The 275,734-nt window shown below is 42.0% G+C and overlaps 6 protein-coding genes across 16 annotated transcripts; 3 read left to right on the top strand and 3 right to left on the bottom strand.

Moving 5' to 3' along the window:
• Positions 1-2,673: 2,673 nt before the first annotated feature.
• TRAFD1 (TRAF-type zinc finger domain containing 1) lies at positions 2,674-30,268 on the bottom strand. Of its 4 annotated transcripts, none has more exons than XM_054442174.1 (12): positions 30,134-30,268; positions 25,214-25,271; positions 20,936-21,071; positions 20,743-20,796; positions 14,568-14,973; positions 13,467-13,673; positions 10,225-10,301; positions 7,990-8,220; positions 6,422-6,542; positions 4,138-4,480; positions 3,779-3,851; positions 2,674-3,544 (listed from the first exon to the last, which is right to left on the bottom strand). In XM_054442174.1, the coding sequence occupies exons 2-12, from the start codon at positions 25,258-25,260 to the stop codon at positions 3,488-3,490; spliced, it is 1,752 nt and encodes a 583-aa protein (XP_054298149.1). In that variant the 5' UTR covers positions 25,261-25,271; positions 30,134-30,268; the 3' UTR covers positions 2,674-3,487. The 4 variants fall into 4 exon arrangements, with proteins under 4 accessions (XP_054298149.1, XP_054298150.1, XP_063503179.1 ...); XM_054442175.1 differs by having other exon boundaries at positions 29,603-30,222; XM_063647109.1 differs by having other exon boundaries at positions 27,771-30,209.
• Positions 30,269-50,036: 19,768 nt separating this feature from the next.
• Positions 50,037-133,900, top strand: NAA25 (N-alpha-acetyltransferase 25, NatB auxiliary subunit). 2 transcript variants are annotated; one of them, XM_054442154.2, is made up of 24 exons: positions 50,037-50,753; positions 67,576-67,661; positions 69,836-69,974; positions 72,896-73,014; positions 79,618-79,692; positions 81,997-82,104; positions 82,473-82,551; positions 84,951-85,062; positions 85,988-86,077; positions 88,715-88,884; positions 91,657-91,769; positions 99,234-99,441; positions 100,259-100,348; positions 106,046-106,226; positions 106,954-107,053; positions 112,167-112,318; positions 112,819-112,944; positions 116,775-117,018; positions 117,437-117,560; positions 118,533-118,598; positions 120,062-120,159; positions 121,295-121,405; positions 127,295-127,441; positions 131,093-133,900. In XM_054442154.2, the coding sequence occupies exons 1-24, from the start codon at positions 50,696-50,698 to the stop codon at positions 131,213-131,215; spliced, it is 2,919 nt and encodes a 972-aa protein (XP_054298129.1). In that variant the 5' UTR covers positions 50,037-50,695; the 3' UTR covers positions 131,216-133,900. The 2 variants fall into 2 exon arrangements, with proteins under 2 accessions (XP_054298129.1, XP_054298130.1); XM_054442155.2 differs by lacking the exons at positions 50,037-50,753; positions 67,576-67,661; positions 72,896-73,014 and having other exon boundaries at positions 69,843-69,974.
• Positions 133,901-137,738: 3,838 nt separating this feature from the next.
• Positions 137,739-147,524, bottom strand: ERP29 (endoplasmic reticulum protein 29). Of its 2 annotated transcripts, XM_063647104.1 has the most exons (3): positions 147,154-147,524; positions 140,822-140,960; positions 137,739-138,579 (listed from the first exon to the last, which is right to left on the bottom strand). In XM_063647104.1, the coding sequence occupies exons 1-3, from the start codon at positions 147,295-147,297 to the stop codon at positions 138,077-138,079; spliced, it is 786 nt and encodes a 261-aa protein (XP_063503174.1). In that variant the 5' UTR covers positions 147,298-147,524; the 3' UTR covers positions 137,739-138,076. The 2 variants fall into 2 exon arrangements, with proteins under 2 accessions (XP_063503174.1, XP_063503175.1); XM_063647105.1 differs by lacking the exon at positions 140,822-140,960 and having other exon boundaries at positions 147,154-147,438.
• A 64-nt stretch (positions 147,525-147,588) lies between these two features.
• On the top strand, positions 147,589-233,180 carry TMEM116 (transmembrane protein 116). Of its 6 annotated transcripts, none has more exons than XM_054442165.2 (11): positions 147,589-147,766; positions 155,525-155,571; positions 156,952-157,015; positions 168,980-169,111; positions 221,073-221,177; positions 226,288-226,337; positions 227,248-227,331; positions 227,662-227,800; positions 230,448-230,592; positions 231,823-231,896; positions 232,651-233,180. In XM_054442165.2, exons 2-11 carry the CDS (start codon positions 155,558-155,560, stop codon positions 232,855-232,857), a joined length of 1,014 nt encoding a protein of 337 aa, XP_054298140.1. In that variant the 5' UTR covers positions 147,589-147,766; positions 155,525-155,557; the 3' UTR covers positions 232,858-233,180. The 6 variants fall into 6 exon arrangements, with proteins under 6 accessions (XP_054298140.1, XP_063503173.1, XP_054298143.1 ...); XM_054442164.2 differs by lacking the exon at positions 147,589-147,766 and adding an exon at positions 154,799-154,873; XM_063647101.1 differs by lacking the exon at positions 147,589-147,766 and adding an exon at positions 155,155-155,220.
• On the top strand, positions 159,466-160,296 carry LOC129009363 (immediate early response 3-interacting protein 1-like). The gene has a single exon (XM_054442173.2). It carries the CDS (start codon positions 159,806-159,808, stop codon positions 160,070-160,072), a length of 267 nt encoding a protein of 88 aa, XP_054298148.2. The 5' UTR covers positions 159,466-159,805; the 3' UTR covers positions 160,073-160,296.
• Positions 233,181-262,159: 28,979 nt separating the features above from the next.
• On the bottom strand, positions 262,160-265,556 carry LOC129009359 (disintegrin and metalloproteinase domain-containing protein 1-like). Its single transcript, XM_054442158.2, has one exon. It carries the CDS (start codon positions 265,185-265,187, stop codon positions 262,674-262,676), a length of 2,514 nt encoding a protein of 837 aa, XP_054298133.1. The 5' UTR covers positions 265,188-265,556; the 3' UTR covers positions 262,160-262,673.
• Between the last annotated feature and the right edge of the window lie 10,178 nt (positions 265,557-275,734).

The following is a 275,734-nucleotide window of genomic DNA, read 5'->3' as shown; positions in this document are numbered from 1 at the left end:
CATATAACATGGAAAAATTTCAAAATACTAGCGATAGATGGGCTCCTAAAAAGCTTCAAGGGAGACTGGTTACATGCCAAGTCAGAAAGAATGGCATTGGACTATAAAAACCTAGAAAGTAAAAGTGAGGCTTTCAGGAGACTTCTAATTTCAGCTAAGATAGATGAACAGAAATCAGACAGCTCTTCCTTAAAAGAGAATCCACCAAATAAAATGCAGAAGAAATGATCCAGTTAGAGAGTCATCACATGAGTAGCAATAATTCAGGCAAGAATCATCCTGGATGCTCAAACTAGTAGATGAAGGTTTGATAAGGAGCAGGATTATGTATAATTTCAATTATCTCCCCACCAAATAGTTACTTTACAATGGAGAAACACGGCAGACTAATGTCTTAGCCAAGTGATTAGTTATTTCCAGTAATGGAACTGACACCATGTGCCTCTGATATCATGCATTGGGAAAGATACATCATCATCTCTGGTATTCCTCTCGAAACCACATAATCGGAATCTAATAATGAGAAACCATCAGACAAACACAAGTTACAGGACATTCTACAAAATCACTGGCCTATATTCCTCAAAAATGTCAAGGAAAACAAATCTAAGAAGTTATTCCAGAGTAAGGAGGCTAAAGAGGCATAACTAAATACAAGGCATGATCCTGGACCAGAGGAAATTTTTTTTTTTTTTTTTGCTATAAAGGTCATTATTGGGGTAACTGGTAAAATTTGAATAAATTTTATAAATTAATTAAAGTTCGTATCAAAGTTAATTTCCTAATAATGGTTGTAGTAAGAGAACATCCTTGTTCTGAGGAAATACATGCTGAAGCATTTGAGGTTAAGAGGCACAATGTCTGCAATTCCCTCTCAGAGTTCAGGGAAAAAAATTATCAATAGAATGCTAACAAATGTGATAAAAGTTAAAAACTGCAGTGTTGTCAAATGCATGATTTGGAAATATGGCAGTGAATACCAGAAAAATACAGCTTAAAAAAACTAAAAGCAGTCAATTATTGGGAGAGGATTTTGGGAGAAGAGGACAAGGAATTATTTTAAAACTCTTTTTAGCTGTATTTAGCTTTAGTTGCATACAGTACCTTTTTTTTTTTTTTTAGACGGAGTCTCACTCTGTTGCCCAGACTGGAGTGCAGTGGCGTGATCTCGGCTCACTGCAAGCTCCGCCTCCCAGGTTCATGGCATTCTCCTGCCTCAGCCTCCCAAGTAGCTGGGACTACAGGTGCTTGCAACCACGCCCGGCTAATTTTTTTGTATTTTTTAGTAGAGACGGGGTTTCACCATGTTAGCCAGGATGGTCTCAATCTCCTGACCTCGTGATCTGCCCACCTCGGCCTCCCAAAGTGCTGGGATTACAGGCGTGAGCCACTGTGCCTGGCACATATGGGACTTTTTAAAAGTATATTCATTATAAAACATTTAGAAACTACAGGTTACTTTAAAAAAAGTCAAACAGGCCAAGTACGGTAGCTCACGCCTGTAATCCCAGCACTTTGGGAGGCCGAGGTGGGAGGACCACTTGAGGTCAGGAGTTTGAGACCAGCCTGACCAACATGGTGAAACCATCTCTACTAAAATACAAAAATTAGCCCAATGTAGTGGTGTGCACCTGTAATCCCAGCTACTCAAGAGGCTGAGGCAGGAGAATCACTTGAACCTGGGAGGTGGAGGTTGCAGTGAGCCAAGATTGCACCACTGCACTCCAACCCGGGCGACAGAGCAAGACTCTGTCTCAAAAACCAGTGTAAAACAAACCAACCCCCTGCTATTTTACTCAATGTCTAATCCAACCAAAGGCAGAGTGGGGAGAGTCTGACTTTCTGGCAGGTCTATCCCCACACCCCGACAGACAGTTAAGGGCAACATGACTGTTCTCTGGCCCAGCTGGGGAGAGGACTTAGAGCTGCCCTGGATCCTTCCTCCCAACTTTTGAAGTCCCAGGGGGATTTCAATGACAGCAGAAGCCATGCAAGTCCGAGTCCCTCCAGTTTCTTTCACCCAACACATGAAAGTCTCACTGAGCTAAGGTGATTTTGTTTTACTGAGATGTAACTGACATACACTAAAAGATCTAACCCTACTGTGTATCGTTTGTGTGTGTGCACCTGCACACGCAACTTTTTTCTCTCAGGATAATTCTTTTCAGAGTCCTGCCTCTGCAAAGAACTGGCCGCATGGTTCCCGTGTCTAGTGTTCCATCTATGAAATAGGGCAGTTCCTCCCACCTTTCCCACCCCAACAGGTTGTTGGAAGAACAAAGGGTCTCAAAATGACCTATGGTGCTTGGTGGTCCTATGCAGACGGAGGCACTGAGGGGTAACAGCTAATCCTGCTAGGGCTCAACTCCTCTCAGGATGAAGGCTTTTGAAGAATCTGCTTTTCTCTATTCAGTCAGAGGCACCCATTCTAACCCCAATCATCACCGGAGCTGCAGCAAGCCTGTCAGTTTTCTCAGAAGTCCAATTTAAAACACTATACGTTCAATGTCTGTGTACTCTGAGAAGGGACTCATGGTGGAGCTGCGAGGGTTACTGGAGTGCCGGAGAAAGCCCAGCCCTGCTCACCTCCTCCAACCCCAGGGCTGACTCCAGCCCACCCTGGCCTCCCTACAGTCTCTAAAGCACACAGGAGAAGGAACCACAAGACTGAGCTGAACTCCAAGTACAAACTTTATTTCTGTTACAAGGAAGTTAATAATTATTATAATAGTAAAATAAAAACAAGGGGAAGGGGCTCTGACACTTGGTTTTCAGAGCAAGCATGGGGCTGGGGCAGAGCCCAACATATCTTCTGTGGGGACAGGGAGCCCTCAGCCCTCCCCATTAGAAAGCAGTGAGGACAAAAGATCCATGCTCCCCCAGGAACAGAAGGCAGTGATGCCAAATGCCAAGGAAGCAGCTTAAAACACAGCCCCCAGTCCACTCACCTCCAGCTCAAACACATCAAAAGCCTCGTTACTGACAGACATTGCAACTAGCCTGAGCACCTTACCAGAGCGCCTCATACACACCTGGCGCCCAATCGAGTGTGGACAGAGGCAGTACAGGAAGAGGTTGCCCAAAAGCCCCCAAATTTAGGCCCCAACAGGGCAGAGAATCACTTTACTGGTGGCTACCAGGTTTCCAAAATCTTCCCCTCCTTCCACCGGGACCACACAGCACCAAGGGGCAGTGGCGACAGTAAGTCAAAAGGGAGCCCTGGCAGCCGAGGCTGCAGCTTGTATTTCACTGCTGCCGAAAGGTAGCAGCTAAGGCTGAAGCATTCCTCAACCGCCACCCTGCTCCCTTCCCTCAAACCCAAACCTCCACAGCACAACCTCAAAAGACACAAAATGGCCATAACCTAGAAAAATCTAAAATCTGGAAAAACTCTCCCACCCAAAGAGCCAGAGAGGTGGGCCTGCACGGTGGCAAGTGCTGCTGTGCACAGAAGACTGGAACTTATGTAAAGTCTCAGGAGACACCATTACTCCTCCTCTTCCTCCTCTGCATCCCCAGCTCCTTGTTGCTTGGAGGGCTTTGCCTGGTGAACAACACAACACAAACGAAGCTTTACGTAAAAAGTGAAAGAGCATTACTCCTCCCCTGGATCCCCGAAAATGTCTCGCTTCCTTAGAAACCTCCTCCTCAAAAGCCAAAGGAACAATCTTTGAACCACAACCAGCCTGGTCCCAGCAACTTCTACAACTTCAGGAGCCACACAAGCCCCACCATGTCTGAGTCCCCCCTGAGCATCATGGGCTGGAGCCCACCTTACCTTTGCAGTTCTGCTGTGGTAGTTGGCAGCTGCAGGGGTGACCCGGGAATTCCTGCCACCTTCACTCCTACCACTGAAAGAAAACAATTGGAAACTAGCTCCTGAAGTGTCCCTGCACAAAGGTCAACAAACTCAGAGGAAACAGGAAGCAGCCCTATGCTAGCAGACAAACCCCAGAAAACCCATGGGCCACAAAATGATTTTTTTGGAGTCAGGTGACAATACAGGGAAAATCCATACTCCTCCCCTTACCATGCAAGGATCTCAGTCTTACCCCAGGCCCAGAAAGGGTAACCAGGCCTTTGCCCATGTTCGCTTCAGCTACTCCCAAGCCCCATTCCTGGGCTACTGATTCTTACCTAGCTCCGTATCTCCCTGCGGGCCCAAGGGAGAAAGAGGGCACAATGTTTTCTGCGTAGAGATTTTGAGGAGGGCGAATCACTGAAACGTGCCCAGGGGCTATGGCCCCATTCTGGCTGTTTGGTCGATTCTGCCCCCGGATGTCCTGGCTGTCTGAGTTGCTGAGCTTCAGCACACGAGGAGGGCTGGGCTGGCACCCAGGTCTGGGGCCTGATGTTGATCTCGATAGCTGGTTATAGGTAGCTGTCATATTGTTAATGGGTCGGCTGGGAGGCAGACAGGAGGTGGGCCCATTAGCTGTTTCCTGCTTAATATCATCCAGGTAACCAGAAGACAGGTCTCCTGAGAAAAGAAAATGGTAACAGCTTTAGGAAAAAGCCTGCTCTGGCTATAGTGCCAGGTTTAGGGCAGGAACAAAGATTCCAGATAGAAGACAACTGCTCAGCCAGGCGTGGTGGCTCATGCCCGTAAACCCAGCACTTTGGGAGGCCAAGGTAGGGGGATCACCTGAGGTCAAGAGTTCAAGACCAGCCTGGCCAACATGGTGAAATCCCATCTCTACTAAAAAAAAAATACAAAATTAGCCAGGTGAGGTGGCACACGGCTATAGTCTCAACTACTCAGGAGGCTGAGACCAGGAGAATCACTTAAACCCAGGAGGTGAAGGCTGCAGTGAGCCGAGATCATGCTACTGCACTCCAGCCTGGACAAGGCAGAGCAAGACTCTGTCTCAAAAAAAAAAAAGACAACTGTTCACCCCAAAAGGCTGCTGGAACCCACATCTCCAGGGCAGAGATGGGGATATTTTATCAATTCTGCACATATTATCTGAATCCTCAAAGAAAGCCTCCTAACTATACAACAACAGTGTGCAAGCAAACCTTGAAAAATAATTTTTTTTTTTTTGAGATGGAGTCTTGCTCTGTCACCCAGACTGGAGTGCAATGGCGTGATTTTGGCTCACTGCAGCCTCTGCCTCCTGGATTCAAGTGATTCTCCTGCCTCAGCCTCCCAAGTAGCTGGGACTACTGGCACCCGCCACCACGCCCGGCTAATTTTTGTATTTTTAGTAGGGACTGGGTTTCATGATGTCAGCCAGGCTGGTTTTGAACTCCCAACCTTGTGATCCGCCCACCTCAGCCTCCCAGAGTGCTGGGATTGCAGGCGTGAGTCACCATGCCCAGCCGAAAAATAATTTCTAATTGGCTTTGTAGTGGTGAGGTTTCAAAAACATTTTACTTGCCTAAACATGATGCTCTTAAGTAATAATAATAAGTTTGAGGCTGGGTGTGATGGCTCACACCTGTAATCCCAACAGTTTGAGAGGCCGAGCTGAGAGGAACACTTGAGCCCAGGAGTTCAAGATCAGCCTGGACAATGTGGCGAAACCCCAACTCTACAAAAAAAAATTAAAAATTAGCTGGGTGTGTTGGTGGGCACCTAGCCTACCTATAGTCCCAGCTACTCAGGAGGCTAAGGGTGGGAGAATCACTTGAGCTCAAGAGGTCAAGACTGCAGTGAGCTGTGATCACGCCACTGCACTCCAGCCTGGATGACAGAGACCCTGTCTAAAAAAAATAAATAAAATAAATAAGTTTGAGGTCAGTCACAGTGGCCCACGCATGTAACCCCAATGCTTTGGGAGTCCAAGGCAGGAGGACTGCTTGAGGCCAAGAGTTCGAAATCACCCTGGGCAACATAGCAAGACCCTATCTCTACAAAAACAAAAAAATTAGCTGGGTGTAGTAGAGTGTGCCTGTAGTCCCAGCTACTTGGGAGGCTGAGGAGGGAGGATCACTTGAGCCCAGGAGTTTGAGGCTGCGGTAAGCTATGATTGTGCCACTGCACTCCAGCCTGGGTGACAGAGCAAGACTCTGTCTCTACAAAAAAATTAAAAATAAATAATAATAATAGGTTTGAGTACCCTAAGTGTATTTCAACTTGAAATGGGGGCCCAGGGTAGCTACCATAAGGTCTGCAAATTATCTACAAATAATCCACTAAGTGCACAGACAGGAAACCAGAAACTTATTACAAGCACTTACTACTATGTGTATCTCATGGATGTCCGCAAAGCCATTACCCTAAAAATCACACACTTGAGAGAGCTCAGTCTAATGTGGGACCACAACTACCTGCAGAGGAGTCCCCCATGAGACCCTAGTGTGTTTGGAAATTCAAGATGCAGGTAATCCCCACGTTAGAGCAGTGGATGAGAAGTGGTAAACAGGCTGGAGCCAGCAGTAGACCTGCAGCCTTGGCTGAGTCCTGGCTAATAAATACCCTGGTGTCTGACACGCCTCCTCGGCAGCTCTGGTGAGGTCTCTTGAGGCTGGGAATCCAGTCTAGGAATCCCCTCTGTCACATGGTTGGTTGCTGTGGCTGGGCGTTGGTCACACTGGTCCTAAACAAGAAAAACCAGAATTAGTACCTCTGAATTGAGTCATTCCCAGAAAAGAGCACGCGATGGGAGGAACAGCAGTGTATTCCTCATCTGGAGGGGGACTTTGACAACCTCTGAAAGTTCTGGGAACTTTCAGAAACCACACATCTGGAATGGTTGCATTCAATCCCATCGGCACATGAGGCACTGACAGAAGCACTTTCTAATTTGTGCAGGGATGTGGGAAGGGCTGGTCTTGGAGCCCAGAAAAACATTTCTTTCTTTTTTTTTCTGTTTTTTAAGACTATTCAAGTGCAATAGTGAGAAGGGGGAAAAGAGTAGAACAAGGAGTTCGATCTGTAACTGACTGTGAACAATCAACTGAGATAACTCACTACCTTCAGAGCAGCTGAAAAGCATTTCTATACTCTGACCAGAGTATTTATTTGTGTGGTTGCTTATTTCAGTCTGCCCTAGAGGGTAAGCAGTCACTTATCTACTGTTTGATCCCAAAGCAAGAGTCTTTTTTTTCTTTCTTTCTTTCTTTTTTTTGAGACAGAGTCTCGCTCTGTCACCCAGGCTGGAGTGCAGTGGTGTGATCTCGGCTCACTGCAACCTCCGCCTCCCAGGTTCAAGTGATTCTCATGCCTCAGCCTCCCGAGTAGCTGGGATTACAGGTGCCCGCCACCACATCCAGCTAATTTTTGTATTTTTAGTAGAGATGGGGTTTCACCATGTTGGCCAGGCTAGTCTCAAACTTTTGACCTCAAGTGATCTGCCCGCCTCAGCCTCCCAAAGTGCTGGGATTACAGGCATAAGCCACCACGCCTGGCCTCTGAAAAGCAGGAGTCTTTATTACAGAAATGAAATGTACAATGTTCTAGTAACAGCTGCATGGCATCAGCTACAGAAATGGTAGCTGCAGTGTTGACTCTCACTCCCCGTAACATATACGATTAGGCAGAAAACATATTTTCCACTAACGGATTGGAATCCTATACTGTAAATGCTGAAAAATGACTTCATATTGTCTAGTCCAACTATCTCACTAACGGATGGCCCCAGTGAGGGTCATCCACAGGACAAAACCAGAAGTAGACCCTCAGGTCTCCTAGAATGCAAGTCTCAAATGCCACCACAATGGGAAAAACCCACCTGGTGAAAAGCAGGGAGACTCTCATCTAAACCCTCTGACAAGGCGTCCTTCCACACCTGCTCAAATAGAGTCCTGGCTCTTTGGTCCTCAGCTAGTAACAAGATGGCTTCAGTTGCCCGAAGGGAGGGTAAGTCTGAAAGCCTGCGGTATTGGTTACCACAGACAGCTTATGAAGATGACATGGCCAGAAGCCAAGTGTGTGCATTCCTTGTCAGATGGAATGCAACTTAAAGGCTAAGGAAGTGTTCTCAGCTCTGGAAGCCTCAGGTTCACACATAGAGCCACACGGACAGGGACTCCAGGGACCCTTACCTGGTGATGGAACAGCACCTCCTCTTCTAGCTGTACCCCACAGAATTCACAAGGGATGATGATGCTCTCCTCCACAGGGTGTGAATTGCTCAGGCCCATCAAAGAGTCTAACTGGTTACTTGCAGCCTGTTGCAAGAAGTTCTGGAAGATGACATCAGGTTCCTCCACCCCTCTGGGGGAAGAGCTGCCAGTATTGAGTGAAGGTAAGGCACGTGAAGGGTTACAGCTTGTCTGTCATTTAAAAAATATAGGTTAAAAACAAAAATCAGAGGTTAAGAAAAAAACTACATTCCTAAAATATTTTCTAGAAGAAGTCATATAATTTTAACAATGCTTGGCCGGGCGCAGTGGCTCACACCTGTAATCCCAGCACTTTGGGAGGCCAAGGCAGGTGGATCACAAGGTCAGGAGTTCAAGACCAGCCTGGCCAAGATGGTGAAACCCCGTCTCTACTAAAAATACAAAAATTAGCCGGGCGTGGTGGCACTTGCCTATAATCCCAGCTACTTGGGAGGCTGAGGCAGAGAATTGCTTGAACCTGGGAGGCAGAGGTTGCAGTAAGCCGAGATCGCACCACTGCACTCCAGCCTGAATGACAGAGCGAGACTCAGTCTCAAAAAAAAAAAAAAATTTTAAAAATGCTTAAAATTGGAAAGAGGAACTAAAAAGAGGAATATACACAGAACACTCATTTTACTTTTAAATATTTTTGTGGTTTTTTTAAGTGTGTTCATTCTTTTTAAATTAATTTGAAAAGATTCAAGGTTCTTCCCACCACACCCATACAGTAAAAGAGAGGCACAAATATTCTTTATTATCTTTGTTAATGGATTTTCTATGGTACTCCCAAAACAAAAACTACATGTATTCAAATAATACATTATTTCATTTATGGGGGAAAGTATGTTCCACCATCCAGAGCATAGGCACTACTTAGTAGTTGTGGAAATGCCAGACTAGGCCAAACCAAATCAGAGTATTGAGGGAACAAAAAGTTCCCTCCAGGCCAGGCGTGGTGGCTCACGCCTGTAATCTCAGCACTTTGGGAGGCTGAGGTGGGCGGGTCACGAGGTTAGGAGTTTGAGACCAGCCTAGCCAATGTGGTGAAACCCTGTCTCTACGAAAAATACAAAATTAGCTGGGCATGGTGGTGTGCGCCTGTAGTCCCAGCTACCCAGGAGGCTAAGGCAGGAGAACAGCCGGAACCCAGGAGGCAGAGGCTGCAGTGAGCCCCAATTGCGTCACTGTGCTCCAGCCTAGGTGACAGAGTGAGACTCCGTCTCAAAAAAAAAAAAAAAAAAAAAAAAAAACAGAAGTTCCCTCCATCAGGTAATCCTCAAACACATAAAGCTATTTGCTCATCATTCCTAAATGGCTCAAGAATAGTCAATCATTCAAATAACTGACACCTTTTCAGATACCAAGTATTTAGATTCCGAAACTGGGAAAACCCAGAACCTGCCCTCAGGGAACTCAGCCTAGTGATGCAGACCAACAGGAGATCAGAAGACCACATCATAAAGTGACAAACTATAAGAGAGGTGGGCACAGACTTTCAGAAGCACACAGGTGTGGTTCCTGACCTAGCCTTCACAGTACCTCTCAGGATGGCTTCCATAAAGTCACATCTGAACCAACTCTACAAGTAAGGGGTCTGTGTTGTTGGATGTGTTAAGGAGACAGGGGCAGAAGGCCAGACACCTTTCAGGTAGATAAAGTAATGTGCAGAAAACACCCTTGACCTTTCTAGAAAAATGCAAGGACTTCAATACAGCTCCAATAAATCAAAATGTGGCATGAGATGAGACCAGATCACAAGACGGGCAGTGGAGATATATGTGCACCAGTCACTACCACATGAAAGGGCTGCTAGCATGAGATTTCTAGGTCTGCTGAAATGAGCATCATTCCCTGCCCGCCCCCCTTTTTTTTTGGTAGAGCTGGGGTCTCACTATGTTGCCCAGGCTGGCCTTAAACTCATGGGCTCAAGCAATCCTCCCACCTCAGCCTCCTGAGTAGCTGGGACTACAGGCACACATCACTGCCATCACTTTTTCTAAGAAGGAACAAGGCTGTTTTCATATCTGTATGCCACTCACATCATGGAAAAGAACACTTGCTGTTCCTACCATGGGCATTGTATTAAAATGATTTGTTCAAGGCCTCATGTGGCCTGTAACACCAATTATGGCTTGCATACACCTACTAAAAGTCCTCAAGTAATTCATAACACACCTGATGGTCAATCAGCAGTTCCTCTGGGTAGAGCTCCTCACAAAATTCACAAGGCAACATGATCTCGTCAGCTGCACCTAGGTATTAGGCCACACAATGAGACTCAGGATGAACAAAAACAAACTTGAATTTAACTTTTTATCCTCTTTATGGGGTCTTATATAGAAGTTTGGCTTTCTTTAATGTTTCTTATAGATAGCAATTTGTGGGGCTGTATATTCTCAGAGGGAACCCACCCAATTGATAAACTCTAGGCAAAAACTTCCATTACAAAACAAGAAATGTACTGGACCCCAATTTCCTGAGTAGCAGTATAGTAGTAGTTTACCTCCTACTCACTACTCTAAGGAAGCGATTTAAATGTGTAATAACCATAGGCAATAATCTTAAGTGTTTTCCCCACACTATTTCAATCCTCAGAAAAAACTTACAAAGTAGATCTTACATTATCCTTATTTTACAGATAAAGAAATTGAGCAAACTAGCAAACAATATCCTGAATACTCCTCCCAGTACCAAAAAATGCTGACTAAAAGTAACTGAGGTGAACAAATCGATACATTTTAAACCCAAGATTCCCAGACACAACACCCTCAGTAAAACTGCTAAACAAACAGGAGGGTGAACAATGGGGGGATGTAGGGAAATTTACCCTTCTACCCATCTAGATTTTAGTTCTGGGTAAAAGAAAAGTCTCTACCAAGTACAGTAACTAGAGCTTGGCCCCTTACACAGGTTTGGGGTCACGGTCTGTGCTTCTGTTTTTTATGTTTCTATTTTTACATAAATTCACATTTGCGATTTTTTTTCTGTTGCCTAGATTGGAGTGCAGTTGGTGCAATCTTGGCTCACTGCAGCCTTGATCTCCCAGGCTCAGGAGATCCTCCCACCTCAGCCTACCCAGTAGCTGAGACTACACGTGTGTGCCACCATGCCTAGCTAGTTTTTGTTTATTTTGTGTAGAAATGAAGTCTGACTCTGTTGCCCAGGATGGTCTTGAACTCCTCGGCTTAAATGAACCTCCCGCCTCAGCCTCCCAAAGTGTTGGGATTACAGGAATGAGACATGATGCTCAGCTATGTTTATGCTTTTTAAAAGTCCAAGCCAGCCGGGCATGGTGTCTCACGCCTATAATCCCAGCACTTTGGGAGGCCAAGGTGGGTGGATTACCTGAGGTCAGGAGTTCCAGACCAACCTGAGCGATGTGGTAAAACCCCGTCTCTACTAAAAATACAAAAATTAGGCGGGCATGGTGGTACAAGCCTGTAGTCCCAACTACCCTGGAGGCTGAGGCAGGAGAAATCACTTGAACCCCAGAGGCGGGGGTTGCAATGAGCCAAGATCGCGCCATTGCACTCCAGCCTGGGTAACAGAGGGAGACTCTGTCTCAAGAAAAAAAAAAAAAAAGTCCAGGCCAAAAGCTTAAAGTTACCCCTAATGGTAGTATCTCTATGTGCCTGCCAGAAGCATTTATAAATTCTCAGAGGAACATGCTAGAAAACTTGGTGTTCACACACACACATAGCAAGCCTCCATGAACAGGAGACAGCAGAAACAACATAGCAAAGAAACAGTTTTTGCTATTTTTGGACACAAAAGAAAAATAAGTATATTTAACATGTTTAAAGACATGTTAAAGAGGGAACTATGCTGGGCGCAGTGGCTAACGCCTGTAATCCCAATCCTTTGGGAGGCCGAGGTGGGGCAGATTGCTTGAGCTCAGGAGTTCGAGACTAGCCTGGGCAACATGGTAAGGAACCATCTCTATTAAAAATGCAAAAAAATAGGTAGTGGTGCATGCCTGTGGTCCCAGCTACATGGGAGACTGAAGTGGGAGGATCACTTGAGGCCTGGGGGCGGAGGCTGCAGTGAGCTGAGATCACGCCACTGCACTCCAGCCTCGGTGACAAAGCGAGATCCTGCCTCAAAAAAAAAAAAAACAAAAAACAAAACCAAAAAAAACCAAAGCAGGAACTGTAATATGACTATGGAACAAAAGATTATTTTAAAAATTAGGAGGTACAATGAGGAAAAGGATCAAACAGAACTCAAAATGAAATATATAATCACTAAAGTGAAAATCTTAATGGACACATTAAACAACAGATTCGAAATAACTACAGAGAAAAATCAGTGAACTAGAAGACCGATAAGAAATTACCCAGAATGGCTGGGCGCAGTGGCTCACACCTATAATCCCAGCACTTTGGGAGGCTGAGGTGGGTGGATCACCTGAGGTCAAGAGTTTGAGACCAGCCTCGCCAACATGGTGAAACCCCGTCTCTACTCATAATACAAAAAAATTAGCCGGGCATGGCTGGGCACACTAGCTCACGCCTGTAATCCCAGCACTTTGGGAGGCCAAGGCGGGCGGATCACGAGGTCAGGAGATCGAGACCATCCTGGCTAACACAGTGAAACTCCGTCTTTACTAAAAATACAAAAAATTAGCCAGGCATAGTGGCGGGCGCCTGTAGTCCCAGCTACTCGGGAGACTGAGGCAGGTAAATCACTTGAGCCCAGGAGGCAGAGGTTGCAGTGAGCCGAGATTGTGCCATTGCACTCCAACCTGGGCAACAAGAGCGAAACTCCATCTCCAAAAAAAAATGTTCAGAATAGTATAGTAAATACCCATATACTCCTCATCTATATTCACAAAGCTTAATATTTCCTCACATGACTTTTATGTATTTTTCCCCTGAACTATTTGAGAATAAGTTTGAACACATAACATTTTATTCCTAAGTACTTCATCATGTGTCTTTGAAGAACAAGGGCACTGCTTTCTCCTATGTAAACAATACGGATGTCACTCTCAGCAACTTTAATGTAATTCTCTACTTGTACAATAATGTCCTTTAGAGTTTTTTTTTTTTTTTTTTTGAGACAAGGTGTCACTCTGTCACCAGGCTGGAGTGCAGTGGCACAATCTCAGCTCACTGCAACCTCCGCCTCCTGGGTTCAAGCGTTTACCTGTAATCCCAGCTACTCAGGAGGCTGAGGCACGAGAATCACTTGAACCCAGGAGGCAGGGGTGCAGTGAGCCGAGATCATGCCATTGCACTCCAGCCTGGGTGACAGGGCGAGACTGTCCCAAAAAAAAAAAAAGAAAAGAAAAAAGAAACAAAAAAGAATAAGGCAAATTCTATTTCATTAAAATCTTTCAATTGTATAAGAATTGTATAACCTAAGACTTACAAAAACTGTAGAGAAAGAGGCTAGTGCAGAATAAGCAAGCCTACCCTTTATGTCACTCAGAGAACTGGGACCGCCATGAGACTGGTCGGCCTCACATACGGCCCTCCAGAAGTCCTGCTCTGCTACACTGGAGGCTTGACCTTCATTTTGCAGACTTAGGGCCAACATGAAGTCCAAGTTTGCACTGTCTTCACCACCCTCTTTGGGGGGCTGTTGGCCTCTATTCCTTTCCTGCCTCTCTTGTTCTTCAACTGAAAAACAAAAACAAAACAAAAAACAAAACAAAACAAAAAAACAACCAGCATTCAGGATACATTAGAAATGTTACCACCCTCAACTCAAGTCCATGCCTAGCAAATAGTCAAGGTTTACAGGCATTTGGGTAGGAACAAAAATGACCATGCTCAACCAGATCTCTTCACCCTCTGGGTCTCCTAGCTCTGAACATTAAAGTCTGCCATGTGAAAAGCCTCCATTATTATTCTAACTGTATTATTAAGCAATATTACTGAGCCATAATTATGAAACAGGCACTGTGCTAAACATTTTATACTTATTTTCTGAATTACAGTAGAATGGTTTAAAGCACGAGGTCAGATTATCTGAATTCAAATCTCAGTTCTACCTTCAAATTTACCTACCTTCAAATAATGAGAGAATTAAATGAGTTAATACATATAAAGCACTTTGCAAATGCCTAAGGGAAATAAGATACAGGTTGAGCATACCAATCCAAAACTCCAAAATTTGAAACTTTTTGGGCATCAATATGGCTCTCAAAGAAAATGCTCACTGGAACATTTTGGATTTCAGATTCTCAGATTTGAGACGTTCATCCAGTATATATAAAGCAAATACTTCAAAAGCCAAAACAATTCTGGCCCCAAGTATTTTGGATAAGGGATACTCAATCTGTATAAGTGTTGGCTATTTACAACACTGTCATCATCCTCACCATTATGAACTCTAACTATAATCCAATGGAGGTTATTTCCATTTTATAGGAAAGTTGAGGTATTCTTCCCAGTGTTACTCAGCTACAGTCGGGTTTCTATAATCAAGATCTATCTGGCCCCAAAGCCCTGTTCCCATTTGCCTTGGGATTTTGATACCATTCTAGTTCCCTAATCCCAAGCACAACTCACACAGATTATTCTGAATTGAAACCTGGGCTGTAATGTTCCTTTGGTTGGTAGTTCTACTGTGGAAAACATCTGATTCAAAGGCTCTCAGGGGCCTTCGCGGCAGCCTCATGGGTGGGTCCAGAGCCTCAATTTGTCTGAGGAGTTGGGATGCAATCCAGATTCCATCCTGACCCCAAGATTCATCATATGCATTAGGAGGTATGGCAACCTCATTTCTCTTTTCCTCCCCCTCTCTCCCACAAACTTCAGGGTGAGTCTTCAGATCCTTCACAAGGACATTGCGACCACAGTTGCCACATAGTTCCGTCCGGGCACCACAATAATCTTCATGTTCCTTCAGTTTGAGAATGGAAAGTTCTAAATCACAGTGCTGGCAGACAGCAAGCCGCAAAGGGCACTCAGTCTCCTACAAAACAGAGGAATGAGGCAGTTAATATGCATATCTAGGAAAGGTGTGTTTTAGTATAGGGCAAGGAAAGCCAAGAGTATCTACTGCAATCTTATCCAACCCTTGATCCTCCTGCCATTTTTTAATGTATTTAATTATTTAAGAGTCACAGCTTCCCCTTTTGTTCCTGCCACAATGTTCTATAAAGGAAAATAAAATATTAGAGGGAGCCCACTACTCAGCCACTCTAACTATCATATCGTTTTGTGCACACATTACTAAGTAATCTAAAACCAGCCAGAGAAGCCCAGGAGCAAATAACAAGAATCATAGCAATTCAGATGTCTGTCAAAGCTCCAATGTCCCTGTCCCCTACCAACTACTCCAATTCAGTCTTTTTTTTTTTTTTTTTCTTTTGAGATAGTGTCTCGCATTGTCGCCCAGGCTGGAGTGCAATGGCGCAATCTCGGCTCACTGCAACCTCTGCCTCCAGGGTTCACACGATTCCCCTGCCTCAGCCTCCCGAGTAGCTGGGATTACAGGCGCACACCACCACACCCGGCTAATTTTTTGTATTTTCAGTAGAGACAGGGTTTCACTATGTTGGCCAGGCTGGTCTTGAACTTCTGACCTCGTGATTCGCCTGCCTCGGCCTCCCAAAGTGCTGGGATTACAGGCTTGAGCCACCGCGCCCAGCCTCCAATTCAGTCTTAAGTACCTAATAATGAGGAAAAGAAACTGCACTTTAGAAAGACACAGGTTTCTCTAACCTTCATATTTGTATTTAGCACGGGCTTTATTTTTTATTCATTATTTTTTGAGAAAGTATTGCTGTCGCCCAGCGACAGAGTGGTGTGCATGGAGTGCATGGTGCAATCTCAGCTCACTGCAACCTCCACCTCTCGGGTTCAAGCAATTCTTGTGCCTCAGTTTCCTGAGTTGCTTGGGACCACAGGTGCGTGCCACCACACCCAGCTAATTTTTTTGTATTTTTAGCACCAAAGGGGTTTCACCACGTTAGCCAAGTTAGTCTCAAACTCCCAGCCTCAAGTGGTGTGAGCCACTACTCCTGGCAAATCCGTGTTATTTATCTAAGAAAACTTTGGGGCCTGGGCAGTGTCCCACGCCTGTAATCCCAGCACTTTGGGAGGCCAAGGCAGGCAGATCACCTGAAGTCAGGAGTTCAAGACCAGCCTGACCAACATGGTGAAACCCCACTCTACCAAAAATACAAAAATTAGCAGGGTGTGGTGGCATTCACCTGTAGTCCCAGCTACTCAGGAGGCTGAGGCAGGAGAATTGCTTGAACCCGGGAGGCCGAGGTTGCAGTGAGCTGGGATCACACCACTGCACTCCAGACTAGGTGACAGAGTGGGAAAAAAAAAGGAAAAAAAAAAAAGCTTTTGAAAAAAAAGCTTTCTGAATTGGCATTATATCTACATGGTATCAAATTTTATTTTTTAATTTTTTCTTTTCTTTTTTTTGAGATAGGATCTCAGTGTCACCCAGGCTGGAGTGCAGTGGTACGATCATTGCTTACTGCAGCCTTGACCTCCTGGGCTCAAGCGATCCTCCCACCTCAGCCTCCCAAGTAGCTGGGAGCACAGGCACGTGCCATTATGCCTAGCTAGGTTTTTTGTTTTATTTTTTATTTTGTAGAGACAAAGGTCTCCTTATGTTGCCCAGGTTGATCTCAAAACTCCTAGGCTCAAGCAGTCCTCCTGCCTTGGCCTCCCAAAGTGCTGGGATTACAGGCGTGAGCCACTGTGCACAGCTGGTATACAATTTTAAAGCCCAAAAAGGATATATGTAAAAATCGTGTCTCTTCTCCCCTGTTCCTCAGCTACCTAAGGTCTTTTTATCAATTTATTGCGTTTCCTGCAAGAGGTAGTTCATGTATATACAAACAGTGCTGAAAATGTTGGAGTAGCATTTAGAATAGAACTTTAGTTTAATTTTTTTTTTTTTGAGACAGAGTTCACTCCTGTTGCCCAGGCTGGAGTACAATGGCATGATTTCGACTCAATGCAACTTCCGCCTCCTGGGTTCAAGCAATTCTCCTGCCTCAGCCTCCCAAGTAGCTGGGATTACAGGAGCCCACCACCACACCTGGCTAATTTTTGTATTTTTAGTAGACATGGGGTTTCACCACGTTGGCTAGTCTGGTCTTGAACTCTTGACCTCATGTGATCTGCCTGCCTCGGCCTCCCAAAGTGCTGAGATTATAGGCGTGAGCCACCACGCCCAGCATTTTTTGTTTTTGTTTTTGTTTTTTTGAGACAGTCTTACTCTGTTACCCAGGCTGGAGTGCAGTGGCGTGATCTTGGCTCACTGCAACCTCTGCCTCACAGGTTCAAGCAATTATCCTGCCTCAGCCTCCCGAGTAGCTGGAATTACAGGCATGCGGCACCATGCCCGGCTAATTTCTGTATTTTTAGTAGAGATGGGGTTTCACCATGTTGACCAGGCTGGTCTTGAACTCCTGACCTCAAGTGACCCGCCGACCTCCGCCTCCGAAAGTGCTGGGATTGCAGGCTGAGTCACTGCGCCTGGCCTACCTTTTTATTTTTATTTTTTTGAAATAGAGTCTCTTTGTTGCCCAGGCTGGAATGCAGTGGCACAAACAGGGCTCACTGCAGCCTCAACCTCCAGGCTCAAACAATATCGTACCTCAGCCCCTCGAGCAACTGGGACTACAGGAACGGACCACCATTCCCAGCTAATTTTTTAGTTTTTTGTAGAGATAGGGGTCTCACGACATTGCCTAGACTGGTCTTGAACTCCTTAGTTTAAGCAATCCTCTCGCCTTGGCCTCCCAAAGTGCTAAGATTACAGGCATGAGTCACTGTAACCCGCCATGAATTACCTTTAAGGGTAATTTAATTATAAATTAATAAAATCAAGTTGTTACAGTTTGAGGCACACATAATGAAATGCACAAATCTTTAAGTATATACCTTGGTGAATTTTTACATATGTATATCCACTCTTGTATAACTACCATATAAACAGCTGTTTGGATTTTTATTTATTTATTTATTTCTATTTATTTTTTTTTTTTTTTAGAATTTTTATTTATTTATTTATTTTTTTAGACGGAGTCTTGCTCTGTCGCCCTGACTGAAGTGCAGTGGCGCAATCTCGGCTCACTGCAAGCTCCGCCTCCCGGGTTCACGCCATTCTCCTGCCTCATCCTCCCAAGTAGCAGGGACTACAGGCGCCCACCACCATGCTCGGCTAATTTTTTTATTTTTAGTAGAGACAGGGTTTCACCGTGTTAGCCAGGATGGTCTCGGTCTCCTGACCTCGTGATCCACCCGCCTTAGCCTCCCAAAGTGCTGGGATTACAGGCGTGAGCCACCGTGCCTGGCCTAGAAATGAAGATCAAGGCTGAGGGATGCTCCCTACTGAATGGGAAAACTGTCCTTGGTTCCACATGGGCTGTAGACGCAGCCCTTCTGCCAGCAACTGTTCCTGCAAGGAACTTGTGCTCAACTGAACAAACTGTCACGTGGTTCCTTGAAGGGGCACAGCACTGATTTCACTTGCGTTATAAAATATTGAGTAGTGCTTTTGACTGTTAGTTTATGTCAACACTTGAAAACAAGATAAGCCAGTTTTTTTTTGTTTGTTTTAGATGGAGTCTCACCCCATCACCCAGGCTGGAGTGCAATGGCACGATCTCGACTCACTGCAACCTCTGCCTCCCAGGTTCAAGCAATTCTCCTGCCTCAGCCTTCCGAGTAGCTGGGATTTCAGACACGCGTCTCCATGCCCAGCTAATTTTTGTATTTTTAGTAGAGACGGGGTTTCACCATATTGGCCAGGCTGGTCTCGAACTCCTGACCTTGTGATCCACCCGCCTCAGGCTCCCAAAGTGCTGGGATTACAGGCGTCAGCCACCGCGCCCGGATGGATTTTTAAATTGGTGAATTAACATACTCATTCAACGTTGGCCAGTTTTGGCCAGGTGCCATAGCTCACACCTGTAATCTCAGCACTTGGGAAAGCCAAGAAGGGAGGATCACTTGAGGCCAAGAGTTCGAGACTAGCCTGGGCAACATAGCAAGACCCCCAACTCTATGAAAAACAAAAATAAATAAAATTAGCCAGGCATAGAGGCCTATACCTGTAGTACCACCTATGCAGGTAGATCATTTGAGCCTGGGAATTCGAGGCTGCAGTGAGTTATGATCATGCCATTGCATGCTAGCCTGGGTGACAGAGTGAGACTCTGTCTCTTAAAAAAGGTTTTTAATTAAAAAAAAGAAAAATTACCGGGCACGGTGGCTCACGCCTTCAATCCTAGCACTTCGAGAGGCCAAGGCGGGTGGATCACCTGAGGTCAGGAGTTCAAGATCACCCTGGTCAACATGGCAAAATCCTGTCTCTACTAAAAATACAAAAAAAATTAGCCAGGCATGGTGGAGCACGCCTGTAATCCCAGCTACTCGGGAGGCTGAGGAAGAAGAATCACTTGAACCTGGGAGGTGGAGGTTGCGGTGAGCCAAGATTGTGCCACCACACTCCAGCCTGCGAGACGGGAACAAGACTCCATCTCAAAAAAAAAAAAAAAAACTTTGGGCTGAGTACAGTGGCTCATGCCTGTAATCCTAGCACTTCGGGAGGTTGAGGCAGGAGGACCACTTGAGCCCAGGAGTTCAAGACCAACCTGTGCAACACAACAATAGAGACAACACCTGTCTCTATTTTTTGGGTTTTTTTTTTTGAGACATAGTCTCACCCTGTCGTCCAGGCTGGAGTGCAGTGGCACGACCTCGGCTCACTGCAACCTCTGCCTTCCGGGTTCAAGCGATTCTCGTGCCTCAGCCTCCCAAGTAGCACACACCTCCACGCCCAGCTAATTGTATTTTTAATAGAGACAGGGTCTCACCATGTTGGCCAGGCTGGTCTCAAACTCCTGACCTCAAGTGATCTGCCCACCTCCGCTTCTCAAAGTGCTGGGATTACAGGCATAAGCCACCATGCCCAGCCGACCCTGTCTGTATTTAAAAAAAAAAAACAAAAAACCTTCGGCCAGTTTTATCTCAACTAGCGAGCAAATGATACTCTATTCTCTCTCATCAAATGCTGAGGAATTTCTTAGGTTAAATCGCATGTTATCCAGGTGTTCAAGAATTTAAAATGAAGCCAGGTGTGGTGGCTCACGCCTGTAATCCCAGCACTTTGGGAGGCTGAGACAGGCAGATCACAAGGTCAGGCCAACATGGTGAAATCCCGTCTCTACTAATAATTAGCCGGAAGTGGTGGTGGGCACCTGTAATCCCAGCTACTCGGGAGGCCGAGGCAGGAGAATTGCTTGAACCTGGGAGGCAGAGGTTGCAGTAAGCCGAGATCACATCACTGCACTCCAGCCTGGGCAATAGAACAAGACTACGTCTCAAAAAAAAAAAAAAAAAAAAGAATTTAAAATGAAATGACAGCTTGTTAGGCAGGCTGTGTGCTAAAGAGGTTATCCCATACTGGCAACTCTAGGGCTGGCTTCACATTCAGTGAGGCTGCCAATAACCAAGCCCCAGCAGAAATGACAGATTCAGTTCCAAAGGGAGAGACTTCGCGAGTCTCAACATACATAAGGGAGTTCCAACAGCCAGGTAGCCGAATATGGCAGCAGTCACATAGTCAAGGCCTCAAACAGGCTTTGAGAAACAGTATGCATGTGAGCTTGTGGAGAACTAACACTCAACCAGACTGGCTTTCTGCTCTGCATGTGGGTCTGTAATCTCAGCAGGACTGGGCCCACGGTAACTCACTCCATGGGCTCACCTCATGCTTCTTTAACAGCCTCTTCTCCAACTTCTTGTTACATTTGCAGGTCACCTAGAGTAAGAAGTGAGAATCAATAAATTGGCTTTATGACAATATGCTCATTTGCTATTGCACAATAGCAAACAGAATACATTTATGAACAACAGCAAGTATAACACATGTATAAACATTTGGGTACTTGGTGGCTCACCTGACAGTGTTCTGCAGCCATGTGAGTCTCCATGTCAGATTTGGGAAATGGTTCCTTGCAGATAGGACACATACCAATGTTCCTTTGACAGTGGATCTCATGGATGGTAAAGTTAAACACAGGAATTTCTTTTTTGCTACAGAAATAGACCAAAGAAAAAGGCAAGCATTACTGACTAATCTATGCCTTTTCTTGCACAGTGGCATCACATGGAAATCTGTCCTGTCCAATCTTTAGTCTCCATTATTTATCTTTAGTGAATACCTAGCCTACAAACTCATGACTATTACCATTCCTGCTTTTCAAGAACTAAATCCTGGCCTGGCGCGGTGGCTCATGCCTGTAATCTCAGCACTTTGGAAAGCCGAGGCAGGCGGATCACCTGAGGTCAGGTGTTCGAGACCAACCTGGTCAACATGGTGAAACCCCATCTGTACTAAAAATACAAAAATTAGCCGGGCGTGATGGTGGGCACCTGTAATCCCAGCTACTCGGGAGGCTGAGAATCGCTTGAACCCGGGAGGCAGAGGTTGCCATAAAAAAAAACAAAACTGGCTGGGCGCAGTGGCTCGCGCCTGTAATCCCAGCACTTTGAGAGGTCGAGGGGCAGATCACCTGAGGTCAGGAGTTCAAGACCAGCCTGACCAAATGGAGAAACCCCGTCTCTACTAAAAATACAAAATTAGCCAGGTGTGGTGGCACATGCCTGTAATCTCAGCTACTCGGGAGGCTGAGGCAGGAGAATCGCTTGAACCCGGGAGGTGGAGGATGCAGTGAGCCTAGATCATGCCATTGCACTCCAGCCTGGGCAACAAGAGTGAAACTCTGTCTCAAAAAAAAAAAAAAAATTAAATCGTTTCCAGGTGCAGTAATCCCAGCAGATTGGGAGGCTGAGGCAGGCAGATCACTTGAAGTTAGGAGTTCAAGACCAGCCTAGCCAACATGGTGAAACCCCGCTTCTATCAAAAATATAAAAAATTAACCAGGTGTGGTGGTGGACGCCTGTAATCCCAACTACTCGGGAGGCTGAGGCAGGAGAATCACTTGAACCCGGGAGGCAGAGGTTGCAGAAAGCTGAGATCATGCCACTACACTCCAGCCTCGGGGACAGCAAGATTCCATATCAAAAAAAAAAAAAAAAAAAGAACTAAATCCTGAAGGCTGACTCTTCTGTGCAACATTCTGAGTTACCAGTGCTATGCACTACTACCTCTAAAAGCTCAGCCTTACTTTCTCAAAGTCAGAGCTGATCACAACATGAAGTCAGATGCCAAAAAGAGTGGAGCTAGGCTATTCCAAAACCATCCATGTCCCAAAGCAGAGTGATACGCTCCAGGATTATTTTAAAACAGAAAACAAACCAAAACAACAAAAACAAGTGAAAAAACACCCTACCACTGATTTTCCCTCAGTCTTAAGTAGTTTAATTTCATTGGATTTTATTCCATGAAAAGTCAAACCAAAAAGAGAAGACGCCAGCTTTCGGATAGTCAAAGGGGAAGGGGAAATTGTCTCCTGTATGCCTCACATGCCTTTCAAAGCAGGCTGGATGCTTCCTGACTACAGGAACATGCTCTCTGGCTGGGTTGGTAGAAACTTCACTATAAAGCTGTACAAAAATGAAATCCTGAACCCTTTCCTCCACCAGTCTGGTCTCTCCACTTCATTTTTGCCTTTCTCACTTAGTTTAGTGGTCCAAAGATCATATCTAAGCTATACAAATTAAGGAGGTAAAGTGATAATCTTACATGAAAGAGTAAGACCATTTAAACATGAAAAGATTATACATATACTCAAACTAAAGGTACATTCTATTCAAAGGCCTTACTTTTACTTATTTGGATACAACCATTGTAAAATTCCAATTTCACCAGCTAAAAACTACATTAAAGAAGGTACCTATAACAATAATTCAGAAAAATAAAATACTGAACAGGATCAATACAGATAGTCATAAAACACATTATTTAATATCATATTTTGCCTCTGAAACTGAATACTAGAAGAATTCTCTCCCACACTAAATTATAAATAGCTTATTTCTCTTTTAATAACCTCTAATATTCAGACATTGTCTAAGAAACATTTTGAAGTAGGATAAATGATGTGCCTCCAGCTATAGTCATTCTTCCAAACTGAAAGACCAAGACACCAAAGAAGTGCAAATTCATTTTCATCCAGTGGTGGAATTATCAGGCTAGGGACCCCAAGGCAGCTTTCAAAGCAGCACTGGAAGGTGACAGAACAATCAACTGTGAGAGATGGGAAGAAAACTCAAATAGATAAAGAGGTAAATTACTGATAGATTAACTTCCCATATTTCTCTCAAATTTCTAGCTTTCTAAGGAAACTACTCATTTTGAATTAATTTAGTTAAAATAATACATCCCAACTTTTTAAAGATGTTGTGAAACTAATACTTTAATACATTACTGGTGGTAGTATAAACTGCCTAAAAACAGTCTGAAAATGCATTTCTAGGACCATAAAATTATATACTCTGTAACACAATAATCCTACTCTTGGGATTATGTATGAATATTTTTATTACAGTATCATAGAATGGTAAAAAATGAAAGTCATTAAAAATACCTAAGCAAGAAAGGAATAGCTAAGTTACATACAGTACACCAACAAAGTGAAAGAAGCAATGTTATATTGTGATTGTAAATCATGTGTGTACAAATGCCATGAAAATTAAAGCCTGTAATTACTGCTTAGGGTGTAGAAAACCTGGGTTCCTTTTTCATAATTTTGGCAATAACTTTTATTTTAATGGTAAATATGGAGACACTAAATGTCTAGCATTTACTTTACAAGGCTGTTCAGGATAACTTGTTGACATACTACATACACAAGGCCCCTAAAACTTTAAAATTAAAACAAAAAATATTAAGGACCACACCATCATAATATGAGGCAACAAGAATCAAAAGCAGCTGTCAAGACCACAAAGCATTTACTGTTCCACATATTCACCTCTTAGGAAATGCTGAAATAAAAAAGATATTTGCAACAATTATATAAAACAGTTGCCTGCTGGGGTTTTTTCTTTTAAAATTTAACTGCCAACATATTCCTACCAAACATTCCAACCAGACGAAATACTAATATGCTTACTTCCTACCTTCGGATAAAATAAAGATGTTTTAAGTGAGATAAATGAGCACACAATTCCGTATCCAGATAAAACTGCTAAAAGTCTCAAGGAAGGGCTAGCAAATTAGAGGTGAAATTTCATTTAGATAGAAATGGCTGAAAGGCAAACCAAAGCTTCCAGAAAAATTCCCAAGAGCTTTCCAAACACTAAACACAAACAGCCAGAAATTAATTCTTTACAGGTTTAGTCAGCCTTCTATGCTAATCTGCTTTTTTCTTTAATTTCTTTGGCTTTGAATAGCATTGTTTTTCACCAGCTTTCCGTTAACTCACCCTTTAACTCTCTTAGCATAGTTATTTATATATTGTCCTAGGATTGAGATTCCTCCTAATTGGAGTGGACTGATAAAACAGGTGTATCTTAACTAATGCTAAAAACCAATGTGTCTGTTTTCTTACAAAATCATGTTTTCTTTTGATTATTTGTTTCACTGATTACTCTGTTTCAGTAGCTATACATATAAAACCCAAACAAAACTAAAATAGTTTATGAAATGGTAGAAAGTGATAGTGGCATGGCAGAAATACCCTACAATATGGCAAGACACCTACAATGAGATGAAATCTTAATTCCAAGCAGGTAAAGAATATTGTAACCACCTGTTGCTCTAATTATATCCTAATTCTGCCAGTTAGGCTGAGAAGAAAGAAAAAGACAACAACGACGACAAAAATGTTATTTGGCTCAAATATTCCACCAATGAGTCAAACTATTTTCCTTATTCCACATCTCTTTCTACCACAGTTTGCTAAGGTAAACATAGCACATTGTGAAAGAAGTACCCGGTGAAGGAAAATAAAGTAATAAACATAGCAGACGGTTCTGCTTTGCTTTTTTTGTCAGCTTACAGTAAGAGCACTTGTATAGCACCAAGATACCAAGATAAGTTCTTAGGAAATCCCCAACAGGAACCAGCTGATTATTAACTTTACAACTGGTTTCATTTCATCAGTAAAGAGATGCTCTTTCTTGTAATTCATATGGGTTATAAACACCAAAATAGAAAGCTTAACTCAAGACTCTGCCAGTCTTCACTAAGAGTTTTTAAATCAGGAAATGATAGTGATTAAGCTTGACTGTCCTCATTCCACTAACATTTCTTAGATTTAATGTCTTACCAGTTGTCACACAGTCGAGTTTCCTGGTCATCTAGAAATTCAGCCATCTTTAGCTCTCCTGAAAACCACAAGGAAGACATAAACTTTCTCTTTCATTTCTGCTTTAAAGATGACATGCAAAAAAAACAAAATAAAAAACTAGTATACAGAAAATGTCACCCAAACCTGCATGTTAAAGCATTTTACTCAATATCCAGCCCCTTGGGATTTTCTTATTTTAAAATTTTCAATTTAAAATAATTTTATTGGATAAGGGACTTTTAAAAAATAAAAATAATAAAATACTTTTACCAGGCTGGGTAGAATGGCTCATGCCTGTAATCTCAGTACTTTGGGAGGTCAAGGCAGGCGGATCACTTGAGGCCAGGAGTTTAAGCCCAACCTGGCCACAACATGGGGAAACCTCATGTCTACAAAAAATACAAAAAAAAAAAAAATTACCCAGGCATGGTGATGTGTGCCTGTAGTCCCAGCTACTCGAGAGGCTGAGGCAGGACGAATGTGCAAGAGGAATGCTTAAGCCTGGGAGTTCAAGGCTGCAGACAGCCATGATCATGCCACTGCACTCCAGTCTGGGTGACAGAGTGAGACCCTGTCTCAAAAATAATAATAATAATAACATCCTGGCCTGGCGCGGTGGCTCACACCTATAATCCCAGCACTTAGGGAGGCCAAGGCGGGCAGATCACAAGGTCAGGAGATCGAGACCATCCTAGCCAACATGGTGAAACCCCCATCTTTGCTAAAAATACAAAAATTAGCTGGGTGTGGTGGCGCATGCCTGTAGCGAGGCTGAGGCAGGAGAATCGCTTCAACCAGGGAGTCAGAAGTTGCAGTGAGCTGAGATCGTGCCACTGCACTCCAGCCTGGCGACAGAGTGAGACTCTGTCTCAAAAATAAATAAATAAATAAAAATAAAATAAAATAACATCCCTTATAGACTTCATCCAATTACCCTAAAAGCATCATAACAATAGTAAAATTATCAAATAGAGGAAATTAACACTAATACAATACTAGTAACTAATCTATAGAATTTATTCAAATTTCACCAACAAGCCAGGCACAGGGGCTCATGCGTGTACTCCCAGAACTTTGGGAGGCTGAGCTGGGAAGATCACTTGAACCCAGGAGTTTAAGATCAGCCTGGGCAACATGGTGAAACCCCTTCTCTACAAACAACTTAAAAATTAGCCAGACGTGGTGGCACACACCTGTGGTCCCAACTACTCAAAAGGCTGAGATGGGAAGATCACTTAAGCCCAGGAGGTCAAGGCTGCAGTGAGCAGTGATTGTACCACTGCACCCTAGCCTGGGTGACAAGACTGAGACCCTGTCTCAAAAAAAAAATCACCATCCCAAAATCACCATCCTGCCCTTTTTCTGGTTCAGCATTCAATCTAGGATCACACATTGTATTTAGCTATTACTTGTACTTAATCTCCTTTGATCTGGGAGAGTTCTTCAGTCTTTCCTTCTCTTTCATGACCTTGTTAAGCATATTGGCTTTTTTTTTTTTTTTTTAAACAGAGTCTCACTCTGCTGCCTAGGCCGGAGTGCAGTGGTGCAATCTGGGCTCACTGCAACCTCCACCTCAGCCTCCTGAGTAGCTGGGACCAAAGGTGTGCGCCACCATGCCCAGCTAATTTATGTACTTTTAGTAGAGATGGGGTTTCACCATGTTGACCAGGCTGATCTCGAACTCCTGACCTCATATGATCCACCAGCCAGCCTCAGCCTCCCCAAGTGCTAGGATTACAGGCATGAGCCCCCGTGCCCAGCCAGCTAGTTACTTTATATAATGTCCTTCAATTTGGGTTTGTCTGATATTTTCTCATGATTAAATTCAGGTTATACATTTTTGGCAAGAACACCATAGAAATCATGTTGTGCTCATCTCAGTGCCTTATATCAGAAGGTACATGATGTCAACAGTCTTATTTTACTATTGATGTAAACCATGATCACATAGTTGATATGGTGTCTGCCAAATTTCTTCACTATAAAGTTTCTCCTGCTTTTTAAACAAGATGTCAATGCAGAAAGCAAAGCACTGACAACTTTACTACCATTGTTTAGTTTAGATTATTCCTTTCCATGATACAAAAATGGTCTTAAATCCTGCCCCCAGTAGGGTTCTTTAATGGTTTTGGCATTATCAAGCGAGTTGCCACTTTTCAAAACATGTATTTAGTCATTTGTTCAACATGCTTAATTAAGACAATACTTTGGGGCTGGGTCCAGTGGCTCATGCCTGTAATCCCAGCACTTTGGGAGGCCAAGGTGGGCGGATCACTTGAGGTCAGGAGTTCAAGACCAGCCTGGCCAACATGGCGAAACGCCTCTGTACTAAAAATAAAAAAATTAGCAGGGTGCCTGTAGTCCCAGCTACTAGGGAGGCTGAAGCAGAATTGCTTGAACCCAGGAGGTGAAGGTTGCAGTAAGCCAGGATCACACCACTGCACTCCAGCCTGGGCAACAGAGTGAGACTCTGTCTCAAAAAAATAAAAATAAAAAAAAAAGGACAATATTGTGGGCCAAGTGCAGTGTCTCATACCTGTAATCCCAGCACTCTGGAAGGCTGGGGTGGGTGGATCACTTGAGCTCAGGAGTTCAAGGCCAGCCAGGAAACATAGTAAGACCCTGTCTCTACAAAAAATAAGCAGCCGGGCGCAGTGGCTCATGCCTGTAATCCCAGCACTTTGGGAGGCCGAAACAGGCAGATCACGAGGTCAGGAGATCGAGACCATCCTGGCTAACATGGTGAAACCCAGTCTCTACTAAAAAGAGCTTGCAGTGAGCCTAGATTGCGCCACTAAACTCCAGCCTGGGCGACAGAGCGAGACTCCATCTCAAAAAAAAAAAAAAAGCAAAAAATTAGGTGGGTATGGTGGCACATGCCTGTAATCTCAGCTACTTGGGAGGCTGGGGTGGGAGGTTAAGGTAGTCCCAGCTACTTGGGAGGCTTGAGCCCAGGAGGTCGAGGCTACAGTGAGTGAGTTGTGATCACACCACTGCACTCCAGCCTGGGTGAGACAGTGAGACCCTGTCTCAAAGAAAAAGAAGACCATACTGTGTGCCACCGTGCCCTGGCACTAAAAATACTTTACAAAATAAGGAAATATAGTGTCTGATAAAGCGATTTAGTGGTAGAGAAAAACAATAAGCAAAAAAATACATATAACTTAAGGTGAGTATTGTGATGGAAAAGTATACTGACAAATAAATGGGGGTGAAGTAGAGGCAAATCTACTTTAGGTAGATAAAAGTGGTCAGGGAAGAACTTTCTGGGGAGATGACATTTAAATTAAGAACTGAAGTACAAGAGCCAACCATGAAAAGACAAAGATGGAGGATGGGAATGGGGGAAAATCCATCCAGGCAGTGGGAAGGGCAAAAGGCCTAAAAGCAATGAAAGAGAAAGTAAAGGCAGATCTGGAAGAGCATAATAAAAAAGGGGAATGACTCAAGAAGGTCTTGTCATATAAGACAGAAAGAATATTGGATTCGATTCCAAGCTCAATGGTAAACCACTGAAGGGCTTTAAACTAGGGAATGACATAATTCAAGACACCCATTCTGAGCTGGGCGCGGCAGCTCACGCCTGTAATGCCAGCACTTTGGGAGGGCGAGGTGGGTGGATCACTGGAGGTCTGGGGTTCGAGACCAGCCTGGCCAACATGGCAAAACCAAGTCTCTACTAAAAATACAAAAATTAGTTGGGCGTGGTGACGGGCGCCTGTATCCCAGCTACTCAGGACGCTGAGGCGAGAGAATCACTTAAACCCAGGAGGTTGAGGCTGCAGTGAGCTGAGATCTCGCCACTGCACTCCAACCTGAACAACAGAAGGTGACTCCATCTCAAAAAAAAAAAAAAGATATTCACTCTGATATGAAATGGCAACTAAGGAAGGCTGTCCAACTGATTTCAGGTGTGCTATTCCAGCCCACTCTGGCCAACTCTAAAGCCAGAGCTCAGATGTAGCAGGTGCTTGCTTTTCTACATGCAAGGAGACTGGGGGTGGCCTGCAGGGTCCCCCTCTGGGGGTCAAGTTCTGGCTGGTTCTGCCAGATTTAACCTCTCTGGGCCTCAGATTCTTCAGGCAGAGGACTGACAATACTTCAAAGGGTCAAGGAAACGGGCGAATGCACGGAAGAGTTGAGGCACAGAAAAAAGTCTTCAAGCTTACAAGGAGCCTGTTGGGGCTCAGCTAGATCTCTCTGGTCCGCAGAGGGGACCGTGTCCCTCTGCCCGAGGCGGCGGAGCTTCCACTGCCGGGTCCAGATACCCCAAGGCAGTTTCCAATCGCCCCCTTCCCCGGGAAGGTCGGTGATGGGGAGTGAAGAAGTAAGCGGCTTCTCAAATGACAGCAGTTGCCAAACGCTTACCGGGAAAATCTTTTAATCCCGACTACAATCCTAAGAGGTGAAAGTCTTGGTCCTCACTTTAGAGGCTGCGAAAGCGGAAGGCCACCTGAGTTTTCCGCAGCACCAGCGGGTCGGAGTGCGAGCTCGGACTCGGGTCCTTCGGCCTCGAGGCCGCATTAGGCCACTCGCGACCCCCCACGCCGGCAGCTCGAGGCTCGGGCTCTAGGCCCAGGCCGGCAATGAGCCCAGCTCCGCCCGGGACGCGGTGGCCACAGCGGCGCTGCGGACGACGCCCGCTTCCCGGCTCCCTAGACCAACCTAGGCCGCGAAGGGGGCGGCGTCGCCGGCGGCTGCCAAGGCGCCGGTTCCCTGAGGAGAAAGCGCGGCCTCCTCCAGGAGCCTGAGATGCCGCCGCGCGGGCATCCTCTCCTCACAGCCGCGACCCCGGGCCCAGAGACCCCTCGCCCACACACCCCTCCCTTGGGATGCTGGACCCTTCCTAAACTGGAGGCCACAGGGGATCTCCAGCCGCGTGCCGCCGCTACACCTCACCAGGGACGAGAGGAGAAACGCTGAGTTGACACACTAGCTGCAGACACGGAGCCTCCTCTGTCAGACCCCGCACTGAACAACGGCCCTCAGAGCTGCCTCACCACTTCCGCCCATCGCGGAGGAGCGCGCCCATTGGCCAGGGGCGGCTCCAGCTGTCGGCCCATTGGATAACATCGTTGTCGCTCCCGGGACCCCGCCTTCTGCGCGTCGATTGGCTCCCTGGAGGGCCACGGGGGCGTGTCCCTGGAAGCCCTGGCCCCTGCACATCTGGAACCAAAGGCACGGAGCTGAGCTGTGAGACTGTTGCTGAGTTTAACAACTGTCCCCGACACAGGCTAATAATATTTGCATGAATAATCCTGTACAAACATTACTAATATGCCTAATATATTGAGATAATTAATGGTATTTGTTCTTTTCTCATGGGCCATTAATACTTATTAGTCATTCTTGTTGCTATGATAATGCCCTTGTGCAAGACTTCTGCAGGGCTGTGACCATATTTGAGCACTTTGCTTTTTTGCAGTGGAAGAATGAGAGCCTGAGATGCAGGTTTGAGAGCTAGTTTCTCCACTTGCTGCCTGAATGGATTCCCTGAACTTCTCTTACCTCATGTATAATAAAGGAGAGAATAATTATGTAAGTATAACCAAGCACATATTACAAACAATACAGCAATTTAAAATTATGATTCCATTGCAAATTATAATTGCAAAATATGGAGGCCAAGGCGGGTGGATCTCTTGAGCTCAGGAATTAGAGACCAGCCTGGGCAATATAATGAAACTATATCTCTACAAAAAAAATACAAAAATTAGCCAGGCGTGGTGGCACGCACCTGTAGTTCCACCTCCTTGGGAGGCTAAGGTGGAAGGATCCCTCGAGCCCTGGAGGCAGAGGCTGGAGTGAGCCCTGATCATGCCACTGCACTCCAGCCTGGGGGACAGAGCAAGACCCCGTCTCAAAAATATGATATAATATAATATAATATAATATAATATAATAGCAAAATGTTAATGAGATAGTACTAAGCAAGAAAAGCATCTAACAGGCTGGGCGCGGTAGCTCATGCCTGTAATGCCAACACTTTGGGAGGCAGAGGCTGGTGGATCACCTGAGGTCAGGAGTTCAAGACCAGCCTGGCCAACATGATGAAACCCTGTCTCTACTAAAAATACAAAAATTAGCTGGCCGTGGTGGCAGGCGCCTATAATCCCAGCTGCTTGGGAGGCTGAGACGGGAGAATCGCTTGAACCCAGGAGATGGAGGTTGCAGTGAGCCGAGATTGAGCCACTGCACTCCAGCCTGGGTGACAAAATCAAAACTCCATCTCAAAGCAATATTTATAACAAAATAAAATATTTAGTTTAAATATGCAATATAATTTGTGTGATTACAAACATATAAAGTTTAAAACCAGGGAAAACTAACCTAAAGTGAGAGAAGTAACTGGTTCCATTCAGAGGGTATATAGCCTGAAAGGAGATATGAGAAAGATTTTCTAGAAATGTTTATATCTTGATCAGCAAAGTGATTAACACAGATGGATTAATTAGTAAATAGTTATTAAGCTACACACCTATATCTTAAGCACTTTACATTGTATGTTACATTTTAATAACAAAACTTACTGGAGTTCAAAAGAAAGCACAATCATTAAAGATTAAAAAATCAGAAAAAAATGTGTATTAATATGAATCAAGTATATTAATGTATTAAGTATATGTAAAGAAAAAAGATAACCATATAGTGTGTTCTTTTATGAATAAGGTGTTTTAACTCAGCATAATGTTTTTGAGGTTTATCCATGCTGTTGATAATATCAAGTCTATCCCTTTTCAGTGCCAAGTAGCATAGCACATGGATATGCCATAATTTATACTGACAAACATTAGAACTGGTTCTAGATTTTGGCCAGGCGTGGTGGCTCACGCCTACAATCCCAGCACTTTGGCAGGTCAAGGCGGGTGGATCGCCTGAGCTCAGGAGTTCCAGACCAGCCTGGGCAACATAACAAAACCCTGTCTCTACAAAAAATACAAAAATTTAGCCAGGCGTGGTGGCTCATGCGTGTAGTCCCAGCTACTTGGGAGGCTAAGGTGAGAAGATTGTTTGAGCCTGGGAGGCAGAGGTTTCAGCGAGCTGAGATGGCGCCACTGCACTCCAGCCTGGGTGACAGAGGGAGACTCTGCCTCAAAAAAAAATTGATTCTAGTTTAAGCAGTAATAAACATTCTTGTGCAAGTCTTTGGGGATATATGTTTTTATTTCTCTCAGATAAATACTTGGAAGTGGGATTGCCGGATCATATGGTAAGTCTGTTTTAACTTTACAAGAAACACCAAACTGTTTTCCGAAGTGATAGCACCACTAAACGTTCCCAACAGTAGTGTAGGAGAGTTTCAGTTGCTCGGTATAGTCATCCACTTGGTATAAACACAGTTTGAATAAATAAACAGGAGAATGGCAGTCCTGTCTTCCCTTGCCTGAGTGACCCAGAAGCTCCTCTAAATTCATAGTTCACAGTGGGAGGAGACAACAAGGTCCAGGGTAGCAAGGAATGAACTGGAAATAATGATAAGCTCAAATTTCACTTAACCCCTGGGGCGCCTTGTTTTCACTGGCCTAAATCCAACAGCAGAAATCAAAAAAGTTTAGGGGTATTTTATTCCTGACCAAAAAAGACAGGCAAGGTGGGGCGATTACAGTGGCAGCAGAAAGGATTTAGATTAGGTTAGAGGAAGAGCTGCTTCTTGGTTTACCAGGAGTCACCTGTATGAGAGGATTAGATGGAGTTCCCCCCAACCTCCTTGCACCAGAACGTTTAAAAGGCTTGTTAGAAACTTATTTTTATTTATTTACTTATTTTTTACTTTTCTGAGACAAAGTCTCACTCTCTCGCCCAGGCTGGAATGCAGTGGCATGATCTCGGCTCACTGCAACCTCTGCCTGCCAGGTTCAAGCGATTCTCCTGCTTCAGGCTCCCGAGTAGCTGGGACTGTAGGTGCCCACCACCACGCCTGGCTATTTTTTTTGTATTTTTAGTAGAGACAGGGTTTCGCCATGTCGGTCAGGCTGGTCTTGAACTCCTGACCTCAAATGATCCTCCCACCTTGGCCTCCCAAAGTGCTAGGATTACAGGCGTGAGCCACTGAACCCAGCCGGCTTGTTACAAATTTGAATGTCTGCTCAAGGTCAACCTCCTCACTATCCTAATTCCCTAGTACCTCAACCTCATCCCTAAAAACTCACTAAATTAACTGAATCTGGATTTCTGGTGTCATGGCCTAAATGGCACTTCCAGGCTCTGGCAGATTTAGCATTCACTGCAGTGGAATTTTGATAAAGCCCAAAGGGAGAGGTGTCACCCTACCCTTCCCAGCTCAGCCCTACTCAGAGCCTTGCCAGACTGGGGGAGGGAAATTCCTCTCCTCTAACCAAAGCTGTCACTACCTAGTCTGAGAAGCCAACCCAACTCCTCCATTCCCCAACACGCCCCCATCCTTATTCTGAACTGTCTTCTGCCTCCCGCAGCCTCAGCCCCTGCTCAAGGGCTAGGGATCTTCCCTGACAGAATGCAGCTTTTCCTTGTTCTAGTTGCCAACCTGTTCCCTTCCTCCCACTTTTACTTCCCAGCAAGCAGCTGCTTAGAGTCACAGATTCCTGGCCCCATGCCTAGCCCGGACACACGGAAGGCACTCAATTTCTACTTGCAGAATTACCTCAAGGTGCTGCTTTACAATAAACTCTTTTTTTTTTTTGAAACAGAATCTTGGCTGGGCGTGGTGGCTCATGCCTGTAATCCCAGCACTTCGGGAAGCTGAGGCTGGCGGATCACCTGAGGTCGGGAGTTCAAGACCAGCCTGACCAACATGGAGAAACCCCATCTCTACTAAAAATACAAAATAAGCCGGGTGTGGTGGTGCATGCCTGTAATCCCAGCTACTTGGGATGCTGAGGAGGAAGAATCACTTGAACCTGGGAGGCGGTGGTTGCAGTGAGCCGAGATCACGCCATTGTACTCCAGCCTACGCAACAAGAGTGAAACTCCGTCCCCCCCCAAAAAAAAGAAGGAAAAAAAGAAACAGAATCTTGCTCTGTCACCCAACCTGGAGTGCAGTGGTACGACCTCAGCTCACTGCAACCTCCACTTCCTGGGTTCAAGCAATTTTCCTGCCTCAGCCTCCCAAGTAGCTGGGATTACAGGCATGTACCACCATGCCCAGCTAATTTTTGTATTTTTAGTACAGATGGGGTTTCACCATGTTGGTCAGGCTGGTCTCAAACTCCTGATCTCAGGTGTTCCACCTTGGCCTCCCAAAGTGCTGGGTTTACAGGTGTGAGCCATCTTGCCCAGCCTACAGTAAACATTTAAAGGTGGTTTTTTGTTTTGTTTTTGGCCAAAACCAAATCTGTTTTCATCAAACTCGGTTTTCATCAAAGTGGGTTCCTTTCTACCCTCTAGCATTCCATCCTTTGCACTTCTCTCAGCCCTTCGCCAGCTCCCTCTGTCTTTTGAGGCCCCTTCCTGTTGATCTTCCTGGCACTTTTTTGGGTGCATCAAGAAGCGACTCTGGCAGTGAGTCCCTTGCTCCCTGGCATCCCAACAAGCACCTGATCCCAATATCTTCTCCCTCTCTGCCCATCTTCTCAGACACCTCTGGTAGGAAACTACTATTATTTCGTTTTGTTTTAAATTTGACTGGGGTAGAAGTACACGCCATAAAGTGCATACATCTTAAGTATATTGTGTAAGGACGTTTTAAATAACAGTAACAGTTTTATCAAAGGTAGAATTCACATATCAGACAATTCATCCATTTAAAGTGGACCTGGCATGGTAGCTCACACCTGTAATCCCAGCACTTTGGGAGGCTGAGGCAGGAGGATCCCTTGAGCCCAGGAGTTCAAGATCAGCTTGGGCAACATAGGGAGACCTCGTCTCTACTAAAAGTAATAAAAATTAGCTGGGCGTTAGTGTGTGCACCTGTAGTCCCAGGTGCTTGGAAGGCTGAGGTGAGAAGATTAATGGAGTCCAGGAGTTTAAGGCTGCAGTGAGCTATGGTCACACCACTGCACTCCAGCCTGGATAACAGAGAGAGACTTTTACCTCTAAAAAAAAAAAAAAATTGTTTTTGGCCAGGCACGGTGGCTCATGCCTGTAATCCCAGCACTTTGGGAGGCCAAGGCAGGTGAATCGCTTGAGGTCAGGAGTTCGAGACCAGCCTGGCCAACATGGTGAAACCCCGTCTCTACTAAAAATACAAAAATTAGCTGGGCATGGTGGCGTATGCCTGTAATCCCAGATACAGGGATTTGGGAGGCTGAATTAGCAGAAACGTTTGAGCCTGGGAGGCAGAGGTTGCAGTGAGCAGAGATTGCGCCACTGTACTCCAGCCTCGGTGACAGAGCGAGACTCCGTCTCAAAAAAAAAGAAAAAGAAAAAGAAAAATTAGCCAGATGTGGTGGCAGGCACCTGTAATCTCAGCTACTTGGGAGGCAGAGGCAGGAGAATCGCTTGAACCTGGGAGGCAGAGTTTGCCTCCCAGAATTTGAGACTCTGTCTCAAACAAAAAGAAAAGAAAAGAAAAAAGGTAGACTTCACAGTGATTTTTTAGTATAGTCACAGATTTGTGCAACTATCACTGCAATCTAGTTCCTGGACTTTTTTTTTTTTTTTTTTTTGAGATGGAGTTTCGTTCTGTCGCCCAGGCTGGAGTGCAGTGGCGCGATCTCAGCTCACTGCAACCTCCGCCTCCCGGGTTCAAGCAATTCTTCTGCCTTAGCCTCCTGAGTAGCTGGGACTACAGGCACCTGCCACCACGCCCAGCTAATTTTTGTATTTTTAGTAGAGACGGGGTTTCACCATATTGGCCAGGCTGGTCTCAAACTCCTGACCTCAAGTGATCCGCCCACCTTGGTCTCCCGAAGTGCCAGAATTACAGATGTGAGCCACCGTGCCCGGTGATCCTGGACATTTTTATCATCCCCAAAAGAAACTGTGCCCATTAACAGTTACTCCCCTCATCTCCATGCCCGGACTGACAATCACCCATCAGCTTTCTTTCTTCATAGATTTGCCTATTTGGGACATTTCATATGAATGGAATCATACAATATGGAGACTTTTGTGATAGTTTATTTCACCTAACATGATGTTTTCAAGGTTCGTCCATATTATAGCATTCATCAGTACTTCATTTCTTTCTTTTTCTTTCAATTTTTTTTTTTTTTTTCCTGAGACAGGGTCTCCCTCGATCACCCAGGCTGGAGTGCAGTGGCGGCACAATTTCGGCTCACTGAAACCTCTGCTTCCCGGGCTCAAGGAATTCTCCCACCTCAGCTGGAACTACAGGTGCATGCCAGCACAGCCAGCTAATTTTTGTATCTTTTGTAGAGATGGGGTTTCCTCATGCTGACCAGGCTGGTCTCGAACTCTTGGACTCAAGCAATCTGCCTGCCTCGGCCTCCCAAAATGCTGGGATTACAGGCTTGAGCCCCCTTGCCCAGCCAAGAATGCTGTTCTACACAACCGTATACAAATTTTGCATGGACGTATGTTTTCTTTTTTTTTTCTTGAGATGGAGTCTTGCTCTGTCACCCAGGCTGGAGTGCAGTGGCGTGATCTCAGCTCACTGCAAGCTCCACCTCCCGGGTTCACACCATTCTCCTGCTTCAGTCTCCTGAGTAGCTGGGACTACAGGCGCCCGCCACCACGCTCGGCTAATTTTTTTGTATTTTTAGTAGAGACGGGGTTTCACTGTGTTAGGATGGTCTCCATCTCCTGACCTCGTGATCCACCCACCTCGGCCTCCCAAAGTGCTGGGATTACAGGCGTGAGCCACCACACCCAGCCCTGCATGGATGTATGTTTTCATTTCTCTAGGAGAAATTTCACCTAGGAGTGGAGTTTTGTATTTGTAAATACCCCTGTTACCATCACTCAGATCAAGAAATAGAAAATGCCTGGCCAGGCGCGGTGGCTCATGCCTATTATCCCAGCACTTTGGGAGGCCGAGGCCGGCAGATCACGAGGTCAGGAGTTCAAAACCAGCCTGGCCAACATGGTGAAACCCTGTCTGTACTGAAAATACAAAAATTAGCTGGGCGTGGTGGCACATGCCTGTAGTCTCAGCTATTTGTGAGTTTGAGGCCGAAGAATCACTTGAACCCACAAGGCAGAGGTTGCAGTGAGCCGAGATTGTGCCACTGCACCCCAGTTTGGGCAACAGAGCGAGACTCCATCTCAAAAATAAAATAAAATAAAAAAAGAATAGTTTTGCCTGTTCTATTCCATAGGAACAGATAGAATGGTGCAATATATACTATTTTGTGTCGGACTTCTTTCAGGCAATATCTTGAATGTTACATTCACTCATGTCATTGCATATAACCTTAGTTTATTCCTTTTCATTGTCAGGTAGTATTCTTAATAAATTGTGAATATCTTCACAACTTCACAATTTATTAGCCTATTCTACAGTTAATGAACATTTGGCTTGTTTCTAGTTTCAGCCAAGTATGAATATTCTTGTTCTTGGTTAGATATGATGTTAATTTCTATTAGGTATACACCCAGGAGTAGAATTACTGGAATGGGCTATAGAGTTTGCCTTTATTTGGCTTTTGGTTATTAAAAGTTCCAGTCATCCGTGTGTACATAAATATCTCTAGCTCTCATGAGTTATTAATATTTATTTAGCCCTGGCTTCTTCTTTTTTTGAGACAGAGTCTTGTTCTGTCGCCAGGCTGGAATGCAGTGGTGTGATTTCGGCTCACTGAAACCTCCTCCTCCCAGGTTCAAGTGATTCTCCTGCCTCAGCCTCCTGAGTAGCTGGGACTACAGGTGCACGCCACCATGCCCAGCTAATTTTTGTATTTTTAGTAGAGACGGGGTTTCACCATGTTGGCCAGGATGGTCTCGATCTCTTGACCTCGCGATCCACCCACCTCGGCCTCCCAAAGTGCTGGGATTACAGGCATGAGCCACCGCACTCGGCCCCTGGCTTTTTTTTTTTAATTAAAAAAAAATTTTTTTGAGGCAAGGTCTCATCCAGGCTGGAATGCAGTGATACAATCACAGCTCACGGCAGCCTTGACCTCCTGGTCTCAAATGATCCTCCCACCTCAGCCTCTTAAAGTGCTGGGATTACAGGTGTGAGCCACTGTACTGGCTCTGGCTTAAAAACCAAAACAATACAGTCTTTTAATTTCTACCTACAAGTTTTGGAATTCCATCTTTTTTTATTTTTCAGTGGCCGCAGGGTGACTGAGGCACGCACTCATTAGCTGGCTATCTGATTACTCAGAGAGGCTTAGATAGTTGACACACTGGGAGGGGAAGTAACCAGGGAATAACAGAGGAGTAACCAGGGAGGGAGCTATTAGGGAAGCAAGAGCAAAGGACAGTGTCTGCCACAGAAGGACATCACGCACTTTTATTTTCTAGATGGAGTTAGGTCTTCCAAGGCGGGCTTTAGACATTCATCTGATTTAATTATTATTATTATTATTATTATTTTTGGCACATAGTCACAAGTATATTCATCTCTAACTGGAGAAATATTTGTGAAACCACTGCTAAAAGCCAGTTTCCTAATCAAGGTGCCAGGCCCTGAAACACTCTAGATATGTCCTCAGGCCCTGAAATGTTCACATTATTTCATCAGTTCTGAAGCAAGGAGCAATAGATGTTGCCAGTTATCAAGGAGAAGAGGAAGGGTGAGAGATGTTTGTGTGGGGAAGGGAGCGGTGGGGGGTTGAGCCGGGAGGAAGAGGCTCAGAGCCGCAGCTGATATCTGGGGACTCATACATATTCATGAGGCGGACTGGGATTGGACCAGAGGCCTCAGAGCATGCTGGGACATTTTCCAGGCTGCCTGGTTGCCAGGCAGAGTTCCCAGGGGCCACCACTGCCTTCCCCGGGCAGCTTCAACCCCCAGACACCTGCAGAGACCCTCCTAGTGTCTAGAGGAGGAGACTTAGGATCACTTTGTTTTAGTCTGATTTCCCAGGAAAAGCCCTCACTCAGTTCTCTCCCCCAACACTGCCTAAGGTGTAAGGCCGGGCACAGTGGCTCACACGTATATATAATCCCAGCACTTTGGAAGGCAAAGGTGGGAGGATTGCTTAAGCCCAGGAGTTTAAGACTAGCCTGAGTAACATAGCAAGACCCCTGCCTCTACAAAAAAGTGAAAAAATTAGCTGGGCATTCTGATGTGTGTTTGTAGTTCCAGCTACTCGGGAGACTGAGGGAGGAGGATCACTTGAGCCCAGGAGTTCAAGGCTGCAGTGAGCTGTGATGGTGTGACTGCACTCCAGCCTGGGTGACAGAGTGAGACCTTGCCTCACAAACAGACCAAATAAATAAATAAAAACATAACCTATGGTTCCATTTACTGGGAGAAAAAATCTTTTCGCCACTGAATTTCACTTGGGTCTTTGTCATAAATCAAGTGACCATATGTATACAATCTATTTCTGGGCTCTCTGTTCTACACATCTACCTGTTTATCCTTATGCTATTTCTCCACAGTCTTAATGAATGTGGCTTTATTTATTTATTTATTTTGAGAAAGGGTCATAGCCCACTGCAGCCTCAAACTCCTGGCTGGATCAAGCAATCCTCCCGCCTCACACTCCAGAGTAGCTGGGACCACAAGGGTGCACCACCACTTCCAGCTAATTTTTTTAGTTTTGTAGAGATGGGGGTCTTGCTATGTTGCCCAGGCTGGTCTTGAACTCAAGCAATCGTCCTACCTTGGCCTCCCAAAGTACTGGGATTACAGATGTGAGCCACTGCAACTGGCCTTGCCATTTTGGCTATTCTAGGTCATTACGATTTACATATAAATTTTAAAATCATTTAAAAAATTTCCTAGGTGGTTTTAATTCCTTATCTTGTACGCTTTCTCAGGGAACTGGCCACAAAGCAGCACTACCCCCTCAAGGTGACTTCATTCCAAATCAAGGGCCTCATTCTTAGCATCCAGTAGCCCAAATGCAGCTGACAATGTTCTCCCAAGAGTCGAGTAGTTCAGAGGCTGTACAGAGCAAGCCCAGACTCAGATCAGATAATCCAGTCAGCTCTGCAGACTCTGGTGTTGACCTGCCCTTGAATAGAGACTAGAGACTGTTCCATGACTAGCCAGAAATGCATATGGAAATTTAATATACGATAATGATGGCATTGGGTGCTTTGTGAAAAAGATGGACGATTCAATAAATAGGGGTTGAGGTCAGGCATGGTGGCTCCCTTGGCTTTGAGAGGCCGAGGTGGGAGGATTGCTTGAAGCCAGGTGTTCAAGACCCTGTCTCTACCAAAATATATATATATATATATAAAATACATTATATATAAAATACATTATATAATACATTATATATAAAATACATCATATATAATACATTATATATATAAAATACATCATATATAATACATTATATATATAATACATTATATATAATACATTATATATAAAATACATTATATATAATACATTATATATATAAAATACATTATATATAATACATTATATATATAAAATACATTATATATAATACATTATATATATAAAATACATTATATATAATACATTATATATATAAAATACATTATATATAATACATTATATATATAAAATACATTATATATAATACATTATATATATAAAATACATTATATATAATACATTATATATAAAATACATTATATATAATACATTATATATATAAAATACATTATATATAAAATACATTATATATAATACATTATATATAAAAAATACATTATATATAATACATTATATATAAAAAATACATTATATATAATACATTATATATAAAAAATACATTATATATAATACATTATATATAAAAAATACATTATATATAATACATTATGTATATATTTTAAAAATACATTATATATATATATATATTTTTTTTTTTGAGATGGAGTCTCCCTCTGTCACCCAGGCTGGAGTCAGTGGTGCGATCTCAGCTCACTGCAACCTCCATTTCTGAGGTTCAAGTGATTCTCTGCCTCTCTTGTAATCTGGGATTACAGGTGCCTGCCACCACGCCCGGCTAATTTTTGTGGTTTTAGTACAGACGGAGTTCAGCATGTTAGCCAGACTGGTCTTGAACTCGTGATCTCAAGTGATCCGCCCACCCTGGCCTCCCAAATTGTTGAGATTACAGGCGTGAGCCACTGCGCCCAGCCTGCGAGCCACCACACCCGGCAAAAACAAAAACAAAACAAAACAAAACAAAAATATATATATGTACATATATGTATATATATATTCCCTTTATATATTTATACAGCTACTATATATATTTATATGACCACTATAGATAGATAGATACAACTGAAAAAGGTAAAATTGAAATCCTACCTTATTTATTTATTTGTTTTGAGACAGAGTCTCGCTCTGTTGCCCAGGCTGGAGTGCAGTGGTGAGATCTCAGCTTACTGCAACCTCCGCCTCTTGGGTTCAAGCAATTCTCCTGCCTCAGCCTCCCAAGTAGCTGGGACTACAGGTGCATGCCACCACGCCCAGCTAATTTTTTGTATTTTTAGTAGAGATGGGGTTTCACCGTGTTGCCCAGGCTGGTTGTGATCTCCTGAGCTCAGGCAATCTGCCCACCTCGGCCTCCCAAAGTGCTGGGATTACAGGCATGAGCCACCGCACCTAACGTTTATTTATTTATTTATTTATTTTATTTGTTTATTTTGAGAGGGAGTCTCGCTCTCTCGCCCAGGCTGGAGTGCAATGGTGAGATCTCAGCTCACTGCAACTTCCTCCTTCTAGATTCAAGTGATCCTCGTGCCTCAGCCTCCTGAGTAGCTGGGAATACAGGCGCATACCACCTCGCTGGGCTAATTTTTGTATCTTCAGTACAGACGGGGTTTCACCATGTTGGCGAGGCTAGTCTCGAACTCCTGACCTCAAGTGATCTGCCCATCTTGGCCTCCCAAAGTATTGGGATTAGTGTGAGCTACCACACCTGGCCCAAAGCCTACCTTATTATTCATATGGAAATAAATACCAAATGGATCAAAGATTTACATGTTAAAAATAAAACCATAGGCCGGGTGCAGTGGCTCATGCCTGTAATCCCAGCACTTTGGGAGGCCAAGGCGGGCGGATCACGAGGTCAGAAGATCAAGACCAGCCTGGCCAACATGGTGAAACCCTGTCTCTACTAAAAATACAAAAAAATTAGCCGGGCGTGGTGGCAGGCGCCTGTAGTCCAAGCTACTCAGGAGGCTGAGGCAGGAGAATGGCGTGAACCCGGGAGGTGGAGCTTGCAGTGAGCTGAGATCACGCCACTGCACTCCAGCCTGGGCGACAGAGCGAGACTCCATCTCAGAAAAAAATAATAAATAAATAAATAAAACCATAAAACTATTGGATAATTAATAAAGTAACTTAAAAAATGATATGGAAGGTCCAGGCACGGTGGCTCACACCTGTAGTAAGCCCAGCACTTTGGGAAGCTGAAGCAAGAGAATCACTTGAGGCCGGAAGTTCAAGATCAGACTGGAGCCAGGCATAGTGGTGCCCAACTGTAGCTCCAGCTACTTGAGAGGTTGAGGTGGGAGGATTCCTTGAACCTGAGGGATCAAGGCCACGGTGAGCCATGATCACGTCGCTGTACTCCAGCCTGGGTGACAGAGACCCTGTCTTTAAAAAAAGCAAAATAAAAATCATTAAATTTTGCACTTAAAATGGGTAAATTTTATGGTATTTAAATTATATCTCAATAAAATTGAGTATAAAAATTAATAAAATATAGCTTACACAAACATAATATTTGCTATGTTTTATTAAAGCATGCAAAATGAGATGTATTTGATTTGGAAAGTGGCCTGGGAGACTTGGCATTCATAGGCCACCTGGCGGACACAATTGGAAGTGCTGAGGCAGACAGCTACTGCATACAAGGGATTGAGTTGGAAAGGGTCTCTTAGTCTCATCCTCTCCTTTTGTTTCTTTCTTTTTGTTTTTGTTTTTGTTTCTGAGACGGAATCTTGCACTGTCGCCCGGGCTGGAGTGCAATGGCGCTATCTCGGCTCACTGCAGCCTCTGCCTCCTGGGTTCACACGATTCTCCTGCCTCAGCCTCCCAAGTAGCTGGGATTACAGGCGCACACCACCACACCCAGCTATTTTTTTTTTTTTTTTTTCAGTAGAGATGGAATTTCACTCTTTCTTTTTTATTTTTGAGACGGTCCATCGCCCAGGCTGGAGTGCAGTGGTGTGATCATGGCTCACTGCAGCCTGGGCTTCCTGGGCTTGAGCATGCACCGCCACACTTCGCTAATTTTTAAATTTTTTGTAGAGATGGGGGTCTTGCCTTGTTGCCTAGGCTGGTCTTGAACTCCTGGGTTCAAGTGATCTGCCCACCTTAGCCTCCCAAAGTGCTGGGATTACAGGCATGAGCCACTGCGCCCAGCTCATCCTCTCCTTTTCTTTTCTTTTTTGTTTGTTTGTTTTGTTTTGTTTTGTTTAGATAGAGTCTTGCTCTGTCATCCAGGCTGGAGTGCAGTAGTGTGATCTTGGCTCACTGCAACCTCCACCTCCCAGGTTCAAGCAATTCTTCTGCCTCAGCCTCCTGAGTAGCTGGTACTACAGGGGTGCGCCACCACACCCAGCTAATTTTTGTATTTTTGGTAGAGATGGGGTTTCGTCATGTTGGCCAGGCTGGTCTCGAGCTCCTGATCTCAGGCAATCCGCCTGCCTAGGCCTCCCAAAGTGCTGGGATTACAGGTGTGAGCCACTGCGCCCAGCCCATCCTCTCCTTTTGTAATGGAAATAAGTCAAAACTTGAATTATTGGTCAAAAGAAGACCATAGCTCAAGTTATCCTAACTCTTAGTTGAAGGTGATGCGTTTCTCCATCTACCTTTAACTCTGTGCCTACTTTGTACTTTAGATTTTCCCTATGCTAACCAGTGTGGGAAATTCCCAGATATTGTTCCTCCCAGGAGACATGTCAGACTTGGGAAAATTTCCTTCCTTAGTGTCCTGAAGTGCCAAGAAGTTATTTCTGCAGGGCTTTTGTTGTTGTTGTCGTTTTGTTTGTCTGTTTTGAGACAGTGTCTCAGTCTGTCACCCAGGCCAGAGTGCAGTGGCATAATCATAGCTCATTGGAGGCTCAGCCTTCTGGGTACAAGCAATCCTCCCACCTCAGCCTTCTGAGTAGTTGGGACTATAGGTGTGCACCACTACGCCTGGCTAATTTTCTTATTTTTTGTAGAGCTGGGGTCTCCCTATATTGCCCAGGCTAATCTTGAACTCCTGGGCTCAAGTGATCCTCCTGCCTCAGCCTCTCAAAATGGTGGGATTACATGCATGAGAATTTCTGCAGTTTTAAATCAAAGGGAGCCCTCACCCTAACATGAAAGATAATAATAACTGTTGTTGAGCGCTTTCTTTGTGCCTGTTTCCTTTTTCTTTTTTCTGAGGCAGAGTCTCACTCTGTCACCCAGACTGGAGTCCAATAGTGCAATCTTGGATCACTGCAACCTCTGCCTCCCAAGTTCAAGCAATTCTCCCACCTCAGTCTCCCAAGTAGCTGGGATTACAGGTACCTGCCACCACACCCGGCTAATTTTTTATACTTTTAGTACAGATGGGGTTTCACCATATTTGTCAGGCTGGTCTCAAACTCCCGACTTCAGGTGATCTGCCCGCCTTGGCCTCCCAAAGTGCTGGGATTACAGGCGTGAGCCACTGCGCCCGGCTATGCCTGTTTCTTTTCATGAAAGACAGCATTTATCCCTTACATCAACTTGATGAGGTTGGTCATTTTATTATTATAATTTCATAAATGCAGAAACTGAGGCTCGGAGACATTCAGTCACTTGTTTAGGATCACACAGTTGATAAATGTCAGAGCCTGGATTTGAAGCCGAATCTGCTTGATTTCAGAGCCAGAGTTGCTGTTTATTCCACCGTCAAAAGTGCAGGATATCAACCACGAAAACTGTGAAGTAGGTCAGTGTCCTGTTTAGGATTAGGCATTGGTATATGTCCATCAGGACAGAAAAGAAAAACTAGGGCCGGGCGCGGTGGTTCAAACTCCTGTAATCCCAGCACTTTGGAAGGCCGAGGCAGGCGGATCATGAGGTCAGGAGGATCCAGACCATCCTGGCTAAGACCGTGAAACCCCGTCTCCACTAAAAATACAAAAAATTAGCCGGGCGTGGTGGCGGACGCCTGTAGCTGAGCTCACACCTGTAATCCCAGCACTTTGGGAGGCCTAGGCAGGCGGATTGCCTGAGATCAGGAGCTCGAGACCAGTCTGGCCAACATGACAAAACCCCATCTCTACTAAAAATACAAAAATTAGCTGGGTGTAGTGGCGCACCCCTGTAGTCCCAGCCACCTGTAGGCTGAGGCAGGAGAATGAGGAGAGGCTGAGGCAGGAGAGTCTGAGGCAGGAGAATGGCGTGAACCTGGGAGGCGTGAACCTGGGAGGCGGAGCTTGCAGTGAGCCAAGATAGCGCCACTGCAGTCCGGCCCGGGCGAAAAAGCGAGACTCCATCTCAAAAAAAAAAAAAAAAAAAAAAAAAAAAGAAAGAAAAACTAGAAGAATCATTGGGTGGAGACACCCACATAACCACATTCCACATTCAAGTAATGATGCAGTCCCCCTCCCTGTGTCCTTAGCTATTCAGGCACAAAGCACCCAGGTGTCTCACTGCCCTTTAGGGAAAACATTTCTTCTTCCTCTTCCTCTTCCTCTCCTTCTCCTTCTCCTCCTTCTCCCCCTCCTCCTCCTCCTTCTCTTCTCCTTTTCCTTCTCCTCCTTCTCCTTCTCTTCTTCTTCTCTTCTTCTCCTTCTGCTGCTGCTTCTTTTTTTTGGCGGTGGGGGGACAGAGTCTTGCTCTGTCGCCCAGGTTGGAGTGCAGTGGCATGATCTCGGCTCACTGCAACTTCTGCCTCCTGGGTTCAAGCGATTCTCCTGCCTCAGCCTCCCAAGTAGCTGGGATTAGAGGTGTGGGCCACCACACCTGGCCAATTTTTGTATTTTTAGTAGAGATGGGTTTTTGCCATGTTGGCCAGGCTGGTCCCAAACTCCAGACATCAAGTGATGCACCTGCCTCGGCCTCCCAAAGTGCTGGGATTACAGGTATGAGCCACCGCACCCAGCCAGGGAGAATGTTTCTCACCAGAGAAAATGTTACCAAATTAAGAGTGTATGCCCCTCCTCTAAGTTGAGAAAATGGAAACCACTACTTAATGAGCACCTGCTGTATACCAAGCACTTTTCCATAATGTCATCTCTAAGAGCTCCAAGTTCTGAATTGTACAGCAAGGATGGGCTTTTGGCTTCCTCAGAGGTCATCTTGTTACCCGAAAGGATTCAGGCCTGCCAAAGGGTGTGGAAGCTGCCTCCCAGCGGCAGGTAAGGACAGGCCCAGAGCCGAGTGAGTCACTGTTTCATTCTTAGGTTCTGAGGACAAGCAGTAGGAATGAGAAAAGAGAACAACCAATTAATCCTACTTGGATGCTAAACAGTCTTTCAGAGTGGAGGGAAATATATCCCACTAAGGATGGTGACCTAAGACTCTAGAGGCCTCTGCTAGGTGGGTCCATATGACGCCCTGGTCTTGCCAAGTTCAGGGAGCTGGTTGCCAAGTCTATCAGTGTTCCTCTGGGGCCAGGCCAACAAAGGTAGCGTAAGAACATGGCTGAGTAACCCGAGCCTTGGTTAAGGAGCCTCATATGTGCTCCCCTTAAAGGTGCTGGCAAATTCTTAAATCTCAGGTGACTCATCATCTCTTTCACTTGCACCAAAGGTGAACCCCAGCTCTCCTCCCTCCTTTTCCCTGTCCAAGCCCAACCTCAGCAGGGTCACACACCATCTCTGAGTGATCCTGGGGTCAGCTTGCCTGAGGCATCTGCCCTTCATTGTTGCTGCTTAGCATGATTTGGGGGGCATGGAGTTTCCCCTAGGGCAGGGTTGCCCAATTTAGCAAATAAAAATACAGGACACCCAGTTAAATTTGAATTTAAGATAAACAGTGAATGTATGTATGTATGTCTCAAATATTTTGTTGTACTTTGCCTGATAACTTCATCCCGGGAGTCTTTGTTTGTTTTTAGAGAGTCAAGGTCTCGCTCTGTCACCCAGGCTGGAGTGCAGTAGTGCAATCATAGCTCCCTACAGCCTCAAACTCCTGGGCTCAAATTATCCAGGGAGTATTTATTTATTTATAATTTTTTTTGAGACAGAGTCTCCCTCTGTTGCCCAGGCTGGAGTGCAGTGTTGCAATCTTGGCTCTGCAACTTCCACCTCCTGGGCTCAAGCGATTCTTGTGCCTCAGCCCCCTGAGTAGCTGGGATTACAGGTGCGCAACACCCTGCTCAGCTAATTTTTTTTTTTTTTTTTTTTTTTTTTTTTTTTTGGAGACGGAGTCTCGCTCTGTTGCCCAGGCTGGAGTGCAGTGGCACGATCTCGGCTCACTGCCAGCTCCGTCTCCTGGGTTCACGCCATTCTCCTGCCTCAGCCTCCCGAGTAGCTGGGACTACAAATGCCCGCCACCACGTCTGGCTAATTTTTTTGTATTTTAGTAAAGACAGGGTTTCACCGTGTTAGCCAGGATGGTCTTGATCTCCTGACCTCGTGATCCACCCACCTTAGCCTCCCAAAGTGTTGGGATTACAGGCGTGAGCCACTGCGCCTGGCTGCTCAGCTAATTTTTGCATTTTTAGTAGAGATGGGTTTTCGCCATGTTGCCCAGGCTGGTCTCGAACTCCTGTCCTCAAGTGATCCGCTCGCCTAGACCTCCCTAAGTGCTAGGATTACAGGCGTGAGTCATCATTCCCGACCTCCGGAGTATTTAAATGCCTTCCTTTTTTTTTTTTTTTTTTTTTTTTTTTGTGACAGAGTCTTGCTCTGTTGCCCTGGCTAGAGTGCAACAATGTGATCTTGGCTCACTGCAACCTCCACCTCCCGGGTTCAAGCCTCAGCCTCCAGAGTAGCTGGGATTACAGGCATGTGCCACCATGCCTATTTTTTTGTATTTTTAGTAGAGATGGGGTTTCACCACATTGCCCAGGCTGATCTCAAACTCCTGACCTCAGGTGATCCACCCACCTCGGCCTCACAAGTGCTAAGATTACAGGCACGACCCACTGCACCCGGCCTATTTATTTATTTATACAAGAGTCTTGCTCTGTTGCCCATGCTGGAGTGCAGTGGCATGATCTTGGCTCACTGTAACCTTTGCCTACCGGGTTCAAGCGATTCTCCTGCCTCAGCCTCCTGAGTAGCTGGGATTACAGGCTTACACTACCACGCCCAGCTGATTTTTGTATTTTTAGCAGAGAAGGGGTTTTATCATGTTGGCCAGACTTGTCTTGAACCCCTGACCTCATGTGATCCACCCACTTTGGCCTGCCAAAGTGGTGGGATTACAGGGGTGAGCCACCAAGCCGGCCTTACCACACTATTTAAAATTACCTCCCTCTCTCACTGCCCCCCTTTCCTGCTTTATTTTTCTCAGTAGCATTTATCACCATGTAATAGGCTATCTACTTATTTATTGTCTGTCTCCCTCACTACAAATAAAAGCTCCATTAAGTCTCCATCTATTTTATTGATGTCTGTGCCTAAAACAAGAGTATGTCAAATAATAGGCACTTAATAACTCAGTGTTGTATGAATAAATCTATCTGTAAAAAGAGAGGTAATAATAGGATCTACCTCCCAGGGAAATACGATGACAGTTATGAAAATTTAATGAGAGAATAAATGTAAAGACCTTGCATTTAAATACTCTAGGCATATACCGAGTAAGTATTCATCTAGGATGCTTCTTTGTTGGCTGAGTCCCGGGAGAAGGGTGTGTGGCAGACCAGGTCTCACTAACACAGACCTCCATAACAACTGTTTCAGTACTGACTGAGTGGTTAAGTTAGATATTAAAAGCTAAAAAAAGCCAGTGCCCTTGTACAAAGGCTGGAATGTAACAAAAGCCCACCAAGAGTTTTGCCTAGGCCTTTCCTTGGCCTTAAAGCATGACAAAATAACGAAAGAATTCCTAACAGGACCCATTTAGGATTAAACAAATTTTATTGGGGGTCTGAAGTAACTCCCCAAACCTCCATGATTTAGCAGGAGGCAAGATAAGGGTAATCACCCCAGCACTTATTGCCATTTAGATTAAGTAAATTTACTGAGGCTTCAAAGGAAGGTCTTCAGGACTCAAACCTTAGTTATAGACTAAAGTGAGTTAATCGATTATTATTATTATTATTTTTATTATTTTTGAGACGGAGCCTCGCTCACCCAGGCTGGAGTGCAGTGGCGGGATCTCCGCTCACTGCAAGCTCCGCCTTCCTGGTTCACATCATTCTCTTGCCTCAGCCTCCCTAGTAGTTGGGACTACAGGCGCCCGCCACTGCGCCCAGCTAATTTTTTGTATTTTTAGTAGAGATGGGGTTTCACCGTGGTCTCGATCTCCTGACCTCGTGATCCAACCGCCTCGGCCTCCCAAAGTGCTGGGATTACAGGCATGAGCCACCGTGCCCGGCGAGTTAATCACTTATGTCTTTAGATTAATGCACATTTACACGTAGACATATAGCTTAGAAGGTATATAAGCTCTGGAAAGCTTTGTAATTTTAAGTTGGTCTGGTGATAATTTCCAGGCCTTCTCCCTGTAACTGGTTGTAGAAATAAAAACTCGCTTCCTCTCCAGTTCATCTGCATCTCCTTGCTGGACCAGTAGAAATAGCAGCCTGATGCTCATTTTGGTCCAGAAACAGGTGGTGGTGGGCTCTCGAACTTTTTTTTTTTTTTGAGATGGAGTCTGGCTCTGTCGCCCAGGCTGGAGTGCAGTGGTGCGATCTCGGCTCACTGCAAGCTCCGCCTCCCGGGTCTTGCCATTCTCCTGCCTCAGCCTCCCGAGTAGCTGGGACTACAGGCGCCCGCCAGTACGCCCGGCTAATTTTTTGTATTTTTAGTAGAGATGGGGTTTTGCCATGTTAGCCAGGATGGCCTCCATCTCCTGATCCTGTGATCCGCCCGCCTCGGCCTCCCAAAGTGCTGGGATTACAGGCTGAGCCACCGCGCCCGGCTCTCTCGAACTTTTTTGGCAGATTTTTGCTGTTGATCAGCCCCGCTTCCCCAACTTTCCCCTGGGTCTCTCTCCCCCAGGAGTTTCTGGTTCCTCTGCAATTAATCACGGCCAAGTCTAGCTGGTTCTTCAGGACAGAGAATAAATAGGATAAACAGGAGCAGCCGAACCCTAACTGTGAGAGTTTTCTCCCCTCCTCTCCTAACTTCCCAGTCAGTGACTCGGAAGATTTTAACAGCAAGAGCTGCCTCCTCTTGCCAGCTTGATTCCACCTGCTAAGTGAAGGAACAGCGTTTAAAGAGGTGGCAATCGGCAAGGGCGGATGCTTCCCTTTCCGCGCAGGCGCGTTCAGTCGCAGCACCGCGACTATCGTGATAGACAAGCGAGATCGACGCTGGCCCTTTAATAGCCCTTTCCTGGGGTCCTGCCCCGCGCGTGCGCACTGTGGTTCTGCGCTTGTCATCATGGCGACGCGGGGCCATGTGCAGGACCCTAACGACAGGCGCCTCCGGCCCATTTACGGTGAGTGTCTTCGACCAGCCCGCTCACCAGCCCGACGCACCGAGGGCTGCCGAGGCTAGGGCGAAAGCCCAGGAGGGGTGCTGAGGGCCGGCGCGCCGGCCGGGCAGGCGCAGGGGGCGGGCCGCCCAGGCCACTAGGCCGCAGCCGCGGGCCTCGCGTAGGCGCCGGCCCAACCTTCCTCAGCCCTGGGGTGGTAGCGGCGCGGTCTGGGCAGCAGCTGGTCGGCAGAGCTGGCCTGCCTGGCAGGCCCCGTGGGACGCGGGTTCTGCAGACACCTGCGCTACCCGCAGGCTGCATCGTTACCGCCGCTCCTAGGGAGACCGGAGATCTCCCCGAAGGTGGAAGCCGGTTCCGGCACGAGGGTGGGACGCCCTGCCTGAGGGAAGATGCCCTGCCTGAGGGAAGATTCCCTACCAGAGATTTTTTTTTTATTTACGGGAATTGGGCCTAGAGGGTTGTCTGACTAGGTGGGCTTCGGTGCATAGGAGAAACTGAGGTCCGGAGTGGGGAAGGGGCTGACGCAAGGTCATCCAGATCGAGTCAGGAGCAGGCCCGAGATTCCAGGTTCCCAATCCAGAGCTGTTGGGTGGAGAGGCAGCTGCTCTGGTCACACGTGGGAGGCGGGGGGAGGGGGTCTTGGGCCCAAAATAGCGGTGAAGAGATTGTGATAGCTGGTGTCAGAGGGGCATGCAGAGCTACTGAAGTGCTTCTCCTTTCTGCAGCTTCTCTGTGGTTTTCTCTGCAGCTTTCCTTCCCTGTGCTAAGCAGATCCCTCTCCACATCTCTTAACTCAACCCGCAGACTTGAAGACCTGGATGTCATCTCATCCATTTACCCTGGTAGTGAAAAATCACAGATTTGAGTTTGGGAGAAAACCTTTTCCAATAACCTAGATGTGTAGTTGGATTGGTCCTTTTTGCATTTCCTTTCCTCGTAGATGGTTTTATGGTCTTGGTCTATCTCACTTAATGGTGAGGAAGCTTCAAGGTCAGTGGTTTTTACAAAAGTAGACATCGTATTTATAGACCTCGTGTGAATGTTACTAAATTGGAGTCTTCTCTCCATGGCGGGAATCGTTTTGGGAGGTGGGGGGCGGTGGTTAACTTTGTTTCTGGCCACAGTTAGTCCGGCTTTTATTTCATAATTTGTGTGATTTTTTTACTCTCACATCTCATTTGATTTTACCAACAATCCTATAGCTAAGGTTTATAGATGACTCATTATGACAGTCACTGGCCCTGGCCTTTTATATGGGTTATCTAATATAATCTTCACCCATTCTCAAGAGGTGGGTACTGTTTTTTCCTGCCCCTGAACCCTTTAACACCTACAACAAAAAAACAGAGGAGGAAACTGAAGCGTTATTGATGTTGTGTAATTTGTCTAGGGCCACTCAGCTAGTGTTTCTTGGAGCTAGAATTTGAACCCCTGTGGACTGTTTCAGGCTCACCTCTTTTTCTTTTGAGATGAGTCTCACTCTGTCGTCCAGGTTGGAGTACAGTGGCACAATCTCAGTTCACTGCACCCTCTGCCTCCCAGGTTCAAGCGATTCTCCTGCCTCACCTCCTGAGTAGCTGAGATTACAGTTGCACACCACTAGGCCCAGCGAACTTTCATGTTTTTAGTAGAGACAGGAGTTTACCATGTTGGCCAGGCTGGACTCAAACTCTTGACCTACTCAGCCTCCCAAAGTGCTGGGATTATAGGTGTGAGCCACCATCCCTGGCTCCAGGCTCACCTTTTTTTTTTTTTTTTTGGAGACAGTCTTGTTCTGTCATCCAGGCTAGAGTGCAGTTGCACAATCACAGTGCACTGCACCCAGCCTCCGCCTCCTGGGTTCAAGTGATTCTCCTGCCTCAGCCTCCTGAGTAGCTGGGATTACAGGTGCCCACCACCATGTCGGCTAATTTTTGTATATATTGTAGAGAATGGGTTTCATCATGTCTAGGTCTAGTCTAAAACTCCTGAGCTCAAGCAATCCTCCTGCCTCAGCCTCCCAGAGTGCTGGGATTACAGGTGTGAGCCACTGCACCTGGCCCAGGCTCACCTTTTTTTTTTTGAGACAGAGTCTTGCTCTGTCGCCCAGGCTGGAGTGCAATGGCATGATCTCAGCTCACTGCAAGTTTCACCTCCCGGGTTCACGCCATTCTCCTGCCTCAGCCTCCCAAGTAGCTGGGACTACAGGTGCCTGCCACCACACCCGGCTAATTTTTTGTATTTTTTGGTAGAGATGGGGTTTCACCGTGTTAGCCAGGATGGTCTTGATCTCCTGACCTCGTGATCCACCCACCTTGGCCTCCCAAAGTGCAGGGATTACAGGCGTGAGCCACCACGCCCAGCCTTAAGCTCACCTTCTTGACCACTGTGCTAGAAACTACCTCACTTTGAGCTGAAGACACTGATTTGCCTGAGGTCACACAGATGGTAAGTGGCAGAGAAAGGACTCTGATTTCCTGTTTCCCCAGGGCTGCATATTCTCATGCCCTTGCCCTCCTGTGTATATTTTCAGAGGGCAGAGATATATATACAAGGTGGATGATGGAAGATGGGAACTGAATCCAGGGTTCATAGTTTGTGACTCATTACAGCTTTGTGCAGCAGCTGCCTGCAGACTTTTTTTTTTTTTAAACTAAAAAGACTCAATACTTTCAAGAATAATTTGATTTTTAAAATTGTTCTTGAGGACCAAAGAGAATTTCTTTGGTCCCATAGTTATTTAGAATTAATAGTGTTTTGACTGTCCAGTGGGAAACACCATGTCCATTTCACATCACTAAACATCAGGATATATTAACAAGTTATATTCTCAAAACTGAATTCAGAATTATGTAGCTTTTGTTACATGTACATGGGAAGAGGATTAGAAGAGGCTTTCTTCAGGAATTCTAAGGCAATTAGTATAAACTGGCAGGACTAGGAAAAGAACGGTACAGACTGTCCGTGAATTCAGCACTTAAGCACATTAGAGTTTTGAACTCCACACTTTTGTTGTTTAAATACATTAGTACCCCCAAACAACTATGGTTCCTTGAATTCAGACATTCTGACAAATGAACAAACTCATCTATGGTGGTACTTGCTCACCAGCCAAAAATTCAACAACTATCAGCATTAATTAGTGTTTACTGGTGGGCTAACTGCCCTATTAGGTAGGTAAGATTATTGTGATCAAACTGAAGCCTAGAGATTAACTCAAGGTTGTAGCTACCAAGTTGTAGAGCTGGGATTCAAACATAGGCATTCTCACTGAGAGCTCAGCTCTTCACCAAGTTCAGATTCAGTAGCATCACTGTCTTTGTACAACAGTATTTGTACTGCCAAGGTTTCAGGATTTATTTTACAATTGTGTTGGAAACCTTGCTTGGGGCCTCAGCTCTTGCTGGAATTCATTGAGGGTATACGTGGACAGGGCTATGAGGTGATAAATTGTGGGTTGAAATTTTACTGGTGGTGTCTAGGGTTGGAATAGCTTTTCTGTGTGCATAGATTTGAAACATCTTCCCAGTGCATCTCACATTACTAATAAGTTTGAGTATTGCATTTTTCGTTTTTGAAAACCTCCACCCATGACCTTACTGGAACCCATACTTGATTATTTGGTCTCCTTTTGCTAAAATTATTTCTTTTGCTATGTAGTTCCCAGCAGATTTTGTACTCTTGTGTGACTTGGTAAGCCCCAGTGCCTTCTTTCATTTTTTTTTTTGAGACAGGATCTGGCTCTGTCACCCAGGCTGGAGTGTCTTGGCTCACTGTAACCTCCACTTCCCAGGCTCAAGTTATCCATCCACCTCAGCCTCCTGAGTACTGGGACTGCAGGCGGGCACCACCACGCCCGGCTAATTTTTGTATTTTTTGTAGAGACAGGATTTCACCGTGTTCAGGCTGGTCTCGAACTCCTGAGCTCAAGCAGTCTGCCTGCCTTGGCCTTCCAAAGTGCTGGGGTTACAGGCGTGAGCCACCGCGCTCTGCCCATTATTATTATTATTATTATTTTTAGAAGGAGTCTTGCTCTGTCACCCAGGCTGGAATGCAGTGGCGTGATCTTGGCTCACTGCAACCTCTGCCTCCTGGGTTCAAGCAGTTCTCTGCCTCAGCCCCCTGAGTAGCTGGGTTACAGGCACCCACCACCATGCCCGGCTAATTTTTTTTTGTTGTTGCTTTTTGTTTTTTTTGAGTTGGAGTCTCACTCTGTCCCCCAGGCTGGAATGCGGTGGCGTGATCTCTGCTCACTGCAAGCTCCACCTTCCGGGTTCACGCCATTCTCCTGTGTCAGCCTCCCAAGTAGCTGGGAATACAGGCGCCCGCCACCACGCCCGGTTAATTTTTTGTATTTTTAGTAGAGACGGGGTTTCACCACATTGGCCAGGCTGGTCTTGAACTCCTGACCATGTGGTCCACTCGCCTCAGCCTCCCAAAGTGCTGGGATTACAGGCGTGAGCCACTGCGCCTGGCCCCATTATTCTTAATTTTAAAATGTTTTCGGTGGTTATGGATTAGGGGAGGGAAGGGGTGGAGGGAGATAATAAATATTTGACTCTGTTTTGTTATGCAGCCTCCTCTACCCCATACTTTTATTTATTTATTTTCCTGTCTTTTTTTTTCTTTTTTGTTTTTAATTTCACCCTCATATTTTTAAATAATTGGAAGTGGAATTGATGGTCAGGTATGGCACTTAATAAATTTGTATAGAATATGGGAATTGCTAGGTCAGCAAATTGCATAATAGAAATAGAGAAAGTTCAAAGTAGAAAAAATGTTTGGATAGTCTTTAGAATATACACACATACACACGCATGAGATCCCTTGTTTTAATATGTTGTACTGACCTGCAGTCTTGGATTAGCCTGGATCAGGTGTAAGATATTTTCCAGTGTGTCTCCCGGGTGACAGTCACTTCTTTGCTGAGTTAGGACATTTCTCTTGGGTGCCTGGCTCAGGTAATTATTCTACTATAGTTCATAGTTTAGGAGTTCCTGACCCCGGGATGGTGTATGATACTGGTCTGTGGCCTGTTAGGAAATGGGCCGCACAGCAGGAGGTGAGCAGCAGGGTGTTGTGGGGGAGAGCATTACTGCCTGAGCCCCGCCTCCTGTCAGACCAGCTCTTAGGAGTAGGAGCACAAACCCTGTTGTGAACTGTGCATGTGAGGAATCCAGGCTGGCGCTCCTTATGAGAATCTAACTAATGCCTGATATCTGAGGTGGAATAGTTCTATCCTGAAACCATCCCTCCCTGCCATCTGTGGAAAAATTGTCTTTCATGAAATCGGTCCCTGGTGCCAAAAAGGTTGGGGACCACTGCTCTAGTTCATAAATGAAAACTCGCAGGTCCTCAATCAAAAGTGGTATTTATTCTGACCTCCCCTTGCACAGTGTGGTAGCTTTGCGAGTCTGGTCCTATTTTGCCTCAGAAGTGACAGCGTGCCTTGGTGAGTGAAGACTATCTTGCCTTTCTGTAGAAAAGTCACTTGGCACAACCTATTTTTTTCCATTTTGAAAATATGACTATTTAAAAAACCCTGACTTACTAGAACTTCTCTCAATGAATCTAGAACTTCCATCGCCATTGGATGGCTGAGACCACCTCTGCCATACCAAAACCTTGCTCATAACCAAAACAGTCCCTGTTGGTCTTTTGCCCTGGACCTGTGACATTCTGGACAATTTTTATGTTCAGTTTTGGCCGAGTGTTAACAAGCATACAAGGCTGGGCACAGTGGTTTGGCTGGGCGAGGTGGCTCATGCTTGTAATCCCAGCACTTTGGGAGGCCGAGGTGGGTGGGTTGCCTGAGGCCAGGAGTTCGAGACTAGCCTGGCCAAAATGGCAAAACCCCATCTCTACTAAAAATACAAAAATTAGCCAGGTGTGGTGGCAGGCGCCTGTAACCCCAGCTACTTAGGAGGCTGAGGCAGGAGAATCACTTGAACCCAGGAGGCGGAGGCTGCAGTGAGCTGAGATTGTGCTACTGTATTCCAGCCTGGAGGACAGAGCGAGACTTCATCTCAAAAAAATAAAAAATAGCGCTGAGTGCTGTGGCTCACGCCTGTAATCCTAACACTTTGGGAAGCCGAGGCCGGTGGATCATGAGGTCAAGAGTTTGAGACCAGTCTCGCCGACATAGTGAAACTCCGTCTCTACTAAAAATATACAAAAAGTTAGCCGGGTGTGGTAGTGTGCATCTGTAATCCCAGCTACTCGGAAGGCTGAAGCAAGAGAATCGCGTGAACCCAGGAGGTGGAGGTTGCAGTGAGCCGAGATTGCGCTATTGCCCTTTAGCCTGGGCTCTAGTGCGAGACTCCATTGATGGGGGTGGGGGGGCAGCTAGTGTGGTGGTGCATGCTTGAACCCAGGAACTCCAAGCTGCAGTGAGCTGAGATTGTGCCACTGCACTCCAGCCTGGGCAACAGAGCAAGGTGCTATGTCAAAACAAATAAAAAACTCTTCTGCTGTCTTAGTTGAATAATTCAAACAAACAAAAAAACCCTGACCTAGACTTTTAAACTGAAAATGAAGGTTTTAATGCACAAAAATATTCTTAGATGAATACATAGATTAGAGGGTAGTTGTTGAAACATAGGGCAAGATGAAGAGATTAGTACATTTCTTTTTTTTTCTGTTTTTGGAGACAAGGTCTTGCTGTGTTGTCCAGGCTGCAGTGCAGTGATGTGAACATGGCTCACTGCAGCTTCGACCTCCTGAGCTCAAGCGATCCTCCCGCCTCAGCCTCTGGAGTAGCTGGCACTGCAGGCACATGCCACCATGCCTGGCTAGTTTTTTAAATTTTTATTTATTTATTTTTTTTGAGATGGAGTTTCACTCTTGTCGCCTAGGCTGGAGTGCAATGGTGCGACCTCAGCTCGCTGCAACCTCCACCTCCTGGGTGGATCACTTGAGTCCAGGAGTTTCAGACCAGCCTGGCTAACATGGTGAAACCACGTCTCTACTAAAAATACAAAAAAATTAGCTGGGCATGGTGATGCACACCTGTAATCCTAGCTACTCGGGAGGCTGAGGCAGGAGAATAGCTAGAACCCAGGAGGTAGAGGATGCAGTGAGCTGGGATTGCACCACTGCACTGCAGCCTGGGTGACAAAGCTAGACTCTGTCTCAAAAAAAAAAAAAAAAAAGTTGAAAAGATTTGGAAAAAATTTAATTTAATAGCTGGTAGCCATCACTAATCATTGGTTCTTTGAACTTCCTGTTCTGATCACTTTGTATTATCTTTTTTTTTTTTTTTTTTTGAGATGCAGTCTCACTCTGTCACCTGGGCTGGAGTGCAATGGCGTGATCTCCACTCGCTGCAACCTCCGCCTCCTGGGTTCAAGTGATTCTCCTGCCTTAGCCTCCCAAGTAGCTGGGATTACAAGCACCTGCCACCACACCTGGCTAATTTTTGTATTGTTAGTAGATATGGGATTTCACCATGTTGGTCAGGCTGGTCTTGAACTCCTGACCTCAAGCAATCCACCTTCCTCGGCCTCCCAAACTGCTGGGATTACAGGCATGAGCCACCACACCCGGCCCGTATTATCTTATATGTATATCTTTCATTTTTCTAGCAGACTGCCCTTTTTTTTTTCCCATACAGTTTGTTCATTTATGCATTCCTTCATTCAACATTTATTGAGGGCCTGATATGTGTTAGGCACAATATAGATGCAGGGAATGAGTACTAAACAGCACAGACATAGTTTCTGCTTCCAAGGAGCTTATCTCCTTGAAATGACAGTACACATCACCATTACAGTTATGTTAAGGGATTTGAAGGAATAGGACAGTTTGCCATGAGAGCATATAATAGGGGCATTTGGACTGTTGGGGGGTCAGGTCAAGAAAAGGTTTCCTGTGGAAATGATGTTTTACTTTGGACATGAAAAGAGAACCAGGGTTAGGCAAAGAGATGGGGAGAGGGTGGTGAAGACCCTGAGAAAAGGAGCTTGGTCCACTTGAGGATGTAAGCAAAGGCTTGTGCAGTTGGAATGAAGAGATGAGTGAGGAAGTAAGATGAGGCTGGGGTGGGCAGCGACTCAGCTTTGTAATCCATTTTAAGGATATTGAAATTTGTTTTAAAGACAGTGGAATCAGGCTGGACGCGGTGGCTCATGCCTGTAATCCCAGCACTTTGGGAGGCCGAGGCAGGTGGATCACGAGGTCAGGAGATCGAGACTATCCTGGTAACACGGTGAAACCCTGTCTCCACTAAAAATACAAAAAATTATCTGGGCGTGGTGGCGGGCGCCTGTAGTCCCAGCTGCTCCGGAGGCTGAGGTAGGAGAATGGCCTGAGCCCGGGAGGCGGAGCATGCAGCGAGCCGAGATCGAGCCACTGCACTCCAGCCTGGGTGACAGAGCAAGACTCCGTCTCACAAAAAAAAAAAAAAAAAAAAAAAAGACAGTGGAATCAATACCTGTGAAAAGAAAGAAGACAGTGGATGACATTAAAAGGATTTAACCAGAGGAGTAGAGTGATAAGGTGTGCATGTAAAAAAGATAGCTCTGAATACTGTGTGGGAAATAAACCTTTAAACTAAAAGGGAAGCAAGGCCAGGTGCGGTGGCTCACACCTGTAATCCCAGCACTTTGGGAGGCTGAAGCAGGAGGATCACGAGGTCAGGAGATTGAGACCATCCTGGCCAACATGGTGAAACCCCGTCTCTACTAAAATACAAAAAAATTAGCTGGGCATGGTGGCGCATGCCTGTAGTCTCAGCTACTCAGGAGGCTGAGGCAGGAGAATCACTTCAACCTGGGAGGCAGAGGTTGCAGTGAGCCGAGATCGTGCCACTGCACTCCAGCCTGGTGACAGAGCAAGACTCTGTCATAAATAAATAAATAAATAGGAGGCAAATGTAGGGTGGGTCGGTCAGTTAGGAGGCATTATTGATTTTTAGGTTCATCCTTGTCCCTTGCAATCTTGCACATGGTAGGTATTTAATAAAGGCTTGCTGACTGAAGGAATGTGTCTTCTGTAATTTGTATTCATGGTAAAAGCAAGGCTCCTATTCTCCAACTTTTAGAAATTTTAAGTAAAGGATATTGTGTTTAAAGATGGATCTCTCTTCTGTTTAGTGTTTTTCTAAGTTGGGGCAATATCTTTAATAGTCTCTGAAATTCTTGTAGGAAGTGGAAACTGAGCATACTATTTCAGCTGCTAAGGAGACCATTCATGGCAGCTGCAAGAACATGCAGATTAAAAACTTTCCTTTTTATTTGCAAAATTGATACTTTTCCTACTGTCAGTATCCATCCCTCAGTAAGATTGGATGAACAAATCCCAGGACCTCTTCTCCACGGCATGTGGACAGCAGGCCTGCATGTGTCCAGGCCTGCTGCTGCCTGCATCTCCAAGGACTAGTAGCTTCTTTGGGAAGTGTTACCTCAGGAGTGCAGCTTGTGCGTTCATTCAACAAATTTTGATAGTGTCTTGCCAATGATTTATCCCAGTTCTTCCCAAATTTCTATCGTTCATTTACCTAATCTCATTATTTTAGCTGCATTATAGTATTATCTGTGCTATCACTTACTATTTTTCTCCAAGGTGACTTTTTAAATTAAATTTATTTTATAATTATATTATTGCTATGTGTGGAAAACTTGTATCACTTGCTCTAGGAAAATAAAACTATAAAAGTAAAGTACAATGAAAACTAAACAATGTTATTAACCAGATTCTGATACTTGTGAAACTTCAGGACCTATTCCTTCCTTCTGGAAAAAAAAAAAAGGCCGAGTGCGACAGCTCATGCCTATAATCCCAGCACTTTGGGAGGCCGAGGCGGACGGATCACGAGGTCAAGAGATTGAGACCATCCTGGCCAACATGGTGAAACCTCGTCTCTACCAAAAATACAAAAAAAATTAGCTGGGTGTGGTGGTGCGTGCCTGTAAGTCCCAGCTACTCAGGAGGCTGAGGCAGGAGAATTGCTTGAATCCAGGAGGTGGAGGTTGCAGTGAGTCGAGATCATGCCACTGCACTCCAGCCTGGTGACAGAGTGAGACTCTGTCTGCAAAAAAAAGAAAGATACTAGCAATTTTTAGAGAAATAGTAGGCTAGCACCAAACTGACACTTTCTCCTTAATGTAAAGGAAGTATTAGAAAAGAGATTAGGGCCAGGCGTGGTGGCTCACGCCTGTAATCTCAGCACAATCCCAGTTGAACCTGGGAGGCGGAGGTTGCAGTGAGCTGAGATCGCCCAACTGCACTCTAGCCTGGGCAACAGAGCGAGTCTCAAAAAAAAAAGAGATTGACTTTTTCACTGTGAGTATTATCTAGGGCTGTCTGCAAGGACTAAAAACATTTCATTTGGAATGGCACTCACCCATGCTTTGGAAAATACTGCTTTAACCAGTACATCTTATTGTTTCCGTTGCCTGATCTGTGGATGGCTGATTTTGGCTGACTCCTGTTATTAAGGGAACAGCACCATTCCTCATGGCCAAACTACAGTTCCCCTTGAGTAGCTTTTTAAAAAGACTTACTAAGAAGGCAGACTTAGGATATCGTTTTTATTGGCTTGTTTTCTCCAAGGACTACTTAACTTATATTACAGATTTAGTAACGTAAAATGAAAATAAACTTCCCCAAGAGACTTAGCAGCTAATTAATCACACTCTCCTAGGTCCAGGAGCCTGATACCTGGCTGAATGTGATAAAGTGTTTTAAACTCTTTCAGGTGAAGAAACAATCTCTTTGATACCAGCGCAAGTAAAGACAGTTACTGTAAATCCTTGTGGGAGCCAAGGCAAGAGTGTAGTGCCCCAGGACCTGATGGAAATGAGAAAGTTGTCAGGACCTGAAGCTTCTTTCCCAGTTGCTCATCTCTGCTTTTCTCTGTGTCTATTCATTTCTCTGCTTGTTTTTTTTTTTTTTTTTTTTTGAGATAGAGTCTTGCTGTGTCACCAGGCTAGAGTGCAGTGGCACAATCTCAGCTCACTGCAACCTCCGCCTCCCGGGTTCAAGTGATTCTTAGGCCTCAGCCTCCCAAGTAGCTGGGATTACAGGCGTGCGCCACCACGCCCAGCTAATTTTTGTACTTTTTTTGGTAGAGACGGGGTTTCACCATGTTGGCCAGGCTGGTCTCGAACTCCTGACTTCAAGGGATCTGTTCGCCTCTGCCTCCCAAAGTGCTGGAATTACAGGCGTGAGCCGCCGGGCCTGCTTGGTTCTTCAGACTGTTTTTTCCTGCTTACTCATCAGCTTACCCAGAACCCAACATGTTGACTTTTGTAGCCACACCAAGCTGTGGCTGGAGAGGGGAGGGTTCATTAGCCTCACCCAGTAAGCTTAATTTCTCTAGATTTTCCAATAAAGGTAATTGACATTTTTCATTTTTATATAAATGCTATGTGAATAAAGAGTCAAGAGACAACTCTTTTTTTTTTTTTTTTTTTTTTTGAGATGGAGTCTCGCTCTGTCTCCCAGGCTGGAGTGCAGTGGCGCAATCTCGGCTCACTGCAAGCTCCACCTCCCGGGTTCACGCCATTCTCCTACCTCAGCCTCCCAAGTAGCTGGGACTACAGGTGCCCGTCACCATGCCCGGCTAATTTTTTGTATTTTTAGTAGAGATGGGGTTTCACCGTGTTAGCCAGGATGGTCTCGATATTCTGACCTCGTGATCCACCTGCCTCAGCTTCCCAAAGTGCTGGGATTACAGCCATGAGCCACCATGCCTGGCTGAGACAACTCTTTTTCTTTGCTGCACATCAATCAACTTGCATCCCCGAAAGTACCTTCAAAATAGAAATTCTAGGAGCTGCCACTGGTAAACTCAGACTTAAAATTTTTAAGATTTTCCAGCTGAGGTTCCTTGTAACTTACTGACTCTGGCTTTCAGTGTTATAGTTAGAGAGTACCAGGAAGAAACCTGATTTACCCAGCTTGGATCAAATGTCCAACCTGGGGTGGGCTGCAGTTACATGGTCTAGACATGGTCATCTAGTCCTACCCCTTCAGCAGGGGCACTGGAAACCATTTCCAGACAAGAGGGCATGGGCAAGTTAGGTACATTATATCAGAACCTCGTCAACTACAGAGGGGAAGGAAAAAATACCCTTATAGTCCTAACCTCTGGTCTGATCCATTTATGGGCAGACCTTCAGAGATGGGTCTCATCAAAGATGTTTATCCTTTGAGAAGGCTTCAAGATAGGTTCTATGAACCTGGAACCTTGAAGGACCATTGAGTCAGCAGTGACTTAGAACTGACTCAGAATGAGATCAGCATCAAGTTATGAGGAAGAGAGGGTGTCGTTTATTGAGCTGGTTTATCTTTGTCAGATAGTTTATAAGGACAAATGATGGCCTGTCAGCTCAGCTAAGGATTTAAGAAAACTGGTATTAGATGTTTAGGTATTTAGGCCAAGATTATGTGCTTTTAGATTTCTGTGATTCTCCAATGCCTCTCCAGAATATTAGGTCTTTGGCCTTCCTCTCTAAATTGTGATTCCCTACAGAGTAAGGCTTCTTATCTTTTTACCTAGCATTATTGGTGCTCATCAATATTAAGTGCATTAAGTGCATTGAACTCATGCATTCATGAGACTAAGTTTTAGTTAAGTGTTCATTGCAGAAAAATTTAGTATAGTAAAATGACAGTTTATTTCTGTTCTGTGGGACACTCCGAGCCACCAGGGTCATAGATTATTTTAAGTTGTCTGTGCCTTTGCTGATATGGAACCTTGATGAGCAAAGAGGAACCTGGTAGTGGTAGAGGATTGTGAACTGGCCTGTGTTCAGTCATCTTTGTATATTTAGAATTGACAGCTACTGTACTGTTTCCCATTTATAACACTTCTCATTTTTCTTCTCTGGAAATGAATCTTTTCTTTTGTTAGACTTTTAAAAAGAATTAATAGACTGTTTTTAGAGCATAAAACTGCTTTATGGTTTACAGAAAAATGAGTAGAAAGTACAGAGTTCCCAAATACTCCCTCTCCCCATCCCCATGGTTTCCCTTATTATTAACAACTTGGATTCATATACATTTGTTACCATTGCTGAGCCAACATGATACATGATTGTTAATTAAAATCTGTAAATAGTTTAGGCTTCATTCTTTGTGTTGTGTATTCTGTGGGTTTGACAAATGTATGAAGACATATATCCACCATTACAGTATTATACAGAATGTTTCAGTGCCCTAAAAATCCCCTGTGCTCCACCTATCCATCCCAACCTCCATCCTCTGTCAACCACTGATGATTTTACTATCTGTATAGTTTTTCACCTTTTCCAGAATGCCATGTAGGAGTTATACAGTATATAGCCTTTTCAGATTGGGTTTTTTTCCCTTAGGACTATGAATATAAGGATTCCTCCATGTCTTTTTTTTTTCTTTCTCTCTGTCTTTTGTGCTTGATAGCTCATTTCTTGTTTTTTGTTTTTTGTTTTTTGTTTTTTGTTTTTGAGACAAGGTCTTGCTCTGCCACCCAGGCTGGAGTGCAGTAGTGCAATCATAGCTCACTGCAGCCTCTACCTCCCGAGCTCAAGCAAACCTCCCGAATAGCTGGGACTATAGGCATGCGCCACCATACCTGACAAATTTTTTAATTTTTTTTTTTTTTTTTTTTTAGACGGAGTCTCACTCTGTCACCCAGGCTGGGGTGCAGTGGCGCGATCTCAGCTCGCTGCAAGCTCCACCTCCCGGGTTCACGCCATTCTCCTGCCTCAACCTCATGAGTAGCTGGGACTACAGGCGCCCGCCACCACGCCCAGCTAATTTTTTGTATTTTTTGTATTTTTTTTTTTTTTTTTTTTTGAGACGGAGTCTTGCTCTGTTGCCCAGGCTGGAGTGCAGTGGTGCACTCTCGGCTCACTGCAAGCTCCGCCTCCTGGTTCAAGCCATTCTCCTGCCTCAGCCTCCTGAGTAGCTGGGACTACAGGCGCCCGCCACCACGCCCGGCTAATTTTTTGTATTTTTAGTAGAGACGGGGTTTCACCGTGTTAGCCAGGATGGTCTCGATCTCCTGACCTCGTGATCCACCCGCCTCGGCCTCCCAAAGTGCTGGGATTATAGGCGTGAGCCACCGCGCCCGGCCAATTTTTTTTTTTTTTTTTTTTAGCTAAATAATTCCAAACTTTATTTAAAGCTCTCCAGACATAAGCAGGAATTTTTTTTTTTTTTTTTTATGAAGTATTTATTGATCATTCTTGGGTGTTTCTCGGAGAGGGGGATATGGCAGGGTCATAGGATAATAGTGGAGAGAAGGTCAGGAGATAAACACATGAACAAAGGTCTCTGATTTTCCTAGGCAGAGGACCCTGCGGCCTTCTGCAGTGTTTGTGCCCCTGGGTACTTGAGATTAGGGAGTGGTGATGACTCTTAAAGAGCATGCTGCCTTCAAGCATCTGTTTAACAAAGCACATCTTGCACCACCCTTAATCCATTTAACACTGAGTTGACACAGCACATGTTTCAGAGAGCATGGGGCTGGGGGAAAGGCCATAGATCAACAGCATCCCAAGGCAGAAGAATTTCTCTTAGTCAGAACAAAATGGAGTCCCCTATGCCCACCTCTTTCTACACAGACACAGCAACAATCTGATCTCTCCTTTCTTTCCCCACACCTCCCCCCCTTCTTTTCAACAAAACCGCCATCGTCCTCATGGCCCGCTCCCGATGGTCGCTGTCTCTTCGGAGCTGTTGAGTACACCTCCCAGACAGGGCGCCCGGCCAATTTTTTGTATTTTTAGTAGAGATGGGGTTTCACCGTGTTAGCCAGGATGATCTTGATCTCCTGACCTTGTGATCCGCCCGCCTCGGCCTCCCAAAGTGCTGGGATTACAGGTGTGAACCACCGCGCCTGGCCAAATTTTTAAGTTTTTTCTAGAGATGGGGTCTTGCTGTGTTGCCTGGGCTGGTCTTGTATTTCTGGCCTCAAGTGATCCTCCCGCTTCAGCCTTCCTAAGTGCTGGGATTGCAGGCGTGAGCCACCACACTCAGCCTAACACAATTTTATGGTGGGTCTCCATATTCCTTAAAATTTGAAATGTATCAGCTGGGCATGGTGGCACACTCCTTTCACACATGTACTCCCTTCACTTTGGGAGGCTGAGGCGGGCAGATCACTTGAGGTCAGGAGTTCGAGACTAGCCTGGCCAACATAGTGAAACCTCGTCTCTACTAAAAATACCAAATTTAGCTGGGCATGATGGCGCACACCTGTAATCCCAGCTACTCGGGAGGCTGAGGCAGGAGAATTGCTTGAACTCAGGAGGCAGAGGTTGCAGTGAGTCAAGATCATGCCATTGCACTCCAGCTTGGGTGACTGAGCAAGACCCTGTCTCAAAAAAAAAAAAAAAAAGTACTATTTTCCCTACATCCTTGCCTACTCCTGCTGTTATTGAAATTCATTCCCTACCTCCCAATCTTATGGGTAAAACTTTCTCTTATTTTTTTCTTCAGCAAATTAGACTTAACTCTGTGGCAAAGTCAGTACTCATTAAATATATTTCATTGAAGGAACATAGTCCACTTGGTAGATTTGAGGCCTGAATACTAGAAAGGCTTCTTTTTTGGTTTTTATTTTAATTTTTAAAAGATTTTAAGGTTTTGGTGACTAAACTCATTAATTATCCATAGATAAAAATATTAATGTCATCTCATCTAAATATGTATAGTCTTGAATCTTCACTAAGGACTACATAGTGTGATTATATTACTTGTATATGAGAGATGACTATAGGGATGTAAGTTTGTATTCTTTTTTTTTTTTTTTTTTGAGACAAAGTCTCTCTCTGTCACCTAGGCTGGAGTGCAGTGGCGCCATCTCGGCTCACTGCAAGCTCCGCCTCCTGGGTTCATGCCATTCTCCTCTCTCAGCCTCCCGAGTAGCTAGGACTGCAGGAGCCCGCCACCACGCCTGGCTAATTTTTTGTATTTTTTAGTAGAGATGGGGTTTCACCATGTTAGCCAGGATGGTCTTGATCTCCTGACTTTGTGATCCACCCGCCTTAGCCTCCCAAAGTGCTGGGATAACTTTGTATTCTTGACCATCCTAGCCATTTATAGTTAAAATTAGATCCATAATGTTTTTATTTGTGAAAAAAATTTTTAAATTAAAAAAAAAGTTTTTTTTAATCAGGGTCTCACTCAGTTGCCCAGACTGGAGTGCAGTGGCACGACCGTGGCTCACACTGTAGCCTCAACTTCCCAGGCTCAAATGATAACCCTACCTCAACCTCCTGAGTAGCTGGGATTACAGGTGCATGGCAACATGCCTGGCTAATTTTTATATTTCTTCTAGAGACAGGGTCTCACTAAGTTGTCAGAGCTGGTCTCGAATTCCTGGGCTCAAGTGATTCACCCACCTTGGCCTCCCAAAGTACTGAGATTACAGGTGTGAGCCACTGCACTGTGCCCATGATGTTTTTATTATTTTGTTTTATTATTATTATTTTGTGTTATTACTTTTTTCTGAGACAGGGTCTCACTGTTTTGCCCAGGCTGGAGTGCAGTGGCATGATCTCAGGTCACTGCAACCTCTGCCTCCCAGGTTCAAGCGATTCTCGTGCCTCAGCCTCCCGAGTACCTGGGGCTACAGGTGTGCATCGCCACTGCCTGGCTAATTTTTTTAGTTTTAGTAGAGTTGGGGTTTATCCATGTTGCCCAGGCTGGTCTCGAACTCCTGGCCTCAAGTGATCCACCTGCCTCGGCCTCCCAGAGTGCTGGAATTACAGGTGTAAGCCACCACGCCCGGCCTCCATGATGTTTTATATAGCAAATTAAGATTTATTTTCCAAAACATCTCATGCCAGTTGGTGCATTTTTTATATTTGTTATTGAAGGAATATAATAACTGTCACATAATTTGTTTTTTTCATAGATTATCTTGACAATGGTAATAATAAAATGGCAATTCAGCAAGCAGATAAACTGTTGAAGAAACATAAGGATCTTCATTGTGCTAAGGTAACTTCATTTGCCCTTCAGTTACTTACCTGTGGTGGGTTATATTTGTAATTCCTTACCTTAAAGAGAAAGGAGGGCCGGGCATGGTGGCTTCCAGCCTGTAATCCCAGTACTTTGGGAGGCCGAGGCGGACGGATCACGAGGTCAGGAGTTCGAGACCAGCCTGACCAACATGGTGAAACCCCGTCTCTACTAAAAATACAAAAATTAGCCTGGTGTGGTGGCGTGCGCCTGTAATCCCACCTACTCAGTAGGCTGAGGCAGCAGAATCACTTGAACTCAGGAGGTAGAGGTTGCAGTGAGCGGAGATCGCGCCATTGCACTCTAGCCCAGGTGACAGAGTGAGACTCCATCTCAAAAAAAAAAAAAAGAGAGAAAGGATGTTAAATCTCTTTAGTGACTATTAGTGTCTTTTGTTTTTGAGATGGAGTTTTCACTCTTGTTGCCCAGGCTGGAGTGCAGTGGCTTGATCTCAGTTACCGCAACCTCTGCCTCCCAGATTCAAGCGATTCTCCTGCTTTAGCCTCCCGCGTAGTTGGGATTACAGGCGTGCGCCACCACGCCCAGCTAATTTTGTATATTTTTTAGTAGAGATGGGGTGTCCCCATGTTGGTCAGGCTGGTCTCAAACTCCCGACCTCAGGTGATCCTCCTGCCTCAGCCTCCCAGAGTGCTGGGGTTACAGGCATGAGCCACTGCGCCCAACTGACTATTTGTGTTTTTTCTCAGTACTTTATAGGTCAGTTATTTCCATAGTCACTTACATGCCACAAGTGGTATTTCTTTTTTCTTTCTTTTTTTTTTTTTTTGAGACGGAGTCTTGCTCTGTCGCCCAGGCTGGAGTGCAGTGGCACAATATCGGCTCACTGCAACCTCTGCTTCCCGGGTTCAAGCGATTCTCCTGCCTCAGCCTCCTGAGTAGCTGGGACTACTGGCGTGTCCTACCATGCCTGGCTGATTTTTTTGTATTTTTAGTAGAGACGGGGTTTCACTATGTTAGCCAGGATGGTCTCAATCTCCTGACCTCCTGATCCGCCTGCCTCGGCCTCCCAAATTGCTGGGATTATAGGCGTGAGCCACTGTGCCTGGCTGTGATATTTCAGTAAAAGCTAGCTGTTTATTTCTTTGCATATTACTTACCTAATTTATTTTATTTTCACAGAATCCTTTTAAGCAATATTGTGCACTTTTTTTTTTTTTGAGACAAAGTCTCTATCACCCAGGCTGGAGTGCAATAGCACAACCATGACTTACTACAGCCTTGGCCTTCTGGGCTCAAATGATCCTCTCATCTCAGCCTCCTGCATAGCTGGGACTACAGGGTGTACCATCATGCCTGGCTTTTTTTTTTTTGGAGATAGGGTCTCTCTCACCCTGTTGCCTAGGCTGGACTGCAGTGGCATGATCACAGCTCACTGCAGCTTTGACCTCCTGGGCTCAAGTGATCCTCCTACATCAGCCTCTCGAGTAGCTGGGACCACAGATGTGCACTACCACACCTGGCTAATATTTAAACTTTTTGTAAAAATGGGATCTCACCACGTTGCCTATCTCGGCTAGTCTTGAACTTGTGGGCTCAAGTAGTCCTCCCGCCTCAGCCTTCCAAATTGCTGGGGTTACATTTGTGAGCCATTGCACCTGGCCTATTTTTTTCCTTCAAATTTTTTCTAGAGATGAGGTCTCACTGTGTTGCCTAGGCCGGTCTCAAAGTTTTGGGCTCAAGTGATCCTCCTGCCTTAGTCTCCCAAAGTGTTATAGGCATGAGTGCACAGTCCTGTTGTTCACTTTTTTTTTTCGAGACAGGATCTCCTTCTGTCACCCACGCTGGAGTGCCGTGACGTGATCAACCTCCCAGGCTCAAGCAGTCCTCCCATCTCAACCTGTCAAGTAGCTGGGTGCACACCACCATACCCAGCTAATTTTTTATTATTTTTTGTAGAGATGGAGTCTCACCACGTTGCCCAGGCTGGTCTTGAACTCCTGGGCTCAAGTGATGTGCCCGTCTCGGCCTCCCAAAGTGCTGGGATTACAGATGTGAGCCACTGCACCCAGCCTGAAACTAGTATATGAGCAACCTAGGCATACCTTAATACTTGTTCTTTCAGATCGGCTTTCTTTGGTTCATATTTCCTTTTCTGTCCTTTTAAAAACTGATTTTTCTTTTGTTACTATCAGGTTTTAAAGGCAATTGGTTTACAGAGAACTGGAAAGCAAGAGGAAGCCTTTACTCTTGCACAGGAGGTGGCAGCCCTTGAACCCACAGATGACAACTCACTGCAGGCACTGACTATCCTTTACCGGGAGATGCACCGACGTATGTTTCTTTCTTCTCATTGTTTTTAAACTTGAGCTGAAAATTTTGGATATTTCTGACTGTCTGTTTGCCCTTGTCTGATTTATCACTCATGATTTGAATGGATGACAGTAGGTAGAATAACGCGTTAGCCAGGGTTTGCGAGAACTGTAGATAGAAAGGGTAGTTTACATGCATTAGGATCCTTGAATTGGAATGAGGATTAAAGTGACTTCATTTGTGATATTTTGATTTGCTGAATGGAGGCTTCACCCTTATTTTCACTTATTAATATGGAAAATTTCAAGCAGACAAATATATAATAGAATAATAAACCCCATTGTTCTCATCCACCTTCAGCAATTAACACATGGCCCATTTTATTTTGTTTATACCCTTTCCCCTGGCAGATTACTTCAGAGCATATCCTAAGTAGTCCATCGTTTCTTCTGAAATAAAAGTTTTTATTGTTAATTTCTTAAATATTTTATTGTGAAATCATACATATTTTTCATAGTACATATTATACAGTAATCTTTTTTATGTAATATATAAGTAAATTTGATGTGTAATAATGAAAACTCGTGAACCTACCACCTAATTTAAGAAATGGAGCGTTGCCAGGCATAGTGGCTAAAACCTGTAATCCCAGAACTTTGGATGGCCGAGGCTGGCAGATCATTTGAGGTCAGGAGTTAGAGACCAGCCCGGCCAACATAGGGAAACCTTGTCTCTACTAAAAATACAAAAATTAACTGGGTGTGGTGGTGTGCGCCTGTAATCCCAGCTACTTGGGAAGCTGAGGCAGGAGAATCGAAACTTCCACCTCCTGAGTTCATGCATCCTCTCCTGTCTCGGCTTCCCAGGTAGCTGGGATTACAGGCATGCACCACCATCCCCAACTAATTTTTGTATTTTTAGTAGAGACGGGTTTCACCATGTTGGCCGGGCTGGTCTCAAACTCCTTACCTCAAGTGATCCACTTGCCTTGGCCTCCCAAAGAGCTGGGATTACAGCCGTGAGCCAAGTGCGCCTGGCCTCCTCAATCAATCTTAATTCTCCTTTTACCTACCAAGAGTTACTCGCTATCCTGAATATTTTTTATTCTCTTGCTTCTCTTTAAATGTTTATTACATTTATTACTCTTAGTAATACATTATTAGTTTTGCTTAATTTTAAACTTTTGTTAGTGTATCTGTACTATATATATTCTATGACTTGCATTTTTCATCTAATAGCCAAGTGGCTATAGTTAATCCATTTTCACTACCACAAAATATTTCCCTGGGTAACTACATTGCAATATCTAGGAGTGGAATTTTCAAGTCATGGGGTAAGTGTATGTTTAGCTTAAAGCAAGATAATGTCAACTTCTTTCATAAATAGAATAGCAGTTTTTGAGTTCTGATTGCTTACATGCTTGTCAGCACTTGGTATTCTTTCTCTCTTCATTCATTCAAATAGCTCAGATTGTTAACATTTGGTATTTGTAACCTTAATCATTTTTGCCAATTTCTTTTGAGACAGGATTTTGCTGTATTGTCCAGGCTGGTTTTGAACTCCTAGGCTCAAGCAATCCGCCTCCCTCAGCCTCCCAAAGTGCTGGGATTATAGGCACGAGGCACTGTGCTCAGCTTCAATTTTGTTTTTAATTTTTACAAAAGATAAAACCTAAGAGTTGAGGTATTATATCTGAGTATTTACAGATTATGTTGATTTAGGGATATGGATTCTTCTCCAGTGTTTTAAAAAAAATCAGTTACTCCACAAATATTGGTGGCATGTTTCTCTATGACTGGTATTCTATCAGTCAAAGATAAAAAATGCACTTTTAGCCGGGCGCGGTGGCTCACGCCTGTAATCCCAGCACTTCGGGAGGCCGAGGTGGGCGGATCACCTGAGGTCGGGAGTTCGAGACTAGCCTGACCAACATGGAGAAACCCCATCTCTACTAAAAATGCAAAATTAGCCGGGTGTGGTGATGCATGCCTGTAATCCCAGTTACTTGAGAGGCTGAGGCAGGAGAATCACTCGAACCTAAGAGGCAGAGGTTGCAGTGAGCCGAGATCGCACCATTGCACTCCAGCCTGGGTAACAAGAGCAAAACTCTGTCTCAAAAAAAAAAAAGCACTTTCTGCTGTCATATCACTCATTGTCTATAAGGGGAAATAGATCACTAGACAGTATACTACATTATGTGTTAATAAATGCTACAGTACAGCCTGGGCAACATGGCAAAACACTGTCTCTATAAAAAATAAGCCAGTTGTGGTGATATGTGCCTGCAGAACAGCTACTTGGGAGGCCGAGGTCGGAGAATTACCTGAGCTTGAAAGGTCGAGGCTGCAGTGAGCCGTGATTGTGCCATTGCACTCCAGCCTGGGCGACAGAGTGAGAACCTATCTCCAAAAAAAAAAAAAAAAAAACTACAATGTACTTACTTATGTAAGATTCCAAGATGGCAGAGGGAGGCAGTGGTCAAATTGCAGTGGAGAAGCAGAGATGATGTTCAGAGAAAGTCTTACAGTTCAGCTTACATTTGAATTGGGTCTTGGCTGATGTTCACTAAGATAAAAGAGAGGAAAGGAGAATTCAGGCAGAGGGAAGAGTGTAGAGGCATAGAGGTATGTATGATACATCCCAGAGAATCTGGTGGAACTACAAATAGTTTGTGGCTACATGATAAAGTGCTGAGGGAAAGAGGAGACAGAGGCCAGATCCTATAAGGTCTTATATGTTGTAAATGCTGTGAGAAGGCTTGACCTATTCCATGCTTCATTTAAACACCACCTAACCAAGAGGTGAATGATGAGTGGATGAGGCAAAGCAGATACTTCTTCTATAATGATAGGAGACATCTATTTCTGCCAAATAGGAAGAACATTAAATGCCATTAGAATGTTCTTGAAGTATAACTTAAATCTTATTTCTCTTTATCTTAGCGGAGTTAGTTACAAAACTTTATGAGGCAGCTGTGAAGAAAGTTCCCAATAGTGAGGAGTATCACTCTCACCTCTTCATGGCCTATGCCAGAGTGGGTGAATACAAGAAAATGCAACAGGTAATTTGATCCCCAAACCTACTGGGCTATGGGATTTACTATTAGAAGTAAAAGTCTCTTTCTTGTGATTTAACTGCACTGGGTATGTGTGTGTAGAATTGAATTTATGGATTTTTCTGTGTGGAGGTCAGTCAGTTGTTTTCCTTATGTGTTTAAAGTTGAACTATTATTCAAGATCTTTAAATGTTTTATTTGGGAATAAGTTGATTGTTCTTTTGTGGCCTGATGTTATGTTTTGTTTGGTTTTGGTAATTCAGCTTCAGATTGTCCTACTGCATCAGATTGCTGTTAAATTTTCAGAAAATGGGCAGATATACCAGAGCAAAAAATGAACAACTATGGAAAGAGTAACTTTAAAGTTTACGTCTAATTTGTAAATTTAAACTGTTGATAGCCTGCTAAGATTTTTAAATCCACCAGGGGGAAAATCCTTGTTGCCTGGGATGTTTCTTTTTAAATTTATTTTTTGTTTTTTGTTTTTGGTTTGAGGCAGCTTATTTGGCAGCTACCATATTGTAGATATTCTTTACATACATCTGAAGGAGCCTCATTTGAACACATTTGAATTAGGTTGCGGGTAAAGCTAACATCTCAGAGAAATGTAATCAGCATTATTAATTCCATAAATGGCTCTGATGTTAAGCTAGTTTTTTTTTTTTTTTTTTTTTTTGGAGATGGAGTTTTGCTGTTGTTGCCCAGGCTGGAAAGCAATGGTGCGATCTTGGCTCACCGCAACCTCTGCCTCCTGGGTTCAAGCTATTCTCCTGCCTCAGCCTCCTGAGTAGCTGGGATTACATGCATGCGCCACCACTCCTGGCTAATTTTGTATTTTTAATAGAGACGGGGTTTCTCCATGTTGGTCAGGCTGGTCTCAAACTCCCGACCTCAGGTGATCTGCCCGCCTTGGCCTCTCAAAGTGGTGGGATTACAGGCATGAGCCACCACACCCAGCCCAAGCTAGTACTTTTTTAGAAATGCTTTCTTTGTGGGTATAATATCTTCTGAAGGCAAAATTTTTTGGATTTTTATCTTATTCTTTACATTAAATATCAAGTTATAACAATAGATAATTTGGGCAGGGTGGCAGATACTATATTAATATAAACTCTTTCTTAAAATCAGTCTCTATATTTTAAGTTTATGCAAGTTTTAACATAGGAGAAGTTTTTTTCTTTTTCTTTTTTTTTTTTTTTGTGATGGAGTCTTGCTCTGTCCCCCAGGCTGGAGTGCAGTGACATGATCTTGGCTCACTGCAACCTGGCTTCCCAGGTTCAAGTGATTCTCCTGCCTCAGCCTGAGTAGCTGGGATTACAGGTACACACCACCACACCTGGCTAATTTTTGTGTTTTTAGTAGAGGCGAGGTTTCACCATGTTGGCCAGGCTGGTCTCGAATTCCTCACCTCAAGTGATCCACCCACCTTGGGCTCCCAAAATGCTGGGATTACAGATGTGAGCCAGTGCGCCCAGGTGGAGAAATTTTTTGAGGGGTCCCAATGGAATTATTTAATAACATTTTATTAATTTATTTACTGAAAGGTATTTAGACATTATAATTTTTAAAAATGTAAAATGGTTATGGGTGTGTGTGTGTGTGTGTGTGTGTGTGTATATATATATATATATATTTTTTTTTTTTTTTGAGACAGTCTCGCTCTGTCACCCAGGGTGGAATCCAGTGGTACGATCTCGTCTCACTGCAACCTCCACCTCCCGGGTTCGAGCAATTCTTCTGCCTCAGCCTCTCGAGTACTGGGACTACAGGCGCACGTCACCACACCCGGCTAATTTTTGTATTTTTAGTAGAGACGGGTTTCACCATGTTGGCCAGGCTGGTCTCGAACTCCTGACCTCATGATCTGCTCGCCTCAGCCTCCCAAAGTGCTGGGATTACAGGTGTGAGCCACTGTGCCCAGCCATAAAATGGGTATATTTTTTAAAATTGGCAATGCTAACATATATACATATAAATCCTTAATATCATTTTTATTTGTAAGATTATGTTTTAAGCAAAGTATATTAAATATTAATTCATAAGGATAGAGTAAAAGAAGTTATAGTTCATCCCTATGGTACATAAAATACATTCCCACATCTCTCCAAATAATACTGGGTGTCTTTATATGGTTGACATAGAAAGATGTTCCTAGTATATGTTAATTGAGACAAGCAGGTTGTAAAATGACCTTCTCTTCCCATTCTTCTCATGTTGTCCTCAAAAAAGATATACTTCTTTTCTTTCTTTTTTCTTTTTCTTTTTTTGAGATAGACAGACTCTCTCTGTCACCCAGGCTGGAGTGCTGTGGCGTGATCTCAGCTTACTGCAAACTCTGCCTCCCAGATTCAAGAGATTCTCCTGCCTCTGCCTCCCGAGTAGCTGGGATTACAGGTGCCTGCCACCACACTTGGCTAATTTTTTTTTTTTTTTTTTTTGTGATGGAGTCTTGCTCTGTCACCCAGGCTGGAGTGCAGTGGCGTGATCTCGGCTCACGGCAACCTCCGCCTCCCGGGTTCAAGCGATTCTCCTGCCTCAGCCTCCTGAGTAGCTGGGATTACGGGTGCACACTACCATGCCTAGCTAATTTTTATACTTTCAGTAGAGATGGGATTTCACCATGTTGGTCAGGCTGGTCTCAAACTCCTCACTTTGTGACCCATCTGCCTCGGCCTTCCAAAGTGCTGGGATTACAGGCGTGAGCCACTGCATCCAGCTAATTTTTGTATTTTTAATAGAAATGAGGTTTCACCATGCTGGCCGGGCTGGTCTCGAACTCCTGACCTCAAGTGATCTACCCGCCTCAGCCTTCCAAAGTATTGGGATTACAGGCGTTGAGCCACTGCACCTGCCTAATTTTTATTTATTTATTTATTTATTTATTTATTTATTTATTTATTTATTTGAGACAGAGTCTCGCTCTGTCTCCAGGCTGGAGTGCAGTGGTGCGATCTTGGCTCACTGCAACCTCTGCCTCCCAGGTTCAAGAGGAGATCCTCCTGTCTCAGCCTCCCGAGTAGCTGGGACTACAGGCACGCGCCACTACGCCCAGCTAATTTTTTGTATTTATAATAGAAATGGGGTTTCACCATGCTGGCCAGGCTGGTCTTGATCTCTTGACCTCATGATCCGCCCACCGCGGCCTCCCAAAGTGCTGGGATTACAGGCGTGAGCCACTGCGCCCCGCCCGCGCCTGGCTAATTTTTATACTGTCATTGTTGCTGCTTAAGGAAGTTACAATTTCTTAGCTTAAGTATGTTTATTTTGAGTGTGGAATGTCAGTCTGAGGTAATAGGTATTTCACAAATTTAATGTCATGTTTCATATGGATGAAGGTTTTTGTTTGATTTGTTCATTGTTGATTTTCCATTGCCTAGAATAGCATCTGCACAATAATTTGTTAAGCAAATAAATAATTTGTATAAACTCGTGGAGGTAGGAGGGAGGGAAACTTAAGAGCTTCTGCTGCCCCAAATAACATCTCTGGCTGGTGATTTTGAAACTACCATAAATGAAGAGTAGCTAGTTATTCATATGGTGATAAGGCTTTTCTTTTCCTGTAAATGACATTCTCTCTCATTCTGAGTCACCAGCTTAGATCCATGTTTTTAAACTTGTCTGTCATCAAAAATTTTGTTTCAGCAGATTATCAGAGCCTGCAAGATCATAGGGTATGGACATGAAATTTTTGCCTTGCATTTTATATTAATTCATATTCTAATGTTATATATTTTTATCTCTGTATGTCATTATAAAAATGTTTTCCCATATTCTCAAGTAAAATGGATTTCCTAACTTTTATTTATTTTTGAGCATTTATTGATTTTTTGTAGAGTTGGGATTTCGCTGTTTCCCAGGCTGGTCTTGAATTGCTGGGCTCAAGCAGTCCTCCTGCCTTGGCTTCCCAAAGTGCAGGGATTACAGGCATGAGCCACCGTACCCAGCCAGTTTTCTAACTCAAAGAAAAAATTATTATTTTTTCTTTTGACTGTAAAGGCTTCCCAGGGATCAATGGAATTTCCTAACATTTTTCAGTTTATACCTGTGGAGTATATGTACCCCATGTTAGAAGCAGGTGCCTGAAGCCATCTTAGACTCTCCTATCCTGTATGTCCTTGTCGTCTCTAGATCATGTTTATTCTGCCGCTGCTGTATCTTTTTTTTTTTCTTTGAGATGGGGTTTCACTCTTGTCGCCCAGGCTGGAGTGCAGTTCAGCACCAGCTGAATTGCAGTGGTGCAATTCCGGCCCACTGCAACCTCCACCTCCTGGCTTCAAGCGATTCTTCTGCCTCAGCTCCCTGAGCAGCTGAGATTACAGGCACCCACCACCACGCCCAGTTAATTTTCATATTTTTAGTAGAGACGGGGTTTCACCATCACTTTTATCTTTTACCTTAACTTTATTGGCCAAGTTGGTCTCGAACTCCTGACCTCAGGTGATTTTCCTGCCTCAGCCTCTCAAAGTTGTTGGGATTACAGGCGTGAGCCATGGTGCCCAGCCTCTGCTGTATCTTTCCAGGTTTCTTTTCTATTTGATCTACCCCATCCTGGTTTCGTGCCTCGTCACCTCACCTTTTCTTTCTTCCTATTTTGTCTCTTCACAGTACTGCTAAGATACTATTCCTAGAAGAGTATAGATTTATAAATATCACTTCTCTATTCTGTATAGGCTCCTTTTTTAATACCTTACAACAAAAGTACCTTGGTTTTTTTTGTACCAAGGTACAAAAGGTTGAAAAGGTACAAAAGGTTGAAAAGTACCTTTCAATGCTTTTCCTACTACTCTTAATTGTTTTAGCCAGACATCCTACTTGTTTTTATCAGCATACATCCCTTGACTTTCTTGAATGTTTTTTGTTCAGACTCATTTTTCTCGTACTTTGAGTTGATTCATTTACCCATTCACCTCAAATATTTGTAGTTTTATATGTATCGTTACCACACCCTGCACCCCTGCCCCCCATCGTCGTGTTCTGTTTGACCTTCAAAGTCATCTGAAAGATGGTTACTTTGGAGGGGCTTTAATGATAATGTTCTCCTCTCTACTTTCCCTTAAAGAAAGAAGAGGTAAGAAAATGAACAACTTTGCCTTCCTTGGAAACACCCTAGCATGGTGTTTTATATAGGACATTTGTTTTTATATTTAGTTTTATTATTTTGATTTTGAGACAGATTTGATTTTGATTTGTTGCCCAGGCTGGAGTGCAGTAGTGTGATCATAGCTCACTGTAGCCTTGACCTCCCTGGGCTCAGGTGATCTTCCCACCTCAGCCTCTTGCCAGTAGCTGGGACCACAGGTGCTTGCCACCACCCTGGTTAACATACATGTATGTGTGTGTGTGTAAGGTTTTACAGTGTTGCCCAGGCTGGTCTCAATCTCCTTGGGCTCAAATGATCCTCCTGTCTCAACCTCCCAAAATGTTGGGATTACAGTCATGAGTTGTCATGGCTGGCCTAGGACATTTATTTTTTATTTTTATTTATTTATTTTTTGGAGACAAAGTCTTACTCTGTTGCCCAGGCTAGAGTGCAGTGGCACAATCTCTGCTCACTGCAACCTCTGCCTCCCAGGTTCAAGCGATTCTCCTGTCTTAGCCTCCCAAGTAGCTTGGATTACAGGTCTCTGCTGCCACGCCCAGCTAATTTTTGTATTTTTAGTAGAGATGGGGTTTATCCATGTTGGCTCGGCTAGTCTCGAACTCCTGACCTCAGATATCTGCCAGCCTCGGCCTCCGAAAGTGATGGGATTACAGGCATGAGCCACTGCGCCTGGCCCAGGACATTTATTTTTATTGCTAAATACATTTCAGTCATTTATGTATTTGTTTTCTCCCCCGCTTTTAAATGCCTTTGGGACAGGGACTCGATCTTTGAATCTTTGTCAGGAATAGGTAGTTTCTTCTACTTCATAGGACCTCCATTAATTTTTGAATTAGATTGGCAGTAGGCAAAAGATTAAAAAACATATGAAAATTACCTGATGGAGTTTTTAGCGTCAATTACTAGTTGGCTAATTATGGATAGAGTCTCAATTATGCTTGAATAGGTCTATTCTTTTTTAAAAGCATGTTCTTGCTTTTAAGTATTTGCATATTATATATTTCATAATGAAAGATTTCAGTTCTAATTATTGGAATCTTGAAGGAACCATATTATTTTCTTAAGCTAAGAAGAATTTTTGAATTATGGCATGGTAATCTTTTCTGATATTGAAGTTTAAGTGTATTCTCTGGGCATGTTTATTTGTTTTTGCTAATAACTGGTTAGTATGGTATCGTCAGTAAAGTTTATTGATGTACACTTACAAGCCAAATTTTGTGTTTGCTTTGTAGTCTCCTAGAACTATATTGGATTGCAGCGTATTCTGGAAATATTGGACTTTAATTTTAGTAAATTCTGGTTCAAAAAGTGAAGTATCACTCCTAACTTGAAAATTCACCTTTGTGATTACTGCTGTTGCTAAAGCCATCAAGTCACTAGGAATTTACACTAACTGGGATATGTAAATATATTGCTGTTCTCCCAAGAAACTTTTTGTCATGTATCTAGATCATTAATCCCCTTCTGTATGGTGTTTTCTAAATAAAATATTTATGGTTCTCTTTTAGGCTGGCATGGCTCTATATAAGATTGTCCCCAAAAATCCCTACTACTTTTGGTCTGTGATGAGCTTAATTATGCAAGTGAGTATGGCATTCAGAATGGGATTGAGGTTTGGTTTTATTTTTTATATAGTTATTGTCCTCATTGTGTCTTCTGAACTTTTTTTTTTTGTTTGAGACAGAGTCACGCTGTCACCCAGGCAGGAGTGCAGTGGTGCAATCATAGCTCACTGCTGCCTTGACCTCCTAGGCTCAAGCAATCCCTCTACCTCAACCTCCCAAGTAGCTGGGACTACAGGTGCATACCACCTTGCCTGGCTAATTAAAAAAAATTTTTTTTTTGGTCAGGTGCAGTGGCTCACGCCTGTAATCCCAGCACTTTGGGAGGCCGAGGTGGGTGGATCACGAGGTCAGGAAATCGAGACCATCCTGACCAACATGGTGAAACCCCATCTCTACTAAAAATACAAAAATTAGCTGGGCATGGTGGCATGTGCCTGTAATCCCAGCTACTCTGGAGGCTGAGGCAGGAGAGTCACTTGAACACGGGAGGCGGGGGTTTCAGTGAGCCGAGATCATGCCACTGCACTCTAGCCTGGCAATAGAGCGAGACTCTGTCTCAAAAAAAAAAAATATTGTAGAGACAGGGTCTCACTGTTTTGACCAGGCTGGTCTTGAACTCCTGGCCTCAAGTAATCCTCCTGCCTCAGCCTCCCAAAGTGCTGGGATTACAGGCATGAGCCTCTGCATCTGACTGTGAACATTTTGTGTAATGTGTTGCAGCATGTCAAACTTTGTGTTGTCAGTTGACTTAAGTTAGGGGTTTTGAGGTTTTTTTTGTTTGTTTTTTTTTTTGGGGACGGAGTCTCGCTCTCACCCAGGCTGGAGTGCAGTGACGCCATCTCAGCTCACTGCAAGCCCCGCCTCCCAGGTTTACGCCATTCTCCTGCCTCAGCCTCCCGAGTAGCTGGGACTACAGGCATCTGCTACCATGCCCGGCTAATTTTTTTGTATTGTTAGTAGAGACGGGGTTTCACCATGTTAGCCAGGATGGTCTTGATCTGACCTCGTGATCTGCCCGCCTCGGCCTCCCAATGTGCTGGGATTACAGGCGTGAGCCACCATTCCCGGCCCTTGAGTATTCTTTATGAGTTGGTATATCAGTTTATTTGTGGGTAGCATGGACTGTATTTCCCCTGAATCTCTAATCTATTGCTGGGTTGCTTGATCAAGCATGAGCCTTGAAATGTTTGATATTACAACTTGAGGTTTGCTTTTAAGACAATATTGCTGGTTAGTTAATGGCTCATTGAACTGGGTGGCCTTCTTATCACTTCTCCTTTCTGAGCCTCAGTTTGCTCTTTGGCAGAAAGGAAACACTTCTCTCCCAGGGACCAAAGTGAGATTCTGTATAGGAGAGGATGGGGAGGAAGGATTTAAAAGTAGTGTTTAAGAACAGATGTTATGGGGTCGGACAGGTCTGCCTTCATGCATTAGCTTTACCACATGTCTGGTAAAGCTGTCTGGGGAATCTCTTGACCTTAATTTTTTTTTTTTTCTGTTGTCCAAGCTGGAGTGCAATGGCATGACCTAAGCTTACTGCACCTCCTAGGTTCAAGCGATTCTCATGTCTCAGCCTCCCAAGTAGCTAGGATTACAAGCATGCACCACCACACACACCCAGCTAATTTTTTAAATTATTTTTCAGTAGAGACGGGGGTTTCGCCATGTTGGCCACGCTGGTCTCAAAACTTCTGGCCTCAAGGGATCCACCTGCTGCAGCCTCCCGGAGTGTTAAGTTTACAGTCATGAGCCACCACGCCTGGCCTAACCTTAGTTTCTTTGTAAAATAAGCATAATACCTACCTTGAAAGGTTGTTTACAAGGGTTAAGTGAGCTGTGAGCAGAATCTGGTGTTATTAACTTTATTAATTTCATGTGTTAATTTTTGTTACCAATTTAAGGTAACTAGCTACTAGTAAACTGTGTAATGAAAGGAATTGGCATTTCTCTTCTAGTATGTGAACATCTCAAAGATACCAGGAAGGCTTTTTTCTTCAAATACCTGGTAATACTCATAAATAATAAACAGTATAGGCATGCTCCCTCTTTACATTCTTCTAGAAAAATGTATAAATAACCGACTTAAATACTAAGTTGTATTGTGGAAGCTCAGTATTTCAAGAACACATAGGATAATGAATCTTTAGCAAAGAAATCTTTTGTAAAACAAACCACTCTGTAATGTACCTCCTTGGCAGGGAATTCATATTAGGTCTGATATTTGACATGGTGGATTGATAATTATGTGCCCAATTAACAGTAATGTTAATATCAATAGTGCAAGCAGGGGAGAATTAGAATGAAATGTTATTTTTCTTTCAGTCTATATCGGCACAGGATGAAAACCTCTCAAAAACAATGTTTCTGCCCCTTGCTGAGAGAATGGTCGAAAAAATGGTGAAAGAGGACAAGATAGAAGCTGAGGCTGAAGTGAGTATTTTAAGCCCTACTTTTGTGTTTTCATTTTTTTGCTAGTGCTACAATATTATGTTAGAATACTATGAACTATTGTTTTGTTCCAGTTTGATAGCTGGGTCCTCACACTTGGCCTTTGGGTAAATGTGAAGCTCTCAGCGTTGGTCTAATCACTGACCTATTTCTAGGAAGTACTCTAGGCTGAGATGTGTATAGACGGGAGAGATATATATTGAGAAGATCCTGTTACCTGCTTCTTACTGTCAGTTTCATCTCATTTGAAGACATGCTCTATTAAATAACTTTTTAAAAACCTATAAATGACTATCTTTTTATTATTGAAAAGTTTCAGAGGTTGTACTTCTTGTTTTTTTTTCTGTAAGGTTGAACTTTATTATATGATCCTGGAACGTTTGGGAAAGTACCAGGAGGCCTTGGATGTCATCAGAGGGAAATTAGGAGGTAATTTTTAAACATTTTCTTAAAGCTTTTTTTTTTTTTTCCGTATTTAAACACGAAAAATGTTTATTGTAGAAAATTTCCACATAAGGATATAAAGACATAAACACTTCTGATCATTTTGTTATATTCTTCCAGACTTTTCTGTATGTTGTAAATTTATTTTTAAAAATGTTTTTACTTGAAAATAACAGATTCAGAAACTTCAAGGAGTGTGCAAGGTTATACTCCAGATCTCTAGCCCTCTTCCCCTAGGTTTTCCTCCAGTTACACTTTATATTCTTGTAAAGATCCATCTTCCCAACTTTTTTTTTAAAACACGAATGAAAACATAATACACCTGGCTTATAGAATAATCTTATTCAGTTAGCACAGTGTTTTTATTTTTAAAAAAATTTTCTTTAAAAATTTTAAATTAATTAATGTCCCTCTAGTCAGGATTTGTACTCTGTAGATACCACAAACATTCCTTCTTTATTTATATGTCTGTCTTATGAAGGCATTTGAGTTTGTGACCTCTGCTCTGCATACTCTTACACCCATAATTTATTTTTATTATTTATTTATTTATTTTAAAGAGATGAGGTCTCACTGTTTTGCCCAGGCTGGACTTGAACTCCTGGGCTCAAGTGATTCTCCCATCTCAGCCTCCAAAGTAGCTAGGACGACGGGCACACACCACCACACGGGGCTCCATTATTTCTTTCTTTCTTTCTTTTTTTTTGGAGACAGAGTCTCACTCTGTGGCCAGGCTAGAGTGCAGTGGTGCGATCTCAGCTCACTGCAACCTCCACCTCCTAGGTTCAAGCGATTCTCCTGCCTCAGCCTCCTGAGTAGCTGGGACTACAGGCACACACCACCACGCCCAGCTAATTTTTGTATTTTAGTAGAGACGAGGTTTCACCATGTTGGCCAGGTTGGTCTCAAACTCCTAACCTCAAGTGATCTGCCTGCCTCTGCCTCCCAAAGTGCTGGGATTACAGGTGTGAGCCACCACGCCTGTCCTCCATTATTTTATTATTATTATTATTATTATTTTAACTAAATAGTATTTCCTAGAGATAAAGTTCACTATCTCACTCCTTTAATAACTGTCCAGTGTTCCACAGTGTGAATGTAGAAATTTACTTAACCAGTTTTTGATGGATATTTAGGCTACTCACAAGAAACTTCTTGTTTTTTTTTTTTTTTGAGGCAGGGCCTTGCTCTGTTAGCCAGGCTAGAATGCAGTGGCATCATCACAGCTCACTGCAGCCTTGATCTCCTGGGTTTAAGTTATCCTGTCACCACAGCCTCCTAAATAGTTAGGACTCCAGGCGTATGCCATCAAACCTGGCTAATTTTTATATTTTTTGTAGAGGCGGGGTCTCACTATGTTGCCCAGGCTGGTCTCGAACTCCTGGTCTCAAGCGATCTGCCTGCTTCAGCCTCCCAAAGTGCTGGGATTATTACTACAGGTGTGACCTGTCACGCCTGGCCTTTTTTTTTTTTTTTTAAACTAGATTATAGTTGTATGGATAGTAAAAATTTAGATTCTCAACAGGAAATTCATAATGTAATTTTTGGTATCCTTAATCTGCTAAACAGTTGGGCAAATCTAATTTGGTCAGAACTATCATCCTAGTTTTTTTGTTTTCAGTTGTTTGGAAAGAGTTTGATTCCTCTCCACTCTTTTTTGTCTTCTTCCAACATCTCATCTTTCTTACCTCAAGTCAGCTCAGTCCTCTTTGATGTTTTGGAACTGTATGGATGGGCAGCCTGTCTATGGACTAAATTTACTAGTCCCTAGATGCTGTTGGGATTTTATAAGTATATCCCATGTACTATTAATAGATCTTCAACCCAATACATTGTGAAACCTATCCTTTTACAAGAAAATGATATAAAAGTTTACTGTCCGTAATGTACTTTTTTCTTTGAAGTAAAATAATCTTTAATAAGATAGTAGTAGTTTGTATGTAATAGTGGTCCCATTTTCTAAGAGAGTGAATAAGAAAATGTGACATTTAGGCCGGGCCCAGTAGCTCACAGCTGTAATCCCAGCACTTTGGGAGGCTGAGATGGGTGGATCACCTGAGGTCAGGAGTTTAAGACCAGCCTGGCCAACATGATGAAATCCTGTCTCTACTAAAAATACAAAAATTAGCCGGGCGTGGTGGCAGATGCCTGTAATCCCAGCTACTTGGGAGGCTGAGACAGGAGAATCGCTTGAATCCAGGAGGTGGAGGTTGCAGTGAGCCAAGATCGTGCCATTGCACTCCAGCCTGGGTGACAAGAGTGAAACTCCATCTCAAAAAAAAAGAAAAGAAAATGTGACATTTTCCTTCTTGTGGTTGGACTCTATTCTGGTTATTGAGCAGAAATGAAACCAGCTTACCAACTTTTATAACTTTTGATTTTAGAGAAGTTGACAAGTGAGATTCAGAGTCGGGAAAATAAATGCATGGCTATGTACAAGAAGCTGAGCAGGTGGCCAGAGTGCAATGCCCTTTCCCGGCGCCTGTTACTAAAAAAGTGAGTAAAAGCTTTCTTTTGTACCATTTGACTGTAGTGAGGCTTAAGACCTCACTATTGATTTTCTTGGTGTCTGTGTTTTGAAGTTTCTGGGCATAAAGTCTTCTTACAGTAGTTGTGTCCTGCATGTTTCTAAAAGTTTTTAAGGAGTCTTCATCTTTCAATAGAGTATTATAATGGTACTTGTAGGCTGGGCATGGTGGCTCATGCCTATGATCCCAGCACTTTGAGAGGCCAAGGCGGGCAGATCACTTGAGTTCAGGAGTTTGAGACCAGCCTGGTCAACATGACGAAACCCTGTCTTTACTGAAAATACAAAAATTAGCTAGTTGTGGTGGTGCACGCCTGTAGTCCCAGCTCCTCTGGAAGCTGAGGCACAAGAATCGCTTGAACCCGGGAGGCAGAGGTTGCGGTGAGCTGAGATCGTGCCACTGCACTCCAGCCTGGGTGACAAGAGTGAGACTCCGTCTCAAAAAAAAAAAAAAGATACTTGTGCCACCATGGTGCTGAATTCTAGTTAGGGCTTAAGAATGAACACTGAAAATCATTAATTTCTCAAATTCAGTATTCCCCTAAAAGAGAGAGGCTTCATTCTTTGCTACAGCACTTCTCTCCCCTTCCCTCTATTTCGGAAGTGCTTATGTGGGGACTTTTCTGTTATGAATATTAGTTTTCTAGACCTGGTCATTTTATTGAAGGAAAGAGTAGTTTACTACTGTTTACAAATACAAAGTAGTATTACTTTGAAAATGCCTCTGGAAAATGCCCTTTTAGATTTGCAAAGGAAACATGGAGTGGGTGGGGGTAAGCCAACCTACTACATACTAAAATATAACTTACAAAATAAATTGAATATCATGGTTCCTAAGGAAGATCTGTCACAACTTGGGTTTAATCCTGTGTGCATCATTCAATCTGATTTTAGCTCAGATGACTGGCAGTTCTATCTGACTTATTTCGATTCTGTCTTTCGACTGATTGAAGAGGCCTGGACTCCTCCTGCTGAAGGTGAACAGTAAGTTGTCTTCTTTCCTGAATTACAACAGCAGTTTTTAATATAGTGTAGTGAAAGGATTTCGTTATAAGCCAATTGAATTCTCTTTTTCTGTCTCAATAAAGTATTCCTTTCAAAGTAAGACATTTTTTCATATTTTTTGAAGTATAAAATACACAAGTTTATTCTAAAAATCATGTTAGTGCCAAAATATGTGGTGTGCTAATTTCCACTTATCCCACCATTCCAAAAATAACTCTTGTTAACAGTTTGGTGCCTTTCCGTGAGATTTATTTCCATCTTTATGCTAAGATAATTATTCTTTTTGTTTTTCTCTTTTTTTTTTTTTTTTGAGATGGAGTTTGGCTCTTGTCACCCAGGCTGGAGTGCAATGGCACGATCTTGGCTCACTGCAACCTCTGCCTCCCAGATTCAAGCGACTCTCCTTCCTCAGCTTCCCGAATAGCTGGGACTATAGGTGCCCGCCACCATGCTCAGCTACTTTTTGTATTTTTGGTAGAGACGGGGTTTCACCGTGTTGGCCAGGCTGGTCTTGAACTCCTGACCTCAGGTGATCCACCCACCTCAGCATCTCAGCCTCCCAAAGTGCTGGGATTACAGGTGTGAGCCATTGTGCCCGGCTTAATTATTCTTATATTTAATATAAAAATGGGATTGTATTAGACACGATTTGCAACCTGTTATTTTCCGCCTTGAAATATATCTTGAACATCTTTCATTTCTGGTACATGTAGATCCCTTTCATTTTTTTTTTTCCCCCCAGTGGCTTAAGAGTACTTCAGATGTACCATAATTCATTTAGCATTTTCCCTATTGATGATACTTGGATTTTTGAAGATCTCTTTTTTTTTCCTTTGTCCTTTTGTTATTGGCTATTGTAGGCAGTACTACAATAAATTTTTTTTCCTTTTTATAGGCATCTAGAGTTAAATGAATAAATGGGGCCGGGCACAGTGGCTCACGCCTGTTATCTCAACACTTTGGGAGGCGGAGGCGGGCGGATCACAAGATCAGGAGATCCAGACCATCCTGTGAATGGTGAAACCCCATCTCTACTAAAAATACAAAAAATTAGCTGGGCGTGGTGGCGGGCGCCTGTAGTCCCAGCTACTCTGGAGGCTGAGGTGGGAGAATGGAGTGAACCCGGGAGGCGGAGCTTGCAGTGAGCCGAGATCGTGCCACTGCACTCCAGCCTGGGTGACAGAGCGAGACTCTCTCTCAAAAAAAAAAAAAAAAAGGAATAAATGGGATCTTTTAAAAAATTAATACAGAAGTAAGTTTCAAGATGACAGTTATGAGCTGATGCTTGCTTCGTAATATTAACTAGGTTACCTAATTTTTCTCAGCTTTCATTCTTAAAGCAATAAAATGTACAAGACCCCATCTCAAAAATATATATGTGTATGTGTGTGTGTGTGTGTGTATTTAATTTTTAATTTTTGTTTTTTTTGAGACAGGGTCTCACTCTGTCACCTAGGCTGGAGTGCAGTTGTGTGATCTTGGCTCACTGCGACCTCTGCCTCCTGGGCTCAAGTGATCCTTTTGCCTCAGCCCCAAAAGCAGCTTGGGACTATAGGCATGAGCCACCACGCCTGGCTAATTTTTGTATTTTTTGTAGAGATGGGGTTTCACCATGTTGCCCAGGCTGCTCTTGAACTCGTGAGCTCAAGTAATCCACCCGCCTTGGCCTCCCAAAATGCTAGGATTACAGGTGTGAGCCACCGTGCCCGGCCTTTTTTTTTTTTGAGATGGGGTCTTGCTCTGTCACCCAGTCTGGAGTGTAGTGGTGTAATCTTTCCTCCCATTGTAATCTCTGCCTCTCAGGCTCAAGTGATCATCCCACATCAGCCTCCCAAGTAGCTGAGACTACAGGTGTGCGCCACCACAATTGGCTGCTTTAAATTTTTTGTAGAGATGGGGTCTCCATGCATTGCCTAGGCTGGTCTCAAACTCATGGGCCCAAGTAGTCCTCCCACCTCAGCATCCCAAAGTGCTGGGATTTTAGGTGTGAGCCACCACACCCAGCCTTATATTTTTATTAGGCAATTTTTTTTTCTTTTCTTTTCTTTTTTTTTTTTGAGGTGAAGTCTCTGTCTGTCACCTAGGCTGGAGTGAAGTGGCGTGATCTCAGCTCACTGCAACCTCTCCCTCCTGGGTTCAAGCGATTCTCCTGCCTCAGCCTCCTGAGTAGCTGGGACTACAGGCGCATGCCACCACGCCCGACTAGTTTTTTATACTTTTAGTAGGGACGGGGTCTCACCATGTTGGCCAGGCTGGTCTCGAACTCCTGACCTCAAGTGATCCGCCCACCTCAGGTTTCCAAAGTGCTGGGATTACAGGCGTGAGCCACCACGCCCAGCCAGGCAGCATTTCATATATATACAAAATTATGCATTCTTTTTTAAAAAAGGTAAGTTATGCTGCAGTAATCAAATGCCAAAATTGAGAGTAATCTTATAACATGTTATCTGTTAGAATATGTTCATAGTTCTCTTTTATTCCTTTTTCTATTATTTTATAATTATCAAAGTTGTTTTTCTTTTTTTTTTTTTTTTTTTTAATGAGTTTGGCTTGACTTTAAGCTTTGGGAAGGACAGTGGAGGCAATAAAATTCCTTTTTCCTGTGCTTTTCCTCAGCTCTTTAGAAGGAGAAGTACATTATTCTGCAGAAGAAGCTGTGAAGTTTATAGAAGATCGGATAATGGAAGAATCTAAAAGTTCTCGCCATCTCCGAGGACCACATCTAGCTAAATTGGAGCTGATTAGGCGTTTACGAAGTCAAGGTTGTAACGATGAGTACAAACTGGGTAAGAAACCACGATATCTGGGAAGCCTGGAGAATGCCCTTAATACCCAAGTGCTATATTCATTATTAGAGATCTACACCGGACAGAGTCATGTTTGGGAAGCAAATGTCTTCATAGCCTGAAAATATTTGCTAATGAATGGATCACTTATAAAACTAGTCCTTTATCATATATTCACCTTGGCTTAACATTAACTTATCTCCCTGTTCCATCAGAGTCTTTGTCAGGCATTCTGTTGCTGACCCAACAATAAAGTCAAAATCAGCCGGTTGCGGTGTCTCACGCCTGTAATCTCAGCACTTTGGGAGGCTGTTGTGGGTGGATTGCTTGAGCTCAGGAGTTGGAGATCAGCTGGGGCAACATGGTGAAACCCCATCTACAAAAAATACAAAAAAATTAGCTGGGCATAATGACGCACATCTGTAGTCCCAGCTACTCAGGAGGCTGAGGCAGGAGAGTCTCTTGAGCTCAGGAGGCAGACTCTGCCCAGGAGGCAGAGGTTATAGTGATCTGAGATTGCGCCTTCACTCCAGCCTGAGTGACACAGCCAGAACCTATCTCAAAAATTTAATTTAAAAAAATAAAAAAACTTGGCCGGGTGCAGTGGCTCACACCTGTAATCCTAGCACTTTGGGAGGCCGAGGTGGGTGGAACACTTGAGCTCAGGAGTTCAAGACCAGCCTGGCCAACATGGCCGTAACCCCGTTTCTGCTAAAAATACAAAAAATTGGCTGGATGTGGTAGCTCATGCCTATAATCCCAGCACTTTGGGAGGCCGAGGCGGGCAGATCACCTGAGGTCAGGTGTTCAAGAGCAGCCTGGCCAACATGGTGAAACACCATCTCTACTAAAAATACAAAAATTAGCCAGGCATGGTGGTGCACGCCTGTAGTTACAGCTACTTGGGAGGCTGAGGCAGGAGAATTGCTTGAACCTGGGAGGTGGAGGTTGTGATGAGCTGAGATCGTGCCGTTGCACTCTAGCCTGGGTGACAGAGTGAGACTCCGTCTCAAAAACAAAAAATTATCTGGGTGTGGTGGCGTGCACCTGTGTCTCAGCTATTCGGGAGGCTGAGACACAAGAATCGCTTGAACCAAGAGATGGAGGTTGCAGTTAGCCAAGATCGCGCCACTGCACTCCAGCTTCAGCCTGGGCGACACAGTGAGACTCTGTCTCAAAAAAACAAAAAATTAAAAAAATTAAAAACCGTCAAAAACAATGAAGTCAAAATCAATTTCAAAGTAAAATTGCCAGTTTGGGAAAAGTTTCATGAAGTGGATGAAAGGTTTCTTGAAAATCTGCTCGAAGCACTCACAAAACTATTGACAAAAGAATATTTGGTGGAATTAGCAATTTGTAACTGAAGAGAAAATTTACTAGGATAATGACAAGATAGCAGAAAAGAATGATGTGGATAGTAAAGCATTGAGGGAATCCTTCAGGAAATTTGATGAAGCCCTTAGATCTTTTTATAAAATGATTCTTTATGATCTTATTGCTCAATAAGTAAAGGATATCGTCATTGTACTAGTTCACAATTTTGCTGGAAAAACTACCACCTCCCTAAAAGAAAGCAGTAATTGTTTGCTTATACTAAGAATTTGCTTACAGGTTTTTATTTTATTATTATTATTTTTGAGACAGTGTCTCCCTCTGTTGCTCAGGCAGGAGTATAGTGGTGTAGTCTCCACTCACTGCAACCTCTGCCTCCTGGGTTCAAGCGATTCTCCTGCCTCAGCCTCCCAAGTAGCTGGGATTACAGGCAAGCGCCACCACACCTGGCTAATTTTTGTATTTTCAGCAGAGATGGGGTTTTGCCATGTTGCCCAGGCTGGTCTCAAACTCCTGGACTCAAGTGATCTCCCTACCTTGGCCTCCCGAAGTGCTGGGATTACAGACATGAGCCACTGCACCCGGCCTAGCTTACAGTTTTTTGGGTTTTTTTTTGAGATGGAGTCTCTCTCTGTCGCCCAGGCTGGAGTGCAGTGGCGCAGTCTCGGCTCACTGCAACTTCCGCCTCCCAGGTTCAAGCGATTCTCCTGCCTCAGCCTCCCAAGTAGCTGGGATTACAGGTGCACGCCACTGCGTCCAGCTAATTTTGTATTTTTGAGTCAAGAGTTTCTCCATGTTGGCCAGGCTGGTCTCGAACTCTTGACCTCAGGTGATCCTCCCGCCTTGGCCTCCCAAAGTTCTGGGATTACAGGCATGAGCCACTGCACCCAGCCTATTTTATAATCTTTAACTTAATTTAATTTAATTTTTGAATGGAGTCTTGCTCTGTTGCCCAGGATGGAGTGCAGTGGCATGATCTTGGCTCACTGCAACGTCCACCTTCTAGGTTCAAGCGATCCTTTGCCTTATCCTCTCAAGCAGCTGGGATTACAAGCATGTGCTGCCACGCCCAGCTAATTTTTGTACTTTTAGTAGAGATGGGGTTTCACCATGTTGCCAGGCTGGTCTTGAACTCCTGACTTCAAGGGATTGCCCGCCTTAGTCTTCCAAAGTGTGGGATTACAGGTGTGAGCTACTGCATCCAGTCTATTTTTTTTATCTTTTAAAGACTAGTCAGGTGCAGTGGTGAAAAGGGGGAAAGAGTAGAACAATGAGTTCAGTCTGTAACTGAACAAGTAGTTGAGATAACCCACTATCTTGGGACCAGTCTCAAGCAAAATTTTGTTTTAATTGAAATGAATGTTTTCAAATTAATTCTCACTTAAATGGAAATTGCTTCTGTTTATGAGTAATAAAGTGATTTTGTTCCCCATCCCCCAGGTGATCCAGAAGAATTAATGTTCCAGTATTTTAAAAAGTTTGGCGATAAACCTTGTTGTTTTACAGACCTTAAGGTGTTTGTTGACCTCTTACCTGCTACACAGTGTACAAAAGTAAGTACTATACAGTTTAGAAGTTTGTTGGGTGCCTCTATTTGTTGAAACACAGAGGTTAAATGTTTGGGTTTCTTTTCTAAAATGTGTGGAATTGATAATCATGAGATACAATGATAACTGCCCTGTCAAGCTAGTACTCTATGTACTTAGCTTGAAGGCATAATTTCTGATTAAGTCACAATGGGAGTAAAGCCCTAACAGATGGTGGATTCTCCTTTTTTTGACTGTTTTATTTTGAGATAATTATGGATTTACATGTAGTTGGAAGAAATAACACATCTCATATATCCTTTATCTATTTTGTCCCAATGGCAACATCTTGCACAATTATAGTGTAATATAATTAGGAAATTGACATTGCTCTCATCTGTTGAACTTACTCAGTTTTTGCCAGTTTTGCACGCACTGATTTTTGTGCGTTTGGGTGTTGTGTATGGATTTAGTGCAGTATGTGGCACATATGGGTGTGTGTGACTATTACCATAGTCAAGATACAGAACAGTCCCACCACCACCAGAATCCCACATGCTACCCTTTAATAACAATAGCCACCTCCCCCTCTCCCATCTCTATCTATGGGCAGCTATTATGTTTTCCATCTTTATAATTTTGTCATTTTTTGAATGTGAAGTACAGCCAGGTACAGTGGCACGTGCCTGTAGTCCCCAGCTACTTAAGAGACTGAGGCAGCAGGATCGCTTGAGCCCAGGAGTTCGAGGCTGCAATGAGCTGTAATCATGCCGCTGCACTCCAGGCTGAGTGACGGAGTGAGACTCTGTCTCTTAAAAAAAGAAAAAAAGAGGCCGGGTGCGGTGGCTTACGCCTGTAATCCCAGCACTTTGGGAGGCTGAGGCGGGTGGATCACCTGAGGTCAGGAGTTCAAGACCAGCCTGGCCAATAATGGTGAAACCTTGTCTCTACTGAAAACACAAAAAATTAGCTGGGTGTGGTGGTGAGCACGTGTAGACCCGGCTACTTGGGAGGCTGAGGCAGGAGAATTGCTTGAACTCAGAAGGTGGAGGTTGCAGTGATCTGAGATCATGGCAACCACATGATTGACTCTCCAGGAATTTATGCTGAGAGAAATAAGCCAATCTCAGAAGTTACACATAGTATGATTCCGTTTATTTAATTTTTTTTCTTTTTCTTTTTTTTGAGACAGGGTCTCGCTCTGTGGCCCAGGCTCGTTGCAACCTCCACCTCCTGGGTTCCAGTGATCCTTGTGCCTCAACCTCCTGAGTAGCTGGGACTACAGGCACATGCCACCAAGCCTGGCTAATTTTTGTATTTTTAGTTAGAGATAGGGTTTTGCCATGTTTGCCAGGCTGGTCTTGAACTCCCGACCTCAAGTGATCCACCTGCCTCAGCCTTTCAAATTGCTGGTAGTACAGGTGTGAGCCACTGTGCCTGGCTTTATTCTATAAAATAGAAAAAGTGTTCCCTGCTGTTGAGTTTGCAGAGTTTTTTATATATCTTAGATACAAGTTCTTTGTCAGATATGTGGTTTCAAATGTATTCTCCCAGTCTGTAGTTTGCTCTTTCATCTTTTTCATGAAATTCTGCAGCACAAAGTTTACATTTTGAAGTCTAGTGGGCTCTCCTTTTAATGTCTTCTTTGTTTCTTTGTTTCTTTTTTTTTTTGAGACGGAGTCTTGCTCTCGCTCTGTCGCCCAGGCTGGAGTGTGTTGGCGCGATCTCTGCTCTCTGCAACCTCTGCCTCCTGGTTCAAGGGATTCTCCTGCCTCAGCCTCCCAAGTAGCTGGGATTACTGGTGTGCTACCATGCCTGGATGATTTTTGTATTTTTAGTAGAGTTGGGGTTTTACCATGTTGGCCAGGCTGGGAAGATTGGAAGTCTTTCTATAACAGGGCTGCTATCATCCGTTCTCCCAGAAAGCCTTCTGTTGTCCCCATGTGGAATGAATGAAGTGCATTGGGAGCACAGTGGATATAATTAGAGTATTTTTTTAGTGACCACATTTTTAGTCCATGAAGGTTCAATACTTTGGCAGACTTGGGGTTACACATTTGGGCAGCTAGAGCAGTGCATTCCCCAACTGATAAGTAACCAGTGGTCTCTGGGGTTCTGAAATGACTGCTGCCATTCACGTTGGTTTAGTAAAGCTCTGTTGGAGTTGCTGTGGTTATAGGGCTCAGGCCAAGCCCGGAAGCTTCTGGATAAATTGTAACACATCCAGAAAGGAGAGTTATGGGTTATAGGAGGATTTAAAAGCATATAAGAGGGAAAAATGGTTGAGTGGAGGAGAGGTTTGGTCTGTCAAGGACAGAGTGATACTGCCGTTCACTTATTTGAAAAGCTGTCTTTAGAAGAGGGAGGAAAACAGGGACCAGCAAGAAGTTCTACAGGGAGCTCAGAATTTGGCTCACTGAGAAAAAGATCTTTCTTAGTAGTGAGAATTCTCTCAAATACTGTGTGCGAGCTTCACGTTACTGGAGGGATTGAAGTAGAATGTAGATAAACCACGTGGGAGGGATTCATTCAGTAAGTGTCGAGCATATTGTGTGCTAAGCCCTAAGATAAAGAATAACTGATCTTGTCTTACAGTGCTTATTGTCTTGCTAGTTGAAGCATCAAATGGTGGGGGTGCATTAGAAGGAACACTTTGCTACTTTTAGATGAGATTCATGAAGGTTTGCTACCATGAATCTAGTACCAGTAACCTTTTCTGTACAGCTCTACTTCATTGGTATGTTTGAGAATCTTCGGTCATCTCATGTGATCCCACATAGTAAGAATCATCTATTCAGATGACCCTTACTGGAATGCTAGCAGTGATAAGCTCTAGTCACTGTTCTGTGAGAATAAGGATTTAAAGCTGCTACATTGAGTTTATAGTCCTAGTCTATGTAAATTTTACTTGAGAGAGGTAATTTTGCTGCCACTTTTTGACTGTAGGATAACTTCAGTAGCTAAATATCCTGCCACTCAGCAAGTATGTTTGTCAGAGGATTATGAACTGTCCAAGTCAAGCTGAGAATTGTTGTCCTAATGAATTATGAACCAAATCTTTCTAAAGTCTGACTAGCCCCTAAGAGTGAGCCAGTGAGTTCAGTTATCCTGAAGTGGCTCGCCCTGGGTGATGTTCTAATCTTTTGTTTCATTTGCTTTGGGGTTTTAGCTAAACAATAAGATGATTCTAGTGTTTTGTTTTTTTTTTTTTGAGATGGAGTCTCGCTCTGTCGCCCTGGCTGGAGTGCAGTGGCACGATCTTGGCTCACTGCAACCTCCACCTCCAGGCTCAAGTGATTCTCCTGCCTCAGCCTCCCCAGTAGCTGGGATTACAGATGTCCATCACCACCCCTGGCTAATTTTTGTTTTTTTGTTTGTTTGTTTGTTTTTGAGACAGTTTCGTTCTTGTTGCCCAGGCTGGAGTGCAGTGGCGCAATCTCCACTCACTGTAACCTCTGCCTGTTGGGTTCAAGAGAGAACCTGCTTCAGCCTCCTGACTAACTGGGATTACAGGTGCCCGCCACCATGCCTGGCTAATTTTTTTTGTATTTTTAGTAGAGATGGGGTTTCACCATGTTGGCCAGGCTGGCCTTGAACTCCTGGCCTCAAGTGATTTGCCCACCTTGGCCTCCCAAAGTGCTGGGATTACAGGCCTGAGCCACTGCGCCCAGCCTAATTTTTTAATTTTTAGTAGTGATGGGGTTTCACCATGTTGGCCAGGCTGGTCTCGAACTCTTGACCTCAGGTGATCCACCTGCCTTGGCCTCCCAAAGTGCTGGGATTACAGGCATGAGCCATGAGCCACCGTGCCTGGCTGATTCTAGTTTTTATTTTTTTATTTTATTTTCTTTTTTGAGACGAGTTTTGCTCTTCTTGCCCAGGCTAGAGTGCAATGGCGCGATTTTGGCTCACTGCAACCTCCGCCTCCTGGGTTAAGCAATTCTCCTGCCTAAGCTGCCCAAGTAGCTGGGATTACAGGCATGCACCACCATGCCCGGCTAATTCTGTATTTTTAGTAGAGACCGGGTTTCTCCATGTTGGTGAGGCTGGTCTCAAACTCCCGACCTCAAGTGATCCACCAGCCTCGGCCTCCCAAAGTGCTGGGATTACAGGCGTGAGCCACTGCGCCCAGCCTCAATGATTCTAGTTTTTAAAGAAATTTTTTGCACAGCAGTAAAACTGTACAGACTAAAATAATGAGCAGATTGTTTTGTAACAAAACCTTGTCAGGAAGATTTTTCTTTAGCATTCACTAAAGAAGGCCACAATAAACCTAACTAATATATAAAATGGCTTGCAAGAATAGAAGAACTGGCAGTAGAAACTATAGAAAGCATTTAATCAAAAACAGGAAAATAATGGCTGGGCATGGTGGCTTATGTCTGCAATCCCAGCACTTTGGGGAGGATGAGACGGGCAACTTGAGTTCTGGAGTTCGAGACCAGCCTGGCCAACATGGCAAAACCCCCTGTCTACTAAAAATACAAAAATTAGCCAGGTGTGGTGTTGCATGCCTGTACTGTAGTCCCAGCTACTCGAATGGCTGAAGCAAGAGAATCGCTTGAACCCGGGAGACAGAGGTTGCAGTGAGCCGAGATTGTACTACAGCACTCTAGCCCGGGCAACAGAGTGAGACTCAGTCTCAAAAACAACAACAACAAAAACATGAAAATCAGTGCTGCAGTTTGTTAAAATTATGAAATATATATATCTGATCATAATGATTAAAATTAATAGAATTATAGGTGAATTGAAGCAAATTCATTACAGATGTTAAACTGCAGGATGAGTGGGATTTTGTTTTAATTTTTTTTTTATTTGTATCAAAAAATTACATGTACTGAAGCTGGGTACAGTGGCACACACCTATAGTCACAGCTACTCAGGAGGCTGAAGCAGGAGGATTGCTTGAGCCCAGGAATTCGAGTCCAGCCTGGACAACATAGTGAGACCCCCTCCCAAAAAAGGAAGAAGAAATCTATGTACTGTATAAAATTGAAAAAGTCAAATAGTATCGCAAGGCTTATATTGAGAGGCAGTAGTCACTCCTGTTGTTCCAGCTCAACAGATGCAAATCACTTTCAACTAAATTCTTTTGTTATTTTCCTCCATATTTCTAAATTATTTTCTTATTTAAGAATTTATTTTTATAGTTATAGTCTTAACCTATTGGTGCCCTTCTGTGGAAGGTGATTAGTTGTTTATAACAAATCAATTTCCCCCTTATATACTTAGGATAAAACATGACATTTTGTTCTCTCTACCCCTCTCTTCACCAATGTAAGAAATGCTTTCCATTCCACAGTGCCTGTTGGCTACTGTCTGTTTAGGAACTTACATATTTGTCTGATAGCATCCTGCGATATGGTTGGGAGTACAGGGTGGGAGCCTGAAATTGTCACTGAATAAGCAAATTTCACTTTATTCCCCTGTTTTCAGCTATGACTGCTGTCTCTGACTCTGTGTCTCTGGTTCAGCGCCTTATGGCTGTAAAACCCAGGGTGTTCTACTCACACTTAGAAATTCCATCTGTGAACTTTGGGAGGGGCCTAACTTCTTAGAAATTAATATATTCTATTTTAGTCCCATCAGCACATTAGCCTTTAGGGACACCTGGTGCCCTTAGTCTCTGAGTCTTCCAAGATTCTGTGACTAGAGTGCGCTTCCTGCTTATTGGGGTCTGCCTCATTGCATACTGTTAGATTTCAGTGTTCTTGGCAACGTAAGTTATTACTTAACCACCTGTTCTTGTATCTTTTGAAATCTTCATGATTTTTATTTGCTGTCATCTCTCATTTCTTCACATATTATTCTTTTCTTCTTTTTTTTTTGAGACAGGGTCTGTCACCCAGGCTGGAGTGTAATGGCGCGATGACGGCTCACTGCAGGCTCAAACTCCTGGGCTCAAGTCATCCTCCCGCCTCAGCCTCTTGAGTAGCTGGGACTACAGGCGTGCACTACTATGCCTGGCTATGTGTTTTGTTTGTTTGTTTGTTTGTTTTTTTAGTAGAGATGAGGTCTCACTATGTGCCTAGGCTGATCTTGAACTCTTGAGCACAAGTGATTCTCCCATCTCTGTTGGGAATATAGATGTGAGCCACTGCTCCCGGCCTCTTCACATATTCTTGATCTTTGTGGATTTATTCTTTTTTTTTTTTAATACGGAGTTTCACTCTTGTTGCCCAGGCTGGAGTACAGTGGCGTGATCTCGGCTCACTGCAACCACCGCCTCCTGGGTTCAAGTGATTCTCCTGCCTCACCCTCCTGAGTAGTTGGGATTACAGGCACTCACCACCACACCCAGCTAATTTTTTGTATTTTTAGTAGAGACAGGGTTTCACTATGTTGGCCAGGGAGGTCTCGAACTCCTGACCTCAGGCAATCCACCCGCCTTGGCCTCCCAAAGTGCTGGGATTATAGGCGTGAGCCACCGCGCACTGCGCCCGGCCTATTTTTTCTTTTATAACTTTTTTTTTTGAGATGGAGTCTCGCTCTGTTGCCCAGGCTGGAGTGCAGTAGAACGATCTTGGCTCACGGCAACCTCTGCCTCCCAGGTTCAAGCTATTCTCCTGCCTCAGCATCCTGAGTAGTGGGGATTACAGATGCGCGCCACCATGCCTGGCTAATTTTTTTGTGTATTTTTAGTAGAGATGGGGTTTCAGCATGTTGGCCCAGCTGGTCTTGAACTCCTGGCCTGAAGTGATGTCCCCACCTTGGACTTCCAAAGTGCTAGGATTACAGGCCTGAGCCACTGCACCCAGCCTCTTCTTTTTTTATTCCTTACTGGCATCTTAATAGGATTTTAGAAGTGAGAGGAAATAAGCATGTATTTAATAAATACATAACTAGAACTGGTATGTGGGTTTTATTTTTAAATTTTTATCCAAATTTAAAGGATGAATAACATTTTAAGGCAAGATGTAACCATTCGGAGAAAACTGGATGAATGGTACATGGGATCTCATTTCTCATAGCTGAGTATGAATCTATAATTATAAGTTCAATTAAGAAAAATGTAGGGTCACTGACATAAGGTAAACAGTATCTTTCCATGTATAACCTTTCCTTTCAGAATTTATCAGCATAATTACAGATTAAATTTTTTTAAATTTTTTGGTAATCTGCTCTTTTCTATAGTCTTCCTAATGTTTTCATTGCTGTAATATATATTATGTTAATATGCTATAAGTTATGGAACATTTTCAGAAGTATAAAAATCTTTCACTGCCTGTAGTACATGGTATTGACAAATACTTTTGGCCAGTAATGAATGAGTGTGCCAATTTCATTGGAGCTTCACCAGTGTTGTGTGCTGTCACAAATTTTTTTCGTTTTAGCTATTTTGGTAGATAGAAAATGGTATATGAAAGGAATTTTAGTTTTTTTTTTTTCTTGATGTCTTTTTCTAGACCATTCAATTTCTGTTAATTATGGCCTACTGAAGACTAGTTGTGTTTTGAGACCTTTGCTCCTTTTTTCCCCACTTTGCAGTTTATTAATCAGTTACTTGGAGTTGTTCCTTTGTCGACACCAACAGAGGATAAGCTGGCACTGCCTGCTGACATCAGAGCTCTGCAGCAACATTTGTGTGTGGTGCAGCTGACGAGGTTACTTGGCTTGTACCACACCATGGATAAAAATCAGAAATTGAGTGTGGTCAGAGAATTGATGTTAAGGTACCAGCATGGACTGGAATTTGGTGAGCAACCATTCAAAATGTGCAGTAGTTCCCTGATCTACACTAAGACTTAGAAGGCAGTTTTTAAGCACCTGTAGCACCCTGGTTTAATGAGTGTTGTAAGGAGACTATTTTGTCTGGGAAGACCATCTAAGTAATATGATGTAAAGCCTTTCTTAAGCCTGGAGTTTTAAATAATTCTGATTGGCTTTCAGTTGTTTGTATTCTTCTTGATCTGATGAGCTAACTTTTTATTAGATTGGGGCTCATATAGATTGCATAGTTCATGATAATTATCACATTTTCTGCTTGTAGGCCTAAATATTCTTAATATGTAGACTGTAAGTGAACAAAAAGAATATTGTAAATTGTAAGATAAATATTTAGTTTAGAAATAGATGATCTTCAGATAGGTGTGGCCTTTGCTAGATATATGTGATAGACATATAATTGTCTGACTATAAGATGTCAGTATTTATCTGTAGTCTAAAGAATTAGATGAAGTCAGGAGCATATTGTGAATTTAGTTATACATGGCACTTGGCTTATGTTCTTTTCTTCACCTCAACCTTCAAATCTTCCTTCTCTCCCTTTGGGACCATCATGGATACCACCTCTGCTCTGGAACCCTACCTTCTGTTCCAGCTGAGTGTGGTCCCACCTTCTTTTGAACCCTTTGATTCATGGCTTATATTTTTCTCCTGGTACTTATCTTATTCTTAATTTTCTTTTACTTTTTCTCTTCTCCCTCCTGTCACTTTCCTGCTTTTAAAAACTCCTTTGGGGTCAGTAATAGTTGAACAAATGTTAAAATAGATATGATTTTTTTCCCCCATAGGGAAGACCTGTTTGAAAACAGAATTGCAATTTTCTGACTATTACTGTCTCCTTGCTGTCCATGTGCTTGTTGATGTATGGAGGGAAACAGGTAAGTAGCAGTGATTTCAGTTCAACTTTACTTTTTGCTTTTATTGATTATAAGTACTGCATTCTTTCGTTAGACTAATTTTACAATCCACAAATTTTATTTATGCTTTTAGGTTCTGCTTTTCTTGATATTTCTAGGGTGCTTCCAGAAAAACCTGTCTTGGTCAGGTGCGATGACTCATGCCTGTAATCCTAGCACTTTGGGAGGCTGAGGCAGGTGGATCACCTGAGGTCAGGAGTTCGAGATTAGCCTGGCCAACATGGCAAAACTTCTTCTCTACTAAAAATACAAAAATTAGCTGGGCATTTGGGCGCATACCTGTAGTCCCAGCTACTTGGGAGGCTGAGGCAGGAGAACTGCTTGAACTTGGGAGGCGGAGGTTGCAGTGAGCTGAGATCATGCCACTGCACTTCAGCCTGGGCAACAGAGCAAGACTCTGTCTCAAAAAAAAAAAAAAACCTGTCTCCAATTTATCCCCTTGTAACCAGGATAATGTTAAATGAATGGATATCTGTTCTGTTTTTAAGTGTTTGTGAATAATAAGTAATGACTATAAAAAAATACTGTGACAAAGCTACAAAAATTAAAATACAATGAAACTGACTAAAAAATACATGCACAGGCCTATGGAACAGAATATCTTTTATTCACTTCAAAAAATTTTATATATAGAAAAATGCATTCTTTCTGGAATATAGTTTGTCTCATTTAAGATAAAAATATAAGACATGGTAAAGGAAGCATCATGAGTGATTGGGGAAGAGAAGGATGATTCAGCAAATGGAATTGGGATTGCCTTTTCTTTAGGTCCCACCCCCTGACATTTCTCTTATTAGCAGTTTTGGAGAATAAATAACTTTAGGTGCTTATGGCATATTATTCATGAGAATTGAACTATAGAAGAAACAAAGGGCTGAAGAGACAGTGGTAAGCAAGATAAACACAACCCCTGCCCTCATGGATCATTTCACAGAGCACTCAGTTTTGCTTTTTTTTGAGATGGAGTCTTGTTCTTGTTGCCCAGGCTCGAGTGCAGTGGCGTGATCTCAGCTCACTGCAACCTCCGCCTCCTGGGTTCAAGCGATTCTCATGCCTTAGCTTCAGAGTAGATGGGTTTACAGGCACATGCCACCAAGCCCAGCTAGTTTTTTTTTTTTTTTTTTTTTTGTGAGATGGAGTCTCACTCTGTCGCCCAGACTGGAGTGCAGTGGTGCGATCTCAGCTCACTGCAAGCTCCTCCTCCCAGGTTCACGCCATTCTCCTGCTTCAGCCTCCCGAGTAGCTGGGACTACGAGTAGCTGGGACTACAGGTGCCCGCCACCATGCCTGGCTAATTTTTTATATTTTTAGTAGAGATGGGGTTTCACTGTGTTAGCCAGGATGGTCTTGATTACCTGACCTTGTGATCTGCCCGCCTCGGCCTCCCAAAGTGCTAGGATTACAGGTGTGAGCCACTGTGCCTGACCAGTTTTTGTGTTTTTAGTAGAGACAAGGTTTTGCCATGTTGGCCAGGCTGGTCTCGAACTCGTGACCTCAGGTGATCCACCCGCCTCGGCCTCCCAAAGTGCTTGGATTCAGGCGTGAGCCACTGCACCCAGCCTTATCATGCCATTCTTAAAATCCTTCAGACCTCAGGAAGCCAAGGCTTGAACACAGTAGTTCAAGGCTGCAGTGAGCTATGATCACACCATTACACTCCAGCCTGGGTGACAGAGCAGGACCCTGTCTCTAAAAAATTTAAAAAGAAAAAAAATCCTTCAGAGGTACCCTGTTTTCCTGAGGATAAAAGTCAGGTGTTTTGGGATAGTTTATAATGCTGTTTATAATCTGGCCTGTGCCCACATCTCCAGATTCTTAGGTATTTACGGTCTTGAATCTGCTTTAAAATTTTTTTGCTACTATCACTTAACATCATGTTGCCTCTCTTTGAAATAACTTTCTTACCTCCCTCATCTATCTAAGTTTTACTCAAATGGTGCCTTTAACAAAGCCTGTCTTGATTTTAACTCCTTCCCCACTGGGGATTTTATGCTCCTCTGAACTTCTGTAGGACATTGTATGTAACCATATGGTAGTGTTTTTTTTTTTTTTTTTAGTTTGTTTTGAGATGGAGTCTTGCTCTATTGCCCAGGCTGGAGTGTAATGGCACAATCTTGGCTCACTGCAACATCCTCCTCCCAGGTTCAAGCGATTCTCCTGTCTCAGCCGCCCAAGTAGCTGTGATTACAGGCACGTGCCACTATGCCTGGCTAATTTTTGTGTTTTTTTTTTGAGACAAAGTCTCGCTCTGTCACCAGACTGGAATGCAGTAGCGCAATCTCGGCTCACTGCAACCTCCACCTCCCAGGTTCAAGTGATTCTCCTGCCTCAGCCTCCCGGGTAGCTGGGACTACAGGTGCCCACCACCACACCCGGCTAATTTTTTGTATTTTTAGGAGAAACAGGGTTTCACCATGTTGGCCAGGATGGTCTCGATCTCTTGACCTCGTGATCCACCCACCTCGGCCTCCCAAAGTGCTGGGATTACAGGCGTGAGCCACTGCACCTGGCCTAATTTTTGTATTTTTAGTAGGGATGGGGTTTCACCATGTTAGTCAGGCTGGTCTCAAACTCCTGACCTCAGGTGATCTGTCTGCCTTGGCCTCCCAAAAATGCTGGGATTACCGGCATGAGCTACTGCGCCTGGCCAGTAATACTTCTTACCCTATATTGTACCAGGGATGAGAGTGAAATCCTTGTCATCAGAGAACTTGTTATTTGAGCCCCTAGATTCATGAGGCTGCATAGGGCAGCAAAAGTCATTTTAACATGAAAACATTAATGAACTGATCATGTAGTAATTTGATCCCCACACAGATAGCCTTTCTTACTGATGCCTAGCATCTGTTCTCACCAGTAGTGACTATGGCTTTGCTAGTCTCTTATATTAATATTTTGGGCAAGATATGTGGCCATATGATAATAGTAACAACTGACAGTTGATTATTAGGCATGTGAAAGTACTTTACACAAATTAAACATTTTATTTTATTTTATTTTATCTTATTTTATTTTTTTGAGATGGAGTCTCGCTCTGTTGCCTGGGCTGGAGTGCATTGGTGCGATCTTGGCCCACTGCAACCTCTGCGTCCCAAGTTCAAGCGATTCTCCTGCCTCAGCCTCCTGACTAGCTGGGATTACAGGCGCGCACCACCACGCCTGGCTAATTTTTGTATTTTTAGTAGAGACAGGATTTTACCATGTTGGTCAGGTTGGTCTTGAACTCCTGACCTCGTGATCTGCCCGCCTCAGCCTCCCAAAGTGCTGGGATTTCAGGTGTGAGCCACCACACCCGGCCGATTTAAACATTTTAATAATACAGTTATTGTCACAGTTTTATAGGTGAGAGAAATGGAGGGCAGAGAGAAAAAAGGTAAATTGTCCAAAATCCTGCAGTGCAGACAAATACATGGGAATCATTTGCAAAATGAAATTGTAGATCTTGTGAAGATGCAGGGCTTCTTGAAGTCAGTGAAAGGGATGTTGAAGTACTCCAGTCACAGTCATAATCATTGTTCAAGGTGCACCTGGCAGAACTTAGAAATCAATAGAAAGTTGATGAGGGCATTTAAAGAGATTGATTTGAATTCAAAAGGATTGAGTGCTTTAGGAAGTTGATGCTCTCAAATATTTTTTCTGAAAGGCTATTTTTTTATTTTGAGACAGGGTTTCACACTGTCATCCAGGCTGGAGTGCAGTAGCACCACAGTAGCTCTCTGTAGCCTCAACCTCCTGGGCTCAAGGGATCCTCCCACTTCAGCCTCCTGGGTAACTGGGAGTATAGGCACATGCTACCATGCCTGGCTAGTTTTTGTATTATTTATTTAGTTAATTTAAAATTTTTTTAAATTTATTTTTTATTTATTATTAAATTTTATTTTTATTTTGAGATGGAATCTTAACTCCGTCCCAGGCTGGAGTGCAGTGGTTCAATCTCGGCTCACTGCAACCTCTGTCTCCTGGGTTCAAGCAATTCTTCTGCCTCAGCCTCCTGAGTAGCTGGAATTATAGGCACCCGCCACCACGCCCGGCTAATTTTTGTATTTTTAGTAGAGAAGAGGTTTTACCATGTTGGCCAGGCTGGTCTCGAATTCCTGACCTGAGGTGATCCACTTCCCTGGCCTCTCAGAGTGCTGGGATTACAGGTGTGAGCCACTGTGCCCAGCCAGTTTTTGTATTTTTTGTATAGTTGGGGTTTTGCCATGTTTCCCAGGCTGGTCTCAAAGTCCTGGGCTCAAGTCATCTCCCTGCCTTGTCCTCCCAAACTGCTGGGATTACAGGCATGAGCTACTGTGCCCGGCCTATCTTTCTTTTCTTTTGGAAAACAGCATATAGAATATTACCTTAAAATCTTACTGCATGGTGCTTTCATTTTTGCTATTGTTACTGACTGTAAAAGTAGCTTGTATAAATTTTGGAAAGCAGTTTACTTCAAATCTCACTTTTTTGGACCTCAAAAGCACTATTATCACTTATGCATTTTTTTTTCTTTTTTTTTTTTTTCCTTTTCTATTCTTGAGACAAAGTTGCACTCTGCTGCCAAGGTTGGAGTGCAGTGGCATGATCACAGCTCACTGCAGCCTCAACCTCCTAGGGTGAAGCAATCCTCCCAACCTCAGCCCTCCTGAGTAGCTGGAACCATAGGCAGTGTGCACCACCACATCTGGCTGATTTTTTCAAAAATGTTTTTAGTAGAGACGAGGTCTAGCTATGTTGTTCAGGCTGGTCTCAAACTTGTGGGCTCAAGTGATCCTCCCACCTCAGCTTCCCAAAGTGCTGGGAGTATAGGCATGAGCCACCATGTCCAGCTAACATTTTTGTTTGTTTTCTTCTCTCTCTCTTTGTGCATATTTTAAGAGTTGAGATCAACTCTTTGTACTAACTTGAATTTTCTGTGTGTGTGTTTTACTGAACATTCTTGCAAAAACATTTTCCTTTGTAATTAAAAACTCTTCATTGATGTCAAGTAGTTATATGACATTTCCATGTGTCGAAGTTACCATAATGTACCTACTCATCCTCCCATCGTTACATCACTAGATAGTACGATAACTATTTTTGTATATAAAGCTTTATCTGTATTTCATAGTATTTTCTTTAGATGGATCCTAAAGAATAAGTTACTTAATCTTGAAGACTAGAGATACATGTACCTTTTGAAATTTCATAGACCCAAAAAAAAGTATCATTTTAGTTTGATTATTAATGAGTAAATATTTTCAAACATCCTATTTGCCATTCTGTTAGTAGAGTTACATATGGAAAAAAAATGATGTCTATAGAGAACATCTGTCTGGGGTTTTATAGAGGAAATCCTGCAGGGGCAAGGTGCTGAGCTCCAGTTTTCCTTCAAAGTCCATCTCTTCCCAGAATCTGAGATTCTGTGAGATTCTATAACTTCCCCCAACACGACCTGGCCACTTAAAATCTGCATCGTTTTTGCTGTGGGCGTGTTTAAGAATAGACTTAACTATTGAAGGACTCTCTGTTGAGGGGAAATTCTCTATTTTGGTTATAGGTGTATATCTAAAATTTGTTCTCTGTTATTTAACTTCATTTATTGGGGAGGTGATGATGTCAATAAGGTTTTGTTTTTTGTTTTTGGGAAGCTTTCATTTGCTGTCAAGATCAGTGGATAATGCTGTATTTTGGTTCTAGGTGATGAGACTGCTGTGTGGCAGGCCCTGACTTTGCTGGAAGAGGGATTAACCCATAGCCCTTCCAATGCTCAGTTCAAATTGCTGCTTGTTCGAATCTACTGTATGCTGGGTGCATTTGAACCAGTGGTGGATCTTTACTCCAGCCTCGATGCTAAGCATATCCAGCATGATACCATTGGGTTGGTAGTATATACTCTGAATAATGAGCAGCCAGCTATACTAGTGTGGGATACACAGGACTCTAACTTAGATTTTAAAGTTGATCCTGACATTAAGCCTTTTTGATTAAATAATAACCTGTTATGATCCATTGCAAAGCAGAAAGATTTTTATATCTCCCAGCATTTTGTGGTAATTTGAAAATTTGCACAATTTAGAAATGTGAGACAGTTTTCCCCAGAGATAGCAAACATCTATATACTTTGAACCCTTATTCTTAGCACACATTATTTTGAAGTGTTCATTTCCGCTTTGCAGTTGAAGTTGACACATGTAATTTATTTATTGACCTCAACAAAGTTTGAATTTGTATTTTGGACTTGTATTTAGACTACTCTTTATTATTATGCTAGTATCACTTAATGGCATTTTCTCTGTTGTCTGTGGTGGTGTTTTAGGAAGACAGCATTATGTTCTCTTAGAACTTTTATGTGTCATTAATCATCAGAGTGTAAGAAAGCCTAGTACAGAACTTTAGGTCTCCCACAAAACTGAGTTAACTTTTGGCTCTTTTTTTTTTTTTTTAATTTTAACTGGTGAATTAGATCATTTCTGTGGGAGTATGTTTTAGTGTTTTCTTATGCCTAGCTATTTTTTTGCCAAGTAATTTGAAGCGTAATATTTGTTACTTGAGCTAGGTAAGTAAGTATAACATGTCTTTTTTTTCCTTCTTTCCTTCTGATCTAGTTATCTTTTGACCCGATATGCTGAATCTCTAGGTCAGTATGCTGCTGCGTCCCAATCCTGTAACTTCGCACTCAGGTTTTTTCACTCCAACCAGAAAGATGTAAGTGAAAAACTATTTTTTAACTGTGATCTTGCCTGCTGACTGCACACTATTGAGGAGCGCGTCACCTCATGTCACAAGTACACATGTTAAGGTGCACCATGCTGAACTAGCAAGTGCCCTTAGACCATAGCTTACTGTCTAAGGCTGGTAGGGAGAGGTAGAGAGTTATTTGTGTTTGTTAGAATGGGTGTGTTTAATAGAATCCTTGGAAAGTTGCATTTAAAAACTGGTATTTACTGACTAGGAAGTGTTAGTCCTCTTAGACCTGGCTTTTAATCTCTAAGAGACTTTTCCAAGGGTAAAAGAAACAGCCCATAAGCGTTCATAGCCTGGGATGCCATATACCATTCTGCAATAGCAGCTGCTCTCTGTTACTTTTATTTAACTCTGAAATGTATGTGCATTGTGCTCTTTGCCAAAGGTGAATGTACTTGTATTTTCTTAGAAAATTAAAAGGCATTCCAAGAAACTTAGGTGAATAATATGTATTTTAAAGTAGCAATAAATAAAATAGAGCTTCTCTGTGCCATCATGAAAGGATGGGATTTGCACCATATTTTTCACTGCAAGCAGACTTGGGCTCTACTTGTTGGTTAAGCAGAAGTTTTTGTAGGAAAACCATATGGTCTGTACTCAGTTGACCAATTATAAAAAACTGCCGAACAACGAATGTGGAGAAAAGGAATGTCTCCAGCGTGGTCACTGTCTACTTGGTTTTCACAGACTTCTAAGCCTCATTGCCTGAAGTTGGCTGTGCCAGCTATCTGCCCATAGCTTTCCATTCTCATGGTCTACCAGCAATTAAGGAACTAGCAAGGAAGCTAGTTTCTGGGGTTCTTCTTGGCAAACACTCATGAGGATTTTTTTTAAACCCTTTTACTGTAACAGGATGACTAGTCTATCTTCCATCTAATTCTTTAAGGGTGTATTGTATTAAATAGAAGCATTTCTGAACATGGGATATAGGTTCGTTCTCAGTTTATGATAATTACGGTCTGACAAGTTTTAGGGAATGGCCTAGAGGGCTGGAGTTAGCAAAGGACAGCTCTAAGCAGGTGGAAAGCAGCTTCTTGTGCTTAGATAATGAGCTGTGTACCATTAGTTGGTTCTTAGTCCTGTATCCCCTCCCCAAAGTGGCCCCCTTACCTCTGCAGTGATTGGTATCTCCGTTCAGACCTCATTTTGTGGCACAGCCTCTGATCGGGGAGAGAGGAAAATGAGTATCAGCATCTGAGCATGTTACTCAGAAGGTGTGCTGACCTGGCTTAGAGGTCAGAAGGTCATCTCTAGGATGTTGGGTTTCTAAAATCTAGCATGGATGAGCTGTAAACCTATGAATTTTCATTGTGTGTTCAAGTATCTGTACTTGCCCTCCTGTTTTCAAGAGGTTTCACTAACTCAAAAAAAAAATCAAAAGGATTGGTTTCTTCATCTCATTATTTATGGCCTCATTTCTGTATTTATAAGAGAGATGAAAGAAACATTTGATTTACTGAAGATTCCTTTTCAAAGGTTTGTTTCTCAAATAGCTTTGAGGTAGTGGGAGTAAGTCAGGGATTAATTCCGGCCCGGTGGCTGGTTTTCCTCTAGCTTTCAATCATCCACCATTCTAGAAGAACTGTATTACTCATGAAGATGTGGTCAATAAAGACACATTACTTTATATACATCAGAATTAGTCTTTAATTTTTTCTTTCCGCAAATATTGTGTCTGAAGAGTTGTTTTGAAAGAAAATCTAAAAATAAAATTACAAAAGTGTTGTAATATAGGCAAAGGAGACCCCGAGGAGCAATTTGAGGGGATGTGTCATCCTCAGAGTTTTTTTTGTATCTTTGTTTGATGTTTTGCTGATGGTTGTGTGTGGCAAAAGTGACTAATTCATCTGAATGTATGTGATATTAAACCTGATAAAATTATAGCATTTTATTGATCAGAGACTAGGACACTTGAAATATATTTTGATTACTGCTAAGAAGATAGAGCTTATTAAATCTGCTGACAGGAGATAATCTTGAGGAGTCCTAGAGGCAAAAGAAAAATACAGTACAGGCTGGGCACAGTGGCTCACGCCTGTAATCCAAGCACTGGGAGGCTGAGGTGGGTGGATCACCTGAGGTCAGGGGTTCAAGACCAGCCTGGCCAACATGGTGAAACCCCATCTCTACTAAAAATACAAAAATTAGCCGGGCATGGTGGTAGGTGCCTGTAATCCCAGCTACTCGGCAGGCTGAGGCAGGAGAATTGCTTGACCCAGGAGGTGGAGGTTGCAGTGAGCTGATTGTACCATTATACTCCAGCCTGGGTGACAAGAGAGAGACTCTGTCCCCCCACCAAAAAAGAAAAATATGGTACAGCTAGGAACATGTAGCTTGACCTTAATGCTGAGTGCCAGATAGAGACTGTGGTGTGAACTGTTTCCAAAAGAAATCGAAGGCTAAGAAAGATTATGATTGTAGTGTCTTACTATGTGTGTTCAACCTTGTGCTTAGAGTATCAGAAATATCTCTCTTCAAATCCAGAGCTCTATACTCTGTATCTTTTATTCTTGGTAGTTTTTGGGATCCCCAGATGCTTTTTCCTTGGGTGACTGATGCATTTCAATTCCCACCTAGCTCTCTGATAGGACACTTTTACTTAAATGGAAAATCTAGTGTTTTGCTTAGTAATGTTTTGTGCTATGGGATTGAAAGTTGTATTTGGAAGGTCTGCATAGGGATTTTCTTTCTAGAAAGGTTATTTTCTGTTGTCATCTTACTTTGGAATAGATTTTTAAAAATATGAAAATAAGCACTAGATTTTCATATCTTTAAAAGTCACTTATGTGTTTTTACTTCTTTAAAATTTCCCTTTAAAATCTCTATTTTATACAAAAATTATCTGGGTGTGTTGGCGAGCGCCTGTAATTCCAGCTACTTGGGAGGCTGAGTCAGGAGACTTGCTTGAATCTGGGAGGTGGAGGTTGCAGTGAGCTGAGATCATACCACTGCACTCCAACTGTCACTCTCGGGTGACAGAGTGAGACTCTGTCTCAAAAAAAAAAATAAAAGTAAATAAAAGAAAAGAAAATCTCTAGGTATTCACAAAGATCATTATTCAGGGGTTTTATGTCCATATATTTCACTAATTTTTACAGTGACCAGGGTTCATTTCAGGAATCCATTCGGGATCTAAATAGCCTCATTGGTGCATAAATGAGTAGAAATAGGTACGGACAACATACTTTGATATTCAAAAGTCTTTAAAGTGCCTGTGGCTTTCAGTTTTGCCTGCAGTTCCAGTAGGGGTTTGTTTCTTCACATAGTACTACTTCCACAGCCTTGGTCCTATTGATTGCATCCCAGGCCCTTGTCTAGCTCTGCAGTGGTACTTTACTGCAGTGTTACAGAAGGACTATCTAAAAAAGATAAGCCAGAGAACTGTGACTACCTTCTTAGTTTGTTAAAGACTATACTCTCTTTGTTGCCCCTTATTTTTCTCTTTGAAAAGCTATTGCCTTTTTTTTTTTTTTTAAATGGTGTTCCACGGACCACTTAGAAATTAAAACTGCCTCTACACTTGGTAAGGCTGGGTTCCCTCCTTAAATCATAGCATACTTTGGAACTGTAATTATAACTTTGATTGGAATTACTAAAGTCATATTTTCTTTTTGATTAATTGCTGAATCATGTGTTCCTAACCAGCTGTTTTTTTTTTCCCCAGCTGTAAGTTCCTATTACAAGGGCTGATATTAGTAAAGCTTGCTGTGTTTTCTAAGCCAAGGGGCCATAGGATAGGCATATGTGTTTAGAGTATCCTGGCCTCCTCTTGATAGGGTGTATCACTGTCCTTTAAATCAAGCTAGAAGGTATACTCGAGCTTTTTCAGGTAGTCCTTCTTGAAACCTGCAGGATCACAAGTAATCTTTTTAATTTTCTTGTGTCCGTCCGTCTTTAATTTCTCCAGATACTGCAGGCAAACAGCTCGCCGAGGTGTCCCATGGGGGTTTAAAAGCTGCATCGAAAGCAGTTGAATTAGCGCCCGTGGCGCAATCCCGCGGCCTGAAATGAACCCTGCAAGGCTGTATATCAGAGGGTATGTTGTTGACTATTGGCCTATTTTCCTACTGGGCAAATTATTCAGACGTAATGGAGATGGGGGCAGAGCTGATTAACTGAGCTGTGTAAAAAGACTGTTTTTTCTAGAAAGGATCTTTTTTTGGGGCAGACATCAGCTTTGAGCATAATAGTTTTCCTTGGCCCAAAGGGGTAATCTCCTGTCTTCTGATCCTGATGGCATAGACCCACACCCATGAAATGTTCTTCCCTGAGATTTTCTTCTATTGTGCCAGAATTTCTGCTTAGAATTCTTTATCTTGCCTCTGTTCTGTAATGTTTGATCTCTGTATATGTATTAAGCTACAATTAAAGCACATGTGGTAAATGCTTCCTTCACATACTTGTTTAAGGAAATTTCCAGCAGAGGTCTTACGTAATGTAGATGGACAAGAAACTTGGTTCTTGAAGTCTTTGTCCTCAGAATAGATTATGACATGAATTTTTATAGGTCTTTTGTTTGGTGTCTTACTTCTATCCTGACGTAATGCTCATATGCCCTGTGTTTCTAATACAGTATTCAGAAATAAGCAAAACCAAGGAGCAGCCTGTCTTTTTCTGAAGGAGAGTGGTTTTTATTTGGGGTTGGGGGGGCAGGTGGTTCTATTATTCTGGTGCTTTTGGAACCTTTGTATGAAACACAGTTTATCTTAGATGCAGAAAAACATGGAGTAACATCCCTTCCAGAATGGCACTAACCAAATTTTTGACTGATGTGGCAAAACAAAACTTCAGTTCCTATTGAATTGAAAGACATGACTGCCAAGAGATGGCTTATGTGATGGTGGCAGAGGCTGGTTATTACAATTAGTAATATTAGTAAAGGAGACATTTGTCTAAAGTATAAGAAGGAAGAAAAACATTTTAAAAAGCTAATATTCTACTTGGTGACCAAGGCCTTTAAAGATTAGATTTAAAACTTAATTTTAGTTTGAGTGTTTTGTTTTGGCTGGCAAGGTTTGCTTACATTGCCTGACTTGTGAACTATTTATACCAAGGTGATGTCTTTCCTTCTCAGACCTCAGAATATATTATTCAAGCTTACAAATATGGTGCATTTGAGAAGATCCCAGAGTTTATCGCTTTTAGGAACAGGCTGAATAATTCTCTTCATTTTGCACAAGTCCGTACTGAACGGATGCTGTTAGACCTTCTACTTGAAGCAAATATGTAAGTATTGCATGAGAGCTATAAAGGAACTAAGGGACTAGATCAGTTGTTAAGAGCCATTAATGGGCTCATGGGTGTTATTAGCAGGCTTAAGGTAAAATAGGGGGAAAAAAGGGAGCGAGACAGTGGGGAAACAGAACTTGGTACATGTCATGGGGAATGATAGAGTATTGCCAGCAACATCTTGGGACCATTACAGAAGCCATTTAGGTCATGGTCATCAACCCCTGGTCCATATTGTGCTTACGAAGGTTCTGCCTCCCCTACAAATCAAGAGATTTCGGGAATTAATGCTGATCCCCTTTGTTTTGTGTGGGCTTCCAGAATCCTTTTTCTTGCCATGTAGCAAGCCAGTTTGATCTGCGCTTGGTTCTATTTCACCTTATATGAGCCCTTCCTTCCTCTTTCCCTTTCTGTCTAGTAAAACAGAAAGTCCTGATTAATAATATTTTCTGGCTATTTTACTATTAAAATAATATGTGGATTTTTCTTTATCACAGATCAACCAGTTTAGCAGAAAGTATAAAGTCAATGAACCTTAGGCCAGAAGAAGATGACATTCCATGGGAAGATTTGCGAGACAACAGAGACTTAAATGTTTTTTTCAGCTGGGATCCAAAAGACAGGTAACTGGAATTTAACCCCAAGCAATTTTTAAAGTTTTTGTTTGTTTGTTTTTTGTTTTTTTAAAGAGACCAGGTCTTTTAAAGAGACCAAGATCATAGCTCACTGCAGCTTCGAACTCCTGGGTAAAGCAATTTATTTTTAAAGAATTAGGTTAGGCTGGGCACGGTGGCTCAGGCCTGTAATTGCAGCACTTTGGGAGGCTGAGGCCGGTGGATCACTTGAGGTCTGGAGTTCAAGACCATCCTGGCCAACATGGTGAAACCCTGTCTCTACTAAAAATACAAAAATTAGCTGGGCATGGTGGCGTGTGCCTGTAATGCCAGCTCTTCGGGAAGCTGAGGCAGGAGAATTGTTTGAACCCAGGGAGTAGAGGTTGCAGTGAGCTGAGATCGCACTATTGCACTCCAGCCTGGGTGACAAGAGCAAAACTCCATCTCAAAAAAAAAAAAAAAAAAAAAAAAAAAAAAATTAGGATGAATCTAAAATTAAAAAAAAACAAACTTCACTTTACACAAATATACAATAACATGTGTTTGTTGTAGGGATCAGAAAATATAGGTAAGCCAAATGAAGAAAGTGTAGCTCACCCTTATGCTGGGACTGCCGGTTAATCTAAAAGTTAGATCTACTTCACAGCATATATGAGAATTCCAGATGGATTAAAGACTATGCTAAATTCTGGATTCCTTAGAAATTCTAGAAGAAAATATAGAAAATATTTTTAAATAGGTGAGGAAAGCCTTTCCTAGCATTATACCAAATCTGGGAACATAAATGATTTAACTTCTGTAAATAGAAATAATAAATTTGTTAAGTTCTAAAGGTTTGTAGTAAATTTCTTCATACAAATATCCTTCATATATAGACAGAACTCTTAATAAGTCAATAAGAAAATAAGAAATTGGGCAAAGGGCTTAACCAGAAGTTCAAAGAAACACATCTTACAGCAATAAAGATTTTGTTTCTAGCAAAAAAGATGAATACTTGTGGTCAGCAAGGCTGTGTGGTAAATACTTTTTATGCATTTACACAGGGATAAATTTTATACAATCTTCCTATAGGGAATTGTAGTGATATGTATCAAGATTTAAAATGCCACATACCATTTAATTTGGCAGATCTGCTTCTAGGAAAGTAGAACCTAAGGAAATAAATGCAGAAACATGCTAAGAAGTGTATATGAGGTAGTTCTGAAAATTCTGTGGTTTGTGGGTTGCCAAGGCCACATTCAGTGATTTAGGATTGTTGAGTCCCAGAAGGATTCACAGGGCTGAGCATATAGTTGCATTCAATGGCTAAGGTTTATTACAGTGAAAGGACACATGACAGAATCCGTAAGGGAAAAAGGAACAGGAGACTCTGGAGAACTCAGACTTCCAGTGCTTTCTCCCTCCTCTGAGGGGAAACACTGAGTATGCTCCTTTCTCCAGCAGTGAAAAATGCGGTAACACAGGTGGAATGTTCCTGCCCAGGGAAACCCAGTAGAGACTTGGTGCTTAAGGTTTCATTGTTATGTGGGTACACTCTGTCTATCCTGAGTGGAAAGAAAGCAGGTATTCATCATAAACAACATGGTTTATATAAACAATCTAGGCACAGCGAGCCACTCTTATCATTTTAGGGAACAGTTGGAGTGCAGAGTTCCCAGACATCAGCCAAGGGCCAACCTTGCAAGTAGGCCTTTCTAAGGATAATAGCTGCAGGCCTGCTATGTTAACTCTTTTCTACACATACTGTCATAAAAAGATGAAGTTTGCAAAATAATGTAATTACTGTAACCAATTTGTTTAAACTTAAGTTGTATACATACTATTTTTAGTTACTTTTTTTTTAGATGGAGCCTCTGTTGCATACTGTAACCAATTTGTTTAAAATTGTTAAGTTGTGTAAGTATTATTTTTAGTTACTTTTTATTTTTGAGACCTAGTCTGTCTCTGTCACCCAGGCTAGAGTGCAGTGGCATGATCTCGGCTCACTGCAACCCCCACCTGCTGGGTTCAAGGGATTCTCCTGCCTCAACCTCCCAAGTAGCTGGGATTACAGGTCCCTGCCACCACGCCCAGCTAATTTTTGTATTTTTAGTAGAGACGGGGTTTTGCCACGTTGGCCAGGCTGATCTCAAACTCATGACCTCAGTTGATCCCCCCATCTGGGCCACTCAAAGTGCTGTGATTACAGGTGTGAGCTATCGCACCCAGCCCCTATTTTTTTTTGTTTTTTTTTTGTGACGGAGTCTCACTCTGTCGTCCAGGCTGGAGTGCGGTGGCGCAATCTCGGCTCACTGCAACCTCCGCCTCCCGGGTTCAAGCAATTCTCCTGCCTTAGCCTCAGCTGGGACTACAGGCGTGTGCCACCACGGCCAGCTAATTTTTTTTCTATTTTTAATAGAGACGGGATTTTACTGTGTTAGCCAGGATGGTCTCGATCTCCTGACCTCACGATCTGCCTGCCTCGGCCTCCCAAAGTGCTGGGATTACAGGCGTTAGCCACTGCGCCCGGCCACAGCCCCTATTTTTAGTTAGATTTTTATCCACATTACAAAAGTCTAAAAAGATCTATACCAAACTTGATAATACTGTGGGTATTGGTTATCAGGGCACCTTTTCTACCTTTTACATTTTTCTATCATTTGAATTTTTTATGTTATGTATCATTATTTTTATTAGAGACAGGATCTTACCCAGGCTGGAGTACAGTGGCGTGACCATATCTCACTGCAGCCTTGAACTCCTGGGCTCAAGCAATCCTCTAATCTCAGCCTCCCTAGTAGCTGGGACTACAGGTGTGTGCCACCACGTCCAGCCAATTTTTTGTATTTTTTTTTTTTTTTTAGAGACTGGGTCTTGCTATGTTTACCAGGCTGTTCTCCAACACCTGGCCTCAAGCAATCCCTCACCTCAGCTTCCCAAAGTGCTGGGATTATAGGTTTGAGCCACCACACCTGTCCTCATGTATTATTTTTGTAATCAGAGAACAAAGTGTCACTTATAAGGAAAATGACCTGGTTTTTTTTTTGTTTTGTTTTGTTTGAGATGGAGTCTTGCTCTGTCGCCCAGGCTGGAGTGCAGTGGTGCAATCTTGGCTTACTGCAAGCTCCGCCTCCCTGGTTCATGCCATTCTCCTGTCTCAGCCTCCCGAGTAGCTGGGACTACAGGCGCCCACCACCACGCCTGGCTAATTTTTTGTATTTTTAGTAGAGACGGGGTTTCACTGTATTAGGCAGGATGATCTCGATCTCCTGACCTCGTGATCTGCCCACCTCAGCCTTCCAAAGTGCTGGGATAACAGGCGTAAGCCACCGTGCCCAGCCAAAAATGACCTGTTAAATAGGTTATCATTCCCATTTTATTGATAGTGAAATGGGATTTGAGAACATTTTGGCTTGTCTTAGGTCATTCAGCTAGTAAATGAAAGCTGGAACCATTCAAAGGCATCTTAACTGGTGAAAGTTAACTTTAAAAGATTTGAGGCCAGGCACGGTGGCTGACGCCTGTAATCCCAGCACTTTGGGAGGCCGAGGCAGGTGGATCACGAGGTCAGGAGATCAAGACCATCCTGGCTAACACGGTGAAACCCCGTCTCTACTAAAAATACAAAAAAAAAATTAGCCGGGTGTGGTGGCAGGCGCCTGTAGTCCCAGCCACTCGGGAGGCTGAGTCAGGAGAATGGCATGAACCCGGGAGGCAGAGCTTGCAGTGAGCAGAGATAGTGCCACTGCACTCCAGCCTGGGCGACAGAGCAAGACTCTGTCTCAAAAAAAAAAAAAAAAAAAAGATTTGAAAGCAATGGATTGAGTAAGTTAGATAATTTGGGGATGTTTCTGTTTAAGGGACGTTTCTGAAGAACATAAGAAACTTTCCTTAGAGGAGGAGACCTTGTGGTTAAGAATCCGATCCTTAACATTGAGGCTGATCAGTGGACTTCCAAGTCTCAACCACCCTGTGGAGCCAAAGAACTCGGAGAAGACTGCCGAGAATGGGGTATCCTCCCGGATTGATATTCTTCGTTTGCTCCTTCAACAGCTGGAGGCAACCCTGGAGACAGGAAAGCGATTTATTGAAAAGGATATTCAGGTACCATCAATACGTATTTACCATCAAAGGTGCAATTATTATATTTATGACTGTTTTATAAACAGGAGTTTGGGGTGGGTGAGTAGTAAGGAATTGTTTTGTCCCAGTTTATGGCTTCTGCAGGAGAAAGAGGAATATTTTAGACTCAGAAGGAATTGCAGAGGCTTCCTCAATATCCAGACTAGTGAGGGAGAAAGCAAAATAACTTTTTGTGATGGTAAGTTTTTAATAGCTAGCAACAAATTAATATTAATATAAATGTTCTGTTTTTACTGTAATGATTCAGTTATTAGTTTCCTGATTAGTGGCTTTTAGCTGAACCACTGAGACAGGTTTTTGTCCACTAGTTACCTGATTTTCTTATTTTGTATGCATTTAGATGGATTTAAAAGAGCATTATTTTTCTCCTTTTTTCCAGTATCCTTTCCTTGGTCCTGTACCTACCAGAATGGGTGGATTCTTTAATTCTGGCTGTTCTCAGTGCCAGATAAGCTCTTTTTATCTTGTCAATGATATTTATGAGCTGGATACCAGTGGTTTAGGTAAGTGTACACTGTGTGTTTACAGGGTCTTTGTCACAGAAAATGTAGTACACGTAATAAAATGTCTATAACCTCATATTTGGAAAATTTTAGAGTACATGGAAGCTGGAAGCTGTTCTGGAAATGTCTGGTGTAGTATATGAGAGGGTACAGTCGCAGGTTACAAAGTAATATTTTAGAAGCTTAAGTCCATTCCATATTTAAAATCACTTGTTTGGTCCAAAAGTTGAAGAAATTCTTCATTTGTTGAAAGGCTGTTGGATTTTAAAAATGAAGCAGTAGGCTGGGCGCAGTGGCTCACGCCTGTAATCCCAGCACTTTGGGTGGCCAAGGCGGGCGGATCACCTGAGGTCAGGAGTTCGAGACCAGCCTGGCCAACATGGCAAAAGCCTGTGTCTACCAAAAATACAGAAATTAGCGAAGCAAGGTGGCGGGCGCCTGTAGTCTCAGCTACTCCAGAGGTTGAGGCAGGAGAATCGCTTGAACCTGGGAGGCAGAGGTTGCAGTGAGCCGAGATGGCACCACTGCACTCCAGCCTGGATGATAGAGCGAGACTTTGTCTCAAAAAAAAAAAAGGAAGCACTAAACTTTGTAGAGAAGAGATTTTTTTTGTAAGCTTTCAGTGAAAATCACAGATACTCCATAGACCTTTTCCTTTTATTTATTTATTTTTTAAATCATAAGGTTAGTATATCCTACCATTTAGAGTGTTTGAAGCACATAGATTTTAAGCTCTCTTAAAGAATTTTAGGTAGTACCTTTGGCAGAAAGGTAATTAGTGCCTTTCTTTTTATTCTTCCTTTTCCTTTCATTATCTTTTTCTTTTTGTCTCAAAATAATGAAAAATGCATAAGGGTCTGTAGAGAAAAGAAAATGTCCTTGCCCATGAACTTCTTGCAGGTATTTATCTTGCTTCTTTATCTTACTAAAAATAGAATTCAAAGTTTTTCATTTTTTGTTTTTCAATTTTAGAGGATACAATGGAGATTCAGGAACGAATAGAAAATAGTTTTAAGTCTTTACTAGACCAGTTAAAAGGTAAGTTTTCCTACTGTAGATTCCTGTATTTGTATCTGGTTGTATGGCAATAGCTTGGAAGTTCTTTCCCCCATTCCCAAGCCCAATCACCCAGAGATAAGTAAGTAGTGTTAACACTTTGGAGTCAATACTCCTAGATGTCACCTAAACACATATGTGTGTGAATGAAAATACAGATAAAAAGTAATTTTTAAACATAGGAAATGGTGTAATCCATGCTTTTTTGACTTTAATTTTTTTGTTATTTTGGATACCTTTCCATGTCAGTTATATATACCCCATTTATTTTCAAGATTGCATAATATTCTATAGTATTGTATTAACATTTTTTATGTTCTCTCAATTGGTGACATATTATGTATATGAGTTATTTCTTCTACTGATGCTGAAATGAATATCTTGGGACAAATTGTTAGGGTATTATTTGAGTCCTTCCTTGGGATTAAATTCCCAAGAATTTAATAGAATTATTAAATTGTTAAGTTCCCAATAATTTAATAGAATTGTTAAAGGGCACATATATGCATCTTGTATCTATAAGAGTCTTTCTGGCTGGGCATGGTGGCTCACGCCTGTAATCCCAGCACTTTGGGAGGCTGAGGCGCGCAGATCACGAGATCAGGAGATCGAGACCATCCTGGCTAACATGGTGAAACCCTGTCTCTATTAAAAATACAAAAAAATTAGCCGGGTGTGGTGGCGGGCTCCTGTAGTCCCAGCTACTCGGGAGGCTGAGGCAGGAGAATGGCGTGTACCTGGGAGTCGGAGCTTGCAGTGAGCTGAGATAGCGCCACTGCACTTCAGCCTGGGCGACAAGAGCGAGACTCCATCTCAAAAAAAAAAAAAAGGTCTTTCTTTTTAGGACCCTAAATGATTTTTTTTTTTTTTCCAAGAAATGAGGTCTTGTTATGTTGCTCAGGATGGACTCTAACTCCTTAAATGAAGCAATCCTTCTGCCTCAGCCTCCTGAGTAGCTGGGACTACTGGCGTGTACCACCAAGCCTGGCTCGGTCTTGTATTTTATTGCCCAGGTGAAGAATGTCTGAAAATGATTAAGATTATGATAATAAAATTTATTATCTGTTATGAAGATGCATTTCTACAATGTACTTTTTTGGTCTTTCAGTCCATAATGGCACAAGTCCTCTGAATCATTCACTTAGAGTCTTAGTCTTATTGTGTTCATGGCCTGTCTGAAAAGGCTTCGCTGGTGTTTAGACCCTAGAATATATAATTTTTAAGGCTACTTTTTATATTTTGAAGACTATAGAGCAATAGCATGGCTTTTTAAAGAACTTAAAATGGATAGTCTATCCTTTGGAGTTTGGTTCATTATGGAAAATGAAAAACAAATAGCTTTCTAAATTAAATTTTTATTTGCTTATTCTTTATTTGTGTGTTGTGTTCCTTAAAATAGCATTGAAACAAAAGCTGAATAAAACTAAAATGTTTTTTGTTTTCAGATGTCTTCAGTAAATGTAAAGGTGACCTCTTAGAAGTTAAAGACGGTAACTTGAAAACACATCCTACTCTTTTAGAAAATCTAGTTTTCTTTGTTGAGGTAAGTTTTTGTTCTCTTCCTAAAAGACATTGTTGTTCTTAATGGTCTACAGGATTCATTTTTCAACAGTGAACAGGTAATAGGCACCTACTTGCAACTTAACCCTCCATCCCTGTTTTTGTTAATTGAAAAGCAATTTAAATCATTTTCTAAACCAATTTCTTCCAAGAATTCTAAGATGATTTCATTCATAATACTTAGGTAAAACTTCTTGAAATTTGCTGTACTCATCTCTAAACTTCTCCAGATTCACCTCAAATCTAGCTGTTTTCATTCTCCTTTCTGACTCACTCTTTATTATGTAGTTTAATTCCTCCAGCTTCTTTTATTTGTTGTCATTTATTAATTACTGAGATATTATGCATTGTGACAGTGTCCAGCAACTGATACAGCAAAACTCCCTCCTCTTTTTTTGCCAGAGAGAAGAGAAGGAAGATTGCAAACACTCATAATCTATTATCTTTTCTTTTATTTCTGTCACATATTTGTTGACTGTTCTCCCCTTACTACTCTGTATGGGGAGTGTACACTGTTCTGGTGATGGCAAACTGTAAGTGCCTTAGAGATTTTTATTAAATGAATGAGTAATAAGCGGACATATATGTACATGCACACACTGCAGTATAGGAGAAGACATATAAACAGCTAATTTGATACAATGCAGGATATGTGCTGATCAACTGGGTAGATTTTGCCTACATATGTAAGTTAAGATTTGCAGGTAAGGTGGTATCTTACCTGCTTGGAGAGATGTGAGGGGAGAGGCATATTGTAAAGAACCTTTGGATTCCATGCCTAGGAATTTGGACTTTTCCCTGAGTGAAAAGGATGTTAATCAGTCCCCACTTCTTCAGGGAAGTGACAGAAAATTGGAGTGAAGTGGAGGATGGATTTTGAGCTAGGAGAGCCAGAAGAAATGCTGAAGAGTTAGGCCATTGTAGTATTCTGAGCAGGAGATGATGAAGGCATGGATCAGTAGAGTGACTGCAGAAAGTAGAATGGAGATTCACATGGGAAATTGAAGGGATTTACATAGATGAACTGCGTTAGAATTTGTTGAATCCATTGCCTCGAATTTCCTGATAGATATTTTTAGTGTAATCCTTATTGGTGAATTTGCAATTTTTCCTTTCAGACTATTTCTATTATCCTTTGGGTATCCAGTTACTGTGAGAGTGTCCTGCGACCATACAAACTGAATTTACAGAAAAAGAAAAAGAAGAAAAAAGAAACCAGCGTCATCATGGTAAACAGTAACACAAGTGATACACAAGTAACAATCTGACCACATGCTACTTTTTCTTTTCAGTTTTCCTCCATGTTGAGTCCTTAGGATCCTATATGCCAAGCTTCTCCAACCCATGGCCCACGATGACTTTGAATGCGTCCCAAACCCGTAAACTTTCTTGAAATGTTATGAGATTTTTTGAGTTTTTTTTTTTAAGCTCATCAGCTATTGTTAGTGTTTTTTTTGTTTTGTTTTGTTTTTGTTTGAGATGGAGTCTCACTCTATAGCCCAGGCTGGAGTTCAGTGGCACTATCTTGGCTCACTGCAACCTCTGCCCCCTGGGTTCGAGTGATTCTCCTGCCTCAGCTTCCTGAGTAGCTGGGATTACAGGCGCCTGCCACCACGCCCGGCTAATTTTTGTATTTTAGTAGAGATGGGGTTTCTCCCTGTTGGCCAGGCTGGTCTCGAACTCCTGACCTTAAGTGATCCGCCCACCTCGGCCTCCCAAAATGCTGATATTACAGGCGTGAGCCACCGCGCCTGGCCAACATTAGTGTATTTTATGTGTGGCCCAAGACAATTCTTCTTCCAGTGTGGCCCAGGGAAGCCAGAAGATTGGACATCCCTGCATATGCATTGTTTTTCTCCCCTAACTTAAAAAAAAAATTATACACCTACAGAAAAATTGAAAGATTAATATGACACGTCACCATAAAGATCTTTACCTGGATTATCAGTTTTTAACCATTTATCTCATTTGTTTTATCTCTCATTTGTTGAACCATGTAAAAGGAAAGTACAGACTTGTGACATGTAACACATCAGGATAGAACAAGGACAGGTCTCTGCAAAACCATAATACTCAAGAAAATTTCAAACTCAAGAAATTTAGCATTGATATAGTAATATTATCTAATAAAGTCCATATTCAGGCCGGATGTGGTGGCTCACGCCTGTAATCCCAGCACTTTGGGAGGCCAAGACGGGAAGATCACTTGAGGTCAGGAGTTCAAGATCAGCCTGACCAACATGGTGAAACCCCATCCCTACTAAAAATACAAAAATTAGTCGGGCATGGTGGTGAGTGCCTGTAATCCCAGCTACTTGGGAGACTGAGGTACGAGAATTGCTTGAACCCGAGAGGCAGAGGTTGCAGTGAGCCAAGATAGCACCACTGCACTCCAGTCTGGATGACAGAGCGAGACTCCGTCTCAGGAAAAAAAAAAAAATCAGTATTCAAAGTTTTCCACTTATCTCAATTACGTCTTTTATACCTTTTTCAAAATACTAGAATGCCGTCAGGGATCTGACATGACCTTTAGTTGTCATGTGTGTTTACCCTTCTTTAATCTAGAACGCTTCCTTAACCTTTTGCTTTGTTTTTATTGTTGAAGACATTAGCTAGCTTTTTGGTAGAATGTCCCACAATCTGGGTTTAGCTGATTGCTAAATGTAAGCTGATTGCTTATATTGAAGTATGTTGTCCTTTTTAGTGAGTTAAATCAGGAGTCACTAATGTTGTTGTGTCCCATTATTAAGTAATGAAATCTGAAATCACCAGTAATGGGACACTAATGTGATTAATGTTGTTGTGTCCCATTATTGGTGATTTCAGATTTCATTATATGATTAAGGACATATCTACCAGATTTCTTTATAAAGGTGCCTTTTCCTGTAATAAGTAATAAGTAAGCTATGGGATAATGCTTGAGTCTATGAATATCCTATTTCCTAATGGCCCTTCACCCACTGGTTTTAGCATTCATTGTTAGTTCAGTGCCTGAATTAGTTATTACATTGACGTGTCCCAGATGATGATTTTTAAAAATTCTGTCTTTTATCATTTATCAGCTGCTATTATTTTGTAAAATAAGAGATGTCCCAACCCATTCATATATATTTGAATATATTCCAATTTGAATATATATATATGTAGTTTTTAAAATGTCACTATCTGAGTATCACCATGGACTCTTTTTTAAGAGGTTTACTTTATTATAATCCATTATCATAATTTTCATTTGGATGCTCAAATTATGCCAAATTTGGCTAGGTCCTTTAAGCTGGTTTCTGTCTTTTAACATGTCCTCATCAGTTTTAGGGCCCTTTCTGGAACAGCATAAATGCTCCACATACTTGGTATTTTTTCACTGAACTGAAATCAGACATTTTTTCAAGAGCACTGGTTCTTTTCTGGGGAATGAATTTCAAAACCAAGATCTAGGTGTTAGTGTGCTCATTGCTATTGGGGTTCACTGCTTCTAGTTTATTTCTATGACGAGACCTAGACAGTGTTTTTATGCACACACGCGCACACACACAGTTTTACGTACATGCACACACACAGTTTTACGTACTTTTTTTTTTTTTTTTTGAGATGGAGTCTTGCTCTGTTGCCCAGGCTGGAGTGCAATGGCGCAATCACTACAACCTCCACTTTCCAGTTTCAAGCAATTCTCCTGCCTCAGCCTCCTGAGTAGGTGGGATTACAGGCAGATGCTGCTCTCCCAGTTAATTTTTGTATTTTTAGTAGAGATGAGGTTTTGCCATGTTGCCCAGGCTGGTTTCTAACTCCTGACCTCAGGTGATCCACCTGCCTCGGCCTCTCAAAGTGCTGGGATTACAGGCATGAGCCACCATGTCTGGCCTGCATAAAGAATTTTTAGTGATACTTTCAAGCCAGCATTTTAGTGATACTCTCAGTTTCAAGAGTTCTTTCTACTCTTTCCCTCATTCCCTTTCTGTAGCTTCCTTTTCTCAGAGTGAGAACCCTGCATCCAAATATCATCAATATATTTGTTTATTTGTTGTTTCACAATAAATACTAAATAGTTTTGGGAACTCATACATCAGTTCCACTACTAGTTCCAATAACAAACTCATTAAAGTTCAAATATTTTGCAATTCTTTTTGTCCTTAGAATATGTTCCAGTGAGTATAGACAGTTAAGATACTCTGTAAAAACACTGGAATTAAAAACTGAGATTACTTTTTATTAATATGATATAAAGTTTATTTCCATTTGTATTCAGTTTTAGGGCTCCCCCTATCTTTATTGATTTAATTTTTGAACGTGAAAAACAGTAACATAATTTTTTTCCATTTCACAGGAAAATAATTTAGTGCTCGTTACAGCTCATGATGTGCTGTTTTATTAAGGTTTGAGTTTATGCTGTTACTATCAATGGGGGTTTTTTGTTCGCTACAGCATTATAATAATCATTATCATTTGAAAATGTTAGCTGGGTGCTGTGGTTCACACCTATAATCCCAGCATTGGGGGAGGCCAAGGTGGGGAGATTGCTTGAGCCCAGGAGTTTTGAGACCAGTCTGGGCAGCATAATGAGACCCTGTCTAAACAAAAAAATTTTTTTAAATTAGCTGGGCATGGTGGCACATGCCCATAGTCAGTTTTAGCTACTCAGGAGGCTGAAGCAGGAGGATCACCAGAGCCTGGGAAATTGAGGCTGCTATGAGCTGCGATCGCACCACTGTACAAGGCTGGATGACAAAGCAAGACCCTGTCTCAAAAAAAAAAAAAAGAAAGTTGATGTTTCAGTTGTAAATTGACTTTCTGAACAATTCAGTTAAATCCAGGAGTTCTTTAGATTGGATGCTCTGCTGAGTGTTACTATTCATTCACAAACAAAGGGTATTTAGATATGAATGAGGGTGCTTCTTTCCTTCACTCTATTCAGGAGAATTAAACAAGAACAAGAACAGAGACAAAGATGATTTAACTGATCAAGAGTACAAAGTTTGAGGCTGGGCACTGGTCGTTCATGCTTGTAATCCCAGCACTTAAGGAGGCAGAAGAGAGAGAATAGCTTGAACCCAGGAGTTCAAGACCAGGCTGGGCAACATAGCAAGACCTCGTTCTCAACAAAAAGGGGGAAAAAAAAGGAGGGCAAAGTTTGAAAGTATAGGTCAGATTGGCTTTGTTGCTCTCCTTCTAATGAAAGCTTACAACCCTAGAACATGTCAGATAGCTTTTTGGGAATTGTCTTTTGTAGTGTTTTTTGTTGTCTTTCTGGTTTCTAAAAATGAGAATGGTTTTTCTGATATCAGAGTAACCCATAAAGGTGTGAATAAAGTGAAGATCATTCATATACTCACCAGTCAGTGATAACCACTGCGAAAATTTTTATGGTAAACAAACCTGCTATCCAGAAGGTTCTGTAACTTGCCTTTTTGTTTTCATATAACAGGGTATCTTGGACATCTTTTCATGTCAGTAAATATAGATATATCTCATTACTTTTAATGATTATATATTGTACTGTTATATTAATATGCTATAATTATATTGATGAATTGTTGGTTCTAATTTTTTGAATATTATAAATATTCAAAAATTCAATATGCTGCTATTGAATATAAAATAAATATTCAATATGCTGCTATTGATACAGACAGATTCACAAAGATACATTTATAATATAATTTCTTTTCTTTCTTTTTTTTTTTTTTTTTTTTTGAGATGGAGTCTCACTGTCGCCCAGGCTGGAGTGCAGTGGCGGCGGATCTCAGCCCACTGCAGCCTCCACCTCCTGAGTTCAAGCCATTCTTCTCCCTCAGGCTTCCGAGTAACTGGGATTACAGGCGTGCGCTACCACGCCCAGCTAATTTTGTTGTTGTTGTTGTTGTTGTTGTTGTTGAGACGGAGACTTGCTCTGTTGCCCAGGCTGGAGTCCAGTGGCGCAGTCTCGGCTCACTGCAATTTACGCCTCCCAGGTTCAAGCAACTCTCCTGCCTCAGCCTCCGGAGTAGCTGGGATTACAGGCACTTGCCACCATGCCCGGCTAATTTTTGTATTTTTAGTAGAGATGGGGTTTCACCATGTTGGCCAGGCTGGTCTTGAACTCCTGACCTCAAGTGATCCGCCTGCCTCAGCCTCCCAAAGTGCTGGGATTACAGGCATGAGCCACTGTGCCTGGCCGTATTTTTAGTAGAGATAGGGTTTTACCATGTTGGCCAGTCTGGTCTTGAACTCCTGACCTCAAGTGATCCACTCGCCTCAGCTCCCAAAGTGCTGGCATTACAGGCGTGAGCCACCACACCTGGCCTATAATATAGTTTCTTTAGGATAGCTCTTAGATCTGAAATTAACTGTATATATACATTTATACAGTTAATAAATGTATATGCATATATACATTTGTACTCATCCCCAACAGTGTTGAGTGTGTATGTATCCTTAACCATCTGGTAGGTGAATATTGGTATCTCCTTTTTCTAATACTGATTTTTAAAATTTTATTGATATTGAACTGTCCAAGAATACTTCTTGAGTGAAAAGCTAGCTTTATTAATTGATTGGCTAGGTTTTTTAGTTGTATCACGTGTTTCTTGGATTTCTTTGATATATCTTCTATTCTTTGTCCAAGTTTCTTATTGTGGTAGTAATATTTTTCCTATTTATATGTGTTGAGCTACTGGGTTCTTAACATAATAATGTTACTAATCCCCTGTCATAGGTGATGCAGTTTTTTTTTCAGTTTGTTATTTGTCTTTTAACTTGAGTGATTTTTTTTTTTTTGTCAATGTAGTAATATTTTTAAAAACAAGGATAATCTTTTTAATGGTTTTTAGCTTTGTGTGATGTTTAGAAAGGGTTTTTCAACTGTCAGTGTCATGATTGCAGAAGTTGTTACCTAATTTTCTTCCAGTGTTTTCATGGATTTTTTTATTTAAGTATTTAATCTATCTGAAATTTATTTTAATATTACTGTGTTATTTTGTATCTCCAAATGTCTAGTTGGTTATTTTAGTACCATTCATTCACTTGAAACCACTGGTTTGAAATGCCACTATTTAAATTCCCTCATATCTTTCAGTAGCTTTTGTGATGTAGATATGGGTAATATGTTTGATAATGTTTCAACTCTTTTTTAATCTTTTTCCCAGCCACCTGTCTTTACCAGTTTCCAAGACTATGTTACTGGGCTTCAGACTTTAATTTCCAATGTTGTGGATCATATTAAAGGGCTTGAAACACATCTAATTGCACTTAAACTTGAAGAACTTATTTTAGAAGACACTTCTCTCTCACCGGTAAGAGACTGTAGGCAATCGGCAATGTTTTCTACACACACACATACACACACACACACACACACACACACACACACACACTCTCTCTCTCTCTCTCTCTCTCTCTCTCTCTCTCTCTCTATCTCTCATCTTTATCACAAGGACAAGTTAAAGTTCAATTTATCATTTCCTCTTTATAAGACTTGTGACTAGAAGGTGCTTGGCAGTAGTTTCTTGTTGTGTTGGTGGTGGTAGGTTTTTTCCCCTCTTCATTTCTCCCCATACCTCCTCCTTTCTATACATTTTTGGGGTTGTTCTTTTACTATGAAAACTAATGCCAGCATTTTGAGCAACATGGAACCAGCCATATTTTGAAATCCAGGGACAATCTTCTTGAATAGAAGTTACCTGCTGCTGAGTCAGCTGTCTTCCTTGCCACCCAGTTATCACCTGAGAAAGGAGAAATGCTGGACATGAGAAGTAATTATGTCAATAATAATTAGGCTAGAGCAAGCCAACCAAAAAGGGAATGAAACCAAGTATGGAATCAAAGGTACCACCATCAAATGTCTTATGATATTATTTTAGGTCTTTTCAAATTCTGGTAGTTAGCAAAATCCTTATAAAGCCTTTGCCCTTAAAATGACAATTCTTTTTTGTAAATGTTAATTCACCGGCCTGGAGTAGGTTTAGGATTTTGGTAGGGGCCAGAAGGACAGTGGTGGAGTCGTCTGTTTCTAGCCTGTTGCTCCAGTGATGAAACTGATCTTAAGAAAATGCTTCCCTCCGGGAGTTTGTCTGAGCTAAACCGCTGAGCTAAACTGTTGATGAGGGAATTTATCCAGTAACCTGAGGGTAGCCATCATCATAGCCCCAGACCTTCATAGGGAAGGGAATGAATAGAATTTTCCTTAGCACACCAGCCTTAAGAGATTGTAAATGTAAGCCCCTCTTTTGTAAAGCTTAAGAACGTTAGACTTTGAACAGGGTGCTTACTGTGGGAAAGGGCTCAGAGCAGTTCACATTACCAAAGACTGATTAAAAAAAGCAGACATGGGCTGGGCGCAGTGGCTCAGGCCTGTAATCCCAGCACTTTGGGAGGCGGAGGCAGGCAGATCATGAAGTCAGGAGATCGAGACCATCCTGGCTAACACGGTGAAACCCTGTCTCTACTAAAAAAATACAAAAAAATTAGCTGGGCATGGTGGTGGGCACCTCTAGTCCCAGCCACTCGGGAGGCTGAGGCAGGGGAATGTTGTGAACCCCAGAGGCAGAGCTTGCGGTGAGCCAAGATCGCGCCACTGCACTCCAGCCTGGGTGACATGACAGAACGAGACTGTCTCAAAAAAAAAAAAAAAAAAAGCAGACATGTTCATATTGAACCCAGTGAGTGAAAAAGTACGTAAGTACCTCCTTTCAAAATGAACATGTCTGCTTTCTTTAATGAAGAGTGGGGACATTTGAGGAAGATTAATTGCTTTTCACCAGGTAGGAAATGTAGGAAAAGGATCCCAAGCAGAAGGAGGCACAGATAAAAGCACAGGGGCAGGAAAGTGAATTCTGTGGCGCAGTGTGACACAGTTGGCAGGGCCAGAGCTTATGGTATACGGGAAGTACTGTTAGATATGAAAGTGATAGGCACAATAGCCCTGTTGTGACTATCAAGTGGTTGTTTATGTTAAAAGATCTGTCTGCATCCTGGAATGATGAGCAAGAGTTCTCGTTTTCAGAGTTCTAGAGGTTATCCTTAACTTGGCCATGCTCTCTGGATTTTTCAAGCCCTAGCTTCTGTTTTGTCTTTTGACCTTGGGAAAATTACCTAACCTCTCTAGGCTTCAATCTCTTTATCTGTAAATGGAAATGATAATAATGCCTACTTCATAGGATTATAGCAAGGATTAAACAAAGCAATAATTGGCCTTATATTGTTAAAGTCATGTTTCATATAGTTACTGAGCAGTACCAAATACCTGATGCATATAGTGCTGGCTAATTGTCTTTTAAAGGTAAAAGTCTCTTCAATTCAGTTTCCATTAGGCTCCTCTGTTTTCTTTCCTCCCGTTCTTTCTAAATTTGAAACACTGTGAATAAGGCCTCTGGACTATGACCTCTAGTCCTGATTCCCTTCTTCCTTCCTATGGGGTATCCCAGTGAAACTGGCTGTGTGTTAGGACCTTTTTGTGTGTATTTATATTCATAGAGAAAATATACAGTATTATTGTATTATTTTGTACTTTAAAAAATGTAAATTCGGCCAGGTGTAGTGGCTCATGGCTGTAATCTCAGCACTTTGGGAGGCCCAAGGCTGGAGGATTATTTGAGCTCAGGAGTTCAAGACCAGCCTGGGCAACTTAGTGAGTCCTGCCTCTTTAAAAAAAAAAAAAGTTTTTTAAATTCAGTTTTATATTCAAGAGATCTGTTCAAGCTAATACCTGTGGATCAATCTTGTTCATTAAACAGCTGCAGAATATAAATGCACCACTGCTGTTGGACATTTTAGGTTGTTTCTTTATATTTGCTTTTACATATGTTACCGAGTGAAATGTATTTGTGCACACCTTTCTATGCACATTTGTATTTCTAAGGAAAATTAGGTCTGAAGTACTAGTATTGTTGGGTCAGAAAGTATGTTCCCTGTTTGTTCTACAGTTCTGGGCTCTGCAGCACTCAACTTCCTGTAAACCTCATCAGTCTTTAGCCAGCCTCCTTTCTCTGTGAGAACTCCCTCCTTCCCTTTTGTGTTTTCTGATCTCTACTACAGCAAACATTCGCCAGCAAATAATAACTCATATTGAAGAATATACAGTTGGTCTCTTCAACTCAGGGGCTTTGTCAATATGGAGGGGCTTGTTAAGATTGTAACTGGAAATGATGGAGTTGGTAAAGTTGAGGCCATTATTAAAAGTGGTTATGATGATGTACAAATTAGTAATAAATTTCTACTTTTTTCTGATGAAAACAATCAGAAATCTCAAATTTTCCATTTTGTACAGCTTATAACAAAATAGTAGGGATTTTATGTCCAAACTAGTCATAATTTTCTGTTTTTATTGATCAAAAAGTAGTGATCAGAAATCTCAGTTTTTCTTCTTCTTCTTCTTTTTTTTTTTTTTTTGAGACAGCTTTACTCTGTTGCCCAGGCTGGTGTGTAGTGGCACGATCTCAGCTCACTACTACCTCTACCTCTCAAATTCAAGCAATTCTCGTGCCTCAGCTTCCCGAGTAGCTGGGATTACAGGTGTGTGACACCATGCCTGGCTAAGTTTTGTATTTTTAGTAGAGATGGGGTTTCACCATGTTGACCAGGCTGGTTTCAAACTCCTGGGCTCAAGTGATCCACCTGCCTGGGCCTCCCAAAGTGTTGGAATTACAGGCGCGAGCCACCATGCCTGGCCCGGTTTTTCTACCTTATATAACTTACAACAAAGGGTACTTGAAAGAGTAATGATGCTAAAACAATAGGGTTTCCGTGGAGAATCACATGGAAAAATACCCATTTGTGATGACCTTTTGCCTTCTTTGCATTTTATGCAATTGAAAATGACCCACTGTATTCTGATGGAGCTTGCAATGAGACCAAAGGTAATGGCAGCTTTAACTTTTATCTGAGAACTAGAATCTGGGGGGATGGTTTTTAAACAAGACTAATTATTCTTGTCTCCTCCTTTATAGGAAGAGAGAAAATTTTCAAAGACTGTGCAAGGGAAGGTGCAGAGCAGTTATCTGCACTCACTTCTGGAAATGGGGGAGCTGCTGAAAAAAAGACTTGAGACCACAAAGAAACTAAAAATTTAAGGAAGTATCTACCACGGGCACTGATGACTCTGCAACAGAATATGACACCATCTTCCCAGGCAAAAGCAACATCTGGTTGACCATGATTTTAATCCAGAACTTCCTCATAAAATGCATGAAGGACTTTGATCGTGAATTTTTTTAGGTGTTAAATATATACAACTGATTAAATTATTGTATATAAACCAGAAGCGGGACCCTCATCTGGGTTTGACCACTTTTTATACATGTTCATATGCATATGGCAGCAACAAGAGAACCCTACTTTTCTTCTTCCCATCACCAGAAACCTCTTTTCAGGGGAGCAGGGGGTCTATAAAAACAGCAATAGAAATTAAGCATAAAGCATCAACCTCATAGCAACTGAATAGCCCTTCCATTATAAATAACATTGAGAGTTTTTGGTCTGGTCCTTGAGCCACAAGAAGTGGAGGGGAGACCATGCCTGGGAACAGGCCCCCTTTTCACAGCACTAAGTTTGTTTTGAGGCTTTCTCAGCTACTTGGCTCCCACAGAACCCAAGGCAGGTACACAAAGGACCTTAGATGAGATCTGGCATATGCACCCGCAATAGAAGGGCACCACTTGGATGACCACAGGCACTTAGTTTCTGGCTAGTTTTTGTCTGATAGTTAAGACATCCCCATCCTAGCTTCTGTGAGAGTTAAAAATCTCAGGTAGGAAGGCAAGGAAGGCTCTGTTAATTTATAGCTGTTTAGAGGGGAAAGCAGTGCAGACCACTTATTAAGCCCGCTGAGGACTAGCTTTCTGTCTTTCATACATTTGGGAAAGATGGGAATGACTGTTTCAAAGAAGAGAGGTGCACATAATTTATGCAGGCAAGTCTGATACTTATTTCATTGGTTTTGTGAGTCATATATATATATATATATATATAAAATATATATATATGACTTGAAAATTAAGATTTAATACTTTAATGTTTTAAGTGGGGGGTTTGGGAAGGAAGGAATGTAATATTATGGATTTAGCATTAGGCTTTAAGTTTTAGGCTGGCAAAAGAAATGTTATTCAGTGGGTTTGAGGTTTGGACTACTTTCTTCAAACTTAGAGAATTATAACAGGATGGTGTTTACTTTGTTCACCTGGATGTCCCCAAGCCTATAGCTTCTTCTATCAGTGGTTGGTCTGATAGAAGAGGTAAAAATTGCTCTTGAAAATGTCATACAATTTATACAGTTTCTTTGATAATATTTTTCTGTTTGAATCCCTGCTTCTGTTTTTGGTCTGTTACCTAAATATAGTTCAAGTTTAATTCTGTAAGAGCAAAGAAATGAATTTGATGAGGAAATTAAGCATCCAGTGGAGGATTGGTCTTGAAGACCTTAAAGGTGCTTTCCAACCTGCACTGCTCCAGTGAAATGTGGTACTTTTTTCTTTTAAAAGCAACCAAGAGAGCTGGGAATATCTGTGTATGCAAAGTAATTGCATTTTGTCCCTTCATTTTGACTTTCTTAGATTCATAATTTGATACAGTGCTTAAACTTCCAAGGAAATTTTAAACAATTACTACATTACCTGTTCAAAATAAGGCTTGTTGGAAATCCTAGTCCATCAACGAATTTCAAAAATTTATTTTTGATATGAGTAGCCACAGCTGGTCATATACCCTATCCCAAAAGGAAGAACTGTCTTGAACAAGATGAATGGAAAATTGTGGTTAATTCTGAATTTCATGTAATGACAACATATTCTTTCATAAAACTATGGCCTGTTTAAGATGGAACTTTGTGTGTGTCTGCTGGGGAGGGTGGGGTACGTGTGTATGGCGTGTGTTATTGAAATGATGTCTCTCTGAATATCCAAAAAAGTACTGTACTGTGGAAATGCTCTTTGAAAAAGTCTATCGACTGACCATGATCAATCTAGCATACGTATGTTCAGTGGGCTGGCCTTGGTCCTCACGGACAGTGTGTGACTCTAGTGGTCTTCCTAACCAGTCTCTTGTCTAAAGATATCTGGGACCTCTACTGGCTTTAATGACAAATAATGTTATGTTGAGGTTATGCTTCCTTTGTTATTTGCTGATTTTCCTACTAAATGTAGCATTTCAATTAGATCCAGCTTTCACATTTTGAGATAATTGTAAAAAGAATGAAATTATGCAGAAATGGCCAATATCTCTTATCAATCTGTTCTTTTGGAAACCCTCATGCACTATAAATTGTGTACAGTTAAAAAAATATATATATATATATATATTCTTACATGAGTAAAACCCTCTCCCAGCAATCGTATGGCATTGGTATTTGAAGAGAATTCCCAAATAACCCATTGCTGCTGCTGCTGTTTTTGATTTGTATGGGTTTTTTTGTTTTGTTTTTGTGTGGTAAACTGATATTTAAAAAAGGAAAGGAGAAAAATCACGACTACTGTTTACAGACTGAAAAATTATTGCTTTTTATACTACTGAGATCCTAAGTTAAGACTCTCCAAAGCAAACATTTGGTTTAAATCATTTATCTGATGTGGATAAAAGGTAGAGAAACTTGTAGTGTTCTCCACATAATGGAAAATGTACAAATGCCTAGTTGTGTTGCCCATCAATTTTGTATATTTTCATAATTTTAATTGTTCAAAATTGCATTATATTTTGCAATCACTATGTTCAATCTGGATTTGTCTTTCATTTTAACTTTTAATATAAAAAGGGGTTTCAATGTATCTACAGGCTTGTTATTGAAACTTCCTACTTATTTGATGTGATTTATTAATATGGGAAGTATATATTCTTCCTTCTTAAGTAAGTGAAGCATAGCAAATCTACTTTAAACTGGATGGGTTAATTTACATAAACATTTTCATTTTAAGTTGGCATTTCTGCCTGGTTCCTTTTTGTTCAGATTCTTAGAAGCCACAAACTTCTGAATGGTGTAATTCATCTCAGTTGTGAATTTAGTGCTATATCCCAGCATATTTTTAATATTTGAGAATTTAGAATTTTTATTTGAAGTCACCTAGTCCTTTTGACTCAAAAGTTAGTACCTTCTATACTTGCAGTTATTAATTCAACATATATGTATTGAACACTTAAATTAGCATATAGCAGGTTCCACTTTAGGCTCTGGTGAGACCTTGTGTCCTAGTTAGTGAGTAACGTATATCCTAGTTAGTGGCTGTGAGGTGGGGAAGAGGCAATAAAAATGTTAGTTTGTAATTACATCCTGCTTAATAATGTAAATCACAGTATGTGAATTGAGTGTGTCTAGAGGGTCACTTCAGACTGGGTCACAGGAGGACCTCCCAAATGGTGACCTCTGATCTGAATGATGAACTGTCAGGAAAAAAGTAACATACATGCAAATTCCCCAAGGCAGGAAACTGCTGAGCCGGTTCCAGGAACTGAAAAAATGTTCAAGTGGCTGGTACTTAATGAAAGGGGTAGGATTGAGATAGAAAGTTGAGTAGGGATGAGAGCCATCAGGGCTTTGTAGTCTGAGGAAGGAATGAGATTTTATTCTAAATTTGGTGGGAAGTTACCAGAGGATTTCAGGCAGGCTGATGACATGATTTATCCAAGGGTACTTGAACCCACAAGCTGGGATTCGGAACTTGTTCAGGTATTGACAACACAGTGGAAGTAGGAACTTTTTCTCTTTTTTACTTTCTGTCCTGTGATGTTGTCTCGTATGAGTCCCAAAGAGTCAGTTTTTGCCGGTTTCTTCAGTTATGAATTAACTCCATCCCAAGGTTTTTCTTTTTTTTTTTTGAGACGGAGTCTCGCTCTGTTGCCAGGCTGGAGTGCAGTGGCACAATCTTGGTTCACCACAGTCTCCGCCTCCTGGGTTCAAGTGATTCTCCTGCCTCAGCCTCCCGAGTAGCTGGGATTACAGGTGTGTGCCACCACACCCAGCTAATTTTTGTATTTTTAGTAGAGACGGGGTTTCACCATGTTGGCCAGGATGGTCTCGAACTCCTGACTTCGTGATCTGCCCACCTCAGCCTCCCAAGGTTTTTCTTTAGCAAAAGATAGGTACTTGGGTATACCTCACTGCCATTCTTAATTTTCTCCAGAGATGGGCTCAGGTTTATGCTTTTTTATGTGCCCTGTTTTTTTAGATGCTGTTCCTGTCTTGGTGCAGACATGTATTTTACAGTATGACTGGAGGGTACGCTACCATGAACCAAACGCTTATACAAATTATTTGTGGGTTTCCTACGGCAGTTTATGCTTCAGGAGTGCAGAACTTTTCTGCAACCTCCAGCTTCCATATGGCCCAGTTAATTTAGGCCTCAGATACCGTTTTTGTTTTTTGTTTTTTTTTTGAGACAGTCTCACTCTTGGCCCCCAGGCTGGAGTGCAATGGCACGATCCTGGCTCACTGCAACCTCCGCCTCCCGAGTTCCAGCGATTCTCCTGCCTCAGCCTCCCGAGTAGTTGGGATTACAGGCACCTGCCACCACGGCTGGCTAATTTTTGTATTTTTAGTAGAGACAGGGTTTCACCATGTTGGCCAGGCTGGTCTCAAACTCCTGACCTCAAGTGATCCGCCCACCTCAGCCTCCCAAAGTGTGGGATCACAGGCATGAGCCACCACACCGGCCCAGATACTGTACTATTTTACAAATGAGAAAAGTAGTTGTTGCAGGTAAGACTACTGTTTAATATTGACATTATCGAACTCTCCTGCAAACGATTCAAACTCCCTTAAGCATTGAGGAAATGAGCTAAAATCCAGATCCCCCTCGCCATCTCCCTCACCTTCGTAAGTCTTGTTGGCCATGTTCATATTCCCAGATTAGTTCCCTATGTATAATCTCTGCTGATATATTCCAACTCCAACATTTTTTTGTGGTGCCAGTTACCAAGAACTATTTGTAAATTACTCTTCGCACCATTTGAGATAACTTGCAAGTTCCTTAAACACAATTCATGTTGGATCCAGTGTCTGCTTTGCTTCAGGTTATCAGGAAATTCCCTTAAAATTGAAAATACTTAACCAGGTGCGGTGGCATGCACCTGTACTCCCCAGCTACTCAGGAGGCTGAGGCGGGAGGATCGCTTTAGCCCAGGAATCCAAGTCTAGCCTGGGCAACAAAGCAAGATGCCCATCTCTTAAAAAAATAACTATAAATATTCGATTCTGGGAATCTAGCCCATAGTCTTCATTAGAATCTGAATAGCAGCACTTGAGCCACAATATTAGTAAATTCTAAGAGGTAGAGGAAAAGAATCCATTTGACTTGGGTCAGGGAAGACTGTATTTTATGTGACATATGCAAATCACTTAAGACTCTAGAAAGAGAGCTCACCTTTAATGAAAACTATTGGATAACAAAGGGCCTCTGACATATGATAATGTGGTTCTGCCCAATAGCTCAGGTTTCTTCAACTCAAGGCCCTGGGGTTGTAAATAACCATACCCAGCCAGAACCCATCCAGTGCCATGCCCATGGAGGTACTGTCACCTTCCTGCTTCTTACAATTGAAAATCAAAATCAGTCTTCATTCAGGGACTCTGGATGCATTTAATATTAGAGTCCTTTCCCTATCTGCCATTTGTCGTCTCATTCTAATTTCCATAAAACAGTGAATACTTTGCTCTTTGGAAGTGATCCCATTTACACGGAACACACTAGAACAGCCAGAGCAAATTTACCAGTTAGAAGTATCCAAAAAGATCTTCCAAAAGTTTCAGTGAGAACTGAAGTAAAAATGTAGAAATTATTGTAGTAAATATTATATTCTTTCATTATATGTAGAGTACATAAGCTGTCAGCAGGTGGATGTTTAGGTTTAAACACTTTTTACCTACTTGGTTTGAATTGTTAGCCTAAACTACCACAATTTTTTGTCCCATCCAATTCAACATATGGAATTTCCTCTATTTTTTGTTTGCAGGAACTAAATATATACCAACCTGGATAAAATGGAGGAAAATAATTCAAGGTCTTATTTGCCAACTCCATTTTTTGTGTGGGTGCAATTAGACATATTTCAGGAGCTGTGGTCTCATGACATTTTCAGATGGTAAGTAGGGCTGTCATGAAGCTCACTTTTGCGGATAACTGCTTCTGAGTCTGAAGAAAAGATGTGAATGTTGGCACAAGTGCTCTTTATTCTGCTTTCTGGAAGTTAGTATTTATTTAGTGATAGACAGTGATTTAGATGGAAAATATTTTTTAATTTTCAAATTGGACTGTATCATTTAGCTGTGTAAATCCAAGTCACAGAATATATCAGTAAAACTAAGAATTTGCTATGTGTACCTCACAAAGCATGGAAAATAATTACACCATGGTCCATCAATGTTGGTTCAATATATTCATCAATACTGCTATTGAGTTTTAAGGACTGGAAAATAGACAAACTTTACCATTGAGAGTCAATCCATGTCAGTCTGAATATCACTGGAAAATAACAAAGGTATGCCAGTTTCCACAGTGTTACGAGGATAGTTTGTTACCCTGGGAAAGTGGAGTCCATACCAGCTTAGATTCAAAGAGGAAAGCAGGTCATAGACAAAAGTATAATTTGAAAAGACAACAGAATGGCTTCAGGTCCACTTAACCAAAACACTGAAACTTTAATTGAATGAGAATTATACCTGTCAAAGACCTGGGCAGTACACTCCTCTCTCCTCTCTATAGCACTCATTCCTTCTGAGGTGTCATTTCACCAGCCACCTGAGTAAGTGCTCCAGCTATTCCCAGACCAGCTAGAGACATCCCAAGCATGGTCACATCAGCATCAATGTCCAGGCATACTCAGGGCTCAGAATCGTGGGTTAGTACCACTTTTCCCACTACCCCCTTATATTCCACAAGGGACTCACAGCCAGCAGGTTAACTCTCCCCTCCCTACCCCCACCAAACCCTGGAAAGCCACAGGCAGCCTTTTTACAGCTCCTCTTTCTCGGCCCCCTTCTTCTGGAAGGCAGTCAGGATGTTTAAGCTCTTCTGGAGCTCCTCCTTCTTCCCGTCACTCATCTTGTTCTTCTCAATTAGCCTGGCGATCCGTGTCATCTCTGATGCTGGGAAGTCCTCCCCTTGGTCTAAGATCTTCCCCATGATCTTCAGGTATTGCTCGGCCCACTTCTTCTGAGTCTCCTTCACACTTGAGAGGTTATCTTGCCCCTGCTTCAAGAGGGCCTGGCGGGCCTCCACACCAGAGGCCCTGATGAACTCCCCAGCCAGGGCGTCATATACAGGCAGGCAACCAGGCATACCTAGGTAGACCCCTTGCCCCTTCAGCCAGCGCTGGATGGCTCCAACCTTAACTGCCCCAGTGTATGGGACTGGGTTCTCAAAGTCCCCATCCCGGAAGAGGTAGAAGACTGGGTAGCTCTCTTTGTCCAGCTTGTATTTCTCACTCAGCTCCATGTTCAGCTTGTCACCATAATCTGTGAGCAGAAACGAGACACAAAAAGCAAGACCATAAGGAAATCAGAGCAGAAAATTGCTATGGGACCTAGCTGAACTGAGGGAAAGAAGAATTTTCTTGGCCGTGTAATGGTTCAAAGTGAGGAGCAACCACACAGACCTGGGTTTGAATTCCTCCTCTGCTACTTCCTAGCCATGCAGCACTAGGCAAATCATTTAAACTCTCTGAACTGTTCTTCATCTGAAAAAATGGAGATTCTTCTGAATATTTATTATATGCCCACTATGTGTCAGATGCTGTTCTAGGTGCTGGGGGTCTAGTTGTGATTCAGAGTATTAAGCTCGGCCGGGTGCGGTGGCTCATGCCTGTAATCTCAGCACTTTGAGAGGCCGAGGCGGGCAGATCACGAGGTCAGGAGTTCAAGACCAGCCTGGCCAACACAGTGAAACCGCCGTCTCTGCTAAAAATACAAAAAAATTAGCAGGGCATGGTGGCGCGTGCCTGTAGTCCCAGCTACTGAGGCAGGAGAATCGCCTGAACCCAGGAGGTGGAGGTTGCTGTGATCCGAGATCCCACCACTGCACTCCAGCTTGGGCAACAGAGTGAGACTTCGTCTCAAAAAAAAAAAAAAAAAAAAAAAGACTATTAAGCTCATATCTTCTAAGGAAGAGAAGAGACATAACAAACACATAAACACAGGTGATGAATGCCACAGGGAAAACAAAACAGCATGATGTGACAAAGTGGGTAAGAAAGCCCACTTCAGGTGGTCATGGAAGGCCTCCCTGTGAAGGTGACATCAGCTAAAGGACCTGAATATCCTGGAGCAAGCCACGTGAAGATTTGGGAAGAGTGTCTCAGGCAGAAAGAACTGCAAGTGCAAAAGCTCTGAGGCAGGACTAAGCTCAGGAAATTTCAGGATTACAAAGACCAGTCTGGCTGGAGCTGGGTGAGAAAGGGGAGCATGTGGTAGGGAAGGAACACAGTCCCTGCCACATGGGGGCTGTTGGGAGGACCGGATGAGGGAATATGTGCGTGATACTTGGCAGGGTTATATGCTTAATATGTGGTAGCTGCTGTTAGTATCTGCAACATCCTTCCTAACGGGCAGTAGCAGCCCCAAGGACTGATGCTGTGACAACTGGTTCTTACACTTTGCCAAGAAACGGCTAAGACCAGCTACTAGTAGTGGTAGTACTGGATGCCTAGGGTTCCAAACCTAGTTCTGCCACTTAACAATTCCACAATCTTGAGCAAGTTACTCTAAGCATCCATTTCTTCATTTGAAAAAATGGAGGTAATAGTACCACATGGGACTTCCTTCACAGAGCTCTTGCAAAGATGAAACACATGTAAAACACTCAGCACAGGGGCCTGGCACACAGTAAACATCTGATAAATGTTAACTATTATTATTATTCTAATAAAAGCACCAAGGGAGTTACCTGAAGTTGAGACAAATCTGACTGACTGTCCTGGAGAGGTGTGCCAGCTATCTCTACCCAGGACCAGACGCTCTACTAAGTTCCCAGCTTACTACGGAATGGAGGCATCCAAGCTGGGAGGGAAGTGAAATAAGTAAGCCTCTGCCTGGGACTAAACACTTAGGTGGAGCTCTGGATGAACCACTCCATCACCCACAGTCCTTTAATCTCTGAGCTTCAGTTTTTTTTTTTCCTGAAGTATAACATGGAGATAATACCTCTTGCTTCTCAGGCAGAGTTCAAGTGAAGATTTCAAATGCAATGGGGGTGCAGATCTTTACCCTGTCGGCCACTAAATGCTGGTGACTATTAAAGCTGTCGCTGTGGTTGGGAGGTGCCCTTGGATTAGTGGTGGCATCAGTGCATTTGAGCTAAAGCCAAAACCCAACAGTTTTGGTACAGAAGCTGAAATGAAGACAGAAGAACTGACTATGCTGTCCCCTAGGGGACATAACACCCCCTCTGCCCAGTGTTCCTTGCAAGGAGAGCTCAAAGTTCTCACAGTTTAATGGCAGAGAGGGTTGGAATGTGAAGGAAGAGGGGTTCCCTTCCCTTCAGGCACCTGCATGGCTGAGCTGAGATTCCATGGTCCCAGAATCTGCTCAGGTTAAGCCTACCATGGGCACCAGATTCCTTTAGAGGCCATGAACCTGTTTATTTACACTCCTTGAGAGTGGCTTAGAAGGAAAGATGCTGGGTATTCCTGTTTCAAGTAGGGAAACGATTTCTAGCCTCCTCCCTCTCTGCCCTCCCCAGCCGTCCTGGACTTGTCCATACCTGAGATCCCCACCTCTGCCACCAAGAGATCATCGCTGGAAGCCGAGTTTTCAGCAAGACGCTTGAACTCATCCTGCTTCTCACCGTAGGGGTACTGGGTGTCGAACTTCACCAAGACGAACTTGCTTTTGGGAATGACCTGAGGGCGTATAGAGCTGAGCAAGTGGGTGTTCCAGGGACTTTTGGGGCTAATTCCCCTTCCCAAGGGGCCCCTGTTTAAGAAATAGAGTGGAAACAAGCCCACAAGGGAGGCAAGCTCTCACAAACTAATATTTATTCATTCACCCATTGACTCATTTAACAATTTAGTGAGTGCCAGCAACATGCAGGGCACCCCATTAGTACCTGTTCACACTAATCGAAGATATACACAACCCTGTCCAGAATAAACAAGGCTGCAGACATACTAAGGCCTTCTCCTGCAGGGTTCCTTTCAGTTAGGTGAAGGAGACCCTTTGCATACTACATCAGCCCCTGTCATGCTCATCATCCCAGGAGGCCTTTCTCAGTAAACCCTGAACAAGAAATCTGACAAAAATAAACAAAACTACCTACAAAGGAGTTGGCATCATGGAGGATGCTTTGGCTAGATAGGCCAGAGTTTGAACCCAGCAATTTCAGGGCAGATAAGTTAGTGAGAGGCCAGGCTTGGGACAATGTCTTCTGCCTAGACTACACTTCCCTCTGGCTAGATCTCTGGGTTTTAAACCGTCAGGGCCGAGACTTTTAATTGCAGTAAAATTCATATAATATTTGCCATTGTAACCATTTAAAAGTGTACATTCTGCGTGATTCAGTGCATTAAGCATGTGCAACCATAGAGGTTACTATCTAGTGCCAGAACATTTTCATCATCCCAAAAGGAAACCCCATACTCATTACGCAGTCACTCCCCAGTCTTCCTCCTCCCAGCCCCAACAACCACTAATCTATTTTCTGTCTCTGTAGATTTGTCTATTCTGATGGAAATGTACAATATGTGCCCTTTTGTGTCTGGCTTTTTTCACTTAGCATGTTTTCAAGGTTTGTCCATGTTGTACCATGTATTGGTACATTGTTACTTTTTATGGCCAAATAAATATTATACTGTAAGATAGACCACATTTTGTTTATTTACTCATCAGCTGAATGTTTGGGTTGTTTCCACCTTTTGGCTACTTTCAATAGTGCGGCTATGAACATTCACATAACACGTTTTGTTTGAACACCTGTATTCCATTCTTTTGGGTATATATACAAGTGGAACTGTGGCGGTCATATGCTAAGTCTACATTTAACTTACTGAAGAAGCCAAGGACTTCTTTTGATGGTTTCTCCCAATGCACAAGTTTTATCTAACAAGCCACCTTAGGGTAACACTGCCTTCCTCACTTTCATCAACTTTTTGTTTTCCTAATCCAAGTGATCCCTATCATCAAGTTTTTTCATCACAGGCAATCACTGTAAATAATCATGTCAAGGCTGAGCATGGTGGCTCACACCTGTAATCTCAACACTTTGCGGGGCTGAAGTGGGAGGATCACATGAGGCCAGAAGTTCAAGACCAGCCTGGGCAATATAGCTGGCTTAAAAAAAATAATGATTAACCAGGCATGGTGGCACACACCTGTATTCCCAGCTAAACTACTCAGGAGGCTGAGGTGGAAAATCACTTGTGCCTAGGAGTTAGAGGTTACAGTGAGCTATGATTGCACCACTGCAATCCAACCTGTGTAACACAGTGAGACCCCATCTCTCTCTCTCTCTAAAAAGAAAAAAAAATTATGTCAAGCTTACATAATTCTGGCTGAAGGCAAAGATACAATGTTCTGGGCTGGGCACAGTGGTTCACGCCTGTAATCCCAGCACTTTGGGAGGCTGAGGCGGGTGGATCACCTGAGGTCAGGAGTTGGAGACCAGCCTGGCCATGTGGTGAAACCCTATCTCTACTAAAAATACAAAAATTAGCTGGGCGTGGTGGCGGGCGCCTGTAATCCCATCTACTCGGGAGGCTGAGGCAGGAGAATTGCTTGAACCTGAGAGGCGGAGGTTGCAGTGAGCCAAGATCGCACCATTGCACTCCAGCCTGGGCAAAAAGAGTGAAACTCCATCTCAAAAAAAAAAAAAAAAAAAAAAGATACAATGTTCTTGTTAGTCTTTGTCCTTTATGGTGTACTGATGTCCTCTTGGTTTTTAAAAATATTTAACACTGTTTAGGGACACAAAGGAGGGAGGAGAAGACACCAGAACAGGTCATCTTTAAATGCCAAAAAGCCTGAGCTCTGGCGGCCTAAAAGCAGGAAAGACTTAAAATACAAATGAGATCACATCCCTCTGGCCCAACTGGCCTTATTTCAGTTCAGCACATGAAACTTATTCCCACTCAGAGCTTTTTCATTTGCTCTCTGCTGGCTGGAATGTCCTTTCCCCAGTTCTTTTCATGGTTATCTCTTTATCATTCAAGGCTCATTTCAAATGTCCCCTGCTACTGGGGACTCCTCCAATCAGACCATCTAATTTGGCTTCATTTTCATCATACCCTGGTATCATTACCCTGCTGTATTTTCTTCAGTGCATTACTCACTCTCTGAAATCCTTATTTACTTGTTTTCCATCCTCTCCACTAGAATATACATTTATGAGAATAAGGACTTTGTCTGACCTGTTTTCTGCTGTATCCCTAGTGTCCAACAGTGCCTGGAATGTGACAGATGTTCTGAAAATATCTGATGAATGAACAATACTCTGACAGGCTTTGTAGCAGATGCTACATGTTGGGGAGGGGGAGAATGTTTAAAAAGCAAAACACGGGATATCTACTTTCAAGGGCCTGCACTTGTATTATGGAATAATATTAATAATTATATAGTGGTCTAACATTAAAATAGAATTCAGAGATCTCCACCTTTTACTTTCACCATTCTTAGTTTCAAGGGTAAGGCAGAATGGTTTTGAATGGCAAACATTTGCATAAAGAATTTTCTCTTGTTATCTTAGTTTGTTATTTTTTATTTTTTATTTTTTTTGAGGTGGAGTCTCGCTCTGTCGCCCAGGCTGGAGGGCAGTGGTGCCATCTCAGCCCTCTGCAAACTCCGCCTCCCGTGTTCACGCCATTCTCCTGCCTCAGCCTCCCAAGTAGCTGGGACTACAGGCGCCCGCCACCATGCCCGGCTAATTTTTTTGTATTTTTAGTAGAGACAGGGTTTCACCGTGTTAGCCAGGATGGCCTTGATCTCCTGACCTTGTGATCCACCTGCCTCAGCCTCCCGAAGTGGTCTGTTATCTCTTAATGATAGCTTTAGAAGTCTATTTTCCTCATCTACTTCCTACCAGCCCTTGGTGTCCAATGGGTTAGTGGAAATCAGCTCTACCATTACCTATAATCAGGCAACTCACTTCTTTAAAGTACAGGTAAGTTCATTATTCATTCATTCGTTCATTGAGTAAAAAGTTACTAAAGGCCTACCATGTGCCAGGCACCATACTAAGTGAACATAGCAGGGAACAAAATGGCATCTCTTAGCTCATGAAGCTAATATTCTAGTGATGGTGAAGGGAAAGAAACAACAACAAAAAAGATATTGGAAATCACTGAGAGGCAAAGCATGGAACAAGGCTGCCAGACAAAACACTAGTACATTTCCTTTTGGTTCAGTGATAATGGAAGAGAAGATTTGAAAAGAGACTGGAGAAAACGTGTGTTCATTCATGCAACAAAATAGTTATTGTGCACCTTCTATGAGACAGGTAATCTGCTATGCAGTGCAGACGATCAGGAACAAAATAGACAAGGAGCTTCTTCATGAGCACATAATATTCCAGTGAGAGAGAAAGATGGCAAAATAGATTTTTAAAAAATCAGTGATGAGTGCTGTACGGAGAAATAAAACAGATTAATGTGACTGGCACTTTAGACCAGGGGGGAAGATAAATCAAGGAAGAACTCTAAGGAGGAAACACTTAACCTAAGCCTGAATGATGAGAAGTAACTAACTAGCCTTTCAAAGTTTGGGCAAAGAATATTCCAGTCACAAGGAACAACTAGTGCAACACATCCCTAACGCAGTAAAGAGCAAGGAATATTCAAAAGACAGGAGGAGAATGGTTGGGAGATGAGAGGGAAGCCAGGAGTCAGGTCATATAGGACTTAGGCTACTGTGTGGAGACTCAAGAGTGGAAGCAGGGAGACCAGAGAAGATCCTGGATCTTCACACAACCTGGATCCCAGAGAAGAGGCTATTGTAATGTTGACCTAGACTAGGGTGGTAATAGGAGAAAACACTGTTAGCTTTATGGCGCAAAGTTTCCCTTTGGGTCACACTTGTTCTGTAATATTATCTGATTCCCATGGAGCAGGGTGGGGTAGGGGTGTCAATTTGCCAGTAAAGGCCCCCAAAGCATACAGTGCTGTAGGGTGTGTCTGAGGGTGCCTGACAACCAATCAGCCACACCTACATCATTTTTTTTTTTGAGACAGAGTTTTGCTCTTGTTGCCCAGGCTGGAGTGCCATGGCATGATGACGGCTTACTGCAACCTCCACCTCCCAAGTTCAAGCAATTCTCCTGCCTCAGCCTCTCGAGTAGCTGGGATTACAGGCGACCGCCACCACACCCAGCTAATTTTTGTATTTTTAGTAGAGACAGGGTTTCACCATGTTGGCCAGGCTGGTCTCCAATTCCTGACCTCAGGTGATCCACCCGCCTCAGCCTCTCAAAGTGCCGGGATTACAAGCATGAGCCACCGCACCTGGCCCACACTTTTTTTTTTTTTGACGGAGTATTTACTCTGTCGCCCAGGCTGGAGTGCAGTGGCGTGATCTTGGCTCACCGCAACCTCCGCCTCCTGGGTTCAAGCAATTCTCCTGTCTCAGCCTCCCGAGGAGCTGGACTACAGGTGTCTACCACCACGCCCAGCTAATTTTTGTATTTTTAGTAGGGATGGGGTTTCACGTTGTTGGTCAGGCTGGTCTCAAACTCCTGACCTCAGGTGATCTACCCGCCTCGGCCTCCCAAAGTGCTGGGATTACAGGCGTGAGCCACTACGCCCGGCCTACACTTTTAAATTCTTGAAACTTTGTCTTGAATGAGCTGCAAGTGCCAAATCCACGACAGGAAACGCTTGAAAACAGGAGACTTCAACCACTGGAGACAACTACTTCTTGGTTTCACTTCCCCACAATGAGTACAAAACCTGAAAATGAAATGACTGGCTCTCTCGCAACACTAAGCTTGCCCATCTCCTAGAGGAAGTTAAAAGCTGCTCGTGGGTGAAGACAGGTGCAAGAGGAGGGGACTAGGACTGCGGTGTTGCATTCAGCCAGCATTTCCAACCGTCCATTTACCCAGGCCAGGATCCCTAATTCTGCAAAAATGGAAGGGGGGAAGGGTGGAGGTAGTGGCAAATTCTTCCATGCCTTGACCCAATTTTATTTATTTTGTTGCCAAACCCAAGATGTTTCCTATAACAGCTATCCCCAACCTTTTTGGCACCAAGGACTGGTTTCATGGAAGACAACTTTTCCACGGGGGTGGGGGGGTTGGGTGGTTTCGACATGAACCTGTTTCGCCTCAGATCATCAGGCATTAGATTCTGATAAGAAGCACACAACCTGGATCCCTCACATGCGCAGTTCACAATAAAGGTCGTGCTCCTATGAGAATGTAATGCCGCAGCTGATGTAACAGGAGGCGGAGCTCAGGCTGTAGTGCTCGCTCGCCGGCCGCTCACCTCCTGCTGTGCCGCCCGGTTTCTAACAGGCCACCGACGGGCCTGGTGGTTGGGGACCCCTGCTTTACAGGGTGGCTGAAGTGAAGCTTATTCTTCACGCTTGCACTATTCAAGATGTATGATATCTGATCATTGTTTGCATACCGCAAAGCAGGCTGCAATCCACCCCTGGGAAGAGGGGCGCGGACATGCAGGCTAACGCGCCTGCATTTCCCCCCGCCAACCACTCCCAGCTTCCACAGCCGGGAGCCCGGTGGCGTCGACCTCGCACCGCCCTCCGGTTCTCCCACTTGGGACTCGAGGGTTGGATCTCGCCAGGCACCGCCCTCTCCCCACAGATGAAGGGAAGGGGCACCCAGTTCCCTCGGCTGCATCTTTGCAAGGGAGGATGCAAGTATAAATGCTGCAAAAGCAAGGGTGCGCTGGGGCCCTGAAGCGTGCATGCCCGGTGGTCATAACATTCCCGCGCTCAGCGTCCACTAGGCCTGTAGGACGCCGGGAAGCCCTGGGACCGTTGCTACAGACCACCTTCCATCAGCTCCCGGAATCCAGCGTCTCCCCACAGGCGCGCGCTCTTCCGGGCGCCCCGGCGGCACCTGCGCGCGACGTCCCCCGCCCCTGTTACCTTGTAGAAAGTGACCGTATCCAGGGGAAGGGCGCCCTTGGTGTGCAGGCCACTGCCGCCATGCGGAGCGGAGAGGAGCAGGAAGCCCAGGAGAAGCGGAAGCAGCGGGGAGAGAGACGCGGCGCGGGGTACAGCGGCAGCCATATCGCCGGGTTCCGGCACAGGGAGGTAGGTAAGCGGTAGTTGAGAACGCCCCGAGTCAGCGGTCACGTGACTGGGATGGGGGGCGGACTCACGCGCGCTCACGTGGACACCCCTGGAGGCTCCCGTCTGTCTAGGGTGAGAGGGTGGGGCCACGTGAGGGGCGGGGGCGAGGGCGGGGAAGTTGCTGCGCACGCGTACTCGGCGAAGCTCGCGTAGGGCCTGGGTAAAAGGGCGGGGCCACGTTGGGGGCGGGAAAATGGGCTGCTGCGCGCGCGCACTCGGGGAGTCTCCCGGCGGGTCCGCCCAGTTCCGTTCCTGCTCCGCTTGAGGAGAAGCGCGAAGCGCGCGTGGGGACGCTACAGCAATTACTTTGCTGTCCTTCCTCTCCTTCGAAGATGACAAGGCCTACCATCCTTTTTTCCTGCCTTTGGGCCGTCAGGCAGTTGGTTGGGACACGCTCCAACCCCCGGTCAGTCTATTAGTCAAGTTCAGCCTTATTCTCAGTCAGGCTCCGTCACCGCCCTGACCCAGGCGGGCAGTGGCTCCGCGGCTTCCCTGAGCTTCTTGGCCAGGCTTGGCGGTCAGTGTGGCAGGCAGGGCCCTCTTAGGCCCGATCTGAGGTGAGCGCCTCCCCTGGGAGACGCCAGGCTCCTGGGATCCGCCCAGCCAAGGCCCACCCTCCAGGAACCGCAGACGCAATTCTAATCATTCTGTTCCGCAGGTAGTCACTCGGTCCCTGGCTTGTGCCAGACCCTGGCTTTGCCTGCGGGGCTACGGAATAAGCAGAAACAAGACAGTTCTGTGCAGAAGGCACGCACTTCGTTGGGGGAGGAGGCGGCATAGAAATAATGATCTAAACAGTGTAGTGTAATTGCTGTAAAATATTATTCCGGCTGGGCGCGTTGACTCACGCCTGTAATCCCAGCACTTTGGGAGGCCGAGGCAGGTGGATTACCTGAGGTCAGGAGTTCGAGACCAGCCTGGCCAACATGGTGAAACCCCGTCTCTACTAAAAATACAAAAATCAGGCGAGTGTGGTGGCGCGTGCCTGTAATCCTAGCTACTCAGGAGGCTGAGGCAGGAGAATTGCATGAACCCAGGAGGCAGAAGTTGGGGTGAGCCGAGATTGCGCCATTGCACTTCAGCCTAGGTGACAGAGCGAGACTCGGTCTCAAAAAAAAAAAGAAAAGAAAAAAAAAGACTGTGTTTGCTTATTGTAAAGAGACAGAGATTCAGCCGTCCCTGCTCAGGAGCATCAGAGGAAGTTGTAGATAGGAGGTGACTTTTGAGCTGGACCTTGAAATAAGAGGGGGCGTGCATGAGGCAAAGAGAAACAGGGCATTTCTAACAATGGGAAAATTATGCACAGGCATGTTGGGGAACTGGTTGAGATGAATCTGTGTAAAGGCGAACTGGCGCAGCAGCAGCTGCCGCTCTTTTTTATTTTGATTGATTATTACTGAGTTTCCATGGGGCGGATTCGAAAGGGTCTCACCAAGCTAAAGGGTTTGGAGTCACCAGAAGTTTTAACTAGGAGAGTGAGGTTAGATTTGTGTGTAGAAACAGCACCCAGGTCAGCCTGGGCAACGTAATGAAACCTCTTCTCTACAATAAGTAGAAAAATTAGCCATGTGTGGTAGTGCATGCCTGTGGTCCCAGGTATTTGGGAGGCTGAGGCAGCAGGATCACTTGGACCTGAGAGGTTGAGGCTGCAGTCAGCCCTGATTGCTGCCACTGCACTCCAGTCTGGGCAACAGAGCAAGACTCTGTCTCAAAACAAAAACAACATTGCTCAGGAGTGAAGGGAATGGATTGGAATTGAGAAGACTGGACTAAAGCCAATTAATGGGGTATGGCAATAGTCCAGTTGAAAGAGGTTAAGGTCATGCAGTAGGACATAATAGGGCTGAAAAAGTATGGATGGAATTGACAAACTTTTAAAGGGTAGAATTCACAAGATTTGATGAACAAATGCATGTAAGAGTAAGAGAACATATACAATGCATTGTAAGGGACTTATTGCTATAATTAACCATTGTATGTATCCAAAATGTATGTGTATAAATAGTCATCAGTGATAACAGGATCCAATCATGGACAACCAGTTTGATTGGATATAAATTTTGAAAGAAAGTGTGTGTGTGTTTGTGTATGTGTATGTGTGTATGTGTCTGGGGAAGTTAAGAAAAATTTTGAGTTTGCCCTATTGATGGCAGCCAGCTGCAGCAGGGAGGCGTGACTGGGGCTGCACACTCCATGGAGCCTGTGGGATCCCCGCCCCTTCTGAGTTGCGGCAGGAGCCCCTGGTGCCATTGTGGCTGCCCTCCCAGGTGCAGGACCTGGGCATCTCTGCAGCCTGCGCCCTTAGGGTACCAGCAAGACACCCTACTGCAATTCCTGCGGGCTCAGGAGTGTCTGCTCCCACCGCCTGGACTCTCTCTGCTCCCGGGGCCTGCTCCAATCTCAGAGCGGGCTTGGGGCCAAGAATGGCAATGGGAGGCAGATTGATTCTTGGGTAGAAGTGGGTGAGTCCCCAGTAAGACCCCACCTTCAGGTCAGGGAGGGCCTGAAGACTGGGGTCCAGGCTGCCAATCCTACAGACTGGAGTAGGGACTCGTGGTGCATCTTCTGGCCTGCCCATGGACCAATCGGCATGTACTTCCTCCCCCTGGAGGTCCATAAAAGCCCTGGGCTCAGCCAGAGCAGGGCAGAGGACTGCCAGAGGACCAAGAGGGCAGAGACCTATGGGTCAAAAAGCCTAAGAGAGGAGCTACCCTCTCTGCTCATAGTTGGAGATGATGGAACAACCAGTTGCAGAAAGGACCTACCCTCCCTGCTGACAGCTGCAGAGACAACCTGCGGACAGAGAAGAGCCACCCTCTCCAGGGCCTCCTCTCTTCTGAGAGCTGCAGACATCAGGACGATCAGTTGCAGAGTGGAGCCATCCTCTCCAGGGCCTCCTCTCTACTGAGAACTGAATACCTGTTGGATGACCTGCCTACAGAGAGGAACTACCCACTGCAGGTCTCCTCTGAGCTGTTGTAACACTCAATAAAGCTCATCTTTGTCTTGTTCACCCTTCATTGTCCACGTACCTCATTCTTGCTGGATGCAGGACAAGAACTCGGGCAAAGGCACTGTGGCCACAGAGGTTTCCGGCCAGAAAATGGACACCCCAAAGATCCCGCAACACTATGAGCTACAAGACAAGTGATAGAAATTAGAAGAGGGGAAAACTATGAACTGAGGTGATGAAACAAGGCTTTATGTAATTGGTGGAAATAGAGTTAAGCCTTGGAAGAAAGAACATTTTAGACAGAGAACAAGTGGAAAAGGAGCAGATATGGGAATGAACATGATGCTTTGGGAGAATGACTGGCTTGGTTGGAGGGAGTTCTCCAAACAGGAGATAGTAAAACAGTTTTAAGCCCAGGTAGGAGGGAATCTTGAAGTCAAACTAAGAATTTTCTGTTCTGTAGTCTATATGGAGCTATTAAGAGTTTTAAAATTTCTTTATAAAACATTTAAACTTCTAAAATTATTCACTTCTCAGTATAAATAACTTTGGTTATACTTAGTAGAATTGATCAGCAGTGACTTTCTAGTCATGGTTAGTTTAGAAGTAGGTTTTTTTTTTTTTTATTTTTTAATGTTTTTTGAGACAGAGTCACTTGGTCACTCAGGCTTGAGTTCAGAGGCCTGATCTCAGCTCACTGCAACCTCCACCTCCTGGGTTCAAGTGATTTTCCTACCTCAGCCTCCTGAGTAGCTGAGATTACTGACGTCTGCCACCACACCTGGCTAATTTTTTTTTTTTTTTTGTATTTTTTGTATTTTTAGTAGAGATGGGGTTTTACCATGTTGGCCAGGCTCATCTTGAACTGACCTCAAATGATCCACCTGCCTCGGCCTCCCAAAGTGCTGGGATTACAGGTGTGACCCACTGCACCCAGCCTTTTTTTTTTTTTTTTAAGTAAACCCATGCTGATTTAGCAGTTACTTTTTTTTTTTCCTAATTGTTTGCAAACACATCTTTTAGACAAGTCATTCTAGAATCTTATTTGGGATCAATACTAAGATCCTTGACATATGGTTTGGTTGCAGATTTCACATCTTTTTGTCTTTAATTTAGTTATCACCAGGTTTCTAGCAAGTTTCCGATTTTTACATGAACTCTCAAATTTTTCTCAAATGGTTTATTGGGTTAACTGGCAAGTTTTATCAAAATTCTGGAGTGTAATTTGTTCAGGCCAGGAGTGGTGGATTTATTTAGAGTAGTCAGGTGCTCTCTTACAATCTTTATCTTCAGTTCCCTCTTACAATGTTTGTTTTATACTTTATATTCCAAGTATTATCCTTTTTAGTCAGACAGAAACATATCCATTAATCATTACACCATGAATTCTAGCACTGGGCATTTCCTTCCTTGCTTTTGTTCCAAACTTCATTTTATTGGCAATAATTTTACTAAGATACAATTCAAAAGCACTTCATAATTGGTAGCTGTTATTACTAGAAATCTTTTTTCTTTCTTTTTTTTTTTTTTAAATGGAGTTTTGCTCTTGTTGCCCAGGCTGGAGTGCAATGGTGCAATCTTGGCTTACTGCAACCTCCGCCTCTGGGTTCAAGCAATTCTCCTGCCTCAGCCTCCTGAGTAGCTGGCATTACAGGCACCCGCCACCATGCCTGGCTAATTATTTGTATTTAGTAGAGATGGGATTTCACCATGTTGGTTAGGCTGGTCTCGAATTCCTGACCTCAGGTGATCCACCCACCTCAGCCTCCCAAAGTGCTGGGATTACAGGCGTGCTCCACCGTGCCTGGCCCTAGAAATCTTTAAATGTTATTTTTAGAAAACTTTTTGGTTAAATAAAAATATTTTACAAAGGCAAGTGTCTTTCTTGACTTTGAGTAACTTGCTCATGATAGCAATTTTATGAATATGTGTTAACTTCAATTGATATGTAATATATAGTAGCCCAATAAGTTAAGAACTGGGATAGGTTTTGAACTTGCTAAGGAGCTTTTTTTTTTTTTTTTGAGGTGGAGTCTTGCTCTGTCATCCATGCTGGAGTGTGGTGGCATGATCTTGGCTCACTACAACTTCCGCCTCCCAGGTTCAAGCAATTCTCTGTCTCAGCCTCCCGAGTAGCTGGGATTACAGGCGCCCGCCACCATACCCAGCTAATTTTTGTATTTTTAGTAGAGGCGGGGTTTCACCATCTTGGCCAGGCTGGTCTCCAACTCCTGACCTTGTGATCCACCCACCTTGGCCTCCGAAAGTGTTGGGATTACAGGCGTGAGCCACCGCGCCCAGCCTTTTTTTTCTTTTTAACACGGTTTCATTCTGTCACCCAGGCTGGAGCGTGAGTGCAGTGATGCAAACACAGCTCACTGCAGCCTGGACATCTCAGCCTTAAGAGATCCTCCTGCCTCAGCCTGCTGAGTAGTTGGGACCACAGGCATGCAAGGAGCTTTTTGCTAAAAAGAGATAAAGGAAAACTGAAAATAAGTATCACCTACTTCATCATTTGAGCTTGGATTAGCCCTTTTAGAAAAGGAAGATGGCAAGATTATGTTTCCAAAGATACTTCAAAGGGACAAAGTGCTGAATATACAGCAAGCAGGGGATTAATTTTGATGGAAAAACTGAAAAGTAAATCCCCAAATGTTGGTAGATGGTATAGATGTTTTAGAAGAGAACGCCAAAGAGAAAAGTTATTCATTGATTATCCTAACAAGAACAGCAGACTAATCTGGCATGGCTGTTCTCTGAGCAACATGAGATTTGTTCTTGACTGAAACAACAGTCCTTTGTCTAAAAGCATTTTCTTATCACTTGGTGAAACTGTCAGTAGTCTCCTCACCTTTATTAGGTAAGATGTATGAGTAGAGGCCTTAAAATACTTCCTAAGATGTTATGCTGGGGATTTCTGATCTAGAAATTTCCTGGTATTTTTATTTATTTGTTTACCTAACAATTTAAGCAAAGTGATTAGAACTTAACCTCTATTTAACAATGTCTGGTCTTCCACTATAGACTACAATCTGTTTGTTTGGTTGGTTTGGTTTCTGTTTTGTTTTATTTTTATTTATTTATTTATTTTGAGATGGAGTCTCACTCTGTCATCCAGGCTGGAGTGCAGTGTCATGATCTCGGCTCATTGCAACCTCCGCCTCCTGGGTTCAAGTGATTCTCATGCGTCAGCCTCCTGAGTAGCTGAGATTACAGGCGCATGCCACCCCGCCTGGCTTATATTTGTATTTTTAGTAGAGAAGGGTTTTGCCATGTTGGCCAGGCTGGTCTCAAATTCCTGACCTCAAGTGATCCACCCGACTTGGCCTCCCAAAGTGCTGGGATTACAGGCGTGGGCCAGCACACCTGGCCGTGTTTTATTTTGTTTTAGAAATGGTGTTTCGCTATGCTGCCCAGGTTGGAGTGCAATGGCTATTCACAGGAACAGTCATAGCACACTGCAGCCTCAAACTCCTGGCCTCAAGAGACCCTTCTGCCTCCACCTCCCAAGTAGCCAGGACCACAGATGCATGACATTGCATCTGGCTGGTTTTTGTTTTGTTTTGTTTTGGATTGTAATTTTAACCTGATATGAATAAATTAGTCATGTATTTAAATTACTCTAGCCACGCAAGTGATTTAATTTGTTATCAATACGGATTTGTAGACTATATGAAATTATGGCTAGATGAAAGATAAATTACATAAATGAATGGTCTTCTTTCTGCTCTCTTTTCTCCTCCAGTCTTTGTCCAAATTTTATCAGTTCTTCCAAATCCTCTTTGAATGCTACTCTGTGTAGGTATATTCTTGCTGTGTGCAGATCATTTGAATTTTTGGTATTCAGGCCATTTTTCCTACTATATTATAAACTGTCAGAAGGCTGGGTCTATATCTTATTTCTTTTTATATCTTCCATAACACACTGTTTTGCACAAAGTTGATATTTAAGCATCAGTGTATTAATGAATAATGTAATTTATGACAAACATTAATAACCACCTCAGCTTTTCACTAGTATTACTAAAATTTTATCAACTGAGTGAATATGCAATCTCTCTTTTCCATCACAGGCTTCTGTCTCTAAACAAGGGCAAATTTTAGGGAGACCTCCTTTCTATCCCATTTATTTCTCCCCCCACCCCTTTTTTTAGTTCTATTTCTCTGTTGCAGCTCTATTTATCTTTTCACTATGACTCATTCTTTTTTTCTCAATCCTGCCCGTTCTGTATCTGTCTGCTTTTTATTACTCCTGCCTCTTGCTCCTTTTAATTCCTAATGCCACTTACAACTTTGTTTCCCTGTCACCTGGTCTTTCTGTTTTTGTTCTTTCTGCTTGGCTTTCTCCTCCACTTGTCACTACCTCTCTCCTTGCCCTCAAGGTACAGAGCAGGATTCAGTATAGGAGGAGCCCAGCTGGGGTAGGGGTGGAGCCACCTGTTCACTGCTTCAGGATTCAGAACCTGACTAGGAAGGATCGGCTGCTCAAGGGTAGCTGGGACTGAAGTCCCTATGACCTTTCCACTAGAGGCTAGCATTCTGGAGGACAGTTGGGACTTGGTAAGGTCAGAAGCTCTCCCTGTCTTCCTTTGTGTTCTCCCTTTCTTCTTTCCTGTTCTGCATTTTTCACTCACAATCTCTCTTCGTACTACTAACTTTTCTTCAGTTTCTCTGTTTTACTAGTCTATCTTTCCTCTTTCTACCTATCAGTGAACTCTAGTATTTGTCCCTTCTGTTACCTATTCTTTCTGCACATCTCTGTATTCTCTCTCAACATTTAACTTTTTCTACCCACTCTCCATTTTGTTCTTCCTTTTATTAGTTTTCTCACCCAGGTTTCTTTTTTCTTAAACTCCTGGCCTCAAGTGATCCTCTTACCTCAGCCTCTCAAAGTGTCGGGATTACAGGTATGAGCCACAGTGCCTGGCTAGCTTCCCTTTTTCATTTAGTCATTTATCAATCCACATCTCTATTTTTTAAAAAATCATACTATTTCCCAGAGAAATAGAAATAAGAGAGGAAAAAAGGAGCACTTTGTCTTTCCAGGGGCCTGTTCAGGCTTTTGACTCATTCTCAGGGTTATAGTATGTTTTGAGATTAAGCTTTGAAGAAAAATTCATGCTGTACAGATAGTTAATAATGAACTTAGAGTTAGGTTGAATATTCGATGTAAAAGGTTTAATTTTATTCTTTTTTCGTTGTTTTACTTAGGTTCTCCCTGCAATACAGTGGATACAATTTGTCATGGCTACTCTGAGGTATGTTTATTTAATCTCATATAACTAAACTAGTATAAGCAAAATTCGTCAGTTCTGTAGTTTTCCACATTTCCCCCTCAGGGATTTGCTTTTACTTTTTAGTTAAAGAGAAATGATATTCTTTATCATGTTGATATTTTCTTACTAATAAAATGACAACATAACAATAACAACAAAAAATTGATTAAAGGATAACATCTGAACATCAGTGGACAACCTGGTCAACAGGATCAATTGCAAAATCAATAGCAAAGTGCTTACTTAAGCAGCACCTATACTAAAAATTGGAATGACATAGAGAAAATTGGCAGGGCTGAGCTCACACCTGTAATCCCAACACTTTGGGAGGCTGAGGTGGGCAGATCGCTTGAGCTCAGGAGTTTGAGACCCTCCTGGGCAACATGGTGAAACCCTGTCCCTACAAAAAAACAAAACAAAACAAACAAAAAAACCTATAAAAATAGCTGGACATGGTGTTATGTGCCTGTAGTTCCAGCTACTCAGGAGGAGCTGTGATTGCGCCACTGCATTCCAGCCTGGTTGACAGAGCAAGACCCTATCTCAAAAAAAAAAAAAAAAAAGATTGGCATGGCCTCTGGATAAGGAGAACGTGCAGATTTGTGAAGCATTCTATATTTGTTTAAAAATATTGGCTGGATATGGTGGCCCATGCCTGTAATCCCAGCATTTTGGGAGGCCAAGGCAGGAGGATGGCCTGAGCCCAGGAGTTTGAGACCAGCCTGGGCAACATAGCGAGACCCTCCTGTCTCTACAAAAAATTTTAAAAAATTAGCTGGGCATGGTAGCAGACGCCTGTAGTTCCAGCTACTCAGGAGGCTAAGGTGGGAGGATCACTTTAGCCCAGGAGTTGGAGGCTGCAGTGAGCTGTGATTGTATGACTGTACTCTAGCCTGGGTGATGGAAGGAGACCCTGTCTCTAAAAAAAAAAAAAAATATATGCAGGGCTGGGCATGGTGACTCACACCTGTAATCTCAGTGCCTGAGAGGCCAAGGTGGGAAGATCGCATGAGGCAGGACTTTGAGACCAGCCTGGGCAACATAGCAAGACCCTGTCTCTACAAAAAATAAAATAATTAGCCAGTTGTGGTGATGCACACCTATAGTCCTAGCTACTCAGGAGGCTAAAACAGGAGGATCACTGGGGCCCAGGAGTTCAAGGTTACGTTGAGCTATAATGACACCACTGCACTCCAGCCTGGCTGACATAGCAAGACCCTGTGTCTAAAAATTTTTTTAATGCAGTTTATTTTATATCAATTATGCCAATAAAACTGTAAAAAAAAGCCCCAAAATTAATAACAAAAACGATGGCACTCCATTGTCCTGCTTTAATGATCAATCATCTTCTAAATCTCTCAGTGTTATAGGTTCAAGTTCACTTATTGCCTATGCTGTATTCCAGAATATACAGAAATCTCTAGAGGTGAGTGATTTCTCTTTGTGTTGGATTTGAACTTTTTAGTGACTTAGTCTCTGAAACAAATAACAGATGTTACCTATAAATGGTGAAATAATTCTATGAATTACTTTAAAATTTGTCATGATGATACGATGAGATATTTTTGGCATGGTCAATAGGGCTCCCTTTTCTTCTAGGTAATTATTTTAGCTATAACTTTGAATTCTGAGAGATTAACTTTTTTTTTTTTTTTTTGAGACGGAGTCTTGCTCTGTCGCCCAGGCTGGAGTGCAGTGGCGCGATCTCGGCTCACTGCAAGCTCCACCTCCCGAGTTCACACCATTCTCCTGCCTCAGCCTCCTGAGTAGCTGGGACTACAAGCACCCGCCACCATGCCCGGCTAATTTTTTGTATTTTTGGTAGAGACAGGGTTTCACCGTGTTAGCCAGGATGGTCTCGATCTCCTGATCTCATGATCTGCCTGCCTTGGCCTCCCAAAGTGCTGGGATTACAGGCATGAGCCACTGCGTCCGGCCCCGAGATTAACGATTAAATGTGGATTTCTTTGGTATGCATTAATTGCTAAGGCTAAGGAAACAGAATGTTGTCTGAATCCAATATTCACTCTAAGCATAGCAGGAGCTTGCCTAGAGGTGAGTTGTCTGATTTTGATACTTTAGTAAAATTGCTACTGGGACTAGGAGATAGTTTAAAAACTTTGCTATATGAAACATACTTACTTTGCTTCTCTGGCCTTCTAGGCAATTGCAATTTTATGGTGAAAACAGAGTAAAAATACATTTAAACTATTCATACCAAAAAGATCAAATTAAAAACCTTCCTGATTAACAGAGTACTAGGGAGAGTGATGTATTTTCTAGCTTAGTAAACAGATTTTAAGAGAAATATAACAACTATTCTCTAACCAGACCAAATAGCACAAAATTAGACAAAGCATAGGTCGGGACATGCATGGGAGAGCTTTTATATGTGGAAAATGCCATTGGATTTTATTGGGCCCACTTTAATAATAAAAATAACTTCTGTATGTTGAACACTTACTATTTTCCAACTACACTGAGTGCTTTACATACTTTATCTCATTGGTCCTCATCAGTCTATAAGAGGGATAGTATTAGGCCCATTTCACAAAAGAGGAAATTGTGATTCAAAGTCAGGAAATAATTTGTTCAAGTTACACGGTAAGTAGAAGAGCAGGGGTTTTTTTCTTTTTTCTTTTTTTTCTGTTTTTTTTTTTTTTGAGATGGAGTCTCACTCTGTCGCCGAGGCTGGAGTGCAGTGGCACGATCTTGGCTCACTACAACGTCTGCCGCCCAGGTTCAAGTGATTCTCCTGCCTCAGCCTCCCAAGTAGCTGGGATTACAGGTGACTGCCACCGTGTCCAGCTAATTTTTTTTTTTTTTTTTGAGACAGAGTTTCGCTCTTGTTGCCCAGACTGGAGTGTGATGGTGCAATCTCGGCTCTTCGCCTCCTGGGTTCAAGCAATTCTCCTGCCTCAGCCAGGGTTTCACCATCTTGGCTTGGTTGATCTTGAACTCCTGATCTCCTGATCCACCTGCCTGGACCTCCTAAAGTGCTGGGATTATAGGTGTGAGCCACCATGCCTGGCCAAGAGCAAGGATTTTTAAAAGTCGATACTCTTAACTATAATTGCTCTCCAAACTAAACAAAATTTTTAATATTTATTATATTCTAGATAAATTTGCTCAGCGCTTTCAATGTATTTTTCATTTAATCCTTAAAAAACTTTGAGATGGATATTATTAGTCTGATATTGCAGACAAGGAAACTGAATCCTGGTAAGGTTAAGGGACTTTCCTAAGTTCTTACAGCTAGTAAGTGTTGGAGCTGGAATTTGAATGCAGCCTTGTCTTGTTCCAGAGCCTCTCCTCCATACGCTTTTAAACCACCAAAATATAATGTCCAATGAAAATGGATTTTGAAGTTTCAGTGGTAGATTGTGACTGTGTAAGTCAAACTGGAAAGTAGAAGTCTTGATTCTGTATTGTCATTGCCTGCCAAAGTAATTTTAAGTCAAATATCTTGTGATTCAGATTTTCCTAATGTTTGTTTCCTTTGCTGGAATTTGAGTTCAGATGTGATTAAGTTAATGAAGTATGACTTACACAATAGAGAGAGCTAAGCTTTATCTCTGAAAGCAGGGTTTCTCAACCTCAGCTTTATTGAGATTTGGGGCTAGATAATTATTTGTAGTCCTGTACATTAGGACGTTTGGCAGCCTTTACCAGCTGGATACTAGTAGTAAACCCTCTGTTATTCAGTTGTGACAACCAAAAATTTCTTCAAACAATGCCAAATGGTCCAGGTGTAGTGGCAGGTGCCTATAGTTCTAGCTACCCAGGAGGCTGAGGTGGGGATTGCTTGAGCACAGGAGTTCAAGGCTGCAGTGAGCTATGATCTTATCACTGCACTCCAGCCTGGGTGACAGAGCAGGACCCCATCTCTTAAAAATAAAAAAATTGCTGAATGTCCCTGTGAGGGTGGGATCGGGGCAAAATTGTTCTTGTTTGAAAACTACTGTCCAAGGTGACTTTCTGGCATAACAGTGGGTTGGGACTTTATAAAGATATAAGGTGTTAAGGTCTAATTTGGCTTAGGACGTGACTCTTTTTCTTATTATTTATAATTAAAACAAAATAGAGATGCTCTTGAGTAGGGCGAGCTCTTGGTTTATTCTGCCCGTGGTTTAAATTTAAGACAAATAGAGAGGAAAGCACCAGCCATGGTGGCACCAAGTCCCTTGTGGCAGCAGAGAGGAATCAGTTGGACCTCATGGGAGCTTGGATGGTCATGGCCTTTACCTTGTACTCACTGCTGCAGGCAGCCCTGCTCTGTGTCAGTGCCATCGCCATGCTGCACGAAGAGAGATTCCTCAAGAGCATTGGCTGGAGAATAGACCAGAGAATTGGTGGATTCGGGGAGGAGCCAGGAATTAAATCTCAGCTAATGAACCGTATTCAAACTGTAACAACTGTGATGAGAATGCCATTGATAATAGTAAACTCAATTGCAATTGTGTTACTTTTATTATTTGGATGAATATCAGGAGAGGAAATGGAGACTCAGAAGAGATGCTAGCAGAAGTTATTATTTAGGTCATTATTGGAATAAAGGCTGAGATGGGAGGATCACTTGAGCCTGGGAGGCTCAGGAAGTAAGTAAGTAAGACTGCAGTAAGCCAAGATCGGGCCACTGCACTCCAGCCTGGGTGACAAAGTGAGACCCTATTTCAAAAAAAAAATCAGATCATGAGAGGCAGTAACTCTCCAGGACTGGAATATTTGCTCACTGTTAATAGTAGCTCATTCTGTGCTGAGATTGTTAAAAGAGTGCATAAGACTGTTGTTTCTGTTTTTAAAGATATTTTTCTATCTCTCATTTCTGAGGGATGAATTTTTTTAAAAAGTTTTGAAGTTCTTTGGGACTTAGCCATGACGTGAATGCTTATCCCTAGATAAAATTTAAAGGATTTTTAAAAAGTAATTGCTATACGTAAAATGATAAATAGGTAATTTGAGTAATTTAATTTTGAACTCCTTGGTTAATTTTGTTTGTATATTGTTTCAGCTATGAATAATTCAAATTTGTAGACACTATTGAGGAGTAATACTCTCTGATATATCAAGGAGAATTGTGTTAGTCACATGATGATTTTGTTTTACTTTTTTAATGCATTTATTATTTTATTAATTGGACTAAATGATGAGACCAGACCAGTGTCTACATATTTTCACTGTTAGAAAAATCTACAAAAGTCTACCCTTTCTACAGTGATGACTTTAAACAAAAAAAAAGCAGCATAAATATTAGCCTGCAAGAGCAGTCCTAAACAATCACAGTTAAACTATACTACACAAGAAGACTGTTGTGAAGCATTTACCTCCCCCAAAACCTTTACAGTTCCATTTCTTGGTGAAGTGGCACACTGTGGGTTGTGATTCTTAATTCTTCATTGTGTTTGTCAATAGGACATTCATGCTGGATAGGTTGTCTTTATTTTTTTATGTCTCAAATCATCTTGTGGGATTGTTTGCTCATCTCATAATACAGTTTTAAGCAGAAAGGTTGAAACAATGTAAATGGTTTTTAAAAAATTATTAGTTACTATATACATATATATATATATATATATATTTTTTTTTTTTTTTTTGAGATGGAGTCTTGCTCTGTAGCCCAAGCTGGAGTGCAGTGGCGCAATCTCAGCTCACTGCAACCTCCATCACCAGGGTCTCGGTTCAAGCAATTCTGGCTCAGCCTCCCGAGTAGCTGGGATTACAGGCATGCGCCACCATGCCCAGCTAATTTTTGTATTTTTAGTAGAAACAGGGTTTCACCATGTTGGTCAAGCTGGTGTTGAACTCCTGACCTCGTGATCCACCCACCTTGGCCTCCCAAAGTGCTGGGATTACAGGCGTGAGCCACCGCGCCCAGCCCAGTTACAATATTTTTAAAGAGCTAGAATGGCCTCTTTGTAAATAGAAGAACATTTGTAAATAAAGTTGAATTTCTAAGTAAAAAAATAAGGACAAATACAAATGTATATATATGTGGGTTTTTTTTTTTTTTAAGAGTTTTTGCTTTCATGTTTAGGACCATATCTTAGGCTTTTTTGGGTTTTCTTTATTACCAGGCACTAGGCTGGTTGTATTTTTCTTAAGAGCATGGCCTATATTATACATTTCTTTGTATTTCCTTCAAAATAATGCCTTGTTATACATAGGAGGGGTAGAATCTTTCTTGATTTCAATAATAGGTACTCAGTTAATTTTTGTTGTATAATTGATTGAACTTTATCTCCTGTTATTAGAATTGAGTGCAAGCAAACCTCACCTCATTTTGTCCTCCTTTGCCCTGCCAAAGACTTCTGATATGTTTTAACATCTCCCTATACATAGGGTCCTTTCCTTTCCCCCTTTCCCCCTTTCCTGCTTTCCCCTTTTCCCTTTCCTGAGAGTCTCGCTTTGTCATTCAGGCTGGAGTGCAATGGTGTGATCTCAGCTCACTGCAACCTCCATCTCCTGGATTCAAGTGATTCTCCTGCCTCAGCCTCCCAAGTAGCTGGGACTACAGGCATATGCCACCATGCCTGGCTAATTTTTTTGTATTTTTAGTAGAGACAGGGTTTCACCACATTGGTCAGGCTGGTCTCGAACTCCTGACCTCAGGTGATCTGCTCGCCTCGGCCTCCCAAAGTGCTGGGGATTACAGGCATGAGCCACTGCGCCCAGCCTCATAGGGCTATTTCTTGAATTAATGATCAGAATGTTATTGCTCACAAAAGCTGCATGGCTGCTTTTCTTCTCCAGGGATTATTTATGTGAAAGTTGATTATACATATTGGATCATTCTTGTCATACTGAACTAAATCGGAGTTGAGAAGCCAAGGGGAACAAGCTCTCAGAGCACATAGCCCCTGCTCCAATAATTAATATTTTCACAAGCCCAGCTACTGAAATAGTCCATTGTAACCCTGAGACCAGTTTGATCTTGTAGTTGCCAAAATGACTTGCCCTGACTCTTAGGACTAGTTTTACATACCACAGTCACTCACTAATCAGAGTTTGCCGATTCCCAAAACTTTCTTTGGTGCCAGTGAGCTTGCTTTCAAAACAACATGTACTGTTTCCCTTTCTAATAAAATTCCCAGTCATCTCTTTGTTCTTCAGACATGTCCAAGACCACGCAGTCTGTGTGTATGCCCTGAAATGCAATTCTTGCTTCCCAAATAAAACATTTTAAATTTAGAGATTTGTCTTTATATATTTCTTGACTTCACCATTTCACATTTAGTCTTAGTTTTTTTAGTCTCTTAACAGTTATAAACTTATGATGGGTCATAAGCCAGTAGAATCTATGACTGTGCCATCCAGCTGGAATTTTAGAAAGCTTACCCAGAGAAAAGGCCATATGTGGTTGACATAATAGCTGATATTTATTGAATACTTTATACTTTTAAATGTTTTATTACATATTATTTCACTTTTTTATGTTTCTGTTAGCCAAGGCAACTTGACCATCTAACCCTATTAACAAGATATTAATTAGCATCTTACCTCTTTTTCTGGTTTGGGAGAAATATATGAGAAAAATCCTCTTGTACAGGTGGGCTTGGGAGAAAGAGATGAGAAAAATTCTGTTTTGTACATGTGGGGAGATTAGTTCTCATATTAGGTAATATCTGTTCTGGGTTTTTTTTGTTTGTTTTTTATTTGTTTTTTTTTTTTTTAGATAACAGGATTTTGCTGTGCCACTCAGGCCATAGTACAGGATCATAGCCTACTGTAGCCTCAGACTGCTAGGCCCAAGCGATCCTGCCACCTCAGCTTCCTGAATAGCTGGGACTACAGGTGCACGCCACTATAGCCAGCTACTTTTTTTAATTTTTAATTTTGTAGAGACAGGGGTCTCGTTATGTTGCCAAGCCTGGCCTGGAACTCCTGGCTTCATTCAGTCTTCCCGCCTCAGCCCCACAAAGTGCTGGGATTACAGGCTTGGGCCACAATGCTTGGCCAGGACTTTAAAATTTGTAAATGTATTTTTTTATTGTGAGATATATCAGACATGAACTAGAATGCATGAAACATGTATGTACTGTTTAAAGAATGATTATAAACAAACACTAGTGACAAGAAATGGAACATTACCTGTACCTCCAGACGTATACCTATTGAGGTTCTTCCCAATCACAGCTCTCCTTCTCACCTCTAGAGATAATCAGTATCCAGATTTTTGTGATAAGCATTTTTTACTCTTATGTACGGTTTACCAGAAATGTATGTATGTTTAAACAATTTAGTTTTGCTTGTTTTTGAACTCGATATAATTGGAATAATGCTATATGTATTTTTGTACATATTGTTTTGCGAGTTGCTTTAATCCCTCAATATTATTTGTGAGATGTATCCACGTTGTATAGAGCATGAGTTCATTTCATTTTCATTGATGTCTGGTATTCTGTAGTATGAATATACTAAAATTTATTTACCTGCTTATGCTGCTATAAGCATTCTTGTACATGTTTTCTTGTACATAAGCATTATTGTATAAGCATTCTTGTACATTATGCTGCTATAAGCATTCTTGTACATTATGCTGCTATAAGCATTCTTGTACATGTTTTCTGCTGCACAAATGCACAAGCTTATCTAGTGTATTTGCCCAATATCAGAATTGTCATAGGATTTCCACTGCTCCTAAATTAATGTCAAACTCTTTTCCAACTGGTTGTGCCAGCAGTGTATAAAGGGTCCTGTTGCTTTTTGTTCCTGTTAATACTTGCTGTTATCAGACTTTTAAAATTTTTGCCATGGGTGTGTAATTATTTTCTTATTGTAGTTTTAATTTTTCATTTCCTTTATTACTAATAAAGTAGGGCATATTTTCATATGTTTATGGCCATTTGGATTTCCTCTTTTGTTAAATATTTTTGCCTGTTTTTCTATTGAGTTTTTCTTCCTGCTTTATAATTTTTTTAAAACACAGTTTGGATCCTTTGTCAGTTATATGTGTTATAAATATCTTCTCCTATTTTGTGGTATGTCTTTTTACTTTCTTTATGGTGTCTTGACACAGACTCAATTTTTTCATTTTAATGTGGTTGATTTTTTCATTATTTCTTTTAGAGCTCTTTGTGTTTTGTTTAGGAAAATTTTCCCTAAACAAAAATTGAAGACATTCTCCTATAGAATGTAAAAAAAAGGTTTACAGTTTTTGCCCTTTCACATTTAGGTCTTTAAACCACTTGGAATAAATTTTTTTTTTTTTTTTTTTTGAGACAGAGTCTTTTTCTGTTTCCCTGGCTGAAGTGCAGTGATGCAATCACGGCTCACTGCAGCCTTGACCTCCTGGGCTCAAGTGATCCTCCTGCCTCAGACTCCCAAGTAGCTGAGACCACAAGTGTGTGTCACCATGCCCAGCTAATTTTTTTATTTTTTTATTTTATTTGTAGAGATGGAGTCTTACCATGTTTCCCAGTCTGGTCTTGAACTCCTGGGATCAAGCAGTCCTCCTGTCTTGAACTCCTGGGATCAAGCAGTCCTCCTGCCTTGACCTCCCAAAATGTTAGGATTATAGTCATATAGTCACTGAGCCTGGCCTAGAACTGATTAGATGGAGTCTCACTCTGTCACTCAGGCTGGAGTGCAGTAGCGTGATCTCGGCTCACTGCAACCTCCGCCTCCTGGGTTCAAATGATTCTCCTGCCTCAGCCTCCTGAGTAGCTGGGATTTCAGGCGCCCGCCACCATGCCCAGCTAATTTTTGTATTTTTGGTAGAAATGGGGTTTCACCATGTTGGCCAGGCTGGTTTTGAGCTCCTGAGCTCAGGTGATCTGCCCACTTCCCAAAGTGCAGGGATTACAGACGTGAGCCACCATGCCTGTCCTAGAACTGATTTTTTGAGTGTAGTGTGAGATACAAAGTAGGGGCCTAATTTCATTTTTTTTTTCCTGTATGGATACCCAATTGTTCTAGCTTCATATTTTGAAAAGACTATCTCTTTTCCACTGATTGAATAAGCCACTTATGTCATACATCAGAGATCTATATATATATTGCTGGGTTTAATTTGGGCTATTTTCATTCTATTCACCTATTTGTCCGTCCCTGTACTAGTACCACAATATCTTCACTCTCGGTCTATGTTAGATTTGTAGGGAGACCCCCTGAAACTATTGCTATGGAATAAAAGATGAAATGCTCCTGATTATTGTAAATACAAAATTGCATGCAGGATTTTGTAAAGACAATGCAAGGTTGGGCTGCCAGAATGAGCCAACAGCACGTGATGTGCTTCTCCCTGCAGAGAGCCTATAAACAGACGTGCAGTCAGGGAGGTTTCACATCACCAAGATTACTAACCCAGAAAAGCAGATGTTCATAGCTCTGGGAATGGAATGCAACCCTTGTGGAGAGCCTATAAATGGACACATGAGGGGCGCCTGTTCATATGGATAAGATAGGGTTATAAACGCTCTTATCTTGCCACGGCTCTTCTGGGTCTCTTTAGGGTTAAGGCATACTCCCTTCTGAGAATTTGTGGTCTAACCAGTTGTTTCATGTCCTGTTTCTATTGATTGTTTGCAACCAGCTTTTGCTGCAAATATTACTGCTGATTAGTATCTTACTAAACGTAGGTTATGGATAGACTGTGTGTCTATTTTAAGGCTCTGTTAGAAATTGCTGACACACACACTATATTGTAAATTCTTATCTCTGTATACTGTACTTATGCATACCGATGTTACATTAAAGAATTACTTCATCCTCATGTGATCATCTCACCTCATAATCAGATGACCCCCTAAATCCCTCACTAACCTACCCCCGCCCTCACTAAACTTAATAATAAATGCTGGTATATCCAGTGCATTGGCGGCATCACAGGACCAGAAGGCGGTGACACCCTGGACCCAGCTTTCACTATTTTGTGTGTGTCTTTTATTTCTCGACCTGCCAATCCGCCTGGGAACAAAGAAAGAGCCCTGTTGCATTGCGGGCTGCTAGCCAGATCCCACAATAAGTCTTAAGATGAGGTGGGGCAAGTTCTCCTTTTTTTTTCAAGAGTGTCTTGGTTATCTTAATATTTTGTATTTGTTTCTTTTTTTCCTGAAGAGTTGGGTTTATTTCAGTAGTAAATTTGAAACTCTTGACTTAAGCAAAAGTACTATAGTAATTATATCAGGAATAGACAATTTCCTACACTGTCAAATATATGAAAGTTTCTTTTGTACTTTCTTCAACACTGATCAACAAGCAGTTTCAGTCCACATTTGCTTTGATCTGTCTGCTTAGTTAACTTGAGCTGCTTCTTCAGAGATTCTGGCATCTTGGATGGGGGAGGGCAAGGGAGGCTGAAGTAGACCTTCACAGAATCATAGATAAACTACTGTAGTGCAGTCAGAGTACCAGTCATAATGATACAAACAGTCCCTTCCATACACCTTTAAATCCAAGTCTCTGGAGGACTTGAGAAGCACTGCTACCTTTTTCTTTATTCAACACAGATACCACAGAATCATCAGGGTGAGAAACAATTGCACAAAACACTCCAGGTATGTAACCTGCTACAAATGTTACTACCAGCTCCTCTGCTTTGAACATTCACCGCAGGGCTTCCGAACCACAAACTTGTACAGTGCTTCAACAGTACCTTAAAAGCAGGCAAACTTCATCATGGCATATGCTATCTGTCTCATCCAGAGAGGAGCAACCCCTTTGTAGAATGTTTTTAGGCCTTCTTCCTTATACATCTTGGGAGCTGCATCCCTCAAAGTCTTGGTCTAACCTGGTTGGGTTTGAATTTGAACCTTAGCAGCTTCCATAGGGCAATTACAGCAAAGAATTCAGCACTGGCAGAGGCAGCCAAATACAGTGATGTGCACCAGAGATAACATGCTCTGGGAGTATGTTGCTATACAAGACTTAAAAGACTTCATAAAAGCCAAACTTGCAGAGCCCCTGCATGGAGTGGCCAATGAAAGTCAGAGCCCGTCCTTTAGCCAAACAATGAACACCATCCTCCTTAAGTGTAACTGAGAATCCATTAAATATGCCCTTGTACTTTTGGGGGTCCACCTGCATACAGCGTTTCACTAAACCCAGGGGAATGACCGCAGTGTGTGTCAGACCACAGCCTAAGACCCCACGAGAGCCACACAGTGCATAATACTTCGTGGAGTCAAATTCACAACTGTACTTTTATAAGGCAGCAGCTGCCAGGTTAAGAGAGCAGTGGGGGGGCCTTGCGGGTCTTGTGGGACTGCTGTGGAGGTCCGTGAGGCCATCGTCCACAAGCTGCAGGTGTGACACATTGAAGGAGTTCACCCATGCCAGGTGTGCCATGGATGAGAGCTTCTCCCTAAGATGACAAACACCCCACCTTTACTCCCTTGGATTGTGGCTCACAGGGTGATATTTTGTACTTCTACATCAGATTTAGAGTCAGCTTGTCAAGTTCCACAGGAAAATAGGTTGAGATTTCATTGAGATTGCATTTAATCTTTAGGAGTCCCTCAATAAATGGTTTATAATTTTCTCCATAGGACCAAAACTATTTTTAGATAAGTGGGAATGGGGATGCCAAAAGGAAAAGGATAAGAAGAAGACAAATTTCACCAGTGTGGTCAGAAATTGAAAGGCAACACATACAGTTCATTCTGACATTTGTCAGTATTACTGACTTTTTACCCTGACTTTTTATTACTGTAAACATGTTTTCATTTTCTTTAAGTCCTCAGCCACATCCCTAAACACTTAGCAGAATACCTCATTTCTTATATTTAGAAGATGTTTGGCTAACGCCTGTAATCCCAGCACTTTGGGAGGCTGAGGCGGGTGGATCACGAGGTCAGGAGATCGAGACCATCCTGACTAACACGGTGAAACCCTGTCTCTACCAAAAATACAAAAAATTAGCCGGGCGTGGTGCTGGGCACCTGTAGTCCCAGCTACTTGAGAGGCTGAGGCAGGAGAATGGCGTGAACCTGGGAGGCAGACCTTGCAGTGAGCCGAGATCGTGCCACTACACTCTAGCCTGGGCGACAGAGCGAAACTCTGTCTCAAAAAAAAAAAAAGTAGATGTTGCCTGTGCCATTAAAGCACTCTCAATTGTCTCCTTGTGGTACATCTCCACTGCAAAATTTCTCATCTTTCCACTCTTTTTTTAACCCTATACCTAAGAAAGGAGTGTCCCTGTGAGTAAGAAGCTTCAGTACTTATCTATCCATGAGTACTCTGATTCCAAAACAGTTGGGATAACTGTGGTTATAGTGGTTATAGATTCCTTCCTATCTGTAGTCTTCCTTTGCATTCCCCACAATCAACCAATGGCAGAGGCCCCAGAAAAATGATGCCAGTTTCCTACTAGAAACATAAAATGTAAGAATTGTTACATTGTTAACATCCTAGCTACATCACATATGAAATGAGGATTTTATTACTTTGACAGATAAGACCACTTTTTTATCTGAGCTTCTGTGACCTGCTCCTGGGACTTTGCTGGCTCACGGAGACACTTCTCTATGGAGCTTCAGTAGCAAACAAGGACATCATCTGCTATAACCTACAAGCAGTTGGACAGGTGAGTGCTACAAGACTGTCACTGCACCTTGCAAGAAAGGCACACTCAGATCTAAATAGAAACAAAGATGATTCACCTTGGGAAGTGGAGACCCATTTGTTTATTGTTACATTTTGAAACAATAGCTTTTATCTTTTTTCATATTAAAAACACTATTTATTATAGAAAAATTTGAAAATTCAGAGAAGCAAAAAGATAAATAATGTTATCTTTACTCTTTTTTTTTTCTGAGATGGAGACTTGGTCTGTCACCAGGCTGGAGTACAGTGGTGCGATCTCAGCTCACTGCAAGCTCTGCCTCCCAGGTTCATGCCATTCTCCTGCCTCAGCCTCCCGAGTAGCTGGGACTACAGGCGCCCGCCACCACACCCGGCTAATTTTTTTTGTATTTTTAGTAGAGACGGGGTTTCACCGTGTTAGTGGCCTCGATCTCCTGACCTCATGATCCACCCGCCTCGGCCTCTCAAAGTGCTAGGATTACAGGCATGAGCCACCGCACCCAGCCATTTTTTTTTTTTTTGAGACAGAGTCTCGCTCTGTCACCAGACTGGAGTGCAGTGGCGTGATCTTGGCTCACTGCAATCTCCGCCTCCTAGGTTCAAGCAATTCTCCTGCCTCAGCCTCCTGAGTAGCTGGGACTACAGGCACGTGCCACCAGGCCCAGCTAATTTTTGTACTTTTAGTAGAGACGGGGTTTCACTGTGTTAGCCAGGATGGTCTCGATCTCTTGACCTCATGATCTGCCAGCCTCAGCCTCCCAAAGTGCTGGGATTACAGGTGTGAGCCACTGTGCCCAGCCAATGAATACTTTTTATAACCTGTTTTTATTATTCATCATATTGTGACCGTATTTCCAGGTAATGAAATACTTTTCTATAACATCATTCGAAATGATTGGATGGTTTTGTGTTACAGGAGTAAAATAAACATTGGATTTTGGAAATACTACAGATAATCATATATGGATTGTATATCTTTTATGAATTTTACCAATGGATTAATCCACATAGTGCCATCAGTATATAATACTGCTTCTATATTTCTGAGACACACAGTGTGAAAAAAGTAAAGGTTAAAATGCAGCCTATGCTCACTGCTAGATATTTCCTTTGGAATTTGTTACTAGAGGGGAAATTTCTTTCAATTTAGTAAGAAATTAATAATATGTAATTGGTGGTATAAAATCTGTGCACTAATATGTTACCGATCTCATATGAGTTTAAAGTGTTTTAGAGTCATACGTTGCTCAGTCCTGCTAATAACCTCATGAATTAAATAGAATTAAGGCTGTGTTGTTTATTCAGGTAATTATAGTATTTGATCAGAAAAGTCTGTATTAGAATCCTGGACCTGATTAACTTTGTAATGTTTTGCCAGTATCTAATCTTTCTGAACTTCAGTCTCCTAATCTGTAAAATGTCCATTAATAATATTTACTTTGTGCTTGGTACAGATGTGGTTAATGTTACTTTTTTTTTTTTTTTTTTTTTTTGAGATGGAGTCTCGCTCTGTCGCCCACGTTGGAGTGCAGTGGCATGATCTCGGCTCACTGCAAGCTCCACCTCCCGGGTTCACACCATTCTCCTGCCTCAGCCTCTCAAGCAGCTGGGACTACAGGCACCTGCCACCACGCCTGGCTAATTTTTTGTATTTTTAGTAGAGACAGGGTTTCACCATGTTAACCAGGATGGTCTCCATCTCCTGACCTCGTGATCTGCCCGTCTTGGCCTCCCAAAGTGCTGGGATTACAGGCGTGAGCCACTGCACCTGGCCTGTTACTTTGTTTTTTTACAACTTTATTGAGCTGTATCTATAGTAAACTGTACATATTTATGGTGTACAGCTTGATCAGTTTTTACATATGTATTCCCCTGTGAAATCATCACCACAATCAAGATAACAAGCATTCCTGTTTCCATCACCCTCCAAATCATTTCATATATGTTTTCCTTTACCTCTTTGAGCTATGTAGTATAATAGCTGCTTTTAAAAATATTTGTGGGATATTTCCAATGTCTGGCTCATTTCTAGTCTGGTGTCTGTTGATTATCTTTTCCCATGAGAATGGGTCACATTTTCCTGTTCTTTATATGTCAGGTAATTTAGGATTGCAACTTAGATGTTATGAATACTATGTTGCATAGACTCTGGGTCCTTTTGTAACTCTCTAGAAATTGTTAATATTTTATCTAGCAGGCAACCTGATTAGGTTTAGAATGTAAATTTGGTCTCATCATCTGTGGACAATGGTTCAAATCTCAATTTAGTTCTATAAGCCTTGGCTACGCTGGTTTGAGACTGTCATGCACATGCATAGTAGACAGGTTAGGCTGAGACTTGTTTGCATTAATACACAAAATTAAAGCATCCATTTTCCTGGCTGCCTTTCTTCTAGAATTCTCTCCATACTTTCCTGCCTAAAGGGGGCCCTTTTCTGATCTCTGTTGCCTAAGATAGATTTCTATTAGAGTTGCAGGTGCCTTCATTGAGCAGCATCATGACTGAGGTACATGCTTGAGCAAAACTAAGAGAAAAGAGAGGAAAAAGTTTGGGAAACTCACTTCTTCTGTTTGGTTTACTTCTCCAAGTTTGACTTCTTTCCACAATCTACCTGTTTTTGTTTACTTTTCAGAGTCTTCAAGTGGTTGTTTTTTATATTTTTCCTAGGATTCTTACTTGTAATCAGGGATGAGCTGGAGAGGGCTTAAACACACTAGTTTGTTTGTTTTTTGTTTTTGTTTTTGTTTTGTTTTTGTTTTTGTTTTTGTTTTTGAGACAGAGTCTCACACTATTGCCCAGGCTGGAGTGCAATGGCATAATCTTGGCTCACTGCAACCTCTGCCTCCCAGGTTCAAGCGATTCTCCTGCCTCAGCCTCCCAGGTAGCTGAGATTACAGGCACCTGCCACCACGCCTGGCTTATTTTTTGTATTTTTTAGTAGAGACGGGGTTTCACTATGTTGGCCAGGCTGGTCTTGAACTCCTGACCCTGTGATCTACCCACCTCGGCCTCCCAAAGTGCTGGGATTACAGGCGTGAGCCAGTGCGCCTGGCCTGTTTGTTTGTTTTTTGAGATGGAGTCTCACTCTGTCACCAGGCTGGAGTGCAGTGGCACAATCTCGGCTCACTGCAACCTCTGCCTCCCAGGTTCAAGCGATTCCCCTGCCTCAGCCTCCTGAGTAACTGGGACTACAGGCGTGCGCCACCATGCCCGGCTAATTTTTTTTTTTTTTTGTATTTTACTAGAGATGGGGTTTCACCATGTTAGCCAGGATGGTCTCAATCTCCGGACCTCGTGATCCACCCGCCTCACCCTCCCAAAGTGCTGGGATTTCAGGTTTGAGCCACTGTGCCCGGCCTTTTTTGTTTTGTTTTTTAAGATTGTGGTAAACTATACATACCATAAAATTTACCATTAAAAAATTTTTAAGTATGGTAAAAATGTAACATAAAATTTACAATCTTACTTCTTTTAAGTATACACTTCAGTGACATTAAACATTCAAGTTGTTATACAACTATAACCACAGTCCATCTCCAGAACTTTTTCATCATCTCAAACTGTGTACCATTAAACAATAACTCCCCATTTCTCCCTAGTACCAGCTCCTGGTAACCACTGTTCTACTTTCTGTCTCTATGAATTCAACTACTCTAGGTACCTCATGTCAGTGGAATCATATAATATTTGTCCTTTTGTGTCTGGCTTATTTCACTTAGCATGTCTTTAAGGTTTATCTTGTTGTAGCATGTGTCAGAATTTCCTTCGTTTTTAAGGCTGAGTAATATTCCATTGTATGGATAGACGACATTTGGTTTATCTGTTTATCTGTCAATGGACACTTGGGTTGCTTCCATCTTTTAGATGTTGTGAATAATGCTACTATGAACATTGATGTACAAATACATTTGAGCCCCTACTTTCAGTTCTTTTGTACATATACTCAGAAGTAGAATTACTGAATCAGATGGAAATTCTGTGTTTGATTTTTTGAGGAAATACCATGTTTTCCATAACAGCAGTGCACAGTGCCCTGGTTTCCACATTCATGCCAACATTTGTTGCTGTTTTTTTGTTTTTTAAGTAATAGCCATCATAATGGGTATAAAGTGGTATCTCATTGTGGTTTTGATTTGCATTTCTCTAATCATTAATAATGTTGGGTAGCTTTTCATGTGCTTATTGGCCCTTTATATATCTTCTGAAGAAATGTCTCAAGTCCTTCCCCCCCCCTTTTTTTTTTTTTTTTGAGGGAGGACAAAGTCTCGCTTTCTCACCCAGGCTGGAGTGCAGTGGCACTATCTCGGCTCACTGCAACCTCCGCCTCCCGGGTTCTAGTGATTCTCCTGCCTCAGTCTCCTGAGTAGTTGGGATTACAGGTGTACGCCACTATACCTGGCTAATTTTTGTAGTTTTAGTAGAGATGAGGTTTCACCATGTTGGCCAGGCTGGTCTTGAACTCCTGACTTCAAGCAATCCGCCTGCCTCAGCCTCCCAAAGTGCTGGGATTACAGGTGTGAGCCACCATGCCCAGCCCCTTCCCCATTTTTTAATCAGATTGTTTGCTTTTTTGTTACTGAGCTGTAAGAGTTCTTTATAAAGTCTTTATATTAACCCCCTGTCAGACATACAATGTGCAAATATTGTCTCCCATTCTGTAGGCTGCCTTTTTATTCTGTTAATTGTGTCCTCTGATGCACATAAGTTTTATAAATTTTGTTACAGTTCATTTTTTCTTTTGTTGCTTGTGTTTTTGATGTCTTACCCAATAAATCATTTTCAAATCCAACATTATGAATCTTTTACACTATATTTTCTTTTAAGAGTTTTATAGTTTTAGTCTTACATTTAAGTCTTTGATCTATTTGTAGATTTTCATATGTGGTGTAAAGTAAGGGTCCAACTTCATTCTTGTGCTTGTGGATGTTCAGTTTTCCTGGTACCATTTATTTATTTATTTGAGACAGAATCTTGCTCTGTTACCCAGGCTGGAGTGCAGTGACATGATCATGGCTCACTGTAGCCTCCACCTTCTGGGCTCAATTAATCCTCCCACCTCAGCCACCCAAGTAGTTGGGACTACAGGTGCATGCTACCACACCTGGATAATTTTTGTATTTTTGGTAGAGATGGGGTCTCCTATGTTGCTCACACTAGTCTCGAACTCCTGGGCTCAAGCAGTCCTCCCGCCTCAGCCTTCCATAGTGCTGGGATTACAGGCGTGAGCCACCATGCCTGGCCCCATTTGTTGAAAAGAATGTCCTTTCCCCATTAAATGATCTTGGCATCCTTGTCAAAATCATTTGATTATATATGTAGGATTTATTTCTGGACTTTTAATTCTGATCCATTTGGTCTATATGAAACTGGAAAGTGTGAGTCTTCCAACTTTTTATTCTTTTTTCTTTTTGAGACAGGGTCTTGCTCTGTCACCCGGGCTGGAGTGCAGTGGCATGATCGTGGCTCACTGCAGCCTCAATCTGCTGGGCTTAAGTAATACTCCTGTCTCAGCCTCCTGAGTAGCTAGGACCACAGGTGCACGTCACCACAGCTGGCTAATTTTTAAATTTTTTTTTGTAGAGATAGGATCCTGTTGTGTTGCTCAGGCTGGTCTCAAACCTCTGGGCTCCAGTGATCCTCCTACCTCAACCTCCCAAAGTGCTGGGAATACAGGCGTGAGCTATCATGCCTGGCCTCTTCTTTTTCAAGATTGTTTTAGCTATTCAGGGTCCCTTGAGATTCCATATGAATTTTAGTATGGTATATTTTATTTCTGCAAAAAAAAAGTTGTTGGGATTTTGATAGGGATTGCATTGAATCTGTAGGTCACTTAGGGTAGTATTGAACATCTTAACAACAGTAAGTGTTTCAGCCAGGTGTGGTGGCTCATGCCTACAATCCCAGCACTTTGGGAAGCTGAGGCAGGCAGATCGCTTGAGCCCAGAAGTTTGAGACCAGCCTGGGCAACATGGCGAGACCCCGTCTCTACAAAAAATACAAAAATTAGCTGGGTGTGGTGGTGTGTGCCTGTAATTCCAGCTACTCTGGAGGCTCTGAAGGCTGGGATGGGAGAATTGCTTGAGCCCAGGAGGTTGAGGCTGCAGTGAGCCATGATTCCACCATGACACCAGCCTGGGTGACAGAGTGAGACCTTGTCTCAAAAAAACAAAAAACTGTAATAGTAAGTCTTCCAATCCATGGACATGGGTATCTTTCCATTTATTGGTGTCTTCTCTAATTTCTTTTAGCAATGTTTTATACTTTTTAGTATACAAGTCTTTTGCCTCCTTGGTTAAGTTTATTCCTAAGTATTTTATTGTGTTTAATGATATTGTAAATGGAATTATTTTCATAATTTCTTTTTTGGATTGTTCATTGTTAATACATAGAAGTGCAGCTGATTTTTGCATGTTGATTTTGTATCTGGCTACTTGGCTGAATTCTATTATTTGAACAGTTGCGTGTGTGTGTGTGTGTGTGTGTGCGTGCGTGTGTAATCTCTAGCATTTTCTACATATAAGATCGTGTTATCTGCAAACAAAAATGATTTTATATCTTCCTTTTCAATTTCGTTATCTTTTATTTCTTCTTGCTTAATTGCTCTAGCTAAGACTTCCAAAACTATGTTGAATAGAAGTGGTAAAAGCAGGCATCCTCACCTTGTTCTGAACTTAGAAGAAAAGCTTTGTCTTTCATCACTGAGTATGATGTTATCTCTGGGCTTTTCATATATGGCCTTTATTATGTTTTTTTATTTTGTTTTTACTTTTTTGTTTATGAAATGATTTAATATTGATAATGTATAATAAAATGGGAATTGTTATATACCTTTGGTGGAGAAGACTAAATTGGTAACATTAAAAAAAATTTTTTTTTAATTTTGTGGGTACATAATAGGTATATATATTTATGGGGGTACATGAAATGTTTTGATACAGGCATGCAGTGTAAAATAATCACATCATGGAGAATGGGGTTATCCATCCCTTCAAGCATTTTTCCTTTGTGCTATAAGCAATACAGTTATACTGTTTTAATTATTTTAAAATGTGCAATTAAGTTATTGTTCACTATAGTCACCCTTTTTCCTTTGTGTTATGAGCAATAGTTATACTGTTTTAGTTCTTTTAAAATGTACAATTAAGTTATTGTTGACTATAGTCACCTTATTGTGCTATCAAATAGTAGGTCTTATTTATTCTTTCTAACTATATATATTTCCTGTACCCATTACTATATATATTTTTTGTACCCATTAATCATCTCCACCTCCTTCCTACCTTCCCACTACCCTTCCCAGCTTCTGGTACCATCCTCCTACTCTTTATGTCCATGAGTTCAATTGTTTTGATTTTTAGATTCCACAAATAACTGCAAATATACAATGGTTGCCTTTCTGTGCCTGGCTTCTTTCACTTAATAGAATGATCTCCAATTCCATCTATGTTGTTGCAAATGACAGATCTCATTTTTTTTTATGGCTGAATAGTACTCCAGTGTGTATATGTACTGGCCTTTATTTTGTTGAGATAGTTTTATTCTGTTCCTAGTTTGGGGTTTTTTTGGGTGGGTTTTTTTTTTTTAAATCATGAAAGGGTATTGAATTTTGTCAAATGCTTTTCTGCATTAATTGAAATAGTCATATAGTTTTTTCCTTAATTCTATTAATGTGATATATTAATTGATTTCTGTATGTTGAACCATCCTTGCATTCCAGGAACAGCTCCTATTTTGTCATGGTGTATAATCCTTTTAATGTGCTGTTGAATTTTGTTTGCTACTCTTTTGTTGAGGATTTTTGCAACAGTATTAATCAGGGATTCATCAGGGATATTGGTCTATTCTTTTCTTGTAGTGTCATTGTCTGGCTTTGGTATCAGGGTTTTGCTGGCCTCATAGAATGAGTTAGGAAGCATTGCATCCTATTCAACTTTTTGGAATAACTTCACAGGTTTTGGTGGTAATTATTCTCTAAGTGTTTGATAGAATTTACCAGTAAAGCCATTTGGTTCTAGGCTTTGTGTTTGGGGAAATTTTTTGATTACTGATTAAATCTCCTTACTAGTTATAGGTCTGTTCCAATTTTCTATTTCTAAACTATTATTATTATCACTATTATTATTGTTTGAGACAGGGTCTTGCTCTGTCTCCCAGGCTGGAGTGCAGTGGTTCAATCACAGCTCATTGCAGCTTCGACCTCCTGGGCTCAAGCAATCCTCCCACCTCAGACCCCCACATAGCTGGGACCACAGGTGCATGCCACCATGCCCACCTAATTTTTTTGTTTTTTTTTAAGATGAATTCTTGCTCTGTTGCCCAGGCTGGAGTGCAGTGGCGTGATCTCAGCTCACTGCAACCTCCGCCTCCCAGGCTCAAGCGATTCTCCTGCCTCAGCCTCCCAAGTGGCTGGGATTACAGGCACACGCCACCATGCCCAGCTAATTTTTGTATTTTTAGTAGAGATGAAGTTTCACCATATTGGTCAGGCTGGTCTCAGACTCCTGACCCCAGGTGATCTGCCTGCCTTGGCCTCTCAGTGCTGGGATTATAGGCTTAAGCCACCGTGCCTGGCCCCAGCTACTTTTTTTTTTTAGAGAGATAGACAAGGTCTGGCTATGTTGCCCAGGCTAGTCTTGAACTCCTGTGCTGAAGTGGTCTTCCCACCTCAGCCTCCCAAAGTGTAATCCCAAAGTGGGATTACAGGAATGAGTCACTGTGCCCAGCCTAAACTATTAAAGACTGTATTCTTTGGCTAATGTAGTCACTGAAGTATCTTTCCATTACCTTAGTGGTGAGCTTGTGATTGGTCAGAAATTTCCTTAGATTCCTCATACAAAAACAAACAAACAAAAACCTTTCATGGTCTTTGCAGATTGGTTCTGTATTGGAGCATTGTTTCAGTGCTTAGCTAGGTCGTTTAGCCTTTCTTAGCCTTTGCTTCCTACTTGCACGAAGCCTGAATGTGCATAGGAGTTGCAAATGTAGATTTTTTTCTGAGTATGTGTCCTGCTCTGGACATGCATGTGGCCTTCTAGATTCCCCAGTATCTGCATGTACTTTTCTGATTGATTGATTGATTTTCTAAATTGACAAATAAAAATTGTATGCATTGGCCAGGCACGGTGGCTCACGCCTGTAATCCCAGCACTTTGGGAGGCCAAGGAGGGAAGATTGCCTGAGCTCAGGAGTCTGCAACCAGCCTGGGCAACACGGTAAAACCCCGTCTCTACTAAAATACAAAAAATTAGCTGGGCGTAGTGGCATGTGCCTATAGTTTCAGCTACTGAGGAGGCTGAGGCAGGAGAATTGCTTGAACTCGGGAGGCAGAGGTTGCAGTGAGCCGAGATCACACCACTGCACTCCAGTCTGGGCAACAGAGCGAGACTCTGTCTCAAACAAAAAAAGGTATGTATTTATGATGTAAAACATAATGTTTTAATGTATGTATATATTTTGGAATGGCTAAATCATGCTAGTCAACATATCCATTACCTCACATACTTAACATTTTTTTCTGGTGAGAACATCTAAAATCTACTCTGTTGGCAATTTTCAAGTATATAATATTATTAACTGTAGTCACCATGTTGTACAATAGATCTCCTGAACTTTTTTCTCCTATCTAACTGAAATTTTATATACTTTGACCAATGTATCCCCAGTATGCCTCCTCCCCACCTCCTAGTTCCTGGTAATCACCATTCTGCTATCTACTTTTATGAATTCAACTTTTTATAATTTCACACATAAGTGAAATTATGCAGTATTTGTCTTTCTGTGCCTGGCTTATTTCAGTTAGGATAATATACTCCAAGTTTATCCTGTTGTTACAAATGACAAGATTTTCTTCCTTTTAAAGGCTGAACAGTATTCCATTATGTATATATAGCATATTTTCTTTATCCATTCATCTATTGATGGACACTTAGGTTGACTCCATATCTTGGCTATTATGAATACTGAATACAGGATTTCTTTCAGAGTTCTTATTTCCCCATGTGTTTCCTTCCCCAGCCTCTTTCCCAGGCTTTTGGTTCTCTCTGCTGTTTGACCTGTTATCCCTTGCCCCAGAAGGCTGTGGCTAATATATTTGCCTCTAAGTACTTTTGACATATGCTGTCTTTGAGGCCACTCCTGCTCTGAGAAAATTCCAAGGTGGATGAAATAAAAGCAAGCCCCTATGTTGATCCTGCAGGGAAGGACAAGACACACCAAAACACATAGCTACAATTATTTGAGAATAAGGTCCATATCGATCCCTGTGGCACTAACAACCTGCAACAGGAGTGCAGACTGCTGTCCCTACAGTTGTCATTGAATTAGGGAGTTGGGGGTGGTAATGCAGGTAAATTAAAATGCCATAACACTCTCTTACCAAAATTTACCATGTCTTCCTTCACTAAGCATTCCCCTGGGTTTTGTAAATTTTTGATTAGATTCTAGAGCTCAAAAAAAGTTGGTTTTGACTGGTTTTTATCCAGCTTAATTGTTGCTTTAGTGGAAGGATAGATGTTTGGAGTTCTGTACTCCATCATTTTCTGTGATGTTACTCTATTTATTTATTTTTTAAACAGCTTAATTGAGGTATAATTGCAAACATTTAAAGTATACATTTTGATAAGTTTCTTTCTTTTTTTTTTTTTTTGAGACAGTGTCTCGCTCTGTTACCCAGCAGTGGCACAACCACTGCTCACTGCAGCCTCAACCTGCTGGGCTCAAGCGATCCTACCACTGCAGCCTCCAGAGCAGCTGGAACTACAGGTGCACACTACCACGCCCAGTTAATTTTTGTATTTTTTGTAGAGAGGAGGTTTCACCATGTTGCCCAGGCTGGTCTCGAACCCCTGGGCTCATGCAATCTGCCCACCTCAGCCTTCCAAAGTGCTGATATTGCAGACATGAGCCACTGCGCCAGGCTGATATATTTTTTATCTCTATGTAAATATCATGCTGGTTTTAAAAACGGACTTTATTTTTAGAACAGTTTTAGATTTACAGAAAAATTGGGCAAATACTACAGAGTTCCCAGGTACCTACCATACCCTCCTTAGTTCCCAAAGTTTCCCCTATAATCATTTTGCCTTAGTGTGGTACATTTATTACAACTAATGAACCCATATTGGTACATTATTATTCACTAAAATCAGTAGTTTAAGTTTCAGTCTTTGTGTTGTGCAGTTCTGTGGCTTTTGATAAACTCATACTGTCATGTGTCCACTATTATAATATCATCCAGAATAGTTTCACGGTCCTAAAATTTTTTATTCACATATTCATCTTTCTCACACTCTTCCTTTCCTTCGCAACTCATTGATATTTTTATGGTTTCTATAGTTTTGCCTTTTCTAGAATGTCATGTAGTTGGAATCATACAGCATATAATCTTGTCGGATTGACTTCTTTTCACTTAGCAATGTGTATTTAAGGTTCTTCCAGGTCTTTTAGTGTCTTAATAGCTCATTTCTTTTTATTTGTTGTATGGGTTTATCACAGTTTTTAAAAATTCTTTCACCATTATGGGACATCTTGGTTGCTTCTAGTTTGGGGCAATTATAAATAATGCTTCTATAAACATTAGTATGCAGGTTTTTGTGTGGACATAAGTTTTCAGTTCAACTGAGGAAATAACTAGGAGGATGATTGCTGGATTATATAGTAAGCCTATGTTTGGCTTTGTAAGAAATTTCCAGACTGTCTTCCAAAGTGGCTGTACCCTCCTTCATTCCCACCAGCAATAAATGAGAGTTTCTACTGCTTGGCATCCTCACCAGCACTTGGTTTCAATGTTTTGGATTTTTGCCATTCTAGTAGCTATGTATTGGTGTCTTGTTATAATTTTCAGCTCTCTAATGACATATAATGTTGAACTTTTTTTATATGCTCATTTACTACCTGTCGTCTTTGGTGAAATATCCAAATATTTTGTTTTCTTATTGTTGAGTTTATGAGTTATTTGTGTATTGTGGATACAGTACCTCAGTCAAATGTATTTTGGAAATGTTTTCTTCCAGTCTGTGGCTTGTCTCTTCATTCTTTTAACAGAGTCTTCTGCAGAACAGATTTCAAAATTTTTTTGAATGAGGCAAAATTTATGTAACAGCTTTTTAAGTGAACAATTGAGCAGCATTTAGCATATTCACAGTGTTGTTCAACCACCAGCTTTATGTAGTTCCAAAACATTTTCAATACACTAAAAGGAAACCCTGTACCCATTAAGAGATTATTCTTCATTCCCCATCAGTCTGCTTTCTGTTTTCCTTCTGTTTCTATATTCTAGGTATTTACTATAAATGGAATCATACAATATGTGTAACGTTTTGTGTCTGGCTTCTTTCACTTAGCACAATGTTTTGAAGTTTCATCCACATTGTAGGATATATCAGTACTTCATTCCCTTGTATAAATAATATTCTATTGTGTATATATATATATATATAATATGTATACACAATTTATTCATCCATTCATAAATGTGAGGGTTGTTTTCACCTTTTGGCTAGTGTAAATAGTGCTTCTACGGACATGTGTACATGTATTCATTTGAATACCTATTTTCCAATGAAGTTCCACTCATCCATTTTTTCTTTCATGGATCATGGACCTAGGTGACCCAAGGTCATCTAGATTTTCTCCTATGTTATCTTCTAGACATTTTATAGAACTTTTGTGTTTTACATTTAGATCTGTGATCCATCTTGAGTTAAGTTTTGTGACAAGTATAAGGTCTTATTTTTGCATATGGATGTCTATAAGTCTAACACTATTTGGTGAAAAGACTACACTTTTTCCAATGAATTGCTTTTGATCCTTTATCAAAGATGAGTTGATTATATTAGTGTCTGCATGGTGTCTTAGTTCAGGCAGCTATAACAAATTAACATACAATGTGTGACTTAAACAACAGACATTTATTTCTCACAGTTCTGGAGGCTGGAAGGTCCAAGATTAAGATAATCAGCAGATCTGGTGTCTGGTAAGAGCCCACTTCCTGGTTTGCAGATGGCTATTTTCTTGTTGTATCCAAACATAGTAGAGACGAGAACATAGTAGAGACGAGAGAGAGCGAGCAAGCCCTCTCATGTCTTTTTATAAGGGCACTAATCTCATCTGTGAAGCCTCCACCCTTAGGAGCTAATTGCCTCCCAAAGGCCCCACCTTCTAAATGCCTCACCTTTGGGGTTAGGATTTCAACGTATGAATTTTGAGGGACAGAAACATTCAGTCCATAACACGTGGTATATCTCTGTATATCCTCTTTATCTGTGACTTTATATTAAAGTGGGTTTTTTGTAGACAACATATAGATGGGCTTTTTTTTTTTTTTTTTGAGACGAAGTCTACTCTGTCGCCCAGAAGTGCAGTGCTGTGATCTTGGCTCACTGCAACCTCCGCCTCCTGGGTTCAAGGGATTCTCCTGCCTCAGCCTTCTGAGTAGCTGGGATTACAGGCATGCACCAACATGCCCAGCTAACTTTTGTATTTTTAGTAGAGACAGGGTTTTACCATGTTGGTCAGGCTGGTCTCGAACTCCTGACCTCGTGATCTGCCCGCCTCGGCCTCCCAAAGTGCTGGGATTACAGGCGTGAGCCACGGCGCCAGCTGGGCCTTTTTTTTTTTTTTATCTACTCTAACAGTCACTATGTTTTTATGGGTTTATTTAGATCATATTCAAAGCAATTATTGATATAGTTGGATTAGTATTTGTTTCCTGTTTGTTGTATCTGTTCTTTATCTTCCTCTTTTTTTCTTTTTCTGGTTTTGAGCATTTTAAAAATTATTCTATCTTCTCTCTTTTCTTAGCATATCAATTATACTTAATTTTTAAGTATAATTTTTAGTTACTCCCCAAGAGTTTGTCTTACACATTTACTAATCTAAGTTTACTTTCAAATAATACTATGTTGTTTCATGGGTAGTGCAGGTACCTTGTAACAGAGTATTCCTAATTATTCTTTCCCGTCTCTTATAATATTGCTGTTGTTTATTTTAGTTACCCTTATGATACAATCATTCAATACATTTTTTTCTATTGTTATTATATCAGTTAAGAATAAGAAAAATGAAATATTTTATTTGAGCTTTATTTATTCCTTCTCTGATTTTTTTTATTTATGTAGATCCGAATTTACTGACGTACACAATTTTCATTCTTTCTGAAGAACTTCTTTAACTTTTCTAAGAAAATAGGTCTACTTGGTGATAGTTTTTGTTTGTCTGAATTTCTCCTTCACTTGTTTTATTAGGGTGAAATTCACATAACATAAAACTAACCGTTTTAAAGAGTACAATTCAGTGGCATTTAGCACATTAACAATCTGCAACCGTCTCTCCTTCATTTTTATAGAATAATTTCACTGAATACTGGAAACAGAATTCTAGGTTAGTGGTTCTTTCTTTCAACAGTTTAAATATTTCACTGTACTTTCTTCTTGTTTATGTAGTTTGACAAGAAGTACAGTATAATTCTTATCCTTGTTTCTCTAAAAAAAAGGTGGTTTTAAAACTGGCTTCTTTCTAGATTTTTCTCTTTGTCTTTGGTTTTCTGCAGTTTGAATATGATATTTCTAGGTGCAGATTTTTTGGTATTTATCTTGCTTGATGTTCTGTAAGCTTCCTGCATATGTGATTTGGTGTCTGTCGTTAATTTTGGCGCAATCTCGGGTCACTGCAACCTCTGCCTTCCGGTTTCAAGCGATTCTCCTGCCTCAGGTTTTATGTTTATATGACCAGGAGCTGGGCTATATTTAATGTATGCTATAGCTTTTGGTGCCAGAGGCCTCAGTTTCCTACAATTTACTGGGTTCCCTCCCTTACCCCATTGTCTATGGGTTTCTCGGGCAGATTACGAGGTCAGGAGTTCAAGACCAGCCTGACCAACATGGTGAAACCCTATCTCTACTAAAAGTACAAAATTAGCCAGGCGTTGTGGCGTGCGCCTGTAATCCCAGCTACTCAGGAGGCTGAGACAGGAGAATCCCTTGAACCCGGGAGGCGGAGGTTGCAGTGAGCCAAGATCACACCACTGCACTCCAGCACTCTAGCCTAGGCGACAGAGCGAGACTCCATCTCAAAAACAAAAACAAAAACAAAACAAAACAAAAAAACTTCTTAAATGGAGTTGATGGTTTGAAACTCAGTTATAATTACACTGAAGCCCCTTTGACTTGATGGTAAGGTATTGGAGAGGGGAAGCATTCTATAATCTTATAATTAAATCTTAAGCATTTATTTTTATGGGCCTGAGCTCTTGGGCTGTGACCTTCAGAACTTTTTCTCAGTGTTTTTTTTTTTAAAGTATCCCTTTACATCAGACAAGAAGGCTAGAGGGGCTGAAGTTGACTAATTGTCCTTCACCCATGTCAGATAAGGCTCTGATGAAGTAGTTTCTCTGGAAGGCAAGTCTATTTAGCTTTTTTCTTGCTATAAGGATAGGAGTGGTGACTTCTAAGCTCTTTGCTCAATGGAACTGAAACCAGAAGTCCCTAACATGGTATTTTGATTATTTTAGCCGTAAACCATTTCTTGAAATTAGGCAGTATTAGCTCTCCAATTGTGTTCTTCTTATCAGAGTTGATTTGGCTCTTCTATGTTCTTTACCTTTTTCATATGAATTCTAGAATATGCTTGTTAGCCAGGGGCTGTGGCTCATGCCTGTAATCCCAGTACTTTGGGAGGCTGAGGCAGGAGGACTGCTTGAGCCCACGAGTTCAAGATCAGACTGAATAACCTAGGGAGACCCCGTCTCTACTAAAAAAAAAATGTATGTATATATAAGCTGGGCTTGCGGGCACATGCCTGTGGTCCCAGCTACTCAAGAGGCTGAGGTGGGAGGATTGTGTAAGCCCAGGAGGTTGAGGCTACAGTGAACCCTGATCGTGCCACTGCACTCCAGCCTGGGTAGGAGAGCAAGACTCTGTCTCAAAAAAACAGATTTCGCCTGTCGGTTCCTACAGAAATGTCTGCTGAGATTTTAATTGGGATTGTATTGAATCTATATATCAATTTGGAGAGATGTGACATTTTTACAATATTTAGTCTTCTGACCCATGAACAAGGTATATTTGGCAAATTGCTTAGGTCTTCTTCAGTATCTCTCTGCAATATTTTGTAGTTTTCAAGTATATAGGTCTTTCACATCCTTTGTCATATTTATCTCTAAGAATTTGATATTTTTGATGCTATTGAAATAACTTTTTAAATTTCAAATTCCAATTGTTTATCATTAGTATATAGAAATAAAATACATTTTTATATATTGGTCTTGTACCCTGCAACCTTGCTAAAGTCGTTCATTAGTTTGAATAGCTCTTTTGTAAACATCATTGGCTTTTCTACATGGATGATCATGTTGTCTACAAATGTTACTTTTTCCTTTCCAGTCTGGATGCCTTTTATTTCTTTTCTTTTCTTTTTTTTTTTTTTTTGAGACAGAGTCTCACTCTGTCACCTAGGCTGGAGTGCAGTGGTGCGATCTCGGCTCACTGCAACCTTCTTCTGGGTTCAAGTGATTCTCCCACCTCAGCCTCCCTAGTAGGTGGGATTATAGGCGTGCACCACCATGTCCAGCTAATTTTTGTTTTGTTTGTATTTTTAGTAGAGATAGGGTTTTACCATGTTGGCCAGGCTGGTCTCAAACTCCTGACCTCAAACCTCAAATGATCCGCTCACCCCGGCCTCCCAAAGTGTTAGAATTACAGGCATGAGCCACACTGCTCCTGGCCTATTTCTTTCTTTCCCCTGCCTGATTGCAGTGACTAGAACCTCCAGTACAATGTTGAATAAAAGTGGTGAAAGTGGACAGTCCTGTCTTTTTCCTGATTTTAGAAGGAAAGCATTCCATCTTTCACCTTAAGTATAATGCTAGCTATAGATTTTTCATAAATATCCTTAATCAAGTTGAGGAAATGTTTCTAGTTTGGTGAGAGTTTTTTTTTTCTCTGTTTTTAAAATTGAGAATGGATGTTATATCTTTCCAAATGCTATTTTCTGTACCTATTTAGATGATCACTGGTTTTGTTTTTTTTTTTAGTATTTTAATAGGGTGATTTAAATTGATTTACTTCTGAATGTTGAAACAACTCTGTAGGCCTGAGATAAACCCCACTTAGTTGTGATGTATTATTTTTATATACTGTAGGATTTTTTGTTTTTTTGTTTTTTTTTTGACAAAGTCTCGCTTTGTTGCCCAGGTTGGAGTGCAGGCCACGATCTGCAACCTCCGCCTCCTGGGTTCAAGTGATTCTCCTGCCTCAGCCACCCAAGTAGCTGGGATTGCAGGTGTGTGCCACCACACCCTGCTAATTTTATATGTTGGCCAGGCTGGTCTCAAACTCCTGGACTCAAGTGATCTGCCCTCCTCGGCCTCCCAAAGTGCTGGGATTACAGGTGGGAGCCACTACTTCTGGCCTTGATTTCCACTTTGATCTTTATTATTTCCTGTATTTTTACTATGGATTTAATTTGCTCTTTCTTAAAATGGAAGTTGATGTCATTGATTTGAGATATTTCTAATATAAGCATTTAATGCTACAAATTGCTACCTAATTACTGCTTTAATAGCATCTCGTAAATTCTCTTTACTTACGTATATTTTTAGAGATGGAGTCTTGTTATGTGGCCTAGGCTGGACTCACACTCCTGGACTCAAGTGATCCTCCTGAGTAGCTGAGACTATGGGCATGTGCCATGGTAGCTGGTACATCCCATAAATTCTAATATGTTGTTTTAAAATTTTTCTTTAGTTAAAATACTTTCTAATTTTCCTTTTGATCTTTAATCCATGAATTGTTTAGTTATTTAGAAGTGTATAATTTAGTTTCCAAATATTTGGGGATTTTCTATGGATCATGCTGTTATTGATAATGTAATTTAATTTCATTTTGTGATTTGAGTGCTTTTGAAATTATTAAGACTTATTTATTTATTTATTTATTATTTTTTTGAGACAGAGTCCCACCCTATCGGCCAGACTGGAGTGCAGTGGTGCAATCTCAGCTCACTGCAGTCTCTGCCTCCTGGGTTCAAGCAATTCTCCTGCCTCAGCCTCCTGAGTAGCTGGGACTATAGGAGCATGCCACCACACCTGGCTAATTTTTGTATTTTTAGTAGAGATGGGGTTTCACCATGTTGGCCAGGATGAACTCGATCTCCTGACTTCGTGATCCATCTGCCTTGGTGTGTTTTTTTTTTTTTTCTTTGAGACAGAGTCTTGCTCTTGTCACCCAGGCTAGAGTGCAATGGAGTGATCTCAGCTCACTGCAACCTCCGCCTCCTGGGTTGCAGCAATTCTGCCTCAGCCTCCCGAGTAGCTGGGATTACAGGCACACGCCACCACACCTTGCTAATTTTTGTATTTTTAGTAGAGACGGGGTTTCACCATGTTGGCCAGGGTGGTCTCGAACTCCTGATCTCAAGTGATTTGCCCGTCTCGGCCTCCCAAAGTGCTGGGATTATAGGCATGAGCCACCACACCCGGCAAGACTTATTTTATGGTCCAGAATATGTTCCATCTTGGTAGATGTTCTGTATGCATTTGAAAAAAAAAATTACATTCTGCTATTGTTGGCTGGAATATTCCATAAATATCAATTCTGTCAAGTTGGTTGATAGTATTGTTTAAGTTTACTAAATCTTTGCTAATTTTCTATTTATTTTATTCATTAGTGAGTGAGGAGTATTGATATCTCTGACTATAATTGTGGATTTGTATATTTCTCTTTGTAGTTCTATTTTGCTTCGTGTATTTTGAATCTCTTTTATTAGGTATTTAAACAGTATTTTTATGACCTCTTGATTAAGTGACACCATTATTGTTATGAAATGGCTTTCTTTATTTTGAAGTCTACATTTTCTGTTACTTATATAGCCATTTCAGCTTTCTTTTGATTACTGTTGCCATGGTATATATTTTAATGTCTTTATTTTTTGTCTAACCTGCTTCAGAGGAAGAGTTGGGTTTTGTTTTTTTGTTTTTGGTGGGTTTTGCTTTTTTTTTCACAGATAGGGTGTCACTGTCACCTAGGCTGGAGTGTAGTGGCATGATAATAGCTCACATGACATCAAACTCCTGGGCTCAAGCAATCCTCCCACCTCAGCTTCCTTAGTTGGTAGGACTACAAAAACCACCGTGCCTGGCTAATTAAAAGATTTTTTTTGTAGAGATGGGGTTTCACTATGTTGCCCAGGCTTGTCTCAGATTCCTGGCGTCAAGCAATCCTTACACAAGTGAGCCTTTCAAAGTGCTAGGATTACAGGCATGAGCCACTGATCCCACCTATTTTTTTAAATTTTAATTTATTTGTGTTTTATATATAAAGTACACTTCTTGTGGTAAATATTTAGTTAGGTCTTACTATTCCAGTCTGACAATCTTTAATACCTTACATTTAATTTGATTATATAATTACACTTGAATCTAACATTTAGCTGTTTGTTTTCTATTTGTTACATCTGTTTTTTGTTCCCTTTTCCTTCAATTCTGCCTTTTTTGGATTAATCTACTACATTTTGTTATTACATATTGTCTTTTTTGTTGGCTTATTAACTAAAATTTTTTAGTTGTTTTTTTTTTAAGTTACTGGTTGTGTACAGGGTTTACAGCATACATTTTAACATTACAGTTAAACTTTAAGTGATATTATGCCACTTCACATATAGGATAAGAATCTTACAATAGTGTACTTTCATTTCTCTTCTCCCAATCTTTATGCTATTGTTGTCATGCATTTTTCTTTTCCATGTTTTAAAACCCACAATCCATTGTTATTATTTTTGCCTAAATAGTTTATTATTAATGGTATTTAAGTAGTAAGAAAAAACATGCTTTATACTTACCATTTCTGGTGCTCTTCATTTTTTTGTGTAGATCCCTGATTTCCAATCAATATTATATTTCATCTGCCTAAAGGTCACCCTTTAACATTTCTTGTAGGGTGAGTCTGGTTTCATGTGTCTGAAAATGTTTTTACTGCACCTTTGTTTTTGAAAGTATATTTGCTAGGTATAGAATTCTAGGTTTACAGAAGTTCAGTATTTTAAACATGTTACTACACTTTTTGCTTGCATTGTTTTCAACAAGAAATCTAATATTATTCTTATCGTTATTCCTTTGTACGTAACATGTCATTTTTCTCTCTGGTTGCTTTTATGTTTTTTTCTTAAAAAATGAACCATTTGGGTGGGGCGTGGTGGCTCATGCCTGTAATCCCAGCACTTTGGGAGGCTGAGGCAGGCGGGCGGATCATGAGGTCAGGAGATTGAGACCATCCTGGCTAACACGGTGAAACCCCATCTCCACTAAAAAATACAAAAAAATTAGCTGGGCATGGTGGTGAGTGCCTGTAGTCCCAGCTACTCAGGAGGCTGAGGCAGGAGAATGGTGTGAACCCAGAAGGCAGAGGTTGCAGTGAGCTGAGATCACACCGTTGCACTCCAGCCTGGGTGACAGAGCGAGACTCCGTCTCAAAAAAAAAAAAAAAAAACAAAAAAAACCCATTTGATTATGAAATGCCTTGATGCTATTTTCTTTATATTTCTTGTTCTTTTGATTCATTGGGTTTTTGACTCTATGGGTTTATAGTCTTCATAAGATTTGGAAATCTTGGGGCCACTATTTCTTCAAATATTTTGAGAAATATTTTTCTCATTCCTACCACCTAAACTGCTTTCAGGCCTTTTATTACCCAGGTATTAGGATTTCTAACAGTTCACCGATAGTCTTTGCAGTTTTGCATGCCTTTTTCCCCCCATGTTTCCCATTTTGGATATTTTCTTTTCTTTTCTTTTTTTTTTTTTGGAGATGGAGTCATGCTCTGTCACCCAGGGTGTAGGGTAGTGGCATGGCATGATCTTGGCTTACTGCAACCTCAGCCTCCCAGGTTCAAGTGATTCTTATGCCTCAGCCTCCCAAGTAGCTAGGATTACAGGCACCTGCCACCAAGCCCAGCTAATTTTTCTATTTTTATAGAGATGGGGTTTCACCATGTTGGCCAGGCTGGTCTTGAACTCCTGACCTCAAGTGATCTGCCTGCCCTGGCCTCCCAAAGTGCTGGGATTACAGGCATGAGCCACCACATCTAGCCTACCATTTGAATATTTTCTATTGCTACACTTTCAAGTTCATTAATTTTTCTTCTGCAATGTCTTATCTGTCCTTAATCTCATTTAGAGATTTTTTAAAAATCTCAGGCCAGGCGCAGTGGCTCACGCCTGTAATCCCCGCACTTTGGGAGGCTGAGGTGGGTGGATCACTTGAGGTCAGCAGTTTGAGACCAGCCTAGCCAACATGGTGAAACCCCGTCTCTACTAAAATACAAAAAAAATTAGCCAGGCGCGATGGCAGGTGCCTGTAGTCCTAGCTACTCGGGAGGCTGAGGCAGGAGAATGGTGTGAACCCAGGAGGCGGAGCTTGCAGTGAGCCAAGATAGCGCCACTGCAGTCCCGCCTGGGCGAAAGAGCGAGACTCCGTCTCAAAAAACAAACAAACAAACAAAAATTAGCCGGGCATGGTGGTGTACACCTGTGCTGTGCCCAGGTAGTCCCACCTATTCAGGAGGCTGAGGCAGGAGAATCACTGGAACCCAGGAGACGGAGATTGTTGTGAGCCGAGATCGCACCACTGCGCTCCAGCCTGGGCAACAGAGTGAAACTCTGTCTCAAAAAAATAATAAACAAAAAAACTCATCCATTGTAGTTCCACTGTAGTTTTTGCCTCTAGCAGTTTAATGTAGATTTTTTTTTTCTTTTTTTTGAGATGGAGTGTCAGTCTTGTTGCCCAGCCTGGAGTGCAATGGTGCAATCTTAGCTCACCGCAACCTCCACCTCCCAGGTTCAAGCGATTCTCCTGCCTCAGCCTCCCGAGTAGCTGGGATTACAGGCACGTACCACCATGCCCGGCTAATTTTATATTTTTAGTAGAGAAGGGATTTCTCCATGTTGGTCAGGCTGGTCTTGAACTCCCGACCTCAGGTGATCTGCCCGCCTTGGCCTCCCAAATCGCCTCCCAGATTGAAGCGATTGTCCTGTCTCAGCCTCCTAAGTAGCTGGGATTACAGGTGCCCGCCACCACCCCGCGCTAATTTTTGAATTTTTAGTAGAGACGGGGTTTCACCATATTGGTCAGGGTAGTCTCGAACTCCTGACCTCAGGTGATCCACCTGCCTCAGCCTCCCAAAGCTGGGATTACAGGCATGAGCCACTGCACTTGGCCTAATATAGATGTTTTTAAAAAATATTTCTCCAATGTCTCAACTTACTGAAAAGATGGAATGTAGTTATGATGACTATTTTATTGTCCTTTACTGCTAGTTCTAATATCTGTTTCAGTCCTGGGTAGGTTTCAGTTGATTTAGTATTCTCCTTAGTATAGGTCATGTTTTCCTTTTTCTTTGTATGACTGGTAATCTTCTATTGAATGCCAGACATTTCAAATTTATCTTCTTGGGTGCTAGATATTTCTGTATTACCATAACTATTCTTGAATTGTATTCTTGGATGCAGTTAAATTACTTGGAAATAGTTTGAATCATGCAGGTCTTGCTTTTATAATTTGTTAGGTGGGTATGGAATGATGCTCATTCTCAGGATAATTATTTCTCACTAATGAGGCAAGACCTTCCTGAGGACTCTACCCTATACCTTGTTGAATTATCAGTTTTTCTAGTCTTGGTGGTGAGAACAGGCACTATTGTTGGCACCATGTGGACTCTAGATACTGTTCTATCTAATCTTTTCAATGGTTCTTTCTTCAGCTTTGAGACCTTTATTTAGACACATGTGCCAATCAGTAGATCTTGCAAATCCTCTGCAAATCTATGAGGTTCTCTGTGAAGCCTTTTTTTTTTTTTTTTTTTCTTCAGCCCCCTTTCCAATGAATTCTAGCTACCTTGGTCTCCTTGGACTCTCAGTTCTGTCTCCTCAACGCCGGGAGTCCACAAGGCCTCCCTCAGTTTCCATTTCCTGTGCTGTGGCATAAAAACTTTTTCTAGGAGGTAAAATAGGGCAGTTATAAAGAGTTCACTTTATTCATTTCCCTTCTCCCTGAGATTATTGCCCTTTGTTGTCTGATGTCTGGTGTCTTGAAAACCATTGTTTCAGATGTTTTGTCTAATTTTTGTTTGCTTGCTAGGAGAATAAATACAGTTCTGTCACTCCATCTTGGCCAGAAGTGGAAGTCCCAGTTTGTTTTTGTAAAGTGTATTTTTTTTCCCCACCTACGTAGGGATCATTAGGCCTTGTATCATTGTGTCATTACTGTGATATCAAGTGTTTATTATTATAGTTGTTAGGTGCAAATTTTATACTAAAACTCAGGGACAGATAATATGCTAAAAATATTTCAACTTTTGGATATTCAGGGAAATTGGGAGGCCTCAGAGATTCATATTATTTAAACAATTTAAAATATATATCTAAATTATTCTTTAGAAAAAAAAATCCAGGTGCTTCCAGACTTAAGTAAAAGTTTCAGTATTCCTTATTGTCTTTTCTTCTGATAAGCCTGCCAGGTTGGAGGAAAAAAATACACTATTTTACTTGGCTCCTTTCTTTAAATTGAAGGTCCACAATTCAAATAAAATAGTGCAGCTTGTCTATTTATTTGACTTTAGGAGAGCAATGGTAAAGAAAATACTACAGCTAGACTTAGGAGACCTAGATTCTCATTTTAGTTTTATTATTAAGAATCTGTATGACTTAGAGGAAGTTGTTTTTATATTTATCTAGTTTTTTTTCTAAAAATGAAAATCATTGCCATTCTAATCTACATCAGATTTAAAAAGTGTTAAATAAGATGTCTGTATACATGTTTTGTAAAATTAAAGGTTCTCTATGAGTGTACGGTGTTTTTATGGATTTCTCTGAGCAAGGGGATCAAGATCATTAAACTAAGTACTATACCAATAGTGATTGTTTCTTCCTAGTCTTGAAAGTGGATCCAGTTTATTGCATAGTTTGGAAAGGCTTCAGACAGTTTCCTATGGAGAGATCTGTTTGATTAGGTATAAGCTTCTGTCTGACAAGATAGGCTGACCAAGCTGGTCTGTTAAGGCATTAGAGCCTCTTTCTCCCAAAATTGGTTTGGAAATGTCCTAGATCTTTTGACTAGAGGTAGGAAACTTAGAGCTGGTCATGGAGGAGAAATGGCTCAGTACAGCTGGAGCACTCTTATTTTGCAAGCCCAAGAGAGGCTATGAGAAGAGAAAATATACTCCAACTGTATAAGCCATCAGAAGAGAAATAGTAAGAAGTGCCCTGAACAAGAGGTTAGGAGATCTGGGTCAGTACCAAACCATAGCCCCATTTTATGTGGTCTAACACCTCTTTTAAGAGTTACGATGCTGAGAAACTGGCAATTCTCTTTTAAAAACTGAGTCGTTCCAAATCCTGAAACTGTTCCAAGTTTGGCTTAAATATAATTTTCCACAAACCTTAGGAAAACATTTTCTTGTCTAGACTGTATTAATTTTCTGTTACTATTACTATTGACCTATCTAAGTTGACAGTACACTCAGGCATCAGTTTTACAGAATCAGAATTTCCTATAGTAGTTTTTAAGTAGTTGACGAGATCACCTTAAGTCTGGTACCACAGCAAAATTTCTTCTTCTTCTTTTTTTATTTTTATTTTTTGAGATGGAGTCTTGCTCTGTCGCCCAGGCTGGAGTGCAGTGGCGCAATCTCTGCTCACTGCAACCTCTGCCTTCTAGGTTCAAGCAATTCCCCTGCCTCAGCCTCCCAAGTAGCTGGGATTACAGGTGCACGCCATCACACCTGGCTAATTTTTGTACTTTTAGTGGAGACAGGGTTTTGCCACGTTGGCCAGACTGGTCTCAAACTCCTGATCTCAGGTGATCAGCCCACCTCAGCCTCCCAAAGTGCTGGGATTACAGGCATGAGCGACCGTTCCTGGCCTCAAATTTCTTCTTAGACAAATAAGGATGAGAATGTTTTAAGTGGATCTTTATCTTAATTTTTTGTTGTTATTTATTTATTTATTTATTTATTGAGACAAAGTCTCACTCCTTCACCCAGGCTGGAGTGCAGTGGCATGATCTCAGCTCATTGCAACCTCCGCCTCCCAAGTTCAAGTGAGTTTCCTGCCTTAGCCTCCAGAGTACCTGGGACTACAGGCATACGCCACCATGCCTGGCTAAGGCTAATTTTCGTATTTTTTTTTTTAGGAGAGACAGGGTTTTGCCATGTTTGCCAGGCTGGTCCTGAACTCCTGACCTCAAGTGATTCACCGCTTGGGCCACCCAAAGTGCTGGGATTACAGGTGTAAGCCACTGTGCCTGGCCTCCTTAAATGTATCTTAATGGCCTAATTTTCACCTTTGCACCCAGTTAGTAAGAACTGTTTAAAAATACTTCCCATTTCCTTCCACTTTAGAGCTAGGAATTAGATGTTGTAATTGCTTATTTTGTTATTCCAATGAAAAACCCAAACTTGACTCTTTCCTTTCTTTCCATGTTAATGGAGCATTCTGGTAGCTAGTTTAATACTCTTTAGAGATCTGGAGACCAAGACAGAAATATGTATTCTCCTTATAAATAGATGATTTTTACTTTTTCTATATTAAAAAATTTGGTGTGTTGTTCACTATGTAAGTTAAAATATCAAAGAGGGATATACAACTGAAACGTAAAAGTTCACCTTTCTTTCCTTTTTCCTACTTCTATAATTTGATCAGTTTAGATAAAATATCTCTACTTTTCAAAATTACTCTCTAGCCGGTTCTTGAGGAAAAAAAAATGGGGGTAGGAGGAGCTGGGGCCTTCCCTTATTTATATAAGCAGATGAAGAGGTCCTAGACTTTTGGAGAGTCACAGTAAAGAAAGAAAACCAGTCACCTGATTTAAACAAACAATGGATTCAGGTTTCTGAATCTAGATTTCTAGTTCCAGTCTTTGAACAGAAAAAACCTTTTAGAAAAACTCTTTGCTCTTTAGCTGGGCATGGTGGCTTCATGCCTGTAATCTCAGCACTTTGGGAGGCTGAGGTGGGAGGATCGCTTGAGTCTAGGACTTCGAGACCAGCCTGGGTGACATATTGAGAGCCCTGTCTCTACAAAAAAATTTTTTAAAAATTAGCTGGGCATGGCGGTGTGCACCTGTGGTCCCAGCTACTCAGGAGGCTGAAGTGAGAGGATCACTTGCGCCTAGGAGGTCGAGGCTGCAGTGAGTTGTGATCATACCACTACACTTCAGCCTGGGTAACATAGCAAGACCCTGCCTCAGAAGAAAAGAAAATAAATCTTTGTCCTTATTGTAAACTGTTGCCACACTTTGGAATACGGTTAGCAGTTATTAATTAATCATTTTCACTGAAGCAGAATTAAGAGAATGGGCTTAAGAAGTAGCAGGAAAAAATTTGGTTCGTGTAGAAACCCTGAGGATTGTTGATGAGAATAAATTCTTAGGGTCACTTTGGTGTTTCCTTATCACAGATGTTCATAATTGTCATCTGTGTGAAACTGATTTACTTTTTTTTTTTTTTTTTGAGATGGAGTCTCTGTCTGTTTCCAGGCTGGAGTGCAGTGGCGTGATCTCAGCTCACTGCAACCTTCGTCTCCCGGGTTCAAGTGATTCTCCTGCCTCAGCCTCCCAAGTAGCTGGGACTACAGGCATGTGCCGCCACCACCCCCAGCTAATTTTTGTATTTTTAGTAGAGACGGGGTTTCACCATGTTGGCCAGGATGGTCTTGATCTCTTGACCTTGTGATCTGCCCGCCTCGGCCTCCCAAAGTGCTGGGATTACAGGCGTGAGCCACCGCGCCCAGGCTTTACTTTTTTTTTTTTTTTTTTTTTACCTGAAATTCAGGTGATATAGTAGAGAAGTAGTTCAGTGGGTCCTAGACTTCAGCATTTTAGAAATGAGAAAAACTAAAAAGAAAAAAAAAAAGTGAGAGTTGTTTTAATGTTGCCGAGTTCGTATCTTGCTAACTGAAGAACATTTAAAAACCACTACCATAACTACCATCTAATTTCATAAAAGAAATAACATTTGAGACAAAAAAACTTGGCAAAAAAATAATATCAGAATAATTGGTGGTTCTTTAAATTAGTAAATTTAATCATATGAAAAACTCATTTCATTGCCTCTATTTTCCTCAGCATTTCTTTTTTAAAAAAATACTTTGATAAGTTCTGGCGTATGTGTGCAGAATGTGCAGGTTTGTTACATAGGTGTACATGTGCCATGGTGGTTTGCTGCACCCATCAACCCATCATCTCCATTAGGTATTTCTCCTAATGCTATCCCTCCCCTAGCCCCCCACCCCCCAACAGGCCCTGGTGTGTGATGTTCCCTTCCCTGTGTCCATGTGTTCTCATTGTTCAACTCCCACTTATGAGTGAGAACATGTGGTGTTTGGTTTTCTGTTCTTGTGTTAGTTTGCTGGGAATGATGGTTTCCAGCTTCATCCATGTCCCTGCAAAGGACATGAATTCATCCTTTTTTTATAGTTGCGTAGTATACCATAGTGTATATGAGCCACATTTTCTTTATCCAGTCTATCATTGATGGACATTTAGGTTGGTTCCAAGCCTTTGCTATTGTGAATAGTGCCACAGTAAACATACATGTGCATGTGTCTTTATGGTAGAATGATTTTTAATCCTTTTGGTATATACCCAGTAATGGGATTGCTGGATCAAATGGCATTTCTGGTTCTAGGTCCTTGAGGAATTGCTACACCGTCTTCCACAATGGTTGAACTAATTTACACTCCCACCAACAGTGTAAAAGGGTTCCTATTTCCGTTCCTATTTCTCCACATCCTCTCCAATACCTGTTGTTTCCTGACTTTTTAATGATCCACATTCTAACTGGGGTGAGATGGTATCATTGTGGTTTTGATTTGCATTTCTCTAACCACCAGTGATGATGAGCTTTTTTTCATATGTTTGTTGGCTGCATAATGTCTTCTTTTGAGAAGTGTCTGTTCATATCCTTTGCCCACTTTTTGATGGAGTTGTTTGTTTTGTTCTTATAAATTTGTTTAAGTTCTTTGTAGATCGTGGATATTAGCCCTTTGTCAGATGGATAGATTGCAAAAATTTTCTCCCATTCTATAGGTTGCCTGTTCACTCTGATGATAGTTTCTTTTGCTGTGCAGAAGCTCTTTAGTTTTAGATCCCATTTGTCAATTTTGGCTTTTGTTGCCATTGCTTTTCGCATTTTAGTCATGATGTCTTTGCCCATGCCTATGTCCTGAATGGTATTGCCTAGGTTTTCTTCTAGGGTTTTTATGGTTTTAAGTCTTATGTTTAAGTCTTTAATCCATCTTGAGTTAATTTTTGTATAAGGTGTAAGGAAGGGGTCCAGTTTCAGTTTTCTGCACATGGCTAGCCAGTTTTTCCAACACCATTTATTAAATAGGCAATCCTTTCCCCATTGCTTGTTTTTGTCAGGTTTGTCAAAGATCAGATGGTTGTAGATGTGTGGTGTTATTTCTGAGGCCTCTGTTCTGTTCCATTGATCTATATATCTGTTTTGGTACCAGTACCATGCTGTTTTGGTTACTGTAGCCTTGTAGTATAGGTTGAAGTCAGGTAGCATGATGCCTCCAGCTTTGTTCTTTTTGCTTAGGATTGTCTTAGCTATGCGGGCCTTTTTTGGTTCCATATGAAATTTAAAGTAGTTTTTTCTAATTTTGTGAAGAAAGTCAATGGTAGCTTGATGGGGATAGCACTGAATCTATAATTACTTTGGGCAATATGGCCATTTTCATGATATTGATTCTTCCTATCTATGAACATGGAATGTTTTTCCATTTGTTTGTGTCCTCTCTTATTTCCTTCAGCAGTGGTTTGTAGTTCTTCTTGAAGAGGTCCTTCACATCCCTTGGAAGTTGTATTCCTAGGTATTTAATTCCTTTTGTAGCAATTGTGAATGTAGCAGTTCACTCATGATTTGGCTCTCTGTCTGTTATTGGTGTATAGGAATGCTTGTGATTTTTGCACAATGATTTTGTATCCTGAGACTTTGCTTGAGTTGCTTATCAGCTTAAGGAAATTTTGGGCTGAGACAGTGGGTTTTTCTAAATATACAATCATGTCATCTGCAAACAGAGACAATCAGACTTCCTCTTTTCCTATTTGAATATGCTTTATTTCTTTCTCTTGGCTGATTGCCCTGACCAGAACTTCCAATACTATGTTGAATAGGAGTGGTGAGAGAGGGCATCCTTGTCTTGTGCCAGTTTTCAGAGGGAATGCTTCCAGTTTTTGCCCATTCGGTATGATGTTGGCTGTGGGTTTGTCATAAATAGCTCTTATTATTTTGAGATATGTTCCATCAATACCTAGTTTATTGAGAGTTTTTAGCATGAAGGGGTGTTGAATTTTGTCAAAGGCCTTTTCTGCATCTACTAATCATGTGGTTTTTGTCATTGGTTCTGTTTATGTGATGGATTATGTTTATTGATTTGCATTTGTTGATCCAGCCTTGCATCCCAGGGATGAAGCCAACTTGATCATGGTGGATAATCTTTTTAATGTGCTGCTGGATTCAGTTTAACGTATTTTATTGAGGATTTTCGCATCAATGTTCATCAGGGATATCGTCATGAATTTTTCTTTTTTTGTTGTGTCTCTGCCAGGTTTTTGGTATCAGGATGATGCTGGCCTCATAAAATGAGGTAGGGAGGATTCTCTCTTTTTCTATTGTTTGAAATAGTTTCAGAAGAAATGGTACTAGCTCCTCTTTGTACCTCTGGTAGAATTTGTCTGTGAATCTGTCTGGTTCTGGACTTTTGTTGGTTGGTAGGCTATTAATTACTGCCTCAATTCAGAACTTGTTATTGGTCTATTCGGGGATTCAACTTCTTCCTGGTTTAGACTTGGGAGGGTGTATGTGTCCAAGAATTTGTCCATTTCGTCTAGATTTTCTAGTTTATTTGTGTAGAGGTGTTTATAGTATTCTCTGATGGTAGTTTGTATTTCTGTGGGATCAGTGGTGATATTCCCTTTATCATTTTTTATTGTGTCTATTTGATTCTTCTCTCTTTTCTTCTTTGTTAGTCTGGCTAGTGGTCTATCTATTTTGTTAATCTTTTCAAAAAACCAGGTCCTGGATTCACTGATTTTTTGAAGGGTTTTTCCTGTCTCTATCTCCTTCAGTTTTGCTCTGATCTTAGTTATTTCTTGTCTTCTGCTAGCTTTTGAGTTTGTTTTCTCTTGCTTCTCTAGTTCTTTTCATTGTGATGTTAGGTTGTCGATTTAAATCTTTTCTGCTTCCTCCTGTGGGCATTTAGTGCTATAAATTTCCCTCTAAACACTGCTTTGGCTGTGTCCCAGAGATTCTGGTACACTGTGTCTTTGTTCTCATTGTTTTCAAAGAACTTATGTATTTTTTCCTTAATTTTGTTATTTACCCAGTAGTCATTCAGGAGCAGGTTGTTCAGTTTCCATGTAGTTGTGTGGTTTTGAGTGAGTTTCTTTTTTTTTTTTTTGAGACGGAGTCTCGCTCTGTCACCCAGGCTGGAGTGCAGTGGCGCAATCTCGGCTCACTGCAAGCTCCACCTCCTGGGTTCATGCCATTCTCCTGCCTCAGCCTTCCGAGTAGCTGGTACTACAGGTGCCCGCCATCACCCCCAGCTAATTTTTTTTGTATTTTTAATAGAGACGGGGTTTCACCATGTTAGCCAGGGTGGTCTCAATCTCCTGACCTTGTGATCCGCCCACCTCAGCCTCCCAGAGTGTTGGGATTACAGGTGTGAGCCACTGCGCCCAGCCGATTCTGAGTGAGTTTCTTAATCCTGAGTTCTAATTTGATTGCACTGTGGTCTGAGAGACTATTTGTTACGATTTCCGTTCTTTTGCTTTTGCGGAGGAGTGTTTTATTTCCAATTACATGGTCAATTTTAGAATAAATGCAATATGGTGCTGAGAAGAATGTATATTCTGTTGATTTGGGGCAGAGAGTTCTGCAGATGTCTATTAGGTCCGCTTGGTCTAGAGCTGAGTTCAAGTCCTGAATATCCTTGTTAATTTTCTGTCTTGTTGATCTAATATTGACAGTGGGGTGTTAAAATCTCACACTATTATTGTGTGGCAATCTAAGTCTCTTTGTAGGTCTCTAAGAACTTGCTTTATGAGTCTGGGTGCTCCTGTATTGGGTGCATATATATTTAGGATAGTTAGCTCTTCTTGTTGCATTGATCCCTTTACCATTATGTAATGCCCTTCTTTATCTCTTTTGATCTTTGTTGGTTTGGTTTAAAGTCTGTTTTATCAGAGACTAGGATTGCAACCCCTGCTTTTTTTTTTTTTCCGCTTTGCATTTGCTTGGTAAATATTCCTCCATCCCTTTATTTTGAGCCTATGTGTGTCTTTGCATGTGAGATGGGTCTCCTGAATACAGTACACCAATGGGTCTTGACTCTTTATCCAATTTGCCGGTCTGTGTCTTTTAATTGGGGCATTTAGCCCATTTACATTTAAGGTTAATGTTGTTATGTGTGAATTTGATCCTATCGTCATGATGCTAGCTGGTTATTTTACCCATTAGTTGATGCAGTTTCTTTGTAGTGTGTATAGTCTACAATTTGGTATGTTTTTGCAGTGCCTGGTACCAGTTGTGCCTTTCCATGTTTAGTGCTTCCTTCAGGAGCTCTTTTAGGGCAGGCCTGGTGGTGACAGAATCTCTCAGCATTTGCTTGTCTGTAAAGGATTTTATTTCTCCTTGGTTTATGAAGCTTAATTTGGCTGGATATGAAATTCTGGGTTGAAAATTCTTTTCTTTGAGAATGTTGAATATTGGCCTCCACTCTCTTCTGGCTTGTAGGGTTTCTGCGGAGAGATCCGCTGTTAGTCTGATGGGCTTCCCTTTGTGGGTAACCCTACTTTTCTCTCTGGCTGCCCTTAACATTGTTTCTTTCATTTCAACCTTGGTGAATCTGATGATTTTGTGTCTTGGGGTTGCTCTTCTCTAGGAGTATCTTTGTGGTGTTCTCTGTATTTCCTGAATTTGAATGTTGGCCTGTCCTGCTAGTTTGGGGAAGTTCTACTGGATAATGTCCTGCAGAGTGTTTTCCATTGGTTCCGTTCTCCCCATCACTTTCAGGTACACCAAACAAATGTAGATTTGGTCTTTTCACATAGTCCCATATTTCTTGGAGGCTTTGTTCATTCTTTTTCATTCTTTTTTCTCTGATCTTGTCTTCTCACTTTATTTCATTCAGTTGATCTTCAATCTCTGATATCCTTTCTTCCACTTGATCAATTCGGCTATTGATACTTGTGTATGCTTCACGAAGTTCTCATGCTGTGTTTTTCAGCTCTATCAGGTCATTTATGTTCTTCTCTAAACTGGTTATTCTAGTTAGCAATTTGTCTAACCTTTTTTCAAGGTTCTTAGCTTCCTTGCATTGGGTTAGAACGTGCTCCTTTAGCCTGGAGGAGTTTGTTATTACCCACCTTCTGAAGCCTACTTCTGTCAATTCATCAAACTCATTCTCCGTCCAGTTTTGTTCCCTTGCTGGCAAGGAGTTGTGATCCTTTGGAGGAGAAGAGGTGTTTTGGTTTTTGGAATTTTCAGCCTTTTTGTGCTGGTTTCTCCCCATCTTTGTGGATTTATCTACCTTTGGTCTTTGATGTTGGTGACCTTCGGATGGGGTCTCTGAGTGGGTGTCCTATTTTTTGATGTTGATGCTGATGCTATTCCTTTCTGTTTGTTAGTTCTTAGACCAATGTCAGGGATCAGCATTAATTTCTGAACTGGCATTTGGAAATTATTACACTAAATGGCTTCTTAATGTGCTTTCCAGGTTTAGGATGCTAAATCTTCCGGACACATGAATATTTTTGTTTTGAGCTTTCCGTCCTCCACCGGGGTAGACATGGGATACAAATTAGAATGAGATTTGTTCACTTCTTATATTATAACCTTATTATGTGGCTGCAGTTATTGAGTTCCTGCTTGATTCAGATCATGAAAAGAGTTTTATAGGAAACCCATAGCTAATCAGAGCAAAGTGGATCAGTACAGCTGGAGCACCCTTATGCCACTTCACTGAACTGGAACAGAAGAAATCAATCATTTGCCCATAGCTGGTTTTTAATTCTGGAACCTACCTGAGAAGCAAAGTGAATTTTCGAACTAAGCCATCAGAAATACAGTCATACATCGTTTAATGACAGCAATACATTCTGAAAATGCATCATTAGGCAATTTCATCATTGCATGAACATCATAGAGTGCATTTACACAAACCTAGATGAGATAGCCTACTACTCACCTAAGCTATATGGTATAGCCTACAGCTCCTAGGCTATAAACCTAAACAACATGTTACTGTATTGAATACTATAGGCCATTGTAATACAATAGTAAGCATCTGCGTATCTAAACATATAATAAGTATGGTAAAAAAATACAGTATTATAATCTTATGTGGCCACTGTCTTATATGCAGTCTGCTGTTGACCGAAATGTTGTTATGCAGTGCATGACTGTAATTTCAGTTTTTGATTAATAGGCTGAGATGTGGTGTTTTCCAAGTACTATTTCTTTCGTGAACTCAGCCAACCAGTAAAAAGATGTTGCAATGCCAGGATAACATTTGGATCAGAAGGCTTTGTCTGCACTACAGCATCTGCCTCTGAAAGATGGAATCTGATCCATGGTCAAACCTCCTGAGATTTTTTTATTCCATTAGATGACTAGCCCTGCACTGAGAGGATTAATTTGGATATATATGATTGTCCTGTAGAATTTTTGGATCAGGAACAAATTCCATGCTTTCTCCAAAAGCATCTGAGAGGGTTGTTGCACTAAGATTTCTGTTTACCTGCCAGGTCTGACCCGCAGACCCTGGCTGAACAATGGATGAACAAATGCACTCAGACACAGGGATCTAGTGAAAGAGTGGGCTACGGGACTAGGCCGCCCACAGACACCAAGGAGGGTGCTGTAAAGAGTCAGCAGCTGCAGCCCTGACAAGCCAGTGCTGAGGGCATTTATTCAGTGTAGATTTAATGACAAAGGCCTTGAGTCAACACATTTGTGGGCAGATGATTAAAGGCCAGGTTCCAAGGCCTAAGTAAACTAACTTATCTAGATCAGTTTCTTTACATCACCTTGTTATCTAACCTAAACTTTCAGGCACTGGATGAGAGAATCTGGCTACCTTCAGCCAAATCTTTTTCCAAAGCTTTTGTAAAAACTTCTGGCCTTCCAAGAAGGTTTGCATCTTTCTACAATTTTTCTCACCACCCTGTCTGATCTACATTTACCAGGAAAACTGCTATGGAAAAACAAGATACAGAAAAAACAATGCCAGACACTGTCCCAGTCAGCCTTTCCATTTAATCTTGGCTATTCTTCTGTATACTTTGACACAAGTTGAAGTGCCATCAGCTATATTTTCTTAGTGAACCGTTTTATTTCCTGGAAGAATGTGCTAGTCAGATATGTTAGAGACACCAGTGTGGGTTGCAAAAGACATGAGGTTTGAGGCTTAGAATTAAAGCTGTAGTTTGCAGTTGATGGGACCTGGGTTCAACAGCTGCCAACAGCTTTCACAGCTGTTAGCTCTGTGACTTTTTAAGCAAGTGAACTTCTCTAAGTCTTAGTTTTATCTTGTAAAATAGGAATAATGACAAGGTTCTTAAAGGTTGTTGTGAAGAAGAAATTAGATAACAAATGTAAAGTGCCCTCGATTAGTATAAACTATTATTGTTCTGTTTATTTTTCAAGGTAATATAGAATCTCTCCCTACTTCGTCAAACAGAGGATTCACTTGCAGTCCTTTCATTCCTCCACATCCTTACTGATCCATTCCTTTCTGCATCTGTCTGGCAATAGAAAGCAGGGTCTATTAAACGTATTCTCCCATCTAGAATTAAATTTTATGATCTTTGCTTGTTAATGTAGTCTCACTCCCTCACTGACCTTTTGGACTTAGCTTGCCTAACTCTAAGGCCTAAATTTTACAGTGGCTATGGGTTTATGTAACATTGCCATTGTGATTTTTTAGGATCTTCTAATGGTTTAGATATCAAAGGAGATTAAATTTTTGCTAATCGACAGCAAAAAATAGATTTTTTCAGCTTTACTGATGTGTAATTATTATTTTTTATGTTTGGTTTTTTAAACATTAAACTAGGGTTAATATTGATGTGCAATTAAATGAAAATATGAGTATTTTTATGCTTGATTGGAAACTATTTTCTATGATAATCTTGAGCTGCCATCTAGTTGAGATCATTTTACAGAGAATTAGACAACCACATGTTTGCGATAGTTTTAAATGTGTTCTTGTAGAAGAGTGAACTAAGTAAGTTATTGAGGTTGTCAACCTAAATAACAGAGAGAGAGAGAGAGAGAGACTCTAAAAGAAATAGAATTTATTCAGGAGTAAGCATTGCAATGGGAATATGATGGGCATATTCAGGGATGTAAAGGAAAACAAGGGTTTTTAAAGGAAAAATAAGGAGGATTACATAATTGTTATCTTTGGATACAAGGATTAACAAGCATGGCATCAGTCCAAGTTTAGACAGGCAGTTGCTGGGCAGATATCCTTGCATAAGTACTTTTTGTGTGTGTAAGGTTGAAGTGGCCTATGTGCAATGTTGTGATTTTTGCAGGATCTTTTGTGACGGTTCTTGTTATCAGGCATACGTGCATGAGAACCTCCCTTCTTGGCCTTCCCTGGCTCCATTTGTCAGGGATTTGACCTGAGTGACTCCATTTTGATTCTGACAATTTTTGCATTTCTCCCCTTTGATCAAGATCTTTTTCTGAAAGCATTGCTGATCAGTCATCCTAGTTGTTTGATTGAAAATTATGTTTGATTGTTTCTTGGTGTCAGGATGGATTTGTCTCAGGTTGTTGGCCTGATCCCATGTCGAAGGGAGTGATTGGTGACTAGGAGTTAGTGTCAAACTCTTTTAGTCACATTTGAGCAACAAGGGAGATTTGGAGGGAGTGGCTCACAGGCTAAGTCTACCAGGTGGAGTCTATTGTTAAGTTTAATTTTGCTATTTTGTAAGTGTTGTTATCATCACAAAGTGTTGGGCCAGCATTAATTTTGTTAGGAGTTGTATTTTTTTAGAAATTTGGGAAGTAATAGGTATGAAATTGAAAAAATATAAAGTAAAATTCATAGTAATATGATAATCTTAGTTCACATAATAGTTTTGAGCCATGAACCTAGGATTAAAGGCAACCAGTTGAATAAATCAAATGACCATGGGGAATTAGGTGAGACCTTGTATTAGGGTTCTCTAGAGGGACAGAACTAATAGGATAGATGTATATATAAATGGGAGTTTATTAAGGAGCATTAACTCACATGATCACAAGGTCCCACAATAGGCTGTCTGCAAGCTGAGGAGCAAGGAAGCCAGTCTGAGTCCCAAAGCTGAAGAACTTGGAGTCTGACATTCAAGAACAGGAAGCATCCAGTATGGGAGAAAGATGTAGGCTGGGAGGCTAAGCCAGGCTAGTCTTTTCACGTTCTTCTGCCTGTTTTTCATTCTAGCCAAACTGGCAGCTGATTAGATGGTGCGCACCCACATTAAGGGTGGGTCTGCCTTTCACAGTTCACTGACTCAAATGTTAATCTCCTTTGGCAACACCCTCACAGACACACCCAGGAACAATACTTTGCATCATTCAATCCAATCAAGTTGACACTCAGTATTAACCATCACAGACCTCTTATATTTATGTGGCCTGCTTTTAAATTCTGTGTATATGGGTCTCAGCTTTTCCAGAGGAATTTATCTATCCACACCATGTAGTATTAGTAATATCTTAGACTTTTCGTTGTTGTTGTTCATCTAGTAGATAGCAATCTTATTATTTAGCATTTTATGGCTGGGTTGATTTAAAGCAGAGAGAGCCAAGTCATCAAGTCAGTTGTGTGTGTGTGTCTTTTGTTTTGTTTTGTTTTCAGATGGAGTCTCGCTCTGTCACCAGGCTGGAGTGCAGTGGCTCAGTCTTGGCTCACTGCAATGTCCATCTTCCAGGTTCAAGTGATTCTCCTGCCTCAGCGTCCGGAGTAGCTGGGTTTACAGGCACGTGCCACCACACCCAGCTAATTTTTGTATTTTTAGTAGAGATGGGGTTTCACCATGTTGGCCAACATGGTCTAGATCTCCTGACCTCATGGTCCGCCTGCCTCGGCCTCTCAAAGTGCTGAGATTGCAGGTGTGAGCCACCACGCCCGGCCAAGCCACCGTGCCCGGCCACTAAGTCAGTTTGAAAAAGGACCCTTAGTACAAGTTAAACAAAAAGTTGTATTGAGATGTTGCTAACATCACCTACTAGGTAGGCTAAAGGATTTTTTTTTCCTTTTTTTAAACTCCTATTTTAAGTTTAGGGTTACATAGGCAGGTTTGTTATATAGGTAAACTTGTGTCATGGGGGTTTGTTGTACAGATTCTTTCATCACCCAGGTATTAAGCCTAGTACCCATTAGTTATTTTTCCTGATCCTCTCCCTCCTTCCACCCTCCATTCTCCGATAAGCCCCAGCATGTGTTGTTTCCCTCTGTGTGTCCACATATTCCCATCATTTAGCTCCCACTTATGAGAACATGTGGTATTTGGTTTCCTGTTTCTATGTTAGTTTGCTAAGGATCATGGCCACCAGCTCCATCCATGTTCCTGCAAAGGACATGATCTTGTCCTTTTTTATGACTGTATGGTATTCCATGGTATATATGTACCACATTTACTTTATCCAGTGTACCACTGATGGACATTTAGGTTGATTCCAGGTCTTTGCTATTGTGAATAGTGCTGCAGTGAACGTATGTGTGCATGTGTCTTTATGATAAAATGATTTATATTCCTTTGGGCACATAGCCAGTAATGGGATTGCTGGGTCGAATGGTATTTCTGTCTTTAGGTCTTTGAGGAGTCACCACACTGTTTTCCACAATGGTTGAACTAATTTACACTCCTACCAACAGTGTATAAGCATTTCCTTTTCTCTACAACCTCACCAGCATCTGTGGTGTAACCACACCATTCTGACTGGTGTGAGATAGTATCTCATTGTGATTTTGATTTGTGTTTCTCTAGTGATCAGTGATATTGAGCTTTTTTTCATATGCTTGTTGGCTGCATGTATGTCTTCTTTTGAAAAGTATCTGTTCATGTCCTTTGTCCACTTTATAATGAGGTTTTTTTCTTATAAGTTGATTTTTAAGTTTCTTATAGATGCTGGATATTAGACTTTTGTCAGATGCATAGTTTGCAAGAATTTTCTTTCTTTCTGTAGGTTGTCTGTTTACTCTGTTGGTAATTTCTTTTGCTGTGCAGAAGCTCTTTAGTTTAATTAGATCCCATTTGGCAATTTTTGCATTTTTTGCAATTGCTTTTGACGTCTTCATCGTGAAATCTTTGTCTGTTTCCACGTTCAGAATGGTATTACTTAGGATGTCTTCCAGGATTTTTATAGTTTTGGGTTTTACATTTAAGTCTTTAATCCATCTTGAGTTAATTTTTATATATGGTGTAAGGAAAGGGTACAGTTTCAATCTTCTGCATACGGCTAGCCAGTTATCCCAGCACCATTTATTGAATAGGGAGTCCTTTCCCCATTGCTTGTTTTTGTCAGCTTCGTCGAAGAACAGATAGTTGTAGATGTGCAGCCTTATTTCTGGGCTCTCTATCCTGTTCTAAAGGATTTTTTTTTTTTTTTAAGATCAGGTCTTGTCAAGTCATCTGCAGTAGCTACTGATTGTGAAATTTTAATTATACCAATGTCCTGTCAAGTGAAAGAGGTAGGCATAAGCAAGGAAAAATTAAGAGGCAAGAGTCTCATTATGATGGGGAGTCTTATTCCAATGTTTCTGGAGAAAGATGTCCACAGCATAAAGGCATCAATTTCTCATCTTGGTTTGTAGTTTTAACGTCTCTGGTTATGGCGTTGGGCAGTCCAGTGAACTTTCTGTGTTGTCCATACCCCAGGCACAAGACCCGTCTCTTAAAATTTATTTAGTTTTAGGTTTTTTGGGGTTTTTTTTAGAGGGAGTCTCACTGTTGTCACCCAGGCTGGAGTGCAGTGGTGCGATCTCGGCTCACTGAAACCTCTGCCTCGCAGGTTCAAGCGATTCTCCTGCCTCAGCCTCTTGAGTAGCAGGGACTACAGGTGTGTACCACCACGCCCAGTGATTTTTATACTTTTAGTAGAGATGGAGTTTCACCATGTTGACCAGGCTGGTCTTGAACTCCTGACCTCAGGTGATCCGCCCGCCTCAGCCTCCCAAAGTGCTGGGATTACAGGCATGAGCCATCACCCTGGCCTATTTGGTTTTAGTTTACAGGGTTTTAGGAACACAGCATTTCCTGGTTTTAGTAATTTTATGGAAGAAGATTGGACTGGAGGTACCTAGAAGATTTTAGGATCTAGTCCACTCTATAGGTACATAATAAAAACTTGAAAACAATCCTCAGGGCCACAGTCTAATAACAGGTGTATTACAGATTTTCTTAGAAACATAGTTTTTTCTTTTCCGTAATTGCGATTTTTACCAAAGATAATAGAGTAAGACTAAATTGTTTGTAAAATAAGTTTAGTTGTATCAAATATTACCTGATCATTTATATAAGTGCAGCAGGAATAGCAACTGACCACACTGTAATTTCAGATTTAAAAACTTCTTAAGTCTAGGAAGCCAAATGAAGGCAGACTTTAGACCTTGTCCATAGTACCTATAAACAATTTAAATACGACATTCTAGTCAAAACCTTGCTAATATATATAAGCAATGTTTTAAATTGTATTCTATTATAAAAATAGCATATTTTTATTGAACTTATGGAATCAACTATATTGTTATAAGATTAAGAATACTTATGGGTAGTTTTTTAATTTTGAAGGGATCAAGTAGGGAGAAAAAGTAAATGATTTTACTTTTGTTTATAAAAGCTTATTTTATCGAATAAAATAAGTGTAAACTGTAGATAGCTTAAGAGAAAAAGATTTTGGTTTTGTTTTTGTTTTCTTTCTTTTTTGGGGGTGGGGGTCAGGGGAGAGGGCCTTGCCCTATTGCCCAGGTTGGAGCACAGTGGTGCAATCATAGTTCACTGCAGCCTCCAACTCCTAGGCTCAAGCAACCCCCCCACCCACCACCTCAGCCTCCTAGTAGCTCTGAGTAGCTGGGGCTGCAGGTGTGCACCACCATGCCCAGCTAAGTTTATTTTATTTTTTGTAGAGATGAGGTCTTGCTATGTTGTCCAGGCTGGTCTCAAACTCCTAGCCTCAAGTGATCCTCTTGGCTAGGCCTACCAAAGTATTGGAATTACAGGTGTGAGCTACCATGCCCAGCCATTTTTTAAAAAGAATTTATTGGAACTTTGCAATTTACAAAGCACCCCCCCCATATAATCACATATGATGTATAAAATTAAAATAAATATATGCATGAGTGTATTTGTTTTAAATTTCTATAAGTTTTAGTTTACTTACTAGTAAATCTGGTAAAATTGTTGCCATTTTTGTTTTGGTGCTTTGATTATTCCCCAAGATACTGCCACTTGTTTTATGTACCAAGTTTGAGATGCTCTAGGGTATGCAGGTGGCCTGAATATCTTTTGGCCATCCAACAAAATATTTACTGACTACCTACTGTTGATCAAAATATTTACTGAGTACCTACTATTGATTGGCACTGTATGAAGCACTAAGTTCCTGTGGGGAACTAGACATCCTTATTCCCGTCTCTGCCCCTTTTCCTATTCTAGCCCTTTGTTTAGAATGCCCAACCCTCTTCCCCCTAACCTATTCAAATTCTATCTGTGAGTCTGTCTTCTCATCTCACCTTACTCTGAAGTCCTACAGTTCTCAGAAGACTTGAACTATTTCTTTCCTGGATGGGCACGGTAGCCCTCCCTTAACAGGAGCAGCAAGGTGGCTGAACAGGGAGGAATATAAGTTTCAAGGCTTCTAGCTGAACTCAGTGCTTATATGCAAATTAACCTCTGAGAAAAGGATGCTTTTTTTCTTGTACCTGCTAGGCTGGATCTCCCAAATCAGATGAGTGATCCTTGGCCTGACCAGTTTTTAAAATTTGGAAAACAAAACATTTAAGTAAAGAACCAACAGTGTTTTTTCTTTTTCCTGAGTCCCAACAGGAAACAAAAAACCACAAGGTTTTAAAAAATGTATTTATTTTAGCCAGCCAAATACTTTAATTCCAAATAAACTTTTAAATAAAAGTCATAAAAACATTACTTTTGTGTTATTTAATCTCATGTAACTAATTTGTTGGTTTTATCTTGATTAGCAGTTTTGCAGATTTATTAATTTTTGTATTGGAGTTTTGGAAAATTTGTATTTAGTCCATTAATACTGAAGTTATTAGAAATTTGTATTTAAGAGTACTTGTTAGAATCTTTTTCATGAATCTGATTGCAGATACCTTTAGGGAGGAATCAAAACAATAACTGAGGATGACACAACCTTTGAATAACCATGTAAAATCTGGTGAAAGTTTACCATAACCAGACATTCACAATGAAATGTGGTTATTTTTGTGGTATAACATAGTAATTAGAATTATGACTGATAACATATTAGGTTTTAAGAGTTTTGTACAATTTTGGAATATTTATATCAATAACATACCCATAAAAGTAACTGAAAGTAGATCTAACATCACTTACCATTTGACAATGTTTTCCATATAATTTGACATCTCAAGTAAGCCTGATTTTGTTTAATATTTGTCTTTTATAAACTTTTGAGAAGTTCTGAGGCCAAATGGAATAACCCAAAGTTAGTTTGAAGTCAAAAAAGACTTACTTTAGAGTCTGATTCTGGAGAAGCCTGTCAAAGATGTTAAAAGGTTTAAAACACTTGCTCAAAACAGGATCACATGTCACTATGAATTAATAGTCATTTATTTAACCAGAGTGACCATCAAAAGTCTTTAAAAGCAAAAACAATATGAAACACAGGAAATTATTTTGATTAAATGTAAAATCCTTGGTTTTTTAGGCCAGTTATCAAGAATGTAAAGAAAAACCTGTAATATGATTTTTTTTTTTATGGAAAGTTCATTTAGATAACCTGGGAGTCAAATCTGATGAAAAGGTACTTGACTTTAACCCATTTATGCCGGAGGTTGCAGCTTTTTTGAATTGCAGACGTGTGAAAAACCAGACCTTGGGGATGACCTTGAGCAGTAGGATGTAACTTCTACATGCTTAGCGTTCCAATAATGGAACACTAGGCATAAATGGGTTTTAATCAGATACTGGAAGAGTATGTGTTCAAGATTATGAGAGTGTACACAGTTTTATAGGAGATGTAAACAAGAAAACTAGTATCTTTAGCAGGAATGTTGGGAACAGGCCCCCAAATCTGGCCATAAACTGGCCCTAAACAAAAGTCTCTGCAGCACTGTGACATGTTCGTGATGGCCATGACGCCCATGCTGAAGGTTGTGGGTTTACCGGGAGGGCAAGGAACACCTGGCCCACCCAGGGCGGAAAACTGCTTAAAGGCATTCCTAAACCACAAACAATATCCTGAGCGATCTGTGCCTTAAGGACATGTTCCTGCTGCAGATAACTAGCCAGAGCCCATCTCTTTGTTTCGGCCCATCCGTTTGTTTCCCATAATGAATACTTTTAGTTAACCTATGATCTATAGAACTAATGCTTATTACTGGCTTGCTGTCAATAAATATGTGAGTCAAACTCTGTTCAGGGCTCTCAGCTCTGAAAGCTGTCAGCCCCCTGATCCCACTCCACACTATATTTCTGTGTGTGTGTCTTTAATATCTCTAGCACCGCTGGGTTAGGGTCTCCACGACCGAGCTGGTCTTGGCAAGGGGAATGTATGGATTTTAGAAAAAGTAAAAGCATGTGAAATTGTCTGGTTACGTGGAACAATTTTGACAAATCAAGAAAATCCGGGGGGGGGAGGAGCCAAGATGGCCGAATAGGAACAGCTCCGGTCTGCAGCTCCCAGCATGAGCGACGCAGAAGACGGGTGATTTCTGCATTTCCATCTGAGGTACCGGGTTCCTCTCACTAGGGAGTGCCAGACAGTGGGCGCAGGACAGTGGATGCAGTGCACCGTGTGCCAGCTGAAGCAGGGCGAGGCATTACCTCACTCGGGAAGCGCAAGGGGTCAGGGAGTTCCCTTTCCTGGTCAAGGAAAGGGGTGACAGACGGCACCTGGAAAATCGGGCCACTCCCACCTGAATACTGCGCTTTTCCTACGGGCTTAGGAAACAGTGCACCAGGAGATTATATCTCGCACCTGGCTGGGAGGTTCTACGCCCACGGAGTCTTGCTGATTGCTAGCACAGCAGTCTGAGATCAAACTGCAAGGCGGCAGCGAGGCTCGGGGAGGGGTGCCCGCCATTGCCCAGGCTCGCTTAGGTAAACAAAGCAGCCGGGAAGCTCGAACTGGGTGGAGCCCACCACAGCTCAAGGAGGCCTGCCTGCCTCTGTAGGCTGCACTGCTGGGGGCAGGCACAGACAAACAAAAAGACAGCAGTAACCTCTGCAGACTTAAATGCCCCTGTCTGACAGCTTTGAGGAGAGCAGTGGTTCTCTCAGCATGCAGCTGGAGAGCTGAGAACGGGCAGACTGCCTCCTCAAGTGGGTCCCTGACCCCTGACCCCTGAGCAGCCTAACTGGGAGGCACCCCCCAATAGGGGCAGACTGACACTTCACACGGCCGGGTACTCCTCTGAGACAAAACTTCTAGAGGAACGATCAGACAGCAGCATTCGCAGATCACGAAAATCCGCGGTTCTGCAGACACCGCTGCTGATACCCAGGCAAACAGGGTCTGGAGTGGACCTCTAGCAAACTCCAACAGACCTGCAGCTGAGGGTCCTGTCTGTTAGAAGGAAAACTAACAAACAGAAAGGACATCCACACCAAAAACCCATCTGTACAACACCATCATCAAAGACCAAAAGTAGATAAAACCACAAAGATGGGGAAAAAACAGAGTAGAAAAACTGGAAACTCTAAAAAGCAGAGCGCCTCTCCTCCAAAGGAACGCAGTTCCTCACCAGCAACAGAACAAAGCTGGACGGAGAATGACTTTGATGAGTTGAGAGAAGAAGGCTTCAGACAATCAAACTACTCCGAGCTACAGGAGGAAATACAAACCAAAAGCAAAGAAGTTGAAAACTTTGGAAAAACTTTAGACGAATGTATAACTAGAATAACCAATACAGAGAAGTGCTTAAAGGAGCTGATGGAGCTGAAAGCCAAGGCTTGAGAACTACGTGAAGAATGCAGAAGCCTCAGGAGCCGACGCGACCAACTGGAAGAAAGGGTATCAGTGATGGAAGATGAAATGAATGAAATGAAGCGAGAAGGGAAGTTTAGAGAAAAAAGAATAAAAAGAAACGAACAAAGCCTCCAAGAAATGTGGGACTATGTGAAAAGACCAATCTACGTCTGATTGGTGTACCTGAAAGTGACGGGGAGAATGGAACCGAGTTGGAAAACACTCTGCAGGATATTATCCAGGAGAACTTCCCCAATCTAGCAAGGCAGGCCAACATTCAGATTCAGGAAATACAGAGAACACCACAAAGATACTCCTCAAGAAGAGCAGCTCCAAGACACATAATTGTCAGATTCACCAAAGTTGAAATGAAGGAAAAAATGTTAAGGGCAGCCAGAGAGAAAGGTCGGGTTACCCACAAAGGGAAGCCCATCAGACTAACAGCTGATCTCTCGGCAGAAACTCTACAAGCCAGAAGAGAGTGGGGGCCAATATTCAACATTCTCAAAGAAAAGAATTTTCAACCCAGAATTTCATATCCAGCCAAACTAAGCTTCATAAGTGAAGGAGAAATAAAATCCTTTACAGACAAGCAAATGCTGAGAGATTTTGTCACCACCAGGCCTGCCCTAAAAGATCTCCTGAAGGAAGCACTAAACATGGAAAGGCACAACCGGTACCAGCCGCTGCAAAATCATGCCAAAATGTAAAGACCATCGAGACTAGGAAGAAACTGCATCAACTAACGAGCAAAATAACCAGCTAACATCATAATGACAGGATCAAATTCACACATAACAATATTAACTTTAAATGTAAATGGACTAAATGCTCCAATTAAAAGACACAGACTGGCAAATTGGATAAAGAGTCAAGACCCATCAGTGTGCTGTATCCAGGAAACCCATCTCACGTGCAGAGACACACATAGGCTCAAAATAAAAGGATGGAGGAACATCTACCAAGCAAATGGAAAACAAAAAAAGGCAGGGGTTGCAATCCTAGTCTCTGATAAAACAGACTTTAAACCAACAAAGATCAAAAGAGACAAAGAAGGCCATTACATAATGGTAAAGGGATCAATTCAACAAGAAGAGCTAACTATCCTAAATATACATGCACCCAATATAGGAGCACCCAGATTCATAAAGCAAGTCCTGAGTGACCTACAAAGAGACTTAGACTCCCACACATTAATAATGGGAGACTTTAACACCCCACTGTCAACATTAGACCGATCAACGAGACAGAAAGTTAACAAGGATACCCAGGAATTGAACTCAGCTCTGCACCAAGTGGACCTAATAGACATCTACAGAACTCTCCACCCCAAATCAACAGAACATACATTTTTTTCAGCACCACACCACACCTGTTCCAAAATTGACCACATACTTGGAAGTAAAGCTCTCCTCAGTAAATGTAAAAGAACAGAAATTATAACAAACTATCTCTCAGATCACAGTGCAATCAAGCTAGAACTCAGGATTAAGAATCTCACTCAAAACTACTCAACTACATGGAAACTGAACAACCTGCTCCTGAATGACTACTGGGTACATAACGAAATGAAGGCAGAAATAAAGATGTTCTTTGAAACCAACGAGAACAAAGACACAATATACCAGAATCTCTGGGACACATTCAAAGCAGTGTGTAGAGGGAAATTTATAGCACTAAATGCCCACAAGAAAAAGCAGGAAAAATCCAAAATTGACACCCTAACATCACAATTAAAAGAACTAGAAAAGCAAGAGCAAACACATTCAAAAGCTAGCAGAAGGCAAGAAATAACTAAAATCAGAGCAGAACTGACAGAAATAGAGACCAAAAAAACCCTTCAAAAAATGAATGAATCCAGGAGCTGGTTTTTTGAAAGGATCAAGAAAATTGATAGACCGCTAGCAAGACTAATAAAGAAAAAAAGAAGAATCAAATAGACGCAATAAAAAATGATAAAGGGGATATCACCACCAATCCCACAGAAATACAAACTACCATCAGAGAATACTACAAACACCTCTATGCAAATAAACTAGAAAATCTAGAAGAAATGGATAAATTCCTCAACACATACACTCTCCCAAGACTAAACCAGGAAGAAGTTGAATCTCTGAATAGACCAATAACAGGAGCTGAAATTGTGGCAATAATCAATAGCTTACTAACCAAAAAGAGGCCAGGACCAGATGGATTCACAGTTGAATTCTGTCATAGATACAAGGAGGAACTGGTACCATTCCTTCTGAAACTATTCCAATCAATAGAAAAAGAGGGAATCCTCCCTAACTCATTTTATGAGGCCAGCATCATCCTGATACCAAAGCCGGGCAGAGACACAACCAAAAAAGAGAATTTTAGACCAATATCCTTGATGAACATTGATGCAAAAATCCTCAATAAAATACTGGCAAACCGAATCCAGCAGCACATCAAAAAGCTTATCCACCACGATCAAGTGGGCTTCATCCCTGGGATGCAAGGCTGGTTCAATATACGCAAATCAATAAATGTAATCCAGCATATAAACAGAACCAAAGACAAAAACCACATGATTATCTCAATAGATGCAGAAAAGGCCTTTGACAAAATTCAACAACCATTCATGCTAAAAACTCTCAATAAATTAGGTATTGATGGGACGTATCTCAAAATAATAAGAGCTATCTATGACAAACCCACAGCCAATATCATACTGAATGGGCAAAAACTGGAAGCATTCCCTTTGAAAACTGGCACAAGACAGGGATGCCCTCTCTCACCACTCCTATTCAACATAGTGTTGGAAGTTCTGGCCAGGGCAATTAGGCAGGAGAAGGAAATAAAGGGTATTCAATTAGGAAAAGAGGAAATCAAATTGTCCCTGTTTGCAGACGACATGATTGTATATCTAGAAAACCCCATTGTCTCAGCCCAAAATCTCCTTAAGCTGATAAGCAACTTCAGCAAAGTCTCAGGATACAAAATCAATGTACAAAAATCACAAGCATTCTTATACACCAATAACAGACAAACAGAGAGCCAAATCATGAGTGAACTCCCATTCACAATTGCTTCAAAGAGAATAAAATACCTAGGAATCCAACTTACAAGGGACGTGAAGGACCTCTTCAAGGAGAACTACAAACCACTGCTCAATGAAATAAAAGAAGATACAAACAAATGGAAGAACATTCCATGCTCATGGGTAGGAAGAATCAATATCATGAAAATGGCCATACTGCCCAAGGTAATTTATAGATTCAATGCCATCCCCATCAAGCTACCAATGACTTTCTTCACAGAATTGGAAAAAACTACCTTAAAGTTCATATGGAACCAAAAAAGAGCCCGCATCGCCAAGTCAATCCTAAGCCAAAAGAACAAAGCTGGAGGCATCACGCTACCTGACTTCAAACTATACTACAAGGCTACAGTAACCAAAACAGCATGCTACTGGTACCAAAACAGAGATATAGATCAATGGAAGAGAACAGAGCCTTCAGAAATAACACCGCATATCTACAACTATCTGATCTTTGACAAACCTGAGAAAAACAAGCAATGGGGAAAGGATTCCCTATTTAATAAATGGTGCTGGGAAAACTGGCTAGCCATATGGAGAAAGCTGAAACTGGATCCCTTCCTTACACCTTATACAAAAATTAATTCAAGATGGATTAAAGACTTAAACATTAGACCTAAAACCATAAAAACCCTAGAAGAAAACCTAGGCATTACCATTCAGGACATAGGCATGGGCAAGGACTTCATGTCTAAAACACCAAAAGCAATGGCAACAAAAGCCAAAATTGACAAATGGGATCTAATTGAACTCAAGAGCTTCTGCACAGCAAAAGAAACTACCATCAGAGTGAACAGGCAACCTACAAAATGGGAGAAAATTTTCGCAACCTACTCATCTGACAAAGGGCTAATATCCAGAATCTACAATGAACTCAAACAAATTTACAAGAAAAAAACAAACAACTCCATCAAAAAGTGGGCAAAGGATATGAACAGACACTTCTCAAAAGAAGACATTTATGCAGGCAAAAGACATGAAAAAATGCTCATCATCACTGGCCATCAGAGAAATGCAAATCAAAACCACAATGAGATACCATCTCACACCAGTTAGAATGGCAATCATTAAAAAGTCAGGAAACAACAGGTGCTGGAGAGGATGTGGAGAACTAGGAACACTTTTACACTGTTGGTGGGACTGGAAACTAGTTCAACCATTGTGGAAGTCAGCGTGGTGATTCCTCAGGGATCTAGAACTAGAAATACCATTTGACCCAGCCATCCCATTACTGGGTATATACCCAAAGGACTATAAATCATGCTGCTATAAAGACACATGCACATATGTTTATTGTGGCACTATTCACAATAGCAAAGACTTGGAACCAACCCAAATGTCCAACAAAGATAGACTGGATTAAGAAAATGTGGCACATATACACCATGGAATACTATGCAGCCATAAAAAATGATGAGTTCATGTCCTTTGTAGGGACATGGATGAAATTGGAAATCATCATTCTCAGTAAACTATCGCAAGGACAAAAAACCAAACACCACATGTTCTCACTCATAGATGGGAATTGAACAATGAGAACAAATGGACACAGGAAGGGGAACATCACACTCTGGGGACTCTTGTGGGGTGGGGGAAGGCGGGAGGGATAGCATTAGGAGATATACCTAATGCTAAATGGTGAGTTAATGGGTGCAGCACACCAGCATGGCACATGTATACATATGTAACTAACCTGCACATTGTGCACATGTACCCTAACTTAAAGTATAATAATAATAATAATAAAAGAAGAAAAAAAGAAAATCCAGGAGTACAGAATCAAGTTATACTAGAGGAAAACATTGTTCTAAACATAAAGCTTCAGTTTAGGAAATGGTTGAAAATTTAAAGAAACAGATTGTGGAATTAAAACATCATAGCTTTGCCTAGCCTAACTTAAACATGCTCAGAACACTTACATTAGGCTACAGTTGGGCAAAACACAAAGCCTATTTTATAATAAAGTGTTGAGTATCTCATGTAATTTATTGAATACTGTCCTGAAAGTGAAAAACAGAATGGGTGTATGGGTACATAAAGAAGTACAGTTTCTACTGAATGCATATCTCTTTTATACCATAATAAAGTTGAAAAATTGTAAGTTGTACAATCATAAAGTTAGGGACTATCTGTATGAGATTAAGCAGAAGGTTCTCATTTGTCTTCCCTGTCATAGATTCTTCTTTATACAAGGTAGCCATTCAATGAATATTTGTGTCTCTGGGAGTTTAACAAAATAAAGATGAGTCCTGAGTCTTTCAAAATAATACAAAGTAGTTAAGATGATAAATTAATAATCATTTATCTTTGCTATTGAAGAATGTTAACATTAATTACAGTTCTCGAGGTTTTTAACAATATCACTTAAGGTGTTACAAAATTTTAAACCTGAAAACTTCAAGAAGGGTCAAATTTAGAATGCTTATGTATCTGCTATGAGGGCTGAAAAAAAAATCTATCAGATACAGTGACATCCTGGTTCCCTCTACTGGGTGTAAATGAAATTACCTATTTCTTCTTTTTTTTTTTTTTTTTTTTGAGATGGAGTCTAGCTCTGTTGCCCAGGCTGGAGTGCAGTGGCTCAATCTCGGCTCACTGCAACCTTCACCTCCTGGGTTCAAGCGATTCTCCTGCCTCAGCCTCCCGAGTAGCTGGGACTACAGGCACACACCACCGTGCCTGGCTAATTTTTGTATTTTTAGTAGAGATGGGGGTTTCACCATATTGGCCAGGCTGGTCTTGAACTCCTGACCTTTTCAAGGTTTACTTGTTTTTTAAAGGCTTGCTTTTTTTTTTTTTTTTAATGGAGTCTCACTCTGTCGTCCAGGCTGGAGCACAGTGGCATGATCTTGTCTCACTACAACCTCCACCTCCAGGGCTCAAGTGATTTGCCTGCCTCAGGCTCCAGAGTAGCTGGGATTACAGGCATGCACCACCACCCCTGCTAATTAGGCTTCCTTTTAAGCCTTGTGAGGGCAGCCTTTTATGTACGGCTAATTTGGTCCCATTGCAGAAACAATACTCATGATTATGCCCTGTGTATTCTTCCACTCTGGTTGATGAGAAAGCAAACAAACTATTCCTGGCCCTGTGTGAGCTTTAGGGATTGTCCCACCTACTCCTTTCTGAGGGTTCTTTCTCTGGTTTTCATGGTTTTCTCTCCCATGTACATTGATTAATACTTAACCAAAGACTTGGGGTGACCTCTGCAGCTCTCCTGAGCATCGTCTCACTGTATAGCTTCCTCTGCTCTAATACTGTACTTCACAAATTTTAGCTGCCTTGGCCTCCCAAACTCTGAATTCTGTCTTCTCAGCTCACCAAGACAGTGGTCTCTTTGGATTCCGCCTCCTGTACTCACTCCTTTCTTTTTTTTTTTTTTTTTTTTTGAGATGAAGTCTCGCTCTGTCACCAGGCTGGAGTGCAGTGGTACGACATCAGCTCACTGCAACCTCTGCCTCCTGGGTTCAAGCAATTCTCCTGCCTCAGCCTCCCAAGTAGCTGGACTACAGGCGTGCACCACCATGCCCAGCTAATTTTTGTATTTGTAGTAGAGAGGGGGTTTCACCATATTGGCCAGGATGGTCTCGATCTCAACCTCGTGATCTGCCCACCTCGGCCTCACAAAGTGCTGAGGTTACAGGGTAAGCCACCGTGCCCAGCCCTCCTATACTCACTCTTACCAGCTGGTGAGCTGGGGCACTTGATGGACTCACTTGCTTTTCTTTTTTCAGGGATTGCTGTTCTCTTCTGCTTGTTGCCTACTGTTTGAAAACTGGATGTTTTCATATATTTTATTCAATTTTTAGTTGTTTAAGGCTGAAGGGTAAATTCTATTCCTGTTATCTCATCAAAGCTGGAAGTAGAAATTCCTTCCCTCAGATTTTATCCTACTAGTTCCTTGATATCATCTCAGTTCTTAGGTTATTTTAAGGATTTAAAAAAAAATATCTTATTCAGCATGTTTAGTTCTTTTGAATGGAAAGTTGATTCAAATAGCTTAGCCTGTCAGTAGAAGTAGAAATCCTTATTGCCTTTTCAATTAAAAAATAAAATAGAAAAGGATTATATGATATCTTCATAAAAGTGGGACTGTGGGTCAGGTAGAGGTGGATAATGCTGTGGTTCTTCTGAACAGTCCAAAGGATAAAATAAGGAAGCAGGGCATGTTTTAGGTAGGCCTGTTAGAATTTCAGACTTGGGGCCAGGTGCAATTGCTCACACCTGTAATCCCAGCACTTAGGGAGGCCAAGGCAGGTGGATCACCTGAGGTCAGGAGTTCAAGACCAGCCTGGCCAACATGGTGAAACCCCATCTCTACCAAAAATACAATAAAATTAGCAGGGCATAGTGGCACATGCCTGTAATCCCAGCTACTCAGGAGGCTGAAGCAGGAGAATCGCTTGAACCTGGGAGGCAGAGGTTGCGGTGAGCCGAGATTGTGCCACTGTACTCCAGCTTAGGCAACAATAGTGAAAACTCTGTCACATACACACACAAAAAAGAATTTCAGACTTGGTGTGGTTTTGCCTGGTATGGACACTAGATGGTACGTTACTAATAGACTAGTAGGTAGGATTCTCTTAATAGAAAATAATGGAGTATGTTGAAAGAACTTCACAGTGTCAGAGTGAGATAGTTATGATGGGTTGTTTTGATTTTTTTGATTTTAACCTAGATATTCTACATTTCCTCATTTGTCTACACCGTCAATTACATCTGGTGTTTGTACACAGAGCTGAGGATGAAACACACCCAGAGTGGACAGAGCACATCTCCACTGGTAAGTTTTATTCAGGGCTGATAGTTAATAATAGTATGCTAGGCCGGGTGTGGTGACTCCTACCTGTAATCCCAGCAGTTAGGGAGGCTGAGGGGGGCAGATTGCTTACACCCAGGAATTCGAGGCCAGTCTGGGCAAGTGGTGAAAGCCCATCTCTACAAAAGATACCAAAAAAATTAGCTGGGCATTGTAGCACATGCCTGGAGTCCTAGCTACTCGGGGGGCTGCAGCGGGAGGATCACTTGAGCCACTGTACCCCAGCCTGGGTGACAGAGACAGACCCTGTCTCAAAAAAAAAAAGTATGTAAAAACAATCCCCGTATATCTCTGATAATAGCACTAGCTAGGTGCATTTATGGAGGTTAATTGAAGAAAAAACGTGTTCCCACTGTTTCCATTCTTTTGACATCACTTCCTCTTCTCCCTTCTCTCTCTCTCTCTCTCTCTCTCACACACACACACACACACACACACACACATACACATACAGGTTTGATTATAGGAGTATTATTTACAGTGCTGGCATTCCTGCCTGGTTTGACTTAGCAAGGGAAATTCTTCTTGACTCCATGCCAACCCTGGGAGACCCAGTTCTGTTATTTATCTCCTGTTGTGACCTTAGACATATCATCTCCCTTTCTTGCACCTCCAATTTTTCATTGTAAAATGAAGTGTTGGCCAGGCGCAGTGGCTTACGCCTATAATCCCAGCACTTAGGGAGGCCAAGGTGGGCGGATCACGAGGTCAGGAGATTGAGACCATTCGGATTAACACGGTGAAACCCCATCTCTACTAAAAATACAAAAAATTAGCCAGACGTGGTGGTGGGCGCCTGTAGCCCCAGCTACTCGGGAGGCTGAGGCTGGAGAATGGCGTGAACCCAGGAGGCAGAGCTTGCAGTGAGCCGAGATCGCGCCACACTGCACTCCAGCCTGGGTGACAGAGAGAAGACTCCGTCTCAAAAAAACAAAACAAAACAAAAACAAGCAAACAAAATGAAGTGTTGGCCGGGCATGGTGGCTCACGCCTGTAATCCCAGCACTCTGGGAGGCCAAGGCGGGCAGATCACCTGAGGTCAGGAGTTCAAGACCAGCCTGACTAATATGGAGAAACCCTGTCTCTACTAAAAATACAAAATTAGCCAGGCATGGTGGCGCATGCCTGTAATCCTAGCTATTTGGGAGGCTGAGGCAGGAGAATTGCTTGAACCCAGGAGGCAGAGGTTGCGGTGAGCCAAGATCGCGCCACTGCACTCCAGCCTGGGCAATGAGAGTGAAACTCTGTCTAAAAAAAATAAAAATAAAAATAAAAATAAAATTAAAATGAAATGTTAGTCTATGTGATCTTTAATGTCCCTTCCACCCCCAAGATGCTATGATTCTATGAACTCTTCATCTGATTGACTTCTTAAGGAGGTACTCTTCTTACTTTTTCATGTTGTTCTAGATGTTCATGTTTGAAGAAGGGCAGGGGCAGAGAATGCTTTTAAAATTTCTGTCTCTTACTCTCTCTTGCTTTAAGGAGAAAGGACACTGAGGAAATAACTGAAAAAGTAATGTGAAGAGGCCCTTAAGCAGTATCCTGAACAAGATATCATAGTCTATTCAACATAGCTGTTCAACTTTTTTCAATAATAAAAATATTTAATTCACAGTCTAGTTCAATAGCTACTAGCTATATGTGGATACCGAACACTTATAATGTGGCTAGTGTGATTGAGGAATTGAATTTTACATTTTATTTAATTTTAATTTAATTAGCCACATGCAGCTACTGTATTGTGCAACACAGGATTATACTCTGGCACCTTTTCTTTAGTTTACCTCTGGGTATTCCATACTAATAATTGCTCTTCTTTTTTTTTTTTTTTTTTTTTTTTTTTGAGGAGATGGAATCTCGCTCTGTTGCCAGGCTGAAGTGCAGTGGCGCGATCTCAGCTCACTGCAGCCTCTGACTCCCTGGTTCAAGCGATTCTCCTGTCTCAGCCCCCCAAGTAGCTAGGATTACAGGCACGTGCCACCACACCCAGCTAATTTTTGTATTTATAGTAGAGATGGGGTTTCACCATGTTGGCCAGGATGGTCTCGACCTTCTGACCTCGTGATTTGCCCTCAGCCCCCCAAAGTGCTGGAATTACAGGCATGAGCCACCGCGCCCGGCCTACTCTTCCGTATTTTAAACTCGAATAGTTTCTTAGCTCCCTACAAGTTAGTAAGGACCCGTGGCTATATATCCTTTAGTATTCTATAACTGAAAGATACTATAAAGAAATAATTATTCAATATCTTTCCCTTTAGGTAAATGAATGTCTAAAAAATCCAGCAGCCTTACAGGGATAGCATTTCAAGTTTTTATTTATTCATTCATTCATTCAAAAGCCAATAGATTGACTGTAGCTTGTGAGACTTATTCAGCCACAAGTCATTCCCTAAAGAAGTTGCCATGATTAGACCAGAAGCCAAGAATGGAGAAAACATGGGGCAATAATTTTCTGAGGCTTGAGCTCCTGGCAGCAGAACAAAAAAATATTTGAAAAAAAAAATGGGAAGGACATGAGATTAGCTCTCAAATATGGTATCCTACTGCTTTCTATGCATACAAATGCATATACTATACTTCTCTTTATAACCCATACTCTATCATTGGTTTCAAGAAGAAAAGCTTTAGCCTAAGATACATATATATACATATGTATATATACATATATATGTGTGTGTGTGTGTATGTGTATATATATGTGTGTATATATATGTGTATATATGTGTGTATATATGTGTGTATATATGTATATATATGTGTGTGTGTATATATATGTGTATATATATATGTGTATATATATGTGTATATATATATGTGTATATATATTATATATATATATATCTATGGGGGGGCAGGAGATTGAGGCCACAATGAGCTGTGATCATACCACTGCACTCCAGCCTGAGTAACAGAGTGAAACCCTGTCTCAAAAAAATAAAAAGAAAAGAAAACCCAAAGAGGAAAAAGTATTTTATATGTATATATATATGAAGAAGAAAATATATATATATATATATATATATATTTTTTTTTTTTTTGAGACAGAGTCTCACTCTGTTGCCCAGGCTGGAGTACAGTGGTGCAATCTTGACTCACTGCAACCTCCGCCTCCCAGGTTCAAACTATCCTCCTGCCTCAGCCTCCTGAGTAGCTGGGACTGCAGGTGCATGCCACCACACCCAGCTAATTTTTGTATTTTTAGTAGAGATGGGGTTTCGCCATGTTGGCCAGGTTGGTCTTGAACTCCTGACCTCAGGTGATCCACCCATCTCAGCCTCCCAATGCTGGGACTACAGGCATAAGCCACCATGCCCAACCATAGCCTAAGATATTAACTCCACTACCTATTAGTCTGCTGTTGTAGCTACATACACACACACACACACACACACGCGCACACACACACACACACAAAGAGCTTTGAAGATACTTTTTCTTCTTTGGGTTTTCTTTTTATTTTTTTGATACAAGGTTTCACTCTGTCACTCAGGCTGGAGTGCAGTGATGTGATCACAGTTCACTGCTGCCTCAATCTCCTGGGCCCAAGTGATCCTCCCATCTCAGCCTCCCAAGTTGCTGGGACTGCAGGTGTGTGCCACCATGCCTGGCTAATTTTTTCTTTTCTTTTTTTAATTGTAGTTTTGTAGAGATGGGCGGAGTAGGGGGTCATACTATGTTGCCTAGGCTAGTCTCGAACTCCTGGGCTCAAGTGATCTTTCTGCGTTGGCCTCCCAAAATGCTGGGATTACAGATTCGAGCCACCGTGTTCGGCCTGAGTTCTCTTTGAAATACTCTAGCAAGACTTCTGCCATAACTTTTTTTTTTTTTTAAGACAGATTCTCATTCTGTCACCAGGCTGGAGTGCAGTGGCGTGATCTCTGCTCACTGCAACCTCCACCTCCCGGGTTCAAGTGATTCTCCTGCCTCAGCCTCCCAAGTAGCTGGGACTACAGGTGCATGCCACCACACTCAGCTAATTTTTGTATTTTTAGTAGAGACAGGGTTTCACCATGTTGGCCCGGATGGTCTCGATCACTTGACCTCGTGATACACCTGTCTCGGCCTCCCATAGTGCTAGGATTACAGGCATGAGCCACTGCACCCAGCCATCAATAAGCTTTTTGTCAGAGATTCATTGCTACCCAGGTAAAAACAAGAGTTAAACACAGGATAACCACCTGACAGAGGAAAGAATAAAAAGTGAAGAAGGGAAGTGAGTGGGAGGGGTCACAAAAAACAATTTTATTTATTTTCCTAAAGTCAACACTAGCTGTCCTATTCCTGATCCAAACTGTTTGGGGCAAATTAATTACCAATATCTGATTGTTGATTAATTGCTCACTTAATGCTTATTGATCCCTAACAATGCCATTCGGAATATAATGTTTTCTATCTTAAATTAGAAAAAAGCTTATTTTTAATTCTATTATTTCTTTAAGATGTTCTATTCAAAGTCTTACATCATAAAGTCCTAGAGGGTAGGAAAAATTCTTCTATAAGTTGTTTTACAGTGTCTAACACAAGTCAAGATTTTGAAAATGTTCTATCATCTAATGTCTAACAGTCTTATATCCAAAGGGCATATTTGACCCTGCCCTATTATACTAATCCTGGCCTATTACACTTTTTACTGATCATCTTATAAGAATGGTTTCATTCCGCTCATAAAGTCTGAAGAAGTGCACACATCTCTGGGTCTAAGAGAAAAGAGCTGAACTGTTATTAGAAGATAGAGGGTTACTATATGATTTCATATATGCCTTTCTTTTTAAAAGAATTTGTTGGAGTACCCAAAGTCCATATTAGGCTACTTCCTGCAGGCTTTCTTTATGGCTTTGTTGTTGTTGTTGTTGTACTTTTCAGAATATAGTAATAGAGATAAAATTCTATTATATACAGTGCTAATAAGGAACTATCTATTTGATGAATTTTATAGCAAATATTGCTTGACAGAAGCAAGCTGGCTTTTGGAAATCTTTTTGTTCTATTGAGTGTTAACTGATGATCTGGTATTTATTATTATATGATTGACAATGTCTTAAGACATTTCTCACATTTATTCTTTTCATAGGTAATAGATTATACTTGTCGAGTTGGTCAAATGGCCTTTGTTTTCTCAAGGTAAAATTTTTTCTTTGCTTCTTAGCGAAGTGTAGACTCTCATTATTCTGGTGTTCAGGTGGGAACAAATAGGACAGTGCCCTTTATTTCCATTGTCACTCCTAAGTCCTCACAGAGCCTAACTTAGAAACAACAAATACGTGTTCATTGGTTCCATTTTTCCACACTGAATAGGGAAGTAGCTTGATATAGATTTGGGTTTTAGCTCCAAATCTACCGTCAACTCTATGTAATCTTGAACAAATTTCTTTGAGTCTTTGGATCACTTATTCCTTTTCCTGTATCATAAAGAGTTGTAATAGATGGCCTTCAGGATATCATCTACTTTATAACATTGGGTAAGACTCTTAGGATTACAGAGTCCAGAAAGGGTTTGGATCTCACCTAAAGTGGTGGCCATATCAGAGTTGGTTTTAGACTTTGTGACTTTTGCTCCTGGATCTTTTCCTCTTACAGGGAGCTGGCTATATTTAGCAGGATAAATAGCTGGCTATTTAAAGCTACACTTTGGAAAAGCTCCCAAGAAGGGGCTGATAAGAATGAGATTATCCCTGGTCACCATAGAAAGTAAAACAGACTGCACACAGAACTCCTTAGTAGATTTTCCTTTCACTTTGACCCACTTGCATTTTTATCTGACCATACAGCTCCCAGAGATTCTCTGTGAAACTATGGTAGGGTTCATTAACCTAGGTATAAAATTAATTCCCTACTGCATTGTACTTCCCTAGGAACTGGAAAAGAAGGAATACCTAAGGTATTTGAGGTATTTTTCTTGAAGAAATTAAAAGTGTTATTTGTGGAGATTGGTGGGATGATAGAGTTGAGGGAGGAGCAGGAGAATATTCCTCAAAGGAGGAAGGGCATGAAAAAGAGTGGATATTAGGGTGATACTTTTTTTCCCTCCCAGCCTGATACCTCTGCTATTGATGACACCTGTATTCTGTCTGGGCAATACTAGTGAATGTTTCCAAAACTTCAGTCAGAGCCACAAGTAAGTGAGAACTAAATGTATAATTTTCATGGCAGACTACACTTATTTGTTTCTATAAATAGAGCTGGAAAGAGACTTTCTACATACATTCTGACCAAAGTGCTAATATTAGGAATGGGGTAGGGAACAAGATGTAGTAAAAGCTAAAAATATATAAGTAAAAGTGTAACACAAAATGACTACAAGATAATGTGTCTGTGAGAGAGAGACAAGGTTTTATGGGCAAGAGTTAGCAAAATGATAAGTAAAATAACAGGCTTATTAACTCTTGTTGAGCAGCTCTTTTCTTACATCTGTAGTAGTACTCCTGTTTATTGATTTTCTTCCTAGGTGTATCTTGATGCACTCACCACCATCAGCCGTGGCTGAACTCCCACCTTCTGCCAACACATCTGTCTGTAGCACACTTTATTTTTATGGTATCGCCATTTTCCTGGGCAGCTTTGTACTCAGCCTCCTTACCATTATGGTATGGTACCACCCTACCTTCCTTTGTGGAGAGATGAGGAAATGAGGGGGATGGGCCAATATTCCCAGGACCTGGGAAAGATGGGGCAGAGAGGCACTTCTTGTGGTCCTAGAACTAAGAAAGTAGCTAGGAGATCTTGACAATATAATTACTGCCTCAGACTTTTGCACTTCCCCAAATCAAACGATAAGAGAGAGAAAAGAGCTTGTATTTATTAGGTGAAAATTATGCTCACTCTACAACTAGTATAGGCTTCATCAATCCCCTATGGCCAGAAAACTCATATGTGTCAAATATATCCTTTACATAGTTAGGATGTCACTCTCAAACATAGAACATATGCTTTGATTTAACTTTCCAAATAATAAAATAATTTTGTTTTTAAAATTCTTCATTTGGCCATAGATTTGCATTTATGCTATGTCTAACTGGGCCTAAAGTGCTAAGTGGCTCATGAAGTTTTCAGATACTCATTTGATATCATCAGGATGATATACAATTAGAATAATTAGCCAGGGGATAGTAAGTTACATAACTGCCTCATACAAAAGCAGTAAATGAGCAAATATGCCGTTGTATTTCCCATAACTATTTTTCAGTATCATTTTCTCCTCTTTTTATATTTCAGTTCAAGAATTACAAGGTATCTACCTGCAGATCAAATGTATCCCACTAGCACTTGTGAACTAGATACAGTTATGGGGAATTTCCTTTGGCAATTCAAACATAAGTTATAGAGATGGCTCAGTTTGGCTGGGCACAGTGGCTCATACCTGTAATCCCAGCACTTTGAGAGGCCAAGGTGGGTAGATCACTTGAGGCCAGGAATTCGAAACTAGTCTGGCCAACATGGCTAAACCCCATCTCTACTAAAAATACAAAAATTAGCCAGGCATGGTGGCATGTGCATATAGTCCCAGCTACTCAGGAGGCAGAGGCATGAGAATCGCTTGAACCCAGGAGATGGAGGTCACAGTAAGCCGAGATCGTGCCCCTCCAGCCTGGGCAGCAGAGGATACTCTGTCTCAAAACACACACACACACACACACACAGACACACACACAGACACACACACACACACACACGAGATGGCTTAGTTCAAATCAGCAGGTTGTAAAGAGTACACAATAACTAGTTCATATTAAAATGGGTTTGATGGTTTATGTTTGGAACTGACTAACAAGAGAGACAGGTCCCAAATCCTGGCACCCTGAGGATTCCTGATTGCTTCTTTAGAATAGCCCAGGTTTCAGTGTATATTGAGAATTAGCATTCTAGATTCTTTAAAAATCAGCAGATGGTGGCTGGGCATGGTGGCTCATGCCTGTAATCCTAGCACTTTGGGAGGCCGAGGCGGGCAGATTGCCTGAGCTGAGGAGTTCCAGGCCAGCCTGGGCAACACAGTGAAACCCCATCTCTACTAAAATACAAAAAAAATTAGCTGGGCATGGCGGCATGCACCTGTAATCCCAGCTGCTTGGGAGGCTGAGGCAGGAGAATTGCTTGAACCCAGGAGGCGGAGGTTGCAGTGAGCTGAGATCGTGCCACTGCACTCCAGCCCAAGCAACAGAGCAAGACTCCATCTCTAAAAAAATTAAAAAATCAGCAGATGGTGAACTGATTCTTTTAGACGTTAAGTATTCTCAAACTCAAGTCTCCTTTTGATGCTTATGTAGGGAAAAGAGACTATGTACATGGCTGAACTGGATTAAGTAATGAGGTTATTAATTTAGAGAGTAGATCTGGATTAGGGAAAAGATTCAGATTTGTTACCAAGAGTGTTATCTAATTTATTTTTGCAAAAAACACATTGGACTTTTGAACTGATTTATATTTGTTTCATGACCTAAACCTTATTCAAACAGCTGACAGTAAGGAAAAAGCAATTTGTTTTCCATCTAAAGGCAAGAAGTGACTTTCTTTCTTTCTTTTTTATTTTTTTATTTTTTTGAGACGGTGTCTCGGTCTGTTGCCCAGGCTGGAGTGCAATGGCACATCTCAGCTCACTACAACCTCTGCCTCCCAGGTTCAAGCTGGAATTAAAGGCACATACCACCACGACTGGCTAATTTTTGTATTTTTAGTAGAGACAGGTTTCACCACGCTGGTCAGGCTGTTTTTGAACTCCTGACCTCGTGATCTGCCTGCCTCAGCCTCCCAAAGTGTTGGGATTACAGGCGTGAGCCACCGCACCGGGCACAAAGTGACTTTCTAAAACTTCTGTTGCTTAGAGTTGAGAATTTAAGCTCAGCCATGGTGCTGAAGTGTTAAGCATAGAACACTTTCTAACAAAATCTCTAATAGAGTGTTTTAAGAGGAACTAGTTAGAGCTTACTTTTAACTTCCTGTGTAAACTGTGATTAGCCTCAGTAGGGGGAAATGCCCAGAGGTTGATGTAAGGTTCATGTGTTAAACGTGATACACAAGTTTGGCTACTATCTGTCCATTTCCCTCCCCTAGTAAAAGTTCACTCTGAAGGTAATTTTCTCTTAGAAAAAGCCTGATCTCAGAAAGTAAAGACAAGAGAATGGGGTCTTTCCTGTTGTGAGATTCTAAGAGAATAATCTTTTTAAAATGATAGGAGGATAGACCTGGGGCATTTTACTAAGCTTTAAGCAAACTGCTCACTGCTGTACTCATATTTAGGTCTTACTTATCCGAGCCCAGACATTGTATAAGAAGTTTGTGAAGTCAACTGGCTTTCTGGGGAGTGAACAGTGGGCAGTGATTCACATTGTGGACCAGCGGGTGCGCTTCTACCCAGTGGTCTTCTTTTGCTGCTGGGGCCCAGGTAGGTATCTTAACAAGAAGAGATGGGCAACGAAGAGGGCAGTTATTAGGTTCTGATCAAGCAAAGTGGTCTCACTAAGAAGGATGGCTGCGGCCAGGCACGGTGGCTCACGCCTGTAATCCCAGCACTTTGGGAGGCCGAGGCAGGCGGATCACAAGGTCAGGAGATCGGGACCATCCTGGCTAACACGGTGAAACCCCGTCTCTACTAAAAATACAAAAAAAAAAAAAAATTAGCCGGGCGTGGTGGTAGGCGCCTGTAGTCCCAGCTACTTGGGAGGCTGAGGCAGGAGAATGGTGTGAACCTGGGAGACGGAGCTTGCAGTGAGCCAAGATTGCACCACTGCACTCCAGCCTGGGTGACAGGGCGAGACTCCATCTCAAAAAAAAAAAAAAAAAAAAAGAGGGATGGCTGCAAATTCCTATTCAGTTTATAAAATTTGTATGGGCCCTACCCATATTTCCAGTTTTTACTAACCTCCTTAACTCCTTTTGCTTCTTATGTTTTAGAAATTGAGATAATTAGACATGAGATGCCCCATGATATAAGAGGAAAAAACAACGTGACAGACTTGGAGATATTAACACCTGCCCTTCCTACTACATAAGGTTATAGTGAGGATCAGGTTGGATAATTTTTTTTTTTTTTTTTAAACAGAGTCTCACTCTGTTGCCCAGGCTGGAGTGCAGTGGTGCAGTCTCAGCTCACTACAACCTCTGCCTCCCAGGTTCAAGCAATTCTCCTGCCTCAGCCTCCCGAGTAGCTGGGATTACAGGCACATGCCACCATGCCCAGCTAATTTTTGTATTTTTAATAGAGACAGGGTTTCGCCATGTTGGCCAGGCTGGTCTCAACCTCCTGACCTCAGGTGATCTGCCCACCTTGGCCTCCCAAAGTGCTGGGATTATAGGCATGAGCCACCGCGCCCGCCCAGATTGGATAATTTTTATGAAAGAGCTTGGGAAAATCTGAATTGAGAGGAAGTGTAAATTATTACCTTCCTATAGTATATCCTGCTACCATTACTACACTAATAATCTACAAAGTTTCATCAATAAAGACTAGAAGTTGGAGGCCTAAGACTTATTGGTTTGCATAACAGGTTAACCTCACTGATGGATTTTATTATGCCTATTGTTTCCATTCTGATAATGCTCAGGCATGTGTGTGGATGAACCTGATACTTTAGACAGCCAGGGCTGACAAGGTTTACACTTTGTGTATCCACAGCTGTCATTCTGATGATCATAAAGCTGACTAAGCCACAGGACACCAAGCTTCACATGGCCCTTTATGTTCTCCAGGTAACACCTTCAACATTCAGTATCTCTGTTCTTACACCCGCTTATCCTATTTTCTTATACTACCTTTACTCGGTAAGCACGATTTTTTCCATCTGGGTACTTCTACATTGCAAAAGAGAAAATGTATTATTTACACTCAGTTATGAAGAATGTGAAAATTTTCTCAAAGTCGAGGTAGATGATGTAAAAGTACCTCCATGCATTCCAGAGCATATGTATCTCTGGTCAACTTCATTTTACTGATGTGTTTTTAAGGAATGGACAGCAAAAATAAACAAGATCTGCCAGGCATGTTCTTATGAAACATTGATAGTGACATAGTTCTCTCCCATCCAGAGTAAACTGAATGGGATAGATGAGCTATTCTTGGTGAATGGTGAGGAGGAGATGGAATGATCATCTCTCTTTTTTTCTTTATTGGATTTAAGAAGATTTTGGGGCTATCTGACTATTCCGATGAGACAGTTTTCTCGAGGGTACCCTGGGAAATGAGGCAATAAGGAGGGGCATTGAAGTTACTTCATTGTCCCTATGTATATACTAAGAAGTATGACCAACTCTCAGTCATCCATAACAGTGTAGTGTAGAGAGTGAGTTCAGGACGAACTAGAAAAATATAAAAAACTGATGTCAGATCTTCATGTTTGAGATAAAGAAAATATAACAATGCTTTATGAATAAGGGGAGTGGGAATTATTCCCTGGATCCCTGAAAATCTGAAGCATGGGCTGCATCACCCCTTCATCTCCTCCAGGCTCTAATGGCAACATCTCAGGGTCTACTCAACTGTGGAGTATATGGCTGGACGCAGCACAAATTCCACCAGCTAAAGCAGGAGGCTCGGCGTGATGCAGATACCCAGACACCATTATTATGCTCACAGAAGAGATTCTATAGCAGGGGCTTAAATTCACTGGAATCCACCCTGACTTTTCCTGCCAGTACTTCTACCATTCTTTGAAACTACAATACTGGAACATCCAGGAACTGGAGTTATTCTACGCTAATGGATTGGAAAGAATGTTGGGAAAGGACATCTTAAATCTTTTCTAACTATGCCCTACACTGCAGAACTCAAAGGAAATATAGTGCCATTGTTAGTAGTCATTCTAGGTGAATTGGGAGTATCTCTCCAGTTATTCCCAGATTCACTAGTGATCCTTAAAGTCTCTGTTCAGGGAGAGGAAGACACTTTCCATCTCAGAGATAGACTCGTGTTACCTTGATGGATATTAGATTTGTCTAAGTCTATTCTAGAAAAAATAAATTCTAGATTATTATTTATATGTGTCACTTCAAGGCTGTCTACTCCATGGTTGCAGGGGAAGTGGGGGCAGGGGGCGTGCAACAACTTGCTCAGGTCTTGCCATTGCTATTACTGTCTCTAAAGTTGAACACAGAAAATCCTGGGTTTCTATTCTGTGAAGAGTTTTAGAAACTCATAAGAAACAAGGAGAACTACTATCAAAAAAGTGACAGTGGGACCTTTAGACACACCACATCTTAGTCTCATATGTTCACTTCTGTTCTAGGACTTGAACAATAGGGATCACCCCACTCTAGAATACTAAGACTAATCTTTTGAAGTTACAGGGACAATAAGATTTAAGAGAAATAGAGACTAGAAAAAACCTCTAGTAATCAATAACTGTTAACTTGCATTTACAAGCAGAAGTACAAGGTTGGTTTCATTGTGTTCATTTATCAAAGTTTAAAGTTAGATTGAACAGTATGAACAACTTGCCATTTTTATAGGTGAAAATGGTCTAATATCATCAGTTTCACATGGTTCAGCCTAATAGTAACTGCTAAATATATGTTTATAGGATAAATGAGTGAACAAGCAAATTAGTGACTTATAAGTAAAATTTAAATCTTTTGGGAAAGAAAAGATTCTCGTACTGCAGAGCTTCATTCAGGGGTGGGAATATCTATCTAATCTGTTTCTTCCTCTTGAATTATGTAACAGTGATATTTGGTCTCTCCAGCTAAGTTATGAACAAGGCCAATCTGAGGCCAAAGCATCATATAATATGATGCCAAAACAAAGGGAAAGCCAAATGGACAAGATGACTGGAATGATAATTAATCAAAACATCTAGACCTAATAATCTGATGATCACAAAAGTCTTACTCGCACTTGATACATTATCTTGGTATGTCCAAGGCAAAATCTTTAAGATTAGAGAAGTTGACTGAGAGGATTATAACGGAAGATTAGACAGGATGTTCTGAAAAGTAAGTTACAGAGATCTTTCCAAAAGAGCTCTCTATAGAAATGTCAGGGAGCTCAATGATAGCTCTTTCTTTTTTAGACCATGAGCTTCATGGAAGTTATGGAGGGTAACCTGGCCTTATTCTGTCAAGATCATATCTTGAAGCTTCTCATTGTCCCCAAAATCCTGAGACCTGATTTCATGATAGCACAGAACAAAAAAAAGACTGCCTCACCTAGAAAGCTGTGTTAACTTCTTTTAATTTAAAAACTAATAAGCAGTCAGCATATAGAAAAATAGATGGAAGCAAGAAAGAGTTCCTATATCCATAGTCCCTGAGGGACACCAGAACCAAGAAGTCCAGTTCTTTTTTTTTTTTTTTGAGACGGAGTCTTGCTCTGTCGCCCAGGGTAGAGTGCGTTGGCATGATCTCGGCTCACTGCAACCTCTGCCTCCCGGGTTCAAGCGATTCTCCTGCCTCACCCTCCCAAGTAGCTGGGATTACAGGCGCCCACCACCACACCTGGCTAATTTGTGTAGTTTTTCAGTAGAGACGGGGTTTTATCATGTTGGTCAGGCTGGTCTCGAACTCCTGACCTCAGGTGATCCACCCGCCTCGGCCTCCCAAAGTGCTGGGATTACAGGCATGAGCCACTGCGTCCCACCAGAAGTCCATTTCTTTCTTTCCTTTTTTTTTTTTTGAGACAGAGTTTCACTCTTGTTGCCCAGGCTGGAGGTGTAATGGCACGATCTCGGCTCACTGCAACCTCTACCTCCCAGGTTCAAGCGATTCTCCTGCCTCAGCCTCCTGAGTAGCTGAGATTACAGGCACATGCCAGCATGCTCGGCTAATTTTTGTGTTTTTAGTGGAGACGAGGTTTCCCCATGTTGGTCAGGCTGGTCTTGAACTCCTGACCTCAAGTGATCCACCCACCTCGGCCTCCCAAAGTGCTGGGATTACAGGCGTGAGCCACCACACCCGCCAGAAGTCCATTTCTTAAAAGGTCCTTTCAGTATCACTTCATATTTGGCCTTATTACCAGAAAGAAGGTAATTATCAAATATTTTTCAGGTTTGTTTATCTTGCTGTTCCAGTGACGTATGACAGTTTCTTAGAGCGTGTGTGGATGTAAGCAAACAAAAAGATAGTAGGAATGAGAAATAATAAATGGCTAGGCAAGACTTGAATTAGGATTATCAGCTTTTTGTCATACTGAGAGTCAGAGGGGATGTGTGGAGCTGGGCCACTGTTAAGACTACCTCCTAACCTTTAAATTCTCATGTAGGAGGGGCATAGTTGTAGACAAGTGCTAGTTCTTAAAATTGTTGCAAACAACCCTCCCATGACACTTGTCCAGGTTGCAGTCATAGTGGAGTACAGTGGTGTCTAAGCGGGATTGATTGATACAGATCTTTTGTGGACCATATGGACTATCTTTTACCTCCCCCTCATCAGCCCTGTTTATACTCCAATACTACATGTCCTGCATGGGAAAATGGGTGTTTGATGTTTTTCAGTGTGTGGGATCTTTAGATGTTTTCACATAGCGGTCTCTCACATCTTACATATTTGGCCTTGTACTTCCTGAAGACTTTAAACAATCCTTTAGACTCACTGCCAGTTTCCAAACCTATCCCCCTTGGTAATGATAATTTTTCCAAGCAGCTCATGTGCCCTTTCCAGAGATTTTTATGCACTGATTCTCTAGGCTTCTGCACTGGCCCTGGTAACAATAACCTTGTTCTTTGCAAGGGATACCATCTTCCTTGTATATATCTGTGTGGCACCACTCGGAGGTGCCATTAAAGTACTCTCAGAGGTCATATTCACCTCCACTGAGGCAGCAGGGTGTGGTTGCTCTTGGAAATTTGCAGTGTCTGCAACAGAATCCAAATGCACAATCTGAACCCTTCTTCAGCTATTGTGAGGGCAGACAACAGTGATCCCTTTCACAGTCAATGAAAGGGATTCTTTCACAATCAAAGAATACCACACTTGCATTCTTCTCCTTCATCACTATCTTGTCCCCACAATATGGCTTTCCAAAGGAGATTTGGTGCTCAAGTTTATTAAACAGTCAGTCTTCTCTGTGCCTATGCAAAAACTAATGGAAGCAGTGGAAGCTTCAGTTGCTGAAGCCCATATCTATAGTAATAAATTTATGCATAGTACAAAGGTTCTGGCCATGACACTTGTAGGCCATATAGTCATGTTTCATATCCAAGCTGTGGCCAAGCTCATGAGCTATGAGAGCTGCAAAGTGGGGTATATCTTCATGAAAGAAAGATTCAACACTCATTGTATTCTTAGCTCTACAGATACAACTGAGAAATGCATAGCCCTGGTACTTTCCAGGATTTTGACCAATGGTCCAAATATGAGCAACAACATGTTTCACCTTTCTGAAGGGGTGCCAGCCGGTCTCTCCAGCAGTTAAAATTTTGAAACGTTTTCTGCAGATTCAGGGGCATTTGCACTAGCCTTCTCTCTGTCCATATCTCCAACTGATCCATATAACTAACCAGTAAGTACTATTTAGCTCCTTATTGTACCACTTGGCCAGCGTGTGGACATCTGTTACCATCTGTGTAATGTTAGTCACATTATATTATTCCACATTTGTAACCACTTATTGTCAACCACAATAAACATTTCTACATATTTGGGAAGCAACCATATATGGGGCATGTGGTCTGGGCTCTATTCTGCTCTGAATCCTGATTTCAAGATATGCTGTAAACCGTATGTTGAAATTTGTTTGAGGTATGTTAGTCAGGCTGGTCTTGAACTCCTGACCTCAGGTGATCCACCCACCTCAGCCTCCCAAAGTGCTGGGATTACAGGCATGAGCCACTGCGCCCGACCCGAAGTCCAGTTCTTAAAAGGTCCTTTCAACTGCTGATAGTCACCAAAGAATCTAGGTCACCTGTTGACTCTACATTATAGTAACAGTGATCCTGTATAAAAGGCATGCCCAAGCTCTATTTCCCATTTTAATGTGTATAGATAGGGAAGTTTTTAACTAACAATCCTTAATTTTGCTTCAAATTTAATAATATTCCATTTTCTCATGTTAAGACATAGGCCACCTTTTCTCCTTTTTCTTCTAGTCCTCTGAATATCATCAGGTTTCTAGGATGACTATTTTATAATAAAGATATTTCCCGCATTCTCAAAACCCCATGTAGGGATTCCTGGATGAAAAATATTTCCAAGGCTAGGTGTGGTGACTCACACCTATAATTCCAGCACTTCAGGAAGCTGAGGTGAATGGATTACTTGAGGCCAGGAGTTTGAGACCAGCTTGGGAAACATAACAAGACCCTTTCTCTACAAAAATTTAAAAAATTAGCCAGGCATGGTGGCATGTGCCTGTAGTCCTAGCTACTCAAGGAGGCTGACGCAGGATGATCACTGGAGCATAAGAGTTTGAGGTTACAGTGAGCTATGATTGCACTATTGCATTCCAGCCTGGGTGGCCTGGGTGCCAGAGTGAGACCCTGTTTCTAAATAAATAAAATAAAATAAAATGCAAATCATTCCAAACCTTACCTATGACCGCTTGATTTCACAGAAGAAGGATCAAGAGGGAGGCAAAGTAATTAATTAGGGATGTCATTGTCATGGCCCAAGTGAAACAGCCAATAATCCTGAACCTCTGTATCTCAGTTGTTTTTCCTGGACCCAGACCTTTGTCAGTGACATAGTTGTTTGGTGAAAGCTCAAAGCTATGCTGCCTGCCAGAAGGATAGCTGCTCCCACCTGAGTATTACATGATGACACCTGCCTTTTGATCATGTTTATTCCTACTCCTCTCTCTCTTCATGAGTGTCCTTACTTTGCAACCTACCTCAACATTTTAGTGCTCCTTAGCTGAACTCCTGCTGTTGTTTTTTGTTTGTTTGTTTGTTTGTTTGTTTGTTGAGACGGAGTCTCGCTCTGTCGCCCAGGCTGGAGTGCAATGGCGCAATCTCAGCTCATTGCAACCTCTGCCTCCTGGGTTCAAGCAATTCTCCCTGCCTCAGCCTCTTGAATAGCTGGGATTTCAGGCACCTGCCACCACGCCCAGCTAATTTTTGTATTTTTAGTAGAGACAGGGTTTCGCCATGTTAGCCAGGCTGGTCTTGAATTCCTGACCTCAGATGATCCGCCTGCCTCGGCCTCCCAAAGTGTAGGGATTACAGGCGTGAACCACCACGCCCTGCCTCCTGCTGTTTTCATGGAAGAATATACCAAGGAGAGGAAGATTTCAGAGGTCCAGCAAGTTCCATGACCCAGGATCAGGCCTCAAGAAAAGGAAAAAAAATAACCTTTTCCTGTCAGTTGTAGTGCCCATGGAACAGCTTCTACCATCTCTCCTAGCATATGTTATTCTTTTGGCTCATTGAAACTAAAGGTTCCAGAGCGGGCCTTTGTGGGTCTCTGGGTAGGTCACAGGCCTCTGCTGTCCAATGCCTCTTGCACCATTCTCTACTCTGTACCACACAGCCCATTTCAAGCCCCCAAACCTTTTCTGCCTCCAAAAGAGTTTGTGGGCATGATCTTTGACCTACCACTTTGTTGTCCTAAGAATCTCTTCTGCATGGACATTTACCTCATTTAAATAGACTGGTTTTGATCCTTGCTCTAAAATTCCCTCTGTATCTGAGATATGGGCACTTCCCTATTTGATATGATATATGTCCATTAGCGTAAGGGGAATCAGCTATGAGATCCTGAATATAAAACACCAGGGATCCGCTTTAAAAAAAAAAAAAAAAAAAAGCAAAAAACCCAGCAAGTCCTGGAAGGAAGTATGAGTAGACTTTTCCTGTAATACATAAGTAGCATGGAAAGGAAAAAGAGATTAGAGAGCCAAGTTGTTTTAAATGTTCCAGGGTCTAGGGAATAAATCTCTCAGATGTACTCATATCTAGGGCATCAGACGGGGCATCAGACGGGGTTTCACCATGTTGCTCTTTGAGACAGAGCGACACTCTGTCTTGAAAAGAAAAAAAAAAAGAAAAGATAAATTGAGCTGATATTACAGTGTTCCCATATACCTCGTCTACCTCCACAAAGGATTTCTCCATTAGCATCTTTCATTAGTATGGTACATTTGTTACAATTGATGAGCCAATACTGATACATTTTTATAAACTAAAGTCCATAGTTTACATTAAGGCTCATTTTTTGTATTAATATAGTTGTATGAGTTTTGACAAATGTATAATGTTATGTGGCCACCATTGCCATGTTGTACAGAATAGTTTCACTGCCCTAAAAATCTCTTGTGTTCCACCTATTTATCTCTCCCTCTTTCTCTCCAAACCCCTGGCAACCACTGATCCTTTTTCTTTCTCTATAGTTTTGTGTTTTCCAAATGACATATATTTAGCATACAGTATGTAACCTTTTCAGACTGTCTTCTTTTACTTGACAATATCCATGTAAGGTTCCTGTATGTCTTTTTGTGACTTTATAGATCATTTCTTTTCATCACTGAATTGTATTTCACTCTGGATGTACCACAGTATGTTTATTCACTCACTTATGAAGGCAAATCTTGCCAGTTGAGGACATTTTCCTGTGTTTGGCCATTGTGAATAAAGCTGCTGTCAGCATTTGTATACAGGTTTTGTGTGTACATAAGTTTTTGAGTAAATACCTAGGGGCATGATTGCTGGATCATATGGTAAGCCCATATGTAACATTGTAAGAAACTGCCAAACTATCTTCCAAAGTGGCTATACCATTGTTCAGTGGATTACAGTTCCTGATGCTCTCCACATTCTAGCCAGCTTTTGGTATTGTCAGTGTTTTGTGTTTTTATTGGGGTTTTTTTGTTGTTGTTCGTCTGTTTGTTTTTTGAGACAGAGTCTCGCTCTGTCACCCAGGCTGGAGTGCAGTGGCACAATCTCGGCTCACTGCAACCTCTGCCTCCCTGATTCAAGTGATTCTCCTGCCTCAGCCTCCCGAGTAGCTGGGACTACAGGCGTGTGCTACCATGCCTGGCTAATTTTTTGTATTTTTAGTAGAGACAGGGTTTCACCATGTTAGCCAGGATGGTCTCCATCTCCTGACCTCCTGATCTGCCTGCCTCAGCCTCCCAAAGTGCTGGGATTACAGGTGTGAGCCACTGCACCTGGCCTCGTTTTGCAATTCCCTAATGTCATATGATATTGAGGATCTTTTTATGTGCTTATTTGCCATCTGTGTATCTTTGGTAAGGTGTCTGATCAGGTCAGATCTTTTGCCCCTTTTTAAATTGGATTGTTATTGAGTTTTAAGAGTTCTTTGTATATTTAGGTACAAATCTTTTATCATATATGTATTTTTGAAATATTTTCTCTCAGTCTGTTGCTTGTCCTTTCATTCTCTTAACAGTGTCTTTGACCGAGCAGATTTTTAAAATGTTATTGAAGTCCAACTTATCATTTTTTTCTTTCATGTATCATGCTTTTTTGGTATTGTCTCTAAGAAGTCATCATTGGCTGGGCATGATGGCTCATGCCTGTAATCCCTGCACTTTGGGAAGCTGAGGCAGGTGGATTGCTTGCGCTCAGGAGTTCAAGACCAGCCTGGGCAACACGGCAAAAGCCCATCTCTACCAAAAATACAAAAAATTAGCTGGGTGTGGTGGTGAGCACTTGTGGTCCCAGGTACTCAGGAGGCTGAGGTGGGAGGATCGCTTGAGCCTGGGAGGCAGAGGTTGTTGCAGCGAGCCAAAATGGCACCACTGCACTGCAGCCTGGAAGTTGTACAGCTTTGCATTTTACATTTTAGTATATGATTAATTCTGAGTTAATTTTTGTGTAAGGAGTAAGTTCTGTGTCTAGATTCCTTTTTTTTTTTTTTTTTTTGTAATGTGGATGTCTAATTGTTGCAGCACCATTTGTTGAAAAGGCTATATTTTCTCCATTGAATTTCCTTTGCTCCTTTGTCAGCAATCAGTTGATTGACTGTATTTTTGTGAGTCTGTTCCCGGATTCTCTATTCTATTTTATTGATCCATTTGTCCACTCTTACACCAAGATCACACTGTCTTAATTACTATAACCTTATAGTAAATTTTGAAGTCAGATTGTGTCAGTCCTTTAACTTTGTGCTTCTTCAGTATTGTGTTGGTTTGTGATTTCCATGTAAACTTTAGATTCAGTTTGTATTCGCAAAATAATTTTCTGGGCTTTAGATTGGGATTGTCTTGAATCTATAGATCAAGTTGGGAAGAACTAACTTCTTAACAATATTGAGTCTTCCTATCCATAAACAGGAAATATGTCTCCATGTATTTAGATCTCCTTTGATTTCTTTCAGCAGGGTTTTGCAGTTTTCCTCATATAGATCATTAGACTTATACCTAAGTACTTCTCCCTTTGGGGGTTTTAATGTAAATGGCATTACGGTTACAATTTCAAATTCCACTTGTTTATTGCTAGCATGTAGGAAAGTGATTGATTTTTTTATATTAACTTCGTAACCTGTAACCTTGCTATAATCACATCTTAGTTCCAGAAGGGTGGTTTGTTTTTTGTTTTTGCCTATTCTTTGGGATTTTTCTACATAGATAATTGTGTCATCTGTAGGCAAAGACAGTTTTGTTTCTTCAGTCTCAATCTGTTTGCCTTTTATTTCCTTTTCTTGTTTTATGGTGTTAGCTAGGACTTCCAGTACGAAGTTGAATAGAAGTGTTGAAAGGGTCATCCTTACCTTATTCCCAATCTTAGTAGGAATGCATGCAGTTTCTCACCATTAAGTATGATGTTAGCTATAGGTTTTTTGTAGGTAGATTTTTTTATCAAGTTGATTTTTTTTTAAATCAAGCTCCCCTCTATTCCTAGTTTGCTGAGAGGTTTTATTATGAATATGTGTCGATTTTGTCAAATGCTTTTTCTGTGTCTACTGGTATTATTATATGATTTTTCTTCTTTAGTCCATTGACATAATAGATTATTTTAATTGATTTTTGAATGCTGAACCAGCCATGTATACCTGCAATAAATCCCACTTGGTTATGGTGTGTAATTCTTTATATACATTGGTTCAATTTGCTAATATTTTGTTGACAATTTTTTCATCTGTGTTCATAAAAGATACGGTCTGTAGTTTTGCTTTGATTGTCTTTATCTGGTTTTAGTATTAGGGTAATGCTGGCTTCACAGAATGATTTAGGAAATGTTCTCTCAGCTACTGTTTTCTGGAAGAGATCGTAACTAATTGGTATTGCTTCTTTCTTTTTTCCTTTTTTCTTTTTTTTTTTTTTGAGATGGAGTCTCACTCTGTTGCCCAGACTGGAGTGCAGTGGCGTGATCTGGATTCACTGCAACCTCTGCCGCCCAGGTTCAAGCAATTCTCCTGCCTCAGCCTACCAAGTAGCTGGGATTACAGGCGCCTGCCATGGCGCCCAGCTAATTTTTGTATTTTTAGTAGAGACAGGGTTTCACCATCTTGGCCAGGCTGGTCTTGAACTCCTGGTCTTGTGAGCCACCCGCCTCGGCTTCCCAAAGTGCTAGGATTACAAGTGTGAGCCACCGCGCCCAGCCAGTATCACTTCTTTCTTAAATGTTTGGTGGAATTTACCAGTGAACCCCCATCTAGACCTGGTGCTTTCCTTTTTGGAAAGTTACTAATTATTGATTCAATTTTTAAATAGATACAGGCTACACTAAGATGATCTGTTTCTTTTTGTGTGGGCTTTAACAGATTGTGTCTTTCTAGGAATTGGTCCATTTCATCTCTTATCAAATTTGTGAGCATGGAAGTATTCCTAATATTTATTATTCTTTTAATGTTTATGGGATCAGTAGTGATGGCCCCTCTTTCATTTCTGATATTAGCACTTTATGTCTTTTCTAGTTTTTTCTTGGTTACTTTGCCTAGAGGTTTATCAGTTATATTGATTTTTCCCAAAGAAACATATTGATTTCATTCCTTTTCTCAATAGATTTCTTATTTTCAGTTTTATTTATTTCAGTTTTTATTTTTGTATCTCTTTTCTTCTGTTTGCTTTAGGCTTACATTGCTTTTCTTTCTCTAGTTTCCTAAATTGAAGGTAAGATTATTGATTTTAGATGTTCTTTCTTAATATATTCACTAAGTGCTATAAATTTCATTGAAGTATTGCTTTCACTGCATCCCACAAAATTTTGACAAGTTGCATTTCATTTTAATTTAGTTCAAAATATTTTAAAATTTCTCTTGAGACTGCTTTGACCCATATATTATTTATTTATTTATTATTTTTGAGATGGTCTTACGCTGTTGCTCAGGCTGGAGTGATCCTCCTGCCTCAGCCTCTCGAGTAGCTGGGACCACAGGTGCACACCATCAGCTAATTTTTAATTTTTTGGAGAGATGGGGTCTCCCTGTGTTGCCCAGGCTTGTCTTGAACTCCTGGGCTCAAGCAGTCCATCCCTTTGGCCTCCCAAAGTGCTGGGATTACAGGCATGAGCCACCATGCCTGGCTGACCCATGTGTTACTTAGAAGTGTGTTGTTTCATCTCTAGATATTTTAGGATTTTCCAGCTATCTCTCTTACTGACTTCTAGTATAATTACATTTTTAAGAAATTTATTTTTTATTTTTTAAATTGAAATAAAAATATAGATCTGATTTACCATCTTTACTATTTTTAAGTGTACAGTTAATAAATACTTTATATATTTTTTCAAAAATAATTTCATTGTGGTCCAGGAGCATACTTTGTATGATTTCTATTTTTAAAATTTTGCTAAACTATGTTTTATGGCCCAGAATGTGGTCTTAGGGAATGTATCATATGAGCTTGAGAAGAATGTGTATTCTGCTTTTGGTGAATGAAGTGTTCCATAAATATCTTCAATTCTCAGCTACCTTCCATGTCTTCTTAGTGGAGGTAGGAGTAGATATAACATTTTTTGGCTTTTTTTTTTTGTAGTGATGAGATTTCACCAAGTTGCCCAGGCTGGCTTGAACTCGTGGGCTCAAGAGATCCGCCTGCCTCAGCCTCCCAGAGTTCTGGGACTACAGGAATGAGCCACCACACCTGGCGGGGTATAACTTTTTAATAAATTATCCACTGCTTTCAACATAAACCACTTCTATATCCAATTCCCAAATCTATCTTGGAATTTTTATAGCTCTTCTAACAGGGTTTTAACTCTAAGGGAGCAAGCCTTTACACCAGTGTCAAAATTACCTCACTGTTCTATTTGAATATTCTTCAAGGTTCTTCCTCCTTCCTTTACCCAGAGAGGATTTTTATTTCTTTTTTTTCTTTTTAATAATGAATAAACTGGTCTTTTTTCCTCTGTGCGTTATAGTATAAGCCCTATTCTCTTAAGGAATCCAGGTCTTGACTTCTAGGAACACAACTCTCCTAGCTTCTCAAAAAAGCACCCCCACCCCCACCTTTTTTTTTTTTTTTTTTTTGAGACGGAGTCTCTCTCTGTTGCCCAGGCTGGAGTGCAGTGGCACAATCTCAGCTCACTGCAAGCTGGGCCTCCCGGGTTCACGCCATTCGCCTGCCTCAGCCTCCCAAGTAGCTGGGACTACAGGTGCCCACCACTATGCCTGGCTAATTTTTTTGTGTTTTCAGTAGAGATGGGGTTTCACTGTGTTAGCTAAGATGGTGTTGATCTCCTGACCTCATGATCTGCCCACCTCGGCCTCCCAAAGTGCTGGGATTATAGGTGTGAGCCACTGCACCCAGCCTTTTTTATTTATTTATTTATTTTTTTGACAGAGTCTCACTCTTGCCTAGGCTGGAGTGCAGTGGCGCAATCTCAGCCCACTGCAACGTCCGCCTCCTAGGTTCAAGCAATCCTCATGCCTCAGCCACCCAAATAGTTGGGACTACAGGTGCACACCACCACCCCCAGCTAATTTTTGTATTTTTAGTAGAGACAGGGTTTCATCGTGCTGGCCAGGCTGGTCTCGAATTCCTGGGCTCACTTGATAGGCACACCTTGGGCTCAAAAGCACAACTCCTGTTTTGTTTTGTTTTGTTTTTGGAAACAGAATCTTGCTCTGTCACCCAAGCTGGATTGCAGTGGCGTGATCTTGGCTTACTGCAACCTCCACCTCCCAGGTTCAAGCGATTCTCCTGCCTCAGCCTCCCAAGTAGCTGGGATTACAGGCATGCATCACCACGCCCAGCTAATTTTTCTGTTTTTAGTAGAGACAGGGTTTCACCATTTGGCCAGTCTGGTCTCAAACTCCTGATCTCAAACGATCCACCCTCCTCAGCCTCCCAAAGTTCTGGGATTACAGGCGTGAACCACCACCCCCGGCCATCCATTCATAATAAATAAGAAATACTTTGATCCTAAGACTATTTTTTTCTGCCAAGGATTCAGCTTCCCAAGTAGCCACCATGCTGGGCTAGTTTTTTGTTTGTTTGTTTGTTTGTTTATTTGTTTTTGGTAGAGATAGGACCTCACTATTGAGCCTAGGCTGGTCTCAAACTCCTGGGCTCCAGCAGTCCTCCTGCCTTGGCCTCTCAAAGTGCTGGGATTACAGGTGTGAGCCACCATGTTCAGCCCCACCAAAGATTTTGAGAGCCCATTTTGGAACTCAAAACCAAAAATTTGACTCTTTATTCTTATTATTTGATTCCTTTCTTCCTGGGACAATAAACTTCAGCCTCACTGTCTCTATTTAGTTAGAAGAGCTTTCAGTAAGAAGGAATTACTGAGAAGAAAATTATTAATAAGAGGAGAAAATACATTGTCATCCAATTCAGAATGCTATTCTGAAAATTATGTAATATTTATTATACTTTCTATTGCTTCCCTTTTTTTCCCTGTCTTTTGCTGGCTTGGATAGATTTCCTTTATTCCTTTTCTTATTCCTATGTTAATTTGTAAAGTTTTACTTTGCTTGTCAATACTCAGTTACTCTAGTGGTTACTTTCCTATTTCTAATAATCATGAATAAACCTCTATCATTATGTCAATATAAATAGTAAGTTATAGCAGTTAAGTGCTCCATCAAAATAATTTACTTGTGGCCAGGCACAGTGGCTCATGCCCGTAATTCCAGCACTTTGGGAGGCCAAGGTAGGCGGATCACTTGAGATCAGGAGTTCGAGACCAGCCTGGCCAACATGGTGAAACCCCATCTCTACTAAAAGTACAAAAATTAGCTGGGCCTGGTGGCGCGCGCCTGTAGTCCCAGCTACTTAGGAGGCTGAGGCACAAGAATCACTTTAACCTGGAAGGTGGAGGTTGTAGTGAGCTGAGATCACACCATTGTACTCCAGCCTGGGTGACAGAGCAAGAATCCATCTCAAAAAAAAAAAAAAAAAAATTTATTTGCCATTCCCCTTACCTTTTTCTACCATGAAAATATAATTAAAAGGTTGAGCACAAATATTCCAGGCAAAAACAAATAAGAAGAAAGCAGGGATTGCAATGTTCAAAACAAAGTAAAATTCAAGATTAAAATTATTAATTTTACAGGCAGTGGTTCACACCTGTAATCCCAGCACTTTGGGAGGCCGAGGTGGGCGGATCATGAGTTCAGGAGATCGAGACCATACTGGCTAACATGGTGAAACCCCACCTCTACTAAAAATACAAAAAATTAGCTGGGCGTGGTGGCAGGCACCCGGAGTCCCAGCTACTCAGGAGGCTGAGGCAGGAGAATGGCGTGAACCCAGGAGGCAGAGGTTGCAGTGAGCTGAGATCGCGCCATTGCACTCCAGCCTGGGTGACAGAGCGAGACTCCATCTCAAAAAATAATAAAATAAAATAAAAAAAAATAATTAAAGGGGAAAAGAGGATATGTAGTTATAAGAGGTACACCCAAAAAGAAAATTTAAGTCATAAATTTTTTTTTCTTTTTTTTTTTTTTTTTTTTTTTTTGAGATGGAGTCTTGCTCTGTCGCCCAGGCTGGAGTGCAGTGGTGCGATCTTGGCTCACTGCAACCTCTGCCTCCCTGGTTCAAGTGATTCTCCTGCTTCAGCCTCCCGAGTAGCTGGGACTACAGGCACATGCCACCACACCCAGCTAATTTTTTGTATTTTTAGTAGAGACGAGGTTTCACTGTGTTCGCCAAGATGGTCTCAATCTCCTGATCTCATGATCCGCCCGCCTCAGCCTCCCAAAGTGCTGGGATTATAGGCGTGAGCCACTGGGCCCAGCCTAAATTCTTGTTTTAAAACAACATGGCAATCAAGAATGAAATAATATATCACTACAGACCTAACAGATACCAAAAGAATAATGAGGAACCACTACAAAAAGCTTTACAGACGTACATTTGATACCTTAGATAAATGGACCAATTTCTCAAAAAGCACAAACTACTACATCTCACCCAATGTGAACTAGGTAAGTTGAATATCTTTATAGCTATTAAGAAAATTGAATTTCGCCAGGCGCGGTGGCTCATGCCTGTAATCCCAGCACTTTGGGAGGCTGAGGCGGGCAGATCACCTGAGGTTGGGAGTTTGAGACCAGCCTGACCAACATGGAGAAACCCCATCTCTACTAAAAATACAAAATTAGCCAGGCATGATGGCACGTGCCTGTAATCCCAGCACTTTGGGAAGCTGAGGCAGGTGGATTACCTGAGGTTGGGAGTTTGAGACCAGCCTGACCAACATGGAGAAACCCCATCTCTACTAAAAATACAAAATTAGCCAGGCATGGTGGCACGTGCCTGTAATCCCAGCTACTTGGGAGGCTGAGGCAGGAGAATCGCTTGAACCCAGGAGGTGGAGGTTGCAGTGAGCCGACACCATGCCATTGCACTCCAGCCTGGGAAAACTCCATCTCAAAAAAAAAAAAAAAAAAGAAAGAAAAAAGAAAATTGAATTTATAACTTCAAATCTCCCAAGAAAAATAAATAATCAGGCCCAGATGCTTTCACTGGAGAATTATAACAAACCTTTAAAAATGAATTAACACTAATTCTACACAATCTCTTCTAGAAAAATAAAAGAGAAGGAAAGGGAACCCTATCCAATTCATTTTATGAGGCCAGCATCACCCTGATACCAAAACCAGAGAAAGACTGCACAAAAAGAAAACTACAGACCAATATCCTTCATGAATATAGATGCAAAAAATATTTAACCAAATATTAGCAAATAAAATTCAGCAATGTGAAAAAAAGAATTATACACCATGACCAAGTTTTGTTTTTTCCAGGGATGCAGGATTGGTTTATATTTGAAAATCAAACATTGAATTCACCATGTTAGCAGGCTAAATAAGAAAAATCCCATGATCATATCAATTGGTACAGAATAAAGCATTTGGCTAAGCTTTACATCCATTCATGATAAAAACTCCCAGAAAACTAGGTAGAGAGTGAAAACTACCTGAATGTAATAAGAACATCTACAAAAAGCCTATAGTTAATGTTTTACTTAATGGTGAAAGACTGAATCTTTCCCCCTGCAGGATACAGTAGCAACATATAAAAATCAATTATATTTCTGTATACTAGCAATGAACAATTTAATCAAAATAAAAATACAATTTAAAATCACTCAAAAAATGAAATATTTAGATGTAAATTTAACAAAATATATACAGGACCTATTAAATGAAAACCACAAGACACTGATGAAAGAAATCAAAGATGTAAATAAATAGAGATTTGCTGTGTTTATAAACTGGAAGACACAACATAATAAAGATACCAGTTCTCCTCAAACTGACACATAGGCTTAACCCAATTCATATCATAATCCGAACAAGATTCTTTGTAGATACAGATAAGAAAATTTTAAAATTTATATTTTACAATATAAATTTTCTAAAAGACAAAGGAACAAGACTAGCTAAAACAATTTTGGAAAATAATAACTTGGAGAAATCGCTCTTTTCTGTTTCAGTAATATGTGGGATTGCTGATGGGATACACACATAGATCAGTGGAACATAGGAAACCCTTAAATAGAGTTTTTGCACTTTTTAAATTTAGCATAATATTCTTTTTTTTTTTTTTTTTTGAGACAGACTCTCACTCTGTCACCCAGACTGGAGTGCAGTGGCACTATCTCAGCTCACTGCAAGCTCCACCTCCCGAGTTCACGTCATTCTCCTGCCTCAGCCTCCTGAGTAGCTGGGACTACAGGCACCCACCACCACACCTGGCTAATTTTTTGTATTTTTAGTAGAGACGGGGTTTCATCATGTTGGCCAGGATGGTCTCGATCTCCTGACCTCGTGATCCGCCCACCTCAGCCTCCCAAAGTGCTGGGATTAAGGCATGAGCCACCGTGCCTGGCCAATTTAGCATAATATTCTTAAAGTTCATCCACATTGTACCATGTGTTAGTATTTCATTCCTTTTTTTTTTTTAAGAGTTGGGGTTGGCTGGGCATGGTGGCTCATGCCTGTAATTCTACCACTTTGGGAGGCCAAGGCAGGCAGATCACAAGGTCAGGAGATCGAGACCATCCTGGCTAACACAGTGAAACCCCATCTCTACTAAAAATACAAAAACAAAATTAGCCAGGCTTGGTGGCGGGCACCTGTAGTCCCAGCTACTAGGGAGGCTGAGGCAGGAGAATGTTGTGAACCCAGGAGGCGGAGCTTGCAGTGAGCTGAGATGCCACTGCACTCCAGCCTGGGTGACAGAGCAAGACTCTGTCTCAAAAAAAAAAAAAAAAATTGTTGGGGTTTCACTCCGTCTCCCAGGCTGGAGTGCAGTGGTGCAGTCATGGCTCACTGCAGCCTCGGCTCACTGCAGCCTCAAACTCCTGGGCTCAAGAGATTCTCCTGGCCGGGCGCAGTGGCTCACGCCTGTAGTCCCAGCACTTTGGGAGGCCAAGGCAGGTGGATCACTTGACCTCAGGAGTTCGAGACCAGCCTGGCCAACATGGTGAAACCCCGTCTCTACTAAAAATACAAAAATTAGCTGGGCATGGTGGTGCACATCTATAATCCCAGCTATTTGGGAGGCTGAGGCAGGAGAATCCATTGAACCTGGGAGGCAGAGGTTGCAATGAGCTGAGATCTTGTCATTGCACTCCATCCAGCCTGGGCGACAGAGCAAGACTTCATCTCAAAAAAAAAAAAAAAAAAAAAAAAAAATGGAGATTCTCCTGCCTCAGCCTCCTGAGTAGCTGGGACCACAGGTGCATACCACCACAAACTGTTAAGTTTAAAATTTTTTTTAGAGACAGAGTATCACTATGTTGCCCAGGCTCATCTGGAACTCCTGGCTTCAAGCAGTTCTCCCACCTTGACCTCTCAAAATGCTGGGATTACAGGCATGAGCGATTGTGCCCAGCTCAGCTCATTCCTTTTTATTGCTGAATAGTGGTCCATTGTATGGATATACTACATTTTACTTGATGATAGACATTTGGATTGTTTTCATTTAATGTATAAGTAACATGCTATAAATACTCATGTACAAGTTTTTGTATGGATATGTTTTTGTATTTCTTGGGTATATTATGCATATATGAGTGGAAGTGCTAGGTCATAGGATAACTCCGCATTTATTTAGCATTTTAAGAAACTACCAAGCTTTGATTCAAAGTGGCTGCACCATTTTACATTCACACCAGCAGTGCATGTGGGTTCTAATTTCCCTACATCCAGAACCCGTGTTTTTTATCTTTAACCATTTAGTTCCTAGCATATAAATATTTCTTAAAAGTAAATGTTTAAAGAATGAAGTCAATAAGAAAATAAACAAATGAACTGAGGTCAGATTAGTTTGTTGGGTTTTTGTTTTTTGTTTTTTGTTTTTTTTTTTTTGAGACATAGTCTCACTCTGTAACCCAGGCTGGAGTGCAGTGGCACCATCACAGCTCACTATAGCCTTGACTTGGCCTGGGCTCACTGATTCTCCCACCTCAGCTTCCCGAGTAGCTAAGACTATAGGCGCAAGCCACCATACCTGGGTAATTTTTATATTTTTGTATTATATTTTACCATATTATCCAAGCTGAGCTTGAACTCCTGGATTCAAGTGATCTGCCCCTCAGCCTCCCAAAATACTGGGATTACAGGGGTGTGCCACCATGCCCAGCCTGAAGCCCAGATTTGTATCATTTGCCTGTTTCTGTGGTATAAATACCCTCACCACCATGACATAACAAGATAATGTGGTGGAGTGTACATATATATGGAGGAGAGTTATGGAAGATTTTCTCCCCATGGCAGAGTAATTATCTGGAGCCATATTACATATACAATGGGGATGTGATAAAAGACCTCACAATTTTTTAAAGCTTTATGTCTAAAAGCAGGGTGAAAACATTTTACAGTTGTTCAACATTTTGCATTCTCATTAGTAGAGGAAGACTGCCTTTTTTCTTTTTTGAAAAAATACTTCAGTGATACTTTTGTGCCCCTTTCCCACAGCTTGCCCACAAAAAATGGCAAAATTCAAGAATGAAGTTTGGGGGAATAAGAGGCTAAACTTTTTTCAAATTAGTGTAACACTTTGCCTTCATTGTGGGCAGAATTGCACCTATCTGAATTCATGATGGTGTGATCTGGGTTTTCAGTAAATTATTTAAAAAAAATTTTTCCCTCTCACTGAGCCCAGAGAATGAAATGGAGTATGACCCCAGGTTAGGAGGAGTTTCCATCAGACATTCCTAAAAGGACAAGAAAAGATGTCAGGTTGGGGCCAAGGAGAGAGATCACCAATCCAAGTCCCCCAGGGAGGGGCTTGGCCCCTGGGCTCCAGGAACACTAATATCTGTAACATCCAGATGTGTTTTCTTTCCCATATCGTCATTCCCTTTGTTTAACTCAAGTCTAGATAAAACTAGAGCCTGAACTTGGCGATGCTTTGGGTAAGTAAAAGAAGGACCTGGTTCTCTGCTGGCCTGAGGCAGCACAGAAAAGAGAAAAGCGGTCCAGAGAAGGCAGATAAAGGATGGCAAGAAGTCACCAGTCAACACCAGAGTCTCTTGGGGCAGCACCTGGCTGGGTCACAAGTGACTACCAATGGCAACACGTGAACATTCCTCATAATTCCCCAACACACTGGAGAGAGGAACCAGGAGAAAGGCTATACTTCCTAGAAGCACAAACACACCATGCAGAACAGACTATTCTCACTCATGCTTAAGGGAACTCTGACTCTTGAACCCAGACATTTAAGATCCCAAGTTCCATGTACCTGCTCATTCATTCCTGCCCCCATTAAAACTCATCCTTCCCTGCCACAGTCTATCCTAAAGGGGTTCAGCCTTATTTGGCTGGAGTTTGGGGTTTGTAAACATTCAAAATTTACTTAATGAGCTTTATAAAATTAACAATATTGTATCTGAACAAGATTTTGGATTGTGCAGTGGCTATGGACTGGCAAAAAGCATCCTACCTGGCTAGGCACAGTGGCTAATGCCTGTAACCCCAGCACTTTGGGAGGCCAAGGTGGAAGAATCACTTGAGGCCAGGAGTTCAAGACTAGTCTGGGTGACATAGACCTCCATCTCTAAAAATAAAAATAAAAATACTTAGCACAGGATGCTGAAGTAGGAGGGTTGCTTGAGCCCAGGAATTTGAGGGCTATGATTGTGCCATTGCACTCCAGCCTGGGCAGTAGAATGAGACCTCATCTCTCTTTTTTAAGAAAATTTTCTCCAAAGCAGTTTATTAATTTTTTCAATTCTAATTTTTGTGGGTACATAGTAGGTATATATATTTATGGGGTACATAAGATGGTTTTATACAGGCGTGCAATGCATAATAATCTCATTATGGAGAACGGGGTATCTGTCCCCTCAAGCATTTATCCTTAGTGTTATAAACAATCCAGTTATACTCATTTAGTTATTTTAAAATGTACAATTAAATTATTACTGACTATAGTCACCCTGTTGTGCTATCAAATAGTAGGCCTTATTCATTCTTTATTTTTTTTTGTACCCATTAACCATCCCTACCTCCCCCTACCCTCAACTACCCTTCTCAGCCTCTGGTAGCCATCCTTCTATTTTCTATCTCCATGAGTTCAGTTGTTTTAACTTTTAGATCCCACAAATAAGTGAGAACATATGATGTTTGTCTTTCTGTGCCTGGCTTATTTTACTTAACATAATGATCTCCAGTTCCATCCATGTTATTGCAAATGATAGGATCTCATTCCTTTTTATGGCCGAATAATACTCTGTTGTATACGTGTACTGCAGCCTCAACTTCTGGGGCCCAGGTGATTCTCCCACCTCAGCCTCCGGAGTAGCTAGGACTATAGGCATATGCCACCACTCCTGGCTAATTTTTTGTATTTTTTTGTAGAGACACAGTTTTGCCATGTTTCCCAGGCTGGTCTCAAACTCATGTGCTCAAGCAGTTTACCCACCTCAGTCTCCCAAAGTGCTGGGATTACAGGCACGAGCCACTGCACTCAGCCCACATTTTCTTTTATCTATTCGTCTGTTGATGGACACTTAGGTTGCCTCCAAATCTTGGCTGTTGTGAACAGTGTTACTACAAATGTGGGAGTGCAGCAGATATCTCTTCAATATACTGATTTCTTTCCTTACCCAGCAGTGAGATTGCTGGTCATATGGTAGCTCTAGTTTTAGTTCCATAGTGGTTGTACTAATTTACATTCCCACCAACAGTGTAGAAGGGATCCCTTTTCTCCACATCCTCACCAGCATTTGTTATTACCTGTCTTTTGGATATAAGCCATTTTAACTGGGGTGAGATGATATCACATTGTAGTTTTGATTTGCATTTCTCTGATGATTAGTGAACAGTCACCTTTTCATATGCATGTTTGCCATTTGTGTGTCTTTTTTTGAGAAATGTCTATTCAAATCTTTTGCCTATTTGATCAGATTAGATTTTTTCCTATGGAGTTGTTTGAGTTTCTTTTTTCTGAGACGGAGTCTCGCTCTGTTGCCCAGGCTGGAGTGCAGTGGCGCAATCTCAGCTTACTGCAAGCTCCGCCTGCTGGTTCACACCATTCTCCTGCCTCAGCCTCCTGAGTAGCTGGGACTACAGGCGCCCGTCACCATGCCTGGCTAAATTTTTGTATTTTTAGTAGAGACGGGGTTTCACCGTGTTAGCCAGGATGGTCTCGATCTCCTGACCTCATGATCTGCCTGCCTCAGCCTCCCAAAGTGCTGGGATTACAGGCGTGAGCCACTGCACCCGGCTTGAGTTTCTTATATACTCTGGTTATTAATGCTTTGTTAGATGGATAGTTTGCAAATGTTTTCTCATATTCTGTGGGTTGTCTCTTCACTTTGTTGATTGTTTCCTTTGCTGTGCAGAAGCCTTTTCACTTGATGTGAGCCCATTTGTCCATTTTTACTTTGGTTGCCTGTGTTTGTAGGGTATTACCCAAGAAGTTTTTGCCCAGAGCAATGTCCTGGAGATTTTTCCCCATGTTTTCTTGTAGTTGTTTCATAGTTTAATGTCTTAGATTTAAGCGTTAATCCATTTTGATTTGATTTTTGTATATAGCAAGAGATAGGGGTCTAGTTTCAGTCTTCTGCATAGGGATATCCAGTTTTCCCAGCACCATCTATGGAAGAGACTGTCTTTCCCTGTTCTTGGCACCTTTGTCGAAAATGAGTTCGCTCGGTGTGTGGATTTGTTTCTGGGTTCTCTATTCTGTTCCATTGGTCAATGTGTCTGTTTTTATGCCAGTACCATGCTGGTTTGGTTGCTATAGCTCTGTAGTATAATTTGAAGTCAGGTAATGTGATTCCTCCAGATTTGTTCTTTTTGCTTAGGATAGCTTTGGCTATTCTGGGTCTTTTATGGTTCCATATAAATTTTAATATTTTTTCTATTTCTGTGAAGAATGTCATTGATATTTTGATAGGGATTGCATTGAATCTGTAGATTGCTTTGGGTAGTATGGACATTTTAACAATGTTGATTCTTCCAATCCATGAACATGGAATATCTTTCCACTTTTTGGTATCCTCTTCAATTTCTTTCATCGGTGTTTTATCGTTTTCATTACAGAGATCTTTCACTTCTTTGGTTACGTTAATTCCTAGGTATGTAATTTTATTTGTGGCTATTACAAATGGGATTACTTTTTTATTTCTTTTTCAGATTGTTCACTGTTGCATACAGAAATGCTTCTGATTTTTTATGTTGATTTTTTATCCTACAACTTTACTGAATTTATCAGTTTTAATAGTTTTTTTGTGGAGCCTTGAGGTTTTTCCACATACAAGATCATATCATCTGCAAACAAGGTTAATTTGACGTCTTCCTTTCCAGTTTGGATACCTTTTATTTCTTTCTCTTGTCTGATTGCTTTAGCTAGGACTTCCAGCACTATATTGAATAACATTTGTGAAAGGGGGCACCCTTGTCATATTCCAGATCTTAGAGGAAAGGGTTTCAGTTTTTCCTCATTCAGTATGATACTAGCTGTAGGTCTGTGGTATATGGCTTTTATTATGTTGAGGTATGTTCCTTCTATACCTAGTTTTTTTATAAGGGTTCTTATCATGAGGGTATGCCGAACTTTATCAAATGCTTTTTCAGCATCTACTGAAATGACCATATGGATTTTGTCCTTCATTCTGTTGATATGATGTATCACATTAATTGATTTGCATATGTTGAACCATCCTTGCATCCCAGGGATAAATCCCACTTGATCACAATGAATAATCTTCTTAATGTATTCTTGAATTAGATTTGCTAGTAATTTGTTGAAGATTTTTATCAGATATTCATCAGAGATATCTGATATGCATCAGAGACCAATGCCTGTAGTTAGTTTCCTTCCTTCTTTCCTTCCTTCCTTCCTTCCTTTCTTCCTTCCTTCCTTCTTTCCTTCCTTCCTTTCTCTCTTTCTTTCTTTTTCTTGAGGTGTATTTGTCTGGTTTTTGGAATCAGGGTAATATTGGCCTTGTGGAATGAGTTTGGAAGTATCCCTTCCTCTTCTATAGTTTGAGTGGGATTGGTATTGGTTCTTCTTTAAATGTTTGGTAGAATTAAGCAGTGAAGCCATTGGGTCCCAGGCTATTCTTTTTTTTTTTTTTTTTTTTTTTTTTTTGAGACGGAGTTTCACTCTTATTGCCCAGGCTGCAGTGCAATGATGCGATTTTGGCTTACCGCAACCTCCGCCTTCTGGGTTCAAGTGATTCTGTTGCCTCAGCCTCCCAAGTAGCTGGGATTACAGGCATGCACCACTACGCCCAGCTAATTTTGTATTTTTAGTAGACAAGGGGTTTCTCCATGTTGGTCAGGCTGGTCTCAAACTCCTGACCTCAGGTGATCTGCCCATCTCGGCCTCCCAAAGTGCTGGGATTATGGGAATGAGCCACTGCACCCGGCCCTTTTTCCATCTCTTTATTTTCAGTCTGTTTGTGTCTTTATAGGTGAGGTGTGTTTCTTGTAGGCAAAAAATCAATGAGTCTTGCATTTTTACCCATTCAGCCACCCCATGTCTTTTGATTAAAGAGTTTAGTCCATTTACATTCAGTGTTATTATTGATAAATAAGCACTTACTCCTTCCACTTTGTTATTTATTTTCTGGTTGTTTTGTGGTCTTCTTTTCCTTCTTTCTTTCCTTCCTGTCTTCTTTTTTTTGTAAAGGTGCTTTTCTCTGATGATATAGTTTCTTGTGGCCAGGTATGGTGGCTCATGGCCATAATCCCAGCATTTTGGGAGGCCGAGGCAGGCGGATCACCTGAGGTCAGGAGTTCAAGACTGGCCTAGCCAACATGGAGAAACCCTGTCTCTACTAGAAATACAAAAATTAGCTGGACATGGTGGTGGGCACCTGTAATCCCAGCTACTTGGGAGGCTGAGGGAGGTGAATTGCTTGAACCTGGGAGGCAGAGGTTGCAGTGATCCAAGACCGCGCCACTGCAATCCAGCCTGGACGACAGAGTGAGACTCTGTCTCAAATAATAATAATAATAACAATTTAGTTTCTTGCTTTTTATTTTTTGTGTATCTATTATATGTTTTTTTGGCTTGAGGTTACCATGAGACTTGCAAACACTATATTATAACCCATTATTTTAAACTGATAACAACTTAACACTGTTTGTATAAACAAACAAGCAAAAATAAAACTAGTAAGAACTCTACACCTTAACTTTATACCTCTGCTTTTTAACTTTTGGTTGTTTCCGTTTATATTTTACTGTGCTGTGTCTTGATAAGTTGTTGTTATTATTTTTGATTGGTGTATTATTTATTCTTTCTACTTAAAATAAGAGTAGTTTAAACACCACAGTTACAGTGTTATAATATTATGTGTTTTTCTGTGTATCTACTATTACCAGTGAGTTTTGTACCTTCAGGGTGGTTACTTATTGCTCATTAATATTCTTTTCTTTCTGATTGAAGTGCTCCCTTGAAAGCATTGCTTGTAGGACAGGTCTGATATTGATGAAATCCCTCAGCTTTTGTTTGAGACAGTATTTCTCCTTCATGTTTGAGGGATATTTTCACTAGATATACTACTCTAGGGTAAAAGCTTTTTCCTTCAGAACTTTAAATATGTCATGCCACTCTCTTCTGGCCTGTAAGGTTTCCACTGAGAACTCTGTGACCAGAAATATTGGAGCTCCACTGTACGTTATTTGTTTGTTTTCTTTCTCTCTTTTTTTATTAAAAAAAAAATTGATTTTCCCAGCCCCAGCCCCGGCAGTCCATGGGGCTGAGGAAGCCTGGCTGATTTGTTTGTTTTCTCTCTTGCTTTTAGGATCCTTTATCCTTGATTTTTGGGAGTTTGATTATTAAATCCCTTGAGGTAGTCTTCTTTGGGTTAAATCTGCTTGGTGGTCTACAACCTTCTTGTACTTGGATATTGATACCTTTCTCTAGGTTTGGGAAGTTGTCTGTTATTATCCCTTTGAATAAACTTTCTACCGCTATCTCTTTCTCTACCTCCTCTTTAAGGCCAATAAATCAGATTTGCCCTTTTGAGACTATTTTCTAGATCCTGTAGGCATGCTTCCTTTTTTCTTTTTCTTTTTGCTCCTTTGGCTGTTTATTTTCAAATTGCCTTCTTCAGGCTCACTAATTCTTTCTTCTGATTGATCAATTCTGTTATTGAAAGACTCTGATGCATTCTTCAGTATGCCTATTGCATTTTTAGCTCCAGAATTTCTGCTTGATTCTTTTTAATTATTTCAATCTCTTTGTTAAATTTATCTGATAGAATTCTGAATTCCTTCTCTGTGTTATCTTGAGTTTCTTTGAATTTCCTCCAAGACAGCTATTTTGAATTCTCTGTCTGAAAGGTCAGATATCTGTTTCTCCAGGATCGGTCCCTGGTACCTTGTTTAGTTCATTTGATGAGGTCATGTTTTCTTGGATTGTCTTGATACTTATAGATGTTTGTCTGTGTTTGGGCATTGAAGAGTAAGGTATTTATTGTAGTCTTTGCAGTCTGGGCTTGTTTATACCTATCCTTCTTGGGAAGGCTTTCCAGATATTTGTAAGGACTTAAGTGTTGTAATCTAAGCTGTATCTGCTTTAGAGGGCACCCCAAGCCCAGTAATGCTGTGGTTCTTGCAGATTCACAGAGATACTGCCTTGATGGTCTTAGACAAGATCCAGGCTAATCTGGATCGCCAGCCAGAGACTCTTGTTCTCTTCCCTGAATTTCTCTCAGACATACAGAGTCTATCTCTGTTCTGAGCCACCACTGGGGGTGCAGTGACACAAACACCCCTGAGGCCACCACCACTATGACTGCACTGGGTCAGACCTGAAGCCAGCACAGTACTGGGTCTTGCCCAAGGTCTGCTGTAACCACTCCCTGACTACCACCTATATTTGCTCAAGGCTCTACAATCAGCAGGTGGCAAGGCCAGCCAGGCTTGTGTCCTTCCCTTCAGGGTGGTGAGTTTCCCCGGGCTCTAGGTGGGTCCAGAGGAGCCAGGGACTAGATTCAAAAGCCTTAGAAGTATACCTGATGTTCTGTTGTACTGTGGCTGAGCTGGCACTCAAACCACTAGATGCAGACCTTCTCACTCTTCCTTTCCCTTTCCAAAGGCCACAGCCTTACCCTGTGGCCACCGCCACCATGGGCCCATGGGGTGTACTGCCAGACTACTGCCAAAATTCCCTTAAGGCCCAAGGGCTCTTCAGTCAGCTTGTGGTGAATGCTGTCTGGCCCAGGGCTCACCCTTCAGGAAATTGGGCTCCCCTCTGGCCCAGGGCAGGTCCAGAAATGCTGTCCAAGGCTAAGTCCTGGAATCGGGGAATCTAGCCCACTTGATACTCTACTCACCTGTGGCCGAGCTAGTACCTAAGGTGTAAGAGAAAGTCCCATTTACTCTTCCCTCTGCTTTTCTCAAGTGGAAGGAGTCTTGCCCCATAACCACCACAGCTGGGAATGTGCTTAGTCTCACCTGAAGCCAGCAAGTCTCAGACTCTCACCCAAAGCCCTCGATGTAGTGCCTGGGTATTGCTGCTGGTTATTCAGGGCCCAAGGGCTCTTCAGTTAGCGGGTGATGAACGCTGCCAGAACTGAGTCCTTCCCTTCAAGGCAGCAGGTTCCCTTCTGGCCCAGGGTGTGTCTAGTATTATCATCCAGAAGTTAGTGCCTGGAAAGTGGGCCCCAGCACTCTGACCAGTGCCCTATCTTGCTGTGGCTGAGCTGGTATCTAAGATATAAGACAAAGACCTCTGCACTTTTCCATCTCCTCTCCTCAAGTGGAGGGAAAGGGAGTCTCTCACAGCTGTGAGCTGTGCAGCCTGGGGTGAAGGGGGAGGGGTGATGCCCTTAGCCACCCCAGCTGGTTTCAAAGTAGGTCATGTCCCCACCACCCTCTCACCCAGTCCACTGTCTCGGGGCCAATTCAGCACTAGGACTCACCTAGGTTTTGCAGTCCTTGTGTCCTAGACTGCCTTTCAAGTTTCTTTGGGGCCCCAGAACACTTTAGCCCATGGTGGTGAGGCTTGCAGGAACTCAAGTTCCAGTGCTGGGATCTATCATTTCCCTCTAGCTAGAGCTGGTTTAAATGCTCCCTCTGTTGGCAGGCATCAGCTGTGTTTGGTCCAGTTATCCTTTCTGATTTTTAGTTCTTATGAATGTGCTTTTTTGTGTGTAGATAGTTGTTAAGTTGGTGTCCTTGCTGCGGTGGGATGATCGGTGGAGCCTTCTAGTCCACCATCCACCCTGCCTAGACACCATCTTTAAAAAAAAAACAAAAAACATCCAGCTTAAGGTACAAATATTGCCACAGTTGTGACAGTTGGATTTGATTAAATTATTCACTTGGTCAACATTTATTGAGCATCTGCAATGAGCTGGGCCTACAAAACTGAATAATGATGCCAACTTGCCACTCCATTCTGTCAGGATGTAGCAGGGGAAAAGACATTTTAATCCATAATAACTACACAATGCAGTAGATTCATGACAGATATCAGCATCCATTTGTAAGGCTTTGGTTTCATTAGAGTCACTGAAGAAGCACCTCTGTTCTGGGCAATTAAGGACATGTCTTTCCCTTCAGTTTTTTTTTTTTTTTTTTTCTTTTAATGGAAGGAAAAGGTTCATGAGGCAGTAGATTCACTCATTTCTGGGGAGGGATGCAGGTCCCACCACTTACTGGCTAGCTCTAGAGCAAACTCTTCAGTCTCTGTTTCCTCATGTACAAGATGGAGGTTTTATTGGGAAGTTGGGAGGATTAAATTAAGGCAATGAATGTAAAGTATTGCTTTAACACAGTGCCTAGAACAGAATGAATGGTTTTTATTTATTTGAGACAGGATCTTGCTCTGTTGCCCAGGCTAGAGTACAGTGGTGGTATCATAGCTCACTGCAACCTCAAACTCCTGGACTCAGCAATCCTCCTGGCTTAGCCTCCTGAGTAGCTGGGATTATAGGTGCACACCACTATGCCTGGCTAATTTTTTTTTTTTTTTTTTTTTGTAGAGACAGTGTCTTACTATGTTGCTCAGGCTGATCTTGAATTCCTGGCCAAAAGTGATCCTTTCAACTTGGCCTCCCAAAGTGTGGGGATTACAGGCATGAGCCACCAAGCCTGGCCTAATGTTAACATTATATTTGCTTTGTGCTCTCTTCTCAGAGAAGTAATTGCCACCTCCAGGACTCTATTACCTGTACTGGAGAAGTTCCTTCTGATATTGAGCCAACAAGTTATTAATGTAAATAAATTTTTTAAAAATGAAAACTAGAGGAAAAAATTATTTATTTTTAGTTTTTTTTTTTTTTTTTGAGACAGAGTCTCGCTTTGTCACCCACGCTGGAGTACAGTGGTGTGATCTTGGCTCACTGTTGCCTCAACCTCCCAGTTTCAAGCAGTTCACCTTCTTCAAGCCTCCCAAGTAGCTGGAACTACAGGCACATGCTACTACTCCCGGGTAATTTTTGTATTTTTAGTGGAGACGGGGTTTCACTATGTTGGCCAGACTGTTCTCAAACTCCTGACCTCAGGTGATCCACCCTCCTCAGCCTCCCAAAGTGCTGGGATTACAGGTGTGAGCCACCGCGCCTGGCCAAAAATATTTTAATTTCATACATATACTCAGCACCGTGGTAGATGCCTGTATACTATTATAGAATTAATGTAAACACAGTTTCCTAACTCTAGGTGATGTTCATCAGCCATGAGTTATCTGAGGGGTATGAAGTTCATCCCAGGAAAATTAGTAAACCAGAAGAGCTATGAAACTTGGCCTCACTTTGGGAGGCTGAGGCAGGTAGATCAGGAGTTTGAGACCAGCCTGGCCAACATGGAGAAACCCTGTCTCTACTAAAAATACAAAAATACGCCGGGTGTGATGGCATGCACCTGTAATCCCAGCTATTCGGGAGGCTAAGGCAGGAGAATCACTTAACCTGGGAGGCGGAGGTTGCAGTGAGCTGAGATTGCACCACTGCACTCCAGCCTGGGTGACGGAGTGAGACTCCATCCCAAAAAAAAAAAAAAAAAGCTGGCCTCGAAGAAAAAAAGTATTTTAGGTAAAAAAGGAGGATGGCTATAGGAAGCATCTAGAAATATTGGGAAGTAATAAATCAAATATACATATATCATATTAAACATCTGCCAGATTTGGAAAGCAGGTGACCTCAATGCTGACCTCTTAACCTACAGGCAATCAGGGTCTTCTACTTTGATATAGTCCCTCCCACAGTGCCCCAGAATAAAGTGGACTCAATAACTATACCATGTGGAACCTGAAGCGTTGTCTAATATGAATAAGGTTTTATTTGTTTTTGGATTTAAAAACTCCTCCTTTGATGAATGCACATTTATAGGGCAAGTTAGAACAACCAGTCACGTAAACAACTGTCCTCACATAATAGGTAGTTGTTACTTAAAATGAAAATCCCAGAGATAGTAATAAATTCAGGTACATATGATTCTGTATGTCAAACAAATAGAAGATAGCATGTCCTGAAAAAGTTTCTGGTGACTAAAACAATTGGCCCAAAAAGACAAGGACATTGATGTCCAAAGATGCATGTTAATGGTTCAAATGTGAAAAAGCAAAAGGTACTAAAATATTTAACATATTAAATTAATGTAAATTTAATTACTAAAATGAATAATAAAAGTGAAAGAATCCTTCCTTCTACATTAGTATATCTGAGTCAGAGCCACTAAAGCTATCTATTTCTACTTCACCAAACATCTCATTCCTACTCAGTGCTTGAGGAGTTTGATATACTTGGCTTCATCTCCCTATTTCTAACCTTAGGAATCTGATTCTTCCTCCTCTTCTTCCTCCTCCTCTTCTTCTTCTTCTTCCTCTTCCTCTTCTTTTTCTTCTTCCTCTTCCTCTTCCTCTTCTTTTTCTTCTTTTTCTTCTGTGGCCACTTCTGCTGCTTCTGGCTTTATTTCTGGGGCCGGTGGTAGAGCCTCTGCTGGAGGAGCTTCTGCTGGGGCAGCCTCTGGTGATTTTTTAAGCAAGCAGAGCAAGCAAATAATTGTACTTAATAATAATATTATAAAAAGTATAATGAATGATAATATCATCATGTTTACAGCACGTTCTTCACGTTTGGAATGAGTCATATTGTGATTTTCACCTTCTCCTGAAGTTGTCCCACTTGGCTTACCAGGAGGGCCACTGTCCACACTACCTCCACCTCCTGCAGTAACACAGTCAGGGGGGGCATGCCCTTCATTACAGTGGCAGTGCCCTAAATCATTACAAACTCCCTTCCCATTACACGTTTTTTCTGGGTTGCAGGCAAAAATCACTGGGGTTTTATCTGTGCAGGCGGAATTTAGGCAGACTTTGTTTGGTGCACAGTAAGTGCCATTGTGCACATCTCCCTCATCAGGAATGTCAGTACTCGTATAGGCATCCATGCTCCAACATGAGCCATCTCCCTGAGGGACCTGAATCACTGTATGTTGGAGATTGATTTTTGGTAAGCCTATAATACCTGAACATATAAGTTTCCCACAAAATATATTACCATCTGAACACCGAACATATTGTGACCTAGGACTGGTAGAAATGCCACAGTTTCCAAATCGGTCCCCTTTGCTGTTCATTGAATTGTAACACTCTTGTGAGGCTGATTTTGCACCATATCCAAATAATTCTAAGCACTGATTATTAGGGTCCATACAATGACCTTTAAGGCACTCGTAAATTTTATGACATTTTGAGCCATCTTGCTTATGCCTGTTGTCGGGGCATAATGCAGATGTACCATTGCAAAATTCTGGGAGATCACAGGAACGACTAGAAGGACGGCAAGGATATCCCTTACGTTGAAATTTACACTTATGACAACATGGACCATCACTGCACTCTGCTTTCGCCTTCAGTATACAGTTTTCATCACAACATGGGTGACGCTGACATAGAGAACCACAGTCACACTGCTCCGTGTCCTCCACCACGCCATTTCCACAGGCAGAATCCCTACGCTTGCGGCCCCTGGGCCATGGCTTGTTAAATAGGCAGGCCCCTTTGTGTTCTCGAAGGAACTGGTAGAAGTAGTCAGAGCTGCAGTTGCTGAAGCCACTTTCTTTTGTGATATTTTCATGCATGAGGCAAAAGTGCTTATCTTTACAAAAGCAGGCCGAGTGGTCGTGCTGAATACCCAGGTTGTGCCCGAGCTCATGGACCATCAGGGCTGCAAACAACAGCACATCTTCATGATGGAAGGATTCAACAGCTGCTGCAAAACCGCTTGAGCAGGCACCACTGAGAAAGGCCTGGCCCATTTTCTGTCCAGGGTGATGCCCAACGATCATGTGGGCAACATCGTGCTTTGCGCGATGGAAGAGCATCTCTTGTCTCCAGTGATTGAAATTCCTGAGTGTGATTTGCAAGTCCACTGTGACATCTATTAGGTCCCCCTCGGTCCAAATCTCCATTCCGGCCAGCACCACCCTTGTATTTATTCCCCTAGTGAAGCTGTTGGCCAGAGCAATGACATCCACTACTCTCTGGACCGTCTCATTGACGTTACTGCCCCACATCTGGAACCGCTGGTTGTTGACCACGACAAACATCTCCACGTACTTTTTGTGTGACCACAAGTAGGACAGCGCCTGTAGATCATGGAGCTTCCTGCTCCCTTGTTGCCAGCTAGCAGACACCACATGGCTGTCTCTGGAAGTGACACCACAGGAGACTCGCGCTTGATGTGCCATGGTGTATAACACATGTTCAAACCGTCTTGAAGAGTCCATGGGCTCAATGCTGTAAGATTTTTCCTCCTTAATCAGGATGCCCCTGAGACCTGCACAGATGTTGACAGAAACAAAAGAACCTGACACTCCTTCTATGTAGCCTTCATAGTGGCAGTCATGTGAGATGAAAGGTACTTCTTGCCCCAGGATGCCATTGTGGTAACTGTAGACTGGAAAGTTATTCACAAAATGACTTCTCTTCACCTTCAGGTGAACCAAGTGTTTCTGGCCTTGCATAAGTAGCAAATAGGTTGCCTTTTCCGCTGCGTCTTCACTTCCCCTGACCATCAGCCGCTTTGGGATGAATATTTCATGGGAAGAGTAATATACCGAGGCCATGTCACAGTATATGCTCGGGAGAAAAATTATCCCCAAGAGCAACATGGTCCCCAACCTGACACACGAATGACCTGTCACTAGCCCCAGCCTCAAACTCTTCATCTGGGGAGCCCAGGTCTGAAGCACCCTCCTAGCCTCATACAAAACCACATGGAGTTTCATCAGAGAAGACAGGAAGGAGGCAGAGTCTCTCACAGAGGCTGTTACTGACATGACCCTAGGGAATCAGTTGATGATGCAACTTGTGTCCATGAGCAGCAGCTCTCCCTGACACGCAGACCGTCAGACACAGGTACTGGCCCCAGATCTATGCCGGCTGCATGAAGCTACTTTCACCTCTGAAAGACCCAGCTTTCTGGCTGAGTCTCTGTCTAGTCTTCTGGGTCTATCTCATATCTTTCAGAAATTTTCCATACTTGACGAGTTTCCCTTTCAGCTTCAGCTTCAGTGCTCCTGGTTAAGGTCCTATTGACATCATGGAGGGATGTATTATCAAAAAGACCAGAAACTCTATAATGCAGGGCTGTACTGTGCGAGAGGAAACAAAATCTCCATGCCTTTCTCAACTGGCCTACATGGAACAACCCCTCCCCCACCCCTCCTGTTGTCCGTTGCTCAGCTAACTCCAAATGCTCCAGACCAGAGTGCTTGGAGATCTCTCTGGTGGGCATACTCTATTACCCATTTCCTCTCTTCTAAAACTCATCTCTAAGCACATAAACATCTTTACCTATGGTGCTCTTTTCTGCTCAGTGAGGCATTATAGATATGTGTGTCTGCACTTCAGGGGCCAGGCTGTTGGAAAATGCAAGTGAGGTGGCTACCCTGTGCCCCAACATAGACCCCAGTGGGATGATGACCCATGGGCAAGGCATAGTCCTATTTTTTAACATTACCAACACTGAGTTTCCAAATTCTGATTATAACACTGTTCAAAAGAGTATATGGGAGATGCCAGCAGAGCAGCTTTCTATTATATATGATTATCATGGACACATTGGCTGGTACCTCCAGGACTACACTCTCCTAGGGATAGTCTCACATATGGAGGTGATAAGATTATTCTTTTTTTTTTTTTTTTTGAGATGGAGTCTCGCTCTGTTGCCCAGGCTGGAGTTCAGTGGCGTGATCTCGGCTCGCTGCAAGCTCCGCCTCCCAGGTTCATGCCATTCTCCTGCCTCAGCCTCCCGAGTAGTTGGGACTACAGGCGCCCGCCACCACACCCGGCTAATTTTTTGTATTTTTGGCGGAGATGGGTTTTCACCGTGTTAGCCAGGATGGTCTTGATCTCCTAACCTCATGATCCTCCCGCCTCGGCCTCCCAAAGTACTGGGATTACAGGCGTGAGCCACCGCGCCTGGCTAAGATTATTCTTATGAGGCTAGGTGCGGTGGCTCACACCTGTAATCCCAGCACTTTGGAAGGCCGAGGCAGGTGGATCACCTGAGGTCAGGAGTTCGAGACCAACCTGGCCAACATGGCGAAAGCCCATCTCTACTAAAAATACAAAAAATTAGCCAGGCGTGATGGCGGGTGCCTGTAGTCCCAGCTACTCGGGAGGCTGAGGCAGGAGAACTGCTTGAACCTGGGAGGTGGAGGTTGCAGTGAGCCGAGATCACACCATTGCACTCCAGCCTAGGCAACAGACGGAGACTCTGTCTAAAAAAAAAAAAAAAAAAAGAAAAAAAATACTCTTATGCTCTTTGAAATGTAGGTGTCCTAAAATCTCGCCTGTGTTAGACTATAATCTCCATGTTTTCAGTGACCACTTGTATTTGTTCATCCTGATACCACCACGTCTACAAGACGCCTTGTCTAAGAGTAGATGAAGAAGAACCATTTTTGAATGAATAAAGGACTCCTGGGTATGAGTGGTACAGTGTGTCATTTATTGTGTGTTATTTGTAGTTGTTGCATGCCTGCCCCAATGGCTAAAAATGTCTTCAGGAAAACCCACGCGCTGACTGACCTATACTGACTAATGGAACATTCCTGATCTCCAGATTTACCTCCAACGGCATTTTGCTAGTCAGCTCACTCTCCTGATTTCTTCTTGCCTCATATTTCACTGAAAAAAAAAAATAGAAGCAAATGTCGCCCCCAGATGAATCCACCTCTATCTAAATTTTCCTGTTATAATGGATGAATCATCTATGGTCTTATGTAAGGTCAATTCTTTCATTTTTATGTAAGGTCTCCTTTAATTTCAATTTCTTATGAACTTTGCCTTTACAATGGGCCCTTCTCTCTTCTAATCTTAAAAATGTGTTTGTCTATTGGATCAACCTTCTCATTTGTTGTACCTCCTCACCTTAAAAAAATTATTTCTTTCAGCCCACGTCACTCTCCAGTAACCATCCAGATCTTGCCTCTGTTTTATAATGGCTTTTATAAAGAGTACATACTTGACTAGGTACCACTCACACCTGTAATTCCATCACTTTGGTGAGGTGAATGGACCATTTGAGCCGGGGGTTAGAGACCAGCCTGGGAAACATAGCGAAACCCCATCTCTACTAAAAGAACAAAAATTAGCTAGGTTTGGTGGCTTGTGCCTGTAGTCCCAGCTATTTGGGAGGCTGAAGCAGGAGGATTGCCAAAGCCCAGGAGGTGAAGATTGCAGTGAGCCAAGATCCTGCCACTGCACTTCAGGATGGGCAACAGAGTGAGACACTGTCTCAAAAAAAAAAAAAAAAGTATACATACTTGCTGTCTCCATACTTCATCACCTGTTGTCTGTTTTTAACATTTTAAAATTCTGGAGTACTGCACATTCACTGAAGTGTTGATTTTAAAAATAGATGTAGATTATGGGGAATTATGAAAAATAGAAAAGCTGTATAAGCATAATTTTGTTCAAACAACACTTTGGGCTCCACAGCAATAACCTAGGCACCCCTTTATAATGACAAATTCCTCCTCCTGCACAGATACTCATGATCCTTTTTGTTTTTATTGTTACTTTTCTATGGGACACAGGGTCCTGCTCTATCACCCAGGCTGGAGTGCAGTGGTGTGATCATGGATCACTGCACCCCTGAACTCCTGGGTTCAAGCAATCCTCCTGCCTCAGCCTCCCACATACCTGGGAGGATAAGTACATGCCAACATGCCTGGCTAATTTTTACTTTTGGATTTTTTGTAAAGTAACAGCTTCCTCACATTTTCTTGTACTTTTACCTTCTAAATTTGCAACCTGTAACATGTAGTTTCATCTCACCTGACTTTAGACTTTATATGAATACATAAAAGTACAACTTTCTATGGGGCTTCTTTTATCCTGCAGTTCACTTACATTGCCTCCATGTTATTGTGTGAAGCCAAAGTTCACTCCTCTCCATAGCACAACACTGGTATTTCTCTGTGTGAATCCCTTATGACTCATGATCCTTTCTTTATCTGTTATCCTTTGCTTTCAGGGTATACCATAAACACTGCTGCTGTGAATATTATTGTCTATGTGACATGATGCAAATGCATATGACCTTCTAGGGTATAAACCTAGAAGTAGATGCTAGGTTACAGGATAGGCAAAATTTCATTGAACTAGAATATAACAAATCATATTACAAAAGAATGTGCCAATTCACATTCCCAAAGCAGATTGGGAATCTCTACTGCTGCACATTCTCAATAAGAATTGGTGTTGTGACTCTTAAATTTTGCAAAGCTTGTGATATGCAATGATATTATTTTGTAGCTATGCTTTGCATTTCTGTGAATACTAATCAGGATGAAGACCTTTACAAATGTTTATTGACCCATCCTTTCTATACTGATTCAGTAGAATAAGGCTTTCATCCCTCCGCCCCTATCCAGCTACCTGCTCTACTACAAGCTACCAATGAATAACTACATTGTCAAATCACATGATCAACACTCAGTCCTGTCTTTATGCAACCATCAGCACCATTTGCTGAGGCAGGAGGATGGCTTGAGACCAGCCCAGGCAACATAGTGAGGCCCCTTTTATTTATTTATTTGTTTGTTTGTTTGTTTATTTTGAGACAGAGTCTCACTCTGTTGCCCAGGCTGGAGTGCAGTGGTGTGATCTTGGCTCACTGCAACCTCTGCCTCCCGCTTCAAGTGGTTCTCCTCCCTCCGCCTCTCGAGTAGCTGGGATTACAGGCCCGCACCACCACGTCCAGCTAATTTTTGTATTTTTAGTAGAGGTGGGGTTTTGCCATGTTGGCCAGGCTGGTCTCGAACTCCTGACCTCAGGTGATCTGCCTGTCTTGGCCTCCCAAAGTGCTGGGACTACAGGCGTGAGCCAATGCACCCAGCCATGAGGCCCTTTTTTTTTTTTTTTAAATTAGTGTGAGGTGCCTTATACATTAAGAGAATCACTCTGCCTGCTGGATGGACGATAGGCTCTAAGGGCAGTCAGGATGGAAGCAGAGAACCAGTTAAAGCCTTGTACAGTTGACTGGGAGGAAGTTGAAGGTGACTTGCACCACATTGGAGAGTGGGGGTGGGGTAAGAGGTCACTTTCTGGACATATGTTAACCATAGAGCCAAGAGGATTTCCTGCTGAACTGGGTTTGTCATGAAAACCCCTCCAGAAACACTTTCTTTTCTTGGTTTTCTGAACAGAGCTCTCCCTTGCTGGTACTCTACCACACTGTGTCCAGTCTTTCTGTGTCCCGTCTTTCTCTGACTTATTTCCTGATACCACTGCCTTGTAGCAACATCTACATGTGGAACACCCTAGAGCTAAGTCCTCACCCAGTCCTCAGATCCCTTCTCTAGCTATAATCCCTCTCTAGGCAATGTCAACCACTCCCCATGGCTTGAAGTGTCACTGATGCATAGACAGCTCTCAAATATACTTCTCTCGATCATGTCTCTCCTGAAATCCAGACCAAATCATCTTACTGCATAGCCAACATGCCTGCTTGGATGTTTAGCCGGTATCTCAAACTGTCAACACTTCTAACACCTGCTCTATCCAAACTCATCCCCATCTCAGTAAATGGCAACTCCGTTGTTGCAGTGGCTCGGGGCAAAGCCTCTGAGCCATCCTGCTCTGCTGCCTTTCTCTCACACTCTACATCTGCTCTCTCAGCCAACCCTTTAACTCCATCACACAGTATTTCCATATTCCAACCATTCTCACAGTACCACTCCAGCCACCTTCCTACAAGCTTCCGACATCTGCTTGGCAAATCACAGGCACTGCTAAGCACTGTTGGCTCCTACAGTGGATTGCCCATTGCCCTCTCCTGCCTGGTCCTCACATAGCAGATGGAGTACTCCTTCCACGTGTTTCAGCTCATATCACTCCTGTGCTACAACCTTCCATGCTTGCCATCTCCACTGCAAAAAAATGCCATTCCCAAGGCTTTATGTGACCTCTGTCCACCCACAGCCCTCATTCACTACTCTTTACGCTGCTCACTCTGTCCAGAAGTGCCGACCCTCCTTGCTGTTCTTACATGCCGAGCAAGCTCCTGTCTTAGGATCGTCTGCTTAGCGTTCCTTCTCCCTGGTTTGCCCATCCGTGGATACCTGCAGAGCTTTCCCCCTCACTTTCTACACATCTCTCCTCAAATGACTCCTTATCAGACAGGCCCCTGTGACCACTGTTTAATCTAGCACACCACCCTAACATCACTATCAATCCCCTTGCACTGCTCATTTTGCTTCACTGCACATAGTAAAACCTGGCACATCGTGTAGTTATCTGATTATTGCTCATCTGCCCCAACCCCAGTCGTAATTTTCATGGGAAGAGGCTTTGTCTTACTCACTGCCACATGACACAGTGCCTAGAACTATGCATGAATACTCAATACAGAGTTGTGGAATGAATGAATGAATGAATGAACGAACGAATGAAAACATAGGAAGCTACAACAGGTGCAAGCCTCTCAGTACAATGGCACTTCTTTTAAAAAGTATAAATCTGGGCAGTCGAGGCCTGGTGTGGGCCAATAGATTTCCCCTGGAGATTTGGGCACTAAGGGCAGAAGACAGGGTCAGAAGAGGCAGAAGATCAGGATTCTTGATTTGGGATCCAAGAAACAAGATTGCTTTAATGTCATCATGGTTTTGAGTGAAGCGCTGGGGAAAGCAGGAAAGTCCATGCCAGCCTTAGCCATAACTGGGCCCAAAGCAGTGATTTCCAAGTTAACCAAACCTTGCTCCTCACCCACAGACATTTGCTATATAATAGCAGAGCCAGAATATGTTTGCAAATGACCACATAGTAGGTCAGAATGCCATATCAGATAAATTCAGTATTATAAGTTGATGGTGATTAACTCTGATCGTTGCTGAACAATACACAATAATACAATCTATATTCATCATGGCATTTGATTTGAGATGCCATCAGCATTTATTTGAGCACAGGCTGTATGCCAGGCACTGCACTAGATCACCTCATACACATTATCCAATTTAACCTCACAAATGCTCTGTGAGAGGCATCCTTTGTGTGGCATCTTACTGAGGAGGAAACCCAGGTCTCAGGAAGTTCAGTTCCGTGTCTTAAGACCAAGCAGTGAGAACGTGACATCTGCTACTTAGGAATATGGAACATGGAAGTCCCCTCATTCAGAACAAAGATGACTTTCTCCCTTTTAAAGAGGTTCATTTTTGCTCTAAAAAAAATCTTCCTGGTTGGACTTATGAGGCTAGCAAAACACCAGATGGAGAGCTGACATAGTTCTCATGTTCTTAGCATCCAAGGCAAGAAGAGAGCTCCTGGAGGGCTGAAAAAAGGTGTCTCAAATCTCTTCTCTTGAGCTGTTTTGTAAAACATTTTTAGGTATTTAGATTGGTTATAAACATGGCCAATGTACTGAGTCTGATCAAAAGTTGTCTGCTCTTGTAAAAGCTCATGAATAAGATTAACAAGCTCTTATTTGAGGTGTATTAGTGTAAAAATATAAAACTTTCCATTCAAACCCTTCATAGTTGTAAGATTTGATATACTTATATAATTTTATGGCAGCAGTTTTCATTTTTCCATAAAGAGATACCTGAATGTCTGGATTTTTCCATAAATCCCGACACATCCATTACCTCAAAGTAGGGACCCATTCTTTTTTTTTAAACCAAAGAACTAATTGGTGGCCTTTTGCTTTATCTTAGCATATTCATTTGTGTCTCTGCCTATTTATAATGACATAAGTTATTCATGGAAATAGAAAGGATGGCTTTGGGCGGGTAAATAGAAAGGACAGCAGTAGAGGGCATGAGGGAGAGCTTTTTCTCCTGTTCCTTAGCACTGACACTATGCCTTTTTTATTTCTATTTTTCATGTGAAATTGTCTGCAACACCCAGCTCATGGCTGTTAGATCCACTACCAAGCACTACCAGAGGAAACGTTGTGGTTTGAGGATTATTTCGTGTGTCTCTTACAAGGTTTTGTTTCTATTTCTCCAGAATTGCGGTTCTGAGAACACGTCTCATGAGTAAACATATTTCTCACTCTCACAGTACCAATTAGAAATTTCACTCAATAAGGAAGCATATATTCTCCCTGTTGCCTAGAAAACAACCACCTGATGGTCTGTTTCAGACTGCCTCCTCTATAGGTTCTGCCTCACTTTCCATGAGTATCCTCAAGCACAGCCTTATTTCATCTGGGAAAGAAAGTTGAGAAAGGTATGTGGGAACAGTTTCAAGAGCTGCACCGGGACTGTGAGGGTTAAACTAAATAGGGGTAGGGAAGAGTAAGGTCATTCCCTGGAAATAAGACCATGATCTTCTGATCCAGAGTGGCAAATGGACATGGTATGGACATGGTATGTGATGATGACAGACATGTTAGGCATGCTGATAGGAGGAAATACTTGTTTTCAGAAGCTATAGGGCATAATGGTTGGAAACAGACAGGGGGGCCTAGTTGTCACTGTCCTTCAGTGTCACACCGAGTTTACATTTTCTACTCTAGATAATGGGCAAGCAGTTAAAGTTCCAGAACTCCAGACTGTAATGACAAATGTGTGTCTGGGGAATCTTAGTAAGGATGTTAGAGAACCCAATTAATTAGATTATAGCAATGAAACAGGCATGACGTGTCAGACACTTGGTCAGTCATGATTCCATCTGTAATGTTTTCCTTTGAAATTTTTTTTTTCTTGAGATAGATTCTCGCTTTGTAGCCCAGCCTGGAGTGCAGTGGTGTGATCTTGGCTCACTGCACCCTCCACCTCTTGGGTTCAAGCGATTCACGTGCCTCAGCTACCTGAGTAGCTGGGATTACAGGCTCGTACCACCAAACCCAGCTAATTATTTGTATTTTTAGTAGAGTCAGGTTTTCACCATGTTTTCCAGGCTGGTCTCAAACTCCTGGCCTCAAGTGATCTGCCCGCCTCTGCTTACCAAAGTGCTGGCATTACAGGTGTGAGCCACGACACCCAGCCCTCCTTTGAAATATTTTAAAAAATATTTCCTAATTATGGGAAGAGTCACCATGGCTTTGTCATTGACAAGTTCCTCCCAACTCCTTGGTTATCCTCTGTTAGTGCACTTTCAGACTACTATAAAGAACTACCTGAGACTGGGTAATTTATGAAGAAAAGAGTTTTAATTGACTCACAGTTTCACAGGCTTGTCAGGAAGCATGACTGGGAGGCCTCAGGAACCTTACAGCCATGTGGGGGAAGCAAGGACCTTCTTCACATGGTAGCAGGAGAGACAAAGAGCAAGCGAAGGGGGAAATGTGACACACTTTTTAACCATCAGATCTCATGAGAACTCACTCACTATCACAGAATACCAAGGGGGAAAATCTGCCCCCATGATCCAATCACCTCCCACCAGGCCCCCCCTACAATTAGACATGAGATTTGGGTGGCGACAGAAATCCAAAACATATCATCCTCTTATACTTCATTCTGGCATGACCTCCTTATGTAAGACTCATATCTTTATTAAACACCATAAGTAGTATTGGGTCTTTTATTCGTATTCCTGCTTAGCTCAAACATTTTTCAAGGATAATGTCCAAAAGCAGCATTAATATTAAAGGTGCAGCACATTGCAAACCTTATTCTTGGGAGAAATCTGCCCTTAATTTTGAAGAAACACTTCAGTGGGCACGTTGACCCAATGCCAATACCAAAATGCTATTGTGGAATTAGGTTTGTAAACAAAATAAGCTTATTTATTTATTTATTTGTTTATTTTTATTTATTATTATTATTTTTTGAGACAGAATCTTGCTCTGTTGCCTAGGCTAGAGTGCCGTGGCACAATCTTGGCTCACTACAACCTCTGAAGAAGCTGATTTATTTTTGGCAAGCTAATATAACACTTGAGATATTAAGATAATCTTCACTGTGTACAGAATTGCATCCCTGTGAGGCCATAATGTCATCTGGGTTTAAGGTCAGTCTTTACTTTTTCTTCAACTGAACCCCAGAGAAGGGAGTGCAGTATGACTCCAGGTTAGGAAGACATTCCATCAGGCATTCCTGAAGGGACAAGCAAAGATGTCAGGTTGGGTCCAAGGAGAGGGATGGCCAGTCCAAGTTTCCCAGGGAAGGGCTTGACCCCTGGGCTGTCCAGTAGCATTAATATCTGCAGCATCCCATTTCTTTCTTTCCCACAGTTATCATTTCCCTATTTGTTTTCCATGTCAGGATAAAAATCTAGAGCCTGGGCTTGGCTATACTTTGGTGAAGTAAAGGAAGGGCCTGGGTCTCCACTGGCCTGGGAGAGCACAGATAGGACAAGATTGGCCCAGAGAAGGCAGGTAAAGAATGGCAAGAAGTCACCACCAGAGTCTCCTGGGGTAGCACCTGGCTGGGTCACATGTGACCACCAATGCTATTGTGTTGTCACTGGAAGGTACAAGCATTACTCAGAAGCCCCCAAATATTAACAGCGAGAGGCAAAAGAGTGTACTTCCTAAAGACAGTCACATGATGCGGAAAGCTGTCCCTTGAACCCCGGAGATTTCAGGCCTACCATATCTTCTTTGCTCTGCCCACATTAAAACTGGTCACTTCCCTGTAATAGTCTATTCTAATGGGCCTCAGCCTTCATGGCTAGAGTTTGGGGTTTCTAGACATTTTATAATTCATGTGAGAGTTTACAAATATGTCCAATTTTCTAACATCATTTCTGAGAACATTTATTCAAACACCTGTTCTAGGCAAGGCACAGTGGCTTATACCTGTAATCCCAGCACTTTGGGAGGCCAGGGCAGGAGGATCACTTGAGGCAGGAAGTTTGAGACCAGCCTGTGTAACATAGTGAGATCCCCATGTCTTAAAAAAAAAAATTGGCTGGGCGCGGTGGCTCACGCCTGTAATCCTAGCACTGTGGGAGGTCGAGGTGGGCGGATTGCCTGAGCTCAGGAGTTCGAGACCAGCCTGGACAACATGGAGAGAAACCCCGTCTCTACTAAAATACAAAAAAAAAAAAAAAAGAAAGAAAGAAAGAAATTAGCCAGGCATGGTCACAGGCATGTGACTGTAGTCCTGGCTGCTTGAGAAACTGAAGCAGGAGGACTGCTTGAGCCCAGGAGTTCGGGGCTGCAGTAAGCCATGATCGTGCCACTGTACTCCAGCCTGGACAACAGAACTAGAACCTGTCTCAAAAACAAAAGAACAAAACCAAACACTTGTTCTAATCTTGGTTTCCCATCTTCAACATGGTCTTGACAGGGTTTGAGCTACAAACCCTGAAGCTCAAATCAGTCATAAGAATAAGCAACTAAAATCTTAAAAGTCTATTACAAAAAGACTCCTTATTTGCTAAATTTTGTAACTTCTTTGTCCAAGGCTGTGAAATCCTGTGT

This window comes from Pongo pygmaeus, chromosome 10, assembly GCF_028885625.2.
Source record: "Pongo pygmaeus isolate AG05252 chromosome 10, NHGRI_mPonPyg2-v2.0_pri, whole genome shotgun sequence".
Lineage (NCBI taxonomy): Eukaryota > Metazoa > Chordata > Mammalia > Primates > Hominidae > Pongo > Pongo pygmaeus.
Note: the sequence above shows the minus strand (reverse complement) of the source record. Positions and strands in the feature narration are given on the sequence as shown.

Coding starts and splice junctions, on each gene's coding strand:
- LOC129009359 (XM_054442158.2), bottom strand. CDS start 265,187: ATGTCAGTAACAGCCTCTGTGAGAGACTCTGCCTCCTTCCTGTCTTCT.
- TRAFD1 (XM_063647109.1), bottom strand. CDS start 27,897: ATGAGCCACTGCGCCCGGCTGCTTATTTTTTGTAGAGACAGGGTCTTA. Junction 21,072..25,213: donor ACTCGACTGTGTGACAACTG/GTAAGACATTAA, acceptor CTATTTCTGTAG/CAAAAAAGAAATTCCTGTGT. Junction 4,481..6,421: donor GAGGCGTGTCAGACACCAGG/GTATTTATTAGC, acceptor TTCTTTTCTCAG/GAGACCTGTCTTCTGGTTAC.
- NAA25 (XM_054442154.2), top strand. CDS start 50,696: ATGGCGACGCGGGGCCATGTGCAGGACCCTAACGACAGGCGCCTCCGG. Junction 106,227..106,953: donor ATCCAGCATGATACCATTGG/GTTGGTAGTATA, acceptor CTTCTGATCTAG/TTATCTTTTGACCCGATATG. Junction 112,945..116,774: donor AGCTGGGATCCAAAAGACAG/GTAACTGGAATT, acceptor TTTCTGTTTAAG/GGACGTTTCTGAAGAACATA.
- TMEM116 (XM_054442164.2), top strand. CDS start 154,826: ATGACCTTTCCACTAGAGGCTAGCATTCTGGAGGACAGTTGGGACTTG. Junction 155,572..156,951: donor TTTGTCATGGCTACTCTGAG/GTATGTTTATTT, acceptor TAAATCTCTCAG/TGTTATAGGTTCAAGTTCAC. Junction 231,897..232,650: donor TGGCCCTTTATGTTCTCCAG/GTAACACCTTCA, acceptor CATCTCCTCCAG/GCTCTAATGGCAACATCTCA.
- ERP29 (XM_063647104.1), bottom strand. CDS start 147,297: ATGGCTGCCGCTGTACCCCGCGCCGCGTCTCTCTCCCCGCTGCTTCCG. Junction 140,961..147,153: donor ATACGGTCACTTTCTACAAG/GTAACAGGGGCG, acceptor ATACGCCCTCAG/GTCATTCCCAAAAGCAAGTT. Junction 138,580..140,821: donor GGCAGAGGTGGGGATCTCAG/GTATGGACAAGT, acceptor TTCTGCTCACAG/ATTATGGTGACAAGCTGAAC.
- LOC129009363 (XM_054442173.2), top strand. CDS start 159,806: ATGGGAGCTTGGATGGTCATGGCCTTTACCTTGTACTCACTGCTGCAG.